The sequence below is a fragment of the Trachinotus anak genome, unplaced genomic scaffold, assembly GCF_046630095.1.
Source record: "Trachinotus anak isolate AG129_WGS33_773 ecotype Australia unplaced genomic scaffold, CSIRO_AGI_Tana_v1 ptg000032l, whole genome shotgun sequence".
NCBI classification, from domain to species: domain Eukaryota; kingdom Metazoa; phylum Chordata; class Actinopteri; order Carangiformes; family Carangidae; genus Trachinotus; species Trachinotus anak.
Window position 1 is genome coordinate 17902217 of NW_027273883.1, and position 210023 is coordinate 18112239.

General features: G+C 40.4%; 1 protein-coding gene and 1 long non-coding RNA gene across 5 annotated transcripts; both read left to right on the forward strand.

Annotated features, from left to right (window-relative positions):
• The first annotated feature begins 38611 nt into the window (after window positions 1-38611).
• Window positions 38612-43208, forward strand: sox4b (SRY-box transcription factor 4b). Its single transcript, XM_071469579.1, has one exon. It carries the CDS (start codon window positions 39223-39225, stop codon window positions 40483-40485), a length of 1263 nt encoding a protein of 420 aa, XP_071325680.1. The 5' UTR covers window positions 38612-39222; the 3' UTR covers window positions 40486-43208.
• Window positions 43209-48495: 5287 nt separating this feature from the next.
• Window positions 48496-165313, forward strand: LOC139613220 (uncharacterized). 4 transcript variants are annotated; one of them, XR_011686700.1, is made up of 8 exons: window positions 48496-48615; window positions 50124-50497; window positions 97066-97202; window positions 122829-122891; window positions 135219-135276; window positions 135695-135741; window positions 139092-139155; window positions 140912-141898. It is a non-coding gene; the product is annotated as an uncharacterized lncRNA (long non-coding RNA). The 4 variants fall into 4 exon arrangements; XR_011686698.1 differs by lacking the exons at window positions 135695-135741; window positions 139092-139155; window positions 140912-141898 and adding exons at window positions 162815-162869; window positions 163895-165313; XR_011686697.1 differs by lacking the exons at window positions 135695-135741; window positions 139092-139155 and adding an exon at window positions 148031-148206 and having other exon boundaries at window positions 140912-147760.
• Window positions 165314-210023: the final 44710 nt, after the last annotated feature.

Genomic DNA, 210023 nt, shown 5'->3' on the forward strand with positions numbered 1-210023 from the left:
CACACACATATTGGATTGATCCCAGCGTCTGCCATCTGCGTGTGTTTGTATGTTGGCCTATTGTACCAGGGAATGTGTTATATTAATGTGTGAAAGAGAATGAATGGGTGTTGAAATGAGTCTTTTGATATTTGGAAAGTACAGAAGGTCAGGCTGTTACATGCTGTCAGGGCCAATGTTATTTCTTTGAAGAAAGTTTAGACTGAAGTTTGTACTCAAAGTGCAACTTGGACTTAAATCACTGGGAGCTTTGAAAGCCAAAACATTTTTATAAGTTTATTTTGATGTGAGTTGCACGTGGAAAGGCAGAAAACACCATTACCTGTATAATACGGTCATTCTTGTTGGCTTGATGTTGTTGTTCCTTCCTTGAAAACACTCAGATCAAAAGTATTGGCAAAGGGAGGATGACATTTTCCAGTTCAGTTTTGTTAAGTGCTCTGAGGCTTTCACTAGCAGGGTAGCAAGTTGTAGGTAATTTTAAAAGTAACACTGGCTTCCTTCAAGGAAGTTGCCCACTGATTTATAGACACTGATTTCTAGATACACTGAATATAATGCACTAATTTAATCAATTGCAGAGTTTATCAATAGGAAATGTTAAGATTTTGAAACCACCCATGGTTAAATGCAGTTTCATTTGAATTAAACATAAAGCCTGTAACTTTAGCAACTGAAGCAACTATAGGTGAAGTAAGGTGGTGTGGTCTGGTGCTAACATTTTAAGATTTAGTTGCAATGTTGCAATGAAACTGGTGTCTTTGCTGGCTGTAAGTTGTCTTAATTTTTTCAATATTGGTATGTAAAAGTTGTGCCCAGTCTATTTTATGAGAAACAATACATTTCCTGTGATGAAAAGGTCAGGGACATGTGGATGCCACCTGCTAACTTATTGTTTCATGGCTCTGTAACTATAAAGTAATTTTATGTTTAAAGTGGACCTATTAAGCTCATTTCTAGCTCCACAGTTTTATGGTAGGACTTCACTAGAGTTGCTTTGCATGATTCACAGCTATTTATTTCATACTGCCTGTTATGGAACCTCTCAGTTGTCCCTCTGACTGAAACAGGCCATATTAGCTCTGGGTTTTTTAGGGTCTTCCTCACCAAAAGCCCACTTTCTTCTGATTGGCAACCTTCTGGAATCCTGCTGAGGGCACCCAGCACTAGTGAGCACCACTTCATCCTCCTACCACTGCAGGGGTTCTGAAAACAAACCGGAAAACTACTAAGTAACATAACATAATTGATTGGAAATTGCAACTTGCAAAATTCATCTGTACATATTTGAGCCCGAATCCGATCTTTAGTTGACAGCACGAACATCTGGAACCAAGTTTACAGCAGGACAAGTTTATATTATGTATTATTACGTCAATTACCTGCTTATTGTGTGACATAGGGTTGCCAACTTCCTTGGAACCATCAGGGCCTTCTAGGCCTTCGGAGAAGGCCAAAATATTATCTTCTAATTCTAATTGTAGCCTCATTCTCTATTGAAGTAGCTTCAGAAATGAAAGGATTACTGTTCTCTTTCTTCATTGTTGTCCCTAGACAGAGTTGAATGGTTAGCTGGCTTACTCAATGGTTAGGAATTCATAACCGGGACTGAAGGCCCAAAGCCCACACAGCTGCTCGTGTTTGTTTGGAAAGTGAAAAAAACATCTTGAATTATAGCGAGGGGGACCATGGTACCATGCTACATGGTACAGGGAAAATCGTCATTGGCTTTTCCCTTGACCCTCCTGGGATGAAAACTCAACAGAACATTGTGTGGACACTTCCAATTTGTAGGCAGCAAACAAATGAAAACAACATTACCAAAGCCCCCCAGCCAGAGCTTGAAAAAATTGCTTTCATGTTGGAAGAAGTGAAGAAGAAGCCTACTGTTATATGTAGGTATTGTGATGTACAGGAAACAGTTAACATATGATTATTTATTGTTCTCAGTACCAGCAGGTACTGAGGTTTGTCTCAAATACAGACTGGAAAAAGACTGTATCAAACTTGAACTAAAACAATTGTTACAGTTGAACTCAGGGCATGTGGGGTATATGGCTATATTTACATTTTTGTGGACTCAGCAGAGGATTATGAAAATAATTCATTTGAATTATTCCAATCCACAACAATGTGTTGCATGTCAGTATTGACAAAATTTTAAGTCGTGGCTTTAAGCATGTTGCTGTGCTGCTCTGTACAAACATTAAACTGGTCGCCAGTGACCAGATGGGTTTTAGGAGGCTCAACACCTCAGTTGTATTCTTGGCTCCTTCCATTTAAGCATCATGCAGAAAAATATCAAAAACAACAACATACTGGCCATTACATGACAGTCAGGACAGGAGGGCTCCCCTCTATCTCATATACAAATTGCCCTATTTAAGTCTAACCTGTTATTTTTATCTTCCATAAATTTGCACTGAGCAAGGCGCTCCCGTATCAGTTCAACATGGAACATATCTTTTAGATTTAAATTACAGAATGATTCCATATTTTACAGGATGGTGGCAACCCTGGTTCAGTATTTCAATCACAATCTGTATGTAAAATATTTCTTTATATGAACCTGGTAATTGTTGTATGTGTGGGGAACGTGCTAAAATACTGGCTGAAGTGGAACAAGCTAGCATTGCTAATACAATGTTACTGTGCTGTTACCAAACAATGGTACAGTAAACCTGTGCAGTCAGTTTTGTGCATGCTCCTCTGAATAAAATTTGTGTTTCTAATTCAAATACTGCAAACACAAGCTTGTGTTTGACAATTTTAAGTCTTCTGCAATTCTTTCAATACTTCAGACTTCCGAGCACAGGTGCATTTTCTAATGATTTTTTAGATCAAAGCTCTGCGAGTATGAACTCATGCAGCAGCACCCACAACAGGAAGCTTTCTGTACCTTACCATAGATTACATGTCATCCTCTGTGAACTGCTTTCTTATTTGCAAAAGGTTTGCACCTTTACAGGAAGAATTTTTTTATGAGTATACCTTGTCTTAGGGCATAGGAAGTCGAAGTAACATGCTAGTTTCTGATACTTAAAGTCACAAATGTGTTCCTATTATTACACATTTTCCAGTGGACAGTAGTGTTGGCGTAGGTAATTTAATTTGAATTGGAGTTTTTATCCAGTTGAAAATCATAACTAGGGTCTTGTCGCTGTCTATGATTTAAAAAAATCTCAACTGAAACATTTATACTGATAGCCAGTCTGTTACAGTATAGTTGGCCCAGTTTAAAAGTTAAAATTTGTATTTTAATTGCATGTTCATCGGAACAAATGGCTAAAGACTGACACTGACTGATGTGCAAGGGGAAAAAACGATCACACACAATGTTACTGAACGATGCATATTTCATTTACAGGGACGGTACATTTTGGTCTCTCGAGGTACATGATCAAATGACATATTGAAAAGTGAAAAATTACATATGGTATTTGCAAGAAAGGCCATGATACCTGTATAGTATACTGGACCAGTTACTTAAGCCTTTTTACCTGAGTGCTTGTAAGTCCTGTGCAGTCCAAGTTCCTGCAGTGTAAGTACTTCCTCAAGATTGTTGAACGGTCATGGTTAAAAGAATCATTCGTCCACCTCCAACCTCTTACCTCTGTATTCTGTGCGACTCTGGCTGTTAGAGGTTGCCTAACATAATTATGGGTCATAATAAGCTACTTGCACAGACCTGTGTCCAAGAAATGTAAAAAGAAAATGAGCTTTGATGTGCTCTTGAGGCCATTTATGATTTAAAGAAAGAAGAAATTACTAGGTTAAGGTCAAAATCCTTAAATGATCATTTTTGTACCTTATTTTTGTTATTTATGTGAGAGTGAACTCTGACCCTGGAACCCATTTCTTCGAGCATAAAGTCATTTTACACGTTTTAATCTTATTGCACATAAAGCAGAACATCAAAAGGCATTATGTCTATTTGAAAATGTTCTGTGCAACATTCTTGCACTCTTTGCCTTTTTTTATTACTTGAGAAGAAATATAGGACTCAAGTAGACCAATATACTATTAATCCATCCTGCTGCATGAAGGAATAAAGGTTTCCTTGAAACCCTAACATGTCTTTGACCTACTCTTGGGGTTAATTTACTTCTGCTGGGAAGATGGAGCAGGTTTTATGCCTATCTATAATGGCCATGTGTTTAAATGTGATTTCACACATAAAAATCCATACATTTGGTCCAGGCAGGACATAATGTGGAGCAAGAAAAATGCACATTATGGTGCAAACACTTTTCATGCAGAGAAATGAATGCTTTTCAGAATACATACAAGCTTTTGAATGCTAGGCTCCCACATATAGACTTTGACCTTGTTGATTGATTTAAATTAAAAATAGGGCACAATCATGACAGTACATATATGTACAGATGATTGAACTTGTTACAGTAACAATAATTATGTCCACATTTGTGTTTTAAGTTGATAATTACCTTAAGTCCATCACATTTAGTAGTCATAACATAAGGTTATGCACATTTACAAATATTTGGGTGCGACCATGTTCAATCAGTTTTTACTTCCAGCCTTCTCCTAGCAATACTTTACCAAGGACAAACAAGTAGCATCTCAAAAGCATTGAAGCGGTGGCTCTCAGGGGAAAGGCAAAGTTGTTTCTTTTCCTTTTTTAAGTTTTCTAAAATCTCCAGATAATTTAAAATAAACTCTAAGTTCATTTCTACACCACTCTGTGGAGTCAATGGCACGAGCACAAGTGATCATCCTGCAAATGGCACACGTGCAACAACTTGTCATCACACTCAACACTTTGTGATGAATCTCAGTGAGGCTACAGGGTTGCAGATACTGATGGCCCGCCCACACTGGTGTCAGGATGTTTTCATGCTCAGCCACGCATTAGCATCTCCCAGATCAGTTGACACAAAAGTCAAACTATTGTTGTTGTTGTCGATTGGTGTAGTTGTTTCTGTCTGTCCTGTATTGCTCTTTTCCTCACAGCAAGACACCAAGCTGCAAACCAGCATATTAAACAAGGCTGTTATTCAGTTATGTTCTACCAATAAGCAATATCAATGAAATTATCTTTTTGGTGCTGAGCCTAACTGTAGTATTTTTGCATCACAAATCCCCAAGATAATTTTTGAAACATTCTTTCCACTATCAATGACTTCTGCGTACATCGAAACCTTGATATTTATATTAAAATGCCCATGTTGTTACTTTGATGGTGATACATCCAGACTAATTTGAAATGTACTTCAGCAGTATATAATGTCAGAAACATTGTTTCATCTCATATCCCTTCTGATTGCAGTTTGGAATGACTGCCTCATGGTAATCCACATTCTGCTGCGAGTCAAAACAAGACAGACAGACAGTGATGTCCACAGACATGCATCATGCACAAATGCACACAAATGTACAGGGACAAATCTACAACACAAAGACAGACACACACACACACATGCACACACACACATATGCGCGTGCACACACACACACACACACACACACACACACACACACACACACACACACACACACACACATACTTGTACTTTCATCTTTGTGAGGACACTCATTGACATAATGCATTCCCTAGCCCCTTACCCTAACCTTAACCATCACAACTGAGTGCCTAACCCTAACCCTGATCCTAACCTTAACCCAAACCTAATTCTAATCATAACTCTAAAACCAAGTCTTAACCCTCAAAATGTGATTTTAAGGTGTCTCAAAAAGTGAGGAAAATGTCACTCTGTTAGTAAAATACTTTTTTTGGTCCTTACTATGTAGCACAAGTACACACACACACACACAGACACACACACACACACACGCACGTGTGCGCGCACACACACACACACACACACACACACACACACACACACACACACACACAAACACGCACAGACACACACACACACACACACACACACACACACACACACACACACACAAACACACACATACCCACACACATACACACACACACAGGGCTTATTTGAGGTTATTATGGGATATTAGTTTGGCTTGGGAAATGACAGGGCTTTGCACGGATGCTGCCGTTGCATAGCAACCGAGGTAATTTTCAGCTAGCTAGCACTGCTTCATTTTAGGTGATAGAAATGTTTTTTTTTTTTTTTTTTTTTTTTTAATAAAAAAGGAGAAGTGGAGATATTTTTGTCTGCCAGCCACAGAGAGAAAGAAATGTGGAAGGAAAAGGAAAGAACATGGAGTACTATGTTTATTTTGTTGAAATATAAAATGGTTTGACTTGAACTTAAATTGTCTAGAATAATTAACTTGCATATTACTTTACAAAATACAATATTAAAATATAATACAGTATCATTATTGTGATTGAAATTATTAATCATATGTAAAAGCAAGTCACTGTTATGAGACCAGGGTGTACAGCTATATACTCTTAAATTGTTAGTGACTGATAATATCAATGAAAAAGTCACACTTAAAATCAACTCAAAATCCATGAAGTTCAGCACAGTATTGGTCCCAGTCCTCAAACCCTATTTTTTTATGTTACTTTAACTAAAACAGTCCTGAAATACTGGTGAAACATTTTAGAGAAAATTGTAGTCTGGAGCAGGGACATCCTAAATTCCCATTTTGGTGAAACAAGAGGACGACTTAGTATTAGCAGAATAAGCATCCCAAATGTCATACATGATCTCTACCAGCTACCTCATGGAAGCAGGAAAAAAGGAGATTGAGAATGAGAGAGAGAAAAGAGAGAAAAAGAATGAGAGAGATAAAGGAGGGGAATGAGTCTAAAGAGAGAGAGAGCTACTGTACAACATGGTGCTGTAGTGGCAGATAAGTGTTTTTCTGGTGGGGCAGATTAAAAGACTACGATTTCCCGATGAATATATTAACATTTTATGAGGCGAATCGGGGACTGGCAATCTCTCCCCTTGCATAAATAATGAGCTGGTTTAATATGACTGCCTGGTTGGGAGTCTCCCCTGACATGTGTGAAATAGAATGGGACGTTATGTGTATGTGTGTGTGTGTTTGCAGGATGTGTGTAAATGTGTGTATTCATCAGAGGGGGCAGAAGGGGTGTGGGTTGGGGTGTTGGCTGGTGGCGTGTGTGTGTGTGTGTGTGTGTGTGTGTGTGTGTATGTGTGTAGGCAGGATGCTAATGACTGAGTCACTGGCAATGCACCAGGACGTTACACACATGTACATACACATGTACACGGGGCACACGAGCACCTTGTTGATATGCGCAATTAAAAGCTTTTCAGCTGCAAATTAGACTTTACAAAGCTTTCCAGATTGTATTTGCATGAATGTTTAAAGGAGTGCACCAGCATTACACTAACATTCAGACTTTCTCAAGCCCAGCGGTGCAATCCATAGTAACAACCAGCCCTTGAAAAATGCATGTACTGTAAACCAATGATTTATGATCAGGTCAAGTCCTATCTTTAGGATCTGTACTTCTGTATACATATTTATTATCATGTCTTTTTTTTATTTTGGCAAACCTTTTCTGCTACAGGACTCTTGATAAGCAATATTGGAAGATCTGGTTATTTTTATGAAAGAAGGCTACAGCGGTCTAAATTGGAAAGTCAGAGTAGCAGCTCGTCATCACTAATTCAAAAGACATTAATTTGCTTTTTTGGCTCAGAATGATTGAAATGATTGATGTGAAACCTGCCTTATGCAGTACACAGGAAACGAACCAACTAAACCAAGTTAAGCATAATATTGTATTTAAAACAGCAATGATTACGTGGCCTTCTCAGAGAATGCTGGACTCACCAATGATGGCTTACAAAACTGTAAATAATAGCATGGGATACAATGTAAATAATCCTTTTCATAATGTAATGCATTTTGAATTGTAGTTTTCTTTGCCAAGTCCAAGTTTTCTCTCTCACTGTAAAAGAGAACACTGAAATATCGCTGATGCTGACACAGTCTGACCACGTGGTCTTTGTCATGCTTTCTCATATTCAGATTAAAATAGACAAATTACATAAAGAATATCTTTAAAAATCAGTTATTAATGTGAGATACTGTCAATACATAATAAATGATTTCTTAAGATAATGTGCTCATCCTTGAGATACATGGTTTTTGTGTGTCTAGCTGTGGTTCGATACTTCATCGCTCTGTCCTTGACATACTGTTCTTTGGTATAAATTGTTGTTGCAGAACAAGTTGTCACATTTAGTACAATTCAAGCATAGCCCTTAATTATATTAAAGCAGTGATGGACAAACACATATAGTAAGTGAAAAGTGAAAAGATGGCAACAAAACATAGACACTGAAAACCAACAACATAACAAAAATGATGTTTTTGACTGGACCCATTGAAGGCAGACCGTGAGTTCAAGGGTAACAACAATATGATGTCAGGGGTACATACAAGTAGTGCAAAACAAACATGACGTGTTGACATAGATGGAAATGGAGGGGGAAAAAATGAAAAGTTTCGCATATTTCTTAAAGGGCTGAAAAGGAAGAAAGAGTTTTGGGAGGGTTTGGACATGGCCTGTTTTCTTCAGATAAATATGCTGTAGATCAAAAGGTGAAACTACGCTGAATCAGATTCAAACATTTTTTTTTTTTATTTTTTTTTTAAATTGAACTCAATACAAGGCAACTTTCCAGTCCTTGTGAAACTTATAAGTGCAGTTACAGTATTTATTCATTATTAATTTGCTTTTATGATGAATATAATGATTGAAAATGTCCAAGGTAGCATGCCAATAGATGTGGGAGAAAAGCTTCTAAAACAACATGTCTTGTGCCAAATGCATGGTCAGATATCTAGCACTTAACTTGCTTTTCAACTGCAAAAAACTGTTTTTGGAAAGCTTATGAGTGAAGTGAGATTTCAGTGTCTTTACAATGTTGTTTAATTGAACCAACGAAAATTTGGAAGCAGGCAATTAATAACTTCAGTCTTTGTGAACCTCTCTCTCTGTCCATGTCTTTATATCCCTCATTCATTCCCTTCTCCTTTCTTTGCCCCTCTCCTCTCTCTCTTGCTCACCCATCTCTGCCATCCCTCCCTCTCGCTCTCTTAGTGGGGGTCTAATGAAAGACATAGCTCAGAGAGAACAAGCGATGGAAAGAAGGAGGCAGAAAGTGTGCAAGGATGAGAAGAGATCATAGACTTCTCTGCTGAAATGTGTAAGCCCTCTGAGGTGGAAAGACGTCGGCAGCAAAGTTGTGGAAGTTTGAGTGGAACCCTGCTGATTATTTAAAACAGCCACTGCAAAACCTGGAAAATGTGCTGGGCTAGCCAAGTGTGAAAGTATTGGGTTTAAATTGATTTTGATGCGTGAAAATACAAACATGGTGTGAACTGCGTTGCTTCCAGTCTGCTGGCTCTGCTTAGGATGGACTTTATTGGCACAGGTGCAACCCAAAAAGCCATGACAAGCAGATCAACATTTCCCAGTAGAGTATGAACAAGTCGCCAACCATGGTAAATGGGTTTTGTATTTTATTGTACTATTTAAACAAATACTTCATGGAAAGAGAAACATGAGGAGAAAGGAGTCCACTACTAAGTAACAAACCAGAGCAAAGTATGGAGCAGCACTGCAGGAGACAGTGAATGACTAAAAAAGTTAAGGAGCACACAGCTTTAAGACAAAAAAAAAATGTACAAGCGAAATCAATTTCATTGTACGCTTGCGATGAAAATGACGAGGTCTCTTTCACCTTGGAACAAGTTGATGAAAGATGGCAGAGCTCTTTCAGATTGTGTCACAGAGCCTGGCATTAACCATGCGTCAAGCAGCCATCGCTTATTCCCTTTATGCTCCGTGCTACTTTCGCCCTTAGCTCCCAGACTCTATTAAAGCCCTGCGTTTTGACGCTGGCTTCCCTAGAGAATGAAAGATTAGTGGGAGAGGGTCAAGCAAAGTTCACTGATAAAGGCCAGTTTGGAGGGGGGTGGGGTGGGGGGTGGGGGGGTGGGGGTGGGGGGGGGGGGGGGGGGGGGGGGGTGGAAGGGGAGACAGAAAGGGGGGGAAAAGACACAGAGAGAGCTGGAGCAAAAGAGGGAGAAAAGTCGGGAATGAGAGAACAGGATCTTTCACCTCGCTTCAACATGATGAAATATCCCAAGACATCAGTAACTGATCCAGCATAAAGGTTAGGCTATTATTAGATTTTGTGTGTGTGTGTGTGTGTGTGTGTGTGCGAGTGAACACACTTCAGCATGCATATGTGAATGGTAAACGTTTTTACCTTGACAGGGATATGAAGGTATAACCCTGTGCAATACAGATGGGAGCAGTGTGGCTGTGACCTACTGTGATGAAGTATGAATGCCATGCCCCCACTGAGAAGTGTGGAAACACGGCGAAACAGCTCAAAGTAGAACATGACCCTAACAGGTCATTAACAACATGTAACTGTGTGATCACGCTGTGAGCAACTTTGTTGAAGGCTCACTCTGTTCTGATTGGCTGTGTACAGTGGCAGAGAGTCTGTGTAGTGGAGTGGAGGTCTGACTGTTTGTGGTATACTTCACTGCTGCAGTATTTTATAGGTTAGATAACAAGTGGTAATAAGATGGCACCGATGTAAAGCAAATCTCAATGCAGCTAAGTCTGAGGTGAAGTCCTTTAGTCTTTCAAATAGATTGCAGATATCTGAGCAGCTTGAAATTGTTGTAATCAACTTCTCTTCCATGTTGCTGTTGCCAGGCAGAGCTAGTTTCATGGGAAAAAAACATACATTAATATGGAAACGTTGGGGAGATAGTAACCTCTATCTCTGTGTAAGGACGGTCCCTAGTGATAGATGTTAATGTCCTGCTTACTGTCATTGATTCTCTGGCCATTCTGCGACTACTGGCCAACGACTTAGACATTAGACATTTCCAGTCAGTGCCATGGCCGGCTTTTGTCTGGTCCTTACAGACAACTGTCTGCTTCCAGTGTTCAGAAAGTCTTTTGTCCATGGTCAGTTTCACTGATGTAGTCTCCCCACAGCTGTTGCATTTGATGTCATATTCCACTGAGGTAATATAGTACTTAATGCCTTTTTTGGCTACTCACAAATTTCCATAGCATTTCTTTCTCCGCAGTGTAAAACTGTGGAGTTTTAAAGTGTAAAACTGTGGAGATGCTAGAGTCAAAATCCAGAGCACAGTCATGTAATTTCAACTGATAAATAAATGTCAAATTTGTGATGGCTATACAGTCAGTGCGAATCAACAATATGAGCCTCGTAAATCCATCTTAAGGCCAGTGGTTATCATAGATTATAGCATGGTATTGTCTTTTAATCAGATAAGGCATGTGGCAAAGAATACACTTTAAATGATTAGTTGACATGACTAAAGGCATCAGCAACATTAAATAAGCCTTGACTTGCTTATTTCTGCTTCTTAAATATTTTTATAGTCTTGACTTTCAAACTGTTGAATGTGCATACTGTACTTGATTACATCAGAGGTACTTGCAACAAAAAATAAACTGTAGAACTATTTATTGCTTAAATTATTGTAAATTGTTTATGCATGTATACACATTTGGTGAAATAGGCTCTGCTGCTTAGGGTGCCAATGAGCAGTCAGCAGGAGGTATAATAATCGCCCCTAGAACTACACAGAAGAGATCCTACAGACAAATATTACTGACATATGAGAAGCAGAAGATGTACAATATAAGATATGCCTTGTCAAATATGGTAATAAACCTCAACAGCGGGAGCTGGGGTGATGGAGGGAGAAATCAATCGACACAGCAGGTACAGCGGTTTGTAGCAGGCAGGAGCAAAGCAGCAGCGATGTTGTGGGTGATGGTGAAGCTTGTCAGGTTATAAAGAACATCTTGTTTTGAACATGGGTACTTGTTGCATTCATACAATGTCCATGTTTTCTTAGCACACAGTGCTTTATTATTTGTGCTTTTCAAATGTGAAAGCACTGGTAACCTCTGTAATAATCTCTGGCAGCTCTGTAAATTACTCTGCAGTCTCTTGGTTGTTTTTTTTTTTTACAAAGTAAATACTGTATGTTGATACAAGCACTGTCTCGATATTATGAGTTATTTGTGATAAAGAGGTAGGTGGCAATTTGAAGTTTTATTTCACATACTAAAGGTGTGGAAGTCTCTTACTTTGGTTTGCTGTTAGCTTGACTGGAGTGTGACTGAAAGATCCAAACATGTCTGTAAAAATGTCACTTTTTGATGAAACATTTATTTCAGGTGCAGAAGAGGACATTAAAACATAAAGGAGAATTAAGACTGTCCCTCATATCTTAGATTTCTGCAATGATGTGACAAAGAGAAAAGATCTTCTCTTAAAGTCGACAAACTAAAACCCAGCCCAGTGTTGAATTCAAAATCTTGTATGAAATTTTAATATGCAATTGATTACTGAGTGAATGCCACTGTGCCCTAAGGATAAATAAAACTGATCACACAAGCCTCAATGAGAGGTACACCAAAATTTATTTGGTCCACAGTTGCAGTGGTGGAGGGAGCTCTCTGAATATCACTGGATGTTACAGTCAGCTGGCAGCCAAGCAGCTGATGAATGAGCCATTCAGAAATCCGCGTAAGCAAATTAGAAGGTTTATTAGAGATGATAAATGTAGAAAATAAACAATGGACAAAAAACCTGCTAATGTCTTTTGTCATCACTGTGAAAGTGTTCAATCAGCATTCACTCCTGGGTCAAAAGACTCTGCAGCAGTGACAGGAATTTAACGGCTCCAGCTCTGATCAGCAGTGATGTTAACGTGACATCTGGGTGGACATGTTCATTTTCACTCCTTTTCTATCACGTCTGTAAGTACTGTAAGCAGATCTGCCACCTGCCCAGCACAGTGCTGTTGAACCAGAAAGCGGTCACACCTTCTGCTGAGAGCGAGCACAGCTCCGAAATAAGTTTTAAAAACACACAATCAAAGTCCGAAGCATTTAATCCAAAGGCTCCAGCCTGAATGAATCTGTGTGGGTATTCCCTCCCCTGTGTGTGTATGTATACTCTGTAACTGCATTTGATGACATTGCTCTCTGCAGTTGTGTGTCTGCGTCCTCTCAGTCCAATCAGAAAGCCCAACTTGTCCAGCAGCTTGAAAGAGTCACCTTTTTTAGCAGGTTTGCCCACATTTAAAAACCACCTTATAAGCACTAATTTTGGTGTAAAAAGGGTATAATAGACCTTTTGGGTGAGACAGAGACATAGTAGCTACTACATTGTTTGGCTTAAAAATGGTGCTACTACTTAAAATCTATAAAAAAAAGCTATGCTAAAATCTCTACAAACACCAATGTATCTTGTTTGGTCAAAGTCCTAGATCCAAATTCAGCACATTTACCTAACCTCAGCCAGTCTGATAATCGGCACACTATGGTAACAAGACCATCTGTTAGAGGGCCTGTCCTCCTGATATACACCACACAAACACGCGCGCACGCACACACACAGTAACCCCACCCACTTTAATTCCCCTTGTCATTCTCTCTCTCTCTCTCTCTCTCTCTCACACACACACACACACAAACACACACACACACACAAACACCGCTTAATGCAGGTGGATCAAAAGGCACCCTGGGATTTCCTTTCAACACTAGATAGTGTGCTGATGGGAGTATTCAACACACACACACACACACACACACACACACACACACACACACACATCCTTCTCCCCAGTCTTCAAGAGGTGTGATTGTGTAAAACTTGGGGAGCACACACACTCACACACAGACACACAGACACACACACACACACACCTCTACCCTCTGTGCTGGTTGATCATGTCCCCTAGAAAGAAGTCTGACACTGTGACTGTCATGGCTTTCATACACACTGCACTCACACTCACTCATGCACACACAGTCTTTTGTCTAAAGGAGAACACAGAATACTCTCTTTTATTCTGTTTGCATCTGCTCTCTTTTCCTCTGTTAAATTCTTTATCCATCCTGCTGCTCGTAATTCTTTTATCACCTCTCTTTGCTTTGGTTCTATTCTTTTTCTTCTTGTCTTCTTCTCTCACATCATTATCTTCCCCAGCTGTCATCTCTCCTACGCCCTACATGATTTGGTGCAGTCCCAGACAGAGATAGACAAGATAGTTTAACAATTTGCTTTTGCCTAATATCTAATTTGTATTCACAAAAGCTAACAAGTTTGCAACAGACACTAACCTGAGGCCTCATCACAAGTAAACGAAATGAAAAAATGCAAAACTTCTGCATTTGTATGTGTTGAACTGGGGGTGGAGGTTATTCAAGATTAGCAACTGAAATTCTGTAAATATATAAAATTATGGCTGAATACCAAGAAATTTCAATAGACCTAATTAAATAGATGCTAAGTGCTTTCTGCTCATGTTCTTTAAAGAGTCTGTGAATGTCTTAGAAAAGTCATAATCAGGCCTGTTTATATAATCACACTGTGGAAAATTTACCAGAAATCTGATTGACCACCCTCGTGGCCACCCCAGATCTGACAGACAGTCGGTCAAGTTCATCAACAGGTAGGACAGGACAAATACTGGTTCAGTCAATGAGGACTGCTGATCCACTGGGCCAACTTAACATTTTCGGTAATACATCAAGGCTGATCTCTGGTCAGTGGACTTTTGCAGCTAAAAGTAGGTGAACAACACATTACTAGCTTGCTAGCTTGACTGCAAACCAACCAGGAGGTCGCTTTTTGTTTTGGTATCCGGATACTGCCATGAAATATAAAATGCTGTGTTTTCTGCATTGAGTGTCTGAAGGCTTTTTGCAGATGTGTGTGCTCAGTAGAGCTATATAGTTAGCTGACAAGTGTGTGAAATACCAGGGACCCAGTGCTGTGAGCAGTACCTCCAAAACAGTGATACTTCAACCATTAGATCCAAGGAGCTACAAAGAAATTAACATGGTTGTTTTTTTTTAATTGTATTTATTTATTTGTTGTGCAATATAAGGAATGTTTGTTCTTACTTGGAGATAAATAAATGACTTTTATTTTTTACATAGTATATATAGCACCTACGCTGCTCACTGTATTAGGCTGGAGATCAGCTGCGAGTGAAACAGAGCTATGTGTAGGTGTGCTTGTGCATAGGAATACGGTAGCTCAGTGTTTGAGAAAATCACTTTGAATAACTTTGTCAACTGTTTTTCCCCTACAAGCTCAATTTATCTGTTGTCCTGACAGATACATTTTTTTAAAGCCTTTCTGTTATTATTTCATCTTGATAAAGAAATGGCTCTTAGAAAATGTGTAGTATATCCTGAACATGATTACTGATTAAAAATAATCATGTTAAAATAACGACAGCTTCCCAGAGACTGTCATAGGTGGAAGTGAAATATCAACTTGAGTTGATGTGGTTGGTCTGCATTGCACCATTAATTCAATCCTGTATTATTACTATTTCTTTGTTGTCATTTGGCTGCTCCCCTCAGCGGTCGCCACAGCGGATCACCACATATTCTAGTCTGGCACAAGTTTTACGCCAGATGCCCTTCCCGACACAACCCTCTTGGGGGACTTTAGAGTCATCAATTAACCTAACGTGCATGTCTTTGGACGGTGGGAGGAGGCAGTTGTTCCCAGAGGGAACCCATGCAGACATGGGGAGAACATGCAAACTCCACACAGAAAGGCCCCAGGCCTGGGGTTCAAACCCAGAACCTTCTTGCTGTGAGGCGACAGTGCTAACCACTGCAGTTTAATCCTGTATTATAACATGTAGAAAAAAAAAACTGGCCTTGAATGAGTTTTGGAATTCAATTATGATTCATTTGATGCATTTTGTTTTCATTGATGCATCTGAAAATAAACATTTTGATCACCAGACATTTACAAAGGTTTGCGAAACCATGGTCACCCCACATTAGCTTTGTGTCCCATCGGGCCACCCCGGACAAAATGTCGTGGATACAACACTTTAATCAACTCAGTTTCCTGAACATGTTAAACTAGACTTGACTGTCTAAATAATACAATGTCATCACACAGCTAGCAGGACCTGGATTCAACCCATGGTATCCTCTAGCGGGTATTAGCATCATCTCTTCAGGTTAACTTTGGTTTCCTCCCATAATCCCACAGCCTTAGATTGTTCATTGGACATGGGGACGGTATCTCAGCCACCTCTGATGGTTGCAGAACAGTTTGAAGGTATAGAATAAATAAATATAAGTGAATGGGACGCAGGCCCAGAAGTTAGTTTTCTTTTAATAATAATAAGTGCAGTTAAGAAAAATCAATTTAATTTTTACTTCTTAATTACCTCTGCTATTTAGATGATATATGCACAAATACCAGTGCATATAAGGGGATACGTCTTCATAAAAATTCAAACAGACAAGTAAGCCAGTGTGTGAGGTCTAGTAACTCTCTATTCTTAGTCTCAAGCTTGTGCACATAGTGTCCCTGTCTGCCTCCAAGACTGGGTGTGTATCTGTCTTGTAGCTGTGTACACATGCTTATGTGTGTTCAAACGTATGTGTGCCTGCTAACTTGCACCTGTGTGTGTGTGTGTGTGTGTGTGTGTGTATTCCCTGCTCAGCTCCTGTCCGTTGTCAGTGTCAAAGCTGGTCCGTTGGGTCTTTCAGTGCACAGGTGGCGATAGACTGGCCCCTAATGAGTCCATATGGGACTGTCTGGGAGAGGTGTGTGCTTGTGCATGTGTGTCTGTGTGTGTTTAAGTGTGTGTATAGCCATGAAATTCACTGTGTACCGTATAGATTGATGTTCTCATTGTGTGTATGTGTGTTTAAAGAGGTAAAACACTGCTGTATGTGAGAAAGAACCCGACTCGTGTGTGTATTTCACATGAAACTTGCCACAGAGGATGAACTCAGTGAACTGGCCAAACACTTGTGTACATAATTATGTTGTTTTTCAGGCTGTTTGTGTGGTTTTAATCTTTGCTAGTACTCACAAGAATGCAGATTTGTACGCTTACTCACCTGTCAATGTCCAGTATGTCTTCATAGTTTTCTCACAGGTATATTCTTACCAGACTGCATGCACTCCCTTTGTATGCATATGTGTCTGCAAGTCAATGTTAGGCCAGCAGCAGCTAATGTGTCACTATATTCACACTCATTCTATTTATAAGAAGGGTTAAAAGAACACACACTTAGACTTGGCATGTTTATAGGCAAACGCAGACATACACACACCCTGCAAGAAAAAAAAACAACAACATAGATTTATCAACCTTTTACCTACCTCCATGCTCACATACCAGCATACATACACATTCACACACACCCACACACAAACACACAAACAAGCATACACGCACTCATTTTGCAAATGCTCAGCACTGCATTATGCAATGAAAAGGATCAAAACATGGATTCTGAAACCAGTGCTGTCAAAGTACATCTTCATTGTAGGTCAGCTTTATGAAATGATTATGTTGGGTACCATTTTCAGTTAACAAGCAGATTTACTAAGAATTTAATAGATTAGGTTGCTACAATTATATTTTTTAATCTCGCATTTGCTGTTTTCGGCACAAAATGCTTCAATGGTAAATAGGAGTAGAAATAGTCATTACCCTGTAAATTACCACACACACTTTAAAATGTTTTATTTCTTTACATATTAAAATATATACAACCCACCAAAATGTATAAAACCAAGACCAGAGAGCTGTAATTATATAAAGTTTCGCAGCAGTTTGCAGTTTAGATGTTTCAGTACACAGGTATGCACCAGTTAAGTCCGTTAAACTGAACTTCAGTGAACAAACGGATCTGTCACTGTTGATATTGTGTACACTAAAAATGTGAGGACTGTGTATGTGTCTGCATACACACTTTTCCATTTTAGTTCAACCGTGTTATCTCTTTATCTGTTGACACAACATAATGTGAACGCGTGAGTCACTGAGTTGAGTCAGTGATTCAAAGCTGGTTTTACCTGTCTGTTACATGAAACATTCTTCTCACCTCCAGGCTGCACAAAACAATAACAAAGACGGTTTTTTTGTCTGTAGAATATGAAAACTTTCAAGTGACAGTTTTTTATTTTTAATGACACAGAGGATCTTCAGTAAACATTCTGATGTGTCTGTATGCATACAGATCCGCCTCTGCATTATTGGCATACAACTTTAAAATGTGTTAGATGTTTTATTTGGAATATCAACAATGGCATGAAAAAGTTTATGAATAAAAAAAATGTAAAGACTTGTTTTAATCTTGTTATGGTATGTTAAATGCTTTTACTGTCATACTGTTTTTTTTTTATTTTTGGCTTTGTGAGCAGCAGAAGGACAAAAACATCACTGACAAAATCAACATGTTGACAAATCATTTTTAATTGATTCCATTTTCCATTGATCTGAAGACAGTTATTTGATACAGATCTTCTCATTTATTCATCAGAAATGTTACAAATTGATTAAATTAAATGACAAAGAGAAGATTATGAATGGATATGCTTTGTTGTCTGCAAAATAGAGCAAACAGCCACTTACCTGATACGTCGCGTTTCCGCACTTGCCTCAATGAATGTATTGGCTGTCAACTGAAGGTGAATTGCATTCAAATCTAAATGGCTGAAAACCTCGGAAATATTTATGTCATGCTTTGTTGAAGTCATTTAACAAAGTCGAAAAAGATGTGACAAGACAGTTGTAACAAACTACAATTATTTATAATCTTGTCGTTATAACTTTATCCCGTTCTGATCTGTTCCTTAGTTTAATGTCAGACATCACTTTATAGCTAAGGACTACAGTGACTACATTCTAGTTATAATCCATCACAACATTTTAATACAACAGTTCCCGCCTTTCACACAGCAGATGTTGGTCTTTCACAAGAATCAGAAGACAGCCGAAGGAGATGTATGAGGACTTGATTGAAGAGATTTTTTTTCTCACCTCTAAATAGTTTAAATATACATCATCTTATTTAGTCTGAAGAGCTTTGCCACTGTCTAACATTTCACATAATAAAACAATCTCCTTTCACACATCTGAGTAGGAGAGTGAATTAAGAGGGAAATTTGGTATATTACGAGCAGATGAGTGAGATGGAAAAGAATATGATGAGGATTTAATACAGCACTTGACCACCTACCGAGAATAGAGCCGTATCAAACACAGGGAGGAAATGCAGCCTAATGTGAAAGACGTGACATATGAAAGGGAAGAAAATTGTTGCTTTATTAGTGTAATGTTCAACAGTCAATTCACCATAGACTTAATTCAAGAACATTACTGTGCCAAAGTTAACTCCCTGGGGTGCCAGTTATTCCTATAAACTCAAAATGTGACATTATGAATAACACATAAGAAAGACAAGACTCATGTCAGTGATGACAAAACTGAGATTAATTTAGCAACTCTGCAGACTTTGAGAATGCTTGTTTGACCTTTTGTATTGAAGAATGAAACAAAAATGTTAGATGAAATGCAAATTTTACAATCTATAATGATGACATGGTGCCTCTTAAAGGTCTATTGGAACAGAGATGTTACATATTGATCTAACACATTTAATACACACTTTGATATTGTTTAAATCTGGTAAATGGCATGACATTGATGTATTTAGGATTCAATCACATGAAATCTTTGGGAGAGTGGATTTAGCTACATTGATGAATGCAACAAGGAGCCGCACTAAAAAGAAACAGGCAGCAGACAGATTGAGACTCCACGCCGCAACTTTTACCTATTTACTTTTTTGTTCTTGAAGATTTTGGTTTTTAAAAAATATTTTGGACCTTGAATTTATTCCCCTATAAAAGATACAGTGCAGTCCAAGATACAAAAAAATCCAACATATTGTATGGAGGATATTTAAAGCAAAGCACTGCTGCCAAGTGAACACCCTACCAGGTGGAAATGTCAGCTTTTCAGAGATGGAAAGAAATAAAGCCCTAAGACCGGTGAGCATGCATTTCTGAGATAATAGAGCAGATGGAAAGAGAAGGCTAAAACCACATCCACTATTCAGTGTCATACAGAATATGACTTTGTAGGGAGACACGTAGAGCTATAAGGTGAGGACACCAAAAAAAGAAAAAAAAAAAGAAAAAAGAAATAAAGCACCGGAAAAACATACTCAAATAGACGCTATTTAGGCTACTTTAAGAGGCACAAAGCAGAGAGCGTTCTCCAGCTACAAAGTGCTGCAGAGAACTTCTGGGCTGTAATTGACAGCTGGTATTGTCCGCGATGCACTCCATATGATGCTGACAAGCCCAACTGCCGTTAATGCACTATAATAATGTTGAAGTAAGTCCAGTCATGAAGGTTTTCTTAAAGTGTGCCAAGATTTGAGTGACATTTACAAACCAGGCCTCAACAGGACACATGGTAAAAGTAGGAAGAACAGAGGAAGAAATTAAATTACATACAATAGTGGGGAATCTTGACACACAGGCAGACAGCAAACACCACACACAAATTAATGTGATTCACCGTAAGTGGCTTAAAGGAAAGGATGCACAGTGTAGTTGCCATTTACAAATAATAGACCTCTCATATGATGTGGGAAGACAGCAGAATGGGAAGTGGGGGAAGCTACTGGTTCATTGGATGCATGTTTATGTAAAGGTCAACCTTATTATGTTGATAGAGAAAGAGCACAGTGGCCTAAACAAGCTTGTCAACCAAGGCAAGCAAGTATCTGTCAGGGTTACAGCGAGTGGAGGCAGAGTTAGAGATGATTTAGGCTTCCTCAGTGCTACAAAAAGGGGAAATGGCACTCCATTTATAAACTCACTTCATTTCTTGTACAAAGATGTGGAGGCAGGGCGAAGTGTGTGCTGTCTTGGCCACAGAGAGCAATAATGACTGCCAGTGAATCAGACTAAACGCTGTGCAGATGAATATAAAACTCCTTCATAGGTGTATCTTCAATTGCTTTTTTCCACTTAAAAATCAATTACAATATTGGGACACTAGGAAAATTATGAGGTGCTTATAATTGTTACTACTAATGATAATTAATAACTCCATGTCAGCCTCTGAAAATGTGAAAAGTGAAGTGGTGACGGTAGTTGTGTTTGCACTGCACGGTTTTTCTGCTTGTGTGTTTGCTTGTGTGTTGGTGTTGGCCACTGTATTCATCTTATACTATTCTACATGCCCTATAATAACCATGCCCCATATTACACTCACAACATTGGAGCAAGTTCTATTTACTTCACTTCCATTGCTTTCTGTCACTTACAGTAAATGTTTAAACAGTTATATGTGTTTTACAGAATATAGGTAAAACCAGATTCAGAGTGTGTGTGTGTGTGTGGATATGTTGTGTAGTCAATGTTGCATGACAAAAACCAGAAAGAGAGTGGAGAGAGCATAGTATAATGCTGCCATCATGGATGCATAGACATTCACTTTGATGTCTCCCCAATCATGTCTTCAAAAACATGAAAACCAGCAATAATATCTGAATGATTTTGAGACAGCATTTCCGTAAGAAAGCTCTTCTTCTGAATGCTGCTAAAGGTTGGAAACAAGTGGTGCTACAGAGACAGAAATTCCCTCTTCTGTAAGATTTTAAGGAAATGTAGGATTTTGATCAAGCTTATTCAAGAAGGTGAAAGCAGTGTAATTCTGTCTCATGAATAATTCATTTCCTCCCCCTCTCCACCCTTGATTTTCCCTGACAGGTGCCTGTGTGTCCTCTTCCATTACCCATGTCATTTCCTCTCCTTCAACTGCAATCCCCTCTCATGTCCTTAACACTGATCCCTGAGGACTGACATGCAAGTGGAGGAAAGGGATGGAGTGGGAAGAAGGAGGCAGGGAGGGAGAAGGAAATTGTGAGAAAGCGGGGTGAAAAGAAAAAGGGCAAGATGGAGGAGCAATGATATCTTCAATACTTTGACTTGTTAACATTTATACATCAGTAGACTTATAGACAAGGCAGGCAGGAAGATAAATAAGCAATGTCTGAGTCAAAAAGCAAGTATGAAACCTTGCACTTGGACACAGTATAAAACCAGTACAGCCAGATGGACAGCTGCTTAGCCAGGCAGGCAATCACACTTGACTTGACCACCTTGCCAACTATACACTCAGCTACAAAAAGCTGTGAAGCCTGCATGTAAGCCACCAGCTTTCAGACAGACAGCTTTCCATCCATGAGACAATCTGATGAAGCCTAGCTCACCAGCCAGGCTCACAGACAGATAGACAGATAGAGCTGCTGCTGCTTTGGTACTGTTCTTCCCCTCCAGTGACGCTAGATAACAGCATGCAGCTAGACAAAGTAATCCACCATAAAAATACTGTTGGAGCTACCCAGAGATAGATAAATGCTGACAGAGAAGGAGGAGGAGAGGAAGGAGGAGAGAGATAAATATGTGAGGGGAGGGGTTGGAGGGGTGGTTGGACATGGAGGAAAGAGGGTTAAAGAATGGGATGCAGAGAGATAAAGGGAGGGGAGGACAGTGGAGGAGAGAGGAAGCTGTGGGAGATGAAGGGACAAAGGAAAGAGGGCTTGTAGGAGAGGATGAGGAGCACGAGCAAAAACAACACAAGTGTGAAAAGTGACTCTCTTAAATGATTGTTTCTCTGCGTGTTTGTGTGCCACAGACTGGGTTTACACCTTAGGCAGCCACATTCCCCCAGACATCCCAGACAATGGTTGATTAATGGCTGGAAATGGAGAGAAAGCAACAGAACAGCAGGCAAAGGGAGGAAGGGGATGTGGGAAAAAGAGGGGAGCTAAAGGGGGAGGAGGGGTGAGGGATGTGGAGAATGAGTGGAGAGTAAGAAATGGATCTCGGCTCAGGATCAGCTTGCTTTTCTGCCTGCACCCTCCTGTTTGTCTTTGTTTCTATATTTCATTCTCTCTTTTTCATCTTTCTTTCCCGCTATCTCATCCTCTCACTTTCTGTTTCTGCTGGCTCTCTCCATCCCTCTCCCTCTCTCCATCTCTGTCTCTCTCTCTCTCTTTCTCTCTCCCTCTCACTCTGATTTTGACTCCAGACAGTGTTGAATGTAGGTCACCCTGTCTGGAAGCTCCTCTCCCTCTCTCCCTCTCCCTCTCTCTCTGTCTTTCTCGCCATTCATTTATTCCACAGTTCTCTGCAGTTCTCTCCTTCTCCTCCACTGGGGCTTTCTCTGGGCTGGGTGCCGGTTGCTGGACAGCTCGCCTGGCTGGATAACGCTGTACTGGATATGATTTATATTGCATATGGAGACTGCAGAATCTGCACAATCACAAGGCCCGGCTGCATCTATATCCTGGATTGAGAGCGGGAGATTTTCATCGCTTCATCAGCAGTTGCACGCAGGTGGAGACTGAGCATAGCCAGAGCCCAAGGGGTCAGTTTCTGTAAGAGTATTTTTTCGAAGCAGACCAAGGAGAACCCTTTGGCATCGCTCCTGCCTTCTCACTGTCCTCCAAAAAAAGACCCTTGGAACACAGCATGTTCGCTCACTTCCAAAATCCACCACATAGGTCCAAATTTCCTTCTCTTTCTTCCCACTTTTTGTTTGTGTCTTTTTTGGCCGGCAGGCAGGTTGGGTTGTGCATATTCCCTCTGTAATGATGATACTCCGAATCGCTTTGAAACAACTTTCAGCGCAAGGCAAGAAATCAGAAAATCCCCGAAACGTTTTCTTCATTTCACAGCAGCTCTCCATTAAAAAACACCAAAAATGCAGTGCTGTCTAGCTTTCGCTCGCTCCTCGTCTCTTCCCTTCCAAAAAATATGGGAGCAGAGCAGAGAAGAGTGTGTGTGTGAGTGTGTGTGTGTCTGCTTCCCCTGCCTGCCGCAGTGCAGAGCGACTGGCTTGGAGAAGTGAGGGAGGCAAAACGCAGACTGTTGCTAACTCTGTGGTGGCAGACTGGCAGAAAGTGTTTGTGTGTGTGTGTGTGTGTAGCTGGCTGGCTGGCTTAAGTGTTATAGCAGAGCAATCAGCTGAGTCTATCAATCAGTTATCAATCACTGTCAGCCACGGTCGTTCGTCATAACAAATAGCTGTGTGTATTTGTGGGAGGGTGAGTGGGTGTTTTAAGTGGGTGTACACACAGCTGTCATCACCTCACAGATCACACGGACATGTACCCCCCACCCCTGGCCTCCCCCACCACACACACACACGCTATACACAAACACTTATCCAAACTTTCTCGATTGTTCATTTTTCAGTTATACTTTGAGAACATTGCACATGTGAAATCTCAGACTTTTTTTTCCACATTTTTACTCCTTATTACTGTAACTCTTCAAATTCATGACCTCAGTTATTACAGTAGTGCAACCTGCAGAGTTTATTCTATCGAGTGGACCAGGTGCTCGTAGTACACCTTGGCCTGTAACCCTGTTTACCCTGTTGAACAGTGTCTCAGAAGCAGATGTTAAAGTTATTTCAGCAGATGCTTCTTTATTCCTTTTCACTGATAATGAATGGTATCATGTGTGGTTTTAACAAGACCTTATTTAAAGTTATGGAACACATAATGGTGATGTTTAGTACATCAGAATAGTTCAAGTGCACGGAGCCTCTAAAGACCTCTCTCTGAGGAAGACTACCATCTCTGCCTGCTTGTCTGTGTGAAATTACAGGAAATCGCTGTGCCCTTGAATCTGGAGTGTCCAGCATGGATACATAGAAAGAAAGAAAGAAAGAGGATAAAGTCATATACCCTCCAGAGATACAAGGCCTATCATTTTCCTCTCTCCTCCTCTTCTACTCCTCTGTTCTTCAGCCCTTCGGAGAGAAGAGGGCTGACATGTTTCCCCTGTCTCTCAGCAGCTCCTTTGGTGCTGGTATTAGTACACGGTGCAACAGAGCAAGGCTGTCTTGGTAAATGATTATAGTACCATCCAGAGTGCATATGTATGTGATAAATTTGACCTCATTCAGTTTACATATATATACTTGTTTGTGCTGTACTGTATTTAAATAATGTACATAAAATAAGGTGTCAAGAGCCACGATTAACAGTGACAACTTGGTACAACCAGGTGTTGTAAATGGTTATTCCCATCTCATGTGAATATAGAGACTGTCTGTGTAAGCTACAGTTCAGCAGTTGCATTGTAATTAAATTTTACCAGACAACAACAAATATTGTAACCACGCGAAAGCTGAGAACATAGTGTTTATTGAGCAGCACAGTATCCTGAAGGTTAAAAACCTGACGTGGTGTGGTTGGTGTTGTGCATCCAGTGAAAAACCAGGATTATGTGTCTTGTCATTGTATAAGATGCAGTCTTGGTCAGAAAGTCAGTTAGGAAGGACCATCTACTGCAGCCTTGACCATAAAGCAGCAGCTTCCTCCATCTTACTTTTGTTTTTACCCTTTTGTTTCTCCCTGTGAAAAATCCAGAAACCCCTTTACTTCTTCTTTGCCTCCTCCTGCCCAGTCACAGCCAAACAGGCTGCAACCTCCTCAGTCTCACTGTTGTTGTCATAATCTTTATTCCTACAACTGCTCCAAAACCAGAAGCCTTTCTTCTTGATCTCTTTCTTCTTTATTATTTATTTTATTTATTTCAACACACCTAAAGCTGATTTTTTTACAATCAGGAGTTTGGTCTGCTCCTCATCCTTCTTCGCCTTCTGTATCCACTTGCCTTCTGGCTCTCCTCTTCCAGGTCTGCTTTGCAACAAGCTCCTTTCTGAAGCTCTCCACACGACTGTCACATTTGTTTTTCCACAGCTTCTCGCTCTGGTTCTGCTCTTTCTCCTTTGCACTTCGCAGGGCCAAGGTCTGCAAATGTGCCTTTGTCCAAACTTCCCGCTTTTTAGTGACCTGGGTGATCTCCATCTCCATTTCTTTCACTATCTGTTCAAGCTGGCTTACCTTATTTTGCCACCCCTTCATCCGCTTCCTCTAGCTTGGTGGCCCACTCAACCTTGAAATCTTTAAGGTCTTTTTCAAAGGCTGAGCTCATCCTATTGCTGCCCTCCTTCCAGGCAGCACTGATCTTATCATTTTCCTCCATCAAAATGTGGATATAAATATTTCAAAGCAGTCTTTAGACTATCATTCTTTACCTTCTGCACAGTGTTTTACAAAGTGAGGTGATTTCTTTTTCTCTCTGTTTGACTTTCTTCCTGCACTCTATCAAAATGTTCTTCTTAGTTCTTTAAAGCCCTTGTCCAACCTGTGCATATCCTGCTTCTCAGTGAACTCTTCTTTTTTTTTCATGAACCAGTTTTCCTTTCATCTGTCTTCTCTGCTTAGTTTCTAGTTGCCATTCCGTCCCTATAGGGTTGCATTTACACAGCCCAGCCTCAGGTTATCTTCTTCGAGGCCAGTCTCACTCCCAAGTTATCACATATGGACACTTGGTCAAGTTGCCTTGTTGTCACTTTTGAACGCATGCATTTAGTGTCATCTTTCAATGTGCAGTGTAGATTGATAGACTTCCAGTGTCCTCTGTTGACATACTCGGGGCGAGACCGCATTATGGTTTTGAGGTTACAATGAACTTTTTCTGTATTAAACTTCTCAATCCCTAACCAAGTGCTGCAAGTGCCTAAACTTAAACAAAACCACAAACTTTCCCTAACCTTAACCAAAGTGCTTTTGTTTCCTAAAAACTAACCACAGACAGGGGGCAGGGGGATGTGAACCACTGATCTGGCCCCAATCACCTCCAGAGACCACGCTGCTGTTAATAAATTGGCGCTGCATTAATCTAAAATTTATGTTGCCTTTGCACATTGAAAAACAACACTAAAGGGGTATAAAGGGTATATAGTGACACCAAGGTGAGGTGAGAGGCATCTCTGAAGTTTGGCTGTAATGGCTTTGGCCACCAAATATATACATATGTACTTGTAGTTTTTAGCTATAAATACACTCCCATCCATCCATTTCCTATAAATACAAAACTTCCACCTGTGCTACAATTGAAATTGACTATATGAGCACATGAAAACATTGCTGCAGAGAACAATGTTTTTGTTTAATGAAGCATTCAGATGATATGGGAGCAGTCCTCTGATGTGGAAAGTCATCTTGTTTATGTAACAATTTACAATGAATGTGTATTTAATGTATGTGCATTGCAACCACAGATCACCTCACATTTCTGTGTATGAGCATACATGTGTTCCAGTGCTTTTTCAGGGCAGAAGATTCATGACACTTCACTGGACTGAACGGCTGATGGTTATTGAACCTGTGTTGCCAACAGACTGAGGCTCAGTCCCCCAACTTGTAAGTAGGGTGACCATTTCCATAACACCAAAAAGGAGGACATTATGCGGCATATCAATAAATTACTATGGTGTACATAGGACTCTGGTACACTCTCATTTATAGTACAATTGTGAGTGGTTTAAAGATGATGTTTGTTTAGCTGAATAGGCTACACAAACATACAGCGGCCGGACAGGGCATTGAAAATCCGGACTGTCCGGCCTAAAGCCGGACGCCTGGTCACCCTTCTTGTAAGGCATGGCTTTCAGCTTTCAGACTAATATAGCAAGAGCACACAGAGGACATGATTGTCCAGCATTTTATTTTCAAGCTTCAGGCTTTTAGACATAACCTTTGTAGAGAAAACTTTTGTGATCAAGTTTTTGTCTTTGTTGACATAAGTTACATTTGCAGATGTACAGGGAAAGGTTCCACCTAAATTCAATGTGTTTAATCCAACCAAAGTGGTTTTACACTATGGGACATTATTGAATTAAAATACATCACACATCACTGATAGAGTGCTTAGAAGAGGGATTTTAAAGCTTAATAACCTGAACGGAGGTTGAATCACTATGTAGAACTCTACTGAAAGATTATAAGATGGAACAAAATGGCTCTGAAGAATGAAAAACGGAACAACATGGGAACAGAGGGTTAGCCACAGCAGTGTGATTTCACAGAGCTGAGGATGTGTCATTCACCTGATGGAGACTGAGGACACGTAAACACAAGTGACAACCCCTTTAAAACTTCTCGGCCTGACTTAATCTGTCTGTCTGTCTGGCTCCCATTGCCCCATTGCCCCCCTCCCCCCCTTGTCACACACACATACATGTTGTCAGCCACATCCAATGCCTGCCAGGTGTGAAGAGAGAGATGGCAGTCAGTAATTGGTGAGAAAGCACTTTGTCACTTTGCTGGATTACACCCAATATGTTTCTGATACGGTGGATGACAGGGAGCAGAAATCATATTCATCCTTGTTATAGAAACCACAAGGCAAACTCCAAAAGTGAATAAAATGAAATGCAATGTCCCATCTTACTGCCATTTTTAATATAATGCATGCAATGTACTAATTTCATGAAGCTTCCCATTCTGGCATAATGGCAAATAACCAAATAGTTGTTGGTATGCCAAGCAACCACCACCTACAAATTATGAAAGATAGTCATTTTATAGTCTATTGAATTTACCTGAGATCTGCATGACTGCTAGAGAAATTGCTTTTTATGCATAACTGCATAATATTTACAAGATATGTACAAGTTCAGGTAGTCTCGTACTAATTAGTAAAAACACAATAACAAGAAACAGTTACACCTTGCTCATACATCCAACCTTAGAGTCTTGCAACACAACTCGGAATCCTCCTAAATGGTAAAGTGTCCTCTTACTGTAATAGCTATTTAAAAAGCAACATTCATTGATGGATTCAGAGAAATCTAAAGAGAAATGGCAAGGTTGACCCCATTGCTATAAATAACTTTGTTTCTTCCTGTGTATGCTGTGAATAGTTCACAGGTGACCAGTCTGTGTCAGCAAATGTGAAAAAAATGAGTGTGAAAAGGAAAAAATAAATAGGACTACATTAAACCAGATTAGATAAATTAAATTAAATATAATAAAAAAATAATAATTGAGTTTAATAAGAATTAATTATGTAATTAATTTGAATTGAAAAAATGTTAGTTAAGTTAGATTACAAGAAAAAAAAAATGAATCAAATTAAAATATAACAAACATAATTGATATATTAAATTACAATTTTATTTCATTTTATTAAAATATATTAGAATTTCAATTGAAACAAAATAAAAAATAAAAATTGGCTTCAATTGTAATAAGTTTTAAAATTTAAGCAAATCAAAAATCATCAGTATTGCAAACTACAGCATTTTTCCAGTGTCAAACTTTGACACTGGTGAGCAAATTTGATTCTTATTGACTCATCCACCATCAAAATATGCTTTTAAAAATGTATTATTGTATTTTTTTCAAAATGCAGATGTGATAAGGGAACATCGCATACCTGCAACATTTGACTGATTATGAGCAGGTAAAGGTAAAGGTCTCCATCACTTTGCTATCCTACCAGTCCTGCGTTCCCTCATCCAGGTCATCTTCTGGACCAGGGTAGGAATGATGGGCATGGCCGTCACTGCCCCTCCCTCTGGCCATGATGCCCTGAAAATCCTTGTACGCCACTGTGGCCCTTGTGCCCATGGTACTGATAAAAGCTCAAGGTTGCATTAAAAGTCCTTGTAGGTTGGATTGGTTGTGTGCATATACTGTACTGCTAATGTCTGACTAAGTCTCTGCTTCAGTCGCCAGCGTCACCTCTCTCTCTCTCTCTCTCTCTGTCTTTCTCCCCTCCCGCTTTCGCCTGCTGCACACACAGCCTGCATACTGTATCGTAACAATATTGTGTCACAAACTTGTCAAACTTACAGCGGATCTTAAGATGATAAATCAGTCTATTAGCCTGTTTACTTGCGACTGCTGCCTCTTAAAACTTAATGTGCAAGTTTAGTTCCACATGTCTGTGCATTCATATCATGCTGCAAATGATCTCAGAACGGCTGGTATTCTCTCCGCTCGACAAGCTCTAGCCCTTGTCTATGGGACACGATCACACCCACAAAAATGAGAGAAAGTATAGGTATAATGGGAAGTGAATGAAGTCAAGCTAGCTCCCAGAGACAATACCCTAGTACTGCCCCAAGAGGGCAGGAAATTAAATCATGAATGCAAACAGGCATCAGACCTTTAAAGGGACAGAACGCTGTTGTGAGATCATATGTAAGGAGATATATCACTTCCACATCAGTATCATTCTGACTGATGTCAAGCACTGCCTACTTTGCTTGCTCTGACGGCACGCCACTGAGTTGAATATTTGAACTTTACTAGGCAAATTAATTTACGTGAGTTTGACACTTGGAGACTGTTTTACATTCATCTGCTGAAAGTAAAAAAATTCTCAGAAATTAAATATATTTACATATTTATTGATTCTGGTAAATTGATACATCATAACATGATGCATCTTAAATTGACACATGATAACAGACTTCATCTTAAAACATGTATTTTTTATTTATCTTAAAAAGTGAATAATTCATGATTTTCAAGTCATTTTTAATATTTTCTTGTTTTTTTCAAAAAGACAAGTTTATTTATTTGCAGGCATCAAATCACTCAATGGCCTTTGTACCCTAATTTTTTTGTGACACCAAAGGCCAAATGAAAGCCCCTAAGAATAAGTGGTAATTCACTTACCCTTTTCTGGACAGTGGTGGCACTGACCACAGCTGAAATAAAAGCTGCATATATAAGCATTCTCCCCTGCTTTCATCTTTGGCATTCCAGTTGGTGACGACAGATTCGTCACCCCTTTTTTTTTTGTTTGTTTTGTTTTTTGTTTTTTGGACCTGTACAAACAACAGGAGAATGTGACACGAGCTGGATGGAGCAATCGGATCTCAATTGGATCCCAAAGTGGACACAGGAGACACATATTAATACCAGGTGTAAATGTAAACAGGTTAAAATCATATCTCATCTCATAAAATCATATCATATCTCTGTCCCTAATGTCTCACAGACCTAGGACCCACTTTTAATGTGCCCCTGAGAGTATTTCCTAACTCATCCAATTATTTAGGCGAAAGATGTTTTGTGAATATAGCCCCTACTTTATGATTGTATCTTTGACAGTGTGTATAATATATACAAAGTCACTGAAATGTCAACAATGGTAAAACAATGATAACACTGACATTCATTAAAAATGTATACTATATAAGAAATGCAGACATGGTTGTCTTCAACAATCACCCAAACTTTAGCAATCATATTGAACAGCTCTTACATAAGATTGACAGAAGTCTTTCTTTCTTTCTTTCTTTCTTTCTTTCTTTCTTTCTTTCTTTCTTTCTTTCTTTCTTTCTTTTTTCCATTGACCCTGACCCTGATATTGACTGACTGCACCATCAAGCTCCTGAAAGAGCAGAGCTCAACTTACGTTATGTCGAAGCCATCTGTGTGTATGTGTGTGTGTGTTTGTCATCCATGCTCTGCAGGAGATAGTGGATCTCAAGAGATATGAACCACACACACATGCTGCCGCCTCATCACCTGAGGTTCACTCCTGGGACCCTTCCGCATGTGTCATCCATGCAGTCGGCCTGGGGTTAGGAGGCATCTCAAGAGAGGTATGACAAACCCACACACCCACCCACACACACACACACACACACACACACACACACACACACACACACACACACACATTCTCCCAGGAGTAAAGGTTGGAGGTGACAAGGTGACACCATGTCTCTCTGATACCTGGTTTCTGTCAGAGCTCAGTGACAACTGGTCACCTCTGACTGGACACACACACACACACACACACACACACACACACACATACATGCACACACACAAATGCAAATTCACACATACAAGCATGCACAATCATGCAGACTTGACATATCTGCCCACCCACACACATACAGACAGAAAATGTGGAGATGAACACAGGTATATGCACACAAATACATAAATGCAGGAATATGCACACAGAACACATCCCACTGTTCACACATCTCTGATTTATGCCTCTCTACAGCATTGCACGGCAGAACAGTCTTCTACAGCAATGTCAGAGAGCATAGTGTCTTGCATAGTGGCACTTTCCACATGAAGGTCAGATGCAAAATGGCATAAGGACTTTAATATACTTGTGCCACATGAAGTGTGTTTTGCTGTAAACTCTCAGAAAGACAGGGAGTTGTGTTATTCCTTTGTCAGCAAAACTAAGCCTTTTAAACTCTGCTCTCTCTCTCTCTCTCTCTCTCTCTCTCTCTCTCTCTCTCTCTATATATATATATATATATATATATATATATATATATATATATATATATATATATATATATATATATATATATATATATATATATGAACTGCCTGAGAAAGTTAAAGTAAATTGGGTGCAATCCTAAATATTCTTGTGCACATCACGTATACTGTACATAGCTGTTGACATGCTATGTTGAATTCATCACTTTGCCATCCAGGTTCAGTCTCTTTATAAAGAGACAGAAATATTGATTATAGCTAAGTTATGCATGCCTCTGAAGCTGACAGTGTTGCTATGCAACAAGTACACTTTTGGGCAAAGAAATGATGCAGCAAGATATGAAAACTAATGAGCAAAACACTTAACACATGCATAATGTACAGCCCCACTGATGCTGAAACTTTGTTTCAGGCTTTTACAAAAATAAGGTTAAATATTCGGCATTGCCTTTGCACACACATGCATGACATCATATCAACTCATAACATTGTGCAAATATAAGAAATATTTGAAAATGCAGTGATCTTAGATGTATTGGTTTGTCACACATTTACCTGCTGAATGACTGTGTGTTTGTGTGTGTGTGTGTGTGTGTGTGTGTGTGTGTGTGTATTCCACTTAATCACTACCTCCATAGTTTAGCCCTGCCTGTATTTGCTATCACCGACAGAAACAACCTTGAAATGCGACAGATGTTCAAATTCACCTTGCTGAACTTCACAAATCAAAGCTAGACCACTAATAATGAGCTCTTGTCAGTTGAGAAAGAGGAGGGATTGTGAGGGTTAGGTACACACACACACACACACACACACAGACACACACACACACACACACACACACACACACACACACACACACCTTCCCACACCACCAATCATTAACAGCTAAGCTAGGGTCACACATTGCAGCTGCTCTTTCTGGATAAGATAAGACTTTGACTGCTGAGAGTGTGTGTGTATGTGTGTTTGTGTGTGTGTGTATTTATGTCTGCATCTTTGTCTGTATCTGTGCCTGAAAACACCTGTTCAAACAAAGCTTTAGAAATACGACTGAATAAATACATTTCATATATACAGTAACCAGCCATCTGTCTGTTATAGGGTTGTAAAAGATTGTGTGGTGAACATTGACTTTGATGACAGTAAAAATATAATAAATCAAAGAGCTTAATTGTATGTACTGTAGTTTAGTGATACATGCTGTGGGCCCAATTATCTTACAGGTACATAATGTTTTAATTAGGTAAAGTGTTTATTTTTCCTTACCTGTGTCTGCACAGTGGAAGAAAAGGAGCAGTGGGGGGTACTCCAATGGTCCATTGCAATTTTGGTGTCAGCGTTTTGCACGTTCTGCCACCAGGGTCAACAGTGCAGTACGCACAGGGCACCTGTGGAGTTTTCCTTATTTTGCATCCACATCCAAATTCACATGAGCCCCTTTTATTCTTGTTTTGTTTGTTTGTTTCAATTTCATACTGTCTTCAACCTCTAGCTGCATAGAAGTTTTTTTTTCTTTTTCAATCACAGCAGTCATGCCATGATGAAATGCAGAATAAAGATTTTGGATTCTCACCAGCATATCTAATCCAGCACAGCTTTCACATATGACATCCCTCTCTTTCTGCTGATTAAATCCCTTTGAAGGAAGCAGGTATGTGGTCCATCTACAGCCTCTAATTTGAGTGGCATGCATTGACAAAGTGTGATTATACACATCAGATCCACTGCTTATCTGGATTGACTCTTGTGCAACCAACATCATGCTGTTGTAAAATAACCATGCGGATTTCTGTTTGTATGTGCACATCAAAGTTACTGCCCATCTTGGTATTCTGCACAGAATGCCAGGCAGTGAAAATGAATGCAATGCAAGTAATCAAGAGTGTTAGAGATGGTGACATCCTTGGGACGCATGGGGACACAGAGTTCATTCAGCTCCATGAAAAAATCCTTAAACATTTAAAACTTCTCGTCTCTTTACGTTGCTCACACCCCTTGGGATGGTGAATTCCCACCAATGCCCTCTCTCTATCGTCAGTACCTCAACACTGGGTTACAAGAGGCAACAGCTGCATGTGGGTAAGGCAGTGCCTGAAGCATCACAGTCTTAATTGCAATAGAGGTCGACCTGTGGCTGTAATGAACAACATGATGTGGTAGAGTAGAATCATAATTGCTATTATAACTGTGTTGATTTTACTTAAGGCTGTTGATTACACTGCCAGACATTTCCCATTTACTTGACGAAACATTTCTCATTGTAATATCATCATATTTTAAGAGCAGTCATGAAAGCGTATTTTATTCTCAATTTTTCCTGCATTTTATTTATTCCTTTATGTCTGGATAACCCTTTGTTTTTAGCATAGTTCTTTAACAGAGTGATTTGTTTGGCTCAACAACTTTTGCAATAGATCAGTTACTGTAGTTATGATTCAAAGTTTAAGCAGGCTGAACTCTAAGCAGGGTTTGTGACAGCCGGTCAATATACGGCTCCATCAATATTTAATATGGGAAGATTTTAAGTTTTCATGAAACGGACTGAATGTACTAAGTGTGGGTGGCTGGCCATATGGTGTCAGTGTTCTGAATAACAGATGACCTAAGATCAGATTTATGTTGAGTGGGAGATGGGGGGGAGAAAAGAAAAAGAGATGGGGGTGCTTTGGCAACACCGTTCATCTAACATTCATGCCAATAAAACAAACCGAGCTAAACTGAGCAGAGAGGGGGTAGAGGGCTGAGAGATGGAAAGTAGAGGCAGAGAGCAGAGACAGAGGAGGGAATGAGAGACAAGTGAGAGGAACCAGCACAGACAGAGAGAAGAGGGAGGATGGTGAGAGAGAACAGAGAGTGAGCGGGGCTTCCTGCTACACTGGAGCCTGTGTAATGATGAGACCAAGTCTTTCACCGAAATAAAACTTACATACCAAGAGTCTGACATCCTCTCAAACCAAAACAAAATTCTATGCTTGCTTGAAGAAAAACTGAAATTTCCACGGGAGAAGTACAAAAATGTCAGAGCATGTGACAGCCTGACGGGAAAACAGGTGGAACAACACATGAAACTGCTCCTAAAACATGTGCCTCCTCTTTTTGAGCTTGACTTCATCTCTTTTCTTTTATAGTTGTCATAATCACCGTTACGTATACTTGTCACTCTATGTCTCATCTTATGATTCATATATTTTATTTTCCAATCATTTGTTTGAACAGACTTTTTCTTTTGTGGTATTTATAGTTTCATTAGTAGTTTTTCATGAACTATAGTAAGGTAGTTGTACATATCACTTGTGTGGTGTCTATAGTTTAGTAATATGCATAACATTTCTTGAGTAACTTTCCTATATTTCTGAACTTACATGGTAAACCTTGTACATCATACTTTGACAGGAGTGAACTTAATTGTGGTCATACTAATAAAGTAAGATTGAATTTGGCTGAGAGTGAGAGAGAGAGAGAGAGAGAGAGAGAGAGAGAGAGAGAGTGCAAGACAAGTAGTTTGAGAAGTGAAGTACATGGGGGAGGAGAAAGAGTAGAGCGAGAGAGACAGAGTGAGAAAGAGAGTGAGGACAGACAAAGAAAGGGAGGAGTGAGGGGGGGGGGGGGGGGGGTGAGAGGGGGGTGAGTGAGAGACACCCAAAAGAACACCTGTTGAGATTAGGGTTGGCACGCGACCCACTCCAACTCGCGTGGCAGCTGCACCTCACTGGAACAATGGCAGTAAAAGAGGGAGGCAGAGAAAGCGAGAGGAAAGTTTGAATGCACTACTTATCCTTTCAGGTCATGTGCGTGCGCGCGCGTGTGTGTGTGTGTGCGTGTGTTGCATACTAATGTCTACACTGTGAGAGAGAGGGAGAGAGAGAAAGAGAGAAAGAAAGAGAGACAGAGAAGTGTGGGTAGCCAAGAAAAAGACATGCATTCAAGTTAACTATAAGCCAAAACTAGGCGAAAGGTCTTATTTATCTTTGGGTTGTAGAAAACAGAATAGAATAGGATAGAATAGAAAAGAAAAGAATAAAATGGAATAGAATAGAAGAAGATAGAGGACACCTGCTCACAGCACTGAATAAGGTGTTAGCTTCCAAAGCCTGCCAGCTGTCACTCCAGGTGCACAGATTCTAAGAGTTTGCTTGGGAGAAAAAGAAGATGTACACTACTTGAAAGTTTTAGAGGACTGCAGCAGGGACTTACAATGTGCCTGTGGTCAATTTTACACACTTTATACTTACCTTAGCACATTCCCACTGGGATGTTCTTGCTTTACGTTTCTACAGTATCTTTTTATACCTTGGTGTGTGATTTAAACAACCTCTTAAGGCTAAGACCTGCTTCAAGGCATAGCCACTTCTCTAAGCTTTAACACTTTCCTGTAGTTCCTTATTAAAATGGCATTGAGGAGCGGTGTGAGTTTATGAGTTAACATTCTTATTTCCATTGCAGTTCTGCTCCATGAACACACAAATTGGAGCCCAATTACCCATTGCTTTACTTGGATGCACTGCAGATATGAGGCCATATTGAATATAATTGTACCCAGTGAAATGCATCCAGTAACGTTGGTGACTGTACTTTCATACTAATTTCCCAGTGGTAATCCAAGTCACCTCTGACTCTCCTTTCATTTAGATACAGAACATCTGACCATCTCTCTCTCTCTCTCACACACACACACACACACACACACTCTCTTTCTCTTATATACACATGGGGACCCACTTTCATTTTCATTTCCAATTCATTTCATATTTTGGCATTTTCATGAGCAGAAACGTGTTCTCTTGGAAGCTGAGATCATTACAGTGGTGACTGATTTCAAACTGAGCTGATTTTACACCAACACTAAAGAACCTTTTTCTTCCTTATTTCACTGCCTGTTTTACCTAACCGCAGTCATGACATCCTTACTCTAACACACACGCACACACACACATGCACTGCACAACAATCACTTGCATACCTCCCTATCGCACAGAGACATTATGTAATTCACCCCTGCTAACTATTCTGGATGCTCGGTCTGATCTCTGTTACCCTCCCTGAAATTCTCTGCAGCAAAGCCGAGCTGAGTCCTCTTCGGCTCTGCGACGCCATCTAGCGACACTTCAACCCCGCACCGTAGTCATTACTTACAGAGTCTGGTTGTGCCCCTTGTCATTCCTCCTTTCGTTTTTTGTAACTCGTTGCTGATTTAAAAGCGAAATAACCTGCTCATTATTTTACAGGGAACATCGGAGGTTATGATATAAAGGTGTGTCATTATTTTTAAAAGCAAAAGGGAGTAATAAATTAGACGTAAGAATTTGTATTGGTAGTTATCATAATTAGAATAGTGTAACGTTGGGATTGCGATTTTACATTTCTGTGGTAAGAGTGAGTGGTTTCACTGACTGATAATAGAGATAATCCATCATCCATTTTTTTTTTTTTTGGTTTACACAACTTGCGTCTTGTTTTGTGATACATTTGGTACAGTCTCCTCCGTGCGTAAAAGTAATATCTTGTGCGTAAAAACGCTGCGCCGAGCGTTTTTCTGTCTTATTTGTGTTACTTCACACGGGAAATTACACTTGCTGTCAGTTTAGAGGTGTGCGGATGTGTGTGCCCCCATACTGGCAGATTCACACACAGCCGCCTGATTCTCTGCCTCCCTCTCTTCCCTCTGTCTGGTGTGCCTGAGAGGGGTTGGTTCGATGTGTGTTATGTGACAAAGGACCGCCCAACCCCGCCTCAGAGAGAGGGAGAGGGAGAGAGAGAGGGAGAGAGGTGAAACCGCGGAGCATATACAGCTTGGCTTGGAGCCGTTTCTCACACCAGCCTAACGATCATGATGTGTCCAAGAGACATTTCCCTGTTTGTGACGCGCTCAGTGAGAGAGGCTCAACTGTTGAACATGGTCTAGTTCAGCAGCGTGTCGGTGACACATGACCTAGGTCAGCGACCACCTGTGGCCAGACAAGAGCCAGTTAAAACAGTTATCAGTTATATCAATTATTAAAAGTCCCCTCGTTTCTGCCAGCAGCCCTAATCACATCAAATATACAGTACATAATATCAACATCACAGTGCGTTAGCCTTCAGAAGTGGAGGGAAATGGTTTCACTCTCCACTACATCTTGGAGTCATTGTAAACATTACGTAAAGCATAACTACATCTGCGCTGTTAAAGTGCTCTGGTTCCAGATTCTCCCTCGTCAATAATATAGATGAGCACCACTCGTGACACCAAGGAGCTTAATATCACAGGGGTATATTTCTTTTTACTCGCTATCACCCTGGCAACGCAGTGGCACAAACTCAGTGTTAAAGTTTCCATATGGTGAAGTATACTTGGGTCCCCATATACATGTTAATGGTCTACACATGGGCTGGTGGTAACACAGTAGAAAGGGGGGTGGGGGTGGGGGGGGGTCCATAACATAAGCCAGTGTCTCTTTAAAAAAAATTGAAGTTTCTTCTTGTTGTATTCTGGAATGAGGTCAGACACGAGGCTCCTCATTGCACGCGCTGATTATTATTAGATTCCATTTTGGGCCAATCAGCTGCGAGGGGGGCGTGGTTTTGGCGCAGAGCAGGGTAGCGACAGCGCGCCATTGGTGGATTTTTATCGCCGTTGTATCTCGGGAAGGGATAAATGCAAGCAAAGGGGGACCGGGTCTGGAGGGCTGCTTGAAACTCGACTGCAGGTCTGCAGATGGAAGGCGGACAGTGTAACTCGCTCTAGGTTTCCTTTTTTTTTTTTTTTCCTCCCCACCATGCATGACTTTTGTTTCTAGGAGAGGGGACAGAGTTGATGCAGAGAAAAGCACTTACTTTACACACTGTACTTTGGGAGCCATTTGTAGGTGCCCGGGCGCACGGTGTGGCACTCAGCCTGCGCTCTGCAGCTGCATAGACTATGTTCAGTCACCACACGGCTGAATTGATTTTGTAACACAGAAGGAAGAGACTGATAACTGGGTACACAGTGAAGAGTGGGCTATACTGTCCGTGTTGTTTTAACACCTACAGAAACCTGGAAATTAAACTTTTTTTTTTTTCACACATCCAGCCTTTTCAGGCTTCTCTGGACTGAACTGTTGCCGAGTTTACTGTACATCTCAGGAGTGAATTATTTCTTTCGCTTTTTTTCTACTGAGCTGAGACTGTGAAGAGGGGGAGAAAATAGCTGAGCTTGCTTTAAAGTGAATTGGAGGACCAAGAAGAGGGGGAGAGAAGGAGCAAGTACACCGCTCTCCCTCTGAGTGTAACCGGGCAGCATGGTGCAGAAAATGAGCCATACAGAGAGCACCGCCGAGGCGCTGTCCTTTTTCGCTGGGGATTCGAGCTCCGACTCCGGGGCGTGCATGGATCTGGACCCGGCCGCCTCGCCTCTCTCCCCTGGCTCCACAGCTTCTTCGACCGGGGACAAGCTGGGAGACAACCCGGCATGGTGTAAAACTCCAAGCGGCCACATCAAGAGACCCATGAACGCATTCATGGTGTGGTCGCAGATAGAGAGGAGAAAGATCATGGAGCAGTCTCCGGACATGCACAACGCTGAGATCTCCAAGAGGCTGGGGAAGCGGTGGAAGCTGCTCAGAGACAGCGACAAGATCCCCTTCATCCGAGAGGCGGAGCGGCTCAGGCTCAAGCACATGGCGGACTACCCCGACTACAAGTACCGGCCGAGAAAGAAGGTAAAATCAAGCGCCTCTAAACCTGGCAGTAACGGAGACAAGGGAGAGAAAGTCAGCAGTAGCTCTAACAACACCAGCACTAAGACATCCTCATCGTCGAGGAAGAATGGATCCAAATCACCCAGCAGCAGCAAACCCCACAAATCACTTTTCGGGAGCAGCAGCAGTAGCACCAAAGCTTCACCGTATGCCTCTGAGCACCCATCAGAGCACCATCACAACTCCCTCTACAAGTCGAAATCCGTGTCCTCAGCAGCCAAGCAGATACCAGAGGGCAAGAAGCCCAAGCGGGTGTACGTCTTCGGGAGCAGCGGGGCCAGCTTGAGCGTCAGCCCCACGTCCTCTGTCGTAGTCCCGGCCAGCCCAACGCTCAGCAGCTCGGCGGACTCCAGCGATCCGCTCAGCCTGTATGAGGACGCGGCCAGCGGCAGGGAGGAGGGAGCCGACTCCCCCAGCAGCAGCAGCAGCAGCAGCAGCAGCAGCAGCCTGGGCGGGTCTTCGGAGCGCCATGGCGGGCACACATACAGCAGTCGGCGGGCTTCCTCGCCGACTCCCTCCGGCTCTCACTCCTCCGCCTCGTCCCACTCGTCCTCCTCCTCTTCCTCGGAGGATGAAGAGTTCGAGGACGACTTGCTCGACATTAACCCGAGCCCCAGCTTTGACAGCATGTCGCTGGGGAGCTTTGGCTCCTCGGTGCTGGACAGAGACTTGGATTTGAACTTTGAGTCCGGCTCCGGGGGCTCCCACTTCGAGTTCCCCGACTACTGCACGCCCGAAGTCAGCGAGATGATCTCCGGGGACTGGCTGGAGTCCACCATCTCCAACCTGGTGTTCACGTACTGAGTGAGCAAAAAAGCAGACAACGACAGGTAATGTCCTGCGCGCAAAACATGACCACAAACAGAAACAGTGGCTCCTGGTACAGTGGGTGTAATAGTTTGTGTTGCAACTACACCAGACTAGCAAAGAGCCACTGAAACTACCCCCCGTCCCCTCTCGTCCATAAAGGCAAGCGATGCGAGTCCTTGGAAAGCTCAACTTTAAAGCGAATAACTTGCTTTTTGTACTTTTCTCTGGATGCGTGGACTGTGGGACTTGGTACAACCACGAAAGTGGAGGGAGTGCAAAACAAGGGGAGAGACAAGGAGAGGCAGACAGGGTTTCCTGCTTGAGAAGCGCTTCGTCCTGGACTGTTTTGAACTGAACAACTTAACTGTGATTGATTTGCACGTAATGCGGCCCGCCGTTCACTTAATCAATGTTGTTGCTGACTTTAAAAAAAAAAAAAAAAAAGGGACATTTCACAACTTTTTACCAATCGCCAAGTGAACTTCACCACTAAAAAGGTACAGAAATAGGACTGTCGTGCGACATTTTTTTTTTTTTCTTGTGGTGTGTCACCGAAAGGAATTTTTAATGAAACCGAGGTGGGTTGATGTTTTTTTAAAAGTCGAATATTTTCTCAAAAGCAAAAAACATGTTAAGCATGATAGCCTACTTTGTTCCTATCTTGTGCTGAGATTTTCTGTAAGACTGTCGAGCAGTTAAAAAACTAGTATTAGGATTATTTAAATGGGTAGGTGGCGCTCGCTTCGGTTTTTCTCTTTAAAAAAAAAAAAAAAAAAAAAAAAAAAAGGACATTGAAATAATCACCAGCTGTTGTAATTTTTCAAACTTCAGGATTCAAACGCAACTTCAAATCTGTGCTGAACTTTATACACGTGTTCTCTACGATTCAGGACCAAAATTCTTTAATGTTAATTTCAGATGATAGTTATAGAAATCCTCACCGATTTTTTTTTTCATCTTCTGAGCTTTGTTTTGTACATGTATTCAGATGCCATTTTATATGGGATGTTGTATTTATATACTGGGCCAAGCGTTTTTGACTTGATCATTTTTTATTTCTTGTATACATGATCTAATCCTGTTTTTTTTTTTTTTTTTTTTTTTCTTACACGGTTGTTTGTCTGTATGTCTGTGTCTGTCACATTTCCTTCTCAGGCGAAGGGCTAGAGTTTTAAAAACACACAACTTTTGATTTCTTTTTATATTTAAATGTACACACTTTTGGACACTTAAAAGAGAGGAAACAGTTTGATTATTTTCTCAGTGTATTTTTGTACAAATCTATATAGAAGATGGGGGAGTCAACAATCGGTGTGTGTAGCCTACTAATACAGCTGTATTGGATTTCCTAATTTTTAATACCCCGGCAGGCTGGTTTTCATGCTGCCTTCAAGTGCTCATGGCAAGCTCGTATGTATGCTTTTTGTTGCCTGTTCAAATGCTTTTGCAAGGACAGACAGCAAAACACACCTTATATCACAGTGTTGCCTATGGCTTGATTTTAAAAAGTAAAGGCGCCAACCGACTTTTTTACTGAGAAGAGGAGATAATATGAATCAGGTAGCTATGTAATTGGTGTTTTAATTCACTAATTTGGCAAAGTTTATTTGACTTTTACCAGCAAATACTGACAAAACCTCTTTGATGTTGAATCCCTGAACATCCCATATTGTCAACAGGGGCATGAGATACTTAACGATCCAGTTATGAGGATGCAGTTACGATTTTTCCGACAGCACTTGAAGGCAGCACCAGCCTTTGTATCAGCCTACCTTCTACGTTTACAGTGCTAGTCTGCAGGCTCCTTAAAGACACAGGAACGCATTATTTCTAGAGGCTGTTCCTGTGGACCCTGTGGGTTTAACAGCATCACCATCTTCAGCAGCCACTTGTTTTTTTTTGTTTGTTTTTTTTTTTTTGCATTTTCAGTCAGATATCTTGCCTATGACAACAAATGAGGAGATTGTAGCTTTAAATTTGACTTATTTCTTGATGTTTTCATTAATTGATGTCAAATTTGCCAATCAACCACTGGATTGAACAGGCTGTCAATATAGCAAGCAACAAGAATGACAACATCAAGCATATTCAAATTTCTGACTTGAGTTCCGCAACACCTACTTGTACTGCGTTTCTCATTGTATTTGAATATATAATCTTTTCTACTTGTCGGCTAACTATTAGCTAATAATTGTTTTAGTATCTTTATGGCATGGTGAATAGCATTTGTATTTCAGATTCAGGTTATTAGCTGTTGTGTTTTTCAGAAAAAATGAAAAAATGAGGAAAAAACCATGAAACGTGAACTCGATCTTTGTATATTTGACTGTATCATAAAGCAAAAAGATTGTGTGTTTATGTATGTTGTTGCTATCGAGGACAGGCACTGTCTAGAACTGCTATCTTTTACACATCCTTACTTACATTTAAGGTGGTCAGTTCAGGACTCTTTTTTTTATATATATATGAAAGCATTTTTAAATATATTAACTTTATTTTTCATCCATCCTGTGCAATATGCTGTGTAGAATTATCATTTATTGTCTCTAATCATGCCATAAACAAAGGGCCCACCCTTTTTTTGAGACTCAGAGAAAGGGGGGGGGTAAACTCATGCCAGCTAAATTGTGTCCATTCACTGCCTGTCAGATTGTTGATATAAACTTGTGTACAGAACTTTTTCAAGGAAGGATAATAAATATCAGCTGGAACTGAAACTGAGACTCTTTTCTTAATTCTTGAACTTTTTCTTTGACAATCAGTGGTAAAAAGTGACACAACTGTGTTAACCTATTAGATTCCATAAATAACAGCACAATGGTTGATAGCAACTCCTAATTATCATCGCCAGCTTTCTGCAGTGATTAGTGTGCCATTGGTCTTTTGATAAAGATACATAATGAAAGTAATAATTTACACAGGGGTCCATCAAAGCTAATGACTCAGCTTATCACTGCACCAGCTTTTTAGTTAGTAACTTTTCCTATGGTGAAACATAATGCAGCTGGATATAAAAATGACAGTTAATAGCAAACCATATTATATGGATCACATCAACAGAAATGGGATTTGTTTTTCAAAGTTTCACATTAAGTTAGTATCGTCCGATAGTCTGCCAAGCTTTTGGCAAGTTCATCACTGAGCTATGAAAGATCACACTTTTTTCCCCCAGTTACATTACAATAGGCAGAACTGACTTTAAGTTTTATAGCAGCCCCACCCCCTCTACAGACTTGGGATGGTCTTGACACTGTAAAGCCTTCAGGAAGCTCACAACACCAGTATGGAGACAAGAAATGCATTTCTAAACAGTAGACTCAGAGAGAGCAAAATCAATAAGATTTTTTTTTAACCCTATACCCATAAGGCTTAAGTCTACACCATGCATTCAAAATGTATCTTAGAAGGAGAGTGTTATTATGAGGTCAGATGATTATATGGCCATATGACATGACCTAGCTCAGGAATAACTGAGTCTCCAATGCTGCAGTAGACTGATTCTTCTAACTGTGCTGCATGGTTTGTTTCCCATCAGGAAGAAACCACATAAAAAGCTTTATTTAGTCTGTTTTCACAACCATGCATCATTGATTTGTGGCTTAAACCTTTAAGAATCAAATGCATTATGCAAAATGTAAAGCCATTTTGATACTGCATGAAAAGAGCAAATAGTTTAGTGTCACTTGCGGTAAATACAGTACACAGGTTGTACCCCCACCAACAATGAAGCACACTGATTAACCTGTCCCTCAGATTATCTTTTGGTTTGAAGATGTGGATCTTGAGAAATCCCAACAAATACTTCATTTTTAAGGAGAACACAAATTATTACAGGCTTAAAACACAAGTAACAATGGACTCATAGACAGATTAAAAATATGATGCACATTGTTCACTGATTAGAAAAACGTTTGCTGGATGCATCCCTCGTCACCCTCTAGAGAGTCAATACCCTTCATACTTATACTAAACCTCAAAGTCTCATCTTAAGCCAAGAGTCCAGCATGAACAGGTTATGACAACTGATAAAGCTTCACAGCAGGGGACTACTATTTATACATGTATACAATGGTAGCATATCCATTCACATAGAAACCGTATTATACAGAGTATGAAGTGATGAAGGTGAGCAGTTTTACCACCTTCCCATGACTAAGAGCACTGTTTCATTACAAATGTGGTTCTTAAGTGGCCTATTTGGGTTTGTCTAATAGTCTAATTGCCTAAAATACAAGCTGAGCCCACATACTAGAGAACTAGAACTATGGCTAGGTGATAAGGGATGGCTGGGATAAAGGCTGTTTATGGCAGGATACACAATTATCAGTTGAAAGGTTCAATCTTCCTGGGCTTCACCCCAGGTGAACTGATGTTCTACTCTATTCTATTCTATTCTATTCTATTCTATTCTAGCCTGTTGTGCTGTATCCTGGCTGTCTGGTGCTCAGACAGTCATGATTTCCCTTCCCCCTCTCCCAGACAGACCCTTATTGTGGGGGAAGGGCTGGTTTAGCAGCAGTCAGCCAAGGGCCCTCCAGCATAGCTGACAAGCATGTCTATCTGTCTATAGTGTGTGCATGTCTCCGTGTTTGTCAGTGTGTGTGTGCGCGCGTGTGTGTGTGTGAGTGTGTGTGTGTGTGTGTGTGCGCGAATGTGGTTCAAATTCAATGCATAAAATTAAACCACATGACATGGGTATGCCCACAGTGAGACCACTCTGTCTACCTCATACATCATCAAATTTATCTTTTTTTTTTTAAAAACTGTTGTTCCTTGTCTTCTGTCCAATTCAGCTGGATAAAGGAAGAAACAAGTAACAGCGTAACATCCTTAAATGTCACATCTTTAATTCTGATACTTTGAAGTAATCAATGTGACTTCCTTGAAAAATGACTTCTATACTTTTCCATTCTATTGCTAAATTGCTGTTTCAGTTGTCTGAAATTACTATAAAGATGCCACAGCTGTTAGTGTATATGACTATGTGGAGCCATTACGTGTGGTACAAACACCAGTGGTTTTAAATGTTGTAATTGCTTGCATAAGTACTTTAAGATAGCAAGACAGTAGGTATGTGCGTTTAATCATTTCTAGGCAACATATGTAACAATCCATTTGTGGCAGTTCATTATTCTGCATATCTGACACATGATACAGTTTGTGGCCAAATACCTCTTCAGTGTCATTTCAATGATCACTCTTACGCATGTCAAATTTGTGTAATTGTGTGTGTAATGAGTATGTATCTATAGTATTTTTTATACATATAGTATATTTTGTAAAACTGTCATGTCAAATCTGGATCAGGCTCACTTTATTCACTATATACAATATTATCTAGCCTATGGGAGTTAGTATTGTTGTCATGAGTTCTAATGCACAGTAGAGGAGACTGTAAACTACACCTATAATTGCCTGTGTGTCATACAGCACATCCAGCGTTCAGTCGTTATGTTTGCAGGTGTAAAGGAAATACAGTGAGTGTGCACTAGTGCATTAACCCATAACTGATTTTATGACGCTGGTATACAATAACCTAGCTCTTGTGCAACATCACGCACAATATGCAAATATACATATTTTATCAGAGCTTAATTGGCTGTGTGTAACTGCTGACTTTGCACTGAATGTGAACACAGTCCTGTGCGTTTTGTAATACCAGCTGTATTCCTCAACATCCAAAATGATAAATGTATCATGCGAGGAGATAATATCTTTAGTGTGTGGTATAATCTTGCAAATTTCCTAAGAGCTGCAGCACTTCTGTGTGTGTGTGTGTGTGTTAAGCTCCTCTAAGCTGTATGTAGCCTGTTCAGTGTGCAGTCTCATGCGTGGCTCAGCTGACTGCTCGGTGGGAGAGACGCTGGCAGCAGCCAGGGCAGAGAGGAGTGGAGCAGAGCAGGCTGACTGCTGGAGTCAGTGGCCCAGTAAAACCATAGCAGGGGGTATAAGAGCTCCGCCAGAGGGGGGTGAGAGAGGTATGACTGTATCTCTATGTCCGCCTGACTGTTTATGTAGCTGTTCTGAGAGGGGAGGGGGTTTGGGGATGGGGTAATGGCCATTTCCTCAGTTTTATACATAAAAAGAAAAAATCTTTTTCTATTTCTTTTTTTTTTGTACTAACACCATGTTTTTGTGTTGTTTTCACTTCAGACTGGTTTTCCTATGAGCAGTAGCATTCCTTTTCCATTATTTATCTCTATCTGTCTGGCATATGAATAGAGGACACGATGGCGGTAGTGGTGTCTGTTATCTTTAGCTTTCTAGTCTGTACCTGACCAGCTCTGACTATGTATCTGAGATGCTCCCACAGGCATGCATTCACACAAACACAAACATCACGCACACCAGAACACACAGAGAAGTTCCTGTTTGTCTGGTTTGTTTTCAGGACCCAGGTAATTGTGGTTGAGAGTGGTACTTCCTGTGTGTTTGTCAACCCGTTTGTGTGTCTGTCACGAGATGGAAGAACTACCTGGTGGAGGGAAGTGCAGTATCGCAGGCAGGACCACACACATGCCTTACATTTTTATCTTTCTATAAAAAAGGCATGTGTGGCTAATGACTGTCATTGTATGTATTTGCATGTCTGTTGACTGTCTGGTTGTCTGATCTCTCTGGGGCAGGGGGATATTACAGTCAGGAAGGAGAAGTAGACTTATAACTGGCAGGGGGGAGACACAGTTACAGTATGGCTTCCTCTCTGCCTTTTCCAGCTCTCCACCTACCCCACCACCACTACCACGCACACACACACACACACACACACACACAGACACACACACATAAAATGCCACCAACACTCCCACCACTGACCCCAACACAATGCAATCTTGTGTTTCCTTTGCCTGGTTTGTGTTACTTTCACATTTTATCCTACTATATTACTGGAGTACATATTGCTGAAAGATACTGTGCAGCCATACAAAAATAAAATAAAATAAAATAAAATAAAATGACCAGTGGACATGATGGAAATATTCAAAACTAACAGGTGGTTTATCTCACTGACAAATACCTGAGGATCCTTGCCTATGGTCTTCAGTTTGAGCAGACACTGGGTAATGAAAACAGTAATAATGTTCAGTAACTAAAAACTCTTATACAAAGAAATATACATGTATATCTAATTATATAATCAAATGGAGGCAGGTGAAATTAAGTACTTAAAAAATTATAGTGCTTATTGCAAAAATACCCCAGTTTCATGTAAAAACATACAAGAGCCATAATAAGCTATGAATCAATAAAATGAACAAGCCGATTTTCCTACAAAGACTCCAAATGATGCGTTTCAGTTAACAAGGTTTCACCTTATAGCATCAGGGCCGCTCGGTGTCATTATTTATATGACTCTGTGCATCACAAAACAATGAGACCTTTCTCTTTTGTCTCTTCCTTTGTTCCCCTGCTGCTGCTGCTGCTGCTGCTGCTGCTGCTGTCCAGACACAATGGTAGTCTCCAGGCGGTGCATCCAGGAAAGTTTTTGTCAGCCAGCCCATGTTATGTGTACACAAAATATTGAGAAAAAATATGAGAAGAGAAAGAGAGAGAGAGAGAAAAAAGAAAAGATAAAGCAGAGAGTGTTGAGTGTGACAGTTTGAAGTGTTTTCATGGCCACTAGAATAAGAGGGTTCTCAAAAGGAAAAACCTGCAAGATGCTGGCGGGTGGCAAACAAAGGCATGAGTGAGTAAACAAATAGACAGATAATTGCAATGCTAAAATAATTCATCAAACTCTATTCTTTAAAAAAAAAACCATAACTATATGACAGAATGATAGATTCATCAATTGAGTGAAGAAAGTAAGTAAACTCATTCAGTGAAGTTGCTGAGTCTAATTAAATAAATAAATAGAATCTTTCTGTAAACAATCAACCACCATGCCCTTAGTGTGTAATCACACACATATTCGGCCAGTCTATATTGTTGTGTGCATAGTTGTTTGACTTTGAGAGGGCGGGACTCTTTGGAGAGCGAAATGAACTAGGCGCGGCCAAAAGGAGCCCCATCCATCTATCACACGTGTAGACAAAGGGGGACTCCACAACACAAAGCTAGATGTGCCCTCTCAAACTTTTTCCACGACGCACGGCGACGCGCACACAGCAAACCACCCCTCAGGTGAGTTGTCTCCGAACGGGATACCGCCTTTCGCCTGCACCCCTGGAGCGACTTTCGAATTTATTTCCAGTTAAAAGTTGCTGCTGCAGTTGGTGCGTCAGCGCTCAAACTTGAGCACAAAGCAGGAGAGAAAGGGAGAGAGACTTAGAGAAACAGAGGCAGCGAGGAGAGAGAGGGAGAGCGAGAGGAGCGGTCCCCTTTTTCCTTTGTCTGATGCGGGGCGCTTTGAGGAGAGAACTTGAGGGGATGCTCAGGGACGCATCTTCATAACGCTCAATAATACTCTACGTATGATACTTAGAATGAATTAACAGGGGGCTTTAGTGGAGGTGAGATGGAGTTTGCACTGCTGCCGTATTTTTGTCTCTTGGGGATGTTGCGACGCACAAGACAAAGCAGCTGCCTGTCAGAAGTTTGCGGAGAGAAGGACCTTTTACGCATGCTGGAAGAGGAGACAAAGTGACAAGAATTAGTTCACGAACAGTTTGTAAATAGTTCTTTCCTCGGGCCGTAGTTTTATGACAGTGGTGCTCGTGGTCTTGCGAAGTTGCCAGTTGCACTGTGGGAATTCAGAACAATGCAATCAGGTGTAAAGTCTCTCAGAAACAAAACAGTGGCACAGAATTAAACTTGTTGCGCGAATAAGCAGTGAAGTGTGGAGGCAAAGGGATGTCATGAGAGGACTACAAATTGGTTCGTTTCGAATATGACTGAGAAACTTGTGATAGTTTATTGGAAACAGAGCAACAGGTATAAGTCGCTGCAGCTTCTTTGTTACAGTAAAGGCTCCTTTGTTCTCAGTCATACAAAGAAAACCGGTAGAAACGAGCGCAAATCCACAAGGAAGCAACTTTTTTGAACGCAGAAAATGATTTTCACGGGATAATAAATGTTTTGAATTCATTCATTTAATCTCCAAAGTGTTGAATAAGCTTTTGTTTCCCCTTTTTTTTCCTTTTAAATATATAAGAGCCACCGGACTTTCTCAAGATAAATAGTTACTAAAGTGTGGATTATTAGACAGTTTTAGATTTTTATTAATTGCCTGAAACATAAGAGATGCAGTTTACATGATTTTTAAAAACTTTCTTTATCATGTGAAGGTGTGGCCAAACAACTTGTTTGAATTTGCTGCATTCCATTGTACAATGGCCCTACCCATAACTTTTTATATGCACTTACGGGATTGATATGTTATATGAAACTAAATGAGTTTTCCATTCTGTGAAATATTTGGTTTTGGATATGTTTATTTTTTCCTGCTTTTTCAACTTTCAATTTTTCTACTCTGTCAATTTCAAATTCATAGACAACTCATGCCAACACACGTACTTTTATACCTAAAGTGTTAGATATTGGTTATCATGTAATGTATCATTTCATTTTCTTTTTTGATTATTATTTTCATTTTTAAGCAATGGGGAAATTTGTTGCACTAACGACTAAGTTTTATCGACACTTATTTCATTGTTTTTTTTCCTTCTTATTTCTCTGGGATGTGTCCTTAGGTGGATTTTAACACCAGATTAACCAGCAAAGCGTTTTCTCCTGTGGGAGGTTAAGGAAATAAAAATATGTGGAAATCACATGGAAGACACACAGAGTCACCTATCAAGCAGCTTTTAAGGCGAAGAGGAGGATTAAGAGACTGTGCAGTTTTCTTTTGGAGAAGGTGAAGACTCATCTCATAAGGATTTAAACTTCAGCAGCATCAGTGCCAGGCGGAATGCGTTTTAGGCACACTTGGAAATCTAAAACTCACGGAGACACTTTGAGGATTATAAAAAATGTGTAGTGTGTCTCTCCACAAGACATGTCCCAGCCCAAAGTCACAGGGATAGCAGGATATTGCATTTCTGATCCTCCTCGGCCCTCAGCATGGGTAGGTAATATCACTTTATACTGGGGATGCGGCACTTGTTCAACCACTTGTTTGTAGAGCTGGTAGGGCTGGGCTGTCCAACCCCCAAGACACACACACACACACACACACCACCACCACTACCACCACTGAACACACTACCCCCCGTATTTCTCCATATCATATCCCTGTACTGTAGCATGTGAACATGACTATAAATTGCAGTGGGATCAAAGTTGATTTAAGTTCAGGCAGAACTCAAGAAAAACTTGATAAAAGTTTATTTTGAGCCTTGTCTGTAATTGAATAAATAAATAAATAAATACATAAATAACACACTCAACTGATCTCTCCTCTAACATGTGGTTCTTTGGACGTCACCACCCAATGATGCGTTTATGTCATTCATGCTTATTGGAAAATGTCATTACTCCACTGAAGTTAATATGAGCAATTTGGACAGTAATTGACAATCAAAAAAAAAAAAAAAAAAAAAAAAAATTATAAATAGAGAGATTTTGCCACAGCTTGGGGTTTTGTAAACAGACATCACAACATGCATGGTCGACTTGCCATGCACTATAATACACAGTTCCTGCAGTTAAAAAAGTAAATAAAAGCACCGAAAGCTCCTCATGAACATGCACAGTTTTCTGTTTGTGGCACTATATGACCACTAGCCCATTCAGTGCACATGGATTGTAGGCTATTGTGATGAACCAAGTGCATGTTGACAATGTCATATACATATTTCTTGATAAACTACTATTTCATAAACTTTTGCTCAAATTTTAGTGAATGACAATTGTCCATGATCAGTTCTGTGTTGTACTTGCTCTGTGATGTTCTGTGGTGTCAGCGCTCGATGAACAACTGTACTGCAGTTGTGTGAATTGCCATCTGATTCTGTGATATCATTCCTGCTCTCTCTGTGGGCTGCACTTACAAAAATATTTCCTCAAACCCTTATGTTCACTGACGGGACGGGACAGGAGGGAGGGGGTCTCAGAATTTTTATTTGCGCTGTTATCACGCAGCAGTTAATGTTGCCAAGCCTGTTAAATCTCGGGGAAAAAAAGTCTGCAGCCTGCCTTGTTAACCTGTAGTACTACGTGTGAGTGTGAGGGTGAGGTTGAAAGGTAGACTCAATCCTTTCACTCTCTTTGCAGCCCCGTATCAATGATGTCATTGAGAGCCAATGGGAGCATGCAGTGGTACTTGTCAGCATCCAAGCTCCACCTCCAGCCTCTTTTGTGCATGGCAGCCCACATGGTCCCGCAGCATCACATTTTCACCATGCCGTACTGTGCTGCAGAGAGAGGCAGGGATACGGAGACGTTGCTCTCGGCTGTTGTGATGTTAATCTACCAACTCTGCTCAGAGAGAAAAGCTTGTTTATCAGTGTGAGCATATGCATTGAGCGGCTTGAGGAGTGAAGCAGGATGACATTTTTGATTCCATAATTGATTACAGTTATAGAGAACAAATTAAATAAAAGATCACCTGGATGATTACCTTAATCCAGCTAAACATCAAATCAATCTTTGTTAATTTAATGACAATTTACCTGCACTTGTTAACGCTAGAGCTTTCAGACTGAGGAAAAAAAAAACTAAAAACATTGACCTGCCACCTCCTGCTCCTGTGAAACAGGCTCAGGTCACAGCCTGGAAATCACTGAGATCAGTGGGAATATGGGTCAGTCAGCACTGTGACACACAGGTGGGACAGATATAGGTCAGTGGTAGCGTATGGGTGCTGATGAGTCATGCATCTAGGATAAGCTGGGACAGAGGATGCAAGGGAGAGAGAGCTAGAAACGAAGGCTGTTCAGTTATTGAAATATAGTGCAGTGCATCTCATCTCGACTGTCCACCAGACCCACCAGACCCACAGGAATCCTAACCTTACTATCTGCTGAGGTCTGCTCTGTTAAGCAAACTAATAATAATAATAATAATAATAATAATAATTATTATTATTATTATTATAGTAATAGTTCACAACTTTGTGCCTTTCATTTAATGTTTTAAGTAGATCCAAAGCTCCACAGATTAAGTTTATAACATTTGAAGAGCTACACCTACTATGCACCAATGATACTGTGGATTCAATCCAGTTCCCAATTAATGAACTTCTGAGTGAAACAGAAACATCCGGTTTAGCATAACTAATCATTGTGACAGGCCCAGCTCTGAGCTCTTAATAGGCATCGAACAGGCATGGTTTCAGCTACAATACAGTATGCTCCACTGTGTGTAGCTTAATTACATTGCTTATCTGTCACGCTATTATCAAGTACAGTACAGTTTCCATAACATTCGCCTTTTGCTGGACACTTTATGAGAGCATACTTCCTTTTTGTATAGATGCTGCGGTGGGAGTTGAGCTTCTAAACCTAATCCACTGAGTTACAGGGGACAACATTAGCACAGCAATCTGTGGCATCTTCCAGCTCTGAAGTCTCAATATCCCTCTAAGCTGGAATGCTCATTAAAATGGGCAATGGTTTCACACCATCTCTTTCACTGCAGCATATGTGCAACTAAATCTGTGTCACTATAATCTTTCATCCATCTGTTTTTGCTATTACATTAATATAAAGTACTTCATTCTGCTCCTGGTGAAGACTGATGAGAACCACGCAGCGTGTTGCTGTGTTGGAGCAAAGCAGTGTTGCGTACCTTAGGCTCAATGGTACCAATTTTACAGCTGTAACTGTGTTTAAATGTGCATTTTTAATAAAAAATCTAGTTTTAGTAATGTTATGCACAACATGTTCATGAGCTGGACTGGTTATGCAAAGTGCTTTAGACTAGAGCACAACATTAGGCCTAGAAGAACTAATCACTAGTGTAAGCCAAATTCTCTCAGACATGCAGTGGTCAGCCTCAGGAAAGCTATCAGATTTAGTTTTACCACTCATTGCGTGTATCTTGTGGGCACTGCAGCTTGTTGCCCCTCATACAGATCACTACAACACATTTATGTGTCCACTTAAGACCAGTTAAGGTCCAATCCGTTTCTTTTGCAGCATTTGATACTTACTCATAAAACACTGTTGACCCACCACTGTGAATGTTTACACTATGCTTCGCTGAATTTGTGCTATTTTAGCACTCTGAAATGTAATGTTTGATGCACTGATACAAGTGCTGACAGATGGACAAATAAATGTTGAGCTGGACCTTGAAAGAGGAACAGCCGCTCAAACAGATTTTGTACATGTTATGTACTATGTGCCTTGACAAAAAAGAGAAAGAGAGATTAAATTGGTGACAATGACCAAGCAGTGAAAAAGCTGCAGCAACAATTTTTGTTTAATTTTCCCTCCCAGCTGAAGTTGAGTTGATGCTCCATTTATGGATATCAGTGAGTCATGCAGGACACTACACTGTGGGTACAGTGTAGTAATATACAGAGCAGTAAAACATTAGGCCCACCATTACTAATTGTGACGACAGTCCTAATTCTCCAAGCTACAGGCATTCTGTGGTCATCCTGCTGCAAACTATCAGAGCTTAGTTTTACCACTCTGCGCCTGTAGCCGTGAGATAAGTTAGCGTGCTCTGCTGGCATGCTAATACATACCCGCACTGGGGGACAGGAATAAATTATTTGTTTATGACTGCGCATGAGGCAAAGCATTTGAAGGAGGGGAAGGCGAGATAGAGGGAGAACATAGGGAGATGGAGCAAGGGGGAGGGACATGGGGGTAAATGATGGGTAGGAAAGAAAAGGAAGAAAAGATTGAAATGGAGAGGAAAGACAGATTGAGAGGAAAAGGGGGAAAAAGCAAGAAAGAGAGATGAAAAGGACAAAAATAAGACAGATAGAAAGCTTTATAGTGCTTTCTATATCTGTCACTAGTAATTTTCTCACCATGCCAGAGTGGAGTAGTCATTGCTGAGTAGTCAGGTCAGGAACAACACAAGGTTTGCTTTGCTTTGGCAGATAATTACTGTACTGATATATATTTTTTTTACTTCTTTGACCTAAAAACCAGTCAGCCTGCATCCACTATCATATGACCTTTTGAGAGATTTTGGCCTAGTTTGAAATATCCAAATCACGGAATGTGAAATTGCTGGCGGATAATGTTTAAAAAAACGGTTGTAATGAGTGAAATCTTTGTGAAACATACTGGTGTTGCTTTTAGCGTGACACAGAGACAACTGCTAATAAATCTGAGGGAAAAAAGACAGGATTTTGTGACGTAGATTGCTATTTAGTTAGTTTGTGTTTGGGTTGTTTTGTGTCACACTGTGTCCTTATGATTTTCTGCCTGCTGCACAATTTGCCTTCTGGGATTTTAGCGAAGTCAAAATCAAACTGCAGGCAATAGCGTGACAAAACAATCAGAAAACACATAACTCTAAGCAGCAAATCAAAATTCACAGGATGAGAGATCACATGGTGTGCTGCGCAGCAGGTCTAACTGCTCCTGGAGATATTGCTTTCTGCTCCTCCCCTCGTCCTAGCCCAGGTATAGATATAGGGACATAATTTCCAATAACAGCTTTAGCCAGTTGGCTGTCTGTCTATTACAGGTCAACTTATTGCCTCCATAAATGCACAGCATGTTGCTGTCTGGGGATAGACTGATAATCCCTCTAAAGACTGGGGTTTTATCAAAGCTAAATCTGCTCCTCACACAGACACACATGGGGACAGGCATGCATCAGGAATACCCACACGGGAACACACAGTCACACAGACACACGTATGAAGACAGACTTGCCTGGTAGACAGACAGACACAAGACTGAGTGTAAAGACTAGGATTTTATCACTGACAAATCTGTTATTGTCTGGTAGTTAGGAGATTATGAAGCAGTGATTCTTTAGACCCAAACTCAGACACAACCATGTGTCATTAGAGGATGCACACTGGGCTGCATATTGAAGGCACAGTATCAGCTTTAATACTGTGACTGACTGTGGTTTAATACTGATGATAAAGACTTGGTAAATCATTTTGGTGACAGCTTTTATTGTATGCACTTATTTTTCTTCTTTTCATTACGCTTTGAATACATCTCCTTTCACTCACAGCCGCTGCAGTACTGTGTAATAGTTTACAGGTTCTCCTCATCACCCATCACCCATAATTGTTATATTTTCCCATGATAGTTATCTAATCCTATTTTGCATCTTCACTGTTCACTTTTGTCACTTCACTTTTTAATATTGCATCTAACTTCTCCAGCTGTTTTTAATAGTAGAAAGCAACTCATCCAGATTTTCTTCCACCATGTTCCAGTTACCATCACGTTCCATTAGCAACTGAATTGTTATCAAAAGTCTCGCTATAAGATTTCCATAAATGATTTTGCCAAAACACCAATTTGGTGTGGTGTGGCAAATGGTCCATAACAGCTATTAAGAACATGATCATACCTATGCACGCGCTAGCTGCCATTTGCTGATCTCGCAGAGCCAAACTACACATCACAGTCCAGTTTTATATGAGATTTTATCATAAGTCTGAGAGCATCCATTTGAGATTTAATTGAGCCATCTCAGAAACAAGACCAGTCATTGAGCGTTGCAACTCCAAGGCTTGTTTATGTCTCTTTATCCTGTAATGTGTCGTTGTGGAGAAATCTGCAGTGGCTTTTTCCTGAACATCTGCCATGTTTACCTGTTTGATAATCGGAAGCAAGTGGCAATGACCCAGTGAGTGGAGCGCTGATCCAGTTAAGTCTAAGAAAGGTTCATGTTATGCCTGAGTGAAGGGGAGAACTCAAAGTCATGTGTTGTGTTGTACAGCCTAATTGAAGTCACATCTGTCTCAAGCAAATAGAGCTGTAGAGATGCTAGACCAGACCACAATGAGTGAGGAGAAGCCAGCCTTCAAGCCCACGCTCAGCCAACGGTCACACTGTCCTCTGTGCTGGGTGCTCAAGCTTATACGGGAGTACATGACCCGGCTGATGTCACTGCTCTTCTCCATACACATTTATCCATGAACAAACATGTTCGAGCACACACGACTATATGTCCAGCCTCCCCTGAGTGGGAGAGTTAGGATAGCAATAGGACTTTTAGACTTCATATGTATGCAAAGTTTCCAATCTAATTCAAAGTATTGCCATTTATTTTTCTAGGAGGGGGCTCCTCTTTCTACAAGTAAACAAATCTATAGTCATTCTGTGTCACCTGTGTTTTCATATTTCCCCCCATATAGTCATTCCGTCAGCTAAAAAGTAACCTGACAGTAACCTGCCTTAACTGTCAGTCACAGCCATGTGAAGTGAAGCCTCTGCCAGGCATAGTCTGTAAACTGAAAGGAGAATTAAACCCCTGAAGTTTTGTTTGAAACTGGCTTCTTCTGATTTCCCGAGAACTTGTAATATTTTGACAGTAATTACTGAAAAAATATTTACTTTGCAGAACAGAAAAAGATCACAGCAAAATAGCACATTTTTCATAAAGTGATGAAAGCACGTGAGGATGTCTTAGAAACTACAGTGATGGAAAACCATAAGGGAATGCAATAAATGAGAACAAACTCCAATCCTGTCACCCTGGAGTTTTTCTTCATCTTTTTTCTAGGTGATAGAATACAATCTCATATTTTTTGTCTTTACCTATTTAATGGCATCATGCATAGTGAATTCCCTTTTCCTTTAACAGCCTGTGTTCTACTTTTACACCTAACATGTAAAATTATATATAATACAGGTGTCCTGCTAGTATACTGCTAATCCACAGTAACGTGGATATTTGAGAATTTAGAGCTTTTTTCATGGTGGTACTGGGATGAATTGTAATTATTCAGTTATACCTGTCAGATTAGAGATGGATGACATATCAGTAATAAACAGGAAGCATTTGGACTTGAATACCTAAAATAATATCTTTATGTGTCTGTGTTTATGTGATGCTGTGTGCTATATGCTTGCTCGATTTGGAGCATGCAAACTAATCCCAAAATACGATCTTGTGTCATATCTTTTCTTTGCTGTGTAACACTTTGTCAGGACAGTGCGCTATGGTTGACTAGTGCTGAATCAGATCTGTTTTGATGGAGATCTCTTTGAGCTTAGCTGGATGTGGTGTGATAAGTCGGATTATATCCTGTAACACTAGCTGAGATATCAGACTTGTCCCAGTCTCTGCCTTTGTGGATATAGCACACCTTTTTCTTCCTCAGTGTACGCATGCAAACAATTTGGATTTTTTGAAATACCAATATTACAGTGTGGGGCGGAGATCTCTGCATGCTCTGCCTCTTTGCTGTATCAGATCACATGTAGACATTTAGTGATAGCAGCCTCACAAGACAACATGGGTAAAGGATATATACAACGTACCATACACCTGTGCTTTTATTTTGAAACTTTTGAAGGTTTAACAGAGCGTTGTGTCTAAATGACAGGTGAGAAATCCGTTTTGGCTGTGTGTACTTATGCAACAATATTTTTATATGCATAAAAATGCATGCATCCATCCATTCAAATATTGGTTTCACATGAGAAGTGTACATACTGCTGACACCATGTTTAACATAATGCTGTATGATGGTGTGCTACTGTACTGGTGCTGTAGGATGATTCCAAATTTATCAGTGATGGCCCAACTTTTTTTATGATCAGCATCAGAGGCCATAAATGTCTGGGAATCTTTGTGTGTGGGCATGCCATTTATAGCCTTGTGATGTAAAAAGTTGGGTTTCCTGGAGGCAATTTATGCCTCAGAGTATGAAAGCCTTCCTGTAAGAGTATCTGTGCTGACACGATTTTCCAGTCCAGTGCGAGGCATAATCTGAGTGCCTGGAAATGGGATGAATAAACCCAAGTAAATGCCCCACTCTCAATAATGTAGTAGTTCCATGCAAAATACAGCCTCTTTGCTGGATACATTTGGATACAAGCCCAATTTCTTCTAAAACATGGCACAGCACAACAGTTAAGTAGGAGGTTACATCTAATATAATAGCCTTTTAAAAAACGGGCACACTTATTGATATATATATATATATATATATATATATATATATATATATATATATATATATATATATATATATATATATATATATTAGGATGTAGCAGGCTTACTACCTTGTTTTTTTCATCTGCAGTAATCCCCCCTAATGTCAGTTTGTACAAGGTCAAAAAAAAAAATCTGATTGCAACTTAAAGCTAAGGCTTTTACAGACAATATAAAAGATTCAGTGAAGAATAAAGGCTGGCATATTTCTTTTCAGGTCTTTTCATATGAGGTCGGTGTGTAATCTCTGGTGGAAATGTGGCTGAATAAGGCCAAGTCATGCCCTACTCTTATTATTATGCATCTAATTACTATGCGTCAGCCGTTAGCTATTCTGTACTATGCAGTGTTGCCAGCGCCAGATCACAAGGTCAAATTCATGGTACTTGTAAATGTCCTTGCTGAATAAAATTAGATTGTGCCTCAGATTGTGTGTACTGAATGTGTGGGTGAATTGCTGACAATCATAGGCACTGAAATTATCACATGTGTGCGCGCACACACACACACACGTAAATGTGCATACCCACACACACACACATGCATACACAGCCCACACACGGTGTTTGGTGTACAGCCTGTAGCAATGTTCACAACACCTCAACATTAAGCCACTGCTCTTATTAAGACAAACCGTCCAGTACTGAATCACAGTGAACACAAATTTATTTTCAGACAAGGTCAAGGCTTCATCTTTGGCTGAGAAATGAGCTGAGTAAGCATGAGTCATGCTTTCAATTATGCATAGGGCTGTTAGCATGCACTCTCTGACTGACAGGGAGTGTTAGCTTTCAGAGGCTAGACTTACACATGACCCTGTAATCTGTCGGCATGCTGTCCTTGCTCTTGGAGACCAGAAAAATGGTAAGTTGACCATCCCAAAACTGAGCAGTCTCTAATAATAAACAAACAATTATAACTAATCTAAACGAATTATAACTAATCAAACTAATTCACATCTCTGTAAAGAGATTCTCCTCATGTAACTGTCTGGTCTAACAGCTGTACCAGGAATATGTTACTTCCAGGCTAATATCTTGCTAACAGGACTAATTTGCTCTCTTTCCAAATTAAGGTGGCCCAATGTAAACACCTTAATTGCCCCAGAGGGAATTAAGAATGTTCACAAGCAACTTAATTGTCCATTAATATGACTCATTTACTTTTATTCCAAATTGCCTGCCTTCACATCACCACCTCAGCCTGGAGGAACCTGACTGGCCTCGTTCTGGCTAAAATTAAATTCAGATTCATTTGAATATTCTTGTGCATACAAAGTTAATCCCTGTGCACCAGTCGGGCTACTTTTCAGTTGGTTTGGGCAGATAATCCACTTCCATCCTCAACAGTGTGCATATGCGAGAGTGTGCGAGTGTTTAATGTGCATCAGTGATTCTGGGTTCAGTTGTGAGCCTCTCTCCTCCCTGCTGTTTATGTTTGTGTCTATGTGCCGCTGATCTTTAAATGCAGATAGATAGAGACTGCTTTTGCAGCTACTTAGTAAGCTCTCTGATGTCCTCAGCTGTGTGTGGTAATGAGAGCTGCTGACACAGTGAACTGTGGCCACTCAGGCCCGCAGATATTCAGTGTGTGTTTAGCTCTTTCTGTCTAACACTCTCTCCCTCCATTTTTCTAATTAATTCTGTCTTTTTTTTTTCCACCCTCTGCCTTTCCTTCCTCTCTGCCTCTTTATCTCTTTCTCTGACTTAATTTTTCTGTCTGGTTTTCTCTATCAAGCAGACGCACAGTGAGATGCTGCTGTGCCACAATAGACAGTGAGAGCACTGAGCCAGCCTCCTCTTCAGTTCACCGCCAGTTCACTCGGCTCCACACTGACAGAAATGACGCCAGACAGAAATGCAAATTTGACAATGACAGCAACGGTGCCAGCCACAAATGTTACTTACATTACTCCTCAAAACTTCAGGTACCAATTTGCATTCACTTGAAAGGGTAACTCCAGACTTTTAGACAGGGGTCTGTATTATTCTTGTCTCAAAGGAAGTCAGTATCTTAGTCTGTTAGACTGATAATATGCTGTCTCTTTGTGCTGATTCATCTGTCCCAGGAGTTCCAAATCCTCTAAAAATATTCCGTCAGACCTTGTGAAGGTGCAAAACATTGCATTTGATGGCAATACTACACTAAGTGGCATCATTACTTTTTCAAAACAGAGTGCATTCTGGGACATACAGTCTCAGCAGAAGTTAGAGCAGTCCCTTTGTAATGCCCTTGTAAAAACTTTATTAATCCAGCAAAGTTGATGGTTTGCTGCAGTCATCTTTTACAGTGTGCACGGCTGGTAATCTGGTTGGCTGACAGGCTGGTTTACAGCCTGTTTCACAGTCCCAGAGCCTGAGCTAAAGAGAGTTTGGTGGAAAGACAACTTGTCCTTGTCATGTGGAGTATTTTTTTATTTTTTTTTGTTGGACTCTGCCCTCAGACAAGCATGTAAGATTCCCTGCTGAGTTCTGCACTCTCCATCAGTACGTCTCTCTCATCATCTCGAGCTCTGACTCATACTCACGCTACCTTCTCTGTCACTTTTTCTCTTTTTCTCTCCCCTCTAGTCACACTTTGACTTTCTTCCCTCCTGACTCTCTCTGTATCCCTCTCTCTCCCTCCCTCTCTCTCTGCTTCATGCTGGTATGCATTGCTGTCTTTCAGTATTTGCACTTTAAGTTTCCTTTCACCAATGCGGTCCGCCTGTCACAGCTGGGATGCCTGTCTGTCTTTTTCTCTCTTCCTCACTGTTTCTCTTGATCTCTGGCTGCCTCTCTGGCTGCCTGCCTGTCTGTTTCTATTTCTCTCCCTCTGCATGTTTCTGGCAGTATCTCTTCGTCTGCCTCTTCCTCCCACTCTCCACCTCTCTCTGTCTGCATTACTGCATTTGAGCATTAATGTGCTCAAAAGTCCTCTTACCAGTGATGTTTTTTTTTAAAATGCCTGTCCTCTTTTTAGTTCCTTTTGTGAGCCACTATAGTTTTCCATGTTGTTAATGGTTTATTGATAAGCCTGTCTTTCTGAAGCTGTGTATTGCTTCTGTTTCTCCCTGACTAAGTCACCGTCTCGCAGAGAGACGTGTTCATCCGATCTGTGTGAGAGTTTGCTGCTTTAGAAGGTTTCACTCCTCAGATTACCTCTATACTTGCATTGGGAGGATGATGATTTATTACTTTTTAAGTGGGTTTTGGATTACTGTGCTCATTCCTTGGGTTACCACACTTGTCTAACTGCACCAATAAAGCCAGAGCAAGATTACTGTAAATCAGGATTCCAGAGTTGGGAAGGGTACTTTAATTGTTACGTACTCCATAGCACATTGTAATTACAAACACATAATTTGCAAAGACACAGTTTGCTGACTTTAACCTAGCTCTGTTACATAAGAAATTGTCCTGCTGTCTGGAAGAAAATCCACTTACTATTCAACATGTAGACATATTTTCTAGTGTTAACTCAGCTCTTTTTTTTTTGTCTCTCAGTGTCCATGTGTTCATGTCCATGTGTGTGATGTATCTGCTTGTGCATCTGTGCCAGTTCATGTCTGTTTATTTACATGTCTGTGTTTTTCTGTGCTTGTCGTATGTGTGTGTGCATAGAGAGTATATGCTCGCCTTTGTGTGTGGTGTGCGTGTACTTTCACCAATATACTGTACTTCTGAATGTGTCTGTGTTTATATTAGGTTCCCTAGGCAACCCATCCAGGACATCTCCAATCGTTGACATGGAATTTCTTCTCAACAGTCCCTACCATTGGAGCCATTGTCTCAAGCTGGGGAGCCATAAAACTCAATTTCCCATGGAGGAGGGGTTGGGGGGCATTTTGAGGTCCAAATGTTCTTATCTCATGCACTATTAAGCGAGGCAGTGGGGTGTGTGGGTAACGTGGTTTAGAGTCCGTCTGTCACAGCCTCAGGGTATGTTGCTTCGAGTGCATACACAGACACACTTGCACACACAATACACACACAAACACATGTGTGCACACGTGTAAAAGTGTGCATACGCATAAACACACATGAATACAGACACTGTGACACACACATGCATAGACACACCTCTTTTTCTCATTCACCCATTAACACACACAAACATGCACACTGCCTCAGGGCTCTATAGCTCTAGTCCTATATGGCCTTGGTGCAGGTCAGAGGGGTTGACTGAGACTCTCACTTCATTAATCACAGCTGGGAAGCTAGCAGCTTTTTTATGTATAGTTTTCCATATGCATTTACCCTTTATTCAACTTTGACTTGGGGGTAACGTATGGAGCTAAAGCTGTCTTTTAATTATATAATATGATCTAGGAGGTAATGTAATCGAGAGACTAGTACATATGTATGAACATGTGTCACCTAATATGCGACTGTGAGATTTAGTGTTACATTTACTGTATGTTTCACTCAGAATCCATCAGGATTTTGCATGGAATGGTTATTTGTTTTTATTTGTTTATTTGTTGCAAGTAATTCAGAGTTATTATTCAGCCTTTCTTAAGCATCCCTTGCATCTACAGACTCGTCACTATCAGTATAAGGACATTATTGAGACTAATCATATGTAGGAACATGAAAACAAGCATGCACCATAAGTTTAAGCACGCAGACATAAACACTAGAATAAAAACAGTGGCAGTAGCTTTCCAGCAGCGTTATTAAACATGATGGATTATAAACACTGCAGTGGCTTGTTGATGCAATAATCATGATAAAGAGCATTGGTTCTTTTTGTCACAGTCTACATTATGGATGTGTATGTGAGTCAGTGTGGATACCTGGCTGACACCGTGCTGGAGGCAGACAGTGACAGAACTTTAATTACTTAAAGTCAGTTCTTCTGTGTATCTGTGTGTGTCATGCTCATCGGTCAGAAGAGCGCGACACATGACCCTTGGAACAGCAACTCATTTTGGTGAAATATTGAGACTTTTCAAGATGCAAATTTCCATGAAAGCCCATAAGCACTTAATCTCCAGTGTAAGCTGCCCTCAGGGGGATTTGTGTTTTTAGTCACTTTTCACTGTGTATGTGTGAGAATGACTTTCTATTTATAACAAGTATAAACAACAACAATCAACAGCTTTAATTAGACTTTTTTTCCCCTTTTGTTTTCATAAACTATGACACAGGACCCTCCATGCTTCTTATATCAAGGCTCCAATCATTATCTTTCAAATTACTTCAATATCTCTGCAAGTGCATACTCAATCAAAAAAAGAAAATGAATACATAGTTTGAACTTTGACGGTGTTTTCCTGGGCTTCACAACTATAATTTATACAGATGTAACACAATGGGATGGCAATCTCAGTCGGAGCATGCTGTGTTCATTCACAAGCAGGATTGTGGTTTGGCACCATCTGATTAAAGATATGAATGGTGTAAAAGCATTAACAGCACATTAATAGTAACTGCACTTATAAACCCACGGTGAGAACCCACCCACCTAAAGCCTGAGAGAGGCTTTGGCAGAGCACAGCTGAGCAGTGCGAGGTGCTATCACAGTGCCTGCAGTAAGACTGGTGTCACGCTGAGCATTGTGTGTGTATATGTGTGTTTGTCCTTGACCGCTGGCACTCCTGCGTGCTCAGAAATGGGTATGGCCTTTGACAGGGTGTGTGTGAGTGTGTGTGCATGGGAGAGAGAGAGAGAGAGAGAGAGAGAGAGAGAAAGATGGAGAGAGGCTTGATTGTTGAGCAAAAGTTTATCCGTAGTGAGTGCAGCCCATTTTGCGTGATTATATACCCACACCTTTCTCTCAACGTATCTGACATCATGCACACGCATAGTGCATGATGTCAGCTGTAGTGCAGGCACCAAGCTAGCACCTCTCTGTAGTCAAATCTAGTTAGTTAAATCAGGTGTTTCTCTCAGATGGAAAGTTGTTGGTGATGTGTGTTTCTGTGCATGAGTGTGTGTGTGTGTGTGTGTGTGTGTGCGTGCGTTTGCATGTGACAGAGAGAAAGGGAGAGTGGGAGGGGGGTAGCATTTGTGTCTCTTTGTGTTCATGCCAGGAGAAGTGATGTTTGATGTGTGTGTGCATATGTGAGGGTGACAGTGGGTGAGGGGTGTATTTGTGTCAGCACAATCAACATGGAAGCAGGGGAGGAAGGAAGTGAAGGATGTCTGAGCATATGTGAGTGTGCTTGTGTGTTTGCGGTGTGTGTGTGTGTGTGTGTGTGTGTGTTTGTCTTTTCCATATGGCCATAGTTTTTTAAATCTAAACACTGTGCTACCTGTGTGCTACAGATAAGTTAAGGGTGTTCATACTGAATTAATGGCCCCTTCGTGGTTAACACTGAACTACATTTCATCCACTCAGCAAGCCAGAGTAAAGTATGTGCAGCTGAAATGTTGTCTTACCTGTGGGGGTCATTCATCAGTTATTAAGCGTCCTCTTAATGTGAGTCTCTGTCCGTCTGGCTTCAGTCTGAGCTCATCTAAAAACTCTGGGCATCAACCATCTAATCAAACCAAACCAAACAAAAAAATCTATTTTTTTGTTTCCAGGTTGTCCAGGACTGTGTTTTTTGGCCCGTCGCACAAAACAGTCGCGCACACTTCATGCTTTTGCTGAGTGAGTAACACAGAGAGTATGACAGACTGTGTGTGAAGTGCTAAGTGAGCAGAAGACTCAACGACAGCCCCTCTCTGCCTCTCTGCAACGTTCGCCAACAGCATGCTGCCTTGGCAGAAGAACTGTCCTTTTTGCACAGCTAGTGGTACCACTGATCAAATGTGTTTGTGTGTCTGTGTCTTTCTGTGTGTGTGTGTGTGTGTGTGTGTGTCTGTGTGAGTGTGTGTGAGACCACTGCAGCTCCTACTGTGTATTTCTCAGTTTGTCCTGAACACCAAGTTGAGTCTGAGGATTTGAGTGACTGTCTGCTCTGATAATGACAGAATAAGTGTGGTATTATTGCGCTTGTGTGTTACTATCATCACCACTGTTTGTGCGTGTTGTCATGCCTGTGTGTGCATTCATGGAGAGGCTATTTAAATGAATCTATCACCTATAGAGGTATGTAGACAACTTTGTGGGGATCTTTCATACACACCACAACACTTATCCCCATCACACAAACAGTGTGAGGAGGTGAGGAAAAACTTCTGACACACCGGTGAACCCTCATCAACAAAACAGTTTTACAGTGACGAGGAGGAGGAGGAGGGCAGAGAGGCGAAGAGTTGAAAGTGGCAGTAGGGGTCTTTATAGTTGAAAGTTTACCTGAGAGAGAGCTTAGGATCAAGGCCCAGACAGCTGGCACTCAGCTGACCTAGGTAGATATATAAAGTGAATTAGACAACACATCCATTTCAAACATGGGGCAGTTATAAACGAAGACTTCAGAGAGAGAGAGAGAGAGAGAGAGAGAGAGAGAGAGAGAGAGAGAGAGAGAGAGAGGTTGGACAGGATGAGGAGGAGGATGGAAAGGGAGTGTTGGTGAGAGGATGAGTCAGAGTAAATTTTCTCCTCCTTGTACCCATCCTTTATCTCATGTTTTTTTTTTTTTTCCTGTAGGCAAGAGAAGCGGTAATAACTTGCAATAACTAGTGAAAAAAGCAAGTGAAAAAAAGACTTGTGCAACTCAAACTGTGAGTAATCACATTAGGTTTCATCTCAATTTTCCATCATGCAAACTAGAGGAATGAGCAGACGTGTGTTTTATTCAAGATGTTGCTTGACCTCATTGTCAGAAAGGTGAGACAAGAAGCGAGGATTGCTGCCTGTAACTGAATATGCATGATGTGAGTTATGCTCAGCTCTCACTGCGACTTTAATTAACCACCTTTCAGCCTCATCACAATTTTGTAATAGTATCCCATGCTATTTTGATGACCCAACGAGCCTTACTGTTCAATTAATTAAGCCCCAAAGTTGCCATCGCAGCCAAATCTCAAGTTTAGGGATGTCCCTGGGCTGCTTATACCATGGAAATGTTTACCACAGCCTTCTAAATTCGGATGCAAGGCCCTAATTAGAAGTTTTATTTGGTTGCATAGCTTTGGCTGCACCACTGAGTTTTTATCCAACCTTAAAGCACACCCGAGGGCTGTCTTGGTATCTCAGCAGATTTAAGTGAATTCCATCACAAATCGATGCTGTTCACAACCCTGAATGTCTTTTCTGCTACTCTTCATTTCATGATATGAAAATGTGTTAATGCATTTGAGGAAAGCAAAATGTTTAACCAGTGCAATTTTGGCAATATGACCACTGTGATCTTCCTGTGCAGAAGATGCTTAATATCTACATCCATAGATAAGAATCATGTCTACATGTCTTTTAACCTTCATTATGTGAAGTATTGGTCCCATGTGATGTTACTTTCTGCTTACATTGTATCTGCATTGCCAAAAGCAAAGTGCAAAGTGAAGTTCAGCCCATTAAATGGATCCAAGTTATCCTCGGGCCTCTTTTCAGGGTTTTATGAGGGTATATTTCACTGACTCACTGGCACAGCTGAGCAGGGAAATCCTTCTCTTCACGGTCTAGTTGGGATGACTGATGCAAATATGCTGCTGCTGAGTCCAGACACTGACACCATCATCACACTGACCCAGTTACAGAGAGGGAAAGAGAGAGAGAGAGAGCAAGAGAGAGAGAGAGAGAGAGAGAGAGAGAGAGAGAGACAGAGAGACACAGAGAGAGAGAAAGAGAGAGACAGAGAGAGAGAGGTGTTCCAAGTCATTTGTGACTTACATTTATTTTTGTGACTCCACATGTTTTTAAGCAGTTTCCAAGGCTATTAATGCTTTGATCCATGCTTGGCAGCTCTATGATGTGGGAAGGAGGAAGAGATATATTTCAGGTACTGAGTGACCGGACAGTTTTCTGGACACGCAAGAAAGAGAGAGCAGCTTCAGATAATTTATGATAAATATATATTGTATATTTACTGTGCAACCACACATGGTTTTCCTCTGTGCTGTACTTTCCTAGATGACACATACTGTAGCTGTTAGCTTTGCATGCAAGTTCTATGCAGGCCGTCTTTTTGGCATTAAAGCAACTGGTTTGTAAAATAATTATGATTTGTATCTTCTTATCTTATATTCAAAAAGTAAACACATTCTGCTGTTTTTTTGAGGAAGTTAACAGGCTCTAGGTAACTCAACAAGTGAACATCTATACAACAGACCACTGGTCATTTTCCTCATGTTTATTATTATTGATTTAATCTGGCACTCTTGGTAGGACTACACTGTTATTGCCTTCTAAAATGACCCATATGACTCTTAAAAAAAATATTCATGAACATTTTTTTAACTTCCACCTCTATGATTAAGGTTTGGTTAAGTTTGGTCAGCTAAAACGACTTGATTAAGTTTAGGGAAAGAAACCAAAGTTGACTGCTTGTAGGAAACAGACTGTGTGCTGTTGTCTTTGGTGCCAAAGCTATCCAGCCTAATGGTTTTGCTGTGTTTCAAAGAGTAACTTAACTCCCCCTGAAAATCTTCTTTTTGCTGACCTCCAGTTGTACTCCACGAACCCATGACGTCAGTGCTGGGTGTGGTTACAGGGGCAACAAAGCACATGTCTAACCACACCCAGCCACAGTCTTCAGTGATGGTGAGTGTGGACAGAGGAGAAACAGGCTTGAAACGTTCAACCAGAGAGGCTGGTGAAACATATGTTTGAAGCTCGGTGTAAAGTTACTCTTTAATAACATCACACGATGCCCACCTTTGCTTCTGGGAGTCGTCTTTTGCATGGCCACATGAGGGAACATGTCATTTGATAGTTGACAGTCTAGAGAGATACAGGAAACAAGGGCAGATATATGCATATGTATAGATAGGGAAAGAGAGAGAGAGAGAGGGAGAGAGAGAGAGAGAGAGAGAGAGAGCGAGAGAGAGAGAGAGAGAGAGAGAGAGAGAGAGAGAGAGAAGAATTCCCAGGCTGAGAATCAAACCATGAATGTTGCAATTACATGTCATGTGCTTTAACCACTCAGCAATTATGCACCCCTGAAAAGTTCATGCTTGACCTCTTGGTGAAAATATGTAATAATAAGAATAATTTTTAAAGTCCCTCTTACTAGCTTGACATCTGAGCCAGCTCTGTTCACTGAATGAAGATCATGAGCTGGGTTGAGAGCTCTGGAGGCTCATAAAGTGAAACTTTTAGAATAGAAGTAGTTTTGAAATGTGTGAACTCATGACAAATGCTGATCAAGTCTTCCCTAAACCGTTAACCCCTACTGCTGTCAGTTAGTCGGTTAGACATTCTTATCTTTGTGGTGATTGTAATAACATGAATATGGACAGCTTTCAAAGGTACTTAAAGTCACGTGACCATCTCTCTCACCTGGTTAGGTTTAGGCGTTTACTGTTGCTGTTTGTATTCCATGTGAGCGATGCTGGACTTACTGCTCGTTAACCTTTCCTAATACGACCTGCATGTATTAATAACGCTCAGCAGGAAAGGTCAATCGATGTATGTCTGTGTGTGTGTGTGTTTGTGTGTGTGTGTTTGTGTAATTGTTTCTCACAGGGAGTGCTTATGCAACCTATAAGTGGTTCAGTATAGGAGGTATATGGGCTTGTCAGTGAACTGGTGAGGGTAAATTGGATTTACTCTTAATAATTAACCAGGAGTGATGGTTTGATGTTGCGGAGTGCTTGTTTGTCCAGGGCTAGAGGCTAATGATGATATGGAATCAAAGGTATTACGTATCATGATGTGTGTCCCTGTTAGATTAAAATACCCCTGCTCTGACATTTGGGATTACATTTAAAGAAAAAAAGCATTTCGAGCCCGTGGCCATTCATTACATAGATTTTTAGTTGAAATTAAATCATGATACTAAAAAGATTACAACACCTTAATTTGCACAGAATCACCTTGGCCATGGATTTAATTGCTGTACAGAGACAAATTATGTCATTGAGTTCAGTTTGACCTTAAGGGTTATTATAATGATTGTAAATGCATACACCTGACCTGAGTGACCAGGTTAGGGGGTTTGAATCGATTGAGATGTTGCATGCTCAGTCCAGGCTGACCTTTTTAGTGTGATATTGGTTTTTAGTGTGATATATATATATATATGTATATGTATGTATAATAAAAAAAAACAGACAAAGACAAACCCATAGCACCTCTTTTCATGCTTGTAGAAAAGCTCCTTTATATGGTGTAAAAGTGCAAAATAACCATGAGGCGATGGCCACAAAGTGAACTCAAATTCTAAAATGATGGTGCAGCACTGGGAGCAGTACTGTTGCTTCATAATGTTCCTAATATATTAAAGGACAAGTAAAAATTTTTTTCATGTCTATCTTTGTTTAATCAGTGCAAAAACAGTAATGTAGGAGTGACAAGTTGTGATGTTGTATTTCTTGTCGAACAGCAGCCGGGTGCAGTGACCTCCTGGAGTTTTGTTGTCACTGTGGGGTTTCCAGGCTCTAAGAAGATGCAAGATTTAAATATGAACTAGTTACAGCACAGACTCTCTGGGAAACCACAAACTTACCCTTTTTATATTTCTGTTGTGGAAATAATAAACGTTACAGAAATTTAACAATAAAATGCTGTGGATTAGTTTTGTTTGTTCACACTGTTCTGGTACATCTGGACTAATAAACATGACATAAACTCATAAGTGGCTTGTTTTTTGGTAACCTGTCATCTCTGGCGAGAGTTTGACAGTGTGGAGAGTCAAAACACACCCGATGCCAGTCCTTGTAAATCTAGTGAAGCATGACTGTCTGCTATGGAAACCCAGAAGAGGCACAACTGAGAACAGAGTTAGTTACACAATAACAAATAGCATCATGTAAGTGTCAGTCAAAACTGCAGCTTGCACTTTTAAATATTCACACTTGCCCGGATGCACTGGAGTAAGTAAATAATTTAAAGGTCAAATGTGGTGTAAATATTTTTGTATGTTTGTTAGAGCAAATTTGGTCTCTGGGGTGACAAAGTGGATGAAAGATCTCTGTGTTCAAGATGAAAATAGTAAACACAGCAAGTGTTAAAGACAGTGGATAAACAGTGTATTTGAGTGTCAGCCTGAACATGCTTTGACTGCCAGGTGTATGTGAATGATTCACTCAACCACAGCTTCACCCTCAAGGTACCAGTGCTGCCAAAAAAACTCCCACTTTCTCCCAGGTTAAAATACACCTGTTACCCACCCTGTTTATTGTGCAGATCAGTGACTTTAACGTGTCGGAGCTTAGCAACTCACACGCAAAGTTCAGCTTTCGTTTAATTGCAATGCACCAAAGACCCAATTTTGGGTCCCACCCCATGTTTTGGGAAAACAGCCGACACTACCCATTGCAGATGAACATTTCATGTTTTCTCGGTGTGTGATTTCCAATCTGACTGAGGCCCGATAAAGCCGACATCGCTGTTACTCATTCCCTCAGATCCCCTGCCTCCATCTCTCCTAATCAGATTTCTCTGGTTGGGTTATTTATCATCACCAGCTCTGACTGTGAGTGATGCTTGGCTAATGGGTTTAGCATTCAAATCTGCTGGCTTGATGCGACAGAATCCCAACAAGGGTTGTCATTCCTGTGGCGGCAGCGGCTTCAGACTGGCGTAAATAAGAGGGAAATGACATCGTTGAAATATGCATTTGTGGCATGGTTGTTTTTACATTTGGTTAGATTTCTATTGATTTTAAAGGCGTTTAAATGAAAAGGAGATAGAGAGGCAGAAGGTGAAGGGGGAAGGGGAAGGAAAAAACAACCGAATATTTTTGCTTTAAATATAATAAAATAGCCAAAGACAAAGATGTCCACTCAATCACTCATCTCTCCATGCATCCATCCACAAACCATTCACTCTTTCTTGGCTGCTCATTTCTTTCCAAGGGTGAGAGGACAAAGAAAAATCATGACTCACCACATGAGAGGCAGGAAATGAAGAAATAAATGCAACAAAACAAAACACAAAGCAGAGGAGCTCTCCGACGGTGTGGTGAACACATGCACACCAAATGAGACTATGTGGTTCTGAATGACAGTTATGGTTATGACAATAATTATAAGTCATAAACCAACAGCTGTGAGAAACAGCGTCTTCCGTCTTTTTTCACGGCTGCATCTGCGCCGTGTGGTAACATCATGCGGTATCTGGTCGTCAGACAGGCTCGCGTGTCTTTTTGTTTTGTATAATCTGCAGTGATGACAGAACTGTAAATTACAAGACAGCTGTTAAGTCAGTCTTCATTTCATTCTTTCCGTCTATGATATGTGGTTGAGTGTCAGGTGTATCATTTTCTAATGTTTGATCTACGACCATGAATTAACTGAAGCAGAGATAATGAGACTGTGGGCATGTGTGTGCGTGTGTGTCAGACTCTTCAGTCTTCACTGCCCCGCCACCTGTTCCATGTAAATAGCTCCATATGTGTGGATGAGAGGGTTTATGTGGCTCGTGGGTAACATTCTGGACACCTTTATCCCCTCATCGGCCATCAGTACCCCAGTTAGAAATACCGACATCAGGTGGAGGAATAGGAAGAGAATCAAACTGTTACACCGAAAGAAGGTCATCGTGAAGACGAGCAAACATTTTCACTTTTTGGTTGTTTGGCTTAGTTTCTTAAGCATGTAGAATTCGTCAATAGATTACCAATCAATTTTACCCATACAAGTATCACTTCAGACAAGTTTGGACATGTATACCTGCTCTAAGGTCATGCGGTTTGTCTTGTCTCTCAAGCTTGTTCAAGTATGTTGATGCCTGTACACACATACACACACACACACACACACACACACACACACACACACATACGGCACCAGTTGGCCAGGATTTTGCCTCTCTGTTAACGGTGAAAAAAAAAAACAACAAAAAACAAAACTGGTGTTACAAGTAGGTCACAGCACATCTGTATGATCTGATATGACTGTAAAGTTGAGCAACCTGCTAATCAGGTAGATTTTGACAAGGTGTGAAGTACTTTGGAACAGTGATAGTGTCATTGGGCATGTGTGTGTGTGTTTGTTGTTTCTGGTCTCGACACGTCTCAGCTGATTATCTGATGATCCCTATTGACAAACCAACAGAATGTGCGTGTCTGGTCCTGGTTAGAAAGTGAAAATCACTTCACTGCATTTCACAATTCATTTAATGTTCCAGTATCATAATACCTTTACTCATATTCACAGATTATAAAGGTTAAGTGTGTTTTTCAGCAGTCTTTCACTGCATTGTTTTCTTCTTTTACCTTTACTCTCCACTTTTTACTACCTTCATAGTCATTTCGCTAGTTGTGTCTTTCACTGTCTGTCTCTCATATTTTTATTTGCAAGCTCTACTTTGCTGGATCTGTTTATTCTTCCCTCTCTTTCCCCTCTTGAAGTACATTTCCAGCATTGTTTAATGTCAGTGGAGTTTAATTACATTGAAGAATCAGACATCATTCTTCCTTTTCTGAATGTGTGTGTTCTCTTTTTATTAATCATGCCAAATAAAGATGCCTCAGGTATCACTCTCTTAACAGCTGACTACCCTGCAGTACTTGTCCATATATAATATATTATTTGCATCATTCAATAAAATCTTAAATGACATTTAATTGTCACAGTGAGTCCATATTTTCATCCCTCATATGGGTTGATGGGTTGACAAGCCCTCATGTTCATGTATCATTTTGAGTTAGTGTGTGCGTGTGTACGTGTGGGTGTGTTTGCACAAATGCTGTGTGTGTACGTTATGTGTCTCAGCATGACTTCAAGTCTCCCACTTAGCTTTGTAATTACCTTTTTCCAGCTATGACTGTTAATTGGAGTGCGGGAAAATCGCTGTTGTGCACTCACCGGCGCACATGCAGACACACAAACTGACACGTGCACAATTGAACTGTCTTGGCTCTTAAGTGTTTTTAATTAAGTTCTACAGTGACACTTATTTGTATTTATCTGTTATGACTTTTCATTTGTTATTTGCTGAAATTGATTCTTTGTGCGTGTGGTAAACTCCAGAGAATAAGGGAGTGATACTTTGACAGCCTGTTCATTGTGTTGTTGAAGGAATGTGCAAATACATTTAAGAGCAAGTGAGAAATCTCATTGTTCATGCAGACGAACAGGAGGTATCACTTAATGACTGTGAGGAAGTTTTTAATTGAATGTAGCAAATGGTAATTCATTTTCATTTTTACATCTTTTATTACATAGTTAGTGGAAAGCAGTTGTCAACATTTGTCACAGGAGCCAGGAGACTAAAATTTGATTTGACCTAATAACTTTTTACAGCCTGAAAAGTGATTGACTCTCAAATTATAATTAAGGACTTGACATTGACATATTTCATGTCAGTCTCACTTAAGCATGAGAATTGCTGTGAGACCTTTTGATCAGCAAAGTGCTTTATTGTAACTAGCTGTCAAGCTAAAGAAATCCAAAATAAATAAATAAATAAATAAATAAAAAAAACTGAAACAAGACCAGGTCAAAATTTTGAATATGGCATTGTTAGCTTCGGCCTCTCTTCTACTCTCTGTGCTCACAGTATTTTAATAATACAGCTGATTTCTCAATAAAGCTGTTCTCATTTACATCTTTTTCTGTTGCTGTTGTCAGACAACGGAACAATAGTGACTTTAATGCAGCACATTAAGACTACATGTTAACCAGCGGCCACTTCCAAGCCATTTCCAAGCTGCTGCTCTACACTGCAAAACTCCTGCGACGCCATCTGACTATTAGTCAAAGACAAATGCTGTGTGATTTCAGCTACAGTATGTTTACTTGTTAAATGATCCCTCAGAGAAAAAGTTGTGCGTGAGGTCAGCATAGAGAGGTGTGCCTGCGTAGAGAAATCCTGACCTCCTGCTGGTGGGCCAATACTGACCACTCTGTCCTACTGAAAGCTGTTACATCTGTTGTTAGGTGCTCGCTCTAAAACAAGTCACTAAAGGGGCCTGAAAAGCCGGTAAATGTAGTGACAAAGGCGCCAAGTTGGCAACACTGCTTGTTCCAGCCAAATCATTTTGAAAGAGCAACAACCAATGGGGAAACTTCAACACTCACTTGGCCGACCAATGGTGTAACTTCATCACTCACTCAGTCAGTCAGTGTTATTTGTGTTTATAGCACTGGCCCTGCTGTTGCACTCCAGCCAACAAATATATATTTTTAAGACATTATTTGATTAATCTAGCCTTCATTATTTTATCAGATCATAGTCAACACTTGAAATTTATTTTAGCATGCTCACTGTGCCAACTCATTTAGTCATCACAGGTACGAAGTGTGCCTTTATTTCAGATTAGTGAAGAAACCAGAGGTTAAAACTACATGGTGTAATGTAGGGCAATAGGCTTTGGGGCACAGAAAAAAGAGATAACTTGTGCAATCATAGCCATAGGTTTGTTTCACAGGTTAACATATATCTGAGTGTCAGGGAAACAGGAGAAGCCAGTTTGGCAACAGGGGTGAGTTGAATAAAAACTGGCTTTTTGTTTGTAACGCTGCCAACAAATCCACTGCCTCAAGTCACCAGTCCTGAATGTGAAAAACATTCAAGAGGTGAATGTGCACGTGGAGTAATCAATCAGCACTACAAAGTAGCTAAACTGAGATTTATTTATATCAAAATGTCACAAGCCCTTACTTTAATAAAGATTTTGACAGACTCAGAGATGGATGTTCATCCTCCCATTTCACAATACAGACGGAAACAGGGGGGCAGAAAGAAGAGGATCAACTGACAGAAGTTATAAAACTCAATTTTATTTCAATTAGAGTGTCAGAGAATGTCACTTTAGTACAATTTCTGACAGAACGAAACTCTCATGTACATGAAAGAGAAGAAAAGAAGTTGAGAAATGCGAAGACAGGCTGGTAAAACAGACATTTATTTATAGGGATTGCCGCAGATTATTACTTGAGGCATTTGTTTTGTTGCAGGACCTGTTTTCTGTCTCTCTTTGCCACTCCGTCTGTCTCTGTCTCTTTTGCCAGTCTCTACCCAAATGCAGGATTGTGCTTATATGTTTACATATGTGTGTGTGTGTGTGTGTGTGTGTCTGTGAAAGAGAGAGAGAGAGAGAAAGAGAGAGGAAGAGAGAGAGAGGAGATATACACAAAGACAGAATGTACAATAGTAGCCATGGTTGAGTCCATTCCTCATCTGTGTGTGTGTGTGTGTGTGGGCGTGTGTGTGAGAGAGACTGAGAGTGAGTGAGTGAGTGAGTGTATGTGTCTGTGTGTGTAATTTTGTGACAAGAAAGCTACAGATTATTGCACATGAAATGTTATTCATACAAAGCAGCTCTAGCGTGACTATCCCCCTGCTACAGCACTCAACAGCCTATTGGAGAAACACAACAGAACAAATCTCAGTGAAAATAACAGTCTGCAAATCTCACAAGGGATATTCTCTCTCACCTCTCTTCATTTCTGCTCTTTCTCTCTTTTTTCTTTTTTTCTTTTTTTTTTTTCCAAGGGAGGTGCTTGTTGTAGGTGACAATGGAAGTGTTTTTTTAATTAACAGAAAGGTTATACGTGTTTGTGTGCGGGGATGGGTTACAGTGCCGTACGAGTCTGTTGTGTTCCAAGAGACCGTTACCTGGAAAAAAAAGATGTGTGTGAAGAAATGTGTGTATAAAAGTTATTAGTTTAGTGTAGTCAGACTGTGGACTGATTTAAGACCGACGAATGAAAAGCTGTAGTCATAGAATCTGCTCCCAAGTAAAAGACATAATCTGCATATTACAAAAGTCATGATTTGCATACACTAGTTGATGATAGTTAATAGGCGGATCATGATGGTTGCTTAAGTTACACTGTACAGACAAACACAAACAGATGAACACCCCCCCCCCCCCCCCCCCCCGAATCACATATCCTTTCCCATGATCACCTTCCTACACACTTTGCATCTGTCATATTTTTTGTAACTTAACTCCAGAGTGAGACCGTTCTCAAGTCAGAATATGCCCAGCAACAATAAATATCAGCATAATAAAATATGCTGATATTTGATTGCAGTCTCTGCTGCACAAGCGACCCTGCACTCCACCCAGTAATGTCACTGAAGTGCTTACATAGTGAAACCTTTTCCAAGTGTTCGGAGTACATGGAGCACATTGCATGCTGCACACTAATAATAATACCTTCATTTAATTTGGATCTCAAAGTGATGAAGATCTGTTCATGCTAAGCCCACTGTCCCTCCTCCACCTGTGTTTTCTGAGCTTGTGATCACAGTAGATCCTGAGTCAGATGATGGTCCAGGGCTACACTAGCAGCTGATGAGCTTCTTGCTCTAAATGGCTTTGACAGTATCCCTGGTTAATTAGCATTCTTTGTTGCAACATAATCCTGCCTAAAATGTTTGGATGTCCTGTGATTTAAGGAAAAATGGGCAGAGCTCAATATCCTGACGTGTGGCAGCTTAGCAATCACATTTTTTTTGCTGGAGTCTGACCAAGAAAAAGTTATGATTAGAAATCTGGTTGAAATACTGTGATAAACAGGACCTGACTTGATTTGTTCAAAAACACATTCCAAAAGTTCAGGAAAGATTTGAGAGATAAACAGTGGTAATTTCATTGCACAGAGGAAACTCGTACACAAGCAGTCCTCGTTCTCAGATTGTTACGATTCATTTCTCTTTCCTCCCTCGCTTGCATTGTTCCTCTCATTCATTTTGGCTCTCCCCTCTCCTTGTGTCATTTGCATCTCCTCTCAGTGTCAGTTATCCTCTCATCCTGGCTCGTTTTGTTTTTCTGCTTCTCTCCACTTGTCTGTTGCTGAGCTGGATCTGGTTATTTTTCTCCTCTTTTTCCTAGTTGGTCTTTGTGATTTCTTCCCTCTGCTGTTCTGGTTTCTGTCTGTGTTATCTCTGTGATCTCTATGTGAGTTGTTTATAACTCCTAAATGTGCCACTTCCCCACCCTGACTCATTTTCCCTGAGTAACAGAGCAGAGAGAAATGTATTCATTTTCACGGCACACTTTTATTTCCCTCTAGATTATTTTTTTATGGCAGTTTGGCTTTGTCAGATGTTACGTATTGAGAAGTGATAGGCAGATGGAAAATGGTTCCCTCTGTATTTTCCCAGTGGTAAAGTTTTAAAGCTGTGGTTACATATCGTTTACTGTTTTCTCATACTCTGAGTAGCACTGCTGTGGTGAAAATGTTCCTAGATTTCCTAATCGAACAAGAAGGAATCACTTTTTTTGTGTATAGTAAATTGAATAAATATGTTATTGGTTAAGCTCCTTGTCTCTGAGATGCTCAAAACAAATGTAAAGCACAACCTTGCATGGCTCACTGCTTGGATGTTATTCTGCTAAGAGACATATTTTTTTTAATAAAATAAGATTTAAATAAAAAAAATAAAAAATTCTCTCAGCAAAGTCCTTGAACAGGAGCTAAACAAGCAGTGGTTGCTAAGCAACATGCAAGTGGTAACTTTCGGGTTGGCACGTTAATTTTAAAGCCGTTCTAATGTGGTTATATCTGTGAATTTGTAGATTTAAACCTGCACCACTCTGTCAAAACTACAGGGAGCAAGCTCTTTTATAACCATGATCATTTCCATAGCGGTGTTTACAGCTGTGAAGGTGGTGGCTTAGTCTTGCCAAAATGAATACAGGGCAGGCATAACAGCACATAGGAACGAGGCATTTGAAGCCCCATAATTGCATGGATGAAGATTAAAAGGATTTGTCACATTCAGATTTCCTTTAGAAGTGTTAGAAATGTTGCTCAGTGGCAGCCTTCCATTGCTCAGAGCACACAAGGGAAATGTCTTTACTGTATAGAAATGAACCATATTTCAGTCTAACACTAGCCTTGTGTTTGAAAAGAGAAGACAGGATTGACAGCTGGAGGAATGGCCTCTCCCGTCTGCTTTTGACGCTTATGATGCCTTCGACTTTTTAACCCCATTTTTTATTGGACGAAGGAGTCCCCCTTTCTGTCCATCTCTGTTTCTCATTCGCTCTCCTCTGTGTCAGTCACACACGCCAGACCCCTCCCCACCTCTCTTTCTCTGTCTCATTACCTCTCTCCACCCCCACGCCCCTCACACACTTGTACAATGCCTTTCTCTTCTTTTTCAGTGCCTGCGGTAATTTTCAGTTGGTGATTGAACTGACTCCGTAGTTTGTGTGTCTGTGTGTGCGTGTTTGAAACAGGGGGAGTGGGAAAGAGAGCAAGATCCAACGAAGAGGACAAGGCAGTGGAGAGTAACAGGATGAGAGAGTTGAATGAGAGAGCCGAGGAGAGTGAGAAAGATGCGATGGAGAGAGAGAGAGAGAAAGAGGGAGAATTGTACAGCTAGATATGGCCTTGATGTTGATACTGCCCTACTGACCTTCCATCCACCTGGTATTTCTATTTCCCTCGCTGCCTCTTTTCTGCTTCTCCGTCTCACTGAATGTCTTTCTCCGTGAAACTCTGCATTAGAATAACCAGAACCAATTAGTCTTTTACAGTGCCATGCTCCATTTAGTATTGTTCCCTAATTACTTTAAGATGTTACGCAAGTCCACATGTTTGGCAGCAAAAAAATGCACACAGAGTTTCAAAAATATAGAACTTCTGGAGAGCCTCACTCTCTTTGTCTCCTTCAGTCTCTCTGAATATATCAATCTTTCTCCCCATGCCTCAGCTGTCTGGTATCACCCCCTTCCTCTCCTTATATTCCTCTCTTCCACCATGTAATTTGAGAGGGAACACAGTGAAAAAATCTCCCGGTAGTCTGACCCACCGTTGAACCTTTGCTTGCTTTGACAGATCGCTGCAACACAAGCCTTTCATTTCATCTGCGAAAAAGGCTTTCTCTTGCCCCCCCCCCCCCCCCCCCCCCCCTTTTTTTTTTTTTTTAAATGTGTTGTGTCTCTCACCACAAATGGACAGCAGTAAAAAGATCAAGTCCAGCACCATTAATGTGTGTGATGTGTGATGCTTTGTGTGTGTTTGTCCACCTTGGTGCCATTGATGTATATGATGATTGTGTGTCTGCATGGGGCCCATTTGTGCGATAAGGGAAGCTATAGCAGAGATAAGGGGCGTGCAGAGAGAGGCTTTGTTTTGGCCAGACGTGGTGAGAGGTGTCACAGACAGTTATAATGATTCATTTGGTCACACTTTAAACACCTCCTACTGTGAAAGTACAGCCTGAAACACACTGCCCATGCATTCCCTCTGAGCTTATGTATTCAAACATTTATAACTGAGGGCACTTGAGCAGAGCACAGAAAAGAAGAAACAAGGAGAATTACCTCCAGCAACTCTATTTCCACTGAATTGTTGTCATCGTCCACAAGTTGTTGCTTTTCTTCAATTCAGTGTTAATAAAACTGCAACCCAGAAATTTGTGTGTTGTTCACAGACACACAAATATGGTGGATTGAACCCACAACCGTGATAGTACTTGTTTACACTGGTCATTGCTTTTATGTAATAGCAACAGCATCCTGTAGAAAACATATGAATTCGTCTTAGGTTGAGGAAGCATAGAGGTAAATTTACTTTGAATAAATGTCGATTTCCACTTTAGGGAACAGAAAAACTTGCATTTTTTAATACTTCCTGTATGTAGAAATTCACTGAGAAGACAGCACCTTTAGATATTACTATATGTACAGTGAGTGAGCTGTTGTTTCAGGGTGGATTTCAGGAATGCTAAGTGAAATGAAATGAACCCACAAACAGCCTGAAACCAAACTTAAATCTACCAGCTGTCTACCTCAAGTACTTTCTTTTACCATTACTGAGAATTACCTGGTTATCAAACATGTTTTTCATCATAATTATTATCACTTGGTATGAAATGCAGTAAAAGGGCATAGTGAAGCATTTCCATTATTTGTGATGATAAGTCCCATTATAAATCCTTGTCAGGCCAGTGGGAACATAACAGTCCTTTTGTTGTGGACAAAATGAAAGGTTATGGTGATTGAGAGAGAAATTAAAGGTTATAAATGAAATTGAGTATTTCCTGCATGAGGACATTTAGGAGATTGAGATTGTAATCATTACTGTTGTGGCTGACAAAGAGTAAAATGGGCATGGGGGTCTATTGTCTAGCCTAAATGAAAAAGTAAGGACTTGACATTGCAAAGGTTAGACTTATGGCAAGAGTGAAGGAAGCAAAGAAAAGAGGGGGTGTGGATAGAAATAGATGGATGAGATGAATGATGGTGGAGGGGGAGGAGATGATGGAGAGATGTAAAGGGAAATAAGGGGGGAATAGAGGGAGGGGGAGAGTAAGAGAGAGCTGGAGGTTTAGAGAGGTGGTGAGCTGGCTGGCAGTAAGAAAAGCTGGCCAGGTGGATTTGAGAGGTCTCAGGAAGGTCATTCATTTGACACGGTTGACTGGCCTGTCCACTGGGTCTCCCTGTCTCCATGCAAAGTAGCTTGTCTCAAGATGAAGCTCAGACTGCCCCCCCCCCCAACACTCTCCTCCCACCCTGTCCTTCTTCCCTTTCTCCTGTCATCTTTTCTTCATCCCTTCCTCTTCTCTCTTTGAATCCCTCTGTCTGTCTCCTCCACTCTAAAACGATGAACAACAGAGAACAGAAATGTTCAGAAATAACAGAAAATAATGTTACTCTGAGCAAACTACCTGTCTTCACCAATGAAAAGGAAGTTTTCTACTGGAGGAAAGGTTTTTATGTTCGTGATTGCAGTATGAAAAAAAGTTAGTTGTTGTTGTTTTTCTAATCTGTGCAGTGTAAAAGGCAATTTAGGTCTGTGGACGCAGTGTGTCCTCTGGGGAGGAGGTCTCTCTGTCTGTGTTGACCCACTGAAAGTGAGTCCAGACGGTTTGTATCAAGTTTTTTCTCAGTTTAGGGTTTCTAAAGAGATCACTCTTACTGCTCTTCTTCTGTCATTTAAGAGTGTTGTAATGTTGGGAGTTGAGTAACTGGTTTTTATGTGGTAATAAAAAATGAAGAATCTTCTGTTTTGCATGTATTGTTTGTATTGGTTCTTTTTTACTCCAAAATATATTGCAAAATAGCTGGCTGACGATTTTTGCACTATACTCAAGAATTCTGTCGAACGTGCTGTTTGGTCTGACAGTTTTTTTTCTTTTTCATCCTTTTGGGTCTTCAGCTTTAAGCTCTAGTTGTTTGTTGGGGAAATCTACTGGGTTCTGATGATGCTTATCTGTGTTTTGAAGCCCTTTTAGTCTGCGCTGGTTTTCTGTGGTCTATGTGTCATTGTTTACAGGTCAAAAAAAAAAAAAAAGCTTTGAAGTGATTAATCCATATATCTACATTTTGGATCACTGGTTGCTCTGAAGATGTTTACAGAGTGAGTACCAGTGAGACCACACAGAGCAGGGGTTGGATTCTTCACCCAGACTCAGCTGTTTATAGATATTGAATTGTTGCTTCTTGTTGTCTGATGATGCACTTGTGGCATTTGGGAGCCTTACAACATTTCAGATGTAATAATTTATCTGCTGGATTTCTTTGGAAACTTTTCGTAACAGGCCGTTCGCACAGCAGACATCTTTTGTCAAACACAGCTGAAACCAATCACATTAATATATGAATAAATAATGCAGTAAATTTAGGTGTGTCACTTCCGGGCCTTCATTGTGATCTGACTCAGTTAGTTACACCTGTGCTTTTCCTGCGATTACAAGTCTGCTGTAAAAAAAAGACAGAACAAGACGAGAACCTAGTCAATGGCTGCAACTCATCATATTTGTATCCTGCCTAGAGTCAGCCGGTTTGAGCCCTTAATCTGTTTGCTCGTGTGCTCACACGTACAGTATTTTAAAACAGCTGAATTCCCAAAAAAGCTGTTCTCTTGAACACGTTTTTTTTTCTGTTTCTGTTGTTACACAATGGAACAAGAATGAAATAGTGACTGAAATGCAGCCGACTGAGACGACATGTTAACTGACAGTCACTTCTAAGCTGCTGCTCTGCTGCTAAAATCCTGATTTCATAACAACAATGTTGTCTGACAAACAGCTGTGCTGTGATTTCAGCTATATGTACTTGTAAAATGGTGGCTCAGAGAGAGAGAGTTAGAAGCCCGATTCACATCAGCTGCCATGCAGTCAGCATACAGAGTTGGGCGAGCCCGACCTTGTGCTCGCGTGGCAACACTGACGACTCTCTCTACTGAAAGAAGCTAAGGTTTGTCCTAAAAGCTGTGAGATTTGCTGTTAGGTGCTTTCTTGAAAAGAAGTCGCTAAAGGATTAGCGACTTCTTCTCATAAGTTAATCTAGTGACAAAGACACTAAGTTGTAGAGGTTTGCAAAATAAATCGATTCACACTAGAATAGTGATTCTATCTCAAAATCAATTAATAAATTCCAAAAAATCGATTTATATTTTTCAGCATTAGTTTACGTATTTTCCTGACATGTGTTCAGCTTGCCAGTCCTATTGATGGTGCTGTGTCAGTTTCCTTGGCATGAGCTAGAAGAAAGTGCAGTTTGAGAAATGTAGTGACCGTCTGTGAGCAATGGAAAATGTAATGGAAATAGTAATTCAACCTTCTGCATCTTCATTGAAAGCAAGCATTCGGGCACACGCCAGTGTGTTTGTTAATTAGTAAAGATGTTAAGGCAGAAAACATCCTTTCATTCATCATTCACTCTTCTGATCTTTCTTTATTTGTGATGCATTTACACAGAAACATGACAAAGTCAGCCTGTTACACATGGACAGCGTGTGCTGCAGCCACAGTGCTGCTGGAATTTAAAGCTAGTTTAGTTATGTTTTCATAGCCTAGCTTATTAGATGAGCTTTTCCTCTGAATGGATGTTTTCAATGTGGCTTCATTTGCTTGGCACAAGTAAGTAAATGAATCATTCAACACACAAACTACTACTCATTCACCTGTGCTGCTCAATGCCATGCTAATTACAACCGTCTACATCCATGGTATTGTCTAACACTACTTCGCTGGATGTTTGGCTGCTTCATAATATTCATAGCATGATGGATCTGTTCATAAAGTCAGTCTAACATTTGATCATGTGGTCATAGTTGACTGATGTGTGTAAACGGTGGTTACATAACCTTTGAAATGGGCTGCAACTTAATGGTGCGCGTGCTCTCGTACTTAAACTTACCACTCAGTCATGCGGTACTCGGCCGACCAATGGCGTACATTCATCACTCAGCCAGATAGTCAGTCAGTGACATTTGCATTTATAGGACTGACCCTGCAAAGTTCTGTGAACTATGTTGCTGTATCCAGTGTTGTTTGGTTATCTTTGGAGGGTGAATATATATAACATTATTCAAACGCTTGACTTGGTCATCAAGAGAGGACCAGGGCATGTACTCCTAGGTAACAACTGACAAGATATGGACTCGGGTTTCCATTTTGTTTAGCTCTTTTCTTTGAAAATGTGTAGCTTCTAATTAATTAGATAAATAAATTATATCCCTCTATCCCTTTATTGACCTATAGCTGTGTCCGCACCATGCACTAATATTCAGAATTACAATAGAAGTCAAGATAGAGAAGAGGAGACAAGTTAGGAAATGAATAGGGCGTAATTAAAGGAACAGGAGGAGAGGAGATGAACAGAAAGTGGATGAAGCAGAATTAAAAGCAAAGAGAAGACTGGTAGAATTGCTCTCACATTCACATGAGTTTATTTCCATGTCTTTGATGAGAAAAAGCAGAAGAAGACTACAAAAACAGTGGACAGGAAGGAAGGATGAACCGTTGCTGCTGTATCAGATATAACAGATGGGTATAATGATCCTGTATCAGAGTACACAAAGTCTTTAAAGTTTTTTATAGTTGATAACACTTTGGTATTTTTGGATACTGTGGGATCGGATATATTTGTGTGTATGTGTGTGTGTGTGTGTGTGTGTATGTGTGTATTTGAATGTTTCTAGCGAACTGCACATCTGACATGCACTGAACCCTTAACCTCTAGCAGTGCAAATCCTTGGCTCAGGACCTGCATTGCTTGGCAGGCTACTCAGGAAACAGCAAGTGTGTGTATGTGTGCATGTTGTGTGCGTGTGTGTTTGTGTAATTGCTAGGTGTGTGGGAGAGGTGTGCATAGTTTATGTTGGTTTGGTCTGAGTTGGGTTTTTAGCCTTAAAATAATTGAAAAATCTTCCAACAAAAAAGGCAACTGAGCAAGGCCACGTTCAAAATATTAAAAGATCATAGATTTGAACTATTCTATAACTCACTTCTTATTTCGAGCCTTATAGTTAAAGCAAAGAGACAGCTGCTTAGATGTGTTGCTCCTCTGGGACTCTTGTCTCTTGAGCATGTAATAAAAATTGATACATCTCTGCAGTGTGTACCATTCAGAGCTATTCCAAAATTTCAGATAAATGCAGTTTTGAGAAATGCAACATTTGCAGTCACTGAACTACATCTGCCTCACTTCTGTTCCCCTGATCCTGGCCCTCAGACTCATTCAAACATGTCAGTGTTTGTCACTTGTCATGTGGAGAATCATTTCAGTCTAAGAGTGGGTTCATGTTTTGGCCCGGTCCCATAGCTCAGAAAACTGGTCTCTGTTTATCTTACAAGATGTTAAGTAGTCCCAAAGAAATGCTTCAGTGATTAGAGTTTTGAGCGGGTAATCTGTAATAGATTACTCTCCTGAAGTAATCTTCCCTGCCTTGTTCACACTATAAATGCTTTTATGAGCCTCAGGCCCTGTACAGTTTAAGTCTTTCATCTATAAGGCTTTCAGCTGTGTTAGCTCTGCCAATAAGACATGCTGTTTAAGACTTGGCAGCTAGTCTGCAGCCTCCACAGTAAATGGTTTGCAGCTGACTTTTACGCACAGTGGCTTTCAAACTTTTCAAAATGATTTTTGCTGCAGCCAAAACTGATTTAGTGGCGGAAGGTTACTGACCTCTAATCCGACAACATGTCAGTCACCCTGCCCTATGTCTACAACTTCGGAGTTTGGGCAAGCTTTACTAGTTTTACACTGCATGTAACTTTGGATGGAAAGTTTTCCAGTGTAATTAATATACCCATATTTAGCCTCTCGTGCCACCTTTGAAAACTGACAGTCTTTCAAACTTTAAGCAGGAGTCTTCGAGCGGGAGTAGACACAGACTTTTCAAAGGCAACAGCAAGAGAGTTTTGTTTGGTCGAGATATCAAAAAGCTGTTTAATTAATAAAATAGTCATATTGATTTCCTTTACTTTCAAATACTGAGCCTTACCACATGTCGATACGTTGGTGAGTTGACTGTGAAATCAAAGTGTTTGCAAACAATGCAACTTACTGTTAGAGAGAAAGATGTGAGTGAGTGGTGAGAGGGTGTGTGTGTGTGTGTGTGTCATAGAGTGGTAGTGGTGGAACCTGCTATGGGAGTCATTCCTTTCTACCTGACATAGCTCTGTAACCACACACACACGCACAGACCAACACACACACTTTGCGTTTTAACGAGCTAGGCCTGCTGTGCTTGTTCTCTGTAAAATCGACAACTAATATGTATCAGGAAAGGAAGTTATAATAAAGATAATAGAGATTACTGTGTGTGTATGTTGGAGGGGGGGGGGGGGGGGGGGGGGGGGGGGGGGGGTAGGGATGGCTGCAGTTTAATTATTTACAGCTGAGCAACTGAAACTCTCTCTCTCTCTCTCTCTCTCTCTCTCTCTCTACCCTATAATCCAGTTAGGCTATAAACACAGTTAAAGTTTCCATCTCTCTCTCTCTCTCTTTCGTCCTGGGTGGCCAAACTGCGTGTGTTTGCACGTGTCTGTGTGCATGTGTGTGTTTGCCTGTATGCTGGTTGTCTGTTTGTCTGTTTGTGTGTCTGTGGATGAATATTTGTAAGCGTGTGTAGGTTTGCGGCTACGCTGTGACCTGTCGTGGCCCCAGATTGTGTTCTTTTTTAGCTTATGGGATTTGATCATGTTTGTTTGAATGGAAACAAATGCATGATCTTTGCTGTAATATGAAGACTGTCCTCACTGGCTCATCCCACTACAGTGCCAAGTAGATGAGGGGTCTTTGGCAGATATACTGTATCCACTGCTGATACAGCATGTTCAGTTCAACAGCTCTGAGAGAAAACAGTCGCACGAGAACAACATTCATATGTCTGATGGAATCATATACAGGGATAGGATGCAAAAGAAAACACATCAGTGGGCGATGTGTCTCTGCGACCTTTATGTCACACCTGTACAAAAGCCTTTAAGAAAGAGTAGTTATGGTTAAACGCCAGACTCATTCTGCATTCACACTCTCACATGAGGAACATCAGTCTGTAAGGCTCCTTTTAAATGAAGTCTGATGTTTGAATGTGTTGTAACTGTTCAGGTATGATGCTCTATTGATCCCTATGCGTGTGTTGTGGTTTTATTGAGGTCAGAGGTCAACCTTAGCTACAGGATAACACAATAGCAGCAGATAGGAAGAGAGTGACCTAATATAACCCTTCATTGCATTTTGCCGTTCAACATTATCTCTGCATGGCTAATAAATAATTGGGATTGAGTTTAGATTTTTCTCTCGTGCTGTGACCGCAAGTATGGTGTTATTTATTCATCCCTATGATTACGTCCACCTGCCATGCGTGAGGCCCTGTTACTTTGGCCCATTTCCAATAATAATAATAACATCATAAATAATAATAATGATGGTGCCACATGGAATCTGGCAAAGTTGCTGAGTTGAAACTCATATAGCCATATACAACTATCAACATGTAAAAACACTTGCATGGTGGACATCTCTAAACGGTGGTTTTGCCATCTTTTAAGCTGCATCCTGTTGTTTAAACATCTGAGATGATGTATCTCTGTGATAAAAAGTCAGCTGTGCATACTACACGCTTGTGTGACAGTGCTTTCACCATTCGATGACAGTTACTGTATTTAACTGTTACAGCTGGGCCACAGTGAGTTCATTTCAGTTCAGTTCAGTTCAGTTGTTGTAGTAAGAAGCTTTAATATTTGCATAAACCAGAGTCCAGAAAAGCTGTGTGGCTGTGAAGTTTTATGGTGTCTCTGGGTTGTCAACTTTGCTCAGTTTGAATAAAAACAGTGCAGCGAGTCTGGGTATGTGTGTGGTTGTGTGCATGCAAATAGTGGGTGTGCCCTGTCCCCTCACTCTTTCACTTTGTTTTCTTTGTATGTTATGCCCACTTTGCCCAGGAATTCTGGGTTGAAATTGGTCACAGGTGGGCAGCTCTTTGAAAACTGAAGTCTGCCATTTAGGTTAAGGAAAAGAAAAAAAGAGAGAGAGAGCTTAAACGTAAATATTTTTAATAGCTATGCTGCAGACCCCATGAGTCAGTATATGCATAAGTGGTTTTGCTGTTCGCTTTCAGTAATGACTATATAATGTGAAACTTTGAAGGTCAACGAGCAGACAGGGTAAAGGTGGAGTAAAAGAGAGAAAGGTTGCAGGATGGTAGGAAGAGTTGCTGACACCCCTCTTTAACCGGAGAGTATATAGAGAGTCTCTATATGATCTGTGGGTGGCCTAAAACACTTTTGCGAGAGACAGGAGGGTAGTTTGAGCCTGATCTGTGGAAAGTTAAATCAGCCAATCCTCTCAAGTCTTACATCAACATCAGCATGTTATTGATGTGCTCTATTTTAAGGTGAGAGCTTTGAGAGAGACTCTCTCCCTCTCCCTCTCTCTCTCTCTCCCTCTCTCCCTCTCTCTCTCTCTCTCTCTCTCTCTCTCTGCGTCTGTGTGCTTTGAGCATTCCTCTCACTGCACAACTATGTGAAAAAATAAGCTGCCTTGGCTAACTTTCCCTAAAGTTAATGATTTAGAAGAGGTGTTGGCAGACTAAATTATCACCTTCTGAAAGGACCCATTGAGATCCCATATGTGAACCACACATATCTGCAGCAAAGCAGAACTCAGCCAAGAAAGATTGAGCCTCACCCCACCCAAATCCAAAAAAGTCTGTTCAACACTGTAATGAACCATGGCTGTTTGGCTCTTTGTCAAACCTTAAAAAAAAAAAAACCTGAATAAAATATGGGTCATGGCCCATTTTAAGCCCTGGAAGACAATTAAGGAAACACTGTATGCAGGGGTGTTTTAAGCTGTTTTTCCAAGAGTAGCAGATTATATTAGATCAAAATATGCCTGAGTGATAAAAGCTAAAGTAATGCAAAGATGCCATTTTCCAAGTGATGAATAGCTGAAAGACTCCCTTTCAAGGTGTCACTTCCTTAAGCACTTTTTTTCTGCCAGGGTGGATTCAGGTGTGTGCAGGTTAACCGTGCAAACCTTAAATCACTTAACTGATGTATTAGATGGTTCGACTTCTGAGGTTTTCCCCACGTGCACCTCTTTTGCCAATCCTCCCGTATGAAAATCATGAGATGAAAAATCCCTTAGATGAAAGAGCAGAAAGTGAGCCAGTGTAATATGACAACTAAATTGATGGCATTGGACAGACTAAGCTGACTCTTCTGAAGGTCTAATGAAAGGTTTCTTTGAGAGGCCATGTCAGCAGGTGAATTGAGGTGAAATATGTAGGCCCCCTCCTCCTCTCTCTATTTCCCCACCTGTCCTCTGCTCTCCTATCTCTTTCTCCCTCTGTCGGCTGAAAAGAAAGCCTGTCTCTGCTTTCATAGACATGTGATGATCTATCTATCTATCTATCTATCTATCTATCTATCTATCTATCTATCTATCTATCTATCTATCTATATCTGTGGGTGTGTGTGTGTCTGTGCTAACAGAGGGAGTTATTCCACTACATCTACCAGCTACCTTTGATGGTCCTTCTTGATTTATAGCAACATTAAAAGGCTGTTGCCAGCGTTTGCATTTTTATTTTATGTTTCCTCTTCCGTGCATGAAGAGACGCTGTGACTTATTAGTGCGACAGATTCTGCAGAGGACAGTGTTTTGATGTGTGTGCAGGGCCAGGTGGGTGTGTAGGGGGCGGATCAGTGAGACTGCAGCCTGTGCAACATGCATTTCAATGATTAGATTTCAAATGTAACATCAGAGTTTTCCTGGAAAGTTCTCTCTTGAATTAAAAAGTGCTTGGGAGAGCAAAAATGATGCATGATTTTATTTTTTAAATATCAAAACCTAGTGTCATTTACTCAAACTGCATGTTAATGCTGCTGGACATATTGAGCAGAACAGAGGTAATGAAATGAACTCACCTGGATACACATTAATGTAATGACAGCTGGTCAGGAAAAAAAAAACAAAACTCTGCAATGCATCACTGGTTTGATTGACTTTGACAGTTCTGTTAGACATGACAACATGCAATAAATCAAATTACATTGTCATCCAAGGACACATGTTTTTACATTATATATAATGTTTATTTCTGTGTCTGAATGAAAACCACTGTTGGCTGTTCAAACGGTAGCTGAAGACAAAAATGGAATCTGACACCACCTTATATCAGGCCCCTGAGCTAGTGACAGACAATATGTTGTTCTAATATGCTAATTTTGCATTAAGCATTCAGTGAAAATGAGTGTGTGAGATGATCACACCATTAAAAGTTAGCATTAGCAATGTAGTATGTTAATCAGGCCAGATGGGACCATTCTGTTTGTGTAAATCAACTCCCTCTGCTTCTTTGTCGTAAGACCAGGGAAGATAATCCTTGACAGGCCTTTGAAAATGTTTTTATTACAAATACACAGTCTTTGTCTGAAATATATTGGCTCAAAAATATATAGGGAAGTATGCATTTTAAAAAAATCATATCTTTTATCCTTTCGATATTCTCGTAGTATGAACATTGGTCTATGATGTGCAGCACATTTCCAGGAGTTATTATATGATTAAGTGCTGTTATGTACTTGGTTGATGGATCCACTTCCCTGAACCTTATGTGCTTGTGCATGGTCATAAGTATGCACTGCTACTGTAACTGCCAGTCCCCATAGTGGCCATTACTTTAATGAAATCTCATAACCCTAATACCCAAAAGGTATTTGCTTACTATTTCCTACAATCTCCTATAAACAGATTCTCTCTAGCCAAAAGAGCTAAGTGTATGGCAACAGCTATAACTCTATAATCATGAAGACCTCTTCATTATGGAGGTTTCATATATAAATAACAATAATAAAACAGACATAAAATAATAAAACAGCTGTCTCGACTATAAACTAACAGGAAACTCCCCCTTTTAAAATCCATTATTTTTATCCCCTGACTACTGTCATTATCCGAACAACAGTGAACAAGCTGTCTCGAAAAAACCCACCATCCCTCTTTGGCCAAAATCAGTATTAGTTTTCCACCACTGTCCCCCGGCATGTTCTGCCTCTCTGGCTCCATAATCCAGGGTATATTCTAAGATCCTTAACCCAGCAACAAGCTTTGTTTTTGGGCTTTAGTCCAGCTCTGCTCCTGGGAGGTCCAACAGCTCCTCCAAACCCCCTCTAGTCGTTTTTTTGGCGTGAAGGGTTTTTATTTTCAATCATGCTGTCCCAATCCCCGGGACAATTAGAGGTCGTCACAGAGCAGTTTATAGAAAGTGCAGAGCAACAGAATGTTGTTTTGGAAAGTTGTAATGGTCCCTTGTGTGAGTGAATAGGCTTGGAACAGCAAAATTAAAAGAAAAAAGACTTGTACGATACAGACGCAGAAATAGGTTGCCTATCTTTTAATCATTTTTACTCAACATAAAAAATATTGTTCATCCAAATCCCACAGGAGCCAAGGTTGCCGAAGAAAATTAAATACACTGCATAGGCATTCACTGAAATTCCTTGCCAGATCTTATTCAAACTCTTAAATGTGAATAGAATGTATTTCCATCTTTCCATTGCTTATTATGTCGATTCAATCCACAAGTAACATAAAAGATCTGAGGCTTTGACACACATAGGTTGTACAGTTTCACACGCTGCTAATAAATCTTTATCACCTGTCGCATTTATGCTTGCAGTGTAGAGCATTTGTTAAAAAAAACAGCTAATTTTATTTCCTTGTGCTGTAATAAATCTTCTAACATCATGTAAATGTGCATTTGAAACTACACTGTACTGCACTGAAGACAAAACAGCAACTGCTGCAACTAATTCCCCTGTGGCCTACACTTTTACACTGAATATTTGTGGCTAATCAAGAGAAAGACCATTAATTTAATGCTATCGAATGAAAATCAGCCATTTCCCAAATTTATTAAGCACCAGACTGTGAAGTTTAAAATAACCACAGTGCACTTGTTCACCTTTCATCTACCCCTGACTCCTGCAGCCAAACCAAACACAGCTCTCTCTCTCTCGCCCTCCCTCAGCCATTATCTTGTCAGCATGAGCTCATTGTCTGATCCAAGCCCAGTGATGTCATTTCCTTCATAAACAAGTCCAACTTCCTCTCGAGGGCCCATATCAGCTGAGCTTATCCTGTGAGTGCCCCAGTGGGAGTTGAGTTCATTTCAAAGGCCCCCCACCCCCATCCCCTCCCTCCTCCTCACCGCACAGACAAACTCAGCATTAATTTACGGCTGCATGACTGTGTCAGATGTTATCCCAAAAATCCTCCCTGTATGAATGCAGAGTCGACTTTAGTTACCCTGACTCAGAGCACAGATTAACTGAGTGAAAGCATTGGACTTTTCTCTGGGACTTTGGTGACGTAGTCTTTGGTTTGTACAGCAGGGTGGATCAAGTGTGCAACCACAACGTATGCTTATGTTGAAAAACTCTCAGACGCCAGAGTATGTGGAATTCAACACCTTCGGTAAAAGGCCCCGCACTGCTGCAGGTTTATTCAAGTGGAGTTTGTAGTTGTGTAAATCAGCAAGGTAAAGGGAATGGCTACAGTTTGAAATGATTTTTGGAGGTTTTATGGAGTGAGGCACAGCTGTAGCCTGTCTGCATCAACATGGGCTGGGTGACTGTATTCAGCCAAGGTAATCACAACCTAGATGAGCATTAAAGCTGCTGGTGGGGGAAAAGGGGCCCTGTTTTCTTTGCCAAACTCCCTCCTCTCTCTGTTTCTCAGGGAGGGGAGGGGGAGATATGGGTTAGGAGTTTAAAAACTTCTACACACCCATGTGTTTTAACAGTTCTCCACCACGTGTTATCAGCTGAGCCATGAATGTGGGAAAGCCCCGCAGGCAGAATGACATCATACCCTGTGTAAAACTCGATATAGTTTTAACACACAGGGGTGTAACTGGGAAAATGTAGGAAATGGGAGAGATTGTTGAAAACAGCTGAAACCAGTGAACACAAACAAAGATAAAGATACCCACTAAGTGTTAAAGTGTGAGTCTTGGCTTTGGCATTCAGAAAGGTTGAAAACTACACTAGATTTGTTGGTTTGATGTGTTGGAGACCAAAGGTGGGGTGAAAACTCCAAAATCTGAAACAGACTGTGTTAAATTTGAATTCCAGAAAGAGCTTTGAACCTCTCATGCTTGCAACAGTAGCAACCTTTACAATATGAAAGTAATGTTGACACTCTGGCCTATATTGATGTTTTTACTATGACATGGCTGGAGAAATTGATTTTTAGCTTCAAATTGATTTTTACATGTGCTAGCCCTTTAAAAGCTCTGGCAGAGTCAGCTGTTTAGTGCTGAAATGTTTTAACAGTCAAAGCTCCTCTGCATGTGTTATCAGTTTAGTCATAATGCACAAGAAGCCCAGTGGCTGAATGACATAATTTATGGTGTAGCACTAACACACAGGGGTGGACCTGGAAAATAACAGGGAGTCTTCAGAAATAAGTGAACATTTAGAAAGATGGAAGACAATGGAAATAATGATAGCTGCAGTTTGTCTGGCGCAGGGGATGATGATACTCTGTAATTCACTCACATTAGAAACTTCAGCATGTTGAAGTAATTGCTTTTGACAAGAATACAAACAGCGAGCGCAGTGTCTCATCATTGCTGAGTAGGGCAGTAGAGGATGGACTGCCTCTTCAGAAGTGGAGCCCACAGTTTACACAAGAGGATGTGGCCTCTCTTCAGAAAAACACTGCTAATGCCTGATAATGTTTAGTAACACCTTGTCACAGGAGGCTTCTTTCAGCTGATGATGTAAAAACTGCATTAAAATGCAATCACTTTCCAAAATATTGTATTAAATACTACTTATTAAATAATTAATAATAATTAATACATAGGTTAACATAAGTCATTATCAATGGATTTACATTACCAGAGCAAAAATGACGTATAATGAAAAGTAAAAGTTCAGTATTGTAATAGCATGTCAGCATATAAAATGGGACCTTATTACACGATCAACTTACTAAATATTTTACCCGTTCAGATTACAATTATTTTTTTATAATTTGAGGGTGTTTAAAAATATTAGAAATTTGATAGTAGGATATGATTTTCTGGTGAACATCGTAAGACCAAGAAACCATGTAATAATTCAAAGTAAACTTAATTTCCCCTCCAATTTATGGTACATTAATGATATTAATATTAATAGGCACATTAAGGAGGACATTAGAAGTCGTGGTCCGTCCTCCACTCAACACGGGGGTTTTTTGATTAAAAGAGGTAAATCAGCTGGTTCTTCCTCTGCAGCACTACCAATAGAGAAGTGGTAAACCGTTCATGCTGTTGAACTGAAAGGGAAAAGGCTTTTGGGGAAGATTACATCATCACTGTCATCACCACCATGACCACTGCTTTGACCAGCACCATCATCATCATCATCATCATCATCTCCCAGAGCTCAGTGCACTGGCACATTAACTCCGAGATTTTAGCCCCTGCTGGAAACATGACATCACCCCCTCCCTTTCTATAACTCTCCAGTGCATGACTGACAGAGCTGAAGAGGAGGGAAGTCGTTTTGTAAATGATGTGATGTGTTGGCGTCTTTGCAGGAATTGTCAGCTGCTTTGCTGTCTACATCTCACAGAAAAGGCCCTGTAGGAAAGTTGACATCATTCTCATGCTGCAGAACAATAACTGGCATCCCCAGTCCTCTGACATAAAATTGACATATGTGTGGAAGAGGGGAAATATATGGCAACAATGAAAATCGTTGGCCCTTCTGCAGGAATCGTCAGCTGTTTGGCGTTCTGGAAACAAATGGAGGGGATTGAAGTGTTTTAGCAGAGCAACAGACTTGCCAGAGACACGGTTCATGAACTGTGACTGTGAGGGTTCAAATCTTCCTGAAATGTTTTCAAGCATATCTACACTGCGATGCCTAAAATCGTTTAATAAGACTCTGGAGTGGGACTTCTGTCTGCCCTCTGGCTAAATGACATAATTCCCAGACAGTGGGAGTGCAGTGTAAAACTTGAAACTGATATAAAAATGGGGAAATGAGAAGGTTTTTGTGATGCTGAGCAAGAGCAGTGTGCAGGGTATTCTTTGTTTCAAGAGAGCTTACATCTTTTATCTTGCTTCACCAAATAAAGTTAAAAAAAAAAAAAATTCAAAAAGGGATGTGCAAATATCCTCATCGCGAAATGAGAAGTTTGAAAGCATTTGAGAAATCATAACCACACTGGAGAGCTCAAGGTTGAAAACCTAAAAGCCATCATGTTTGGCTCAAAACATAGACTACTGAGCCAAAAGTGCTACAGGCAAAATGAATTAAATCCCTCTGGCTGGGTAAACGCTACCTGACTGAAATAGTTGTGTGTAGAACTCTGGTGAATTAGTACCCTGAAAGTGACAGCACGGTGGGAAATGATGACCACAGCATATGTGTGTGTGTGTGTGTGTGTGTGTATGTGTGTGTGTGGGTTTGTGTGTCTGTGTGTGTATTTGTGGTAGACGATGTGCCACAGAAAAAAATGACACACACACACACACACACACACACACACACACAGCTACAGTAACGAGGGTGTGTGTTCATAGAGAGCTGACAGCTAGGTGATGTCATCTTTGAGCTCTAGCAATATGCATCATTTGATGTGTCAGTGTGTGATGTGTATGAGGAATGTGTACATACAAAGCTTCCCTGCCACATAAGCCATATTTACAGTATAGAACATACCAAACATGTGTCAGCGTGTGTGTATACATCTTGCTCATGTGACAGTGTTTGAGTCATTTTTATTCACTCTCACACACTGTATTAGGCTAATTGCTTTTCTCTCTTCCTGAGTGCAGTTCCCCTAATGACCTTTAGATGCTGACTCTAAGAACATTTCCCACTGTACTAAAGGATTTCTACTAAAATCACATCACACAGTCTCAGTAGCTATTTTTATTTCTTCCTATGTCAGTGTCTGAAAAAATTAGTCATATTAAAAAAGATAAAGAAAGGTAGGGTTGGAAGCTTGACTGACAAAGAGTCTCAGCTCATCACTCTCAGCCGTGCTGCTTTCCACTTGCTAGTCACTCCAATCAGGCCCCCCCACAATGTCAGTACATTTTTATTATGTTATTTACTCTACGAACACTCTGCGACTGAATCAGTGCTCAGCTTCCTGCGTTTGAGTCCTAGCTGTTAGGGTCTACTGACGAAGGGCCCGCATATAAAGGACAATGTCTTTGGCATCATTTTGTTCCAGACGCCATTCCAATACACCACTCTACAGTATACCCTTACAATATATACAGTACAATTATCTGTCTGTCGTGTACTGCCTGTCTGTGTCTAACATTTGAATCAACATGCCATAAACATACTGTGTAGTATTGTTAACAGGGTCATCTGGGGTTCTCACATGATCCGGATGAAGGATGAGTAACTCTTTTCATTGTTGAGACCACAAGATTTTGGTAACTCAATATAAGAGCCTGTGGGCATTAACAATCTGAATCACTGATATAAAATGAATCACAGAACAGAGAACGATGGTAATGAGAGCAGAGCTTGGCATACCAGTGGGATACAGCGCCCTGTGAGGTTGACTCAGTCCTCTTAGGGGTGATGGCATCACTGTCTGAATAATGAAAATCTGAAGCCCCTAGTGCTCTGTATACCTTACACCCTCTCAGGCACAATGCAGCTCGGTCTCTGACTCACGCGAATCATGCTGATTCCTATAGAGGAAACACTGTGTATTGTGTTTATATCAATGAGGAAGGGCGAATAACAACTGAATCATTAAGATTGTACAAACCACGTGACAAACAGCCCCTGTCTACCAGATTCTAAAACATGATGTTACACTCATTTCTCATAGTCTGACACAGTTATGTAATTAGTCAGTAAATTAGAAAGTCCCTAAATAATGAGTGAAAAAGTAAAAGATCTGTCTCCACTGCGTGCAGCATGTGTGGTGCTTCGAGCTCTGGCTCTTTCATCGTGATGTGAGGGTATCATATAACAAAGCTTTAGATGCTGAAAATCCAATCATTAAGTGTTGACAAAAGGGGCTACCTTGACATCCATGGAGCAACATGGTTATTGGGAGAGTGTTTGAATCGGATGATAGCTGTAAATCAAACTCCAGCATGTGACTGCAGGGCCTCTGTGTGATTGGAAGGTCGCCTGAAGTTGTCACCTTGAAGTCCCTCTTTGTGGGACACACACACACACACACACACACACACTGTTGAACTTGTCTTCCTTCCTGTGGTATGACAATGCTTCCTTGTTTATCCAGTTATCATAAAAACACAATCAGCCACAAGTCAACACTGACTGACTCCAAACAAGCCGGATTACTGTTCTAATTAAGCTTTAATAAGCCCTTATTAAACGGCCGCAGGCCTCGTTAGGCGGTTCATTAAGTCATTTCATCCTTTTATTCCTTCATTAAGTCTCTTTTCTTCTCTCCTTTCTTCTCAGGGAGTGTGGGAGTGGTGAGGTCTGGGAGATCACGACCTTAATTCTCTCCAAGACAGACAGTTTAATTAACACTGGAGGAATCCTCCCCGGCTCTAGCCCTCTACAATGGGAATGTTCAGGGGAATTGGATTGCCAAGGTAAGGCACTAAGCTAATGTGTTTTTTACTGGCAATATACACTAATAACCTTTTTAAATTACAGCGACTGAGCTCCCTGTATTTATGATGTAATTAGATGGTAATGTTGAATGTAAAAAAACATACAAATTATGAATATACATGTAATTTAGCAGTGTTTTAGAGAAATGCTGGATGATGAGGAACATTGGTGTAATTTAATGTTAGCACATTTTTTTTTTTTTTTTACTAGACCCCACCATAAGAATTAAGGAGTACTGGAAATATATAAATACTGTACATTGCAAAGTGGAGAACTGCTGAATGTACTGGACTAGAAAACTGTTCAATGTAACTGTCAGGAGGGAAATTGCGACACAGTGTTACCTCTGTTGGTACAGCCCCTTCATCACGCATACGACTACATGCAGTTTTCCCACAGTCGACACTGACATTTTAGATGCAAAAGTTCTCTGAAAGTTCAAAATGGTATTATCATTTCATTTGTGTGCAGGGTATTTACAGTTGCAAATGGGAAATGTCAACATATTAATTTCATAAACCCACAAAACCGAGTTTGAATGTGAAAGTAAAGAAGATGAAACATTTACCACAGTTTGAGAACACCCTGAAGTAGCTAACCAGCGAAACTTTCTGAGTGTTTGACAGATAATTATCTATAAGCTCACTGATTTTTCCCAGATGTAAAAGTTAATGTGTAAAGTGTGAGACAGGTTGAAGCTCTGTGCTGTTTTGGTGTCATTTCTCTGTCTGTGCCATCAGAAATCAACTTTCCCCTCAATGCCTTGTCCTCTTTAAACAGAAAGTTCATCAGTTTGAGGATGTAAAAATACATTTCAGGGATTTGTGAAACACATGGTTGTCATGCATTTTTGACAAATATTTACTGAAAAGTTGGATTTATTGTGGTTGAACAGAAATGAAACTGGTAGACAGCATGAAGGTGCAATATCATTGCAATATAATTTAATGATTTACATTGTGGGGACTTCCTTTTGTCCCTATAAGGAAGACAAGTCTGCATGTCTGTCTGTCTAAGTTTTAAGTTTAAGTCCCCACAACATGAGTAATATGCGTACCACACACACACACACACACACACACTCACACACACACACCAAAACCAATTTGAGTATGAGTTAAAAACACTAAAACCTTCCCTTTGAGCAGTGCAACACAAAATGTTCACCCTAAAGCTCAAAAGCTAAAGATTACAGTTTGCAACACCTGCAGTGTTTTAGTGTCTTCTGCTGTGAGGGGGGGGTTTCCAGCTCAGCATGGAATATTCAGAGGTGAACCTCACATGCACAGACCTTCTTCTCTTTTCATGTGCCAATAAACAGCACCTGAAAGACTATTTGCTCTTACCAGAGAAGGTTATACCTCTGGGACAGATGTCTTACAATATAATACAGTTTCTTATTACAAAAAGATCAGTGTGTGAATGAAATGTTAGTGTATGAACATTGAGAGATATACAAAAGCAAGTGAACACACAGACCGGAGATGTGGAAGTCGTAGCTCTGCTGGTTGTGTGTGGGTGCAGGTGTGTATGTAGACAGGCAGTGATAGAATACTGAAACAGTAAGACATGGAGACTGGGCCAAATTTAGCCATCTATTTTGACTGAGGGAGATGTGTGTGCGTTTGACAAAGCCAGAGAGATAATGTGAGTGTGTGTGTGTGTGTGTGTTTGTATGTGTGTGTGTGTGTGTGTGTGTGCACATATGGGCATGCGTTTGCATGTTTATTAGCAGTTTGGATCCCGCTGAGGTGACAGATGTTCATGGCAGAGATGAAACGCAGTGTCCAAATAATCCACTGGCGCGTGTGTGTGTGTGTGTGTGTGTGTGTGTGTGTGAGGGCAAGTACTCATCCCTGTGGAAGTCAAAAAAGCTGTCCTTCACCTGTCTGTGCTATCTTCACGATATTGTGTGTCCGTGTGTGTGTGCTGACGTGATTTAGTGCAGGCAGGTAAGACTTCCACCTTCAGCCATGAAGTGATTGAGTTTCCTGAAGCTTCAGCAGATGTCCAAACCCCAGGATTCACCCTCTGCCTCCTTCTATCGTCTCTTCCTGTCTTTGTTGTTTTGGATTTCTAAGACCATCTATTTCACTGTTATATTCTTCCTGTTTTCCCAGTCTCACTCTTTTTCTCTCAAACTGCTCCAGTGGATGCTATTTGATGGATGCTATTTCAACTGACTATGGGCCAATTTGAAGAAGAACCCATACACACAAATACACCTACTCAACATGCATATACAGTGCATTCATATACAGACAGACATACCACAGACTGTTGATGTTGACTGAGTATGCAGATAAACATGCACCCACACACACTCACACAAGGAAGTGTTGGTTTGGACGTTATGCAAAATTTAAGCATGTGTAAAGGAAGATAGAAGAGAAAAACACACACACACTCACACACACACACATCGTTATATGTCAAGTGATTAGTTACACAATTATAACCATGAGTTCCATCAAAAAGCAGAAGCTGTCGCTGTTTGTACCTTTGTGCAGGGAGAAATGAAACTTGTGAAACTCTAAAATCTGCAGTTGAAGCCAGATATGTGTTTAGATGTTTTACATTTTGTTGCCTCCTTTGAAAAACACATCCAGCATGATCAGCACTATAATGTTTTGTGTTTGTAAAAATCTGCCATTATTTTATGTTTGACCAAGGATGCTGTAAATGAACCCCTACAGCTACTTTTTGATGTACTTCTACACATTTAAAAATGATGATGATTATTCTAAGAAAAGTATTTGAGGTCACATGATCATAGTGGGTACGCTGATATAATCCAATTAAGTCTAAACCTGAAAATTAGGTGGTGTGGGTTTGGACAAATGCTGGACTCACAAGATCCTGGTATGAAACTTTGTCCGCTGAGCAGGTCAGGCCTTAGCTGTGTGTTTTAATTGGCTGCAATTGTTGCTGTAGTCTACTCAATGAAAGCAATCAAAGGAAAGCAATTACAAGACCTTGGTCACCAGCCCTAGGGGCAGAACTTCAGACTGGGAAACATGCGCAAACATGTGCGTGTACATGTACACATACAAATATACAAACTGGAACAGACACACACACACACACACACACACACACACACACACACACGTACACAGACACACACGTACACACTTACATACAGGCAGTCACCCACACATTTCCTGTGTGTTTCATGTAAGACAGTCTTTTCTTCTTTCTCTTCAGTTTGGAGAGGAAGTGTGGGTCTAATGACTTTTCCTATGCGTCACAAACACTACATGTGGGAGGCAGACAGCAGCACTGCACGTGTGTGCATGTGAGAACCTTTATGCATATATGTATGAGTTTGCGAAGGGCTTGACACATGCAGGTTTTGTTATGCATTTGTTCGAGGCTTCGCGTGTATTTTACGAGTTTGTGTTTTTGAGAAATGTCTCGATGCATTTGTTTGTGTTTGTGAGAGAAAGTTCTGCATTTGTTTTTTCTGTTCACAGGAAACGTGCACCCTTAGCTACTGTTGAGCACTTTTGGTGCGTCTCTGAAAAACAAGTTTGTCTCTGTGGAATTTTACATATATGCTTGTTTCACTTTGTGCATTTGATGTGACCATGTCTGCTTGTGAGGAACTTCTTCGTGCACTTGTAATGAAGTGAGTCCATACAGTCCTGTATGTGTGCAGTTTGTTTCTGCACAAGCTTCTTTCTCAGTTCTTGTAAACATGACTACCACTGAGACCTCACGCAGTTTGTAAAACTTACTGTTTTGGAGTTTTCTGTACTACTCACACTCTCCTATATTGATCGTAATTAATATTTTATTTCTTGAGAGAATTAGTGCGTGTCAGGCTCAAATTTCAGCTGTAATTTAGTGTAGTAACGTATCATATATTTATGATGGCTGCCGCCAATACTTCTCCTGGCTTTTGCAGTAGTGTCCCATAGCATTATTTTAAAGCTTTGAAGGAGAATTCAACCCCTAAAATCAAAATGAGTTGTCAAAGTAAGTTGTTTTTTTATACACATATAAAATAAAAGTTTAATGAACATTTCCAGGGTTTGAATTTGTATCTCATAAGGACAGAGGTGATGTAAAGAGGATACGCTGTTTCCACTCCTCCACAATAGATAGAAAATTAATCAGTCAATTCATAAATAATGTGGCTTAATTCCATTCATTCAACTCAAACTGGTTCTGCTCAGTCACCTTTGGGATCAAATATCTCAAGCAATGTTTAACAACCGTGTGTCCTGCTGTAAACTACATCTCCAGAAGACTGAATAATTCTTCATGGGTTATCAGAGAGATACAAGGTTAGCTAATCCCACGCTGCCTGGTTCGCCAAACTACAGCTGCAGTGAGCTTTAGCAGTTCATCTGGGCCACAGAGAAATGTTGTGCTTAAAGCGTGTATCCATTCAAAGACCAAGGTTGGTGCTTAGCCATGAGCAAGTGACTACTGAAACATTATTTTAGGTGAAATGGAAAACATAATCAAAAACAGTCTTTTGATTGGATCCAAGGCCTTTTCTGAACTCCTCGTCCGAACTCATCACTCCTCCTCTCTACCTTTGCTCCCTGGTGCCAACTCCATCATTTCCCTCACTGTGTTTTTGGAATCTATGAACACCTGCTCTCCTTTTCCTTCCTTATCTTTCTCCCACTCTCTCTCTCATGTCTTTCCTCCTGTCCATTCCTCTCCCTCTCCTTGCCCTTCCATCACTCTTTCCTTCCTCCTTTCATTCCCAGCTCACAGCCTCCATCAGCAGCTGTGGATCTCAACTCTGCCTCTCAGCCCTTTTTAAAGGAATAGATAGCTTCATCATTAAAATAGAGAAAATACAGAGTGGATATTGATCTTCTCATCTAAGTGTCAGCAAGACAGTGAATGAGTTTATTCCTCAAGATGTCAAATTATTCTATTAATCTTTCATTTCATCATGTCTCAGTATCGCTGACCATGCACAAGTTACAATATGTCCGTTTCACCCATAATTTTAATGACACATCTCGCTAAAATGAATCCTCCATGAAGTATTTTATGTGATTTTGTTTTATGTGGTGCCTGGTTCCATGACTCAAGCAAAAGGCTAACATATGGTTTTACAGATTTTTGAATACTGAATCAGTTTTGTAATTTAATGGAGCAACGATTTAATGGAGGGGATGTCTTAGGTTTTGCTTCTTCACCAGGAACATGCAAAGGGATTTGATTTCTCTCCCTCCCTCCCACTTCTCCTCTCTCTTCAAACTCCCTTTCTCTCAGCTCCACATCATCAGCAGTGGGACTACTGCTGCAGTTGAGTTGAGTTCAGCTGAGGTCAGACAGGCAGTGTGCTCTGCCCTGGGGAGATACAGACTGGCTACCGACCAGATAAGCTGGAAGGAGATGTCCTCTCTCTCTTTCTCATTTTTGAGAGCTTGTTGCTCACACTGAGCGTTGGAGGCTGAGAAGCTCTTGGGAAACCAAATCTGACCATTAGAGCAAAATAATAATAATTATATTAATAATAATAATAAATGGAACGCTGTCTGTCTCTCATTTCGCTCTCACTCCTTCTCAGCCTCCCTCACAATCCTCTCCACCTCTCCTCCCATGTGCACACACGCACACACACATCCTCACGCGCAGATTTGAATGATTTATTTATGTCAGCATAAATTACAGCAATAATCTCTGGTGTACTGAATGAGAATCAGATACTGGTTCAGTTGGTGTTTTAGCAGTGATGTTTTGTGGTGCCTTGATGCCAGCTAATTTTGATCGCTGCGCGTCTGTGTGTGCGCGAGTGTGTGCGCATGTGTTTGTTTAAACTCACTTGGCTTTCCCTGACAAGTTTGATCTGGGTAAACAAGGAGCCAGCCAAATAACTGTGAAGTGAGAGGAGGGGTAGGGGGGCGGAGAGAGAAACAGGGTCAGAAAGTGTATGAAGCAGCGAGGAAGGCAGAAAGGCAGAGGCAAACACTTACTCAGGCTAAACCCTGAAGTCATGGGCAGGAAGCTGATATTTTCCCAGACTTACTTTACTCTTTTTTTGGGAGTCTGATACGACAATTGTAGCTTCCTCTGAGGGGCTAATAATACAACAGAGCCATTGTGCAATGCGTCGTTTCCCCTCGCCTGATTTAGCAAGAGAGAAGGCGTTTGCATGCAATCTTTCCACTCCCAATGTGGCTGGGTGGAGTTTTTTTTCACTGCCATCAGATTGGATTGTTACACCACATCGTAATAATGCACCATTATAGTCTGTGTCAGATGAACATGAATACACAGATAGCAGTGCTCTACCTAGTAGCCACTCCTAAGTTCTCCACTTGTGTCTATCTTGCCCTGGTGCTGCAGTCTTTTTTTTTTTTTTTTTTTTTTTCTCAAATAATTTTTTTTCAGTGGTGCAGCTGTGCAGACAAGCCTTGTAAAAAAGACTTTGAGGGTTGATAAACAGTCACACATGCAAGTAGACTGATAGCCAGTGTTGATGTTTAATATAAATACAAAGCAACAACCATTTTAAAAGCAATATTTGATTGTGGCTGCATTTAGAGACACGAAGCCATAAATACACACACACTGGCTGAATACACTCAGACACAGTCAAGGCCAATTTAATTTAAGTGTTTTGAATAGAACACATTCACAAAATGTTCTTACAGCAGCCAAACTACAGATTGAAATTAGCAGAGGATTATGGAGTTGCAAGGCAAATTTGACTGCTGGGCCATTTGTGTTTCTTTTTTCCCCCCAAACAGCAAATGTATCAGCTGTACACAGATATTAGGTGTATGTTAACTAGTATCATATGAACCCTGTATGTGCTGTATATGGGCCTGTGCCTGTAACAGTATTTGTTCCCAGCTCAGCCTCAGCCTGTACTCAGAGGTCATCAGGAACCTGAAATTGCATGGGTGTGTCTTCACATCAATTTTGCCAACTCATCTTTTTTTTCCTTTGTCTTTAAATGCACTCGTGCAGCCCCTAAAATGAACTCTGCTTTCTGTCTGTGACCCAAAACAAATGTTGGAGGAGCATGTATATGTGTTTACTGCATGCAGTCAGCATCATTATCATCTTTGGATGAGTTTTGTATGAAATTTCATATCACTACTGTTATATTACAATTATTAATCATGTATTCTTTCCACAAACTGCATGCACCCGAATCTGATTAGCTAACTATCCTTACCTTTATGCACTGTATATAGATGGTTTCATTTTGATAACAGTAACACAGACGATGCTGCTCTGAAAATCGGATATTCTAACATGTGGATTGTATCTTTGGTAACATTGGTTAGTAAACAGCTGAGAAACTGTAATTGCATTTTTTTAGATTAAAAAGATCCATAAGGGCAAGATGTGTCTTCTTTGTCCTGTGGGATGGGCCTGGGTTTTATTAGATACTGAGTTGCAGGCAGGTGCAGCATTGGAAACAGTCCCACACAGACCTCTCACGGCTGATTGTGAGATGATATTACTTGTTAAGATGGATGTTTTTGGTAGTGTACCTGACACAGCCTTATAAAAAATATAAATGATCTTGCAAATGAAATATTAACCCTACCACTGCCTCCACAGTCACCTATGCTCTACCTATATTGCATCAAACACGCAGACTTTTATACAGTACACTGCTGAATTTTTAAACACACAAACCTTCACTTATTATTCACCTCTCCTGGACACACAAATGATCAATGGTGGGTTGAGAAATTAGATGATAATATAAAATCACAAGGAAAGCATTACTCTTGCATGAGCTGGGAGGAAAAAAGAAGTAGGTTTTACGAGCCAGACAGAACAACATTAATGAGACAGATCACTGTGTATCCCAGCTCACCCTTGATCATCCCCACAGGCAAAGCAAACTCAGCCTGTCTTGCCAGGTGGACCAGTTTGTCTCTCTGTGTTTGTGTGTGTCTGTGTGTGACTGTAGCCTCGCATGCATTCTTATCTGTTCATCTGGCTTCTGGCCTGCCTCCCTGTTTGTCTCCATGTTTGGCTAACCATGCATCTTTCACTTTATCAGAAAGTCCATCAATTGGTGTGTGTATGTGTGTGTCCATGGGTGAAATGACCACTGGGTTTCCTGCTGTGCTGACCACATGCTCCTCTCCTTTCTCCTTTCCTCTGGTCCTGCTTTTAACCCCACCTGGCTGCTCTACCTTGACCACCCATGTCGTTCTGTCTCGCCTGGCTTTTTCTATTATGCTGAATGGTCACATTATTAAGGCTTTTCCATCCTTGGGGTTTGGGGCCCCATGTGGGGTCCCTGCAGATAAAAGTGGAACTCCATGAAATGAAATCCTACTGAGAAAACAGAACAAATGCAAAGTGGGCTACAGGATATTTTCATACAAATATATTTTGCTGCCTTCTATAGCCAATTTGTCTTTCTCAGCAGTGATTCAGCCAGTGCTCACTTGATAAATCTTTTCAGATTTTTATGTTTAAATCATCTAATGGGAAGTAGCTCTTTTCCGGAATCTCTGTGACAGCAGATAAAGATCTGGGAACTGCAGCATAGAAAGGGATATGCACCTTCACTGAGCAGATAAGGCAATGGACCCCACCTACAGAGAGCCAACTGATACTCACTCAAAAGAAAGGAAACAATGTCACGGTGACACATACTAACTGACAAACAGCAGCGCACAACCACCACAGACTCACAGACAGTGTCGGGTTTTGATGCTTGGGACAGCTGTGTCCTACAGGTTAGAGAAGTGGGCTTGGGACTGAATGGTCGCTGGTTGGAATCCTTGCCTTGACCTCCATGGCTGAAGTGCCCTTGAGCAAGACACCTAACCCCCCCTCCCCAGCCCCCCTACTTTTGCTGTATGGGGACCGCCCACTGCTCCTCTGTGTGTATTCACAACTCACAGATGGCTTAAATGCAGAGGCCAAATTTCCTGTGTGTAAACATACTTGGAAAAGTAATTAACTTGACTTAACTCTATTTATCTTAACTTACCTTAACCTAACTTACATGATGAAAGAATCACTGACACCCTCGTTACCATCAGAAACCACTACATGATCCTACATACTCTCTGTCCACCTGATTTTAGCTTCCACAGTCACATTCTCCAGCAGTCACAGACAATAAACATCTCATTTGTTTTGGCCAGAGCTTGTGAGTGCAGAGACTTGACCTGCAGGCCATATGGTTGGTGAGAGTCTAGAGGAAGTGCATGTCTGTGTGTATAACCTTACCTGTCTGCATGCATGACACTGTGTTTGTGAACATGTTCAGTTTGTGTGATTAAGTGTGCAGCTATAGCCGTTTGTCTTTGAGTGTGTGCGTGTATCTCTGTCCAGGTCTCTTTGCCCATGTCTTCTCATTAAGGCACTAATTACCTGTGTGTGGACTTAAAAGGACAGGAGTGTTTTTTTAGTCCAGAGACAGGAGGTGAATTGGCGTGTCCCGGTCTAGACTGATCTGGATGATTACAAGGTGTGCCAAAGTGACATGAAGTGAAAAACAGAAGATTTGGCAGGGGGAGTGTTTTTGTTTTACCTGCTTCCTTCCGTTGTTTTAACAGTTTACAAAGGACGCCAGCAAAAGAGGGCTAAGTTGTGCAATGCTTATGGCAAAATATCAATACAAGAAGTTTGCACTTTGTGTAATCCAATTACATTATGGCATCTTTAACAGTTTCTTTCTGCTGATCAAATTATTGTTATTCCCTTAAAATGCGCCCATGAATCCTTGAGGTCATGTTACTGATAAATGGTTCATTCAGAACAATTGAAATAAGTGCTTGCACCTCTTTGCCTTGCTGTAAACATTCACTTGTGCCCTCTTTAAACTTTCTTCCAGTCTCTATTTAAAGGGCAGACGCTAGTAAAACTACCCAGCAGTCTGCTCTCGCTCTTTCTCTCTGTAAACCCAGCCAGCTGTCTGCCCTCCACTTTTGACCTTGTTTTGATGAACACTGTTGTATGTGTGAGTGAGTGCATGCATGCATGTGTGTGTGCATACATGTCAGTGGGCTTTCAGAGTGACCCTTGACCTTTTGTGACTGACAGGCTAAATCTAGCCACCCTGCCTCTCTCTCTCTCTCTCTCTCTCTCTCCTGCTATTCTCCCCTCTGTTTCCTGACTGATAGCCTGTCAGTGGGACAAGCCTTCAGGCTGGCAAATTATGTGTGTGTGTGTGTGTCTGTGAGTGTGTGAGGGTGGGTGGGTGAGTGCCACTGAGACAGGCAGGGAATGAGAGTATGTTCAAGTGTGTGTTTGTCTATAAGTGAAGGTGTGTTCACAAGCTTAAGGAGGTCACAGAGGAAGACAGAGTCCAGACATCTCAAAAATAACAACCCATATACTTGTGAAGCTGTGTGTTTGATCGTGTGTGTTTATGTGTGTGTGTCTTTGTGCGTGTGTGTGTGTGTGTGTGCGTGTCATAGGAAAGAGTATCTGGTAATTATTTAGTCAGGCTTTGACCTCTGACCCTCTCCTTTGACCTCCCACATCCTGTTCAACCTGGCAGAAGATGGACACGCATTCATACATATGCACACCCACACCCACATACACACACACACACCCTTGGGTTTAGAGGGTTTGTGTTTGTGTGGGCTGGAAGTAAATTTAGCGGTTTAGTGATTTTCACTAACGCGAGTAGTTTAGGGTAACAAAAACAGGAGTGGACGATCAAGGAATGTGTGCAAAATTGATCTAACATGTTTCAGAGATAATAACCGGCACAGCTGAAATTCAGCTTTATTGCAGCCCATATTTCAATAGCTATCCCCTCTATCCCTGCCTGCACTTTTACCATTTATTCAACAGGAGCAAAAAATGATTGGGGGGGGGGATATGTAATGGCAGGAAAGGAGGAGGTGAAACCAAGAAAGAAGCAGCCTGTTATTGAAAGCTTTTTGAAGATTACAGTGACATAACTATTTATCGATCACTGAATAAACCAGTCTTTTTTTTCCATTCATTAAAATTACTCCAAACTATACAAAGAATCACCGTGGAAACCAAGGTTCCTTTCCTGCCAATAAAATGAAGGAGAAGAAAAGCAGCAGGAGTAGCTCTGGGCTCTTTCCCTGCTGGATAACATTACTTTGTTCTTTTGTGATAACATCTACTCAGAACCTTACATTAGCCTTCATTATGTCTGTCTAGGCTTTGTGCATTCATGCGTCTTAGGTATTAGCCTTCATATATGATGTATACACGATGTCATCTTGTGTATCTATAGGCTTGTTTGTCCACTTGTGGTATGTAAAATACATTTATCGGTAAGAGAAGGAGACATAATTGTTAGTTTATTTTTTTATAGCACATTAATGACTGTCAATTACTTCTTATCTCATCTCCTGGTTACATTCTTTCCAGTGTGTTCACCAACTCCTTGACCCCTGGCTGTGCAGCAATAGCCACAGATGAAGGAGAAACACTGCAGACAGAAATTTAGCTGTAGTACAGTGCATACTGTGCTTTATCATTTTTATGGTTATGAATGAATATATGAAAATCGGTTAACCTGGGTTAATGATATGTTTGTGCTTGGATTTGGAATTTTGACATATTCCAGCATCTCCTCTGTAAACCTTGTCGTTGCATCGCTGTATCTTATGATTGCAAATATCCCAGCAGTGATAGTAGCAAATACCATCACATGAAAGTATGTATTGGCACATGATGACATTTATTTCACCGGTCTTCCCAGGCTATCAAACACTACAACACACACACAATGAAAGGGAATGCAGCAGTATAGAAAACAACATGAAAACAATAAAAATACAGCAGTGAAGTGGAATTCAATAAAATCACTTGAAAGCGCAGACTCAATTATGGTCAGGCCTGAGTTTAGCTAGAGGGGGGAAACTTTGTTTTTAACTGCTGGGACTGGGTGAATGAGTTGACTTGGTGCTTGGGTGAGATATTTGTTTGGGCAGTGTGTGTGTGCTAGTGCGAGGGTGCGGGTGTTTGTGTGTGGACGTTAACGGATGTCTGTGTATGTAAGCCAAACAGTCCCTATCCTTAATTCCAGGATGAACTTGGACTTCCTCCCCTTTCATGTCTTCTTTTCAGCCAAGACTGGCACAAGATGCTGTTAAATGAGTCACCTCTTAGGCAGTTCTCCCTCACTGTGATGTTTATTGTTCTTATAACATGCCTCTATATTAAGCAGAGTATTCGGCAACTACAGTATAACATATGTCAACAACGTTTTTGAAGCTAATTAAAGCATATGTACTGTAACGGAGTATCACAGCATCTGATGACTTCTCCTCTCAAATGATCTTTGAGAGGAGAAGTTTGGTGTCTTTTCAGCAGAAGTCAGAAATGTTCAAATCCAGTCATTATGAGCTTTCATATAATATTGGCAACATACTGTCAGTCATTCATTAGTTTTTATACTTTTCTTTTTTACTTGAGTAACCACTTGTCACTCAGAACAGTTTCCATGTCAGTGATGTGTGGTATGTCTTTATGTTGAGAGCACTGTATGCTGCACATGGTGAGATGTTCTCTTAGTTCCCAAAGGTGTTAATTGTCAAGGCTGCAGATGTGTACTTGTTCAATGTCACCTCACAGCAGACCTGACCCTGGTGACTTTTCACCTTTGAGAGAGTGAACTTTGACCTTGAGAGAAATGACCCTTGATCCTAACAGGTCCTAATGGTGCGGAGAGGACTGGTGGTGACAGGAGACAGATGGAAACACACATACATGTAAAGGCTGACACACATGTGCTGGTGCACAGACACTGAGACACACTAATAGAGTGGAAAGTGTCTGCAGGTCTGAGGAGTGACAGGAGAACCGTGGGGACATACAAACACACACACACAGACACACACACAGACACACACACACACACACACACACACACACACACACACACACACACACACACACACACACACAGGCCTCGGCTTACACAGGAAACTGCTGAGACATGCAGGTCATGTCTGCTTCCATGTTTATGGACCCAGCAGACATACAAAGGCAGACAAGCAGACACACACTCACTGTGTGCAACCAGTTTTCTTTGTTTCATTCTCTCTTGGACAAAGTTTTGGCTGAGGCAAAACTGTCTGTTTGATAAAGTAGTGTCTGGCTGTGTCTGCCCAGAACTACAGGTCAACATGACTTTGTTTTATTACTCCTGTTTGAGAACATGTACACAAGTCTGCACAAACTCCTCAGGAACATGCATGAATACTGTACATGCATAAACCTTACCTACAGTAATTGAGTTTTCTGAAGGTTAAACTGGACACAAACTTATTTGTTTTGTCCTCAGGGGGCTTCCTTCAACTAAAATAATGAGCCTCGTAGTTTACCCTTTACTAAACCGCCCCAGTAGACCACAGATGGCCTTTCAATTACCAAGCTAAAACATGCAGAATGGCAATGCATGGCATTATCAATGAACATGCAAGAGGGACGTTCTCAGCTTCTCACACACACACACAAACACATTAGCACACATGCTCAGGCACATATGGAGACAAATACACAAGCGTATGGCATATGTACACACACATCCATACAGGTATGGACACACATATGTGCACACACACACACACAGCCAGATTACTTTGCTTATTTGCTTAGCAAGCAATCTTTGTTGGGGTCACCACTACTCACCCCTGCACTGCACCAATCTATACGGCCTGCCCTCTGGGACCCAGCCAGGCCAAGGTATTTGTAGAGTGATCTGAAGTTAGTTTCCATGCTGCTGCTGACTCGTTCACATCACACTGGAGACTTCAGATTTAAGATGAATGCAGTGTGCAGCAATAAAAGACTAACTGTCAAATTTTCGATTCCGAAACTATCAAGTCATCCATCAGGCCATTTCTTCTCTGATGTTGCCACGATAACTCTTCTGCACTCATTATGTTGACTGATAGAGGCCACTAGCAGCATTCAAACTAAGAAAAGTGACCTTTTAATGATTCACATTTGCCAGTTGAGAGTAAAAGTGGAGAGTAAAAGCACTAGAAGTTTTCTTTTCTCACTACGAACATGAAAAACATGGGTATCTCTTGGATATTTTCACAATCCTGTGAAGCTATGTTATAATAGTGTTTTTTTTTTCTTTTTCATGGCACTGTAATACTTGGTATCATTAAAATGTACAGTGCACATGAGTCTCAATTGCTTTAGAGAAGATGCCGGTCAGAGGCACAAAGTCATTTGGTCTCACCACTAGATCAGTGTGTTCAGTGTCAGGCCAAAGGACACTTAGACATGTGGACAGGAGGAACCGAGAATCGACCTGCTGACCCTGTGATTAGTGGCCAACCCACGCTACCTGCTGAGTCTCAGTCGCCCCCACGTGCAAAAGAAATTACTGTAAAAGTCAGTAATTGTCAGTAATCGTTCAAATGCTGACTCCTGTAACATTTTCGATTTTGAACTGCTACAGCCTCTATTCACCTTCTGTCACAGAACATGGTGTTTGCTAAAGTTTTGGCATGGAGCACTGGAGCAGTTTATTGTGGCTGATGTGTCTGTTTTTTTATTATTTGTGAGGTAAGTTGACCAACAGATGAATTTCCCAAAGTGTAGTGGACTGCTTCAACACAAACTATTCTAGATGCAAGATTTTGGCAAACTTGTACTTTTTTTTTTGTTTTTACTTATTTTCAAGCTGAAAATAACATGTGTGCACTTGCTTATGCAATATTTATGGAATACATGATGATAGATGGAGAAACAACTCATGATGAGGAACCTCTGTAATCTCTACATCAGTGTGAGAGATAAATGTTACTTTTGGATGATTTGACTGTGAAATGTTTGCGTAAGTTTGTCTTTTTTCAAACAGGGTCATCCTGTGACATGATGAGATGAGAAAGTTGTGAAAAGCTGTATGTATGCAAGTCCTACTGTTTAGGAATATATAATTCTCTATTGATATGCTAAGAAGACATTTGGGATTGGGGTTTTAAAGGCAGATATCCACCAGGGAGTTGTGGGCTTGCTGAGGGTAGCTGCATAATCAGCTCCGCCATCAGCTAACTGATGTTCTGCATAATAGAGATGGGATTTCTGGGTCAGTGTATCTGTGTGTCTGTGTATATGGTGTGTGTGTGGCTGTGGTGGTGGGGGTTTGTCCTTTTATCTGCATGGAAGTGTGCATGTCTGCATGTGTCCTATCTGCATGTGTATGCATGTGTGGAGTCTATGTCTGTATGTTTATCTCTGTGCATGTGTATGTGTGTGTGTGTGTGTGTGTGTGTGTGTGTGTGTGCGTCAAGGGCACTGACCTTTTTCCCCACAGGGAGGACAGTCCCTGTCTCATTAGGGAAGAGAGATTGAGAATGAGACAGAGAGACAGACAGACAGGAAGTGAGAGAAAGAACAAAAAAAAAAAGAGCAGAAGATGGGGAGAAAAAAGAAAGAAAGAGAGCAGCAGCAGAAGGCGGGGATAGAATGTATTAAGGGGTCAAAGTTCACTCATCCATTACCACAATGAGCAGGAAGGGCCGTGGCAAAGGAGGTCATGATGTTTTCTGATTCACACACACACACACACACACACACACACAAATGCAGAGGCACACACACACACACACATCTCCCGCTTCCTTCCATGAGGTATATGTCACAATGTAGAGTTGACTGTGGTTTAATTGAATCAAGACACAGTGTGTGGGTGTTTGAGGTTTAGGAAACAGGGGAAGGAGGGATGTGGGGGTGGATGGTAGAAGTGTGTGTGTGTGTGTGTGTGTGTGTGTGTGTGTGTGTGTACTTGCTACATGGTAAGGACCAAAAAAAGTATTTTACTAACAGAGTGAGGACATTCTGGGAAAGTGAGGACATTTTGGCCTGTCCTCACTTTTTGAGACACAGTCAAATCACATTTTGAGGGTTAAGACTTGGTTTTAGAGTTATGGTTAGAATTAGGTTTAGGCTAGGCTTAGGGTTAGGGTTAGGCACCCACATCACAAGTTGTGATGGTTAAGGTTAGGGTAAGGGGCTAGGGAATGCATTATGTCAATGAGTGTCCTCACAAAGATAGAAGTACAAGTGTGTGTGTGTGTGTGTGTGTGTGTGTGTGTGTTTATGTTTATATATATATATATATATATATATATACAGAAAATCTGATTGTCAGGCTCCATGTGTGTGTAAGTGCACCTATGGCTCTGTCTGTATTTGTGTGTGTGGTGTGGCGTGTGTGTGTGCGTGTGTGTGTATAGAAACGTGTGGGTGTTCTATACATGCGAGTTTGGGATTACTCAGACCTCCAGAGTCTTGATCCAGCCTGTGTGCCTGGTGACACAGACGGCAGGTTAAAATTTATTTCAAGAAATGAAGTAGAATGAAGTATGACTCTTTTTTTTCTCTCTCCCAAACAAAGCAAGATTTATATATGAACAGAGAGGAGGGAGGGGGAGGAGGGGAGAAACTACAAGAGCAGCTATAATTCAGAGAAAATCAAAGGATAAAATGAGGCCCTATTTGTTGTAAATATCATATTATTCTCATTAAAGGATATTAAAGTTACACTTTGTAGGAGAAAGAAAAAAGACTGGGGGTAAGAAAGACAGGGGTTGAGTGATGCTGAGTGCATGTCATAATAATCCTGGAAAAAAAAAAAACACAGAATAGCACTGAAGTACAAAGCAACCACAACAGAAGCCCTAAACCTCAACAAAACCCACCACCTTATGATCACAGAGCAATGCGGTTTATCTGGCAGGAGGTTCCTATACTTATTACAGTCATAATCTAAACTCCTCCTGTGTTCATGTTACTGCACTTATGTCCACACATGCCTCAAAGATCAGGTTCTTTAACCATTTGTGGGAGTGATGTGACTCAGACTTCCTGAGTGATCCAGTAGCTCAGTGTTGGTACTGTCAGAAGGCTTTCAAAGATCCTCGCATGGGCCTGTTTCCCTGTCTGAGCTTAGGTTGCTGAGCTGGAGGCATTTACACTGCCTATTTGAATGGTCGCATTCAGATATGTTGTTAGCTCACTGCAAATGTTATTCATGGTCGTGTATTGCCTGTTAGAAAGGGGGAGATGGATGGGTTAAGGATGAGAGAGAGATTGATGGATATAGAGAGAAGAAAATTCGGAGAAACAGCCGAAGGGAAACAGAGCGTTGGACCGAGAAACAGACAGACAGCAAGGACAGAGATAGAGAGAGAGTCATACAGGGAGAGAGAGAAAAAAAAGAGAGGGATGGAATTAAAGAAGCCACAACAGAAGCCCAAAGCCCACTAAGTCCCCCTCTCCTTATGATGGTGGGGTGTGGTGTGGTGTGGATCTGGCACAACTTCCTACAGTTCAACCCCTCTCTAAACATCTCATCTATACACCCAGTCAGAGACAAAGTCACAGCTAACCACATCACAACCTTTGTGCATGTGCGTGTGTGTGCGCGTATATGTGCGTATGTGTGTGTGTGTGTGTGTGTGTGTGTGTGGTTAGCTCAGCTGCTCCCAGGCTCACAGAAAGCGTACGCTGCCTGAGCGTGTCAGATCTGTCTCTTGATCTCATCTGTCTTTTTATTGCCTAATCCCCGTCTCTCTTCTCGTTCCTCTTTTCCTCCTCCTGTACCCCTGCTTCAGTCCTTCATCTTCTCCCTTCACCACCAACACCCCTCTCCATATTTCTCCTGAAGGTTTATATATAAACTTAGTTGCTCTGGAAACATGAGATTTTTTTCCATTCATGATAATAAAAGTTGTCCCTTTCCCTGTCCTCCGACATATATTTTCTTATTCCTCAGGTTTGATATCTCAGCAGCAGACTGAACCTTTCAAAGTGTCCCTGTTCGCTATAGATGAGTTTTAGATAGTAGCCAACACACCATATGGGTCATTCACGCACTGTCCCACTGGGTTTAGAGTGAGATGATGGTTTGCTCATGAATGTTTCATTCTGGTTTACATAACAGTGGCTCAGCTCTTTGGTAGCACACACAGAACATATGATTACAAAACGCTTTCTGTTCCATTCGGCCTTTTCTTACTCTGTCTGTATGTCACTCTCTCGTACCGTCTCTGTCCCTTTAAATCTGCCTCTCCTTCGCTTTCTGTCTCATTTCATGAAAATAACATCATGCAATCGAGACATGTCACCATCACACTGAGCCCCCCCCACCCCCCTTCAGCATTTTTTATTCCTATTTCAACTTGCCTTACTGGCAGGACATGTTTCATTTGTGTTGCTAATGCATTCACAGAAGGAATTCATAGATAAAGGAAAAGAAAGTCAGTGGACATAGTAAAACATGCTAATGGTAAAATAATGAACTGCATGAGTGTAGTAAAACAAAATGTAGCGTAACTAGAAAGCACGCACGAGTTCATTGCTCCAACAACGCAGCACAAACTTTAAATTTGTTATCTTCATAATGAAAATTTCTAAATCTGCATCCACGCAGAAACAGTGGTATATACATAGATATGGAGAATTGCTAAATCTCTATCACCTTACAGTATAAATCCATACTGTGCATAGCAGTAAGGCTGCTTAGTGCAGGTGCATAGACGATTTGTCTTCTATCTGTCTTGCCTGGAGGCAGCAGGAGACAAACTGCCTTGCCATACTTCTGTGTTCCTGAAACAGAGAAGGAAGCTTTTCATTTTCTGGCAAGGTCGTGAAACCTGAAGTAACTTTTTCAAAACTTTGGTCATATTTCATTCCTATTGTCTGCGGATTCATGTGTTTTATTTCTCCGTCCTGTGATATTGTGTCATGAGGAGAACTTGCAGGCTGCTGCGTCAGCCTTTCCTACTCCTGCTATAGGTCTCTGCAGTCCTGTGTATATGAGGTGAGGCCTCATTTTACCATCACCCTTTTATGTATTTGTCTGCAATTACTAAAGCAGATATTAATTTTGTCCTCCTGGAGGGCAGCTAGTCGCTCCCTCATGTCAGTCTGTCTGACATTTAATTAACATCTTGATCAACTTACTGGGTTCAAAGTTTCAACTCTCCTGCCTCAAACAAGTCCTTGCCATTAATGAAATAAACTACCTGAGTCTTCTGACTAAGGGCCAGATTTACACACATGAAAGCACAGCTCAAATTTCATTCAATTTGCGCACGCAATCTGCCTGTAATTAGCGTCTGATTTACTGAGGCAACAGATAATTACACAATCAGTGACTGAGCCTGCCTTCTAGGCGCATTCTGTGAGTGAAGGTGGATCAACTTTTCTGCCTTGTCATCAGCAGCTCCAGTTCGCATCAAATCATTTCTTTGTCACAGTCATGCAGTGAATCCAAACACAATCTGTCGCTTAATGTAAAGACACTATGGATGGAGCGGTGTGTCTGCTTTAATTGTAATTACACCGAACATCAGCTGTGGTCCAGCACCAGCTCCAAAAGCTGCCATTACGTTTCAGCTTGCGGTGCTAAGTAAAGACACCCCTACGTCTGAGTCAGGTCCTCTTTGCCATTGAGCCGAGTCCCTCTCACCACCCATAAATGTGAAAATAGTTAATGTGTTTCCATGCTGTTCAAATGCCTATTTCTGAACCAGCTGTGGTTCTAACCTCGGTTCCATCTCCACCTTCAAACATAGCCTCCAATACAGTATGTATGAGTCAGGTTCTTTTAGCCATTTATAAACATAGTGCTGAGCAGACAGTCACCCACAAATGTCTGGGTATGTCTCCACAGATACAGCAGGGGCTCCAGACCTCTCTTTAACCTGCCACTGAATACAGCTGGACCTTTCGTGACACCAGGTCATTCAAAGATATTAGGAGCTGTATGAGAGAAGTAATAATTCTTTTATATTCTCCTTCTTTAATTCCACCTCACATCTCACTCTCTTATCTCTTTATTCCTCACTCGGTCAGTTTGTCTGACTTACTCTCTAGGTATTTGCAGTGGTGATATCTGTGCATGAGTCAGGCCTGCTGGTATGTTTACTTGAGATTTTCTCCCTTTCTCTCTCCCACTCTCTGTCAGGTCCTCTTGGCCATTTAGTAGACTGTGAAGCTGACAGACGATGCCCATGAATGATAAATGATGACTGGAGGTCTGTCTGGTGCCAACAGAATGCATAATACAGCATAGACACAGTGATTCCAGTGCTTCCCACCAGAAACATGGTGCAGTTACTGTATCATATCTCTGGCAGATCTGCCCTCAGCAGGAAAGTGCGACTGCTTTAAGTGGATGGGATGCATTTGTTCCTGCATACAGTATGTCTGTGTGTTTTTGTGGAGTGGCTGGACGCAGACATGTCTACAGCACATACACATGCTTACACGCCTACATGTCTGTGTTTGCATATGTTTCTGCTTCTGATTGTGTTGTTGGCACCAGCATGTTTCTGTGCATGTGTCTGCAGGCAGGCATGCACTGCAGCTGCCTGTAAGTATTATATATTTCTGTGTGCCAGTGCCAAAACATGTGCAGTTTTGCTGGTGTGTGTGTGTGTGTGTGTGTGTGTGTGTGTGTCTGTCTGTGTGTTCCTAGTATGTAGGTCACCAATATATTCCTGATGAGGTCTAGTCCTCTGGAGAACTCTACCGATATGAGGGCCTAAATTAGACACTATTATCTGTGTGTATGAGTGTGTGTGTGTGTGTGTGTGTGTGTTTAGTGAAAGAGAGAGAACTAGACACCATTATCAGACATAATGGCATATAGGCATGCATACTCATTTTTGTGCACATGCATGTATGTTTGCCCATCAATGTGTGTAGGTGTTAAAGCACATGCTATTTCCAGCATAATGTATTTAATGTATTCGTGTATATGTGTGTTTGTGCATGTGTGTGTAAAAATGACACACCAGCATCATCTGACAGGCTTGTTGCCTGTTACCACTGACCTAAGCCTGTAAACCTCAGCCCTCAGTTTTAACAACTGTTGGCTCAGAAAGCCTGTCCATATTGCTGTTACTGAGCCAAATGGCTAATAAGCCTCAAGCACCACTCCAAGAGAACTATGTGCAGCAGTGGCCATGTGTTAAGGTGTTACTAAATGTAGAAAACACATATAACAGCCATAAGAAGCATGTTTGTGGCATGGAGGCTGGAAAAAGCTGATTTCATAGTGTGTAAAATGTACTTAATTCCAGTGTTTTTCTTGCTTAAAATAGAATTAAACTGTTTTTTCTGGGCAGCTGAATGTTTCAACAGACAGGTTTTTGGATTTTGTCAATCAAACACTCTCACACATGATTTCGTGCTTAGCTGTTATACTTTTATATGGCTACCATTGAAGAACCAAGGGCAAAGATAATGAGGTTTCTTTTAGGCATACAGAATTACACATCTTGTGTCACTTCCTTGATAGAAAATGTGTCTTTCTGCATAGCTCCTGATCTAGGACAGTTTGTCGAAACATTACATGTAATCCCCCCTTCATTTCAGGATGTCTATATTTCCAGCCAGCCTACTGTCTGTAAGTCACAGGGACAATACCACATGCGGTCTATCTGTCAAACCAATTCGGAATTTTGCTCGAGCTCAGCCCAAAAGTTATATTCAACCCGAGAAAGATGAATGGGAGTGAGAATGTCTACCTTTGAAAAGCTTCATGCTTTGACCAAATCATATGCTGTCACTCCTAAGCTTTAGAAGGCCTGCACTTTTCATCAAAGCCCTTGATGGCTACCTTTCACAGCACTGTCGAATACAGCCTCAAAAGCTTCCCTCCCTCCTTTCCTCCCTTCCCCTCCCAAATCTCTTTCTTCTCCCCTCCAATGTCGACTGCCCCTCTTCCCTGCCTTTCCTTCCCCCTCCCTCAATCCTTCCATTCCCCTTGTCCTTAATCCCTCCATCCCTCCCTCCCGCCCTCCCTCCCCTCCTCAATCAAACCATCAAATCCCTTCAGGTTTTTTTTTTTCTCTCTGTGTATGTGTGACTTCAGCACTGTCAAGGTAGATGAAACAAGAGGAAATCAGATTCATTACAGTCATAACCTGCCATGATAATAATCCACTACTATTCTTCCCATGTGGCGGTAGGCCGATGTTACTGGCCTTTTTGGGGTTTATTTGCATATTTGTTTCCCCTTTGTTTCTTTTGATGATTTATTTACTGCAGAGTGAAATGACAGCAGAGATCATTGATGATTGCTGTCGCAGGTGGATGGGTGCCTTTCTCCCCTTTGTAATTATTCCCTTTTTTCCTGATTTTCAATCAAGTTTTCCACTCATGTTCCATGGTGACAAGAGATGAGATGCAGAAAAAAAAACAAAAAAAACACACATACATTTTAGCATCGCTAGTGGAACCTTTGCACTGTCTAGCAGGAACGTGGCTTCCTTTGTTGTCGTAATGATTACAGAGTAGGAAAAAGCAGGAAAAGAGAGGAGAGATGGGAGAGAGTAGAGATCAAATGGAAAAATGCTGTAAACACAAAATGTGCTGGGAGGGCCACCTCACACACCTCCTACACACAGGACAGGAGAGTGAAAACACACTCACACATCCTGCTTTTCAGCATTCAACCAACGAAAAGACTGGATATGCTAACGATAGCAATTGAACGGTGCAGTTTGTGATCCCTTTGAGTGAAGTCTGAACACAAAGTAAAAATGAACTTCCAGGAGTTTATCTGCACACAAAACAATGTCTTAACAGTTGTAATCACAGTGAGTTGTGTCCACATAAGGGCCTTGATTGCAAAGCCACAGAAGCTGTATTCACAGTTTGCACCAGGGATCTACAGCACGTACACACACTTATACACACACACAACATGCTGCCACTCTGTCCCTGTATTACCCTATCCAGGAATAACAATGCATAATTCATGTCCTGAAGTCTCGTCTGCAGACAAAAGTCAGCGTTTGCATTTATTATTTATTGAAAACAGCACACATGATGAATCCTTCAACAAACAGGGCTTCCAGTAAGCACTGCACCTATTTCTTCTTCTCTTGCTGTTTGTGTTTTGGCATAGATTTAAGTGGGCTCATTAGCAGAGATGAGGATGTAAGGAGAGAAGAGGAATGGCAGGGTAGAAAGAGACAGAGAGAGACAGAGAGAGAGAGAAAGGCAGAGCGAATGAGGAAAGGAGGCCAAAGGATAAAGGAAGCATTTTTGTAAAGGTATGAATTAATGAGAGACTTGTACATCGCAAGCTAATTAATTTAACAATGAAATGCTTTAGGGAAAAGTTATACATTTTAGGACTTCATCACATTGAAACAGTAAAAGTTTACTATTGCTACCCAATGGGTATTTGAAATAACTTAATTGCACTGAAAAGCTGGAGGTAATGGATTTGTATCAATGTATAATATTCCAATCTTTTTTATGCTTGTTGCAGTGCTGCTACACCAGTGCTGCACTTCAGTAGAATTAGCACAAGAAAAATCACTTGCACATATACAGACACACATACACACACTATCACTGTCACAGTTAACACTTGTTGTGAGGACAGCTTGCCATGGGGATGGGAGGCAATTTATTGTCGAGTGAAAGGAGCATTTGCTATGCTATGCTAATGCAGTTATCATTTATTCCAGAGTACTTGCATTTTTTTTCTTCCTCTACTCCGCCCCTTCACCATCTATCACTCATCTAAGGCATGAGGTATTATCTTAGTGGAATATTTTATATTCAGTCTCCCCTTAGATGGGTGGAAGCACACATATGCGCACACACACACAGAGTCATTTTTGTTAAATCAAAAAAAATCAAATCTGGTCTAGCAAAGGTTGAATAATTGATGTGTTATGTTAAAAAAAGGAATGAAATAATCATAGCTTGTTGGATGTTGGAGAAACATCAAACCCAGAGTTGGAGCTTGGCAGACTGGGCTGAGCAGGGTAAGGGCCTTATGTATTTGGGACGGCTGCCCTGTGAAATAATAATGAATAGCAAAGATTTAGGGGATTAGGAGATTTTTGTTCTGCACTCTACCTGACACTTTGTGTGTGCCCACCCATGTTTTTTACAGAATGACCAGGGTACATCTATCCTGCATTAATACAGAAAGATTTTCTAAATATAGTTTGGTTTGGTGGGCAGGGGAATCATTCCAGCAGCCCTGCAAAAATGGATAAATGGCTGCAGCAGAAAATGACACCAGGATCACAAGAAGTGCTGATACAATGGGAAGATGTTGGTGCCACTCCACAAGCAATGCATCTCAGGGAGGCAGCAACAGCTTAGAAAGCAAGTAGGACTTTAAGGAAGCTATTTGTAAGTTTCGTTAGTGCTACATACCCAACGTCAACAGCTGTTCACTTACCAGTCTAGTTCAGCATCAAACTTCACTCATTTACTTATTTTCTTGTACCGAAGTTAGCAGGGTAACCAGCTAGCCCCCCCTCGGTCGGACTGTCTCACCACTCTCTGACAACGAGTCACTTTAGCGTCGAGTCTTCCCTAAAAAAGTCAGAGGGTGTATTACAAAACTCAAAATAAAATGGTTGAAGCTAGTGCCAAGACTGGTATGTAAACAGGTCTTAATGCTAACGTTGGCTATGTAGCAATAGCAAAACTTACCAATAGCTCCTTTAATGTCAGCAAAATGTTACATTTCCACATCATTTACTTTCTTAACATTAGTCTTTTTCCCAGAGCACTTAACAAAAAGTTGAATAACTGTAGTTTTGTTTTTTGATTATCTTTCAACATAAACCACCTCATCATCGTGATACTACCGATAAAATGATGAAAATGTGTGCATCATATTAAGTTTTAAAAATGCACATTTGACTTGGCGCATTATTTGGTGCTTCACTATGCTATAAGCTCATGGAACAATATCTGCTGGTTTACCACTGTAGACTAGTGGGTCTGGTTTTCATGGCAATAAAAGTCAGCCATGAGTACATATTGTACATCTCTTCATAGATTCACGGCCACATACACACTCACACAAACATCACTATGCAACGTTGCTTCAAATGAAGATAAACTGTTTTTATGTTTAGGACCACCTTTTAAGATTGTCCCCATTTGGGATGCAACAACAGTGCGTGATGAATACATTCATTCCAAGCTCCGGTGAGGGCTGTGCAGCCGTGCATCTCTGACCAATATCTTTTCATGATTGTTCGAAGGCTGTGCCGTATAGATTTTCCCGCACAGCAGCAGAGGGATATAAATGTTTTTTATTATTACTGTTTAAATTTCCCATTCGCCATCTGCATTTTTGCCCACAAGTTCAATTTGTGTTTAGTAAATGATCTCAGGGAATGAGATGCAGTGGGGTCAAGAGGTGCCTTTGCTCGCTCTTTCACTATGAGTGTTGGAATTAGGATTTCATAGATACACATACAAATAAGGGATGCAGTGTAAGGAACATGATGAGTTGCTGCAGAGAGGGTGAGGAGGGTGGGAGATTGACAAAAAGTGTACTGCAACCTGAATTCTTTTTAAAGAAAAAAGGCTTTTGAGTCAGTTGTTATTTTAGAATGAGAAAAGATCATGTTGAGAAAGAGCTTATTTAGGGTGCTGACAAATATGGCCTCTGAACGAGTGAGTACATAGGTGACAAAGAGACAAAATGTCCAACTACTTGTCCGTCTTGATTTAGTTCATGAGATATGGTCATCATGCATCAAGTTTTACTAAATGCATTTTGTTCCCTCTTCTGTTTATTCCATCCAAACTCTCCCCTCCGTGCCATTTCTGAGCCCTCTGACTAGAAAGAGTATAAGACTCAGGGGGCTTATTTTATTAATTCACTGTTTCCTCTGTTACAGGCCCCCTTCTTTGTAGTCCACATTGCGAGAGGACCACCTCACAGGGATTTTCCCCTTCACCAGGTAACCACAAAGGAAGAAAAGAAGCACATTATCCACATGTACACCATACCCCTCAACACACACACACACACACACACACACACACACACACACACACACACACGCTTTCTGTGCTATACAATGCTGACCACCAGCACAGCAGGAAACACACACGTGCACACACACACACACTCTGCATATTATCTTTATGAGGTGTTATACACCAGTGACCACCAACACAGGGTCTCACTGTTCTCTAATCCACACTCAAGCTGAAAAGACTGCTCCATGCAATGGAGGGCTTACACTGTCGGATTAATAGGAGTTTTAATTTGAGTCATTGTAAGAGCCCTCGATAATAACAATAGGTGCAGGAAAGAATACCACTGCTTCTATATGATATTGTTAAATGTCTGTACATTTTCAGCTGCTGCATTTACTGCAGTGACACACACACACGGCACACGAACACTGCATGTGAGTTTGTGTTTTTGATGAGCATACAGAAGCTTTATAAGACTGTGAAAGCTACTATTACAATTAAAAGTACTTAAAGCACAGCCACATGTTCATTTCCAAACCCTGTTACTATTATATCACTGCTGCTACTGCTCCTATTTTTCCAATTATAGTCTTATTTCCTTCTTACGTATTGAAGACTTAAAAAAATGTAGTTAAAACCAGCATGCAAGCAGTTAAAGGAACTATTTGTAAGTTTTGCTATTGTTACATAGCGAACTTTAGCATTAACAGCTGTTCACTTACCAGTGTAGAAGAAAATAAGTTCAGAATCAAGCTTCATTTCTTTACTCACCTAAAGCTCTCTCCAGCGGTGGAAAGCAACCCTCTTTTGTTTTTCCTCTATTTCTATCACTTCTTTTCTTCTACTGAAGTTAGCATGCTAACCAGCTAGCCCTGGCCCAATTGGCTGTCTTGTCAGCGTCTGATACTGAGTCACTGCAGCTTCCAGTTTGCCCTGAAGAAGTACCGATGCTCCGTGGGAGTATTTCCTCTTGTCTGGCAAGTAAACAGTTGTTAATGCTAACGCCGGCTACACAACAATGGCAAAACTTACAAAAAGCTCCTTTAAGGCCAATTTTAGCCATTTGTTATGCACTTAATGCACTAGTATGGAAATAGTACGTGTGCACAGACACACACAAGGGTGTGCTACATGAGAGAAAGACAGAAAGGAAGAGAAGAGGCCAACTGACAGGCAGAAAACACAAAACAAAACACAAGAGTCTGGCCCAAAGAACACTTGCAGCAGAGTGAAGAAAGTTTGATGAATAGATGGATGACTGGATAGAAGGAGGGAGTGGAAATAGGCTCTTTAACATTCTTAAAGGCAACAATAAAACCTTGGATTTAAGCATAAACAGAGGTAAACAAAGGCAGACTTACAGAATAACACTGTATTTTTCCTGCAGTCATTCTCTTCTTGTCTCTTTCTTCTCTTTTTGCATCCTGCCAGAAACATAACAGCTGTTCTGATTACATCTGCTTCTTTGTGTTAGAAAGTATAGCAGGAAGGAAAAAAAAGAAGAATTATATGTTAATTAAATCAAGTTGGATTAATCACATTTTGCACAAGGCCAGTGTGGTGCATTATTCCATCTCCCTGGTAAAGAGAATACAACTGAGAAACAACCAAACCCTAAAGTCTCGGAGGTTTTTGATCCATTTTAGTTAATAAAACCTTATTAAAACTTGCCCTTCAAAGCTAGAATAGTATTCTGACACTGCTGGTTGGAATTTTAATCAGTCTCTTGCCTTACAAATAAAATTGAAAACTCAGCAGATGTGTTAAACAAGAGAGAAGGATTTGAATATTGATCATTTTACCCCTCCGTGCATTGGTTGGGAAATGATTTTGAATTCCATCACTGGCCAAAAAAAAAAAAAAAAAAAAAAATGACAACACCTGTATCATCCTGCATTTGGCTTCCCTCCTTTCTCATTTTGTTCAAATAGACTACCACTGCTGAATTCCACACAGGCTACAAGCTTAAAATCATCCCCTGAATGTTAACCAAACGCATCCAAATCTTGCACAGGTGCACAGAATGTTTCTTTGCCTTATCTTTAGGTTTGCACAAATTTAAATCAGTGTGTTTTTAATAACATTTTTCATACAACTGTATATCACTTACTCCACAAAAATGCACTTTCCTAGGTTTGCTTTTACCAAGGCAGCTGCTGAGTTACTGCTTCCAAATGTACCTGTGAACAACAACAATATAATTACTGCGCAACACAAACAAGCGTAAGGAATGAAAAGCAAATCTAACTTAATTATAAATGGTAATTTAGAATTTTTAAAGACTTTTTCTTCTTCTTGACATCCTACTGACTTACATATATGGGCTCCATTATTTATTTCATCATTGTTATTTTATCTTTTAGTATTATGCCTGAAGTTGTCTTGTTGACAGCTACCAGCCTCACAGGAAGCAATTACCATCAGCACATTGAAAGCCCTGTTTACAGCTTTTTATTCCATTTTTTTTTTTTTTTTTTAAATAAGCTGCATGCATCATGCTATGCTGATATTGTTATTATTATACAAGATATTACTACACGGATTTCTCAGGCATTTATAACTGTTACAAAGGGAGCATAACAGATGAAAGAGAAATGTCTTTGCATAAGAAAAATAAGGGTAAGGTTGACACTTGATTAACATTGCATATTGATAGTGAGTTAATACTTTTATAAATGAGGGACTGGCACTTTAATGAAATCAAAGTTGAATCTGTCCCTTTCATTTTTTTTTTTTTTTTTTAACAGCGAGCTGTAACAGTAAAGCTGAACAATGCTCGGCTACACCCACTGTACATAACACAAGTAAGGCATCTATCACGTGCTCCTTGCATCCTCTGCTTGACCAAACTACAACAGACGACCTCACTTAAAGTACAACTTTGATAGAGAGCAAATGGACAAATTCATCTTCAGGTAAAATGAGAAGTTACAGTCTGAAAAACCCCCAGCTTGAGACCAGCCATCCCCTGGCACAAATGATGAACCTAGATATCGTTATGAAACCAGAATATCTTTACTGGAATGAGAACTATTTTTGATTTTTTTTTCTTCTGAAATATAGATTCTGAAAAGGAACAGAATTGCAAGAAAATGTGAGCATGAAAACCCACTAGAGTAGCCTTTTCTTTTTTCCTGCAGAGGTGTACATTTGAATATAGCTGCTAAAATTGTAATGTTTTAAGCATTAAATTGGGATGTGCTTCAGGATCGGCAAATTGGGACATCCTCGTTGATATGGAGATGCTTTTGGCAAGGAAAATGGCACGCCTCATGTATTATGCCGAAAAAATACACATTTGAAAGAAAAGTCTGATGCTGTAAGCAGGAAATTGGGGTAAATTGGCACATTCTTCCAGCTTTACATTAATTTGGGCTCGTGCTATTGTCAGGGCGTTGCAGGGTGACAGACAGATGGGCGAGGGCTGACACATGTTTTTGGAGGAGTTTAAAATTCAAATGCTCCTCATGTGTGAATGCAGACACCTGGGGTAATCAACTGGCTGTGTGTACGTGGTGTGAGTGGCATGCAAGGCTGTGTTTACCCAGAAGCCTCGCTGTCCCTGCCTGTCTTGTTGTCAGGGTGTCTCCCTTCCTATCTGGTGTCAGGTACACTGTCATGTTTGCTGACTGATTAAGAATCATGCTGCTAGGGAAAAAAAAGAAACATACTGTTGCTATTTTATCAAAAGAGGTTGAAATTATGGAGGCGAGGTATTTATTTGTGCTTGTGCTCCTGGTATGGCTGATCTGAGAGCTATTAAAAATTCATTCATTGGTAATACCCTCCCACTCGTCCTTCTCCATCTCCCTTCCCCTTTCTCCCTCTGTAGCACGCTCATTTTCTCAATGGTATCTCTGTCTCTTTGTGTCAGTTCACTTCATTTCATTGGCATGGGGTGTGATTCACTGTCTCTATCTCTCTTTGTTCAGTTTGTCTCTCCTTTCAGTCTGTGCCTCCATCCCTCTCTCGCTTCTCTCTTCAAAAATCTGGCATGAAATCGAGACAGGAGAGCGCCTGCTGCTTTTCTGACACACTCTTCCTTTCTTAAATCAAAACCAACTGAGGCGAAATCAGGTTATTACCTTAGCTGTGTTTCTTCTTTCTCCCTCTCACCCGTTCTTCCATTTTTGCTCAAGGTCTATGAAATTCTACACTTTGAAAGGAAACAGAGGGCAGCCGGTCAGTCAGACGAACGGGTGTGAGCTGGATTTGGAAGGGGATTTGCTGCATAAATAAAGCAGAGGAAAAAATGAAATAAATTCTGAAGTGTGAGATGGACATCCGACAGGGTTTGTTTCTATGTGACTATGTGTAAGTGTGTTTTTGTGTGCATATGGTAGCCTCTCAGGCTCCCTTCAAACTTTATGCTTCATGCCCCTCACACACACACACACAAACACACACACACACTGTCCCATTATGTAGGGTGGTGTTGACTTTCTGTTTTGGTTTGTTTTGGTCAGATATTTGTGATTTTTTTTCCCCATCCTTTCATCTGAGGAGAGAAATCAGCATCGACCGCGGCGTTTGCCTGTATGTGATCTCAGAAAGAGGGAGCTACATACTCAAGTCTGCAAGTGAAACAACTTTTGTACCGTAGGGTAGAGAGGGAATCAGTGGAGAAGTGGACTGGCAGGGAATGAGGGAGAGTAAGATGAGAAATGTTTGATAAACAAACCCAAATAAACTTCAAATAACTTCTCTAAGAGAGAGGGAGGGAGAGAGGGATGATGAAAGAAGTAGCGGCAAATGGGACCCAACTTTCGGTAAAGGTGAGAGAGCTGGATGGAGGGATGAAAAGAAAGTGGTGATTTTTATAGATAGCAAGCTTCAGAAACTCTGCTCTGAAATGATAGATGGATGGAAAAGGATGAAAGAAGTTCTAATGAATAGGACGGGATAAAGAGTTGAAGGAGAGCAGAAAAAACAAAAAACAAAAAAACAAAAAAAACAAGGACGGTCAGTAAACAGCATGGCACACAGTCAAGCACACATAAACAACCACCGCTAAAGATGGATGATAAAGACGGAGGAATGGCCACATCAGTGATGGATGATCAGCGATGATGACGGATGAATGAGTGATTGGATGGAAAAAAGAGGGAGGGAGAGCTGTAAACAAGTGTGAACAACCTCGTAGGACAGGCAAAACAACAGGAGGAAGGATGAATGGATGAGAGGAAAGGATAGAGGAAAGTGATAAAAAAGCAAAAGGGTTCAGTAACCTTGATGTGGGATGGAAAGGTAGAGGAACCGTGAAAGACAACGACCCTCAGCAACTTAGGACAATGAAATTTAGAGAGCGGAAGGAAAGATGGAGGTCACAGAGGCAGAATTCAGACAGAATAATGAAGAAATGCACTTAGATTAGAAGGGCTGTTCACTAAAGAGAATCTTTACAATGAGACTTCTGTATATAGGAATGATTTGGAGCTGCAAGAGGTATGTCAGGGTGTTTACTTCTGTTTGTGTGCCTGTCTTACAAGGCCCATGTGACGAGGTCAGACTGACACTTTTGTGTGTTTTTGTCCTGACAGCGACAGCTCCACAACACTGTCACAAGACTCGCAGTTGACACAACAGACCTAATGAGCACACTTGACCACTTGTCCACAGGAAAACCAAGTAAAGGAAGCAGGCGAGTGCAGATGTAAGATATTTCACAGCAGACTGAAATAGCCTCATTTAAAAGCTCAGCACAAGAGGCAAATCATCTTTGCAGAAACAGGGTGTTTTTCATAAAAATGTGACTATAATTTGTTCAGTTGAAATTATATTTGGAGTCTAGCCTTGCGTGCTATGGGGGAAGTTCCATTCCAGTCGAATTCACCTGATATGCCTTCGCACTGGAAGAAAGTGACCAGATTCAAAGCTGCACAAACATATGAAAAAAAAGTATTAAAAAAAAAAAAAAAAAAAAAATGTGCAATGTAAAAAATGTCATGACATTTTTGGTTTGAAGGAAAGTGTGGACCACTGTGCCACTCTATTTTCCACAGGTGTGGCTTAAGGCAAGTTTGTTATTGTTAAGTCACTTTTAGCCAAGAATATGTTTCATTAAACTGCAGGGTATGTGTGTGTGTGTGTGTGTGTGTGTGTGTGTGTGTGTGTGTGTGTGCTGTATTATGTGGTTATAACATATGTGTACACTCCCACTTTGAAATGAAACTTTTTTTTTAACCATTTCTAAACAGTTTAAATTTGTTTTATATGTGATTTAAGCCTGAACAAATCTTAGTCTGGGGTTGATGAATGAAACTTTCCTCTCATGACCTCCATTCCTCATGGTGAGGACTAAACAAGGCTTCACTGTGTTCATCCCAGAGGCCCATCCTCTCTCACCTGTGCAAATTACCGTGTGTAAACAGACTGGATCACAGCAGCTTCATGTGGTTAGCCACTTCCCTTGCTGGGACAGGGTCTACTCAGGAGAAATAAGCCATTTCCTGTTCATTGAGGGAAAGATATGCCCCACTGTAACTTACTGTAATACTTTCCAGGTGGTGGGTGGATTTTATCTCGTTGGAGAATGTACAGTACTCAACAGGAAACATGCTCATTAATTTAGAGTTAAATGCTTGCTTTCATTGGTTTAATTTATTTAAAACATACAAACTGTATGTTTTAATAATAAAAAAATTACATATATTCTATAAGAAAAAAAACATCTAGGTATGCTTATTCGACTACAGCTACAGTAATTTCAAATATATACTTCCAGATGGGTCCACATGAACCAGGGGATGTGGTGCTTATATGTAAAGCATTTATCAACATAATTTAACTGTATTAATATAAATATAATATGGCACATACGGTAATTATGGACATATCACGCTCAGCATAAAGTAATATTGTTTTTGATAGTGATTTTATTTTCTTTGCACCTGCTCTGCTGGTAAGCAAAAAGACTATATTTATATTTCTTTATACAGTATAAGCGTTGTTTCAGTACTGTGAAAAGTTCAACCACTCAGCACTTAAGCTGGGAAATGCTGTGTTTTAGCACTTCTGTTGCATCTCTCAGATAAAATGCTTGATATATCTGCACTCATCCAGCCACTTCTTCAGATCAGTAAGATCTGGAAATCTGGCTGATTTTGGTAGTAAACACAGCACAGAAGCTGCTTCACTTGAAGTTACCAAAGCTCCTCTTTCAGCGGCATAGATGTAAGTGAATACTTGTTTATCTGACTGATCATCATGGAGACTATGTGAGAAAAGACACTACTCTTAATTGGTTTATATCGTATCTCTGAAAAACATATAGTGCCCTGTCACTTTGTCACATAATTTGATGTCTTTTTAATGAACGATATTGCAAACTCGTGCAAAATCCTGAATGCTGCTGATGGGATCTAATCTCCATGACAGCTTATTTTGCAGGCTGACTCCTCCTGATCTTCTGCAGTGATATGCATGTTGCACAGCATGAATGTTCCATCACACAAGTTACAAATACACTGACAGGGAAGTTAAAAGTACATGCTCATTTTTTTTGATAATAAGCATTGCATTGATTCTACACAATCAAATATTTAATGCACATTTAAATATTAAAAAGTATCAACATTTAAAGTGTATGACTTAGTAATGTCTTAAATACATAATGTACTTGAGCCTCAATATATTATGTGATATGAGTTAATGCTTTGGATGGGTCATTTATAAATCCTATAAACTTTTTAACTGGTCTGTGGAAGTGGCCTCACAAGGTCATCTCAAACACTGCTCTAATTTCCAAGCCTGACCTTGTGCGTGCATGTGTGTGTGTGTGTGTGTGTGTGTGTACGTATGTGTGATAATGAAGCATTCCTGCCAGAGTAGAGGCATGTCCTGGCTAATCCACAGGCCAAAGCACACAGGCGGTTAAGTTTCCATGACCTCAACTTCATGCTGTTCAAAACATGCACACGCATGCACACATATACAGACGCACACGCACAATGTTATTTCTTCCTCTTGCTTTGACTCTCTGTTCTCTCTCCCCTCCTGCTGTCTTTCATCTCTTCCTCTCACCACTGCCTCTTCTCACTGAATTGCAACATTTTGTCAATTACCATTTAGCTCATTGCTAACCCACAGAGGAGCAGCATCCTGTGTTCTGTAATACCACAGGAGTTCTGTCATCGTCAGAACAATTACGTCAATTAGCTCACATTTAAATGCTTTCCAGAGAGGAGCACCTTCGCTAATAACAGTCCAATGAAGGGACAACCAACCAATTAATCTCACTCTTAATTGCTCAGTAGGTACAGTCAGTCAGTCATAATCTCCCACCCTCTCTCTCGCTGCTTTCTTCCTTGCTTTCAGTACACATTCCACACTCAGTGGCCTGATTCACCACCTGTCAATCAAATATAAACTCGCCCATCCACCCCCAGAGAGATGGAGGTGCATACCAGTGTGTTGACATCACGTCAATGCCGCGAGTCAGCACATTTGGCCTCCAACATAGCACTGAGAAAAAGTGTGTTGACTAGAAAATCGCTTCACGGAGAGGAAATGATAAGACAGACAGAGAAAAAGGGAAACATAAAAGAATGGGAACAAAACTGTTTGAGATTAATTTACATTAAGTGTCAACAACAGTGATCCATAATCAGAAACTGACTCTCCTTGCCTTTCATTTAAACGCTGAATGCGTGCTTGCAGCTTAGATCAATTAAAACAGAGACAAACATTCGCTCACTGTTGAAATCTGTAGGCTGTGGAGTGATAATGGATCGCTAGATCACTGGGCCACAGCCAAGAGCCTGTCGTTGAACAAACAAGTTTCACAAGATCAAATGTTATGATATGTGTCATGTGAGATTTACAGTGTGCCTCTTGCAGTGAACTGAGAAACACATGGTATAGAGTGAGGCTGAACAGTGAGCATTGCGTAGCATTTTGCTACAAAAAAATCGATCCAGTGCTAATCCAAAAACCATTACATTTGTGACCTGCACAGCAGTGATGAGGTCTGTAATTTATTCACATCCAGCTTTCTCCATAGTTGACATATGCAGCTTTTTTATTTTTAACTATGGGTTTCACAAGCTTTAAAGTCTCTTTTGTCATAACTGATGTAGCCCACAATAGTTAAAATCCAATTTTCCAATATGAAGACAGTTTTCAGGGGTAGGGAGCAGCTTATGAGGAAATAACTGGCAAAGAAATATGCAAGTCTGGGTTGTATCTCAAAGTAGGAGAAGCTGCTCAGCACTCAGAGAAAGTGGGGTAATATAGATAGAAAGCAGACACACTGTCAAAAGGGTTTCCCTGCAAATAGTCACTAGACTGTCGTTCCCTAAGAGGCTTACAGTACAAGGCCTAACTTAAAGTGCAACTGGCAGAATGTGTTGTTTATGAAAATCACTGGACACATTTAAAATCGTGTCGGAGTGTGAATGTGTATTGGTTCCTGTTTCAGTGTTATTTATATTGGTGCATTTATTGGCAAGAGTTACTCACTGGTACTGTTGTTTCTTTAGCAATACCATCAGAGATCACATATGTAAACTTGTGGAGCTGCACCTTGAATTCTCACTTCCTGAACCCCCGCCCCCCCACATTCACACCCATCATTGAGTGATGTCTCAGTCACAGACCTGCCAACGGTAACTGCACAATTCAAACTGTGTATATCAGCACTGACACCTTTACATGAATCATTCCTGAGATTCTTTACATCGGCCACTGGGACAGGTGAGTTCTCTGAATGTGTGTCACTTCCTGCTAGAACATGGAATGCACACAGTGAACTGCGTGTTGCCGTATACAGTCACTGTTTCATTCTACATCATGTTTTCTACACATTGTCTTTTTAGACTTGGACTTCCAAAGCATTGCTCATCACATATACCTGTTCGCTCTCTACAACAAATAAATATCTTTATTTACTCATTAAACAATGACCACTTCTGTTCAAAGTGGTCTGACACACACCCCAGCTGTCTGTTCTCTCGATTGCTCACACATCGCTACATATTTGATCGTTTGCAGTTTAATTTAATATCCTCCCAACATCTGACATGTCAACAATAGAAAAAAAGCTATTTCATTTTATTTAGACAGCAAGATTTATCTTGATAGAAGTTTTAGGTACAATTATGCTGCATCAAGTAGAGAATGGTACAAAACATGAGAGAGGGTCAGGAGAAAGATGCAAAGTGACACATATTGTCGTTAGTTGAAATCCACAGTGTCATGGTTTCGTTATGTGCCTTGTGTGGCAACATAACACAACACATGATGTGAAATATTGTTTGAAAATATTGTTTTCCCTCAGTGCTTTTTAATTGTTCCTCACCCGATCTGCTCATTCCCTTTTTTCGTTCTGGTTCCCACCACTAATTAGGAATGGGATTTAACTGCAGATGACTTTAGTGCGGGATCAGAACACACCCAGCCATTATAAAAAACCCAGGGACCCATAATGTGGTGTGGGCCTGGCCACTAAAACCATGGGGTGGAGAGACAGGAGGGAAGGGGAGAGCTGGTGACTGTTTCTCTCAGTTGCTCTTTGAATTGTTGGTTGTGGCCTTTTCTCGCCTTTGGCCTGTCATGAGAGGTTTCTCTCTCCCTGTTTTGAAATTGTTTTCTGTTTGTTTTCTCTGCTCTCCAGCTCGTTTTTTCTCAACGTGTCTCTGTTACTCTCTTGTCCCCCAGACTTACCTCTTTCTTTACCCTCCATCCTCTCTCACACTCTCTCGCCACAGTAAGACCTAATATGAACTTTTGACAGGAGCTGGGATCTTTGTTTTATTGCCAGTGTTACTGAGAATGCCCTCATAAATCTAATGCTGTAATGCCTTTGAAACGCCTTCTAGGCCTTGCAATCAAACACACGCGCACGCACGCACGCATGCGCGCGCGCGCGCACACACACACACACACGTAGTTCTTTTCTCACTTTCTTTCACTTTCCGTCCCAAACACATGCACAATCGCACATACAGATGTGATGTGTGAGAATGAGGGCTTTGAGGTTGTTTGCGCTCGCATCAGACACAGCAGCTCCAGTGTTTGTTTGCAATTTCCACTGGCTCCGGTCCACTCCACCAAACCCATGGGAATTTGTGGATCAGCATCTTCTCAAAAAGCTCCTGGGCGTCGGAGTGTATAACTGAGCACAGAGAGAGTGCAATGAGTGCAGCGAGGTTGTTATTTTTATGTGGCATTTCTTATGTATTCTGTACGCCATAGTTTATAGTGGAGGGTGACGGGGAAAACAGAAGAGCAAGACAAATGGTGACATAATTTATGAGGCAGCCTGAAAAATCTTTTCAGAATGTATTAAATTTTGTTCTGTGGGATGGTGTTTTGTGAATCTTTATGCATCTTTTTACCTCTTAGTATACATTCATGCATATTTATTTATCTGTTTTCTTTTATTTATTTTTTTACCAACTTAAGCAGAAGTAAATAATATATTACATCAATGAAGTAAAATTAATCCTGCAGAAAGTTTGACACAATACACCAAGTAGGACTCTTCATTATATTGCCATGCATTTAGTCAACCTAAATAGAAAAAAATAAAAGTCAAACAGCTGCACTGATATGTAATTGTTGTTATGTATGAGCAAACACACTCATATTGGTTTTGCACTGTATCAGTTCAGCTCTGGTGTTAATATTCAGAATACTAGTTGCAGGGAGATGAAGATACAGTATATATACACCGAATACCTTATTAATGTTCCTTTTTTGACTGTGTTCCTTTCGTTTTTGCAAAGTGTAATGTACCAGGATTTATAGTAGAAGTCAAAACTGGAGGCTAGTGCACCAGTTATTTACACAGCAGAGAGCAGCTCACTTTCATTCTCACTGTGGTGTGGTCAGAGTGTGAAACACTTCGGTAAGAAACAGCAACATGGTGACACCACAGCATTTTCTCACTGACAACAGGTGGAGTTTTTAAGGTCAGCGTTGTCACTCAGCCTGCTCACACACACACACACACACACACCCTACCTCACCACTGCACTGCACCAGAACCTACAAACACTTGCACGTGCTTTATGTGCTTGACCTGAGAGGGAATATTACGTGTGCCTGGGGATTTTAAATAGATGAATAAATAAACATATAAAATGCTGTAGAGGTGCAGTGAGAAGAGCTTTTAAATAGACCTATAAAGTACTGGCATTATGTTTAAAGCCCATAGACAACCTGTTCAAAGGAGATATAAAATCACACTGTCATCCTGTGGCACAGGTTTAGTTGTCATTCATAACCTGAAAGCAGAAAACTGACTCTGTGCATGTAACTGGAGATTAACACATGTATGTAAACACAGTTACCCTTTCTTCCAGGTGTGGCAGGATGAGAGTCAGAGGGGGAAAGTCACCTGGTCTAGACAGGACTGTCGGGGTAAGTGTTACACTCTCTCTTTGTTGTCTATTACAGTATACAATACCTGTCTGTCTTTGCATATCTCTCTGTTTCCATCCCTCTATCCCTCTACGGGCCAGATTTTTTTTTTTCTCTCTTGTTGTCTGTGTCTCCATCTCTCTCTGTCTCTGTGCTCCTACAGCTGATTACATGAATAATTTACAGCATGTAAATCCTCAGCAGCTGCTCGCTGTTTGCTGTTTTGCCTTCCTTGTTCCTCTCTCTTTTCTCTTTTAGGTTAACATGGGATGATTTTTCTCAACCTTGTCACTCTGTTCACCCCCCAACCCCACCCACCCCACCCCCTCTCTCTCGTTCTCTCTCCCTCTTCCTGTTTCTGCCTGGGGTTAAGCTCTCTCTCTCTTTTTGTCTCTACTCTTTCTCTCTAATTACACAGCTCTCAGTTGAAGCCCTGTGTCTTCCCATGGGTTTGTCTTTCTTTATGTAAGGACTGGCTGAGTTACTTTTTTTTTCTGTAATATGGGAATCTAAACTCAAGTCCATGGTTGATTGTTTGTGGATGCATCTCTTTCTATGTGTATGTGTAAAAGGTTGGCATGCACGGTTACTATATGGTTTCAGATCTTTACAATCTAGGCTCACTTCTTTCGCAGCCGTGCTTTATGCACAACTGGGAAGATTATTTTACTGTTGCTCCAAGCTTCAAATGATTTTAAAAGGATCTCAAACTGTGCCGTCAAATTAGTTTTTTTCTCCCTTCTGTGGTCCCTTCAATCAAGTCCCCAGGTTGGACTCCAAGTATATTTTTTCATGTAAACGTGAAGTTATTCCATGTTCAAAAGAAAGAAAAAAAAGTGCTTCCACACAAAATAGCTAATTCAAGGGAAAAAAGAGAGAGACAACGAAAAGGAAGCATTACCTTTGGCTCTGTTAAATAATTTCTTTTTCCCCATTCAGTTCCCATTGTTCGAAGCCAGGGCCGATCTCTTCAATATAACTGCTAATCTAACTTCAAGGGATTGTAGTCATGTTAAAGCACTTTTTAATTGTGATAAGGAATATGCTCTCATGCTTAAATCCTTCTCCTCTGTTCATCTGGACAGAACCCATAAATATTGAGGCCTTTTTTTCATTGGCAATTCAAATTAGAATTGGTCACATTTTTCACTGTCAGCCATTTCCTTTGCACACAGAGACATGTGTGGGCCACACACACACACACACACACACACACACACACACACATGCAACGGACATACAGACACATGCAGAGCCAGACACTGCCATATGTACACATGTGTATGTACATACTGAACACAGTGTGCATAACATTTTATTTGCCAAGTAAGTAAGTAGTAACACAACAGCTTGGTGTGACATCCTTTAGACATTAAAACTTCTGCAAAACGAAAAGAGCTCAAGGCTTTTCCAGCTTTGTCAGTCTGACAGGGCTGATGATTCACCACGGGCTTCCCTGTTGTTCCTATGACACATGAGATGCAGGCAGCGCCGTATTGTCCAGAGATAACACAATAAGATGATTCTTGAGTGAATCACTTGTACTCTAGTGCTTTTGACACAGAACAGTCCTGAGACTTTGATATGCGCACAATATTTTGAGGCAGTGAAGCAGTAATGTGTGATTCTGTTGTAACAAAATCAATCGGGATGACAGAACATGCTACGGAACAAGAGTGGCATGAAAATGTACTATTGGTTGCAGTTTCCGGGTAAATTACCCATCTCTTTTGCCTCAAAGTGATTCTCTTATGTCGCCTTAGACTTTCAGCTTTTGAGAATTAGTGCAACATTTTCTCCATAAATGAAGGAAAAAGGGAAAAAGAAGAAAAGAAGACTGATAAAAGAAGTAACTGTGTATACTGCCAAATCCACAGTCATATGAGAAGATTGATATCAGTTTCATCTTTGCATGTCCAGATAGATCCAGCATGTATTTAGTCCTCTGCAGCTCAAAGACACGCAAGAACAAAGTGTTAGCATAGCTCTTTCAAAAGTGATAAAATCCACTTTCCAGTAGTTCCAAAGCTGATTCATTTTCATATCACAAAATGTGTCCGGGCGACATTGCGTCGAGTGTGAACATATCCAGAGTCTGGAGAATGAGCTGATGCTGCCAATGCAGCTCTGAACAAATGTGTGCAAACAGAGCAACTTCGCTCATCAACTTATCTTCAGACCAAGAGTCAGTTATGATTTGACAGCCATATATGACAAGACCATTAGGACCATCATTTAACTGCAAACAAAGTCTCCTATGTTGTCACTCATACATTAATTATCCTGTCATGAGTGACATGTGCATAAGGCTAAGAGATTGGTCAGTGGATTCCCCTTTTTAATGGCTCATCAATTCAACAGAGAAAAATTCCTCCAGTGACATACAGTGTTAGTGACACTGCAGTCAGACTGACAGCTCTACGCTTCATTGCAGTAGCACTCACACTTTGCACTGCAGTCAGTCAGGACTTCAGGCAGACTGCAAATTGTTCAAACTGAGTTTCTCAATGACAACACTTGGGATGGGATTTGTGTCTAAGTTTGGAGAGCACACTATTAGTGACGGTGAAGGAATAGAAGAAGCTTGACTTCGGTTCGTTTCCCCTCACCTCAACTCACAACAGCGTGCCTTTAACACTGCGGCCGGTCTGGGTATTGAGTTTTGGCTGACATGGCTGGGTTGGCTCACTGCTTGTTTAGCAGTCTGAGCCAAGCATCCAGTGTGCATGTGTGGCTGTGTGTGTGTTTGTGTGCATGCATGCCTGTGCTTGTCTATCTCCAGGATTTGTGTGCACGTGTGAATGCATGACTGTATGTGCCCCTATGTGTTGGCATGACCTGATTGCGTGTCGACAGTATATATCCTCATGCGCAATGCACAAGGGCTGTGAACCTTGGTGGGGTGAGTTTTTTTTTTGTGTATGTGTGTGTGTGTGTGTTTTTTGTGGTTGTCGTGCACTGTGGCCTCATTACCCAGGTGTTTACCCCAACCACAGGAAGCGCATGTCAGTGACGACTGTCTGCCGGCAAACATTGCCTGAGGGAAAGAAAGACAGGGACGGAGGAAGAGAGAGAGAGGGAGGGAGACAGAGAAAGGGGGAATCATAGAAACACAGCTTCTATCTATCTATCTATCTATCTATCTATCTATCTATCCTTGTGGCTTTGTGCAGCACATCCATGTGTCTCTGTGTGAGCCTCTTTTTCCGAAACGTGTGTGTTGATGTGTGCGTGTCCGTGTGGCTGTGCCAGTCAAACCCTCGTTGGCAGGTCACTGGGTTCCTTCACTCCTTCACCAGTGGAGGGAGGGAGCAGAGGAGAGGAGAGGAGACGAGAGCAGAGGAGACATACAAGCTGTTGACAGGGATTTATGAGCTGATAGTGTCAGACTGCAAGCACAACAACAGCCTCCCTGTCTCTGCCTGTCTGCTCATGGGGAGAGAGAGAGAGAGAGACAGAGACTGACAGAAAGAATGGAGGGGGAACGGGGAGGGGGGGTAAAGAAAAGTGAGGCAGCAAAATGAGTTGAAAAAGAAACAGCACAACAAGGGAGTGGAAAATAGGAGGTAGAGGAAGACAGTGAGTGAGCGGAAGAGGCAGGGAAGGGGTGTAATTTAATTTGTTTAGGTTTTTTTCTCTCCTTTCTCCTGTTACAATGCCTCTTTTTTTTCCCTTCACACCCCCTTCTTCTTCGCTTCTCTCCCCCGACATCATCTTTGTATGAGTTGACTTGGTTGTTGTGTTGATTGGTGGCTGCTTTTGTTTTTGCCTGTTTGGATTCATATGAGTAAGAAACCATGTGTTCATGTTTTCAGTATAAATCAAAGGCTTTTGTTGGTTTGGCGTGACCATCGACATGATGACGAGGACTGTACAGAGGTGACCATGCACACTTATTCTGGACACCAAAAAATTTCCTCCACCATATTGTTTTGTCTTGTTAACATCTCAGCTATCACAATGAACTGTGGACAACTGTTCATTTTAACAACTCTACAAGAATAAACAGAGTATTGATCAAATTTTAGCACATTAGACAATTGTTCTTTGTCTCCATGTGTGTGGCCATGTGTGTGTGTGTGTGTGTGAGAGTGCTCAGATTTGTCATGGTGAGTCACGACTGTAGTGTTCACTGTTAGATGACACACACTGATATAGTTAGACTGTCTGTCTGACATATGAGAGATACAGTCTGGAGGGTAATTTTGTCTAAGTGCTGTTCTAAGCATAATCCATATCTGTCTCTATTTAACTTGGATGACTTCTACATTATATCCACTTTTACAAGCCCATTTGTTCATGGGTTTGTTTTAGTTGAAGCTATAGTTATATAGTTTGTATATTACTGTTTCCTCACTTGACTAATAGAGTTTTCAGATACAAGTTAATTTTGCCATTATAAGCTCAGGTTCTGCAAAGAGAACCAGTTTCTTACATTAAGACATAGATTAAGTATTTTTGTAACTACATATCTAAGTTATTGATTATTTGTATTTAGGTTCACTTACAGTTTACTGGTAATTTGTACGTCGGCCACTTTATCAGGTCTAAAAACATACTGACACACTGACATACAAGACACTGACTTTTAGTTTGGGATTTTGTATAATTGTGCCTGAAATACCACATCCTGTTAACTCTTACGATGGCAATAATAATAGTTATCCAGATGTGAAGTCTCCCAGACTGACATGTTGGGAGACAGACTGCCTGACAGTGTGAAGCACACATACCCCCTGGGGATAATGTAGACTGCAAGTGATTTATATGTCAGTTCCTTAGTATTAAAGAGTGGTGATTTATGAGGCTCTTTTTCATTTTGCACAGACAGTCAGATTCAGACTCAGGCTTCAGTTTACACTCTCCAAAATGCTGAGTAAAGATCCCATGCTGGGCTCCCTACAATAGTGAATCTCATACTTTTATTCAGAGTTCCTGTCTTTAGGTACTCAAGCCTTTTGTTTAGCACTAAGCGAGTCAATGTGCTCTAATTGGTATTTGTACAGTGAAGGCAACGCATGGGAGCCTCAGACAGATACAGATACCCTAAGTTGCAGATCCAATGCCAGGTCCTGTTGAAAGTTTTTAGGTCTAATTAAACCACTGTTGTCTTGTAGTGCAATATATTAGAGGGATGCCGTCAAAACTTCTTCAGTTTGACATATTTTTTGCAATTGTCCTTTCTATCCTTCTATCACTCACTGAGTTCACTGAGGTAGGCAAGTCTGACCCACGCTGACCACTGGGCTAAAGCTCGCTCCGTTCCCGCTAACTGACACTGAGCAAACCCAAAACCTAGAAGTTGTATATATGGAAGCATATGGGCCATAACTGGCTCACATTTGTGCTTCCTGTTATGAAAACACTGAGTGTTATTCATTTGGCTGTTTGGCTGCTTGACTTTCACACAGGAGCTGATCATTTTCCAATGACACATATATTATCACAGGTGCACCCACTCACTCCATCAGCTTTGCTCAAAATATTTCAATGAAAAATTACAGTTGATTTTTTTCCCTTTGAAGTTTCTACTACTTTCATTCTTTGTTTTTTTCTCTTTTATTTAAATGTGTTCATGTATTCATTTTTGTACATCTGTGCTTTCTCTATGTGTGTGTGTGTATATATAATGCAGATCAAGGAAGTAACCTGCACAACGATGGGAAGGAAAATTGAAGATAAAGAGAAGAACAACTTAACGGAAAAAAAAAAAAAAAAAAAAAAACAGAAAAGGAAAGGGAGAACATTTGGAGTACGTTTAACCCATAAATTATTACTCTGTATTTGTCACATACACAGTAACATCTATTAGCTGTCATCTCCACTGTCAACACCTTCAACTGAAACTCAAGTATTTAACTTTCTGTATGTAGCAGCATCTGGCTGCTTTGTCTAAATGATAAGTTTAGATTGTGCAGTCACCAGTGGTTCTCAAGTGTGACTTTTCACAGGATATCACTGACTGTAAAGAAGTTACAAAATCATAACGCACAGATGTTGTTTTCTATGTGTTATATGCTGGAAATCATGACAACTCTAGCTGGAAACTTGTGTTTATGCCTTTCAAAGTAATGTGAGTTTTGTATAAAGCTCTGTATTAATGACATCTTCATTAATTGTGTAGTCAGGACCACCACCACGTCTTTTTATCTACTATCCACATTTCATTCCCTGATGCTGTAAGCATTGTTCTTTACAGGTGTTTTCCTAACAGTTTTCATGTATGTACATCTGAGAAAACTTGTGCTCAGAACAATGTATGCTTCCGAGGAATTGTACTGTTACAAAGCTTTGACCACCCGAGTAGAGTAACATATTCATATATGTGCACAGTATCTGTTAAGAAATAATGATCACAATTTGGTCACAGGGGAACAAAGACAACATTAAGGACATGTCCTCATACAATATGTAAAGCTCTGTGGAGAAATATGCCACACTGCAGTGCCCTCATGTAAAAATATATGTACAGCGTTTCACTTTCATCATAGCAACATAGATTATTAATGAATATTGCAAAGAACATTGGTAATGTAATGTAGAATAAAGAATTTTCTTCAGAGCATTGTATCATAGATTCAGTGGTGTTTGAGATGATAAAATAAAGACTTGTTAAGCCTCATTTTACAATATGTTTGTGGTTTACTTACATCCTTTACATAACCTCCTTTTTTATTCTTATTAAACAGCATATATTTTCATGATGGAAGTCACAATTTGTAAAATCTCCTTAGCTATATTTGCTCTTACACCAATTATATTTCTTCACCTGTTTTGTGATTTCAGGTAAAGCCCAACCAAGTAGAGAAAAAACAAGACTAGGACTGAATTGAAGATACTTTTGCATTTAACATCAGCATGTTTATGTTGGCCTACTCATAATGACATTGCTAGCATGCATGTTCACCATCTTGGTTTAACATGTTAGCATGCTAACACTAGCTAAGTAGCACTAAATACAAAGTACAGCTGAGGCTGATGGGAATGCCATTGGTTTGGTCTTAAACCAAAGTAATGGACAAATCAAATCTTTGACCTGATGGTGGCATTAGATGAAACGTCACAGGATCACAGAGTCTGTAAACCCATGCCTCATCCTCTGGGCACCATGAATATTCACGTCAAAACTGTAATTCCACTACAACCCAAAAATGTCAACCTCACTGAGGTATGGGAGGAAAAGTCAGGGGTCACCAAAGTCACTAGGGAAGATATCCTCTGGGAACCATGAGCCATGAGATCTTTCAATCTGGAGCAAAGTAGTAGATTAACCGACTGACAATGCCATCCCTTGAGCCACGCTACCTCCATGGCTAATTAACAGCTTTAAATGTTTGGGCTAGTCATGTGTAATTTGTCATGGAAGAAAACCTGAAAAAAATGTTTTCTTTATGGAAGAAAACACATTTTCAGCCAGTGAACATCAAAATTACCAGAGCAGGGTTAGCCCTATCACACCCATGCAGGGAGAGGCCTCTCTATCTGCCTCCTTCCATCTTTGGCCTGTGGTTACTAACCCCAGCTAAAGTGGCCAGATAGGGCCCCCCTATGTTTTCCATGGACAGTTTATCACACTTCCTTTCCCTCTGCTCTGGGCCCCCAGTCAGTCTACCAGACAGGAAAATCAAAGACACTGGGACATACCATTATAGCACAAATGGAAGGCTATATTACACTGTAGAGCATGCTGATGATATATAACCTAAAAGTCTCACAAGTAAATACACAACATGAAGGAGGTATGAGCTGAGTCTTTCTTTAACAATCCTCACAAGTGAACATAAATGTTTCAATTGCACATTGGATTGATTGAAGCGAGTCAAAATTATCCTATACATATTGAATAGTGTGGAACTGAATGTTAGGTAAATTGATTTTACTTGAATGTCTGCGAATGTTATTTCATAGGAACTGAATGGAGATGAACTTTATCAGCTAAAGTGTTTAATAAATCATTCATGATTCAGTTGATTTCACTGGCGTTGTATGGTATGACTCTAAATGCCATGTAAAATGATTTCATTACTTGGCCAGTTTGTTATATTTTGTGTCCATTGTTGCTCGTGTCACAGTCATTCTATCAGAAACTGAGAAACAGGGAACAAAGTAAAAAAAACAGCCACCACCTCTTCCTTCAGCTCTGTCCAGCAACTAGCCTTATTTCTCCAAGCTGCTGTCTTCATCTATCTAAATCATGAAATATTTAAGAAAAAAACAGGACCATCAGTTTTTGTGAATGAAGAAAGAGCAAGATATGCCAGCATGGCAGCTGTAATATGAACACAGACCTTGATATAAAGAAGATCCCCTTGTTCCACTGCTCCTGATTTATTAATGTTTTTTTTGTAAAGAAAGTACTCCAAGTAGGACAAACTATAAGTTACAAAAATATTCCTATATTCCTATAACTTTTGTCTATAGCAAAAACCCCATTTCTTCCAAAACCTGTATGTATGGACCATCGAAATCTGAGGTCCAGTTCAAATAGGTGTTTTTTCAGAAGTGGTCCTGAAAAACATAACCACCACTGGTGTGTACCTTTCATTTTTGGTAGAAAATTCACTGTCCATTTGCCCCTGCTGCCTTTTCCTTTCAGCTACACGCTCTTTGCTGTGGCCTGGGGCCTCTCAAGCCATTAGACAATGCAAGCAAAATGAGGCTTTCTGGTTTCTATTTTCCAACTTTCTGGAGGAGGTTGTTTGATTAATGACATCAGTTTTAGGACTCCGCCAGTATTTTACCTCAAAATTCAGTTGTTTTTTTTTTTTTTTTTTTTTTTTTTTTCAAAGCTTCGTGGGATGTATAAAATGCTTGGTTGCAAGCCTAATTAAAAACATCCATTTTAAAAAGAAAAAAAGTATACCACCTTAACTTCTTTTGCTCAGCTAGGGCTCAGACATATACACAGAAGTGGAAGGCAGTGATGAGACGTGGCAGATTTTAAGGAACAATTTAGGAAGAATTATTCTCATCAAAGTTGCATAGACACCTGTTACCTATCTCTTTAGTAATTGGACTTTTGAAGCAATTACATGGTGAAATGTCACTGCACACATGTTATATTCTACTCCTATGACAGCAATGGCTCCTATTTTGTTTTCCCTGCTATGTACCTCAGCCAGGATGTGCATGAGGCTGCCAGCCGTTAACCCCACAGAGGAAGTGTGCAGGAAATGAGATCAGCCTTAAAGAGAGGTAACGCCTGAGCCTGAGCCACTGACACCAGACCAATAACTGTCACTCACTGCACCTGATACTGAGATACTAAAAATGCAGCAGATAACAGGAAGGTCAGAACAGAGTAAAACTGAACAGACAAATATGGTACAGCAGGAGCACTAAAGAGAAGAGCACGGGATGGGAATACAAAAGCAAGGAAAAAAGAAAAAGAACAGAGCAGCTTAAAACAGAATAGACAACACGGAAATCTAACACGGCACAGGAGAACAGAGAAAAGACAAGGAAGAGGAAAATTCACAGCCACAACTCTCACCATCACTCTGTCTCAAAGACAGTTTCTGTTGGAAAAACTGTCAAAGAGTTAAAAATATCAGAAAAGGGGCGGAGGTTGAATTCTGGCACCATATATCTAACTGTACCAGTGTGAGGTACATATTTTCCTTTGTGCTGCCTGGAGAGTAGAATAGAATAGAATAGAATAGAATAGAATAGAATAGAAACAATCCAGGCCAAAGTATTGCAGACAAGACCAGACTGGAACAAAACAGCCCAGTTCTGTGCAGAAGAAAGAGAGTTCAGTACAGCATAGGATGTGAGACGAGATTAAAGACAATACGAAAACAGCACCACCCAAACTAACTATCAGACAAATTCTGTTTGAAAAAAAAAATAAAAAGATTTATCAATAGCTAAAAATATCAGCGGGGCTGGGCCTAATTCAGTGGCTGTGTATGTGATACTGTCACTATGCCCTGCACACATTCTCTTTACCATGATGAAAGACACAGTCGGTAACCACTGAAGAAACCAGGCCTGACAGCAGGGTGTGCATGTGGGAATCCGTGTGAATCCATACAGTATATAGGCTATATGTGTATGTGTGTCAGCATACACACATGCAGCTGAATTTTTCCTTTCTGTAAGACTGAAAAAGAAAACATGTTTTTTTTATTTTTTATTTATTGAGACAGGAGGCAGGAAGAATGATGAAACATTAACAGTGCCAGCTATCACCTACACCCAAGAACAAGAACTTTTTGATAAAATACACAGATACAAACAACGCTTGTTTTTGAGGCACAACACACAACTGCAGGAGGCAGGAAACTTGCTTGTTATGTTGGGTTTATGTTTTATTTGCTGTGACTTTTTCGTGTTGGTGTAGTCTTGCAAAAATTTTACGAGATATGTTGTAGCAGATGCAGACAAACTTACACTGCATGCTGCAGTCCACTGACACTGACTCCAGAAGGTAAATGTATCATGAATATCGCAGTTGTCAATCACATTTTCATTTGTTCTGCTGTCTTGGCTTTGCTGTTGGGTCATTTGAGCTGCTCACTCATGATCAAGCTGCTTGACGTGTTAGACTAGACATTTGTTATACTGACGTAGCGATTTGAGATGCTTTTATATATTATACACCTGGAATCTTTTACCCAGGTGCGTATGGACAGCCCTCCCTTATGTTTACTTATGTTAAATAAAATGTGCTGTTTTATGCTTCAGCAGCATTGAAAACACAAGTCAAATGCAGAAATGTTTCTGTGTGTGCAGAGCTGACTTTTTATCAATAGAAGAGAGAGAGAGAGACAGACAACATCCCCTGAACTGTGGGTTTAACATTACTGCGAAATGTTGACTTATCATGCCCGAAAAATATAATTAATGTATGATGGTGTTAAAGTCTTTGTATCACATTATGTGATTCAGTGAATGACTGATGAAATGAGTAAATATATGAACAAATAAATGAATAAGTAATGAAAGGATTAATCATTTAATTAGTTCAACAAACCAAGCGAGTGTCAGAGACTGACAATGCTCGAAAGCCTCATCACCATATCTGCATAATCAGACTTGTGCAGAAAGTGTTTTCTGATAGTTTTGACCTAATTTTTCATACATTTTACATATGTATTTCCAGGTATGTCAAAGTTACATATTGCCTACTTTATGAACATGCAGGAAAACTACCGAACAAATCAATTCTCAATTAATAAGTACAGTTATTTTGGCTGAAAGATACTTTTTTCAAGGAATCTGTAAAGAAAAAAAAGTAAGAAAAAAAAATCAATCATATGCATTATTAATACAATATGTGTTGTTGGTTTTGGAACTTGTTAATGATGGTCAGATACAGTATATACTGTATATACATTTTGCACAGCTCTGTTTCACTTTAAATGTGAGATCTAAATGCCATTTACTCTGCACACTCTGCTGTTTCATTTGTTCTCTGAAACAAGGGCAAACTAATTTAGCAAAAACACAGTCGGCTGGCTGATGCAACACAGTGAAATTTGAGGAGCATTCATGCACAATAAACCACTTCTGTCAGACCACCTATTGAGCTGTGTGTGTGCCTGAGTGTTTGCGCATGTGTACAAATCAATGTCAGTATTTCTCTGTACTGTACACGTGTGGGTGTCTGTGTGTGTGTGTACCTGCCACTGATGTACATACGAAATAGATGCTTCCTCTGTTGTTCACTCCTACAGCGCAGCCTGAAGGCAATTTTCATCACTACCACTGCGTTGTTGCAGGTATCTATTATGGCTCCTTCCCGCCATAATGCTGAAATTTTGGCTTGGAGAGTTAAGATCCTGTAAATCACTCCACTTAGCTGAAGTCATGTAATTGAAAGTCAAGTCCAAATTCAGCCTGTGTGGTTTAGTGCCACTGCTGTGGCTCAGTTTTCACTGTTTCTGAGTGAAAATCTCCTATGCTATTAGATGATTGCAGTGCTTTTTGGGGATTTTGGCCCATTGGTCACCCAGTGTGTGACAAGAAGATTGGCATCAAAATCACCTCTCTGTTTCCAAGAGATTGCTTTGTCCACTGTGCACAATAACGAGAACAGTGAATAAAACAGCAATTTTATCAGCACTGTTGAAATGCCCATCTGGGTGTTCTCTCTGTATTCATCTGCCTCGCCCCCTAATGGAACACAACTGAAAACATGAGAATCTGCTGTTGGTATAAAGCAGATAAAAGGAAAAACATTGGTACTTAATTCACATCGCTGATCATTACTACAAAAACATAGCAGGTGAAAGCATTTCTCCAAATGCACTTATTACATTGCTTTGGAAAAAAGCGTCTGCCCAATGAATGGAATGGAATGGAAATGTTATTATGACATCAAATGAACCTGTCTCTGCTCTATCAACTTACAGCCTGAAGTCATTTGGAAAATGAGACAAAGGTCCAGAACAACAGCCTTTTAACCTTTGACCTTGTGATGTCTGCTATCCTCTGCGCTTCCTCAACCTCCAAATACACCATCCTGCACCTGCACGAGGTGTTAGCCTGCTCCTTCTTTTCATTTGGTTCGATACAGTTAAACAGAAAAAAAAGCACATGAAGCAGATTAATGTGCATAATACCTTGAGCTGTTGGTAGCAGCTTTTTTGGCTGCAGCTATACTGAATCAATAGTCCATAACCCACTTTGAGCTGTTCCTGGACATCTCTGAGCTGTTTCTAGGCCTCCACCGCCTGGCGATTGGCTTGGCTCAGTTGAATCTTCATCTAATTCATGTCTTCCTCTGTCTTCTTCTTGATCCTCACAGCATTGTTCCAGCTTCTTACCACAGAGTTCAGGATGCTCTGCATGGAGTGAGTCGCCCTTTGGCTATTCCTCTTGATTTGTTCCATCTCCTCATCCCTCTCTGCCAACTTCCTGTCAGCCTCTCAGCCTTGACCTCCATGTTCAGCTCAAGCTGAACATCGAGAATCTTGGACTCTACACTAACTTTGAATATTGCAGACTAATTCAATAAATCAATCTGATGTAATGCATTTGGGAGGTGAAACCATACATGCAGTTCAAATGTTATGATAGACTGCTTTTTAATATGAATTTTCTAAATACAAAGAGTTATTTTTGGTTAGTTTGCAGTGCAAACTCCAAGGTGCCTTTTCAGCCCTCGAGCTCATTGATAGCTTCTCCATTCCCACCAATGTGTTCAATGAAGTCAGAGATTTTCCCTTCAGAAGAAAACACCGGAGACATACAAGCCTTTAGTTTGGCACAATCTTCAGACAATGCTACAGTGATGTGTGTTCCCACATGGTTTGTGTTGTAGATTGTGCGTCAGGCCTTATGCGGCTGTGTTATGAATATTCCACAGATGCTGTTTGACCAGTGAAACATCATCTGTGATGTCAACAACCAAACAAATTTCTTCCCTATTAATCAAATGAATAGGCTGAGTTGGCAAAATAAAATTAAACAAAATCTAATAAACAGTCCTTGAGACCATATGAGATAGACACCATAAACTCAATGTATGAGATAGAAAAGACCCAATATATTACTTGATTATTTCATACTTAAAAGGTATAAACGTGTTAAAAAGTGTTATAAAGTATGAATTCACTGTAGAGCCAAATATAATCATCTTCTTATCACCACAGACAGACTCAAATAAATATAGGTGTGATTTGTTTTGTCCAAAAGCTGACACATCCCAATACTGACCTGGAACTTTACTGGTTCATGATATCAGGAGCTTATGTGGCTGGACTGTTCAGACACTACCCAAACCCTATGTGCTGATCTGACCTGATGTTACTCAGTAACCAAAACATGATGGGAATCTAGGAATTTAAGTAGTTGGATGGTCACAAGGTCTTTACAACTTCTTCAACCACTTACACTGAATCAGTACACTTAGAGGGTTATGTAAGAGTTGAATTCAAGTGTGTTGTATTTGCAGTTATGTGTTACCTCAGGAAGAACATGCTTGATGTTTTCTATGCTGCAGGTTCTTCCTCTCCCTCTTCAGGCACTCTAACTGACCTACCGTCTCCTCATAGGAGTTCTTCATCTTAAAGAGCTCGGTACTCACAGATCTGGCCTCCACCTGGGCTGCCTCGAGCTCAGCTTGGCCCTCTTCATACGTGTGCTTCCAATCTGCTAGAACGTGGTGTTATAAATATACCAGTGAAAAGTGAGTAATGACAGGATAGCTCTTGGAAAGAGTGGAGAAGAAGATGGAAGCCCAGATTGGAGCCCATGATACTGGATGCGCAGCGTATGTGTTAGCCTGCTGAACAAGCAGCTGTCACTTGGGAGAGTATTTCAGTAATATAGTTATAGAGAGTGATTTTCATTGTTAATATGTCATAATCTGAACAAAATATTATAATATTTTCAATGGTTGCAATAATATTTATTTACATTTCTGAAAGTGCAATCCTTTGCGTTGTCTTCAGGGTCAAAAATGACCTGTCACTATGTTTGACAGCAGAAAAAAACCCTTATATGATCTTTTTTTAGCTGGAAATGTATTGACTTTTCCTAGAGTGACCCTAAGTCTAGAAAAAGCGAAACACCGCCCATATTTCCATGAAAGCTGTACACCACAGGGTACAAAGATTGTTGGAGGGTCACATTTGACTGGTCAGTTCTAAGATAATTTACACACCACAAAAACCACAAAGACACATGTGTCATTTGCTGCATCTGACTTCCATGACACCAGAAATGACTTAAATTCAAACAGACAAAATAAAAACAATTTCAGACAAAACAAACCAAACTTCAGACAATATAATTTCTTGAGAGCATTGTTTACTAAAGGGGATTTGCAGTCAGAAGCTATAAAAGTGCTGCAGATGACAGGACCCCCAGCTCTCTCCTTGCCGAAGCCATGAGTGCACATTTCAGTGACCAACAGGTCGCACACCTGATTTTTGTTGGATGTCCTGGAGGAACAAGAGAACAATGATTTATAGGGAGGGGGAGGTATCTGAAGAATAAGAGGGGGCAGAATACAACCCAGAGCATGACGCATCATCCTCGGATAAAGAAGAAATCCCCTGAGCTGAAAGAGAGACAATTTTGTCAAAGAACAGGAAAATAGCATGGTCCTTGTCACCATATAAAACCCAGGGCAGGATGGCTGCACAAAATGTCATAAGGATAATGCTAGAGCCCAGAGGACACACAGCTTCCCATGCCTAGGACATTGCCTCAACATTCTACAAGCTCATCACATCAGCCATTGAACAAATCATCCTGCAGATGAGAAAGTTGGAGGATTTCCATAAATCTGGAGACAACTAAAAAAGGATGGATGAGATTGACTTGTGTGTCTAAACAGGGCTGCTAATCTTAGTGATTTTCGTGCCACAGGGAAGCCGACCAGTAGAGGCCTGAGGAAGAACCGGGGGATCTGGTTGGATGATCCAATCCATTAGCTATACTCCCTATCCTTTGAGGGTTGTACAGGGGCTGGAGCCAATCCCAGCTGACTTACAAACTCCACACAGAAAGGCACTGGAACCTTCTTGCTGTGAGGCAACAGGGCTAACCACTGCCCAGGCACTGCATTTAAACCATTTTGTTGCAGCCTGTGACAATTTCTTCTCCTCTCATGAACTCAGCCAGCAGCTCCTAGAGAAGAATTATGGTTGGCTCAGTTGGAAAGAACAAGCCTGAGCTCCCCCCTTGCACTGCTCACAGAGGAGGGACAGACACCTTCCAGTCAAAATTTTCCTTCACTCCCACCACCACTCTAGTTTCTTAGAGGAACACAATTGAGGTCCCCTGAGCTCAAAACGACTGAGATCATTGATTGTAAGAACAGAGAGCCAACCATCATCCTGGACTACAACCAGACAAAAGAGGCATGCACAACCTGGACAAGGAGATCGGAACTTGCAGCTGGTTCCGAGTCATCTTCTATAACATCACTAATATGTCTACAATCAATGCCAATCAATGTTATAGGACAAGCTCAACCCAACCTCGATGCCTGATAAGTAGTCCAAGAGGAAGGTGTTCCTGGAGTAGCTGGTATAGGCACTTGTTACCCTACACATTCAGTGAAGGGGTGCCTGGCTGACTGAGATCACGCACATTTGCAAAGTCCATGCACACAGATTTACATGCTGCCCTACATGCGCTAATTAGAGCTGATTCATGTATGTTCTTCACATTTTTTGGCTCTATTATCTTATTTTATTCTTTTTTATTGTCAGTATTTCTACACCTTGTGGCTGGGCAATGGCTTGACAGAAAAGAGAAGACAAGTACTATGTAGTTGAACTCACTGTACAGTATATAAGAATATATCACATTTTTCCTTTCAGTACAATGCATTCAAAACTAATTGCACAAACTGTATCTTCTACTTTCTGAAAGGATAAAAAAATAATGTTTACACCTAAGCAGTACTTTTAGCAATAATAATAATCCTCTACTTTAGTAAAGAAAACAATGATAACAGGTGTGTTGAAATAAAAAAGAGTGGTGTCCACTGAGTTAGAATGAATGACAGGTTATTTCTTCATGCAAAATAGATTGTGGGTTATATATGGGTTTAGTGAAGGCAAGTTATTTTTTACCCATAGGACAAGGAGCATATACAGAGTGGTAAAACTGTGCAAGGGTTAATTAGAGTCTTCTCTTTGACTGATTAATTGCATTTCAATTTTCTTTCTTTACTTTTCTTCCTTCCTTTCTTATAAATAAATGTCTTTCATGCAAACATACTTAATTTCATCAATATCCCATGAAGGTGCAGTTGTCTCATTAATGTTCCTCTGATTTGTGTCAAGGCAAGAAGCCACACCATTGCCTTTCTTCTCATCATTTGTTAGATCTGATATGAAATGATGTGTCATGTGATGCCATGAGTTATACAGGTGATGTGGCTCCTTAAAGAATAGCTGTGTGGCTGAAGCAGGAAAGGTTAACACGTGTCATATCTTGTCATGTAGGATCACTGGAAGCTGTGGCTGTGTTGGGTTTTCTTTAAGCACCTTGGAATGATTTAGTAATGAACTGACCATTACTTACACTTGGGCTGAGCCTTTATGTTGCTGTGATGCATCGCAGCACCAGTCAACATGTCACCAGCTCCAAATATTAATGGCAGTCTGAATTTCACAGGAAAAAAAGTAATTTACTGTCTGAGCTCATTCTTTGGTATATTCTCTGTGATTCTATGTGATTTGAAGTATTTGGACAGTGACACATTGTTTGATGTTTTAATTACCTTGGATATGAAATGACAGTAGTTATTTAATTGTTCACTCCATATGGCTGAATATAACCTTTAATTAAAGCTGCCAGGCTTTTACCTCATAATTACTGTGTCATTTCATATTCAGTAAAGTAATAACAGTAGGGAGTCAAAACATCAAACAATGTGTCAAAGTCTAAATCCATCTGGAGCTCGGCAAATTACTTTCCATTGACTTACATCTGTGGCAATGAACTCTTCAGTGCCATTAATGCACTTGACAGTTATTTCACCCTGGATGATCACTGGATTCTCATAAAGGTTAGAGAGCTGCTGCAAGAAAAATACAAGTTTTTAGGACATTACATGAGGAAATTCACACACATTTCCTCTATGTTTTAATTCTTCAGTGGAAATAGGGACACATTTGTAAGCAACTAAAATGAGAGAACGACAGTATATAGTATCCTACTGCTTAAGAGAATGATAAAGATATGCACATACATATATACAGTTGTAGGCACTGAATGGAAATGTTTTTTACACGTGAGATATTCAACATATAACTTAAGCATTACTTGTGGCTCACGTTTTTGCATTTATAACATTTAGAGCATTTTGTTGTAGCCCGTCAGTCTTTTTTTTTTTTTTTTTTTGATGGTGATGCACTGACACAATCAGCTGGTCATGCTTCTGTCCTCACTGTTTATTGCGCAGGATCTCTAAGTTCAGGTAAATGTGATTTGTTTTGTTTGGAAGGGTAATTATTTATTTCAGTTCCTGGCTCATACTCAGGCATATGAAGCAGCTCATTATTTTTTTATTAACCTCTCCTTTCCAGTCCCTCATTACTACCTTTTGCCAAAGCCACTGCTCTGTGTCAACAACTGTACTGCTGATAACATTTAACACTGTAGAGTAGAGGCCGCTCTGTTAATACCTTGTCAGCACAGTGATATACTGAAAGAGGTTTCCAAATTAGAGGAGCTAATTTTGTGTACAACCGCATACCATGTGTAGCTATTAACACGTCTTTTTTAGGGCACAGTGGCATTCTGGTGGTTTTATGGCGTGGTCACGTACTAAATTCTTCTGACAGTCGGGTCTCTATGTTGAGCCGTTATTGTTAATATTAACTCATCAAAGATATTACCTTCATTTTGCAAGTGGTGGACTCTGCTGCCTTCTAGCCTTCAGTCACTGAAATGGTTGCAAAGCACTCAACAACATGGTGTTGACAGTCTTCCCAGCACCAGACACTGGATGTGACAAACAGAGCTCAGCAGTTTCTCCAAAACTTGTGGCCTGTTCCAAGAAGCAGGTTTACTGAGATATGATGATAATTTTTCTGAGTAAAATGTAGAATCCCCTCACATCTGGAACACGAACAGATGTGAAAAGCCCTCTTCCTGGATTGACTCAATTAAGTACCATAAAACTCAGCAAAACCTGCTTCTTGGAACATGTTCTTGATGGCAGCCAGTAAAAATTATCCACTGACCAGACTAGCCAGACCTGAGAGGACCTGGTTGATCCACAGCCAACAGGCACTGGCTAGAATTTCCACCTTAATTTAAGTAAAAAGGCCAATTTGGAGTTGAAAAATATACTTAAAGGCAACTGCTGCTGTTATAAAAAATTCTGGGCTTCACTTCAGAATTGGGTCATTATCATCCATTAGCTGAAATCAAGCACAAATAAAAGAGGAGGTCAGGTTTTCTGTAGCCCCACAAAGTCTATAGTCTTCTTGAGGGATTGAGGAACGTGTTTCTGTTGGAAGAAGAGGCCGGCCAAAACAACAGGTGATTGTACAGAAATAGTTTGAAGTAGGGATTACCGACAAATAAATAAACCCACTGAACCGTGTTCACTTAAATGTGCCATGTTGATGCCACAATAGCACATGCAGCATCATATTATACAACAAAAAAAATGTTTTATAGTAGATGTCACTAAATGGCACACAAGTAGCAGTGGAGTGATTAGCAAGCACTCATCGTCATCATAGTCATTGGCTCAGATTTCACATCACATGAATATACACTTGACAAAGCTGATTTTAATTCTAATGTCACTATGTTGCTGCTGTTTCCTTCCCCTGTCTACATATAGTGAGGAGAGCAAAGAGAGAGAGAACAGATGGGAATAAATAGTGTAGATAACCTTAGGTAAAATACAGGGCAAGTATCCATAGGATAAAGAAAAAAAACCATGGAAAAATATTATCATTGTTGTCCATCTAATATTCCAGATGTCACCTGTGTATCATAGTATTAAGGAACATGTGTTTCCTGCCTGTTATCTAAGTGAAGCAAGAAGAATATGTGGCAAAAGACACAGGACAAACCCCATCACACACACACACACACACACACACACACACACACACACACAGACACAGACTTCACTTGCTTGCATGTTCCCATAAACACACACAGGGTGCCAGGAAATAACCAAACCCCAAATAATACTGTAATTGTTCCTGCTGTCTCAGATGCTCTCTCCCTGTCTGTCTCTCATAATAAAAGCCTGTTTGACAGGCCAGTGCAGTATATGTGCAGCACAGGAGGGAGTCTTCTATTGCTGCCGAACACAAAATTGTATTACTGAAGGCTGCACCCAGCACAGTGCCTTCTTATTCCTCCCCCTGTGTCTGTCCTTTATATTAGAAACGTTTTCAGTCGCCAATAAAAGCATAATGTGGTCTTATACATGCTGCATTTGCAAGTGAATTGCGGTGCCCCATATTGCCTCTGATGGTAATCAGAAAAACATCGGGCTATGAGAGAAAGAATAGCCAGTCCAATATTGAGTGTGATTGTGCTGAATGTTATCTGATGGCGATGTTGGAAATAGAAGCATACTGTATGTAAACTGAATGCCACACTGCTTGGCCATATGGGTACCAATAAGATACAGGCATATGAAACGGCAGGAACAAATTATTCTTAAATTATAGTCAGAGCACCGCTTGCATGTGAAACCATAAGTAAATGGGACAAGCATATGGTGCGGAATAACTGAAGAGTGTGTTATACGGGAAATACAGTTAAATTGTTTATGAAGGAATGTGTGTGGCACCCTTTGTGTTGTCAGTGAGCAGCATATCAATTCTATTCCTCTCTGTCTCATTTGTGTCATCTCATTTTCATCCTAATCAAGCCGCCATTTCACATTTCATTCTTATCTCTCTGCTGCCTCAGCCTATTATTATTTCCCCTGTTTGTGTTTCTCAGCGTCTGCTACTCTCTTTATATTTTACTCTTGATCTCTCTCTGTGTGATTTCTTTTCTTTCCTATGCAGTATCTCTGTTTCATCTGCTGTTCTCTTGCCTCTTGCTAGCCCCCCCCCACCCCCCCAACCCCACCCCCACCCCCTACCCCCTCACCCATACAGTATATTTGTATTCCATTTTGCACAAGCCATGTCAAAAAAATAGCAGGATCTCAGTTAATGCACCTCTCAAATTACTCCTGTGCACGTTTCCCCAAAACCTAAAGCAAACTCTACAACATTACTCACTCTCCACCTTTTGTATGGATCTTTTTAGCACGTCCCTGATATCTCAAATACTGACAGTCAGGTGACAGGTGTATATATGCTGGCTGACTAAAATAACAGCAAACATAGAGCAGTGGAAGATAGAAGGGGGCAGAGCTTGAAGAAAGGAGACAGGAGTGAAAAACAAAGATGCAAGAACAGAGAAGGAAAATGAGAGGGAAGAGAATATGCATCAGAATGAGATGCAAAGGTGTAAAGACAATAATAAGGGCAAAGGGAAAGGAGATGGAAAAAAGAGAAAAAAGGTGAGAGAAGAGAGAGAAAATAGTAAAATGATGGACAAAATCAACACACTTGTCTATAAATATCTTACTCAGCTTCTTAACAACCTCCAAATCCACACTGTAACTGTGGGATCGTGAAGATCTTCAGCTTTTCATGTGCATCTCTAAAATGTAATGTGAACTCACACACAGCAAAAACAATTCCCTGCGAGGAAGACTCATCTGACATATATCATCTCTTTATTTGACCAAATAATTCTGCATTTCAGGAACTCCATTAGAGGAATATGGAGGAAAACAGATAACACCAAATGCAGCAAGAAGGTAAAGGATTTTATTATAATACACTAAAACATTTGTTGCATAAGGGACTAAAAGGACAAAATGTGAAAGCAAAGATTAACACAGAGAGATAATGATAAAGATAAATGATTGTGCGTGACAGAAAGTTTGTTGCGGACTGAGCACTAAAGCCGAGGAGAATGAAAATTTGTGACTGCTCCTCACAGATACTTCTGACCGAACCCAACACACACTCCCTTCCTCCGTTTCCTGCTCCCTCCTTCTTCTCGCATCTGGACTGACCCAGTAAACTTAGCAGTGAACCTGAATGCCTGTTTGTTATTGGATGCGTATGTGCCATTCAGTCATGTGACCACACACACACACACACACACACACACACACCCTCTTTCAGCCCCACTTTCTAAGCTGAGGAGATGCAGTTTTCTGCAAAGCATCGGAGGTCGTTTTGCTTCCAATGATGTGAGAATTGTTTCTTTCCTCTCCGCTCCTGTTTTTTGCCTCATCCCACACCCTCCTCTCCTCTCCCTCTCACTGCTTCTTCAACGGTCAACCCAATGATGAGGTGTGAAGTGTGAAGCAGGATGTCATAATTCAAACTACCACACGATGAGCTGGAAAAATATGAACATAACACACAACTGAACACAAGCCTCTGTTATTGTTCGCCCTTTCTCTCTTTTATCGAACTAAAAACATCACTGCCATTGGTTGAAGCCAGCTCACTGTCTCCCTCTTTTGCCTCCTCTAACAAACTCTCCCGTTCACCCTTTTTCAGCTCAGAATCGCATTATGCAATGTTGCGTTTGAGTTGCTTCTACAGTAGCTCAGTGCTGTTACAATACAGTTATTAAAGCTTGCTTCACAGAACTGCAGTGGCTGAATCTAGCTTTCTAGTTTCCCATTGAATAGTTGTGTTGATGATGTGCTTCCAAAAAAAGTTGTGTGACTCCATAGGTTTTCTGAACGGAATACAGACATTACAAATTGATGAGTTGCTGTGTTGCATGAAATGTAGGTACTGAGACAACATTTTTACTTGTACATCATATAGTCCTAACAATGTACAGGCTGCATGTTTGATGTACTGCGGTGGCTACAGGAGCAGCTGAGATTATTAGAACCTGAGTTGTTAAACTGATAAGGCCTGGTCACTGATGGGAAACTGATTTCATGACACTGACTTATTTGAATGAGTAGTTTGATATTTTGGGAATTAGTAGTATTTATTAGGTTATTGGTAAATGTTACTAGTTAATGTAGCATAAAGACTGGAAACAAGGGGAAAGAGTGCAGCAGAGCCAACCTGCCCTGTCATGGGAAGCAGAGCTGTTTTTACTGCTCCAACACGTCAGTTCAGCAGTGACTGGACACACAGCCAGCTCAACTCCAGCTCAGCCCCACTTTCCCACAGTGCAGCTCATTCATTTCTGTCTCTGCTTGCCTCATCTCTTTCTTTCTTTCTTTCTTTCTTTCTTTCTTTCTTTCTTTCTTTCTGTCTATTTCTTTCTTTCTTTCTTTCTGTCCTACTGTCCTTCTTTCTTTCTTTCTGTCCTACTGTCCTTCTTTCTTTCTTTCTTTCTTTCTTTTCTTTCTTTCTTTCTTTCTTTCTCCCCCTCCAACTGTTTTCCCATGCTGTCATGTGCACAGCTGCAGCAGACCTGGGAACTCTCTCCTCTCTCCTGCCCTGTCCCTGACCTGTACTGGAAGGTGCTCTGGATCAGTTTCTGCTGTGTAACACAGTAATATTGTAACCCAGATGAGGCTACACGAAATGTAACTTCTTTGCATTCAGAATTTTCAGTTTAATCCATTTTACCTTTGTCCATTTTCTACTTCACAATTCCAGCTGAAAACACAATCGTCCATCTGGATTCCTTCCAATGTTGCTGATGTATCTTTGACTTAACAGTCTCCCCTCTGCCGGTCCTTATCTTCGTCCATACTGCACATCAGCTCCTTGTTATCTATTCTTATTTTACGTGAGACCTAAATGAAAAGGCAGCTCTTATCTCAGCAAAAACTGCTTTGCAAGCAACTTATTGACCTGGCAATAATACTTGATTCTTAATACCGCTGGCTTTGTTTCAGAGCCTTATACAACACAGTAATAGCCACTGCTAGAGGACATTTTTATGGTCTTGTTTTTAGTTCAGATGCTATCTTTCTTTATTTTCCTGTACTTTTCAGCAGTTAAACTGTGGCGCAACATAACTGATCTGAATCTGGTAAATGAGGCTTGCAGCTCCAGCTGCTGACAAGGCATGACAGAGAGGTCTTGTGTTGGAGCCCTAGGAAAACAAGGAGTGGACATTGTCGCCACATCATCATTAAAGCACAGATCTAGGACTATGATACATGTGCTGTACTGCATGGTTTACCCAATGTGAAATAATAAATGATTCCTCCAGATTATTAGATATTATCATGGTACGTCAGGGCTAGCAGTTGTGATGTTGCACACGCTTTTTTTTCCACTAGAAAAAGTTTAGCAGCTGATATTTTGGATGATATATGGTGGATGTGCAATATGTCACGTTTTACTACTGAAGTGTTGATTAGCTTGTTGTCTGCACATGACAATTTCTTTCCTCGTGTTCCATGGCAATGTCTTGAGGCTACTGTACAGCTGTGTGTACTTGTGAATAAATTCTCTGAAGTACACATAGTAATGTTAAACTACTCAGAACAGAACAAAGATGCCCATATCCCTCACAACAGGACCAAACTCTTAGACGTCATCAGCCAAATGAGTTTGAGAATGCTCAAGTATTTCAACAGGAATTCCCTTTCTATCCTTTCTAACCATGTGCGTCTTCTACCTAAATGTCTCCTGCAGCCTTGCTTCTCTCATGTCTGATGTAATCACAAGCCCACAGAAGGACTATGTGAGCCAGACCCTAGACGATGAATGATAACATTCATAATATGACGTTAGCACTTTTCTCTCTGTAATAAACAACCTCTGTAACAGAATACCTCAGCGCAATGAAAACATACCTGGAGGCAGGACCTGGTTGAGAAATGTTTGAAGATGCAACATCTCTACGTATCTGATGTAAGTTGTTTTAACTTTAACTGGGAGTGAAGATTGCACGCTACAGACTACAAGTAAATGTACCACAGCCTCTGTTCTGCAGCTGACCTCTGAGGAGATGAATTTGTCTTTTTACAGAAAAACAAAGAAAGTGAGAAAAAAAAAAACATGGCAAAGGAGACTGATAGATGGGGTTTTGAATGGGAGGACAGATGCTCAGATGCAAATAGGTTCTTTCTAAATATGATTACAGAGAATATTCAGTTTATATGATGAAGCACACGTCCACCCTGCTCACGCCTCTGTGTGATTTTCTGATATGAGAGATGACTGGTGGTGTTAATTGCATTTTAACACAGCAGGGTTTATCATGCTGTTAATTATACATATGCTGTCTGGGGTTTACTCACATACACACAAGTGAAAAGAAAAGAAAATAATAAAAACAGCTCAGCTTACCTGACCTGACCTGACCTGAACTGAATTTAGAAAAAAGAAAAAAAAGAAAAAACTACAGTAAGTAAACAAAATGAAATACATTAAAAAAATATACTGAAAAGAACTCAAGCTACAAGATGCACAAATTAACAAAGATGAAATAAAAACTTTTAAATTTTACTTCTACTGAATGTAGTAAGCACACATATGTGAGCACACAAATACTCACACACACACACGCATGCACACACACACACACACACACACACACACACACACACACACAGCCTTTTCCAAACTCAAACCACATGAAAGCACAGCTGGGTGTGTGTATGTCTGTTTTGTATCATGCCGGTTACTTTTGCCATATGATGTCTGTCTTGCCAAGAGTCTTAAATTTAGACGTCCTGCCTTTTATTATATTGGCATTAATTATCAAAATGATAGGGATCTGATCCCTTCTGTGTGTGTGTGTGTATGTGTTTGTGTGTGTGTGTGTGTGTGCCTCCCTAATTTTGCTTAGTAAGAAGGCTGAAATGCTAATTATACAGTGAGTGCAGTCATTTAGCTCCATGTATCAGCCTGGATGAGATCCTCTGGCAGGACATTTCTTGCTGTGACGACTTGGGGATCTATACATTAACCAAGACTGGAAGTCTCTGGTTGTTGGGTAGCGATCATTTAAGATCTGTGATGTTTGTCTTTAACAGAGCACAAGCAAAGCAGGGAAGAGAGCATATCACAGGATTCGGACAAAGATTTGACACATCCCCACACGGGCGTCTGTCTACAGCTACATTTTAATCTTCAAAGCTTCTCATACTCATCACTGGAATCTTGTGTTATTATTTTTTTAATCACACACATCATACAACATTACTTAATATCTTTCACCTCTCACTGCAGCTGGCACGATCACAGCTCTCACTGTCTCTATCTCTTTCTACCTGCTTGTCTCTTTTTCACTTTCCTTGCTCCCACCTCTCTTTATCCCTATCGCTTTTACAATAAATAGTTCAGAGGCAGAACTCCGAGGGAAAGGCCATGGTCCTGCACACACACACGCGCACACACACATAAACACACACACACACTCTCACACTGAGCTCCACTGTGTGTTGCTGTTTCCAGAGACTGGAGGGGGTTCTGGGAGCAAAAATAATGAGCTCATCAGTTCAGACTGGAGGTGGTGTTGCCAACACACACACACACACACATGCACATAATTTTTCTTTTTCTTTCTTTCTATCCCATACACAGACACAGAGGCAATTACCACGAACCATGCTTGGTAGGATATTCCATCTCTCTCCAGCCGGCTTCACCGTGACTCACTGTAAAGACTCTGGGCTGCTGAAGAGATTTCCCCCCCACTCCCACCCCCTGCCTTTTCCTTTCTTGTTGCAAAGAAACGTATATGGAGTTTCAAAAGAGGAGTGCCTGCGCCTGTGTATATGTGTCAGAGTGTGAGCTCATGTTTGGCACTGTGGCTGTTTGTTAAGATGCACAGATGTGTGTGTGTGTGTGTGTGTGTGTGTGTGAGTGTGTGTGTGTGTGTGTGTGTCAATCTGCATGCTGAGATCTGCTATTGTGCAGCACTCATATGGATATTTGCAGTTGCATCTGCGTGTATCAATTTAAGTTTCTGGGTTGCAGGGATATATATATATATATTGTATATATATGTGTGTGTGTGTGTGTAAATGCATACATATTGTTAGGAGAGTGAAGATGATGATGAGGAGAAGTAAGAGGCTGGTGATGGAATGTTTTTAAGTGCTGTCTGCAGGAAGCAGTGGCTTGTTTGTTTGAAGTGAGGATTATCATTTGAATGAACTGCCTGAACCCAGAGTTAAAGCCTGGCAGTTTTAGAAACAGAGGTCATGAACTAGTAGATTGAATAATTGCCTAGGTTTTTCTGTGCTCACTACAAAGTACAACATCACGTGGGTGGTCTAAATCCGTACAAATGGAGATGAAAAAATATGCATCAAGAAGCCATAGATTTTCTCATTAAATTTTTGCTTTGAGATGAGTTGTAGTGAAATGTTATAATACTAAGGAAAAATAGGTTACACCAACAAGTAGACGAAAGCAAGCACTTGTATAGAAAAGATGTCAAATCACCATGGACTACATTGGTAAGGATTGTTGTTATTGTACAGTTTGACAAAGTGCAGTTTATAAATGTTATAAGTGACTCAGCCCCCTCTGCATTCTGTGTATTGCTGTCATTAACGCCTCTTCACAGTCTGCCACGCACAGTAGTGCCACTGAGCTGCCATGTCAAACACCACTTAACTTTCAAAAAAATTTGACGCAAACAGTTGAATTCAGGTTAATAAACACATGGTGGTTTGTGATAGCTCATTAATCAGTCTCAGCTTGGGCTCTGTGGCCTGATGCATTTGCTCTCATCACTTTAATTGAAACTTCTTAGTTGTGATAAAATGCAAAGACAGAGGACGTCTTGTGGATTATTGATTCCATTGTCCCGTCTGTTCCTGTCTCTGCTGACCTCCTGGTGTTTCTGCCTCTCTCTATCACCCCTTTTCCCTTTCCCTCACCATCTACCTCTTAATTCTCCTCTCTTCCTCTTTTCGCATCCTCCTTCTCTTCCTCTATCCTCAGTTGCCAGGTGTTTTTTTGGTGTAATGATACCCTGCTATGTGGTCTCACAGCTCTGGGTTATTAGATCCAATATCATTTCTAAAGCAATAAACGGGAGACAGTACTTGTGTGTATTTTATTCTTTGTCTTTATTTTTTTTCATTACTCCCAGAACGTATTAACAAGCTTACTTTTTATCCTTACAGGCTCAAGCTTAATTACATTCAGGGAAACGTCACTATCAGCCATGGAGCAGAATAGGTAACAAAGGCTTTTTTGATTAAGACCAAAGTTTCTGTTTTGGGTTCCATTTTTTTTATTAGCTAATATCTGGCTTCTCTGTGATATCAGTCATGGCTGGAAGCTGAAATGTATTTCTCAATAACCTCATATTCATATGGAAGGTTAAGCTCTCCAAATCCAGGATGGTGAATATTTAGCAAGCAAAATGTCACATAAGAATATGGCATTAACCTTTTAATATTAAAGTACTCATTATGCAAGTTATCAACATCAAGTTTTTCTCTCCAGCTGGAGCCTCTGTATGTGTGTGCATTTTGCTGAGGAGGGTCAGTGCGCCTCATCGTCACCTGCATCTTTCTCTCAACACAGCATTTCAAACATGCTTCCACTTCACTCAGACTGGTGCTATTTACTTAATCAGCTGCAGCTCCAGCCCCAGACAAAATGGTATTTTACAGATGCTGTATGAAAGCTGACTTAAAGCATGCACCAGTCGTCTTGATTATGTGTCACGTAGCTGTCGTGCAACTGTTACAAGAGGCGTATGCGTAGGTCTGTTTAATTTGTCAAGATACAAGTATAGAGCACCTTGTAGATATCTGAGCAATCCCATGTAATCTTACTTTAAGACAGGGTTTGGGTGACAGGAGCCAGGTAAACAGCCATCAATTGTACATGAGAGGTAATAAATCCCAGCCAACATTGCATCCACAATGAAAAGATGCTTGTGGAGGATAAATGCAAATGTCTGTCATTTCTATGTTGGGGTACTTTGCACGGGAGCAGTGTCAGAAGACAGCAGGCGGTTTAGTGGGCTGATCAGGCTCAAGATCGCTTTCCTCCTGCTTTCTCTTGCCCTCCTTATTTTCTTGTTAATTCTGGCTGCTGCATTAAGCAGCAGACTGCAGAGTGAAAATTCTTACACCTTATACGTTATTGATAGAAAAAAAATATTGATAAGTGCAGGCCAGCATATGAGTATTGAAATGGTCAACATCTTATTTGATTATACTTTAGCAGCATGTTTTTTTTTCTCTTAACAGGATTGTGGTCTACCACTGGAGACCATTGTGCCTGCTGTGATTCCAAGCTGACCATAATGTGGCTGTCACTGCAAAGGATCAAGCTAGAAACTTTTCAGAACCACCTTTCAAGAAACAGGAAGTGAGTGTTCAGTGTTCAAAACAGATTTTCAGTTGAGTGTTATTTTAGTCTTCAATTTGTCACTTCCTATGCACCAGTGAGATTTCCAACTAGTCATTTCGAGACTTCAGATCAGGGCAAGAATTTCACTACGGCATGTGTGATGGATCTATCATAACTCACTTGGAGAGAATTCTCTGCTTTCTTGTCGCTCCACTGAGAGTTTCAGATGTGTGCCTAAACTCAGCTAGTGTCTTTGGTGTCTTCTTTTGAATGAAGGTTTGGGCAATTGAAGCAAATGTTTAAACACATAGTTATTTTAACACACAGACAGCACATTCACCACTAACTAATCCATGGCTATTGGTAAAAATCTGCTTTAGGTTACAGATATGGCTTTTACAGTTTGGGTAGACCATGGAATTACATACCTACATCCTCTATAGACATGTCTGGTCCATATTAACACTCTATTAGCTTGCATTATGTCAACAGATGGCTTAGTGCATGAAAACATTCCCGGTGCAATGGAATGAAAATGAGTAAGAGGCAGAGAAAGAAGGAAAATGTGAGAAACGTGAGAAATGAGAAAGAATGGAAAGTGTGACTGTACAAATGTTGAAGGAGAAGCAGACCCAGGGAAAAGAGACAGAGAGAAATGGCTTGACATATTATTATGTAAACTCCACCAGCTCTTAAAATTCAAACAGTGACTATGGATAATTAATACAGTGTTGTAATTAATAAGTAATTGGTCTACAGCCACATTTAAACAGATTATCATGCTTGTAATGTTAAAGAGATGTTGTCTGTCTGACAATCGTCTGTATCTTACTAATGCAACTCGAATGCCAAATAGTTGACATGTAAGTAGTTTGTATTCCACTGTTTCTTTTGCTTAAGCGTAAGTGTTTTACTGACAACAAGTCAAAGGCAGAAGTACAGTACTGTATATTAAAAATTAATATCATCCTGGTTAATGGTCTCCATGTTTTGCAGAAGATGATAAGCCTGTGTCCTCATATATTTATGTATGTATGACTGTAAGCACAGTCTCTTAATTCATAGATAACCCCAGTACTTTTGTTATTGATATATTATTGGTATAATACAGCATTACTGACTTCCCTGAGGGCAGAGTAACTGGTGATTGTAGCATGAGCAAAATACAATTTGAAGCTGATCATGCTTTGCATATACATTTTAACACTCGTGTCCTCATGGTAATATTGCCACATGGATTCAAAATGCCTGTGAATGTATCCATATAACATTACTGGTCTGTAAAACCTTATATCTTCAATAAATAAATAAACAAATGAACAAATTCATCCATTCTTTAATTCACTGAAAAAAAAAAATCTGACATTCAAAAAATGTGAAACAAATGGTTAATATAACCACCCATCATCCACACATTTACCTTTTTACAATGCCATGTACAGATTCTGCTTGGTCCTTGCCTCCTACAACTTAATTAAACTAAATATTGGACAAAAACAGCCAAAAATTGAGATACAGGGTTTTTACATAAAACTGACAATGGAAAAGAAAAAAAAAATACCACAACCCATTCTAAAGCTTACTTCTCTCTTTTCATGAATACTGATGTGAACTACAATCCATTTGCAGCCGCACGTTCGCTCAGTCTGCAATTTATGATTCAAGCTGTAACTACCTCATTTGATCCCATCCTTGTTATGCTAATTTCCTCTCACAATGGCAGCAAATCAGTTTGATTTAACTGTGCAAACTGTGTGAGTAGAGGACTGTGTGTGTGTTTGGCGTTTGGGAGGAGTAGCTGCTAACACAGTTGTGCTTGTGTGCCTGTAAGAGTGAGCTTACATGCATGTGTGTGTATTCATGTGTGTGTGTGTGTGTGTATGTGTGTGTGTGTTTCATAGAGCATACAGTTGTCAGAGAAGTGAGAGGTGTTTTTGTGCCAAAGCCAAAGCTCCCAATCTGCATTTTGATGTCATTAGCTTGCCACATGAAGCTGCTTCAGTGGCACTTTAAATCCAGATTGTGTTTTCAAGAGCACTACACAGAATATGGATTGAAAGGCTTAAAAAGCATCGAAAAGACCCTCATGATGAAATCATAAATTATTTTAGATATTGGTTGTTTAGTATTCTAAATTTTGGTTAGATCTGTTTTTCTAAAATGAGAATAGTGAGAAATTGAAACACAAATGTTGGCTTATTTGCTATGAGGGTAATCGTGCTCTGTGTTTCAAGAAGACAAAACCTTTTCGGCTATCCAGCTTTCATTAGTGTCACACCACAAACATGTTGTCATCATATCCTTTGTAAAAAAAAACAAAAAAAAACCCAAAAAACAAAAACAAAAGTGTCTTTCTTTATCTGTCACACTCTTTCAGACTTTTGCCTTCACTGAATTTCTTAATATTTTACAACTGAGGATTATATAACTGAGTCCCACAGTTTGCCAGGCCTTTTATTAAAAGTCTGGCGGTGCTCTTTCTGTTCTGGTCAAATCATCTCCTTTGTATTATAATTCAGTCCTGCACAGTTTGCATGAGGTCATATCCAGGGAAATATAAACAGATGAACACATGGCTCAAGTGGTCTAACTCTTCTGACATTTTACAGAAATAACTAATTTGTTTGACAGTGATAAGTTGAGGTAATTATCTCCAGAGCAAAAATGTGCAAAGGTACCACACATTTCATAGCCCAATGTCAGAGAAGAAGAGAAAAAACTAGAGGTGTAAGTAACAACCTACAACTTCTGGAGTCCACAGAGGATGACGCCTCTTCTATGACCTCTTATAGAAAACAACAGAATCAGCACACACACACGCACACACACAAACAAACACACAAACACACACAAACACAGTTGTGTCCTCATGACTTCAGAGGACATTACATCGACTTACATTAATGTCCTGGAGACTTACTCTAACCCTAACCATAACTACTACTTGCCTAATCTTTAATTTCCCTAACCTTAAAACATCACCTTAATACTTTAATGACTTACATTATGGGGACTTGCTTTTTGTCTCCATAAGGAATACAAGTCCCCATAATGTGACTATGTATACAGAGGTAGGTCCCCACAAGATCGGTTACATCTGGGTAACACACCCACACACATGCATGGAGTGTGGAAAGAAAGAAAGGAAGAAAGAAAGAAAGAAAGAAAGAAAGAAAGAAAGAAAGAAAGGAAGAAAGAAAGAAAGAAAGAAAGAAAGAAAGAAAGAAAGAAAGAAAGAAAGAAAGAAAGAAAGGAAGACAGATGCATTTTGAACTGCAGCCTTGATGGAGATCTAATGTCCAGGGCAATTCAAGCCAGATGCTTCAGTTACACACACACACCTATCAACATCTGAGTAGCTAGAGGCTACTAGCCCATGGTGACCTTTGAACTCCAGTCCTTGTTTTTAAATGTTAACCCTTAATGCTTTGAAAAACTTATCTCCAATTCTGCTCTGAGAAAGGTGTGAGTGAGTGAGTGAGATAGCAAAAGAGAAAGTTAAGGTGAATCTATTTCATCTGTCTGATGTCTTTTTTTGTTTTTATTCCTTCCCACTGGAATCTCTGGAGCATGATGCTGAGGGAAAACAAACCCAAAAGACAGACAGTGATTGAGTTAACAGGCAAGTGATGGTTTCTCTCTGTGTCTGTCTGAGAGCTGGAGGCCTGGAGCTGAGTCAGTGTGCAGTACATCACTGTGGATTGCCTGGAGCCAGTATTGTGTCACATTTTGAGGCAATGTGGATTGACAGCTTTGACAAAGCAGATATTTTTTAATTACTTGATATCACACATGCTTGGCCCTTTACTGTAACACACACACATTAACCTTCTCCACAACCAGCATGGTCAACTATCAGTTATTCACACTATGTGCTTGTCAGGTGCTGCCCGTCCTGCCCTGGTCACTACTGTCAACTTGTAGTCTATCCTTATTCCACCTATACTGCTCTTGTCATCAGCAAGATAGAAGCAATGCTGCACCTTCTTGGACCATACTTAGCGGACAGAGTGATGAATAAGAGACAGGACTCTCTTTCTCAGCCCTGCTGCTGTTACTGCTCACCACCTCAGATGGTAAATACACCATAAAAACACCTCGATGTCTACCTCTTCAGGAGCCCTTAAACTCAGGGATACTCTGGTTTCACAGACTTCCCTAACGTGACAAACACACTGCTTGTCCACTTTTCACCCTGTTATTCACTTGTTTAGGGAACTAGAAACCAACTTCTGCACTGACTAAGGACAAGGGGACAGGTTGGGTTGTATCTTTGTGGTGCTGGCTGTAAGTTCTATTGGTTATTATAACACTGTACTCACCAAAGAAATTGCTGAGACCTAGGAAAGTGCCAACACCTAAAAATAGGCAAGAAACAAAAAAGGAAGCAAATAGCAAAGTTATTCCCCAAACTGTCATGGTACACAGACCAACAGCTGCTTCAGCTTTGACCTTTCTGTCTTACTTACATATAAAGTAGTAGTCGGTCTGGCTAAACTGACGGCTTGTTTATGGCCTACTTCTTACAGCCTGTATGATTGTTTGACTGCTAATGTTTCTTGCCCCATTGGACCTATTTTTAGATAAGTTTCTGTCAGCCCAGATCTCAGCATCTTGTTTGGTGAGTAAATTGTCTTCATGACCAGTGGCCAGAACAGTGAAAATAAAACCCAAGTTTTTTAATTTACCATCATTTTCCTTCAAGCCCTGTCTGCCAGGCAAAGAGCTATATCTGATGTAAATGAAGAAGCTTGAAGATAGTGTTGCCCTCACCACACTGAATATCCAATAAGATGGGGTATACAATATAAAAAATGAGTGGGAACTGAATGCTTTAGTGCCCGTTTGTACCATTATAGTCACAAGAAAAATCCTGGACCAAAAATTGTTTTCCCCTTGCATTGCTTTACTCTACCCAGATAATCCACTATTATTTATCAGTACTGCTTTTCAGAGAGTCCAGTGCGCATATCTAAAACAACACCTATCAAAACCTATCAAATAACAATATCACACAACTGTATTATAAATGAAAAGAAACCTCCACACAGCCCTGTGTCGGACAGATTTTTCCTTCTAAAGTCTCTGCAAAACAGAAGGTGTTAGATAGGGAAAAAGGCTGTGTGTTCACACACTGAAGTACCTCTGTGCAGCACTTAAGCAAGCTCCAAATCAGGCCCAGTCAACCTGGTCCCTTCACTCTGAGCACTTTACTCTACACGACCTCAAACAAGAAACGTGTTCTCTCATCCTGAGACTCAGGTTTAAGGTATTTGTCTCACTTTGGGGGGGGGGGGGGGGGGGGGGGGGCTCAACCACATGAGCACATCACTGCTGTCACCTAAAAGGACTCTTTTGGGTCCATACCTGTGGTCCAAAAATACACGAAGAAATAAAGGAACTTTTACATGTGACTTTTTAACTCCTGCATCAAATGATAATTTGGATCGGTGTGCTGTTTTGTTGAGATGACTTACCATAAATCAATAGAATTATGGGCTGATAATGTTGTAATGAGCAAAGCCTTACTGTGAAATTAAGTTTTGGAATTCAAGGTTGAAATTAACACAAGTGAAGCATCGAGACGGATACAGCAACAACACTTATTAATCCTTAAATCCCTAAAACCCTCAAGAAGGAAAAATAAGATTTAACAAGGGCCATATTATTTTAACAAGCTTTTAGTTTAGCTGGGAATACTTACATGTATCCTAAAATCTATTGCACTCTCTCAGTATCTTTCTGTTTCTCTGTTTCCTACACCCGAAATCTAACGTGTTTCCTCTATTCCCCTCCCGTACGCCTCTTTCTCTCCCACTATGTAAATCAATTTTGGGCTTGAGGCTGCTGTGCCTTGCAGGCATCTCTCGCTTTGATAGCATTCCCACCACATCTCTGAGTGTATGTGTGTGCGATAGCACCCACCACAGCTCAACAGAGGAGCCAAGCCAGATTTCAAACTTCTTTGTAGGATTTTGGTTCAAACTCAGCCCTGCTGTAGCCAAAACAGCAACTTAAAGACTCAGATAAACACACACACACAAAGACACACACACGCAACTCTACATCTCTGTGCGCATAAGGCTTTGAACAATGGGGATGTGAAATTAGGAGTTTTGTTTTCCTGCTGCACAAGTGTAGGCTTAGCATTAAAGAGATAGACAGAGACAGACAGGAGGAGAGAGAGAGAGAGAGAGGCAGTGCTTTGAAGGCAGATGTACCTAAAGGCAATGTCCTTCAAAGAGTTTGTGGCTCAAAGAATTTTGATGAAAAGGTGTTTATAGACAGATGGGAGGAGAGAAAAAATTATGCATAAAAACGAGTGATGAGCTGATTCCTACATGTTGTACACACGCACACACACACACACGCGCACACACACACATACACATACATACACTCACACATGACCTTTCCCATGTGTCAATGAAGACAACTTGGGATGAGTCCAAGCTCAAACAGCATCTGTGAAAATAATTAAATTGTGATTTGGGGGCGATGACAAAACAAAACAACAAACACAATACAAGATAATCTTTTTAAGGCTAAGGGAAAACTTTTTAATTTCATCTTATCTTTCTCTTTTATTGGGACATTTGGATTACAGGGAAATTTGTGCCAAAACTACTGACACCAATAGATCTCCACATAATTTTGCCTTAATTTCCATACACACAGGGATAACGGTTAGTGTTAGTGTTGCCCGTGTGTTCCTGATGGTAGGCACACTGTATATTTAAGCACCTTCTATTTACAGGTAAAAAAAAAATTGTCTTGGCCTCTCTATTTCTTGTCCTCCCCTGCATGTCTTCACTGCACTCAGCTCAGAACTGTAACTGACTGAGAATGCAAAACATACCCTTTAGTTAAAATACCTTCTGTCTTTCCATCTGACTTGAGCATAATTCATACCCAGAGTTCATATGTGCCTCACAGTTGTCACTCAAATCCTGGTCCTCACAAGCAACTGGCTTCACCATGTTGTGTTCATTGGAACATTGCTACGAATGCACCTCTCGAATCCTTGTGCTAAACCCTCTGTGCTATTCTGAACTGAAAACGTAAACATATGCATGGAAAACTCTGCAATAACTGAGGGTGGAATGTAACACATAAGCCGGCGTCGTGGCCACCTGTCTTGCAAGTGATCCCAGACTTTGAACTGGCATCAACAGACTGCAGTCAAGACCTCACAGTGGGTCATGCTTGGCTCACTGTCTATGGTCAATCTTGTGTGGAATAGCTCCACCTGTTGACTGATGACTGTATAGCTGGTGAATAGTTCATACTGTTGGACATACTTGATAATACAGCCACAGAAGTATAGTGCAACTGTGATGTGTAAGCCACCCTGACCACAGTTGCATTTAGCTCTTAAATTCCAGTGCAGGCAGAGGTCACACTGGGCACTTAGCTACATTTAAACTTACCGGTAGATGTAAATGTATTTAAAAACTGGAATCTGCTAATTAGATTACTTTGGCTTTGAGAATTTGAGAAACATATACATTTACCAAGAATTAAAAATCTGGTTCTTTGTGAAACCCTATGATCAGACCAGATGTTGTGTGCTGTGTAAAGTCATCTGAGGATAATGGAAGAGTCCAGTTTGTCCACTCCTACGCAAAGAGTAACACCACCTAAGTAACTCCTACGCCACTGTGATATAACAGACACGTTACTGCATCAAGTCTAACTGTGATAACTCACAATACATTAATCGTGTTCTAGCACTGCCTACAGATCTTTGTGTATTGTTTTAACGATGCCTTCAATATAGTAGGACACTGTATATTGTCGGATTTGTTTCCTGATTTTTGAACAGAGGAGTAGGGGATGTTTATACATTTTCTTAAACATAATGTATTATTGATGAGGGATTAGCAGATTGTACCTTCACTGTGGATTACATAAATTTTCCACTGCAATACCCCTAACCAAATCCGTGTTCATTTTCTGTCCAATATAACATGATTATAAGGAGAATCAATGTGCAAAATCATCAAAACTCTATTTTTAAAACCCAGTTGTGCAAGTGCTGATTGTTTTCTCAACCTTTATTCCTGTTTGTCACTGTCTGGCAGTGAGACAATAAGATGAATTAAAGCTGGCATACAATGGAGAGCACCATGTGCCTGTGATGATTTTCTATTGAGATTATGAAATATGAACTTTGAAGCTGCGAAATTTAAGTCAAAGCATGACATCATGACATGCTCTGGCAGGCATTGATGTCTGATTTCCTACCACAGTGTTTAAAGTCAGTGAGCCCCGGTGGGTGGAAGTGATTTCATAAGATTGCCTGAATATAATGAGCTGATATATCTTGGAGTAGATACGATCTTTTCCTTAAAATATCATTCTAATGATAGTTTCTAATGATAGGAAAGAACAACTGGGGAGTTTATGAAGACAGAAAAGATAAGTAACAAAGCTTGTGATTCATGTCAAAATACTGCACTACAGTGTGCCATGCACTCTAGCTTGGTAAACTAATGGGATGTTCCTCAAATACCCTATACCATGCCATAATGTGGCCCGGAAAGCCTGCACAATATCAGCAAAACACCTTACGATCTTTGAGAAAACTCTTTAACAAGGACCTCCCAGACAAGTGCTGAAATCCACCATGTGTTCGGAGCTCAATCTGTTTTACTGTCTCGTTAGACCTGCTGCTTTGTTAATGTTAAACACTCACAGATGAGTCTTATAAAAATCCTTTTAGCTACTTGGACTACAGCTATCAGTGAGCTACTTCACAGTTTAACACTTTAATGCTGCACTAATTAGTAAAGGCTCTCTGTTTAAATTTTCATTTACTTGATCATCATACATTTCAAATACTGTTTATGAAATAACATACTTATGGTTTTCTTGACATACTTAAAATCAAGACACATCTGCAGCATCAAAGAAACTAGAAGGGTTTCCATGCAAAACATTTCTTGTGTATGAAAACAAATCAAAGTTTCCATGGAAAACATTCACTTGATTGAACACTTTCCCAAAGAATTAAAGGGCACTGTTTGCCATATTTCCCATCTTCCCTTACTGACTCATTAGGTCCCTGCTGCTTTATTGAAGCTAAATACTCACAGCTGAGTGCAAAGAGTTTAAAACTGAACCATATACCTTTAAAAAGTGTTCTGTGTGGGGGGTGAGGGGGATGGGGAAAGGCTACTATATTAAGAAGCAGGCAAAGGGCAAGAAATTTCCAACTGCTCTGTAATTACTTTTCTTAAAAAGCACATTTAAGCAGACGATTTCGACAAACACAAATACACCAATGAAGTATGAAATATGTTTTGTCAATAGTGAGGGCACAAATTGAAGCTTAAAGGGAGGTTACTCAAAAATAAATAAATAAATTAAAAAAATAAAAAGAAATTGGGGCCACAACAGCAAATACATGATCAGGATCAAGAGCTCACCTGGGTGGAGGTTGCCTGACAGCAGTGGTGGACTTTGCTCCAATACATTTCTAAAACCTGTCTGTCCTCCTGTGCTAAAGCACTCAGTTGCTTTAGTGATTGGAAACAGTGAGGAAACTCCTGATACACTGGACTTGAGATGTCTTACACCAAAATCAAACAGTTCCAACATACAGATCTTGATCAGTCCACTGCGGGGTTTCATAACCTTGTATCCAAAGTCTTAAGGGCTGCAGCAGAACTCTTTGTGATTCAGCTCCAAGCCTGCAGCCCTCAGCAAGACATAGCAGGGTCAGAAACTATCAGCAGCCCGCTGTAACTCATTCAGCTGTACAGATCTTTCTGCGTGTCTGAGTCTCAGGCTCACTCACCCACTCTTTCCTTTCTTGCTTGCTCAGTTGCTTTTTATCTTTATCTGACATGGCAAAGACAAAAAAGGGTCTTTTTATTCAATGATATCAATTTTTTTTATATTGTATTTCGAACCCCATCTCTCATCTGAAAATTCTTCTAAGATAAATAGCTTTTTTTAAGTGTCAGTCATGAATTGAAAAACTACATATCAAGGAGGCATTCATGCAGATTTGTTAAGCATCAGTAAAAATTTGTTCTCATGAACATGTTTTATGAATGATGATTCTCAAACTGACTTTGAACAGATGAATCTCTTTAAGCTGGGCAAACGTTTAGCACAGACTGAGAGGAAAGAACTCAAATGCAAGACATTTTACTGGAGATGTGAACCCTAAATAACACTACACAAAATATATCAAATCATATGTCTGCAAGTTTATGAACCAAAACCACCAGGGTGAATGAGAAAGAGAGAAAACAAATGACATTAAAAAGAAATATGCTAACCAGGCTTCTGAAATTTCAATGAAAACTTCAATATAAAAAAAAACTGCAAACTGCATGTCGATATGCAAGACTTAAAGTCTCATTCCTCTCACACACTTTCTCCCACATACAGGCACAGGTATGTTTGGGGGTGTTTCAGTTATCCAGATGTGGTGCTGTGTGCAATAGAAGGTCCAATGGGACAGAAAGGAATGTACAGTTGGCTTTGGACATACAGTGGGGCCTCTGTCCTGCTCTACTCTCCCCAACTCTGTAATACTGTGTAGATGGAAATATCTGTCTAAGTGTGTGTGTGTATATGTGTATGAACTGTATGTGCATGTGGATGATTGCTTGCATGCACGCACGCACACATGCACGCACACATGCACGCACGCACGCACACACACACACACCCATACACATACACACAAAATCCCTCTCTCTCATGTACACACACAAACACACACATGTGCCCCTGCATGTGACCCTTTGTGACCTGTGAAGGGATTAGACCGCAGCAGGGTTCTGTGGCTGTCAACCTGTCCTCAGCCCCTAATATGCACATGCGTACACACACACACATACACACACACACACACACACACACACACACACACAGTGGTCGTCATCCTGTCCTCCATCTCTGTAACCTCTTCCACAGGCTTGCAGATGTTTCCTGAGGTCAAAGTCTATGGAACCTAAAGCACTAAAGCAAGACTTGTACCTTTTTGTCAGAATTTTACTGTCCTGTTCTCTGCTACAACACACCCACCCCACCCCCACCCAAAAAAAAAAAAAAAAAAAAAAAATCTGTCAATTTTATTTTATTGTCTCTTATATGGCCTCATTTGTTCTGAGGTTGTGTTTGACTCTCCCTCTGTGACGTCCTTGTTTTGTGATGGAGACAAGATTTTCTCCAGGTTAAACACACTCGCTGTCTGCATTTTTATACTATGATCGAATGATTATTGCTGCAAATCCTACTGTGATTCTACATCACAGCCATTCAGCGTCACCACATGATGATGGTGCCACCTAGAGGTGCATTTGCATGCTCTTGATGAATGAGCCTGCACAGATTACAGCATGTTTTCTACCAGTGATACTGTACAGTAGTCAGACTCTGGCCACCCGTTACATCACAGCATGTAAGGGTACACTAAAGCATTATTATCTGTAACAATGACCCTATAAAATACTGGCAATTTATTGTATTATGGGGAAAACTACAAAATAGGCATTAACGGATATTGATTTAAATGTTAATATCAAAATCCAAAATTCATATTTGAAACTTAAACCTATGTGAAAATGAAACTGCATACAAAATCTGTTACGGTGAAAGCTGGTAATTCATGAGAAGGTTTCTGTCATGCGTCTCCCGGCACAGTAAATACATAACACATACTGTGATAACAAATTAGATGGCTGTTGTCAGTACTAATTTACCTTTTAATTGTAGTCAGTGATTCAAATCTCTCTCTCTCTCTCATGGAAATGCAAACACACACACACACACACACACACACTAACACCTTTCTTCCTTTTTCACTGTTTCTCTGAGCTCCAGAGATAGGATGACCCTCCGAGTGTGGAACAATGTGTGTTACCACTAACAGCACCTCTGGGGTAATAGAGAGGTTGCTATTGTGTGTGTGTGTGCTGTATGAAGGAATATATTCATATGTGTATGTGTGCGCGCGCGCCACTGTGTGTTTTCATGCATCTCTTGGGGTACCCTAGCTGAAGCCAGCTGTATATCACTGCAGTTTCCCATGTGTAACTTCAAAGTCGCAGCATGCTCGGTTCAGGCTATTTATGACACAGTCACAGGAAGGACACATGTGTTTATGCTGGGCTTTGTGTAACAAAACCTGGACATATATAAAATATAAAAAACCCTGCTCACCTTCCTACTGTCTCTATGTTCTTCCTTCAAGGCTATCATGTCAGTAAGTTTTCTGAGGGACTTTTGGATCTTAGAGGACTGCAGAGAAATCTCACTGGCCCCGGACAGCAGAAGCAAGCATGCATGCCATGTGTCCTTCACACAGCTTAAAACTAAAATAACCATGCTTTGAAAACTGCCATGCCATAGAGAATTAGAATCTCCTCACTGTGTTCAGACTTCGTTTCTCAGTTCTGCCCGAAAACTTCTGGACTGTCGTGACTTGGGAGAGGGTGAGAAGAACAAAAAGAGAAGACAAAGAGAACAGAATACAAACCATATAGAGCAAAAAGAAGGATTCTGTAAGTAAACATAAAGGAGAGTGCTGTGCATCTCTACAGGCTAAACTTCCACAAGAACACAGAAACAGTTCGGCTCCCAATTGGCAGTAACAGGAGTTATGGACCTCTGCTGCATGTTTCTTTGTCTTGTGTGTTGTTTACACTGGTCGCACTGGGTTTTCTCCACACTCTCATGCAATGGTTCTTTTCTTTTTTTTTTTTTCAAAAAGTCCAGCAGTCCTTCACAAGTACTGACGTTCGCCTTCCAGATCCGCAACAATATCATATCTATTTAACTCAGGCTTAATGTCAGATCAAGTTCTGTGAAAAGATCATTGAGAGTGGAGGATTTACACACTCACTGGCCAGAGGGTAATGTGAGATACTTCAAGGAGGATTTCTGTTTATTATAAGGTACAAAGACAACAGAGATAAGTCGCTTGTGCAAGCAGCTTATAATGACTCAATGTTAGATTTTATTTTGAAGTCACATCTTGCAGTTGAGTGAAAGAGTTTCAGTCTTTTTAGCAAAAGCCCCCAAATAAAAGGTTAACATTCAGGTGACAGAGCCCTTGAGTGGCAGTTGTAATCGACAGGCACAAAGGAGGAAGTCAGGTGATGTTGTTACATAGAGACAAAGACTGCATGCAGAGGTGGTGGGGGTGGAGGGATGGATGGGTTGACAAAACATTGGACTTTAACACGAGAGATCACTGTTCATCTGACAGTAAACATTGGTTGATTTAACCATTTAACCAGCTCTCTTTTTTTATTGTTACCATGACGACAAAGGACATCTAACCTTAACGCGGTATGCATTTTAACCAGTGATGTTTCCCCAAATCTAACCAAAATGTTTTTGTGCCTAAAGGTAACCAAACCTTTACCATAGTGGTTTTGGTCAAATGGTGAAAAAGTCAATGCACAAGACAGAACGTGTTTACTCTTGTCTTTCTTTCTTTTAAAGCTACAGTGTTTTAGTTTCCTAAATCTGACCAGGACTCAGGATGCATCTAAAGTCTGGTCTCAGGGTTCAGAATCCTTTTTTTTTGACCGTCCACCCCGACCGCTTCTCTGCAACTTATGTGTGGTAGAGAAACAGAGCACCTCCTTGACTAAAGTCAGAACCCAGGCAGCAATTACATTTCCTTTAAAACATATTTGGTAATACAAATTAGTAATAAATAAACATATATTGTGGGAGACAGAGTGGTGGATTTGATAGATCCCACAGGCAGCTTGTGCAGGGGGTGGCATATGAGTGGAACGATGCAGGAGGAATTTCGGATGCTGAAAACAAACTGGTTGCAGTGTTTTAGATGAGTTGCAAGGCCTTAAGGGATGTTTGAAGTTGGAACCACTCTCAAAGCAAATTACAGCAGTAGTTGCATCAGTGCAAAAAGGCAGGTATCTTATAATATAGATTTTTTCCCCCCTAAGACATTTTTCTTATAAGCTGCAGCGCACTGATTATTATAACATGTGCAAACTCTAAAATCTTACACACCGCTCTCAAGCTCTCACATTCTCTCCCCCTCCCACCCTCTGTCTCTCCTTCTGTCTGTTCCTGTGTGACAGAGTCAGTAACACCACAGCAGGAGGTGAAAGAAGGAGAGCTGGAGGCAGGAAAGGAGAGGTGGAGGGAGGGAGAGGGTGCAAAAGTGCAGCACAGAATCACGACCGACAGTAGAAGAGAGCAACGCAGAAACGTGTGACACCGCAAAAAGGAGACAAAGGGAAAAATCTTTTTGTCTGCATGTTTGTATGTGCGACAGGGTGTGAGTCAATCCCAATAACTGCAAGCTTGTGTGTGAGTCATTGTGCGAATGTGTGTTAGTGCTTATTTGTGTGTGTGTGTGTGTGTGTGTGTGTGTGCACTGAGTGGGGTGCCAGGCAGCAGCAGCTGGGAAGGCCTTCCTCTGTTCTCCTGTCATCAATAAATGATCAGAGTGGGCCATCTGGAGAGAGGGAACCACCAAGCACTACGACCTGGCACCGAACGAAAGACAGAGCGAGAGAGAGAATGAGAGGATAGATGGAGGGAGAAGCAGGAGAAAGGGGGAGATGGGACAGAAAGAGAGAGAAGGGGAGAAAAGAGTAAAATTTAAAGGAGGCAGGAAGGCAGCTAAAGAGAAAGGTGGGTAGAGAAGAGGTGACAGAGATGGCGAGAAGGGCTTTCTAGGTTTGGTTTTCTAACCCATCAAAAAGACTTTGCCTTAAATTGGTTGGGTCCCACAAACTAATTGACAAACAATATACTTACATATAGATAAAGAAAAAAGGAGAGATATACGAGTATAGGGGGATACAACTGGGAAAAGGAGAGGGGAAGACAGGAAATGCAGAGAAGAAGTCAGGCAAGAGAGGATGTCGTGAGATGTCAGGAAGCGCTTAGGGCAGTCTCCTGATGTTGAACCTGAAGGCTACAAGCATGCACACACACACACACACACACACACACACACACACACACACACACACACACACACACACACACACACACACACACACAAAGACAATAGAGCTATTTCAGTTTGATTTCCTAAATGCTAACAAATGCACAAAAACATTAAAGGCAGTTTGAAGTGGAATCACTTAAACTAATAATTTACCAGAATATTTCTAAACCAAGCCTTAAACCAGCTTTAATTATTTCATCATTTCTTTAATTGATTTACCTTGCTAGTATGTTAACACTTCACCCACAGTTGATTTTTGTTCAAAGCTTAGCATCCTACTATAAGCTAAGTGGAAGACAGTTTCTGGATTCATCCGGTCTTCCTCTGGTCTCAGAAAGACAAAATATGTAAAAATTCAATTCTCACCCAAACCAAAGGGAGTTTTATGGAGCTGTAGAATATCAATTTGATTTTTAATACCCATGTATGTTTAATCCGATCATATTATTCATCCATTTATAAATTTTCCATATTCACTTATTCCTATTCAGGGTCACAGGGAGGCTGTTGGCTATTCCACAACACACTGAGAAGATGCACATTCACACCTGAAGGTTATTTAAAGCCTACAGTTCACCAGACCTGCATTTTTGTGGATGGTCAGAGAACACTGGATTATTATTATTAGTTTTTTTTTGTGACTCCTCTACATTAAACAGGGAGAACATAAAAACTCCCAGGACAGTAAAGCTCCACAGTCAAACTTCATTTTAGCACTGTGCTTTCACCTGACTTCACTGTCTTGTGACATCCTAGGATCATATGCACTAGTTTCTAATTTTCTCTGAGAGTGGTTCACATATCTTTAAGTTCTAAGAAATCGGTATATAATGTTTACTATACAAATACTGTACATGCACATTATTAACTAGTCTGCACTGCAGGGAAGACATCTAGTTATGACGTGTAGAGAGAGAGACATCTCTGTTTGACAAAGAGGTCTCTGGATATGTTAATACATTAAAATGTGTGTCTTTTTATGTCCAGCTTATTACAGAAAGCCACCCCCACTCTTGAGCAAGATCTCGCACAATGACAGGTCCTAAGCTAAGGACTTGGTGTGTGTGAATATGTGTATGTGTGATTGCATTCTGAATGCCTTCCTGTGTGAGTGCATGTGACAGAAATGGTGTGTGTGCCTGTGACATCTAATTATTCTTGTATGTTTGAGAGGAAGACATTTCCTTTAGAGAATCTTTCAATCCATTTAAAGTAGTAGTAGTAACTGTCGTTTCCTAAGTGGACTTCACAATAGACCTCACAGTGATGTATTCAGCGCACAACAAACACTGCAGTCAGTATTTAAGACATTTACAGTATAGTATAATATTAAAGTGCTAGTATAGCACTAATTTGCAATGCATGTTTATGATAATACACAGTCCAAAAAAGTTCTAAAATTAAGAAAAAAGTCTAAATTAGTAAAGCAACATTTATGTTACTCTGTCAACAGATTGTTTTGTTCTAGGAAATGGCTACATACAGGGTCTTTGTGCAGTTATATGAACTGTTTATGTCTTATATCCTAGTGACAATGAGCCAGTCTTTATGACTGTTGTTTCTCACATTATGTTTCACGCAATTCAAGTAAACATTTTGTGTCATATGTGAGCAAATTTCTATTCTTTTACTTTACATATTTTGACCACAGATGTTCCCATGCTCCCAGCGAAATGAATTTCTTTGGAAAGACACTATTTAACACTAACTATAATGATGACAGGAACATATGGAACCTGCACCATCAAATTATAAGATTTGTAGGTTTTAGAGAGAGATTTTTTTAATCAGGGAATAGCGCAAGTAGTTCACCGCATTTCAGCTCCTACAGTAACACTAAATACTGCAACATGTGTCTAATGCAGGAACACCAGGAGGACTGCCATTCAATGAAATGTTTTGACAGGCACCAGACTGTTCACTCTGTCTTGGCAGTAAGGCTTCATCTAGTATTCATGGCATCTGAGCCAGATTTATCAGTGGCCTTACACATTTTTTGGGCTTCTTTAGTCCAGTGCTTTAGTTGCTACAAGAATGTACTGCAACTTGTACAGTAGATTCATCACATTTCGTCCCCATCATTTTTCTCACATTAAGTAGAATTTATAGTAATGACATGCAGATTGCTGTATAACTTTTTTCATGCGTCACAATGTTAGGAGAATGCAGAGAAAAGAAGAGTCTATTCTTGCAATCTTGGCATAATAAGTAAGAATATTTCTTATTTAGATACCACAATTTCCAATTAATATGACTGAATTCATGTAATTTTGACTTACTAAGTCATAAAGCTAAGCAATATGAAAAAAAGACCTTTTAAAGAAACTATATAGTTTTCTTATGTGTAAAAAGCAGAAAATAGGTTTAACCATTATCAACCTCACAGATTTTCTGTGGCAAAACTTAAAATGTATAGATCATGATCACATTTCATGATATGTACGTATGTGGCTACTTCATTATGTAAGGATTATTCTAAGCTTACACTGGAAGACATATTCAGCTTTATTTAACAAATTATTAAAATCATCAATCAATATTTATTTAACATGAATAGCATATTGCGCTCATATTGGACTGTATATTTTATTGCCCATTACTGTGTTATTTTATCTCCCTCATATGCACATTATATATATTATTTTAATATCATATGAACACACAAGCAAATTATACTGCTTTAATATTGAAATGTGGATATTTGTTCCCTATATTGTAATTTTAACATAATAATTTTACAGTGGGCTGCCTCCTACCCTGCAGTTAGAAGACTAAATTAGGAATTCACATTAAACATCCCTCAGCTATACTTAACAACAAACCACTCTCTCTGGATGCGTGTTTGTGTGCTTGTATGTGTACATTCAATGTCTAAATGCAGCCCTAATTTGAATATGCATGGTCATTTCAGATTTAATTTGCCTCACCGTGTGACTAATTTGTGCTCCAATAAGTAGCATATGCCCCAGGACATATAACCTAGCCATCCTTAGGTTCTAAATGAGCCTTTCTCATTCCTAGATGCTAAAAATGTGTGCAGTGATTAGCTGTTTTAATTCAATTAACCTATTAAAGGTCAGTATGGAAAAACGAAGTACAGGTGAGCTGCACAGCATGCATCAAACAATTACTGCAAAGTTGTGTGATGAAAGCAGGAAATAGAAGCAGTACATGCTGCCATTTTTCTAAATTCTGGTAATCATATTTTTTCTTTGATTATTGAAGGTAGCCGCTTTATTGTCAACAGCCTCAATCTTTAGGTAGGCCTATCTTAGCCTTAGGAGCAGCCAGTATAGGCTGCTGAAAAGCTGGAAATACTTTGTTTTAATTTTGGTCCGCATTCTGCGTTAGGAGTGACTGAATTTCTCATGTTCCTCAATCAGAGGAGATAGTCCAACATATTATCACTCCCAATTCATCACATACAGAAGCTTGTCCATGACCCATTGGCACCTTTGCTGTAATTTTTTCTATATTAAGAGACAACATTTTTTTGTTTTGTTTTGCTTTTTGAATGAATGAAGTGCTAATTTATTAATGGCGGTGGAGTTGCTAGGAGGTGAATGGAGTGGATGGTGGGTGTTCAAAGCGTACGAAACTGGGGTTCAGATTCAGGGTCCATCAGTTGGTAGGTTTAGGCAACATAAGTGCTCTGGTTACAGTTGTGCTTTGGGAAAGATTGTGGTGTGGTTAAAAACCATAATGTGCTCTCACCCCATGTACATCAGCAGACAAGCATCTGCATTCTACTTGTCTTATGTCAACTTTAAACACAGCAGAGAACACTGTCTATTACACTACCTTGCACATTGAAAAATGATGTTAAAGGGATGGCTGATCTCCAAAAATACTTCATTTAGATATTGATCGGTATTTCAGGACTTTGGGCATTGGCATTTGGGTTATGACCATTGATAAGCAAATCTAAAGCTTTAGATACTATTCCATAAAGAGACGCTGATAACATTAACTATGGCTGGTTCAGAAAAAACCTGAAGAACAATTCTTATATGTATAGCTGATGGTGCTTTACCAAAGTTCAATCTTAGGTCCTGTCCTTATTTTCAATTCTTAACTGAGGACTGTACATTAATCACTTTTGCATGTACATGCAGAAGATAGAATATTATGCTTAACTCCAGACACAACTGAACAGACATTTAACAGACTGCAATTCAGCCTTTTCTCAAAATCTTACTCTCTGCAAGAGAGATAGGTCCTATGTATCTGCCATGGAGTGTTGTTAGTATGCAAAAATGTATGCAAGCTGTTTATAACAGTATAAGTGACAAATGATCTCAAAGTGACACTGCTACTTTTTTCAGTGAAAACAGAAAGTGTTTCTCTGAATAAGACATTTCTCCGATCGCATGACTGAAGTGTAATTTATTTGCATATGCTGCCTTCCTAAAGGCGCTACACTCCTTATTTCATGCCATTTGTGACATATACGACATGTCCCTGTAAGCCATAAAAGAAATACAAACTTGACACATCCCAGTATTCCTTTGTTGGTTGTATCCATCAAGTTTCTTTAACAAATAGCAATTAACAATATAATGTATCTCAATATTTTCAAAGCTGTCTAATTGTGGCCATCATTGCTAAGTATTAAATGTTTCTTATTTAAATCTCTTCACCATTTTATACCATTTTATATTTCATATTTAGTTAAGCTCTTTGAACAGTGAAGATACTACCTCTTTCTCTCTCTCTCTTTCTCTCTCTCTCTCTCTCACACACACACACACACATAACGTTTGTCACTTATCCCATGTACCGGCAGTGACATGATGAATTGTCTTCATCCCTTAGTCTCCAGATTGGGGAATACAAAGACAGACGTCGATCCAGTGGGGATGAGCCTCATATAATTTAATCCTCAGTGGCTACTTAACCTGTCATTGCTGCTCTGTACCATGTGGGTGGAACATTGTGAAGCCCTCTAACCTTCTACTCAGGTCTGAGAGCCCATCACAAAGAGGCTCTACGGCATGGTGTCTTGTAGAATATATTGAGATAATAATGGTGGGCCCTCAGGATAAAGCACATACAAGACTGAAAGCACAAAACATTAAGGAAAACACACTCAATATCAAAGAAATGCAACAAATACGAACGGGAAAAAATGATAAGGAAAACACGTGCAACAAGAACAGCTACAGCAGAAGTGCTCTGTGATGCTTGGGGCAATGATGGGCTTGATTTACAAATACTTTTGCCTGCCTATCAGACTTTTGCACATAAACTAACCCTTTATTAAGTTATGTTTCAAGAAAATGATTTTTCTCATTAAGAATATGAGGTCAGTTAATCCAAATAATTCCTTTTTGGACATTTGTGAATACAGTTATATTTAATATACTGCACTGCCTCTGTTCATTTTTGTTGATAGGCTTCAAACTCATCAAGCACTTTATTAGGACACCTGTACACATGCTTATTCATGCAACTATCTAATCAGCCAATCATGTGGCAGCAACGGAATGCTTAAAGTCATGCAGATGCAGGTCAGGGGCTTCAGTTTATGTTCACATTAAACATGAGAATGGAGAAAAAAATGTGATCTCAGAGATTTTGACTGTGCCATGATTGTTGGTGACAGACTGGCTGGTTCAAGTATTTCTGGAACTGGTGATCGCCTGGGATGTTCACACACAACATTTTCTAGAGTTTACTCCTTAGCACCAATCAATCCTGGTTTAAATGTCACAGTATTGTTGCTGACCTTGTGCATCCCTTTATGGCCAGTTTACCTTCTTCTAATGGCTACTTCTAGCATCATAATGCACCATGTCACAAAACAAAAGTCGTCTCAAACTGGTTTCATGAACATGATAATGCATTCAGTGTACTTCAGTGGCTTCCACAGTCACCAGATTTGAATCTAGAAGAACACCGTAGGGACGTGGTAGAATGGGAGATTGGCAGCATGAATGTGCAGCTGAAATCTGCAGAAATGATGATGCAATCATGTCAACACGGAGCACAACCGCAAGGGAATGTTTCCAACATCTTGTGCTATCCATGCCACGAAGAACTGAGGCTGTTTCAGGATCAAAGGGAAGCCCTGCCCCGTATTCATATGGTGCTCAGTAAGGGTTTTTTTTTTTTTTTTGATATGTGGTGATATGTCTGTACACTTAATAAACCAAAGTCCACAGAGGCAATGCTGTTGTTAAACTTTTCAATAATACATGTATTTATTATTTATTCAGCTTTACCTTCAGACAAACTGGAAGCAACAAATAAAATCAAATATAATCCAAATAAAAGGCTACTTTCTTGCCAGAAAAATATCAAAACTTAATAAAAGGTTAGGTTACATAAATAAAGTTTGTGCATTTGTTGATTTGGACTACATGTCACTTAATGTTTGTGCTTTTACACTTGTATGTGTTGTTCTCTTTGTCGTGTTTGCCAAACAAGTTCTCCAATTTTAACAACCAAAGAGGTTCCTTGTCCCTAACCTCAGATACAATCCATAGGCGTGTAACTGTGGCAGGTTTACTTGACCTTTGTTATCATGGTAAAAATACCATATGGTTGTGGAACCATTGTCACAGTTTGGTTAGGTTTAGGTTAGGTTAAAAATTGTGGTTTGGGTTAAAATAAGTACTACCTGAAGGTTAGAGGACCGTCATCGTTACGTTTACAATAATAAATACGAGGTAAAGGTTGTGGAACGGTCATGAATAAAAGAAAGTTGACGGTTGGTTTTACATTGGAAACAAACAGCAGTCTCCTATATGAAAGTCCTTGTTTGTCAACCCATCCATCCTCCTGATGTGAACGTCATTGTTCTATACACTATGCCACCTCTCTTCCACCTTTGCTCCAGTCATAATCACCACAGCCCCTAGAGGTCACATCACAATTAAAAGTAACTATGGGTCGTAATGAGCTGCTTGCACAGACAACCTATGGGCTTCTTTTTTACAGGAGGACAGTCTCCGTTTCCCTTAATGTTTGGTTTGTAACAAATAACCAGTGGCATGAAAAACATCAACATATAACGAGGTGTATGTTATTTAAGATGGAAGTGGTAGAAAACCCAAATTGTTGTGCTGTGGCTTGTCATGGTTATGTTTTTTGTGAGGTTTATGCTATAATTTCCTCCCTGTGCCATTGTGTGATGGTGAGAAGAAAAGCGCTGTTGTTCTTAGTGTTCTCACCATACATCTTCCCTCATCACCCATCTCTCTTCGCATTCATCTCCCCATCCTCCTCCTCTGTCTTTCGCTCATAAACGCACTTCAGAAACACACCATATGCACCAGCAGAAGCTCCTGCCATAGTGTACGCAGTCATAAATCTCCTCGCAGCAGGAGGGCCAACTGTACTGCATGTTTATTAGTGAGAGCACATCACCTCAATAATAAATTCATTATTTGCTTAAACCCAGTGCCTCCCAAACTATTTTTCAGCTGCTGCAGCAGTCTCACTTGCAAGGTTTTGAGAAACTCTTTGAACAATGTTGTGGTGAAGGTATCATGTGTTGTTTTTTTCTTTTCCAAGGTGTGTTTTTTTTTTTTTTCCCTCTCTCACCTTGCTGGTTGTGATCACTGACAGAAAGCGTCAGCTTTTTGGGTATTCACATGTGCTAGAGACCACCTGCAGAGAGAGAGCTGCTGCCAACAGCTTCATACACACATACTTACACTCACACAAACGCACACACATCTCAGAATATCTGTGATGTAACCTCTATCCCTCCTTGTCAAGGAAAAGTATTTTATATGAATGTTTATGCAGGACAGAGAGGGTTACCGCCACCTCCTGTTTTCACTTTTCTTTCAACAGAAAACAAAAATCCGGGACATTTAGAATAAATCAAACTGCTTCTGATGTTTATTTCAGTCCTCTGTGCTCTCAGGGGTATTTGGTAGACTTTCAAAATACACTTTGATTAGATAAATTTAAAACATCCTGTGAATATGACAACGTGCACAGTGCTTCCATGGAAAAAGGACTAAATTTGTCACATTAGCTGTTTAATGTTTTTTTTTTTTTTTTAATGGAAAATGTAGCCTACTTACTTAAGAAATCTCATCTTCATTCAGCAAAGTAGTTTCTTGAGATCCACCCATGGAAGAGACTGTGCACTGAACTGAAGTCCAGAAAGTGAGAAGTCCATTTGCGATGCTTAAACAGTTTCTGACAAGCAAATCAGCATATCAAGGTGGATTCTGTGGTATTTCATTCCGAATAAAGATGAACTGACACACTGTAGCAAGCTTACACCTGCCAATGTTGCAGATCACTCAATCCAACAAACACAGAGGTACCTGCAGGCTGCAAATTTTCATGCCTATAAGGTGCCTAAAAGACAAGCAGCTACCCCTATTCTTCTCCCTGCTGGAGAAACTCCGTGGACACTTCCAACTATGCTACTTTGATCGTGCCAAGTGACTCTTACACCCCATGGAGGAGACCAAGTCTCCTCCATGGGGTGGGGTGGGGGGGGGGGGGGGGTTTTCCTTCTGTTTCTAAAGGATCATCACATAATGCTGAGAATATTGGCAGCACAGTAGTTTTACATATATCAACCCTCAGGGAGGCAGACACAGCTACACAAGTTACAAAGACTGGTGCACAGCATGTAACTGTGAAGCAGTTATCGTCTCATTTTGTTGTGCATAGTCCATGTATTGGAAACACTGAACACGGGAGGTGGCTGTCTCTCTAGAGGGAATCCTCTAGACAGAGAAGAAAAACTGAACGTGTGGATTATCAGCCAGATGGATTGTATTCACAATGCCCAGTGTTCTATCGCTGGCAAACACCGATGCCTCTTTGAGAACGGATATGCTGACACTGTGGGCAGGTTGATAAAAATGCAAACTAAGTGATTTTTTTATTTATTTTTTTTTATGCCTTTATTATAGCTTAGTGGAGACTGACAGAAAAGGGGATAGAGAGAGGGGAATGACATGCAGGAAAGAGTCAGACCGGTTGGGAGTCGAACCGGTGACTGCCCTGCTAAGAGCGTCTTGCGCGCAACATGGTACGCGCCCTAACCACTCGAGTACCAGGCCACCCCAACTAAGTGATTTTGATTTTGATATCAGAGGCATAGACTCATAGAAATAATTCACTTGCAAGCATCTTCCATGACAACTCTCTCTTGCAGTATATGCTATGTTGAATGCAAAGTACACAGTATCTGTTATCCACATTTGGAGAGGGTAATTTTTGTGTGCATGGTCTGTGAGACATTGACACTTCAGGCCTGTCACAGAGGGCGACGCCGGTCGTCCACTGCAACAGGAGTTCCTCGGGAGACTCTTCTGTGCTAAGTGATGACGTTTTTCAGAAAAGGACTGTGAGAGGCCTTTCGTGAAGGTCAGAGCTTCTCATGTGAACATAGAAGTAACTTAGGTGCGATGGGAGTATATTGAGCAGTCTAGATTATCTTCTGTGACTTTTTCGGCTACAATTTACAGTAAACATGGATACTGGGTTGATGTCCACATTAATGTTAGTTAGTTCTTAATTTTAAAAAAAATGTAAGTGTCTTACTTTACAAATTTCAATCTCATTCAGTCAATGGTTTGCTTGGAATTGAGTTATGAATCCCACCATGTATCTTTGTGAGCTTTCCCATAGACACAATTTCTGTTTGTTGTTGTGATTTTACTTGACAGGCAAGCTTTTTATTTTGTATAACAACCAAAACATGGCGCGATTCAGTACAGAGATAAGCAGGCATTTTCTTGCAAGCCATGGTACTGTCATGTTTTTTTCAGCTCACAATAATTGTTAAAGAATTGTGGCCTGTGATGTAAATGAGGCAAAAAATAAATAAATAAATAAAAAATAGAAATAAAACATCCGTCTTTGCTACAGGCATATTTTTAATAACTAATCCTTAATTGTGTACAGTACGTGTCTTTCATTTTCTTGACATTTAGCCGACCATCTCAAGCTTGATGGGGCATGAAGACAGAGTAACAAGCACAATGATTTCCCTATTTTTTCCTCCCCATCCTCCCTCTCTCCCTCCTTCCTCTTTCTTCCTCATTCTTTATTTGCCACGTACATTTTCACTGTTAAATGGAATTATGATCAAAGTGTTTGTGGCTGCGTATTGTGTGTCCTAACGTTAGTCACACATCAGTGAGTTGAATTTTGATCTGCCTGGAGCGCCACAGACTAAAAAGCAAGGCAGACGGAGGGAGCAGTGAGGAAGTGGAGGAGGAGGAGGGGGTAAGGAAGGCGAAAATAGGAAACATGGCAAAGAGCGAAAACAATGTACTCTGGTGCCAGGATCTTTTCTTTTCTTTTTTTTTTTTTTTTGTATATCACTGCCTCTCTCTGCCTCTTCCTCTCTCTCTTGCCATCTCTTTCTCTCTCTCTCTCTCTCTCTCCCTTGAAGCTTTTCAGTTAGAGCCTTGGCTGCCACCAAGGGAATTGGAGGATAGAGGATGTGTGTGGAGGAGTGGAGGGAGGGTAACAGACAGAGAGAGTGAGATGAAGAGAAAAAGGGGGAGAGAGAGAGAGAGAGAGAGAGAGGAAGAGTCACGGGTGGGATGAATAATGAGGTAATGTAATAATGCTTGTATTCTCTTTGTGGTGACACTACTGAAACACAACACATAAATGCTAAAATGTGCAAATTCCACACTGTAAGATGTTAGAATATCACTAGAAAATACCATTTTGCCAACCTTAAACACATCCATCTATAAATACAGTGTAATTTGTAGTGTCTCTGCAGCCTTACATTCATTTGTTTTTATTTAGATTGTTATTTTTTCACTCAAAGGTGCAGACCTGCAAATGTGTTTTAACACTGTAAAAACTTTGTCTTGGTCTTCCCTCTCTGGACCAACAGTGCACTGGTGGCAAACTACACATCTCCTAAATGCAAAGACGGGAAACTAAATCTGTTTTTTTTTCCTTTTCCTGAATTTCTGTCAAGTGCACTCTTTTGAAGATATGAGATTTCTGCGGGGCACTGACAATATTCAAATCAACAGTTTCTATGTGTGCTCCATGAAAATAACACCCCGTGGCATGATTGTCTGTAGGCCCAAGTTACACTTTTAGTTGAGTCACAAATGATCCTGTCACTGGCCCTTTGGCCCTCTAGTCTAATTATTATTAGCCTCGCCTCTGGTTTTGAAGCCTCGGTGCTGTTGCTCAGTGCTCATTTTGCAAAGTGAGCGAGAGGTTGATATAATGTATCCACTGAACTGTCCTGTGTTAGTGTTGCTGCTGTACTGAGTAGGAATTATTTCGTGTACAGGAAGACTTTGTGATACATTGCCTGTACAGTGATTTGCTTGTCTTTGTTTTATTCTTGACAACTTGCCTTCCTCAGTCACGCAGCAGTTGCTCTAAGTTCTCAGTTCAACTCAAGCTCTTGTCTTTGGTCTTTTGAAGGAGTCAAGCGCTGATATGTCACATTAGCAAAACCAAGCCGAGAGAGCTACAACCCAGATGGTATAGGCTTGCCAAAAAGAGTTCTTTGCAGTAGCTGTGATCAGTGGCAGTGAGAGTTTCATATTAGTCTATTGTTACCATTATACATACTGACTGACACACGCACGCACGCACGCACGCACACACACACACACACACACACAACTTCACCTCTGTTTAACTCCTCTGATGTTCTCTGGTCCCACAAGATTTCAGTTTGAACTGCTTGTGAACTCATTAATATGCCTTTGTTTGTGGTTTGTACATGTATTTGTGTGTGTGTGTGTGTGTGTGTGTGTGCGTGTGTGCATGTGTGTGAAATTACAACTGCCTACAAGTAAGCATAATTTTGCTGCATGATTAAATGGTATGGGATGCCTGTGCATGTTTCTGCGTTTGTCTGTGTCTTTTCTGTGAGTACATTTATGTTGCTCTTGCGACTGCTTCTTGCCAAGACCATGACCCCTGGCAGGACCACTCCTCCATGTCTCTACTAGAGAAGGTCTGGAGGTCTCTGCCTGAGGAAGATAATTGGGAGCCATAACACAGACACACAAAGGCAGAAATGCCATGGCAGTCATGGTTTGCCATGGCTCACAAGGGCCATATCATAGACTCAAACCAAACCAACACTAGACAAATACAAAACCATGGATGAATTTCAATTATCTGTCAACTCAGATCATTACAAATGTCCAAAGACAGTAGCAAATATCATGAACACTGCATAGATTTTTGTTGTTGTTTTTGTTATTGTTGTCTTTCAAATGTTGCAAAATAGCTGTGTACAGTGCTCCCTCAATATCCAGAGATGACAGTTTCTGTTGTCAGCGGCTGTTCATACAAATCCTTTGAACAGCCCACCCCAGCCACAAGCAGGTAGATACAGTATTCCCTGCCTCATTGAAGCAGTACTGACCGGGCCAACCTTCAACGACACAACTATAGTACACATGGGATCAACAAGTCTGTCCTAGAAGAACAGAGTTCAGGGGTCCTGGCTCGGGGAAAATAATTGGGCAGCAGACAGACAGGCCCTAGTCAAGCCAGGCCAAATTTATCCAAGTAGCAGACAGACAGACATAAACTAGGCAGTTAGTGAGTCCAGAGAGGCCAGAGCAGCACTGACCGGGCCAACCAGTGTGTTGACATGTTTTCACATCCAGAACACATCAGGGAATATACAGGGTCTGCTGTGACATAGAGATGTGAAACTGCTCTGGGAGAGGGGCTGTGGCCATTCACTCATTAGTCTTCTACCAAAACCCTGTATGTCCAAAAAGTACACTTTTAATGAAACAAATTAAGGAAAACATTATACTTCTGTATATTTAATAGCCTCAAATAACAACAATTTGCTTGGTTTAAATGTCATAAAATATTTTCTCCATGTCGAATATTATGTCCGCTTCCAGCTTCTGCTGAGTAAACAACATCAACATGCATAGCAGAAATAAAAGAAAGCACACTCTTCTTTCCTGAGCAAACTAAGAAATATAATTTGGAATAAACATTTTCAATAAAATTGTGAGGCCAATTTTCAATACAGACATTCAAACACTGGCCAGAAGACAGACCGACAGCGTTGTCATGGAAATAAGTGCAGCTTCATTTATGAATAGCTTAAAGAAACCCCATAAAACTGGAATGTTTAACACAGTCTGAAATTGAAATTTCAGGCAGGTAATATTTTGCCAAGCCAGAGAGTCTTTATTTCATGTCCTGTGCACCACTGCTCTGTTAGCACATAAGGAGAGATATGTGTAAAAGTGCCACATTACTTAATGCCACTATGTTCATATACAGTATAGAGGATTAATGAAAGTCATTAAGAGTCTCCTTTAGATTCTGTGGCCCAGAGCCAATGTGCAAACATCCCGGCCACAGCAGCATTAACTGACCAAGCCAGCCTGCCAGATGACATGCCCTCACCATGCCTTCATATTCACAACACACTGGGGCTCCATGGGGACAGCTGGGGCAGACAAGGTGAGAACCTCAGTTCTCGCTGCAGAGAGAGATACAGTAATTGGCCAGCAGGCAGAGACAGACTACATAACCTGCCCAACACAGTTTCAACTAGACTACTGCTACTGTCAACGAAGTCCCTCATCATACATCTATAGTGCTGCATCTATCCTGCATTAGCCTTAAGAGACACAGTGGGTAACCTTTAAATACTAGCGAGTAAGCAGTGCAGTTATTCATTAAGATGTGTATTTATTGGCTTTTCACTCATAAAGAGTTTCTCTTTTTTGGCTACGATGCTTAAACTGAAAAATTTGACCATGTAACTTTTTTGTACCAGTGTGGCTGTTTGAGAGGCTTTGTTATTCATTCAGTTAGTCAGTCTTTCACTTTGGTCCAGACTGAAAAATCTCAACAACTATCGGATGGACTGTAATAAAACTTTGATATTCATGGTCTCCGCAGGATGAATCCTACAGTGCAGACTTTGGTGATCCCTTGACTCACTTGTTTTTTTTTTTTAGATTTGAACTTCCTGCTCTGTTGTAACAACTTGACACTATTGCGTGTTGTTTCTCTTAATGTCCTTTTGAAGAGCACACCCAAATATAGAGCAGCTGAGGGGATATGGGCCAGGTTTGAGACAGTGCATGTGAAAGTGAGTGTGTACAAGATTGTGAGTGTGTGTGTGTGTTGGGCTAGTATATGTGTGTTGTTGGCTCCAGGGAGCCCGACTCAGACCAAATTACCTGTCAGGGGTTGACATCACCTACCCCCCAGCCAACCATACACAGAGGACAACTGGGCCCTGCTCCAAGGCTCCTGTGATCTGTCAGCTCAACTAGCCTCTCCTTCTTTCTCTCTCCATCTATCTGAATGTGCTCTGTCCATCTCTCTGTCTGTCTGTCTTTCTGTCTTTCGATCACTATAGGTCAGGACAGCCTGACAAAAAAGGTGCCCAATGTCTCCCTCTGGTGCTAGTTACTATCGCAGTCTGCTGACACCACACCATACGCACATCCCCACACACACACACACACACACACACCACAAAGGGATACTAGACACATATAAATGCTGGTGTCTCTCTCTCTCACACACACACACCTGAAGGCAGATGTGTCAGGGGTCTTTGTATCCTTGGGTCCTGAGGCCCCTGGCTGTCTCTCATCATGCCACTATCACCAGTTGTGAATAGATGCCCTCAACACACAGATACTCATTTAGACACGGAGGTGCGCCACAAAGTGCCCCCAACAAGCCCACACACACATAACTGAAAATGAATGTCACCTATAAGCATAAAACCCACACAAGATGATGCAGTTTCCCCAACACACTATTCTCTCTCTTTCAGTCTCTGTATCTCTCTCTCTCTCTCTGTCTCTCTCTCACACACACACACACACACACACACACACACACACACACACACACACACACACACCCTATGACCCCCTCACAGTCACCAGAGAGTGAGAAAATGGAGCCTGAACCAACATGTCTGATTGGGCTGCACTTGTCAAAACAGAGGTAGGAGGCATGGAATGAAGCTGAATGTTCTCAAGACTGTTCTCTCAAGGTCACAGATTTTTCAGCCAGACTTCCTACAGGGAAGAGACTTAACTGCCTGCACATACAATATGTAATATGTATAATGTATTTTTAAAACTGGCCAAAGCTAGATACAGCTTGTTGCCTGGAGTGAGTTCAGCAATGTGCTGTAGATGCAACCCAGTGCCATGTATGCCTTAGAGTTGCATGTTTTCATTCCAACCACAAACCACAGACACTAATTTCACCCACTAGCCTACTACTAAAGTCAATTAGTGTGTTAATGATTGCAATTAAGGTAAGCATAATTTTGTCCTCCAAAGTGAACTGCTGAACAAAACACTCTACCCTTATGGGACTTAACTTTTGTTTTGGTTATTACATATTAAATAGTGTAGTCTTCCCAGGAAGATAATAATGTTTGGGTAATTTGACACATTTCCAATTAAAGTAATAATCAGAAAGAGGAAATAATGCAGGTATTGGCTGCATTTAACTGTAGAGGACAATTTCCAATACTTTATTACTCCAACAAATGAATAAATTCAAGCCATATGGACTTGGTTTCCTGAGGGAAAACTATCTGCCACTTGTGTTACTCTAAAACTTGGTATGTTGGCCATCCTTACGGCCCAGCGGTCTAAGATGAAATCACAGAGCTCCTGTTCAAATGTGGCTGGGACACTTTATTATTTATCTCTATGTCCCCTATCACTCGCTAGTGTAAAAAGGAAGTATAATTCCTTAAAAAAAAAAAAAAAACATCTTTTAAATTATTCTTTTAAAAAAAGTTGTCACATTGTGTTTGCCTTTGTGTTAACCTTGTTATAGACTGGCAACTTGTCCTGGGTGTGGCCCACTTCTCACCCAGTGCGTGTTGGAATAGACTGGAGATCATGACATTAGAATAGGATAAGCTGTATAAAAGATGTATGTAAAATCAAGGTTTATGTAAACACAGTCTGAGAAACAAACTGTAGTAAGCCCACAGGGAAGAGCATAATAAGATATTGGCTAATAATATTTTTATCAAACTATTTTATGGAATTAAAAAAAAAAAACAATCTGGAAAAAGTTGCAACATGTGAAACTAAAAAAGAGGGAGATACTTTTTTCAAGGCAGTAGACCAAAGGATAACAAACACCTAAGCTTAATAGGGGATTTTTTGCAACACCACTGATATTGCCTGATAAATCAACTCCTGCATGCACAAAGAAATGCATCATCTGATTTATCCAAGCACCGTGAAAGACTGAAATTGCTTTTTTTTCCTATTTGACAACACTCCCGCTCCATGCTGAAGGGCTTCTTTTAAGACCCAGCAGCTTCAGCCAGTTTTTCCATGTGTCAGGATTTCTATTCATTTGGAGTCCAGGCATGTAAAACCACCACAAGCTCACCCACATGTAAATGCTCTCAGTACAAGTCAACGTAAACCCATTTCCAGTCTGGGACAGCTGGACTTAAAGTTATTTAGTGATGCTGTCAGGCGATTTATTCCTACTTGGTCCAATTTACATGGAGCTTTCTCCGTCTTGAGCTGTGCGGATTCCTTGTTGAGATTGAATGTGTATGGGGAAGATCTGTCCTTTTAAGCAGACTGGAGTTTCAGCATTGAGTCTCGGATTGACTAGCTGTCACCAGATATTGATTTCCTCTCGCCTACTTAGTTCATAGCAATAAGCCAAGGGTAAATCCCAGGGTACCACACAGTTCCTGCATGGACAGGAGCCTGCAATTCACTACTGTAGTGTTTTTGTCTTATTTTTATCCTGTGATGTAAAATCCATGTTACACTAAGTAACTTTGAAACATTGTCCCAGCAGTCATAAGACTTATGAAAGCATCATCCATCTTTATATCTACATACATTCTGTTAAACTTTTCAGGAAGTTATTGGCAAAAAACCAAGTTATTAAGCAATGTGTGCGTAAACATGAGCTTGAGACATAAACAAGTTTTATGGCCCAAAGCAGGTAATACATGATCAATTAAAGTTTTACTATTAAAACGCCATCAAGACAAACGAGGCTTACAAGTTCCTGAATTATGATGTTGTGGAATTCATCAGCTGATTAGTGATCATGATTGTTACGATCTCAGTGGTTAATCGGCTCTCTAAAAGAATAATGAGAGGCTGCTTGTTAGCAAGCCAAACACCTGCAAGGGCAGACACTCCGTCTGTGAGTGTGTGTGTAGGTGTGATGCGTGTATGGTTGGACGTGGTCCAAGTGGAGTACTAATACCAGCACTTGTTGCCACTCTAATAAGAGAATCTGGCACAGACACTGTTCCACTCATCACCCACAGCACCCAGCTGAGTAACATATCTCTAACTTTTTCTTTTTCTCTCCAATTTCTTTGTCGACCATCCTGCCGTTCCACTTGTTCTTCATTAGGCTAACTTTATGAAGCTTACTGTATTCAGTTTTTATTGAGAATTTGTCAGAGAGGTGTCGATTCAGTTGGGGTGAATTTAAGGTGATAAATTCAGTTGGCATTTTGTTTAAGATGCTGTATATTGAAAGGTGATTACAGTATCTTATTCATCCACGTTAACATAAACAAGGCTGGAAAAAATATTTGAAATATCTTTCAGCATTCAGCATTACAAACTCTAAAATAGAGGGGGTTACATGCTTTAGGAAGAGGGAGGAGAGGGAGGTAGATAGATACAGTAGATAAAGAGAAATATTGCAAACAGTGCTTTCACTGTTGTGGCAGCTCAGCAGGAGGGCAATATTTTTTCCTGCGAGTGAGACCAGATAACTAATAAATGTTACATACAGATGTGTGTGTGTGTGTGTGTGTGTGTGTGCAATATGTGCGTATGCAGCGGGTGTGATTTGTGTGTTTGTGTGGTGGGGAGATAGTTATGTATGCAGGACCACTAAGTCAGATCAAATAGATGTCTAGCATCCTCCAGATCTTTTCAGCATTAGCTGAGGAGCCTCTATCTAAGGAGACCAGCAGTAGCCCACATGCATTGCCCAGGGAGAGACACAAAAGTCCCTCTTCATTTACAATTACATCTAGCCATCTGCGTTTCCCCGAGATTTGTCGCTGCACAGTCCAGAGTGATTAACCTTTTGTGTTCCCATCCTCAAACCTTCGTACAGGCAGCACAGAAAAAAGAGAAATTATATATTTTGTTGGATTTACTTAGCCTGTACGACAGTTTAGACTAAGAAAGGTTGCTAGAAAGTATGGAATAAAATAATCCAGTATCAATATCAAAGACATTGTCTAGTTTTAGACATTTTTTTAAAGATCCATAATAAGATAAAGTGTTTCAAAGTAATTACTTGGAATTATCTGCCAGAATTTGATTTATCTGGAAAAAATAAATAAATAAAAAATTAACCAAAAAATCTAAAAACCAGGACAAAAAAAATTCTGTCTTCATATGAAGACCAACAACCTCAAACTTTCCCACTTACTGTTTTTCAGTGTTGGTCATTGGATTGGAGCATTGTTGGCACATAGTTTCCTTAGGAAAACCCTTTTTCTGCACTGTTTCCCAGTGAATGTCAAATGCGATTAGGGGCAATGCAGAGGGACAGTGGAGGGTGAAGGGGTGTGCTTGACGTGCATCGTGGGTCGAGGCAGGCGGACCCCCTGCCGGGTGGCCTCGGCTGTCGTAACCTTTAATTACAGCTACATTGACAGGGTTGCAGATGGTCCATCTGAAGAGGGATTAAAGACACAGGATAGTACACATCCTCTGTGTCTCTACCTCTACCCATTTCTCTGTGTGTGTGTCTCTTTCTCTCTCTTTACACTTTAGCCTTATTTATTTTCCACCGACTCTTCTCCCTCAAGCTCTAGGAGCACTTGATCATCTGACATTCACAATTTCACAGGTCTCATTTTAAAGTGATTGTAACACACCTTATGTCTTGCACCTGATATCCAGTTTCTTGTTCATCTTACACAGTAAGGGCCTGTAGCCTTATGTAACCTACAATGAGAATGTGTGTGAATGAGTGTATGTGCATGTGTGTTTTTTGTTTTTTTTTGGGTGTTGTGCAGCAAATCTCGTTGTACTATTTGGTGAAATGACAATAAAGATTTCAATTCAATTCAGTTTCAGTTTCAGTTCAGTTCAGTTGAGTTCAGTTCAATTCAATTCAACTCTGCAATAGCAATTGAAAGACATAGTGTGCTGTTCATATAGTGATTTAAAAAGTCAGAAAGTGTGGTGTTGCTATCTCATACTTCATGTTTATGTTGAAATGTATAATATTTTATATGTCCATGATCTTTCCCTAATCTTAACAGAGTGGTTTTTGCCTAACCATTCCTTACATCCATGGTTTTCAAACTACTACTGCACAAGCATAAAACGGATGAATGTTTATTCCTTAGGCTCCAGTGCTATTTTTTGCTCTCTTCCTGTATTAATACAAAACCTTGCATTCATGTTCCTGAAAGCCCCTCTTCCCTCATTCATACAAACATTAGTTGTGCTTTTTACTTCCGTGGGATGTTCTAAGGAAAAGATCTAAGTAATTGATGTCATTACCATGCATCACCTGTCATCGTCTTTCTAAATGTGCAGGGACAAAGATTCACATAAATGGCAGTGAGGAACAGTCAGGCTCAGGGAAGGCGGAACTAGACAATGGAGTGCACTTGGATAATGGTATGCATTTGTTCCTTTGAGTCACATACAGATGTGAATAAGGACAGAGAGAGAATGAAGTAAAGAAGAGAAAAAAATGGGAAAGACCGAAGAGAAATAGAGAGGGAGTACTAATGAGAGAGAAGAGAGCAATCATTTCTTCAAGTGATTGCATAGATGAGGGATAATTTATTATGAATGTGGGCCTAGCTTCCTTTGACTTAGATGCATTAGCTTTGCCCCACAACTGTTTCTCTATAGATCGCTGGAATCGCAATTTAGTCCCCCAGTATTATGCAAATGGCACTGCTGGCCAGCTCCTAATTCATAGATTGCACTCAGTGGCCCCTCGCCAAACCATTGTCCCATAATTAATGACTCATTCCCAGGTCTTTCCTCTTGTAAGGTTATTGGTATTTACAGCTTAAACCTCGAAGAGGAAAAAGTGAAGACAAACTCAAAGTGGATTTACCAGATCAATGATGCATTCTGAAAGGAAATAAAACTTTGTAACATATAAACAACACGTAATATCAATAAAATATAAATGATAATACAATTTACAGATTGTTATAGCAATTAGTATTATGATAATGTTACCTATCAACTGCACATGACAACCCAGTGTCATAAACAAGGCTTTAATTCAACACAAATGAATTAACAGTTTATGGTCCGATGCATCGAAGCAAACAGAATTATACCATCTGTGGTTTTAAGGCCCTAGGGACAGCTTAGATTGCTATTGACAAGTAGCCATATTGGTAGCTGTATCAGTATATATTGCTTTGTATTCATTCATGTAAACACATTAACACATGCACAAACACATACAACTGTCTGGCTTTAAACGATGAAAACATGAAGCATATCAGAATTTGATTTCACCAGTGTGATCCAACTTTACCAACGTACAAGCGCACATCTAGCTATACTTTCAGTCCACTCCCACAGATTGGTTGGCATATTGGTGAAACCATTAGTGTATGCCATTACAAGTGTGACATTCTGATACATTTTCTCCCCTTCTCTGTCTTTAACACAAGCTTTTACATTTTCTTTTTTTCCCAAAATATGGTTGCCATGCTTTAGGTACTGTAAGTGCAGCGGATCTGGGCCAAAAGCCAGTGCTGTCTCACATATCTGCAGAATGCCACGGGACCACATGGAGCCTACAGTAGGAAATGGTCCAAGCAGAAATCAGATCTGCCCCTCTGAATAAATATCTTGCCGTCTGTGGCACATCCCTCCAAGATAACCTGTCTGCTGAACACAGCTGCTTGACACACATACACAAGAGCACCCACATAAAAACAAAAATTGTTGCTTATATACGCATGCACACACATACACACACATAGGCGCACACACAAGATCCGGGCTGGGTGAAAAATCAGCCTTGGACATGACGGGAATGCAGACAGACAGCCATGTGTAAAAATGCCTATCCATCCATCCATTCACCCATCCACTTATCCAACCACCCATTTGTTCATCCGTCCATCTGTCTGCCAATTCGTTTATCGGTCCATCGATCCCCCAATCCATCTGTCTGCTCATCCATCCATCAAACTTGGTTTTGAATTAGGGGTTGAGATAGCAGCTTCAATGTAGAGGCCTGGACGATATAGAGGATTCTTGAAAGGATTTAAGAGATGTGAAAAAGGTAAGAGTATTGGCAATTTCCCTTAGCCCCAGACATTTAGTGAAGTTAAGGAAAGAGGATGAAAAGGAGAATAAAAACAAATATGTCTGACGATAGGCCAAAGCCAAGTTCAAACATGTACAAGATTAAGGGCAATACGGAGACCTCAAGACAAGTGGCCCAGTGTTCCTCAAGTAAGAGTTCAAAGATAGCATATTATTGCATCATATGTTACTATACAAAACTGTAGCTATATGGGAAATTGTGTTGAAAAATGGGTTGCAGCATTAAGTAAAATGTCCTGAACAGCATATGGGCAGCATGGAGTGGGAGTAAACTGTTGTGGAGTTTTTTTTGGAGTTGTTTTGTTCCACTTAGCAAACTGTGTTCAGATGCAATGTGAAGTAAATTTCTGGCTTTCTTTGACTTACTTTTGCAATCTGTAGTTTTTGGCCACAAACACTCAATTGGATGAGTTCTCCAACTGAGGGTAGGGATGTAGCAACAAGCAACTACAGCATGCAACAGTTCAGACAGACTAATTTCAAAACTTTTTCAAAACTCTTGTTTCTCAGATTTTCCTCTGAATCCAGATTTCTGTCTCACTCATGAAGTAATACATCAGATCACTACAGATTCTTGCTCAACCTGACACATTCCTTACTTGAGTGGGCTTTTTTTTGCCTCAGTCTTTGCCACCTAGAGAAGATCTGTGTTTGTCATCTTCTGGATTTCAGCCATTGAAATCATTTGAGAACTCAAGATAAGTCAAAAGGAGAGTGACACACTCAAGTTTATGCACACTGTTTAAGTGGAAGACAGCTGCTGTTGATATTACCTTAAAAACATGTTTGAATATGATTAATTTAGTGTATTTTATTCATTTGGGAATAGGACTGAAAAACCAATTTCTTTCCTGACCCATGTAACAGCTTAAAACCGAATGCTGCAAATTGAAAACAGAATTTATCACATCTCATATTCAAATATCAAGCACCTCCAAATGGATGGTGGCTCAGCCTATCTCATACAGGTAAGCACCCAACTATCATTAAGCAGAGGGCAGAGACCTTATGTATTTCCTCTCAACATTAAATGCATTTCTTTAAATATTATTCATCAACACTTATATTTAAGAAAAGTTAAGGTTAACTAAACACCAATTTCAAACCTTATTCAATCATATTCTTACAGGCTAGTGACTAAAAGGAATGGTTGCACACAAAAGCTTCATTGAAAAAAAAAAAACATTCAAAAAATAAAATAAAATTAAGGTGGAATACAGGAGAAAGATATGAAGTCTTGGGTTCATCTAATATGTTGACACACATTTTGAAATAAGAGCTAATACTGACAAATGTCAAAATACAATCTTCAAGTGTTTGTTTAACAGCAACTGTTGCAGTCAGTCCCCAGGGTAACCAAGGGTGATTTTGTGTGTTCCATGTTATTGATTACAGTTTTTGAATGTAATAGCCTGTTTGTAACCAATTATATTTTGAATGTGACCTTCCCAATTCAGTTTGCGGTATGTTGACAGACTACATTTTTACTGAAATTAACTACCTCTTGCCTAGACCATTCATAGGCAGACCAGAATTAGCAGCGATGACAGGAGCTATTAAGATCAGACAGGTTCAGCCATGACCCACCTAGACACACACACACACACACACACACAAATACAAATGTATTCTCCACACACATGGAATATGTACACGATCAGTGCATATATGCCTGCAATGAAATATTTGTACACTTGAACATCTTGTACACACATCACACACACATCCACAAGAACTAACCTGCCAACAGCCAAGGTCAGAGGGCTGCAATATAGATGAGCATATTTGATCAAACTAAGAGAGGTTATGCAAATAGGATTCCTGCAATTAAACCAAATTCATGCATAATACATCAAGCCTATGCCCTGGTATGTGTGTGTGTGTGTGTGTGTGTGTAAATATCTGCCTGTCTGCAGCCCTATATCCCTGGGACAAAAAGGGGCGTGGCCATTTTTAATTCCTCCAAGAGTAGTATTGACAAGTTAGATAAATCATTTGGAAACTAAATTCCAGCAGAGTCAATGTACCCTGAAACACACCTCTCCCATGTACCAACAAAGTGTGTATTATGCAAAAAAATATGCCAAATAAGTGAGGCGGCTTATTTTGTTCTTTAATTTTACAGAGTAAATTATCCTCTGCAAATACTCCATTTAAAATGGGGACATCCTTGAGTTACAACTTTTGCAGCTATCATTTTCATCAGTTCATCCATTTATAGTCTTATTACTGTTATTATTTGAATTCGTATTCATATTCGTATTAGGAGCTTGGTGGGCATAAGAAGGCCAGGTGATGAGCTCAGATGGATAACCTAACAGTGATGGTGGGTAGACAGGTGCAGAGGAGCAGATCTGGAAAGTAGAAGTTGTGGTCATCACTTCATTAGGTGAACTAGAAGCAGGAGAGGGAGGATGCAGCAGCTGTCAAGATGACAGAATCAATGATAACATTTTTTTGGATGCATTTTCATGCTATTCTGGATTAACGTACGCACACTTCTGTTTTCTGTCTGTGTGAAAATACATACAGATACATGGATCAGTTTACATGGATTTAAAAAACAGAGTAATACTCTTATATTAATATTCTATTACTTTATTCACTCTTTGTTTAAATAGTCAGTAGAAAGGTCTTTGATCACTCCTATGTCTGTGTAAATGAGGCAGCAGCATGTCTGTAGTCCATCTTTCTACTCTCTCCTGCACATTCCAAATCAAACAGATGGCACTGACACACAATGTTTATTTGCTCAGCAGAAATGTGTCTACAAATCAATTATCATTGTTTAATATGCATATATTTTTTAAAAATTCTTGAACATACATTCTGCGTTGGGTGAGTGCTCACAGCAGGCCATATGCTCTGCTTAATCAGCTGAAAATCCATTTCACCACACTGAATACATGCCAAGTCAAGATGAAAAGACTTCCTAGTTCTTTTAGCTCTTTTGTGTGGTTCTCATCTGAGCAGGCCACACTGATAACAGAACAGATCATATGCACTCATGTAGTTAAGTGACTCTGCAGCATGGTGCTGCTGAAAAACAAACAGCATGATAAGCAAGCGTGCGTGCACAAATACAGCACATCCACTGATATTCATGTGAGGTGATCAGAAATAGGACAGAAAACCATGCTTTCCAACAGATATGTTAACACAGTCTCAAATGATACGAACCAACTAAGAAATGGTGATGCCGCAATGAAAAAGCAGTTATTGTTAATATTTAATCCAAAAAAATATAGTAATTTAAAAAAAACAAATAAATAAATAAAAAATAAAAATAAAAAAAAAATCTCGGATTACATGTTTAAAATATAGCACTATGTGACAGAAACAGTTTTTCAATGGAAGAAAACATGTTTCAGCCATTAAAATTTAAGCAGACTGTATACAGTATCTTTCTGCCTGGGACACTTGCTTACAGACCTCACCATTCCCTGACTGTCTCTCTATCTCACAGTAATTATGCTTATCCTCTTTTGGGGTGACCCCCACCCTCCAAGCCCCATTTGCCCCTGAAATCTTTATGGCTCCGGAGCCGGTTGTCATGGAAACAAGGAGTACGCCAGGCACATGGTTCCCCCCTTTGAATACAATTAATATGCAGCCTGATTTATCCCTCTTTCTTAGGACGGGGTGCAGGGAGGGGTAGAGAGGCTTGGGTGGGGAGAGGGGGTGTGGTAATTGCAGTTAGAAAAAAAGGAGGGGTAGGGGAAATAAAATTAGGATTTTTTTTTTTTTTTTTTTTTTAATGCATCTGAATTTTGGGGTGTGATGGTGTGAGGATGTGAGGAGGATTGGTGGATGGATGGATGGATTGATGGGTAGGGATAAAACAGGATAAGGAAGTGGAAAGAGATGGCTTTAAATCAATCTTTAGCTCTCTGCAAAACAGTTTCTCCCCTTTCATTTTGGAATTGTGACAGCTGTGACAATGTAAGGATGGGTGCGTCGATGGATGGGGGTAAGGATGGTAAAATGACAAACTGAGAGAGGACTGATGTGTTGTCATCCATCTGCACAGCTTCTACAAACTGTGATTTTTTCATCCACAGCTTAAATTTTGAAATGTGAAGCCATGACTAGACCCATGCAAATAAAAGAAGCTTTGGTCAAAGTCATTTTTTCAAGAAGACAAAGAAAGAAAGACAGAAAGTATGTTCATCTGAGAATGAATATCATCTAGTGCATACTTGGTGTTTTACAGGAAATTAAACCTTGGAATTATTACTTCTATATATTATGTGGTATAAAGTATATGTAGTATGTATGTTTGTATGGTAAGTTTGAACATTTTTCTATTTTTGTTCTCTTTTTTGTTGTGCATTTTTTATCCATCTGTTCTGTCTCCTATCCGTCAACTACAACAGCACACATTATCCTCCCTCATTAGACACAACGTGAGAGTCCTTCAGCTGCAGCAGAGGGCTTGATCTTACAAGGGGGCCACGACAGAGAGAGCAGAGAGGGGGAAAGAGAAAGAACCACAGAAGATAAAGAAAAGGGAGAACACAAGGAGGAGTGAAAATGAGCAAAAAAGGACAGATGAGGAGAGAGAAGAGGGAGGGGTAAAAAAAAGAAAAAATGAGAGGGAGAGAGAGAGAAAGAGAGAGAGAGAGGAGGAGTGAGAGCCAGGTGACAGCCACACAGAAGCAGTCGGGCGGAAAGAGCCAAATGCTGGAGCCAATTAATTCCCTCCACATGTTTTGAGACAAAAGCCTGTGCACTTGACCCTCCTGTGAGCTGGGGGAAGAGAGGGATGGGTGGAGGCATTGCGGGGGGGGGGGGGTGACAAACTGTAGACTGTAGAAGGAGTAAAAGGATCAAGGGGCTTGAAGAGAGGGATGGAAGAGGGAGAGAAACAAATGGAGGTGAGAGGAGAGAGCAAAAAAGAGGTGGACATGCGCGTGTGTGTGTGTGTGTGTGTCTGTGTGTGGTGGTAAGACAAGGTGAGGGGTAAAGGGAGAAAACATAAGCATGGGGGGGTGAATAGAGATAGGCAGAAAGAAAACAGGAAATAGAGTGAGAGATAGAGAGGGGACAGCAGTAGACAAAGTGAGGAACTTATGTGCAACTTGTGCCAGGATTCAGGGAAGGTCTCTAGAAGAGGGTTTTTTGTTGTTGTTAAATATGCATGCTTGGTGCTGCACTTAGCACACTTGTTCTTCAACCAAGGCGTCCTTCAACGGGATGTCCTGTTAAAACAGTGTGCAGCTTAGAACAGCTGCACATGGCAATGTGGCACCCATGACGTCATTGTATTGTAAGTTAATTAAAGCCATTGAGGATGTTTCAAAAGAGTTTAAAAGATAGGCTGAAAACAGAGTAGCTGTTTTAAATGTGCTGGACCGTGACATTTGTCAGAAGGTGTGTACTGTAGTTAATACCACACTGTTTGTAAAAAGGGGATGAGACCATATTTACACCAACAAGCACTGCAGTAAGAAAACTAAAAAATCGGTGTGGCCATGATGCTAAAGGTATCAGTGAAGACATCGCACAGAAGCTTAAACTCCCTTTTCAGCAGTGGTGTAGTGGTGTCCTTGTAGGTGCATATACTGACTTCAGCCCAACCTAATGGCCCCCCACCAGCTGCTAACCTTTGTGTTTAATCTGATATTATGTGAACTGCAACTAGCTAAATTTACTCAAACTAAATGGACCTTCATGTGTATATTTAACTCCACTTTACTCCACTACATGTATTTGACAGTTTTTGTTGCTATCTTCTTTTTAGATTAATATTTTACACACAGAGGATTTGCTGATGCCTGGGAGGAGGCACTGTCTTAAAGACTCAAGTCAGGGAACAAAAGTCACACCACAGATTACATGAAAAACTGAAGCGTAATTGACTGTAGCCCCAACTCTGTAAGTTGTGCACTGATAGGAACATGTCATATACCTGCAAATATACACTACTAGACCTCTACATTTTAGGAAGGATCTTACAACTTTAATCTATTGTATTAGCAATTATTTCTCTATTTTCAAATAAGTACAGCCTTTTTTTTCCTTGAGCCTTCAGGGCGACACCCCTGCTGAAACAATCTATAGCTTCACTGGTGGTGAGTGGTAGCAGCTTCACCAGCAAACTGCACGTGAAAGAACAACCAGAGGTGTTGATTTTGAGCCAAGAAAGTGACTAGTGACTAGCTTTATTTTTGTACTCATATTTTTCCACTGTGCCACATTGCCATCATTGCTACCTATATCTACCAATACCATGTTAGCTTTACCATTAGTTCATAATGCTCAGTTCTTCAAATACATTGTTTGTAACTGTCCTCCAGAACGATATATATAGGAGTTTTCTGAACGGGCGCTGCTGGGTAACATCGTTTGTTTGTGCCTTCCAAAACCATCACAGACCATTGCTGAAACAATAAATCCATTTTATAATGAGTCATTGTTATTGTTAAGCTTTGGTTAAGTTTAGGAACAAACACAGTAGGTTATGGTTAGGGAAAGTTCATGGTTTGGGTTAAAAGAAGTACTTAGTTAAAGTTTTAAAAAGACATCTTGATTTGGGTTAAAATTACTATGCTGTTGAAGACCTCTGTCATTATGGTTACAATAATAACCTATTGGTTAGGGTTAGGGAGGGAGTGGTGGTTATGGTTAAGACAAACCAATGCTGACTGTCAGTTGGAAACATGAAATAAACGTCTGGGTTAAAGTCTGGGGTTCTGTTGAACCAACCACTCATCCCAACCTCCTCCCTTACTTACCCTCACAGACAAGAGTTATAATTACTACAACCACTAGAGGGCTATGTCACTTAAACGAAAACAAGTGTTGTTTTTGGGCATTTGCTGAGATGACCGGTGCTACCAATTTCTTTGTCAGGACATCTCCCTTTGGAGTAATAGGGCCTCCAAAGGGTTCTGCACCGCTGCAATATAGTGATGTGGTTTAGTAAGAAGTGGAACTTGTGTGTGTGTGTCAACTGATGTAAAAGCTGTGCTTACTGTAACCTGGCAACAGCTCAGGCATTATGTGCAAAGAGGTGGTAGAGTAAGGATAAGTTCTGTCAGTGCAAAATGGCATCAAATCAACCCTAAAACAAGATTTAAAAAAAAACAAATAATAATAAAACAAACAAACAAACATGACATTATTAGATTTGTAAACTGATTTGCTTAATTCAAGCCTCCTGAGAGGGTTATAAAAACATAGGATTTCTTTTAAGCACGGATCTCTGGTATTTTCCTGTGTGATTGTAAAGACCCATGAATAGAGATGAATTAAGGGTGATTTGGATGACTTTTTGCTGCCACCAGGCTTGTGTGCGTGGAACAGCAGTTGGAGTGACAAGGAGAGTGAGGGACAGAGAGACACTGAGAGAGAAGGTGCAGGGAAAAAGTCTTTGTCAGAAATAATATTGCTTTATAATTAATTACCTTGACATCCAGACTTGAGCTTATGCTGGGGAATCCATACACAGAAATACTCAGGATGCAGAGTTCAGTTTTATCACATTTCCCTCTCCCCACCTCTCCCATCCACTCGTATTGTGGTGGCTTGTGTCTTCGTTGCCACCAGTGGGAACAGAGAGCGCTTGCCACACAGATTCAACAGGAAATGTGACTTCATTCAGTTTCTTGAGTCCGATAACAATCAGCTGGGACAGCCAGGGAAAGGGCTAGTTAACGACATAAATAACGGAACTGCTACATTCTGCCACATTTTGGCGGCAGCATGACTTTTACTGCACTCTTAGAGAAGGAGGGAGAGGCAGGAGTGGAATCTCCTTCTCATCATTATGTGTTCTGTATTTTTTGGCTGGCGCTTAACATCTGGAATGCACTTGAGGTATGAAAAAAACTTCTGCTCACCTGAAGGTAGACGCACAGAGGTTTTTTTTTTACATCACCTCTTTCTATAGGAAAGCTGTGAGACAGTGTAAAGTATTAAAGACAAACAACGTGAAGGAAAAAAAAAAACTTACACAAGAGCATCATGTACATGAAAGGAAAGGACAGAAGGGGAAATTCAGTGTTTCTTTTTTTTTTTTCTTTTTTTGTTGTTTAATGTCCATCCATTCTCATTGTCCTACCAAAATCAAGAGGAGAGGAAAGAGACACGCTATCAAAATGATTGGAAGAGAAAATCCTATCATTTGATTGTCCGATAGACTGCCTCCCCCCACCTCCACATGCTTAACACCCCATGTTAGGAACATCTCTCTGGGACGATAGACTGAAACAAGCACTCTGGCAGGGGAGGCAATCTGGTGCTGGAGATGTCATTAGAGGGGACCTAAGAGCAAGCGATTGAGCAGAGAGTGCTTCCCTGGAGAGCCGGTAGAGTCTGTTCTTTCACTGAGATTCCCTCTTAACACCCCTCTTTATCCTTCTTTCTTGCTTGCTTGCTAGCGTCTGTCAAATATGTGATGTCTTCACAGACTTAACAAATACATTTTGGCAGCATTAATGCACATTGTAAGACTCGTCCTCTTGAAAACTGAGGCTCCTTTGCTTGAGAGAAAATAATCATTTTTGTACTTCTGTAACACTAAAAGTTCTGTTAAGCAAGCAGACTTCACTTTTATAATGACTGATTTGTCATTTTAGTCTCATAGTACAGTATAGTATAGTTTCATGGTATTTCATTAGTTTATTCAAAAACACTATTTCACACAAAACAAACAAACACTGAGGAAAATTTCAGTTGCACTGCTTTGAGCATGATTGTTGGTTATAGGCTATGCAATCAGGTGAGAATTGTTTTTATTTTTTATTTTTTTGACCACTGTGTAGGTCATTTCATAGGACATTTAAAATGACCTTGGCTGTCCTTTTTTTCTGGATAGATCGACAAAACATCCTTTAATCTTGAAGTTATAAAGGATAATACAAACGAACGGACTGAATACGTTCCGAAAATCTAAGCATTCCACTCCATTGCTTCTGCAACAGAGCAGCTGCATGTAGCTTTTTTATTTACCATAAATACTGAGAACTGGGGGCAAGGGGATACACTAGTTTCTCCACTAAAGCCACATTATATAAATCTGTTTTCGTTATGCAATGCTTGAAATCAGGGATTTACCTGCACACAGGAGAACTTTATCACACACGGGTCTTTACGTTTCATGCCAGTGTGAGGCCAGCAAAGGAACATAGGTTCTGTGCGCCAGCGTAAGCATAGCGGCCACAGTCAGACTTGCAGGTCATATGATATGCTTGGGCTCATTTTACATTACACACCCATCACCACAGAAACATATGTAAAAAAAAAAAAAAAAAAAAAGTAAAAAAACAAACACAGAGATTCAGAGATGAATCACTGTGTTTTTACATTTTACTTTTACTTAAGGTTCACGAAAGATTTTTATTTTGTATCAGGGTATTATTTTTATGGCTTTTGTAGTAAGTTGGCAAGCTCAGTTAGAATGACTGAAGCTGAAACTTGGAAAAAAATGGGGCATTATCTTTGAATATGGAATCTAGCTGCTCTAATACGTCCATGGTTAATTTGGAACAGCACACTATTTGTATTTATTTTGGCATTGAGTTTTGCTTGGATTGGAGCTAACTCATTCACTGGCTTATTGCAAACAATGACCAATTAGGAATTGTATCCCTATATTAACTGCACTGTTAACATATGAATTAAGTTAATTACACTGTTATGATATTCGAGCTCTTTTGTACAGGGCTGTAAAGCCTCATCACATCAAATGAAATCACTACATTCTATCGTAATAATCATGCTTACACAAAGTAAGTAAACTAAAGTTCAAAGCACACGTCCAAAAATAATCATCAG

Coding starts and splice junctions, on each gene's coding strand:
- sox4b (XM_071469579.1), top strand. CDS start 39,223: ATGGTGCAGAAAATGAGCCATACAGAGAGCACCGCCGAGGCGCTGTCC.